General features: G+C 33.6%; 6 protein-coding genes across 9 annotated transcripts in view; 3 read left to right on the top strand and 3 right to left on the bottom strand.

Annotated features, from left to right (window-relative positions):
• LOC148940812 (serine protease 1-like) overlaps positions 1-86,355 on the top strand; it is a 119,385-nt gene extending 33,030 nt beyond the window's left edge. For 3 of the 4 annotated variants that reach the window (XM_089105552.1, XM_089105550.1, XM_089105553.1), the window contains exons 7-11: positions 33,573-33,728; positions 58,249-58,471; positions 75,502-75,651; positions 80,926-81,132; positions 86,067-86,355. In XM_089105552.1, the coding sequence (XP_088961678.1) occupies positions 33,573-33,728; positions 58,249-58,471; positions 75,502-75,651; positions 80,926-81,132; positions 86,067-86,185 (855 nt within the window). In that variant the 3' untranslated portion in view covers positions 86,186-86,355. Of the gene's footprint in view, positions 1-33,572; positions 33,729-58,248; positions 58,472-75,501; positions 75,656-80,925; positions 81,133-86,066 lie in introns of those variants that run through there. The other variant, XM_089105554.1, reaches the window with a different exon arrangement.
• Positions 86,356-86,985: 630 nt separating this feature from the next.
• On the bottom strand, positions 86,986-94,977 carry LOC148940811 (uncharacterized). Its single transcript, XM_089105245.1, has 2 exons — positions 94,759-94,977; positions 86,986-88,191 (listed from the first exon to the last, which is right to left on the bottom strand). The coding sequence occupies exons 1-2, from the start codon at positions 94,942-94,944 to the stop codon at positions 87,916-87,918; spliced, it is 462 nt and encodes a 153-aa protein (XP_088961371.1). The 5' UTR covers positions 94,945-94,977; the 3' UTR covers positions 86,986-87,915.
• A 16,224-nt stretch (positions 94,978-111,201) lies between these two features.
• On the top strand, positions 111,202-169,084 carry LOC148940810 (uncharacterized). Its single transcript, XM_089104799.1, has 9 exons — positions 111,202-111,261; positions 126,464-126,614; positions 128,532-128,606; positions 136,331-136,614; positions 140,404-140,518; positions 144,838-145,067; positions 156,286-156,657; positions 160,235-160,346; positions 166,119-169,084. The coding sequence occupies exons 2-9, from the start codon at positions 126,523-126,525 to the stop codon at positions 167,113-167,115; spliced, it is 2,277 nt and encodes a 758-aa protein (XP_088960925.1). The 5' UTR covers positions 111,202-111,261; positions 126,464-126,522; the 3' UTR covers positions 167,116-169,084.
• Positions 169,085-180,883: 11,799 nt separating this feature from the next.
• On the bottom strand, positions 180,884-181,354 carry LOC148940809 (uncharacterized). The gene has a single exon (XM_089105080.1). The coding sequence runs from the start codon at positions 181,352-181,354 to the stop codon at positions 180,884-180,886; it is 471 nt and encodes a 156-aa protein (XP_088961206.1).
• Positions 181,355-182,324: 970 nt separating this feature from the next.
• LOC148940808 (uncharacterized) lies at positions 182,325-182,867 on the bottom strand. The gene has a single exon (XM_089105079.1). It carries the CDS (start codon positions 182,865-182,867, stop codon positions 182,325-182,327), a length of 543 nt encoding a protein of 180 aa, XP_088961205.1.
• Positions 182,868-187,664: 4,797 nt separating this feature from the next.
• On the top strand, positions 187,665-226,748 carry LOC148940807 (uncharacterized). Its single transcript, XM_089104800.1, has 6 exons — positions 187,665-187,845; positions 216,188-216,395; positions 218,743-218,910; positions 220,536-220,711; positions 223,136-223,318; positions 226,241-226,748. The coding sequence occupies exons 1-6, from the start codon at positions 187,803-187,805 to the stop codon at positions 226,714-226,716; spliced, it is 1,254 nt and encodes a 417-aa protein (XP_088960926.1). The 5' UTR covers positions 187,665-187,802; the 3' UTR covers positions 226,717-226,748.
• Positions 226,749-288,358: the final 61,610 nt, after the last annotated feature.

Here is a 288,358-nt window from a genome sequence, read left to right as displayed (position 1 = left end):
TTCTCCAGAGCTAAAAACTCCAATTATTCTAAATGCAAGATTAAGATTTTATTTTTTGTCCAAGGTGGGATCTGTAAACCTCCACTTAGGGGTTTCCGGCAATGACAATTTAAACTGGGACTGTGTAATTTTTATTTCTATTTAGATCTATATTTCAATATTATTAAGGAGTTTTGGGCTCTTTTTAAAAAGTCTCAAAATTTCCTTCTCGCAATAACAAATTACAGTAATTATGTTGAATCTGTAATTACAATTCAGTTGAATCTAAATGAAAGTCAATATTTAAAAAAAATACTGCATGGAAAATATTTGTCACAAGATATTTTTGTTTTAAACCCTTTTTTGCTTCTAAGGGCAGTAGCTTATCCTTTACTAGATGGAAGCTACTGCTGCAACCTAGTAAAGAGTCAATCAAGATTAAAAATATATCAGGTACTAAGAGTATGTTGATTTTGTGGGCTACTAATTTATCTCCTCCCTCCTCTCAAACAATTTGACACTTTTACAATTTGAAGTTATTCATTGTCCTCACAGATCAAATTACTGACTACGGTGAATACTGGATTGTGATGTAATTTTTGGAGCTGAGGAAGATGACATTAATACAGCGGTATTATTGGAACTAAAGTGCTTCTACTTCAAATATTAGTACAAGTATCATAATTGGGAAGCGGAAAGAAATCAACTAAAAAACAGAATTTGTTGGCACAGAAGCAAAGAGACACATAAAAATTTCTAGCACATCTCCCCACTCGGGTTTCAGGAGCGTGTTAAGAGAGCGGAGACCCGACGGTATGCGAACTCTTTGGATGCCCATCTCTCTCGATCGTCGCCCTTTGCTCTCCATTAATATTCCATGATTCGGCCATGATTCGGCTGTTCGTCAGGATTGACAGAACACTGCTATTGAAGATTCCAAGTTTGAAGCAAAGTGAAAAGACATTCGATCGCCAGATTCTCTTCATCCTGTTGAAAGCTCCGCTTGACTGGCCTATATGGTACGCTATTTCATTCGGCAAGGAGCCACCGGTTTCAATTATGCTTCTGAGGTATCTAAATTTGACCACTTGTTCCATCTCATGATTGACTTGATCCGAAGTGGTGATTTCAATGTCCCCATGTATTTTGTTTTGTTTGCGCTGATTGAGCCCAACGCGTTTCACCTTCGTGTTGACTTTACATAACTGTGAATGGAACAATAATACAAAACGAATAGAAAGTATCATGAATAATAAAGAAAAACCTAAAAAAAAGAAATCATCATAAAATAAAACGGGGTTATCCCTTCTCGAACCCCCTTAAGGCTAAATGTCATTTGCACCTCACTGAAAAGTATGAGTGCTAAGTTTCAACTTTCGTATAGCCTTGCTTCGAGGATAAAAGGAACTAATTTAAAACTGCCTTTTCTGTAATAAGGGGAATTGTCTTCCCTGAACACTCATTTTGCATGTTTGTCCGAGTAAACTCCTCCGCACTTGTATGAGTAAATTAGCAAGTAAATAAATTTGTCCGAGTAAACTCCTCCCCACTTGTCTGAGTATATTAGGGAGTAAATAAATTTCTCCGTATTCGTCTGAAGAACCTCTCATGAAAAGTAAAAATGTGGACCTAGAAACAAGTTTCTAAGGCTGCCATACCCTGCCGTAAAATTTCCGCTAACCTCTTGTCTAGTAGTTACTGCGTAAAACTCAATAGCCGTTAGTTTTAGTGTATAAAATAAAAGTTCAAAATAGGGAAAAAATCCTTTTTACTACTGATGACAGTAGAAAGGGGTCAGGAGGTCCGAGGGGGGCTCCATATATGGGCATAGAGTCCCTAGGGAGAACACCTGTGCTGTCAGTTCGACGGGGACTCCATATATGGGCATGGAATCCCCAGGGAGAACACGTTTCAGAGAAATTGGAGTTCGCCCAGGAGAATTGTTTCCGGGCGAAGTTTATTAATGTATTTGGTGTTCGTTCAGGAAAATTGTTTCCGGGCGAAGTATATTAATGTCTGACAGATGATGTCAAGGTTGATTGATTGTCACGAAAGGGGAATTAATTTGTTGTTTCTAAGGGGAATTATTGATCTAAGAAAGGGGAATTAATTTGTTGTTTCTAAGGGGAATTATTGATTCACAAAAGGGGAATTAATTTGTTGTTTTTATGGGGAATTATTGATTCAAGAAAGGGCAATTAATTTTTTGTTTCTAAGGGGAAGGTGGGGAAGAGATATATTGATCTAGGACTCGAGAGGGAAAATGGATTTCCGAGAAATTGATTGCGTAACCTAAACTAACCTCATGAGCACATGAAGGGACTCCATATATGGGCATAGAATCCCTCGAGGGGAGAGGATTTCCAAGAAATTGATTGCGTAATCGAAGGGAGAGAATTCCTGAGAATTTGATTACATAATCGGTAGAACCCTATCAGGAGCTCGTGACGGGAATCCATCTATGGGTATATAATGACGTAATCGAATAGAACAAATGGATTTCTGAGAAATTGATTACATAATCGGTAAAACCTTATCAGGAGATTGTGACGGGAGTCCATATATGGATATAGCAGGACGTTGTTGACTAGGATAAATGAATTTCTGAGAAATTGATTACATAATCGGTAGAACCCTATCAGAAGGTCATGACGGGAGTCCATATATGGGCAGAGAATGACGTAATCGACTAGGACAGTTGGATTTCTGAGAAATTGATTATATAATCGGTAGAACCCTATCAGGAGGTCATGACGGGGGTCCATATATGGGCATAGAATGACGTAATCGACTAGGACAGTTGGAATATGTTAGTAGTGGTTTGTCGTGGTTTACCTAGTCACAGTTACATCCTCTTGATTTTTCAAAGTTCATTTTGGTTTTCTTTTATTGAAATGCGAAAATTGTAATATTTGAGTACTATTTCTTCATGATTTAACTTGACATAGTTACATTTTCTAGATTTTTCAAAGATCTTTTTTAATTTCTTTCTTTTAAATGCAAGAGTTGGAATATTTCAGTTGTTGTTTATTGTGGTTTACCTTGTCACAGTTACATTCTCTCGATTTTTTCAAAGTTCATTTTGAATTTGTTTCATTGAAATGCAAGAGTTGGATTATTTCAGTAGTGTTTTATCGTGGTTTACCATGTCACAGTTACATTCTCTTTGATTTTTCAAACTTCATTTTGGATTTCTTTCGTTGAAATGCAGGAGTTGGAATATTTCAGTAGTGTTGTGACATGGTTTACCTTGTCACAGTTACATCCTCTTAATTTTTCAAAGTTCATTTTGAATTTCTTTCGTTGAAATGCAAGAGTTGGAATATTTCAGTAGTGTTTTGTTGTGGTTTAGCTTGTCACAATTACATTCTCTTGATTTTTCAAAGTTCATTTCGAATTTCTTTCGTTGAAATGCAAGAGTTGGAATATTTCAGTAGTGTTTTGTTGTGGTTTACCTTGTCACACTTACATTCTCTTGATTTTTTCAAAGTTCATTTCGAATTTCTTTCATTGAAATGCAAGAGTTGGAATATTTCAGCAGTGTTTTGTCGTGGTTTACCTTGTGACAGTTACATTCTCTTGATTTTTCAAAGTTCATTTGAATTTCTTTCATTGAAATGCAAGAGTTGGATTATTTCAGTAGTGTTTTGTTATGCTTTACCGTGTCACAGTTACATTTTTTGATTTTTCAAAGTTCATTTTGAATTTTTTTCTTTGAAATGCAAGAGTTGGAATAATTCAGTAGTGTTTTTTCATGGTTTACCATGTCACAGTTACATTCTCTTGATTTTTCAAAGTTCATTTTGGTTTTCTTTCATTGAAATGCAAGAGTTGGAATATTTCAGTAGTCTTTTGTTGTGGTTTACCTTGTCACAGTTATATTTTCTTGATTTTCAAAGTTCATTTTGAATTTCCTTCGGTGAAATGCAAGAGTTGGAATATTTCAGTAGTATTTTGTTGAGGTTTACTCTGTCACAGTTTCATTTTCTTGATTTTTCGAAGTTCATTTTGAATTTCTTTCATTGAAATGCAAGAGTTGGAATATTTCAGTAGTGTTTTGTCGTGGTTTACCATGTCACAGTTACATTCTATTAATTTTTCAAAGTTCATTTGAATTTCTTTCGTTGAAATGCAAGAGTTGGAATATTTCAGTAGTGTTTTGTTGTGGTTTACCTTGTCACAGTTACATTATATTGATTTTTCAAAGTTCATTTTTAATTTCTTTCGTTGAAATGCAAGAGTTGAAATATTTCAGTAGTGTTTTGTCATGGTTTACCTTGTCACACTTACATTCTCTTGATTTTGAAGTTCATTTCGAATTTCTTTCATTGAAATGCAAGAGTTGGATTATTTCAGTAGTGTTTTGTTGTGGTTTACCTTGTCACAGTTACATTTTCTTAATTTTTCAAAGTTCATTTTGAATTTCTTTCTTTGAAATGAAAGAGTTGGAATTTCGTTGAAATGAAAGAGTTGTAATATTTCAGAAGTGTTTGGTTGTGGTTTACCTTGTCACAGTTAAATTCTCTTAATTTTTCAAAGATCATTTTGGTTTTCTTTCATTGAAATGCAAGAGTTGGATTATTTCACTAGGGTTTTGTCGTGGTTTACCATGTCAAAGTTACATTATCTTGATTTTTCAAAGTTCATTTTGGATTTCTTTCGTTGAAATGCAAGAGTTGGAATATTTCAGTAGTGTTTGGTTGTGGTTTACCTTGTCGCAGTTACATTCTCTTAAGTTTTCAAAGTTCATTTTGAATTTCTTTCATTGAAATGCAAGAGTTGGAATGTTTCAGTAGTGTCTTGTCGAGGTTTACCTTGTCACAGTTACATTCTCTTATTTTCCAAAGTTCATTTTGAATTTATTTCGTTGAAATGCAAGAGTTGGAATATTTCAGTAGTGTTTTGTTGAGGTTTACCTTGTCACAGTTACATTCTCTTAATTTTTCAAAGTTCATTTGAATTTCTTTCGTTGAAATACAAGAGTTGGAATATTTCAGTAGTGTTTTGTCGTGGTTTACCTCGTCACAGTTACATTCTCTTGATTTTCAAAGTTAATTTTTAATTTCTTTCGTTGAAATGCAAGAGTTGAAATATTTCAGTAGTGTTTTGTCATGGTTTACCTTGCCACACTTACATTCTCTTGATTTTTCAAATTCTTTTCAAATTTCTTTCGTTGAAATGCAAGAGTTGGAATTTCGTTGAAATGCAAGAGTTGGAATATTTCAGTAGTGTTTTGTTGTGGTTTACCTTGTCACACTTACATTCTCTTGATTTTTCAAAGTTCATTTCGCATTTCTTTCATTGAAATGCAAGAGTTGGAATATTTCAGTAGTGTTTTATCGGTTTACCTTGTCATAGTTACATTCTCTTGATTTTTCAAAGTTCATTTGAATTTGTTTCATTGAAATGGAAGAGTTGGATTATTTCAGTAGTGTTTTGTCGTGGTTTACCTTTTCACAGTTACATTCTCTTGATTTTTCAAAGTTCATTTTGAATTTCTTTCGTTGAAATGCAAGAGTTGGAATATTTCAGTAGTGTTATGTCTTGGTTTACTTTGTCACAGTTACTTTTTCTTAAGTTTTGAAAGTTCATTTTGAATTTCTTTCATTGAAATGCAAGGGTTGGAATATTTCAGTAGTGGTTTGTTGTGGTTTACCTTGTCACAGTTACATTCTCTCGATTTTTTCAAAGTTCATTTTGAATTTGTTTCATTGAAATGCAAGAGTTGGATTATTTCAGTAGTGTTTTGTCATGGTTTACCTTGTCACAGTTACATTCTCTTAATTTTTCAAACTTCATTTTGAATTTCTTTCGTTGAAATGCAAGAGTTGTAATATTTTAGTAGTGTTGTGTCATGGTTTACCTTGTCACAGTTACATTCTCTTAATTTTTAAAGTTCATTTTGAAGTTCTTTCGTTGAAATGCAAGAGTTGGAATATTTCAGTATTGTTTTGTTGTGGTTTAGCTTGTCACAGTTACATTCTCTTAATTTTTCAAAGTTCATTTTGAATTTCTTTCGTTGAAATGCAAGAGTTGGAATATTTCAGTAGTGTTTTGTTGTGGTTTACCTTGTCACACTTACATTCTCTTGATTTTTTCAAAGTTCATTTCGAATTTCTTTCATTGAAATGCAAGAGTTGGAATATTTCAGCAGTGTTTTGTCGTGGTTTACCTTGTGACAGTTACATTCTCTTGATTTTTCAAAGTTCATTTGAATTTCTTTCATTGAAATGCAAGAGTTGGATTATTTCAGTAGTGTTTTGTTATGCTTTATCTTGTCACAGTTACATTTTCTTTATTTTTCAAAGTTCATTTTGAATTTCTTTCGTTGAAATGCATGAGTTGGAATATTTCAGTAGTGTTTTGTCGTGGTTTACCTTGTCACACTTACATTTTCTTGATTTTTCAAAGTTCATTTTGGGTTTCTTTCATTGAAATGCAAGAGTTGGAATATTTCAGTAGTGTTCTGTTGTGGTTTACCTTTTCACAGTTACATTTTATTGATTTTTCAAAGTTCATTTTGAATTTCTTCCGGTGAAATGCAAGAGTTGGAATATTTCAGTAGTGTTTTGTTGCGGTTTACCTTGTCACAGTTACATTCTCTTGATTTTTCAAAGTTCATTTTGAATTTCTTTCATTGAAATGCAAGAGTTGGAATATTTCAGTAGTGTTTTGTCGTGGTTTACCATGTCAAAGTTACATTCTCTTAATTTTTCAAAGTTCATTTGAATTTCTTTCGTTGAAATGCAAGAGTTGGAATATTTCAGTAGTGTTTTGTCGTGGTTTACCTTGTCACAGGTACATTGTCTTGATTTTTCAAAGTTCATTTTTAATTTCTTTCGTTGAAATGCAAGAGTTGAAATATTTCAGTAGTGTTTTGTCATGGTTTACCTTGTCACAGTTACATTCTCTTGATTTTGAAGTTCATTTCGAATTTCTTTCATTGAAATGCAAGAGTTGGATTATTTCAGTAGTGTTTTGTCGTGGTTTACCTTGTCACAGTTGCATTATCTTAATTTTTCAAAGTTCATTTTGAATTTCTTTCGTTGAAATGCAAGAGTTGGAATTTCGTTGAAATGCAAGAGTTGGAATATTTCAGTAGTGTTTTGTCGTGGTTTACCTTGTCACAGTTACATTCTCTTAATTTTTCAAAGATCATTTTGGTTTTCTTTCATTGAAATGCAAGAGTTGGATTATTTCACTAGTGTTTTGTCGTGGTTACATTATCTTGATTTTTCAAAGTTCATTTTGGATTTCTTTCGTTGAAATGTAAGAGTTGGAATATTTCAGTAGTGTTCTGTCATTGTTTACCATGTCACAGTTACATTCTCTTGATTTTTCAAAGTTCATTTCGAATTTCTTTCATTGAAATGCAAGAGTTGGATTATTTCAGTAGTGTTTTGTCATGGTTTCTTTGTCACAGATACATTCTCTTGATTTTTCAAAGTTCATTTTGGATTTCTTTCGTTGAAATGCAAGAGTTGGAATATTTCAGTAGTGTTCTGTCATTGTTTACCATGTCACAGTTACATTCTCTTATTTTTAATTTCTATCATTGAAATGCAAGAGTTGGAATATTTCAGTAGTGTTTTGTCGTGGTTTACCTTGTCACAGTTACATTCTCATGATTTTTCATAGATCATTTTGGTTTTTTTTCGTTGAATTGCAAGAGTTAGAATATTTCAGTAGTAGTTTGTTGTGGTTTACCTTGTCACACTTACATTCTCTTGATTTTTCAAAGTTCATTTTGGATTTCTTTCGTTGAAATGCAAGAGTTGGAATATTTCAATAGTGTTACGTCGTGGTTTACTTTGGCACAGTTACATTCTCTTAATTTTTGAAAGTTCATTTTGAATTTCTTTCGTTGAAATGCAAGAGTTGGAATATTTCAGTAGTGTTTTGTCATGGTTTACCTTGTCACAGTTACATTCTCTCGATTTTTCAAAGTTCATTTTGAATTTCTGTCATTTAAATGCAAGAGTTGGAATATTTCAGTAGTGTTTTGTCATGGTTTACCTTGTAAAAGATACATCCTATTAATTCTTCAAAGTTCATTATGAATTTCTTTCATTGAAAGGAAAGAGTTGAATTATTTCAGTAGTGCTTTGTCGTGGTTGACCTTGTCACAGTTACATTTTCTTAATTTTTCAAATTTAATTTGATTTTCTTTCATTGAAATGCAAGAGTTGGATTATTTCAGTAGTGTTTTGTTGTGCTTTACCTTGTCACAGTTACATTCTCTTAATTTTTCAAAGTTCATTTTTAATTTCTTTCATTGAAATGCAAGAGTTGGAATATTTCAGTAGTGTTTTGTTATGGTTTAACTTGTCACAGTTACATTCTTTTAATTTTTAAAGTTAACTTTGAATTTCTTTCGTTTAAATAGATGAGTTGTAATATTTTATGGACGTTTTGTCCTAGTTTCCCGTGTCAAAGTTACATTCTTATAGGCTTTCAAAGTTCTTTATGGAATTCTGTCGATAAAATGCACGAATTTGATTATTTCAGTAGGATTTTGTCTTGATTTAACTTGCCTAAGTTACATTCTCTTGATTTTTCAAAGTTCATTTTTAATTTGTTTCGTTGAAATGCAAGATCTGGAATATTTCAATAGCGTTTTGTTGTGGTTTACCTTGTCACAGTTACATTTTCTTGATTTTTCAAATTTTATTTTAAATTTCTTTCTTTGAAATGCAAGAGTTGAAATATTTCAGTAGTGTTTTGTCATGGCTTACCTTGTCACAGTTATATTCTCTTTATTTTTCAAAGTTAATTTTGAATTTCTTTCATTGAAATGCAAGAGTTGGAATATTTCAGTAGTGTTTTGTTGTGGTTTACCTTGTCACAGTTATATTCTCTTGATTTTTCAAAGTTTATTTTGGTTTTCTTTCATTGAAATGAAAGAGTTGGAATATTTCAGTAGTGTTTTGTTGTGCTTTACCATTTCAGACTTACATTCTCTTAATTTTTCAAAGTTCATTTTGGATTTCTTTCGTTGAAATGGAAGAGTTGGAATATTTCAATAGTGTTCTGTCGTGGTTTACCTACTCACGGTTACATTCTCTTAATTTTTCAAAGTTCATTTTGGATTTCTTTCGTTGAAATGCAAGAGTTGGAATATTTCAGTATTGTTCTGTTGTGGTTCACCTTATCACAATTACATTATCTTGATTTTTCAAAGTTCATTTTGAATTTCTTTAGTTGAAATGCAAGAGTTGGAATATTTCAGTAGTGTTTTGTCATGTCTTACCTTGTCACAGTTACATTCTCTTGATTTTTCAAAGTTCATTTTGAATTTATTTCATTGAAATGCAAGAGTTGGAATATTTCAGTAGTGTTTTATTGTGGTCTACCTTGTCACAGTTACATTCTCTTAATTTTTCAAAGTTCATTTTGGATTTCTTTCATTGAAATGCGAGAGTTGGAATATTTCAGTAGTGTTTTGTTGTGGTTTACCTTGTCACAGTTACATTCTCTTGATTTTTCAAAGTTCATTTTGGTTTTCTTTCATTGAAATGCAAGAGTTGGAATATTTCAGTAGTGTTTTATTGTGGTCTACCTTGTCACAGTTACATTCTCTTAATTTTTCAAAGTTCATTTTGGTTTTCTTTCATTGAAATGCAAGGGTTGGAATATTTCAGTAGTGGTTTGTTGTGGTTTACCTTGTCACAGTTACATTCTCTCGATTTTTTCAAAGTTCATTTTGAATTTGTTTCATTGAAATGCAAGAGTTTGATTATTTCAGTAGTGTTTTGTCGTGGTTTACCATGTCACAGTTACATTCTCTTTGATTTTTCAAAGTTCATTTTGGATTTCTTTCGTTGAAATGCAGGAGTTGGAATATTTCAGTAGTGTTGTGACATGGTTTACCTTGTCACAGTTACATTCTCTTAATTTTTCAAAGTTCATTTTGAAGTTCTTTCGTTGAAATGCAAGAGTTGGAATATTTCAGTAGTATTTTGTGGTGCTTTACCTTGTCACAATTACATTCTCTTATTTTCAAAGTTCATTTTGTATTTGCTGTGTTGAAATGCGAGAGTTGGAATATTTCAGTAGTGTTTTGTTGTGGTTTACCTTGTCACAGTTACATTCTCTTAATTTTTTCAAAGTTCATTTTGAATTTATTTCATTGAAATGCAAGAGTTGGAATATTTCAGTAGTGTTTTGTCGTGGTTTACCTTGTGACAGTTACATTCTCTTGATTTTTCAAAGTTCATTTGAATTTCTTTCATTGAAATGCAAGAGTTGGATTATTTCAGTAGTGTTTTGTTATGCTTTATCTTGTCACAGTTACATTTTCTTTATTTTTCAAAGTTCATTTTGAATTTCTTTCGTTGAAATGCAAGAGTTGGAATATTTCAGTAGTGTTTTGTCGTGGTTTACCATGTCACACTTACATTCTCTTGATTTTTCAAATTTCATTTTGGGTTTCTTTCATTGAAATGCAAGAGTTGGAATATTTCAGTAGTGTTTTGTCATGGTTTACCTTGTCACAGTTACATTCTCTTTATTTTTAAAAGTTCATTTTGAATTTCTTTCGGTGAAATGCAAGAGTTGGAATATTTAAGTAGTGTTTTGTTGCGGTTTACCTTGTCACTGTTACATTCTCTTGATTTTACAAAGTTCATTTTGAAATTTCTTTCATTGAAATGCAAGAGTTTGAATATTTCAGTAGTGTTTTGTCGTGGTTTACCATGTCACAGTTACATTCTATTAATTTCTCAAAGTTTATTTTGAATTTCTTTCGTTGAAATGCAAGAGTTGTGATATTTCAGTAGTGATTGGTCGTGGTTTACCTTGTCACAGTTACATTATCTTGATTTTTCAAAGTTCATTTTTAATTTCTTTCGTTGATATGCAAGAGTTGAAATATTTCAGTAGTGTTTTGTCATGGTTTACCTTGTCACACTTACATTCTCTTGATTTTGAAGTTCATTTAGAATTTCTTTCATTGAAATGCAAGAGTTGGAATATTTCAGTAGTGTTTTGTCGTGGTTTACCTTGTCACAGTTACATTATCTTAATTTTTCAAAGTTCATTTTGAATTTCTTTCGTTGAAATGCAAGAGTTGGAATTTCGTTGAAATGCAAGAGTTGGAATATTTCAGTAGTGTTCTGTCATTGTTTACCATGTCACAGTTACATTCTCTTGATTTTTCAAAGTTCATTTCGAATTTCTTTCATTGAAATGCAAGAGTTGTATTATTTCAGTAGTGTTTTGTCATGGTTTCTTTGTCACAGATACATTCTCTTGATTTTTCAAAGTTCATTTTGGATTTCTTTCGTTGAAATGCAAGAGTTGGAATATTTCAGTAGTGTTCTGTCATTGTTTACCATGTCACAGTTACATTCTCTTATTTTTAATTTCTATCATTGAAATGCAAGAGTTGGAATATTTCAGTAGTGTTTTGTCGTGGTTTACCTTGTCACAGTTACATTCTCATGATTTTTCATAGATCATTTTGGTTTTTTTTAGTTGAAATGCAAGAGTTAGAATATTTCAGTAGTAGTTTGTTGTGGTTTACCTTGTCACACTTACATTCTCTTGATTTTTCAAAGTTCATTTTGGATTTCTTTCGTTGAAATGCAAGAGTTGGAATATTTCAATAGTGTTACGTCGTGGTTTACTTTGGCACAGTTACATTCTCTTAATTTTTGAAAGTTCATTTTGAATTTCTTTCGTTGAAATGCAAGAGTTGGAATATTTCAGTAGTGTTTTGTCATGGTTTACCTTGTCACAGTTACATTCTCTTGATTTTTCAAAGTTCATTTTGGATTTCTTTCATTGAAATGCAAGAGTTGGAATATTTCAGTTGTGTTTTGTCATGGTTTACCTTGTCAAAGATACATACTCTTGATTTTTCAAAGTTCATTACTAATTTTTTTCTTTGAAATGCACGAGTTGAAATATTTCAGTAGTGCTTTGTAGTGGTTGACCTTGTCACAGTTACATTTTCTTAATTTTTCAAATTTAATTTTAATTTCTTTCATTGAAATGCAAGAGTTAGATTATTTCAGTATTGTTTTGTTCTTCTTTACCTTGTCACAGTTACATTCTCTTAATTTTTCAAAGTTCATTTTTAATTTCTTTCATTGAAATGCAAGAGTTGGAATATTTCAGTAGTGTTTTGTTATGGTTTACCTTGTCATAGTTACCTTGTCACAGTTACATTCTTTTAATTTTTCAAAGTTCATTTTGAGTTTCCGTCGTTGAAATGCAAGAGTTGGAATATTTCAGTAGTGTTTTGTCATGGTTTACCTTGTCACAGTTAAATTCTCTTCATTTTTCAAAGTTCATTTGGAATTTCTTTCGTTGAAATGCAAGAGTTGGAATATTTCAGTAGTGTTTTGTCATGAATTAACTTGTCACAGTTAAATTCTCTTAGTTTTTCAAAGTTCAGTTTTAATTTTTTTCGTTGAAATGCAAGATCTGGAATATTTCAATAGTGTTTTGTTGTGGTTTACCTTGTCACAGTTACATTTTCTTGATTTTTGAATTTTTATTTTAAATTTCTTTAATTGAAATGCAGGAGTTGGAATATTTCAGTAGTGTTTTGTCATTGCTTACCTTGTCACAGTTATATTCTCTTTATTTTTCAAAGTTAATTTTGAATTTCTTTCATTGAAATGCAAGAGTTGGAGTATTTCAATAGTGTTTTGTTGTGGTTTACCTTGTCACAGTTATATTCTCTTGATTTTTCAAAGTTCATTTTGGTTTTCTTTCATTGAAATGCAAGAGTTGGAATATTTCAGTAGTGTTTTGTTGTGCTTTACCTTTTCAGACTTACATTCTCTTAATTTTTCAAAGTTCATTTTGGATTTCTTTCGATGAAATGCAAGAGTTGGAATATTTCAATAGTGTTCTGTCGTGGTTTACCTACTCACGGTTACATTCTCTTAATTTTTCAAAGTTCATTTTGGATTTCTTTCTTTGAAATGCAAGAGTTGGAATATTTCAGTATTGTTCTGTTGTGGTTCACCTTATCACAGTTACATTTTCTTGATTTTTCAAAGTTCATTTTGAATTTCTTTCGTTGAAATGCAAGAGTTGGAATATTTCAGTAGTGTTTTGTTATGGCTTACCTTGTCACAGTTACATTCTCTTTATTTTTCAAAGTTCATTTTGAATTTATTTCATTGAAATGCAAGAGTTGGAATATTTCAGTAGTGTTTTATTGTGGTCTACCTTGTCACAGTTACATTCTCTTAATTTTTCAAAGTTCATTTTGGATTTCTTTCATTGAAATGCGAGAGTTGGAATATTTCAGTAGTGTTTTGTTGTGGTTTACCTTGTCACAGTTACATTCTCTTGATTTTTCAAAGTTCATTTTGGTTTTCTTTCATTGAAATGCAAGAGTTGGAATATTTCAGTAGTGTTTTATTGTGGTCTACCTTGTCACAGTTACATTCTCTTAATTTTTCAAAGTTCATTTTGGTTTTCTTTCATTGAAATGCAAGAGTTGGAATATTTCAGTAGTGGTTTGTTGTGGTTTACCTTGTCACAGTTACATTCTCTCGATTTTTTCAAAGTTCATTTTGAATTTGTTTCATTGAAATGCAAGAGTTGGATTATTTCAGTAGTGTTTTATCGTGGTTTACCATGTCACAGTTACATTCTCTTTGATTTTTCAAACTTCATTTTGGATTTCTTTCGTTGAAATGCAGGAGTTGGAATATTTCAGTAGTGTTGTGTCATGGTTTACCTTGTCACAGTTACATTCTCTTAATTTTTCAAAGTTCATTTTGAAGTTCTTTCGTTGAAATGCAAGAGTTGGAATATTTCAGTATTGTTTTGTTTTGGTTTACCTTGTCACAATTACATTCTCTTATTTTCAAAGTTCATTTTGAATTTCCTGTGTTGAAATGCAAGAGTTGGAATATTTCAGTAGTGTTTTGTTGTGGTTTACCTTATCACAGTTACATTCTCTTGATTTTTTCAAAGTTCTTTTCGAATTTCTTTCATTGAAATGCAAGAGTTGGAATATTTCAGCAGTGTTTTGTCGTGGTTTACCTTGTGACAGTTACATTCTCTTGATTTTTCAAAGTTCATTTGAATTTCTTTCATTGAAATGCAAGAGTTGGATTATTTCAGTAGGGTTTTGTTATGCTTTATCTTGTCACAGTTACATTTTCTTTATTTTTCAAAGTTCATTTTGAATTTCTTTCGTTGAAATGCAACAGTTGGAATATTTCACTAGTTTTTTTTCGTGGTTTACCTTATTACACTTACATTATCTTGATTTTTCAAAGTTCATTTTGGATTTCTTTCATTGATATGAAAGAGTTGGAATATTTCAGTAGTGTTCTTTTATGGTTTACCTTGTCACACTTACATTTTCTTGATTTTTCAAAGTTCATTTTGAATTTCTTTCGGTGAAATGCAAGAGTTGGAATATTTCAGTAGTGTTTTGTTGAGGTTTACCTTGTCACAGTTACATTCTCTTGATTTTTCAAAGTTCATTTTGAATTTCTTTGATTGAAATGCAAGAGTTTGAATATTTCAGTAGTGTTTTGTCGTGGTTTACCATGTCACAGTTACATTCTCTTAATTTTTCAAAGTTCATTTGAATTTCTTTCGTTGAAATGCAAGAGTTGTAATATTTCAGTAGTGTTTGGTTGTGGTTTACCTTGTCACAGTTACATTATCTTGATTTTTCAAAGTTCATTTTTAATTTCTTTCGTTGAAATGCAAGAGTTGAAATATTTCAGTAGTGTTTTGTCATGGTTTACCTTGTCACACTTACATTCTCTTGATTTTGAAGTTCATTTCGAATTTCTTTCATTGAAATGCAAGAGTTGGATTATTTCAGTAGTGTTTTGTCGTGGTTTACCTTGTCACAGTTGCATTATCTTAATTTTTCAAAGTTCATTTTGAATTTCTTTCTTTGAAATGCAAGAGTTGGAATTTCGTTGAAATGCAAGAGTTGGAATATTTCAGTAGTGTTTTGTTGTGGTTTACCTTGTCACAGTTACATTCTCTTAATTTTTCAAAGATCATTTTGGTTTTCTTTCATTGAAATGCAAGAGTTGGATTATTTCACTAGTGTTTTGTCGTGGTTACATTATCTTGATTTTTCAAAGTTCATTTTGGATTTCTTTCGTTGAAATGCAAGAGTTGGAATATTTCAGTAGTGTTCTGTCATTGTTTACCATGTCATAGTTACATTCTCTTAATTTTTCAAAGTTCAGTTTGAATTTCTTTCATTGAAATGCAAGAGTTTGATTATTTCAGTAGTGTTTTGTCATGGTTTCTTTGTCACAGATACATTCTCTTGATTTTTCAAAGTTCATTTTGTATTTCTTTCGTTGAAATGCAAGAGTTGGAATATTTCAGTAGTGTTCTGTCATTGTTTACCATGTCACAGTTACATTCTCTTATTTTTAATTTCTATCATTGAAATGCAAGAGTTGGAATATTTCAGTAGTGTTTTGTCGTGGTTTACCTTGTCACAGTTACATTCTCATGATTTTTCATAGATCATTTTGGTTTTTTTTCGTTGAATTGCAAGAGTTAGAATATTTCAGTAGTAGTTTGTTGTGGTTTACCTTGTCACACTTACATTCTCTTGATTTTTCAAAGTTCATTTTGGATTTCTTTCGTTGAAATGCAAGAGTTGGAATATTTCAATAGTGTTACGTCGTGGTTTACTTTGGCACAGTTACATTCTCTTAATTTTTGAAAGTTCATTTTGAATTTCTTTCGTTGAAATGCAAGAGTTGGAATATTTCAGTAGTGTTTTGTCATGGTTTACCTTGTCACAGTTACATTCTCTTGATTTTTCAAAGTTCATTTTTTATTTCTTTCATTGAAATGCAAGAGTTGGAATATTTCAGTAGTGTTTTGTCATGGTTTACCTTGTCATAGTTACATTCTATTGATTTTTTAAAGTTAATTTTGGATTTCTTTCTTTTAAAAGCAAGAGTTGGAATATTTCAGGAGTGTTTTGTCGTGGTTGACCTTGTCACAGTTACATTTTCTTAATTTTTCAAAGTTCATTTGATTTTCTTTCATTGAAATGCAAGAGTTGGATTATTTCAGTAGTGTTTTGTTGTGGTTTACCTTGTCACAGTTAAATTCTCATGATTTTTCAAAGTTCATTTTTAATTTCTTTCATTGAAATGCAAGAGTTGGAATATTTCAGTAGTGTTTTGTCATGGTTTACCTTGTCATAGTTACCTTGTCACAGTTACATTCTTTTAATTTTTCAAAGTTCATTTTGAATTTCTTTCGTTGAAATGCAAGAGTTGGAATATTTCAGTAGTGTTTTGTAGTGGTTTACATTTTCACATTTACATTCTCTTTAATTTTCAAAGTTCAATTTGAATTTCTGTCATTGAAATGCAAGAGTTGGATTATTTCAGTAGAGTTTTGTCGTGGTTTACCTTGTCACAATTACATTCTCTTAATTTTTCAAAGTTCATTTTGAATTTTATGTTGAAATGCAAGATTTGGAATATTTCAGTAGAGTTTTGTCGTGGTTTACCTTGTCATAGTTACATTCTCTTGATTTTTCAAATTTTATTTTGTATTTCTTTCATTGAAATGCAAGAGTTGGAATATTTCAGTAGTGTTTTGTCATGGCTTACCTTGTCACAGTTATATTCTCTTGATTTTTCAAAGTTAATTTTGAATTTCTTACGTTGAAATGCAAGAGTTGGAATATTTCAGTAGTGTTTTGTTGTGGTTTACCTTTTCACAGTTACGTTCTCTTGATTTTTCAAAGTTCATTTCGGTTTTCTTTCATTGAAATGCAAGAGTTGGAATATTTCAGTTATGTTTTGATGTGCTTTACCTTATCAGAGTTACATTCTCTTAATTTTTCAAAGTTCATTTTGGATTTCTTTCGATGAAATGCAAGAGTTGGAATATTTCAATAGTGTTCTGTCGTGGTTTACCTACTCACTGTTACATTCTCTTAATTTTTCAAAGTTAATTTTGGATTTCTTTCGTTGAAATGCAAGAGTTGGAATATTTCAGTATTGTTTTGTTGTGGTTCACCTTATCACAATTACATTTTCTTGATTTTTAAAAGTTAATTTTGAATTTATTTCGTTGAAATGCAAGAGTTGGAATATTTCAGTAGTGTTTTGTCATGGCTTACCTTGTCACAGTTACATTCTCTTGATTTTTCAAAGTTCATTTTGAATTTATTTCATTGAAATGCAAGAGTTGGAATATTTCAGTAGTGTTTTATTGTGGTCTACCTTGTCACAGTTACATTCTCTTAATTTTTCAAAGTTCATTTTGGATTTCTTTCATTGAAATGCGAGAGTTGGAATATTTCAGTAGTGTTTTGTTGTGGTTTACCATGTCAGACTTACATTCTCTTAATTTTTCAAAGTTCATTTTGGATTTCTTTCGATGAAATGGAAGAGTTGGAATATTTCAATAGTGTTCTGTCGTGGTTTACCTACTCACGGTTACATTCTCTTAATTTTTCAAAGTTCATTTTGGATTTCTTTCGTTGAAATGCAAGAGCTGGAATATTTCAGTAGTGTTCTGTTGTGGTTTACCTTATCACAGTTACATTTTCTTGATTTTTCAAAGTTCATTTTGAATTTATTTAATTGAAATGCAAGAGTTGGATTATTTCACTAGTGTTTTGTCATGGCTTACCTTGTTACAGTTACATTCTCTTGATTTTTCAAAGTTCATTTTGAATTTATTTCATTGAAATGCAAGAGTTGGAATATTTCAGTAGTGTTTTATTGTGGTTTACCTTGTCACAGTTACATTCTCTTAATTTTTCAAAGTTCATTTTGAATTTCTTTCATTGAAATGCGAGAGTTGGAATATTTCAGTAGTGTTTTGTCATGGTTTACCTTGTCACAGTTACATTCTCTTTATTTTTCAAAGTTCATTTTGAATTTCTTTTCGTTGAAATGCAAGAGTTGGAATATTTCAGGATTTCTTTCGTTGAAATATGTTTTGTTGTGCTTTACCTTGACACAGTTACATTTTCTTGATTTTTGTTAGGTTAGGTTAGGTTAGATCAAGTTAGGTTAGGTTAGGTTAAGTTAGGTTAGGTTAGGTTAGCCTAAGTACGCGCGGGTACGTAGGCTAACCTAACCTAACTTAACCTAACCTAACTTGATCTAGCTTAACCTAACCTAACCTAACAAAAATCAAGAAAATGTAACTGTGTCAAGGTAAAGCACAACAAAACATATTTCAGCGAAAGAAATCCTGAAATATTCCAGCTCTTGCATTTCAACGAAAAGAAATTCAAAATTAACTTTGAAAAATTAAGAGAATGTAACTGTGACAAGGTAAACCATGACAAAACACTACTGAAATATTCCAACTCTTGCATTTCAATGAAAGAAATCCAAAATGAACTTTGAAAAATTAAGAGAATGTAACTGTGACAAGGTAGACCACAATAAAACACTACTGAAATATTCCAACTCTTGCATTTCAATGAAATAAATTCAAAATGAACTTTTAAAAATCCAGAGAATGTAACTGTAACAAGGTAAGCCATGACAAAACACTAGTGGAATATCCCAACTCTTGTATTTCAACGAAAGAAATTCGAAATAAACTTTTAAAAATAAAGAAAATGCAACTGTGAGAAGGTGAACCTCAACAGAACACTACTGACATATTCCAACTCTTGTATTTCAATGAAAGAAATCCAAAATGAACATTGAAAAATAATGAGAATGTAACTGTGACTAGGTAAACCACGACAGAACACTATTGAAATATTCCAACTCTTCCATTTCATCGAAAGAAATCCAAAATGAACTTTGAAAAATTAAGAGAATGTAAGTCTGAAATGGTAAAGCACAACAAAACACTACTGAAATATTCCAACTCTTGCATTTCAATGAAAGAAAACCAAAATGAACTTTGAAAAATCAAGAGAATATAACTGTGACAAGGTAAACCACAACAAAACACTACTGAAATATTCCAACTCTTGCATTTCAATGAAAGAAATTCAAAATGAACCTTGAAAAATCTAGAGAATATAACTGTGACAAGGTAAGCCATGACAAAACACTATTGAAATATTTCAACTCTTGCATTTCAACGAAAGAAATACAAAATGAACTTTGAAAAATCAAGAAAATGTAACTGTGATAAGGTGAACCATGACAAAACAATACTGAAATGTTCCAACTCATGAATTTCAACGAAATAAATCCAAAATGAACTTTGAAAAATTAAGAGAATGTAACTGTGACATTGTAAACCGCAACAAAACACTACTGAAATATTCCAACTCTTGCATTTCAACGAAAGAAATCCTAAATTAACTTTGAAAAATCAAGAGAATTTAACTGTGAAAAGGTAAACCATGACAAAACACTAGTGAAATATTCCAACTCTTGCATTTCAATGAAAGAAATTCAAAATGAACTTTGAAAAATCAAGAGAATGTAACTGTGAAAAGGTAAACCATATCAAAACACTACTGAAATATTCCAACTCTTGCATTTCACAGAAAGAAATTCAAAATGAACTTTGAAAAATCAAGAAAATGTAACTTTTACAAGGTAAACCACAACAAAACGCTACTGAAATAATCCAACTCTTGCATTATAATGAAAGAAATTCAAAATGAACTTTGAAAAATCAAGAGAATGTAAGTGTGACAAGGTAAACCATTACAAAACACTACTGACATATTCCAACTCTTGCATTTCAATGAAAGAAATTCTAAATGAACTTTGAAAAATTAAGAGAATGTATCTGTGACAAGATAAACCATGAGAAAACACTACTGAAATATTCCAACTCTTGCATTTCAAAGAAAGAAATTCAAAATGAACTTTGAAAAATTAAGAGAATGTAAGTCTGAAATGGTAAACCACGACAAAACACTACTGAAATATTTCAACTCTTGCATTTCAATGAAAGAAATTCAAAATGAAATTTGAAAAATCAAGAGAATGTAACCGTGACAAGGTAAACCACAACAAAACACTAATGAAATATTACAACTCTTGCATTTAAAGGAAAGAAATTCAAAATTAACTTTGAAAAAATCAAGAGAATGTAACTGTGACAAGGTAAACCATGACAAAACACTACTGAAATATTCCAACTCTTGCATTTCAATGAAAGAAATTAAAAATGAACTTTGAAAAATTAATAGAATGTAACTGTGACAAGGTAAAGCACAACAAAACACTACTGAAATATTCCAACTCTTGCATTTAAATGAAAGAAATTCAAAATGAACTTTGAAAAATCAAGAGAATGTAACTGTGACGAGGTAAACCACGACAAAACACTACTGAAATATTCCAACTCTTGTATTTCAACGAAAGAAATTCAAATGAACTTTGAAAAATTAAGAGAATGTAACTGTGACATGGTAAACCATGACAAAACACTACTGAAATATTCCAGCTCTTACATTTCAACGAATGAAATTCAAAATGAACTTTGAAAAATTAAGAGAATGTAACCGTGACAAGGTAAACCACAACAAAACACTAGTGAAATGTTCCAACTCTTGCATTTAAATGAAAGAAATTCAAAATTAAGTTTGAAAAAATCTATAGAATTTAAGTATGACAAGGAAAACCATGACATAACACTACTGAAATATTCCAACTCTTGCATTTCAATGAAAGAAATTAAAAATAAACTTTTAAAAATCAATAGAATGTAGCTGTGACAAGGTAAAGCACAACAAAACACTAGTGAAATATTCCAACTCTTGCATTTCAATGAATGAAATCCAAAATGAATGTTGAAAAATTAAAAGAGTGTAACTATTACAAGGTAAACCACAACAAAACACAACTGAAATAATCAAACTCTTTCATTTCAGCGAAAAAAATCGAAACTGATGTTTGAAAAATTAAGAAAATGTAACTGTGACAAGGTAAACCCCAACAAAACATTACTGAAATATTTCAACTCTTGCATTTCAACGAAACAAATCCAAAATAAACTTTTAAAAATTAAGAGAATGTAAGTCTGAAATGGTAAAGCACAACAAAACACTACTGAAATATTCCAACTCTTACATTTCAATGAAAGAAAACCAAAATGAACTTTGAAAAATCAAGAGAATATAACTGTGACAAGGTAAACCACAACAAAACACTACTGAAATATTCCAACTCTTGCATTTCAAGGAAAGAAATTCAAAATGAACTTTGAAAAATCAAGAAAATGTAACTGTGACAAGGTAAGCCATGATAAAACACTACTGAAATATTCCAACTCTTGCATTTCAACGACAGAAATTCAAAATGAACTTTGAAAAATCAAGAAAATGTAACTGTGATAAGGTAAACCAGAACAGAACACTACTGAAATATTCCAACTCCTGCATTTCACTGAAATAAAATCAAAATGAACTTTGAAAAATTAAGAGAATGTAACTGTGACTAGGCAAACCATAACAAAATACTAGTGAAATATTCCAACTCTTGCATTTCAATGAAAGAAATTCAAAATGAACTTTGAAAAATCAAGGGAATGTAAATGTGACAAGGTAAACAACAACAAAACACTACCGAAATATTCCAACTCTTGCATTTCACCGAAAGAAATTCAAAATGAACTTTGAAAAATGAAGAAAATGTAACTGTGACAAGGTAAACCACAACAAAACGCTACTGAAATATTCCAACTCTTGCATTTCAACCATAGAAATTCAAAATGAACTTTGAAAAATTAAGAGAATGTATCTGTGACAAGGTAAACCATGACAAAACACTACTGAAATATTCCAACTCTTGCATTTCAACGAAAGAAATCCGAAATGAACTTTGAAATATCAAGAGAATATAACTGTGACAAGTTAAACCACGACAAAACACTACTGAAATATTCTAACTCTTTCATTTCAATGAAAGAAATTCAAAATTAACTTTGAAAAATTAAAAGAATTTAAGTGTGACAAGGTAAAGCACAACAAAACACTACTGAAATAATCCAACTCTTGCATTACAATGTAAGAAATTCAAATAAACTTTTAAAAATCAAGAAAATGTAACTGTGATAAGGTGAACCACAACAGAACACTACTGAAATATTCCAACTCTTGCATTTCAACGAAAGAAATCCAAAATGAACTTTGAAAAATTAAGAGAATGTAACTTGGACAAGGTAAACCGCAACAAAACACTACTGAAATATTCCAACTCTTGTATTTCAACGAAAGAAATCCAAAATGAACTTTGAAAAATCAAGAGAATGTAACTGTGACATGGTAAACCATGACAAAACACTAGTGAAATATTCCAACTCTTGCATTTCAATGAAAGAAATTCAAAATGAACTTTGAAAAATCAAGAGAATGTAAGTGTGACAAGGTAAACCACGACAGAACTCTACTGAAATATTCCAACTCTTGCACTTCAATGAAATAAATTCGAAATGAACTTTGAAAAATCAAGAGAATGTATCTGTGACAAGATAAACCATGAGAAAACACTACTGAAATATTCCAACTCTTGCATTTCAACGAAAGAAATTCAAAATGAACTTTGAAAAATTAAGAGAATGTAAGTCTGAAATGTTAAACCACGACAAAACACTACTGAAATATTTCAACTCTTGCATTTCAATGAAAGAAATTCAAAATGAAATTTGAAAAATCAAGAGAATGTAACCGTGACAAGGTAAACCACAACAAAACACTACTGAAATATTCCAACTTATGCTTTTCAAGGAAATAAATCCAAAATGAACTTTGAAAAATAAAGAGAATGTATCTGTGGCAAAGCAAATTATGACAAAACACTACTGAAATATTCCAAATCTTGCATTTCAACGAAAGAAATTCAAAATTAACTCTGAAAAATCAAGAGAATGTAACTGTGATAAGGTAAACCATGACAAAACACTACTGAAATATTCCAACTCTCGCATTTTAACGATAGAAATTCAAAATGAACTTTGAAAAATCAAGAGAATTCAAGTGTGACAATCTAAACCATAACAAAACGCTGCTGAAATATTCCAACTCTTACATTTCAATGAAAGAAATTAAAATGAACTTTGAAAAATTAAGAGAATGTAACTGTGACAAGGTAAAGCACAACAAAACACTACTGGAATAATCCAACTCTTGCATTTCAATGAAAGAAATTCAAATGAACTTTGAAAAATTAAGAAAATATAACTTTGACAAGCTAAACCACGACAAAACACTACTGAAATATTCCAACTCTTGCATTTCAATGAAAGAAATTGGAAAAGAACTTTGAAAAACTAATAGAATGTAACTGCGACAAGGTAAACCATGACAAAACACTACTGCAATATTCCAACTCTTGCATTTCAACGAAAGAAATTCAAAATGAACTTTGAAAAATTAATAGAATGTAACTGAGACAAGGTAAACCATGACAAAACACTACTGAAACATTCCAACTCTTGCATTTCAATGAAAGAAATTCAAAAAGAACTTTGAAAAATCTAGAGAATGTAACTGTGACAAGGTAAACCATGACAAAACACTACTGAAATATTCCAACTCTTGCATTTCAACGAAAGAAATTCAAAATGAGCTTTCAAAAATTAAGAGAATGTAACTGTGACAAAGTAAACCACGACGTAACACTATTGAAATATTCCAACTCTTGCATTTCAACGACAGAAATCCAAAATGAAGTTTGAAAAATCAAGAGAATGTAAGTGTGACAAGGTAAACCACAACAAACCACTACTGAAATATTCCAACTTTTGCATTTCAACGAAAGAAAACCAAAATGATCTTTGAAAAATCATTAGAATGTAACTGTGACAAGGTAAACCGCAACAAAACACTACTGAAATAATCTAACTCTTGCATTTCAACGAATGAAAATCAAAATGAACTTCGAAAAATTAAGAGAATGTAACTTTGACAAGGTAAACAATAATAGAACACTACTGAAATTATCCGACTCTTGTAGTTCCATGAAAGAAATCCAAAATCAACTTTGAAAAATTAATAGAATGTAACTGTGACAAGGTAAACCACGAAAAAACACTACTGAAATATTCCAACTCTCGCATTTCAACGAAAGAAATTTAAAATGAACTTTGAAAAATCAAGAGAATGTAACTGTGACATGGTAAGCCATGACAAAACACTACTGAAATATTTCAACTCTTGCATTTCAACGAAAGAAATTCAAAATGAACTTTCAAAAATTAAGAGAATGTAACTGTGACAAAGTAAACCACGATGTAACACTATGGAAATATTCCAACTCTTGCATTTCCACGAAAGAAATCCAAAATGAACTTTGAAAAATCAAGCGAATGTATCTGTGACAAGGTAAACCATGTCAAAACACTACTAAAATAATCCAACTCTTGCATTTCAATGAAAGAAATTCAAAATGAACTTTGAAAAATTAATAGAATGTAACTGTAACAAGGTAAACCACGAAAAAACACTACTGAAATATTCCAACTCTCGCATTTCAACGAAAGAAATTAAAAATGAACTTTGAAAAATCAAGAGAATGTAACTGTGACATGGTAAGCCATGACAAAACACTATTGAAATATTTCAACTCTTGCATTTCAACGAAAGAAATTCAAAATGAACTTTCAAAAATTAAGAGAATGTAACTGTGACAAAGTAAACCACGATGTAACACTATGGAAATATTCCAACTCTTGCATTTCAACGAAAGAAATCCAAAATGAACTTTGAAAAATCAAGAGAACGTAACTGTGACAAGGTAAACCACATCAAAACACTACTGAAATATTCCAACTCTTGCATTTCAACGAAAAAAAACCAAAATGATCTTTGAAAAATCATGAGAATGTAACTGTGACAAGGTAAACCACAACAAAACACTACTGAAATATTCCAACTCTTGCATTTCAACGAAATTCGAACTCTAGAATTTCAACGAAAGAAATTCAAAATGAACTTTGAAAAATTAAGATAATGTAACTGTGACAAGGTAAACCACGACAAAACACTACTGAAATATTCCAACTCTTGCATTTCAAAGAAAGAAATTCAAAATGAACTTTGAAAAATCAAGGGAATGTAAGTGTGACAAGGTAAACCATGACAAAACACTACTGATATAATCCAACTCTTGCATTTCAACGAAAGAAATTAAAAATTAACTGAAAAATTAAGAGAATATAACTGTGACAAGGTAAACCACAACAAAACACTACTGAAATATTCCAACTCTTGCATTTCAACGAAAGGAATTCAAATGAACTTTGAAAAATTAAGAGAATGTAACTGTGACAAGTTAAAACACGACAAAACACTACGGAAATATTCCAACTCTTGCACTTCAATGATAGAAATCCAAAATGGACATTGTAAAATTAAGAGAATGTAACTGTGACAAGGTAAACCGCAACAAAACACTATTGAAATATTCCAACTCCTGCATTTCAATGAAAGAAATTCAAAATGAACTTTGAAAAATCAAGAGAATGTAACTGCGACAAGGTAAACCACAACCAAACACTACTGAAATATTCCAACTCTTGCATTTCAACGAAAGAAATTCGAAATGAACTTTGAAAAATCAAGAGAATGTAAGTGTGACAAGGTAAACCATGATAAAACACTACTGAAATATTCCGACTCTTGCATTTCAACGAAAGAAATTAAAAATGAACTTTGAAAAATTAAGAGAACGTAAATGTGACACGGTAAACCACAACAAAACACTACCGAAATAATACAGCTCTTGCATTTCAATGAAAGAAATTCAAATGAACTTTGAAAAATTAAGAGAATGTAACTGTGACATGGTAAACCACGACAAAACACTACTGAAATATTCCAACTCTTGCATTTCAATGAAAGAAATTCGAAATGAACTTTGAAAAATCAAGAGAATGTAAGTGTGACAAGGTAAACCATGACAAAACACTACTGAAATATTTCGACTCTTGCATTTCAACGAAAGAAATTAAAAATGAAATTTGAAAAATCAAGAGAATGTAACTGTGACAAGGTAAACCACAACAAAACACTACTTAAATATTCCAACTCTTGCATTTCAATGAAAGAAATTCAAAATGAACTTTGAAAAATTAAGAGAATGTAACTGTTAAACGGTAAACCATGACAAAACACTACTGAAATATTCCGACTCTTGCATTTCGACGAAAGAAATCCAAAATGAACTTCGAAAAATCAAGAGAATGTAACTTGGACAAGGTAAACCGCAACAAAACATTACTGAAATATTCTAACTCTTGTATTTCAACGAAAGAAATCCAAAATGAACTTTGAAAAATCAAGAGAATGTAACTGTGACATGGTAAACCATGACAAAACATTACTGAAATATTCCGACTCTTGCATTTCAACGAAAGAAATTCAAAATGAACTTTAAAAAATTAAGAGAATGTAACTGTGACAAGGTAAACCATATCAAAACACTACTGAAATATTCCAACTCTTGCATTTCACAGAAAGAAATTCAAAATGAACTTTGAAAAATGAAGATAATGTAACTGTGACAAGGTAAACCACAACAAAACTCTACTGAAATATTCCAACTCTTGCATTTCAACGATAGAAATTCAAAATGAACTTTTAAAAATTAAGAGAATGTATCTGTGACAAGGTAAACCATGACAAAACACTACTGAAATATTCCAACTCTTGCATTTCAACGAAAGAAATCCGAAATGAACTTTGAAAAATCAAGAGAATATAACTGTGACATGGTAAACCACGACAAAACACTACTGAAATAATCTAACTCTTGCATTTCAATGAAAGAAATTCAAAATGAACTTTGAAAAATCAAGAGAATGTAACTGTGAGAAGGTAAACCACGACATAACACTACTGAAATATTCCAACTCTCGCATTTCAACGAAAAAAATCCAAAATGAACTTTGAAAAATTAAGATAATGTAACTTTGACAAGGTAAAGCACAACAAAACACTACTGAAATAATCCAACTCTTGAATTAAACTGTAAGAAATTCAAATGAACTTTGAAAAATCAAGAGAATGTAACTGTGACAAGGTAAACCATGACAAAACACTACTGACATATTCCAACTCTTGCATTTCAATGAAAGAAATTCGAAATGAACTTTGAAAAATTAAGAGAATGTATCTGTGACAAGATAAACCATGAGAAAACACTACTGAAATATTCCAACTCTTGCATTTCAACGAAAGAAATTCAAAATGAACTTTGAAAAATTAAGAGAATTTAAGTCTGAAATGGTAAACCACGACAAAACACTACTGAAATATTTCAACTCTTGCATTTCAATGAAAGAAATTCAAAATGAAATTTGAAAAATCAAGAGAATGTAACCGTGACAAGGTAAACCACAACAAAACACTACTGAAATATTCCAACTCTTGCATTTCAATGAAAGAAATTCAAAATGAACTTTGAAAAATAAAGATAATGTAACTATGACAAGGTAAACCATGACAAAACACTACTGAAATATTCCAAATCTTGCATTTCAATGAAAGAAATAAAATATAAAATTTTAAAAATTAAGAGAATGTAGCTGTTACAAGGTAAAACACAAAAAAACACTACTGAAATATTCCAACTCTTGCATTTAAATGAAAGAAATTCGAAATGAACTTTGAAAAATTAAGAGAATATAAATGTGGCGAGGTAAACCACGACAAAACACTACTGAAATATTCCAGCTCTTGCATTTCAACGAAAGAAATTAAAAATGAAATTTGAAAAATTAAGAGAATGTAACTGTGACAAGGTAAACCATAACAAAACACTACTGAAATATTCCAACTCTTACATTTCAATGAAAGAAATTAAAAATGAACTTTGAACAATTAAGAGAATGTAACTTTGACAAGGTAAAGCACAACAAAACACTACTGGAATAATCCAACTCTTGCATTTCAATGAAAGAAATTCAAATGAACTTTGAAAAATTAAGAAAATATAACTTTGACAAGGTAAACCACGACAAAACACTACTGAAATATTCCAACTCTTGCATTTCAATGAAAGAAATTGGAAAAGAACTTTGAAAAACTAATAGAATGTAACTGCGACAAGGTAAACCATGACAAAACACTACTGCAATATTCCAACTCTTGCATTTCAATGAAAGAAATTCAAAATGAACTTTGAAAAATTAATAGAATGTAACTGCGACAAGGTAAACCATGACAAAACACTACTGAAACATTCCAACTCTTGCATTTCAATGAAAGAAATTCAAAAAGAACTTTGAAAAATCGAGAGAATGTAACTGTGACAAGGTAAACCATGACAAAACACTACTGAAATATTCCAACTCTTGCATTTCAACGAAAGAAATTCAAAATGAGCTTTCAAAAATTAAGAGAATGTAACTGTGACAAAGTAAACCACGACGTAACACTATTGAAATATTCCAACTCTTGCATTTCAACGACAGAAATCCAAAATGAAGTTTGAAAAATCAAGAGAATGTAAGTGTGACAAGGTAAACCACAACAAACCACTACTGAAATATTCCAACTTTTGCATTTCAACGAAAGAAAACCAAAATGATCTTTGAAAAATCATTAGAATGTAACTGTGACAAGGTAAACCACAACAGAACACAACTGAAATATTCCAACTCTTGCATTTCAACAAATGAAATTCAAAATGAACTTCGAAAAATCAAGAGAATGTAACTTTGACATGGTAAACAAAGATAGAACACTACTGAAATATTCCAACTCTTTCATTTCCACGAAAGAAATCCAAAATGAACTTTGAAAAATCAAGCGAATGTATCTGTGACAAGGTAAACCATGTCAAAACACTACTAAAATAATCCAACTCTTGCATTTCAATGAAAGAAATTCAAAATGAACTTTGAAAAATTAATAGAATGTAACTATGACAAGGTAAACCACGAAAAAACACTACTGAAATATTCCAACTCTCGCATTTCAACGAAAGAAATTAAAAATGAACTTTGAAAAATCAAGAGAATGTAACTGTGACATGGTAAGCCATGACAAAACACTACTGAAATATTTCAACTCTTGCATTTCAACGAAAGAAATTCAAAATGAACTTTCAAAAATTAAGAGAATGTAACTGTGACAAAGTAAACCACGATGTAACACTATGGAAATATTCCAACTCTTGCATTTCAACGAAAGAAATCCAAAATGAACTTTGAAAAATCAAGAGAACGTAACTGTGACAAGGTAAACCACATCAAAACACTACTGAAATATTCCAACTCTTGCATTTCAACGAAAAAAAACCATAATGATCTTTTAAAAATCAAGAGAATGTAACTGTGACAAGGTAAACCACAACAAAACAATATTGAAATATTCCAACTCTTGCATTTCAACGAAATTCGAACTCTAGCATTTCAACGAAAGAAATTCAAAATGAACTTTGAAAAATTAAGATAATGTAACTGTGACAAGGTAAACCACGACAAAACACTACTGAAATAATACAACTCTTGCATTTCAATGAAAGAAATTCGAAATGAACTTTGAAAAATCAAGAGAATGTAAGTTTGACAAGGTAAACCATGACAAAACACTACTGAAATATTTCGACTCTTGCATTTCAACGAAAGAAATTAAAAATGAACTTTGAAAAATTAAGAGAATGTAACTGTGACAAGGTAAACCACGACAAAACACAACTGAAATATTCCAACTCATGTATTTCAACGAAATAAATTCAAAATGAACTTTGAAAAATCAAGAGAATGTAACTGCGACAAGGTAAACCACGACAAAACACTAGTGAAATATTCCAACTCTTGCATTTCAATGAAAGAAATTCAAAATGAACTTTGAAAAATCAAGAGAATGTAACTGTGACAAGGTAAACCGCAACAAAACACTACTGAAATAGTCCAACTCTTGCATTTCAATGAAAGAAATTCGAAATGAACTTTGAAAAATCAAGAGGATGTAACTGCGACAAGGTAAACCACAACAAAACACTACTGAAATATTCCAACTCTTGCATTTCAACGAAAGAAATTCGAAATGAACTTTGAAAAATCAAGAGAATGTAAGTGTGACAAGGTAAACCATGACAAAACACTACTGAAATATTCCGACTCTTGCATTTCAACGAAAGAAATTAAAAATGAACTTTGAAAAATTAAGATAACGTAACTGTGACAAGGTAAACCACAACAAAACACTACCGAAATAATACAACTCTTGTATTTCAACGAAAGAAATTCAAATGAACTTTGAAAAATTAAGAGAATGTAACTGTGACATGGTAAACCACGACAAAACACTACTGAAATAATCAAACTCTTGCATTTCAATGAAAGAAATTCGAAATGAACTTTGAAAAATCAAGAGAACGTAACTGTGACAAGGTAAACCACGATAAAACACTACTGAAATATTCCGACTCTTGCATTTCAACGAAAGAAATTAAAAATGAACTTTGAAAAATCAAGAGAACGTAACTGTGACAAGGTAAACCACAACAAAACACTACTGAAATATTCCAACTCTTGCATTTCAATGAAAGAAATTCAAAATGAACTTTGAAACATCAAGAGAATGTAAGTGTTACAAGGTAAACCATGACAAAACACTACTGAAATAATCCAACTCTTGCATTTCGACGAAAGAAATCCAAAATGAACTTCGAAAAATCAAGAGAATGTAACTGTGACAAGGTAAACCGCAACAAAACATTACTGAAATATTCTAACTCTTGCATTTCACCGAAAGAAATTCAAAATGAACTTTGAAAAATCAAGAAAATGTAACTGTGACAAGGTAAACCACAACAGAACACTACTGAAATATTCCAACTCTTGCATTTCAATGAAAAAATCTAAAATGAACTTTGAAAAATCAAGAGAATGTAAGTGTGACATGGTAAACCACGACAAAACACTAATGAAATATTCAAACTCTTGCATTTCAATGAAATAAATTCAAAATGAACTTTTAAAAATCAAGAGAATGTAGCTGTGACAAGGTAAACCATGATAATATACTACTGAAATAAACCAACTCTTGCATTTTAATGAAAGAAATTCAATTTAACTTTTAAATATCAAGAGAATGTAACTGTGACAAGGTAAACGACGACAAAACACTACTGAATTATTCCAGCTCTTCCATTTGAATGAAAGAAATTTAAAACGAACTTTGAAAAATCAAGAGAATGTAAGTGTGACAAGGTAAACCACAACAAAACACTACTGAAATATTCCAACTCTTGCATTTCAACAAAAGAAATTCAAAATGATCTTGGAAAAATCAAGAGAATCTAACTGTGACAAGCTAAACCACAACAAAACAATACTGAAATATTCCGACTCTTGCATTTCAATGAAAGGAATTCAAAATGAACTTTGAAAAATTAAGAGAATGTAAGTGTGATAAGGTAAACCATGACACAACACTACTGAAATATTCCAACTCCTGCATTTCAACAAAAGAAATTCAAAATGAACTTTGAAAAATCAAAGAGAATGTAACTGTGACATGGTAAACCACGACAAAACACTACTGAAATAATCCAACTCTTGCATTTCAATGAAAGAAATTCAAAGTATTTTCAATACTTTGAAAAAATTGACAGAATGTAACTGTGACAAGGTGAACCACAACAAACCACTATTGAAATATTCCAACCCTTGCATTTCAATGAAAGAAATTCAAAATGAACTTTCAAAAATTAAGAGAATGTAACTCTGACAAAGTAAACCACGACGTAACACTACTGAAATATTTCAACTCTTGCATTTCAACGAAAGAAATTCAAAATGAACTTTGAAAAATCAAGAGAATGTAACTGTGACTAGGTAAACCACGACAAAACACTACTGAAATATTCCAACTGTCCTAGTCGATTACGTCATTCTATGCCCATTTATGGACCCCCGTCATGACCTCCTGATAGGGTTCTACCGATTATGTAATCAATTTCTCAGAAATCCAACTTTCCTAGTCGATTACGTCATTCTATGCCCATATATGGACTCCCGTCATGACCTTCTGATAGGGTTCTACCGATTATGTAATCAATATCTCAGAAATCCATTTGTCCTAGTCGATTACTTCATTCTATGTCCATATATTGACCCCCATCACGACCTCCTGATAGGGTTCTACCGATTATGTAGTCAATTTCTCAGAAATCCATTTGTCCTAATCGATTACGTCATTCTATGCCCATACATGGATTCCCGTCACGAGCTCCTGATAGGGTTCTAGCGTTTATTTAATCAATTTATCGGGAATTCTCTCCCTTCGATTACGCAATCAATTTCTCGGAAATCCTCTCCCCTCGAGGGATTCTATGCCAGTATATGGAGTCCCATCATGTGCTCATGAGATTAGGTTAGGTTACGCAATCAATCTCTCGGAAATCCATTTTCCCTCTCGAGTCTTAGATCAATATATCTCTTCCCCACCTTCCCCTTAGAAACAACAAATTAATTGCCCTTTCTTGATTCAATAATTCCCCATAGAAACAACAAATTAATTCCCCTTTCGTGAATCAATAATTCCCCTTAGAAACAACAAATTAATTCCCCTTTCGTAGATCAATAATTCCCCTTAGAAACAACAAATTTATTCCCCTTTCGTGACAATCAATCAACCTTGACATCATCTGTCAGACATTAATATACTTAGCCCGGAAACAATTTTCTTGGACGAACACCAAATATATTAATAAACTTCGCCCGGAAACAATTCTCCTGGGCGAACTCCAATTTCTCTGAAACGCGTTCTCCCTGGGGATTCCATGCCCATATATGGAGTCCCCGTCGAACTGACAGCACAGGTGTTCTCCCTAGGGACTCTATGCCCATATATGGAGCCCCCCTCGGACCTCCTGACCCCTTTCTACTGATGACGGTCACTGTATATGTGACCGAAATATCTGGTATTTTTTGAATTTCTATACACTGTCTATTAAAAAGGATTTTATCCCTATTTTGAACTTTTATCGTCATGGAAAGGCAGTGTGGTCTCCGAAATTATCTAAGTTTTAGTGTATATATTTTTAGGAGCGAATGTGCCACCGCTTGGCAGTGTGGCCTTTTGATCTGAGATGTTCTTCACCGGTTCTTAATTTTTTTTTTTTTTATGAAAGTAAAGAGCAATGTTATAAATTGTAAAGATTGGAAATTATTCCTTATATAAGGGGGGGCAGCCTCCTCCTTAACCCCTTGTTCTTGACGCTAAAGTTTTGTCGTGCTTAAAACTTTTTATTCCAGTAAACAATCCTTGTGTTTGAGCAGTCGTTCTTAAAGATTGGGACAACAAGTCAAACTGTAGCTACCCATTTAATTTTAAGAGAAATTTGAAATCACATCAATCCAAATTCTTTGTTTCTTACAGATGAGATTTTCTTCAAAATCTCTGAGCGGGAGTAACACGTTTTGTGGTAAGTTTATCAGAAATGATATTTGACGCACTAATTTCACTGAATATAAATATTCTGAATACCATACTAGAAACTAATACGCTAGGAGTGGAAGTCATCATGACTCCACAGCAAGATGACATTTAAATTGAAGGGATATCACACGACTCCCACAACCGAACAATATTTTCCTTATTTCTCTGAATTTTAAACTACCCTTACCTATACACTTAGTGCTATATATTTATATATGTTCATTATTCTATTGTCTAACGGGTACAACATAGAGGCTATTTTATAGATATTCTATTTTAGGGGAGCTCATCGAATTCATTGCCTATGTTTTCACAAAAGAGCCGTCCAGAAGCCAACCAGTGTGGACGCAGAAGCGTAAATTTCGAACCACCATCAGGAAGACAAGGAAGGATTATTAATGGGCGTGATGTTCCCGATGGGGCACTTCCGTGGCAGGTAAGTTTAGGAAACATTGGTAAAATGTATGTGATTTCAAAATGCGTAATTGAAGGCATTCTTTTGAAGCTAATACCTCTTATACCATTTTATCGAAATTAATCAAAAAAACTTTTTGCACAAAATAAGTTTTTCAAAAAAAAAGTAAAGCCCTCCATTAAACCAAAAATGAATGAAAATAGAATCAAATAATCTAAGACCTAATTTGCAAAATTTTCAACTATGTTGAAGAAAATGGATATCTCAAAATTTTGATTGCATGAGTTATGAAAAATAGTGGGCGTGAGAGGAGCGTTATTGGCCTTCCAATTACTTTCGACTATGAAATAGGGCACTAGCCCTTTCAATTTTTAATCGAATGAGCCCTTTTTGAAGTTTTTTTACAACATCAGTTTTTAACAACTTTCTATAAAAACCTTATATGCCCCCAGGGCATAACTAATAACCCCGGCCCCGAGGGCTCTGACGGGGTTATCATCCTCAAAGACCTAATTTCCAAAACTTTTAACTATTTAAAGAAAATGGCTATCTAAAAAATTTTATTGGATGTGTTTGGGGAAAAGGTGGTTGTGAGAGAGGGTTTAGTTACCCTCCAATCACTTTTGACTATTAAAAACGGCACTAGCCCTTTCATTTTCCAATCGATTGAGCGCTTTTTGAAGTTTTTACAACGACACTATCTATAAAAAACCTTATATGCCCCCAGGGCATAACTTACAACCCTTGCCCCGAGGGCCATGACGGGGTTATCATCCTCAAAGACCTAATTTCCGAAACTTTTAACAACATTGAACAAAATAGCTGTCTAAAAAATGTTATTGGATTTTATTGGAAGACCTAATTTCCGAAACTTTTAACTACATTGAACAAAATGGCTATCTAAAATTTTTTATTGGATGTTTTTGGGGAAAAGGTGGGCTTGGGAGGGGGGTTAATTGCCCTCCAATCACTTTCGACTATTAAAAAGGGCACTAGCCATTTCAAATCAAATGAGCCATTTTTAAAGTTTCTACGACAAAGCTTTCAACAAAAACCTTATATGTCCCGAGGGCATAACTTACAACCATTGCCCTGAGGGTTGTGGGGGAGTGGCACCCTCAAAGATATAATTTACAGACCTTTCAACTACTTTGAACAAAAAGGCGATCTCAAAATTTTGATTGGATGTGTTTGGATAAATGGTGGGCGTTGAAGGGGTGTTAGTTGCCTTCCAAACACATTCGACTATTAAAAAGGGCATCAGCCATTTCAGTTTCCAATCGAATGAGCCTTTTTGAAGTTTCTAAGACAACGCTTTCTATAAAAAAAATATATGCCCCCAGGCCATTACTTACAACCCTTGCCCTGAGGGCTGTGGGGGAGGGGGGTTGTCATCCTCAAAGACCTAATTTCGAGAACTTTCAACTACGTTGAACAAAATGGCTATTTGAAAATTTTGATTGGATGTTTTTGGCGAAAAGGTGGGCGTGAGAGGGGGATTAGTTGCCCTCCAGTCACTTTTGACTATTAAAAAGGGCACTAGCCATTTCAATTTCCAGTCGAATGAGCCCTTTTTGAAGTTTCTACAACAACGCTTTCTATAAAAACCTTATATGCCCCCAGGTCATAACTTACAACTCTTGCCCAGAGGGCTGTGGGGGAGTGTCCTCCTCAAAAACATTATTTGCAAAACAACTGCGCTGAACAAAATGGCTATCTCAAAATTTTGATTGTAGGGGTTGGGGGAAATGGGGGGGGGGGACGGGAAGTTAGTTGCCTTCCATTCACTTTCGACTATTAGAAAGGGCACAAGCCACTCCAATGTCCAATCGAATGAGCCCTTTTCGGAGTTTCTACGACGACTCCTTCGATGGGAAGAGCCCTGGTCTAGAACAAAAAAAAAAAATATATATAGTGCCAACATCGTTCTTTACTTAGACAGCACGATTGCGCTGCCTATGAAAAGTGCTTATTAACATATCCAAAATTGGCATCACTATCCCGAGGCCAAATGGGTCAGGTATTCATTACTCTTGTGTTTCATTACTTAGGTTTTCATTACTCTTCTGTCCATAGATGGACAATAAACGTTCTCCGGCACTAACTATCTCCTCCTTTGCGCTCACCTCCAGGAAAACTTGAGAACTTCTTCGGAACAACTTATTTTTCTTAAATATGCTTATTACCTCTCCTTTCCTAACACCCTTTACAGGTGAAGTGGTATTGCAGCTAAGTAGCATTTCGCAGAAAAGTATCGAATTGCATAGTTGTATTTCCAAGCTAGTTTTCATCATATGTATATCCCGTGCAACACTTACACCGTCTTGTTTAGTTTCTAGAGACTAATATATCTTGTTGAAATTGTAATTTGCATGAAGCAGTAAAAGAACGAGTAAGTTAGTATCATCACCAACTAGCACAATAGGAAGAATTTTAGACTTCTCAACGGCTGTTTTAACAATCTTCTCATCCGCGTTGCCTTCTGCATGAATATTTTCGATCCCGCTTTCACATAAGCCTTTACCGATTATGCAGAAGAACCTTGTCTTAGTTTTTTTGTTAGATGTAGTTTCTTTCTTAGGATTTTGAAGATATTTATCTGTAGTAAACATCACCTCTCTTTCGTTAAATTTCACATGTATGCCTTGTGTCTCGTCCCTTGTTGCTGATCCTCCCTCATAACCGTTGAAAAGAACTATGGGGTGTTGGTACCGCGACTGAGATAAAGTGTAAAAATTTTCCCCAGAACATTGACTTACGTAAAGAAACGTTCTTCATAAATAAGTCAGATGTATTTCCGGGACCAAGTGAAAAAAAACCTGAGGTTAGTCAAAAGGTTCGCCTTTCCTACCCCATAGGACAAGACGAACCAGCCTTTAGGGCAAGACGGTCCCAACTGTTCAGAAATATGAATTGTCTCTAAACCTATTTATCTCGAGTACTAAAAATAATAGTAGAAATTAAAAATTAAAAGTTTGTAAATAACTATATTTAAACACTCTACGAGGCTAAATGTACGTGAAAAGCAAAATGAGCAAACTGTCTCGTCGTTCCGTCTGAAGGGGTTGGTCTTGAAACCTTCATAATGACCTCTTTTGTTCGTATGAAACTCATCTCTTCATTAGCCATGAATTTGTTCGATGGAACAAACCACTTCCAAAACTGAAGTTGGAAACCATCAGATTCAGAGTTACACCCAACTCTAACATAATTTCTGAAGCTCTTCTTAACCAAGAAATCGTCAGCTTTTGGTTCGGTTATTTACAAACTCCCCTTCTGATCCATCCAAATGCAAGCTTTGGTTTGGTTAGCTTTTTGGCTCCTTGGCGTTTGTTTTTTGTAAATTATGTGTAAATAAAATTATACTCCTGGAAAAAAAAGCTGTCATCACTTTTATTATCCAGCGGCACAATTGTCCTCATTTTTATCATCAAGATTATATATTCTATTCTGTGGGTACTTGTGCTCTAAAAGCAGCTCTTCTAAATTATTGAAGAATACACTGACATTCGTCCTGTTGAAGCATCTGGTTCTGGAAAGGCTTGTCGCTTGGGAGTGCCTTAGGGAAAGGCGATTGTGACAGTATTCTCCTGTACGCTTATTTTCAGTCCTTTTTGAGGATCTTTTTCCCTTTGTCTTGGGCATATTCATTTGATAGCTCACATGCGTCTTATTTCGTAAGTCCACGATGCATGTTCTGTTCCGTGATCATATAGTCCTTCAGAATTGTCTCTTCGTTTTCTGAGAACACACTTTTGAAGTTGAAGGTAGTTGCCAACTTAACTCATTCGGGATTTTCTGCTGCGTCCAGGTTTGTAACTGCTCTTTGTACTGTGCTTTGTGGCAAACCGACCTCCTCCAAAACTTTGCGAAGTGGTAAACCAGATCTAACTCGCATAGCAGCTGATATGCGAGCTGCTGCTAGTAAGTCCCTGTCACGGAGACAACGATAGTGTTCCCTGTATACTTTCCTACTTTGCAGAAGAAAGACAACGAAATATCTTTCTAATTGATATGACTTGACTTACTTGACTTAGGTCTCCTGCCTGCTTGGCATAGAGAGTGACGTGTGCCCCCTCTATCTGCTTCGGTTCATTTCAAGCGTTTGTACTTCCCTCGGTCTGATTTTTGCCATCACCAGAAACTCGGACAGGCTGTTGGACCATCGTTTCTTTGGTCGGCCCTGGGTCGCTTCTAACCGGCTTCCGTAGGGTCAAATTCAAAGATCGTCTTTTTGGGTAAGTGCTGGGGCATTCGAAGTATTTGTCCAAACCATCGCAAGGTACGCTCAGCTGATTGGTTAGACAACCGAGTGTGCTTAGTGAGCTGCAGCAGCTTTTCATTACTTATGAAATCAAACCACCTTAGAACTTTGATCCTACTTAGACTCTTTGTCTGGAATACATCAATGGTATTTAGTGTTGCTGTTGATGAATATCTACAGACTAAAGACTACAGCTGTAATAACTACAGACCAATTAGCATGACAAGCCAACCGACAAAGATCCTCACGAAAATCCTACTTGACCGACTAAAATCCCTGACAGACCTCACTTTAGAGGAATATCAGGCCGGCTTCAGAAGAGATCGATCTACTATAGATCACATATTTTACACCCGAAAACTGATGGAGAAAAATATAGAAATTGCTAAGGAAATGCTCTTACTTTCTATTGACTTTAAACAGGCCTTCGATTTAATATGGCGTAACGGGCTTTGGCACATACTTCTGCATTATGGAGTCCCCCAAAACATAGTAACGTTGGTCAAAGATATGTATTTGAACTTCTGCAGTCAGGTTCAGACGCCTGAGGGATTGACAAAAGAGTTCCAGACGTCTCAGGTGTTCTTCAGGGTTGCCTCATATCCCTTCATCAATTTAATCTGTTTCTAAATGCAGCTTTATCACTTGCTAAAACCACAGATGGTGCATCCATTGGAGGTAAACTTGTTGACAAATTAGCGTGAAAATTAACAGTCATGAACATCTACTCTAAACTGACGAAAACGAGATAGTGTCAGCAACCTAAGCCCTAGGGATGGTTGTCAACACAACAAAAACGAAAGCCAGGCGGGTATCCGGAGACTTCGCACCCTGAGCCATACAACTAACCATAAAAGGAGAGCAAATTGAAAATGCAGAATCTTTTATCTACTTCGGCAGTCTTTTAACCTCTAACATTGATTGCTCAAAATCGATTAGGTGTAGACTGGGCCTTGCAACCAGCAGCTTCAAGAACCTATCATCAATTTGGAAAAGTAAGTACTATCAAAATCCTTGAAGGTCCGGCCCTTTAACTCTCTTGGGTTAAACGCCTCTGAAAACTGTTCTTGGATATTAGTCTGCACCGTCATTTTGCATTCGTCTGTCCACCAAATTTGTTGAACATTTTTGAAGGGAGGGGTATTTGGGAAGGGAGGTACATTTTTGAAGGGAGGTCCATTGCTATGTATACAAGTGAAACATGGTCAATAGCTGATGACAAAAGATGAATCTCCGCATTTGAAGCAAAATGTTCCGTCGTATAGCAGGGATCACCTACATCGACCGAGTATCCAATGAAGACGTCCGTACACTCCTCCAGTGCTCACACACTATCTTGGACCGAATTACAAGTCAGCAACTCCACTGGCTTGGTCAAATCCAACGAATGTCATCAAATCAACTCTCCAAAGTAACGTTTGAAGGGTACATGGTACATGGCACACGACCTCGTACCCGACCTCGCAAGAGATGGTACGACAACTTCAATGGTCAGAATCTCACCTAGCTTCCGTATTTAGCACCAGATAGAACCAAATACCGTCGCCATATTCAACGACTAGTGAGAAGAGAAGAAGCCCCAATACAGCCACAAAGGCCAGATGCGATATAAGACAAATAATTTTAGTTGATGCATGCCATGTTTCAGCTCCGTTAGGTATTACAGAACCGATGAGGGTGTTGAAAATCCGCAGTTTAGTCGAACGACAGATGTTCAGATTTCACCAAAGGTGACGGTTCAGCCTGCTCATGGCAAAAGACCTTTTGTATATCCTTGCTTGCAGCTCGGAGAGAAGCAATCCATCTGAGGAAATTGTAGAGCCCAGGTAGGTGAACCTTTGAACAATTTCAATGTTAATTGTTCTGTCTAGACTAACTGGAGTATTGACAGCAGGAGAAGACGGATCTAAAGTCATAATTTCCGTTTTATCCTAGTTTATCTGCAGTCCCACTTTTGCAGCCTCTTCTCTTAAGATCTGAAGCGCTTTCAGCAAGTGATCCATGGAGTACACTAGGATCGCCAGGTCATCAGAAAATCGGTATCTGAGATGACGTGTTCTCCAAACTTGAACCCAAAACTGAGACGAGAAGTTGCCTTTGTCATAACTTGATTTACGATGGCATTGAAGAGCTCTGGGGCCACTGCACATCCTTGTTGCACTCCTTTCGTGATTTGGAAGAACGGGCTGCACAGACCGTTGACTTGAACACATCACTTTGTACCATGGTATACAGCTTTCAAAAGTCTAGCAGTATTTTTCAGGGAGGTCAGTCAATTCTAGAATCCGCCAAAGAGCCTCTCGGTTCACTGAGTCGAACGCAGCACGGAAGTCAACGAAGGCAAAAAAAGCTTTACGTCTGGACTCCGTGGCCTTTTCTATTATCTGTCAAATCGGAAAAATATGTTCGATGGTTGAACCGTCCAACATAAAAGCAGCCTGATCTGGTCACCGAATCATATGAATAATAATCCGACATCGATCCAGCAGGACCATTGAGAAAAGTTTTCCGGGGACTGATAGCATAGTTATTCAGCTGTAGTTCGAGCAGTCGCTTCTAGAGCCTTTCCTCTTCTATTAGGGACAACCTTCTGCCAATCTTTGGGGATTATCTCAGCTTTCTTGATTATGGAGAACAGGGTGTGGAGGAACAGAAGCATTGCAGGGCCTGTATATTTCAGCAGTTCAGAGCTTAAGCCAAAGATACTGGCAGCTTTGTATTCTTGAGTCTTTTAACTGCATTTTCGATATCTGACGGGCTTAAGGGCTCATTTGGAGGATCATTTGCTTCAGGTCTTCGACTGCTAGACTGGCTGAGACTATCATTTGGATGGACGAACGGGCTGGTATTATTTAGGAGCGAGCAGAAGTGAAACAATAAATGCAAGACTATATTCATTCCACAAAATACGTAGCAAATAATGACATCGAAAAAGATTCCGATGACAGGGGGCAAGACAGACTGGTCCGTCTTAACCTCTGTCTCTGTGGTTCATTCTACCCTAAACCTGCTTTTTCAGAACAGATCAAAATTACAAGATAAGATGGCACTGCGATGAAAATATTTCATGTCTCACATACTCTCTACTACACCCCCATGGTTGTAATAAAAAGTACGGCGGCATAAAACGGAACATAATAAACACCAAAAAAGAAAAATATTCACATCAAATCCGGCTTCAAAAATGTGAAAACTAATAGAAATATTTTTCTCGGAGACAAGATTTACTTCAACTCTCAAACTTTGCTCCGAAACTTGCCACTAGATGACCTTTGTGTCTAGTTCTACAAGTAATAAAAAGATGACACTCAAGTCAAGCAATGACTAAAGGTCCGTCTTGCCCAACTCTCTCCATACTGGTCAAAATACCATTGGGAATCTGTATATAATTGAAGTTTCTGAGCCCCATCATCCAAATAACCAAGTAAACCCTATAAAAAACACCTTATTCCCTAAAATGGGCTATGTTACTGCTTTTGAATATAATCACTCCCACTTCAGGCATTAAAGAGAATTTCCAAAAATATTACTGTTCTACTGGTGATGGCCCATTTTAACCTTTATTTCCTTTACCTAAGAACCCAATAGCCTCATACAAGAAGGCAACTTTTCGATGTGTTATCACATAATAAAATTTGAGTTTTGCCCCCTCCTCTATAGTTTAAGGGTGAATTTGACCCATTTCGCCTGTTTATATCCGAGTTTTTCCCTATCGAATGGTATAAAAACCCTTTCTGTTGCAATTTTTCTACGTCTACATCTTTTTTGTCGTAGCTTTATTGTACTGCTCTCCTTTTGGAGGGTGTTCTTAGAAAATTAAGAAAACTTTTTAGGCTCTTAAATATTGGTGGGTGACTTTAAACTTAGTCAATTTTGCATATTTAGAATCATTGTAAAAAGACGACTCTTTTTATGTTTATGCAATTATCAAAACTCCTTTTTTTAATTTCAGTTACTATTAGCACGAGTAGTTTACTTACCTTTCATTCTCACGATTTGTTTGAACAGACCTTACCAGGATACAAAAGAACCGTCTTTAGTTTCACTACTTTGGTTCATCTAACTCTCCAAATGTAAATGGTTCCGGCTCTTCCTTCTGTGTCGTTCACTTATAAACAGGCTTAACTTGGGAGTGAACTTAATCAGTCTGGTTTCTAATTTGCCGGTTGAACTGTTTATTACTTTATTAGCTAAGAAAACTGACTTGAAAAGGAATATCTTTTTTCATTTCGATAAAAATTATTTTATTATAGCTAAACAGTTAAACCTAAATAAGCTGGGATTCCTCTGAAGTAGATTTTTCTACTTGAGGCTTGCTATTGAGTGGTCTTAAACATGTATTCAGTCATTGAATCTTTAAAGCATCCTGTAAGGTATTATACATGGAATTGGGACTACGCGATGACCTTTGTCAGAAATTCACTTGAGCCCTTTAACAACTTTCTGTAACGTTCCAGTGCCCTGAACACACAGGCTAAAATATGATTTTCTCCAGTTTTCAAAAGGAGGAGGGGGGGGGGGGGTAAATTCCTCGGGTAAGGATTTTTGGATATCTAAATGTTAACGATGTACTTTTTATTTCGATCTCTTACTATTTTCGAGGGGTTTGAAGCTCTTTTTCGGAATTCTTATAAATTTGTTTCATCATATCATTCCTGAATCACTGTCAAGCGGCGAGTCTTTTACATTTGAAAATTTATTCAAAAAGGTGCTTTCTACTTTTCGGTAACTATGGGTTAGCTGAAATCATGGCTAGTACCGGAACACAACGGAGACATCACTGATACACAGGCTGAAAATATGCTTTTCTAACGTTTTGAAAAGAGGGGGGCATCTCCGATAAAAGATATAACACCATTGTAATCCCAGTGGTGTACTTTTCGTTTCGATCTGCCGCCATTATTGAGGGTTAATATGGAAATGAAACCAAGAACTGCAGTTTTTTCTGAAAAATTGCGTCTAAGTTTAATGCTGTCATGACAAATTCATAAGAAAATTGGGCATTAGCTTTTAAATGAGCCCTTAAACAAGTCTCTTTAAGATGCCAGTGTCCCCCTAGACACACGTAAAAAAGGACATATGTAATTTTCAAGCTACAATTTCACACACACACACCCCTCCAAAAAAAAACGAAGTTCCATCGGGTAATTTATTCACATCGTATATCCTTTATTGACTGTGAAGCTGAGGAATATAATTTTAGAACTTATAATATCAGTAGCAAATAATTTGGAAATTTGGCAGTGTATTCCCAAAAAACAACAAATACTAAACTGCAGTTTGCAATACTGAAAGTGTGTCAATTAAAAGCAGGAGTATAAGCGGTGTAGTCGGGGGGAGGGTATGGGGGGCTTAAAGAGATGTCATTTCTATTTTGCTTTGGGAAGCCCCAAAGTCAATATTTTTCTTAGATGAAGGTGAGAGGAGGGGAAAAACTGTCAAAAAAGCTGCAACCATGATTTTCTTTAATTTTTAACATGGAGGGCTAAAAAACTCTGGTCAAAGGTTTTATACCGTTGTATATACGCTAAAAGAATAAACTTTTAATGCTGATTCCGAATCCGAAAAATTCACTAAGGCCTGAGGATGCTTGTAAAAATTAATTAGCATAAGAAGTTTACAAAGTTTTAAAAAAGGGGGAAAACATTCAAAATAGGATGCTAGGTTTTGTCGAAATTACATAACTAAATTTAGCGCAGCAAAGAACTGCGCCCATGACTTTCAAGCCGCTATTGCAGGATCTCGTGAAAAAGCATTGAATGGAAATTTACACTTTGCGCCGTAAGAAGAGATTGCATCGTATTAAAGTGCCAATTTCTGCTATTTTCACTTCCAGACAAAAATGTTGTCCTGTTTACACCCACAATGATATCAAGTAATATGTCAATCAGTAAAGAATTACTTACCAGCTATTGACGTAACATCCCAGCTTTAGAGGCCGTACTGTTACGCGGTGGTGTATTTGTCCCTAAACTTATATTAGTAATTTTTATGGATTTATCCATAGGAACACCAAAAAGTCTATGGGAGTACATGATGTTAAATGGGTCGGTAAAATTCTCCAAAACATAGATTGTACAGAGGATTTGAGTGATTTAGATAAAAATGTTAGTGAAATTTACAAATTTTGATTAATAATTCAGGGTGCCAAGATAGATTAAAAATTAATATCAAGCTGATTAAGCTACTTAAAATTAGGAATGAATAAGTATGACGAGGTGATCAGTGGCGTCAATTCGGGAGGGGGCCGAGTCCCCTAGATTCTTCGTCCTCTCCCTAAATTTTGAAAAAATGCCTGTTTTGTTGTGTTTTCAGTGAAAAAGCGGAAATAAATGAAAGTTCCCCTCCCTGGAAATTTAAAAGAGCATTTTGTCTCCCCCTCTAAGTTCTCATGAATTGACGCTATTCGCCACTATCGGTCATAAATTGACCGAGTGGATGGATTTACTTATTTAGAAAACATTATTAGTAAGGATGGGGGATGTAGTGAAGTCGTAAAAACTAGAATCATCAAGGCATGGCGTGTTTTCTTACAGTTGAATAAAGTTTGGAAGAACACGAAGATACGTTGAACTAAGACTAGGACACCAGAAGCCACGGTAATGGCAGTTGTCAAACAAACTTTGAAAACATATTCATTAATGGGGATACTTTGAAAGGTTTAGGAAGATATGCAATACATTTTTTTAGAGAAACTGTGTAAGAATGGTTTTAGGACCTTGTTTAAATGACAGCACATCAAACAAAGGGCAGTTACGCGCCTGAGAAAATTTGGATGATTTTCTAAAAAAGGGGGAAAGACCCCCTAAAAGCTATAGAACCTTAATGAAAGTCACACCATCATATTCAGCGTGTCAGAGAACCCTACTGCAGAGGTTTCAAACTCCTATCTACAAAAATGTAAAATTTTGCATTTTTTGCCAGGGGAAAGATCACGGATGCGTGTTTATTTGTTTTTTTGTTGTTTTTTTTTCCCAGGGGTGATCGTATCGACCCCGTGGTCCTAGAATATCTTGGGAGGGCTCATTTGAACGGACATTAAAAGTTCTAGTGCCCTTTTTAAGTGATAAAAAAAAATGGAGGGCAACTAGGCCCCCTCCCACGCTCATTTTTTTCTCAAAGTCACCCGATCAAAATTTTGAGATAGCTATTTTGTTCAACAGGGTCGAAAATATGATAACTATGTCTTTTATGATGACTTAATCCCCTGAAGTCACTAGGGGGAGGGCTGAAAGTTATGAACTTTACCCAATGTTAATATATAGTATTGGTTATTGGGAAATATACAGACTTTTTCAGGGGGGATTTTTTCTAGTAGTTAGGGGGGGGAGTGGGTCGGAGGTTATGTGGGAGGATCTTTCCATGAAGGAAGTTTTCATGGGGGAAGGGACACTGCTATGAAGAGGGCGCCGGATTTCCCAGCATTATTTAAAAAAAGATCAGAAGTTATATATATAAAAAAAAACATGTTTTTCAACTAAAGGAAGGAGCAACATCAAAACTTAAAACGACAGAAAACATTACGTATATGATTGGGTTCACCTCCTAGTCAATACCTCGCTCTTTAAGCCAAAGATTATTTAGTACTTTCATAAGAGCTATTTATTCTAATTAACGGCATTTGTGATTAAGGGTCATTTTTAAAGAATTTGAACAAAATTTGAACCTTTGCTTGAAGAGCAAGGTATTGACTAGGGGACGAACCCTCTAATATACGTATTAAAAATATATGAATAGAGACGTTCGTTATAACAAAGTGGAATTTCCATTTTTGCCAGAAGAAAGATCACAGATGCGGGTTTATTTGTTGGGTTTTTTTTCAGGGGTAATTGTATCGACCCAGTGGTCCCAAAATATCGTGGGAGGGCTTATTGGAATGGAAATTAATAGTTCTAGTGCCTTTAGTGATCAAAAAATGGAAGGCAACTTCGCCTCCTCCCACGCTCGTTCTTTTTCCAAACTCTCCCGATAATAATTTTAAGATATCCATTTTGTTCAGCATAGTTGAAAATTTAATAATTATGTCTTTTAGGATGACTTAATCCCCCACAGTTCCCATGGGAAGGGCTGCAAGTTATGAACTTTACCCATTGCTTACATATTGTTTTGTTTATTGGGAAGTATGCAGACATTTTCAGGAAGGATTTTTTTCTGGGGGGGGGGGGCTGGAGGAGGGGGTTACTCGAGAGAATCTGTCCGTGGAGGATGTTTCTTTGGGGTAAGGGAAATTTTTATGAAGGGGGCGCCGGATTTCCAAGTATTATTTAAAAAACGATCAGAAATTAAATTTAAAAAAAAAAAGTTTTTTCAACTGAAAGTAAGGAGTAACATTAAAACTTAAAAGGAACAAGAACTATTACGTATATGAGGCGAGTTTGCCCCCAAGTCAATACCTTCATCTTTACGCTAAATTTTTTTTACTGGTTTCAATAGAGCTATATGTTTTAATTAAACGGCCTTTGTTATTCAGGGGTTTGTGAATTAAACAAAATTTAAACTTTTAACGTAAAGAGCGTGGTATTGACTAAGGGGAGAGCCCCCTCATATACGTAATAACATATACATAATAAAAACAAAACAATAAAAAAAACAAGCGATATGGCTCAATAGTAATCGAAACTTTTAAAAACGGAATTTTGATGTCAATAAATGTATTAAAACAATGAGCTTATAATGCTGATTCTAAATATATAAATTTTATTAAGTTTAGTATTACTCATCAAAGGCTACGAGCCTGAGAAAATTTACCTGATTTTTTAAAGAGGGGGAAAACATCCCCTACAAGTGAAAGAATTTTAATGAAAATCACACCGTCGGATTCAGCCTATCAGAAAACCCTATTACATAGGTTTCAAGCTCATATCTGCAAAAATCTGCAACTTTGTATTTTTTGCCAGAAGAAAAATATACGAATATAGAAGTTCGTTACGTAAGTTAATTTGTAATTCACGTCAGAACTAAATTAAGTGGCAGCTACTCAGAAAAGAGAAATTAAAATTTTTATAAAATTTTTTTTTACTTATTCAATGACAATGAGCCAAAATCAAATCTACGTTCACTTAACAACGATCAGAAATTTAAAAAAAAAAAAGAAGTTTTTTTTTAACTGAAAGTAAGGAGCGACATTAAAAATTATAATAAACAGAAATTATCACGTTTATGAAAGGGGCTGTCCCCTCCTCAACACCTCGCTCTTTACGCCAAAGTTTGACTTTCTCACAACTCTATTTTTGTTAAGCAATAAAACACTTTAGCGTAAAGAGCAAGGCGTTGAGGAGGGGACAGCCCCTTTCATATACGGAATAATTTCTGTTCGTTTTAAGTTTTAATGTCGCTCCTTACTTTCAGTTTAAAAAACTTGTTTTTTTTATTTAATTACTGACAAAAATGACAGGTTGTCAAAAATCATACTTTATTGGCAATCCAGCTATCCTAGCGATAATCAGGACGTCTTCGAATGAGGCTAGAATAGATCATAAGAGGATTGTTAAATGTTTTCATTAAACATGTTGATTAAGGTTTGATGGATTTGTTAAATGTTTCCCAGGGGAATTGTCTATGGGTAGTTTCAGGCATCTGTTTGATTACCCGTATATCAAACAACATGTTGCATGAAAAATGTAGGCCTATCTAATTTTTCGGGCTATAATGAAAGAAAGATTGAATTCGCCAGGATGGGTTATGTGGATGAAGGATGGCAGATTACCGAATATCACTCTGCTTTACCATCCATTTTGGGTCAAACGAGAAGCAGATCACCCCTGAATGGGGTGGGAAAACGTCACAAGGAAGGATTTAAAGGAAGTTAGAAATTCGTTGGAGGGGGTAAATAGTGGAGTTTGAATAGACTGGGTGTAGGGAGTGTGCTCAGCTGTGTTGTTGCTGGTGGCTTAGTACTGCAGTGAGTTTTTAGTATTAGCATTATTATAAGAGAAGCTTTTAAGTATAAAGGAAATCCAAGGAAGGGAATGAAAAGTTGAGCTCTGAAAGGTGTGGAGGAAGCGAAGTAAGTTCAGCTCCATTCGCCAGAGGTGGGTTGGTGCTGCAACAAACATTCTGCAATAGCAATAGTAAAGATAGCAATAGCAATAGTAAAGAACGACGTGGGTACAATGTGTTGTTTTTTGGTTCTCCATACCCGGGCACTTCGTATCGAAGGAGTTGTCGTAGAAACTTCGAAAAGGGCTCATTCGATTGGAAATTGGAGTGGCTAGTGCCCTTTTTAATAGTCGAAAGTGATTGTAGGGAAACTAGCCCCCCCCACGCCCATCATTCCTCCAAACAAATCCAATCAACATTTTGAGATAGCCATTTTGTTCAGTGTAGTTGATTTCCAGATAAAAAATATATTTTTGATGAGGACACACCCCCGAAACCCTCGGGGCCAGGGTTTCAAGTTATGCTCTGGGGGTATACAAGGTTTTTATAGAAGGTGTTGTCGTAGAAACATCAAAACAGGCTCATTCGATTGGAAATTCGAAGGCATAGTTCCATCTTTAATAGTCGAAAGTGATTGGAGGGCAACAAGCCCCCCCCTCCCACGCCCATCATTTCCCCAAACACATCCAATCAAAATTTTGAGATAGCCACTTTGTTCAGCGTAATTGATTTCCAGATAGAAAATTTGTTTTTGAGGAGGACACTCCCCCATAACCATCAGGGCAAGGGTTTTAAGTTATGCCCTGGGGGCATATAAGGTTTTTATATAAGGCGTTGTTGTAGAAACTTCAAAACAGGCTCATTCAATTGGAAATTCAAAGGGCTAGTACCCTTTTTAATAGTCGAAAGTGATTTGAGTGCAACTATCCCCCCCACGCCCTTCATTCCCCCAAACACATCCAATAAAAATTTTGAGATAGCCATTTTGTTCAACGTAGTTGATTTCCAGATAGAAAATATGTTTTTGAGGAGGACACTCCCCCACATCCTTCAGGGCAAGGGTTTTGAGTTATGCCCTGGGGGTATATAAGGTTTTTAAAGAAGGTGTTGTCGTAGAAACTTCAATAAAAGCTCATTCGACTGGAAATTCAAAGGGCTAGTGCCCTTTTTAATAGTCGAAAGTGATTGGAGGGCAACTAGCCTCCCCCACACCCATCATTCCCCCATACACATCCAATAAAAAGTTTGAGATAGCTATTCTGTTCAGGGTAGTTGATTTCCAGAAAGAAAACATATTTTTGAGGAGGACACTCCCCCACAACCATCAGGGCAAGGATTATAAGTTATGCCCTGTGGGCATATAAGGTTTTTATTGAAATCTTTGTCGTAGAAAGTTGAAAAGGGGCTCATTCGATTTGAAATTCAAAGGACTAGTACCCTTTTTAATAGTCGAAAGGGATTTGAGGGTAACTAACCCCCCTCTCACTCCCACCTTTTCCCCAAACACATCCAATCAAAATTTTAGATAGCCATTTTATTCAACGTAGTTGAAAGTTTTGGAAATTAGGTCTTTAGGATGACAACCCCTCCCCCCACAGCCCTCAGGACAAGGGTTGTAAGTTATGCCCTGGGGGCATATTAAGTTTTTATTGAAAGCGTTGTCGTAGAAACTTCAAAAGGGCTCATTCAATTGGAAATTGAAAGGGCTAGTGCCTTTTTTAATGGTTGAAAGGGATTTGATAGTGACAAACGCCCCTCTCACGCCCACCATTTTCCCAAACACATCGAATTAAAATTTTGAGATATCTATTTTGTTCAACGTAAATAAAAGTTCTGGAAATTTTGTCTTTTAGGATGAAAGCCCCCTCAGAGCCCTCAGTGCAAGGGTTGTAAGTTATGCCCTGGGGGTATATAAGGTTTATCATCCTGAAAAACATATGGTCTATCTGGAAATCAACTACACTGAACAAAATGGCTATCTCAAAAGTTTGATTGGATGTGTTTGGGGAAATGATGGGCGTGGGGGGGGGCTAGTTGCCCTCCAATCGCTGTCGACTATTAAAAAGGGCACTAGCTCTTTAATTTCCAATCGAATGGGCATGCTTTGCAGTTTCTACAACACCGTCTTCGATAAAAACCTTGTATGTCCCCAGGGCATTACTTTCAAGCCTTGCCCCGAGGGTTGTGAGGGAGTATCCAATTCAAAAACATATTTTTTAACTGGAAATCAGCTACACTAAACAAAATGGCTATCTCAAAAGATTAGTTGGATAGGTTTAGGGGACTGATGGGCGTAGGGGGGCTAGTTGCTCTCCAATCACTTTTGACTATTAAAAAGGGCTCTATCCCTTTGAATTTCCAATTGAATGAGCCTTTTTTGAAGTTTCTATGACAACGCCTTCAATAAAAACCTTATATGCCCCCAGGGCATATCTTAAAACCCTTGCCCTGAAGCTTCTGGGGGAGTTTCCTCCTCAAAAACATATTTTCTGTCTGTAAATCAACTACGCTGAACAAAATGGATATCTCAAAATTTTGATTGGATGTGTTTGGGGGAATGATGGGCGTGGAGGGGGGGGGCTAGTTGCCCTCCGATCATTTTTTACTATTAAAAAGTGCACTAGCCCTTTGAATTTCCAATCGAATGAGCCTGTTTTGAAGTTTATACGACAACGCCTTCTATAAAACCTTATATGCCCCCAGAGCACAACTTAAAACCCTTGCCCTGAGGGTTGTGGGGGAGTGCCCTGCTCAAAAACATAATTTCTATCTGGAAATCAATTATGTTGAACAAAATGGCTATCTCAAAATTTTGATTAGATGTGTTTTGGGAAATGATGGGCAGGGGGGGGGGCTAGTTACACTCCAATCACTTTCGACTATTAAAAAGGGCACTAGCTCTTTAATTTTCAATGTAATGAGCCTGTTTTGAAGTTTCTACGACAACGCCTTCTATAAAAACTTATTAGGTCCCCAGTGCATAACTTAAAACCCTTTCCCTGAGGGCTATGGGGGAGTATCCTCCTCAAAATCATATTTTTTATGGGGGAATCAACTACTCCGAACAAAATAGCTATCTCAAAATTGTGATTTGGGGCGTTTGGGGAACTGATGGGCATGGGGGGGGGTCTAGTTGCCCTCCAATCATTTTCGACTATTAAAAATGGAACTAGAACTCTCGATTTCCAATCGAATGAACCCCCTTCGAAGCTTCTACGTCGATCCTTTCCATATGAAGTGGCTGTGGGAAAAAAAAAAAATAATAAATAAAACGTTGGAGCCGTATGGCCTTTACTATAGGCAACTGATATTTAGTGCGTCGAAAAAAAAACTCCTTCAGGCAAACTTCAGAAGTATGCCTCTGATATTAGTGGGTCGAAAAAAAACTCCTTCAGGCAAACTTCAGAAGTATATTAGGACTGCGGTACGTGGCAACAGTTATCGTGAATGAAAATCAACTTATCCACTCTGTGTGGACTAAGGCTATTTCTTTTCAAAATCAATATCACAGTCACCTTCAGTCCTACTACCGAAAATGGTTTTTGCTGCGACACTAGTTGCAGGAATTGACAGTAACTTTCTGGCAAGTTCTGCAACGTTGGATATTTAATCGCGATTGTGTCTTTGGAACAGAAGAACGTTGCCGTCACCGTCGTCTTCGGTTTCTTCCTATGTCTTTAAAAGGATGAAGTATAGTGCAAATTGATTCCTGATTGGTTCCAGCTCTTCCCGATTCGCTACTCTTTTTTAGACAACCTCCTTGTTCTCTTTTTCAGCCTTCTTTTTTTTGGCAATGTTTCTTCAAACTAAAAAAAATTTCAAAGAAAATCATTTTTTCACACGACCTCTTTTCCACACCACCCAAGAGATAGAGATCTAGGTACGTTTTTTTTATAGAGGTATCGCCATTAGCCACTAATCCTCTGATTAACTTTCATTAAAAACAATTATTGAAAATTTCAAAAATTGTTTTTAATGAAAATCAAAAAAAACAATTCCCTACATAGCCGAATTTAATTAATGTTTATTAAAAAAAATATATTTAGCATAGTCCACTAAGCGTCCTTTGAAGCCCGTGGTTTGCTTTTATAAAAATCACATAGATTGTGCAAATTTTTTTAAACGAAAACTTATGCCTATACTAGTTAATAGGAAGATATGTCTGTGCGTTTTTTTTAGAGGTTTCGCCGATTTATTTTACTCGGTAATATTAGGAAAAACTTGCTTGTAAATAGTGCATGCAAGTGAAAAGCTGGTAGCCAACTGACTATTTGTGTGTTAGAGCCGCTGATCCTTTCTTTGATCTTTATTAATTATATTTACTCAAATTTAATATATATACATTATAGGCAGCGCGCTAGTGCTGCCTAAGTAAAGCACGATGTGGCCACAATGTGTTGTTGTTGTTTGTTTTTTTTGGGGGGGGGAGGGGTTTCTCCATACCCGGCACCACTTCGTATCGAAGGAGTCGTCGTAGAAACTTCAAAAAGTGCTCATTCGATTGGAAATTGGAGTGGCTAGTGCCCTTTTTAAAAGTCTAACGGAATTAGAGGGCAACTAGCCCCCCCCACGCCCATCTTTCCCCAATACACATCCAATCAAAATTTTGAGATAGCCATTTTGTTCAGCCTTGTTGGATTCCTGATAGAAAATATCTTTTGAAGAAGGACACTCCCCCACAACCCAAAGGGCGAGGTTTTAAGTTATGCCCTAGGGGCATATAAGGTTTTTATAAAATGTGCTGTCGTAGAAACTTAAAAACAGGCTCATTCGATTGGAAATTCAGAGGGCGAGTGCCATATTTAATAGTCGAAAGTGATTGGAAGGTAACTAGCCCCCCCCCCACGCCCATCATTGTCCCAAATACATCCAATTAAAATTTTGAGATGGCCATTTTGTTCAGCGTAGTTGATTTCCAGATAGAAAATATGTTTTTGAGGAGGATATTCCCCCACAACCATCAGGGCAAGAGTTTTAAGTTATGTCCTGAGGGCATATAAGAACGATGTTTGCACAGTTTACTATTTATTATTTTTTCCTTTAGATCAGGGCACTTCATATGGAAGGAATCGTCGTAGAAACTTCAAAATGGGCTCATTCGATTGGAAATTGAGAGTTCTAGTGCCCTTTTTTATAGTCAAGATTGATTAGATTGCAACTAGCCCCCCCCCCACGACCATCATCCCCCAATCACATCCAATCAAAATTTTGAGATAGCCATTTTGTTCAGCGTAGTTGATTTCCAAATAGAAAATATGTTTTTGAGGCGGACACTCCCCCCCAACCCTCAGGGCAAGGGTTCTAAGTTATGTCCTGGGGGCATATAAGGTTTTAATAGAAGGCGTTGTCGTGGAAACTTCAAAACAGGCTCATTCGATTGGAAATTCGAAGGGCTTCTAACCTTTTTAGTAGTCGAAAGTGATTGGAGGGCAACTAGCCCCCCCCCCCCACGCCCATCATTCCCCCAAACATATCCAATCAAAATTTTGAGATAGCCATATTTTGTTCAGCGTAGTTGATTTCCAGATAAAAAATGTTTTTTTGAGGCGGACACTCCCCCCCAACCCTCAGGGCAAGGGTTCTAAGTTATGTCCTGGGGGCATATAAGGTTTTTATAGAAGGCGTTGTCGTAGAAACTTCAAAAAAGGCTCATTCGATTGGAAATTCAAAGTGCTAGTGCCCTTTTTAATAGTCGAAAGTGATTGGAGGGCAACTAGTCCCCCCCCCCCCCGCCCATCATTTCCCCAAACACATCCAATCAAAATTTCGAGAGAACCATTTTGTTCAGCGTAAGGTTCTTAAAGAAGGCGTTGTCGTAGAAACTTAAAAAAAAGCTCATTCGATTGGAAATTCAAAGGGCTAGTGCCCTTTTAATAGTCAAAAGGGATTTGAGGGCAACTAGCCCCTCCCCCCACGCCCATTATTCCCCCAAACACATCCAATAACAATTTTGAGATAGCCATTTTGTTCAGCGTAGTTGATTTCCATATAGGGAATATATTTTCGAGGAGCGCAATCCCCCACAACCCTAAGGGCAATGATTATAAGTTATGCCCTGGGAGCATATAAGGTTTTTATTGAAATCTTTGTCGTAGAAACTTGAAAAAGGGCTCACTTGTTTTGAAATTCAAAGGACTAGTGCCATTTTTAATATTCAAGAGTGATTTGAGGGTAACTAGCCTTCCTCTCACGCCCACCTTTTCCCCAAACACATCTAATCAAAATTTTTAGATAGCAATTTTATTTAACGTAGTTGAAAAGTTTTGAAAATTAGGTCTTTAAGGATGACAACCACTCCCCCCACAGCCCTCAGGGTAAGGGTTGTAAGTTATGCCCTGGGACAAATAAAGTTTTTATTGAAAGCGTTGTCGTAGAAACTTCAAAAGGGCTCATTCAATTGAAGATTGAAAGGGCTAGTGCCTTTTTTAATAGTTGAAAGTGATTGGATAGCGAAAGTGATTGGATTTCACGCCCACCATTTTCCGAAACACATCCAATCAAAATTTTGAGATATTCATTTTGTGTAACGTAGTTGAACGTTCTGGAAATTAGGTCTTTTAGGATGATAACACCCTCAGTGCAAGGGTTGTAAGTTATTGCCCTGGGGGCATATAAGGTTTATATAGAAAGTCGTTGTATAAATCATCGGCAGGACGATCGCGCTGACTAAGCAAAGAACAGGGACACTCGAGAACGAGACAAGAAACGGGGACTAAGTAAAGAGGAGGACAGTCCCCCACAACACTCAGGGAAAGGGTTTTAAGTTATGCCCTGGGGGCATATAAGAACGATGTTGGCACAATGTACTATTCATTAATTTTTTCCTTTAGAGCCGTGCACTTCCTATCGAAGAAGTTGTCGTAGAAACTTCAAAAAGATCCCATTCATTTGGAAATTGGAGTGGCTTGTGCCCTTTTTAATAGTCGAAAGTGATTAGAAGGCGACTAACAACCCTCTCATGCACACCATTTCCCTAAACACATCCAATCAAAATTTTGAGATTGCAATGTTGTTTAAAATAGTTGAAAGTTCTGGAAATTCGGTCTTAGAAGATGACAACCACTCTAACAGATCTGAGTATACGCATCGTTATGTTTGGTTCAGGGGCCAATAAGGCGTTTATACAAAGCGTTGTCGTTTCCAATAGGGCACATTTGACTGGCAATAAAGAGATGCAGCATTCTTTTTAATAGTCAAAAGGAACTGGAAGGCTTTACATTTTTATTGCAAAGATTGATGTGGGTATAATTTGTTGTTGTTGTTGCTTAGACCAGGGCACTTCGTATCGAAGGAGTTGTCGTGGGAACTTCAAAAAGGGCTCATTCGATTGAAAATAGAAAGGGCTGATGCCCTTTTTAATAGTCGAAAGTGATTTGAGGGCAACTAATCCCCCTTTCACTCCCACCCTCCCACGCCAGCCCTCCCATTTTTGCTCTTAAAATTTAAACAAATCAAAATAGCGTAAGTGTACCCAAGCTATCAAAGAAAGTAAACAGATTTTTTTGCGAATGGTATCAAGTTTTCCATTTCAGGTCAACTAGAGGAGGTATGAAACTAAATTAAACAGGACTATTTATGTCTAGAGTTTTAAAAGGGTGTATGTTGTTAAAAATTGTTGATTTTTTTCTCCAGCATACAAATAACAGGCCAAACTATAAAGTCTTAAAAAACGAAAAGATTTAAAGTATTATTTTCTTTTTCCCTGAAAATACTATGTCAATATAAAACGAACAGAAATTAATTAAAAAACTTTTTCCAGAAAATAAGTTTTTCAAAGAAAATTAAAGAAATCCATTAAACAAAAAATGAGCAAAAATAAAATCAAATAATCTACCAAGCGTGGAACAACCACAAATCAGCATTGATAAATAAATGAAACCCAACACGAACAGAAATTACAATAAATAACTGAGTCAAAGTCAAAACGAGCAGAAATTAACATAAGTTGGGCTCAAAACCCCTAGGCCTTCCTAAGGCCAGAACAAAATTTGCACTTTACTGAAAAAATATAACTGTTTTTACTTTTATAACTTTAATAAATCAAATAATATTAACATTTTGATTACTAAATATCAGTACATGTATATTAAACTGATAATACACATTCATTTGTATTTTTTCTGTAAAGTGCAAATTTTGCTCTGGCCTTGGGAAGGCCTAGAGGTTTTGTGCCCAATTTATGTTAATTTCTCCTCGTTTTGAGTTTGACTCGGTGATTTATTGTAATTTCTGTTCCTTTTGGGTTTCATTTATTTATCGATGCTGATTTGTGGTAGTTTCACGCTTGATAAACTATTTGGTTTTATTTTTGCTCATTTTTTGTTTAATGGAGTTCTTTACTTTTCTTTGAAAAACTTATTTTCTGGAAATTTTTTTTAAATTAATTATATAAATAGTCCTTAGAAATTAACAGTTATAACTGACTATTTATTCAGTAATTTTAAGCCATAGGTTGTTTTTTTTAGCCATAAAGTTTTGAGGTTGCCTTAATTTAAAGATTTTGCTACCGTACTCCATCACAAAGCTGTCAAATTTGCCAGACACTTTAGACTAGTACCAACATATATTGACAAAATATTTACTTCCCAAGCTGTTGCTTCAATAATTGTCTTTTAATCATTACCTGTATCCATGTAATTTTGCGAAAAAAAGAGGTAAGAATGAAAACATGTAGATGTCGTCCTATTCAATTAGGATAAGTGCTGGCAGGGTGGCAAAGAACCTCAGTTTGCATCAGTTCCACCTCTGCATCTGCCCAACAATCTAGGTCAGTATATGAGCTACTTACCTTTAATTATGTTTCTGGGCCAACTCGAACTATATCTCCGAATTTTGTCTTGTTGAATGCTAGTAGCTCTTGAGTTGCAAATTTGTTTTTGCATTCACGTCACAAAAAAGGCTCATTAAAAAAAAAATAATAATACTGTTCTGTCATTTTATGTTTTATCTTCTGAACCAAAATATATTCTTGGAAAAAAAGATTAAATTGGTTAATTCTAAAATAAGATAGGGAAGAAGTAGTGTCTAATGATTGAAGAAATATCCTTGCTGCAAAAATAATTTTTATATAACTTATAATCTTACAGAACATTAGCCCTCACTTCCCAGAAAGTTTACCTGGGACCTGATTCTATTTTGCCGGATTTGTTGAAGACAAGTATCAAAGACCCCTCCTCCCACACACACAGTTATTGGAATAATCCCAGATTCCAACAAGTACAATTGGGACGCTAGCTCTTACCCCCCCTGAGTCTGGTTGAGATCCAATGGCTTCTTTGGGAAGATATTTTGACGATAAAATTTAGAATCGTCTGTCCTACTCTGCCACAAGGGTCTAATGGAGCTCTGACATCAAAAGTTCGTTACTATATGTGGACACATTCTGGTATATGTCCTGCGAAACAAGCTAGGGGTCCCGTTCTCTTCCCTGCACGTATGATCACAGCACGTATCCGTGACTTTGAATTAGTAGAACACCAAGTGTTTAGCACCCTATAATTTTCTTTTACATCCAAAATTTTAGTTTTGGGGGTCTTAAAGAAAACGAAACATGAAATATTTTGACCGTAGTGAGGCTGAGAAGACGCCAAATAAAATATACACGATCAGCTACTGGTATTTTAAAAGCGTGAAAGTTTCCAAGATAAAAAACTAACAAAACAAAAACAATGGCTTTTTTCACTCTTTAGTTTGAAGCTATGTTCTTTTGAGCTTGTCGGACCAATTAGAAGAAAACTTAATCGGCAGTAAGTTGGGTTACTCAATAGGCCAAACCTGAACTAATGAAATTACATCTTCTAACAGTAAACCTAATGGTAAAGTACACATACACAAAATTACAGCACCAGTGCCGTGAATTTGGTCACGTTTAAAGAGTTGATGAATTAAACTAGAATTAACAGAAAATAGACTAAAATAATATATATATATATATATATATATATATATATATATATATATATATATATATATATATATATATATATATATATATATATATATATATATATATATATATATATATATATATATATATATATATATATATATATATATATATATATATATATATATATATATATATATATATATATATATATATATATATATATATATATATATATATATGTGTGTGTGTGTGTGTGTATTTAGAATCAGTGGATATATTCAAGGCTGGAACAGATAATTTTAGAGCTCATCTATCAGCCTGTGCTGGCTGATCCATTTTAAAAGGAACACAACTAATGCTCAAAGGGTATACACAAGTTTTCACACATTACTTCTTTAATTCAAACGAGGGGATCTTGACCTCTCTACGCTGTTAAATTCTTGAAATATATCTTGTGATAATTAGGTCCTGTTTTGTAGAATTATCTGAATCCTTAAATAATTTTCTAGGTTGGAGTAAAATGGAGAGACAGAAGCACCGGTCGATTCAAGCACATCTGTGGTGGCTCTATTATTTCAGCGACTCACGTTCTTTCTGCAGCTCACTGCGTTGTTGGTTACTCTGTGAGCGATTTCAGAGTCGTTGTAGGCGGCAATTCGCTTCTTCAGCCAGGCCGTGAAGAGCAGATTTTGGATGTAGGAAAGTTCATTATTCATGAGAGCTATAATCGGCGTGAGTTTTTTTTTTTTTTTTTTTAACAGATTAAATCTTCTCAAGAAACGAGTTTTTTGTCTTTTGCCTCACTTTAATGAGAAATCTTCGATGTTTAGTGTAAATTTTCATTTTATCTCCTGCTGATGGTGATCACTGGACATATGACAGAAAAATACAGTGTTTATTTATTTTTTTTAATAATCCCTATCTAAAAAAAAAACAATTGTTGGCTTGTCTATGCAATAGAAAAGCTGTTTTTTCCAACATTGATTGTCAAACTACAATTTTTTTTTATTTATTTTTTTGACAAACAATTTCTCCAGCTGTCTCCTTTGGCTCGGGATTTGAAAAGGACTTAATGTTTCCTGTTTATAATATGTATTATTTTATATGACCTAATATATTACTACATGGCCTAATATTATATTTTGATGATATATCGTGTTTTGAAGAATTGGTTTAAAATTATTATTAATATCATGTTGTTATTTTCTTTATATTATGATGATATATGGTGTTTTGAATTAGTTTAAGATTATTGTTAATATTACGTTTTTATTTTTTTTATAATAGTCACAACCAATAAAAGATGCTGAACAGTGTAGTTTTATTTGCATAATTATAAAAATTGTCCTTGAATTCTGACCATTTTCCTAAATGTGAAAGGCAATAGGTTTTTTTCGCATTTCCAAATCGCTTGTACAAGAATTTAAATTAAGTTAATTTCAACAACATTGACGTACTTCAAACACTTCGCCAAATTTTATTTTAAATATGTAGATTAATTTCCGTGAAGAATGAGAATATTTACTCCTTTGCCAATTTTGGAAGGAAAGACTGTATTATTTCAGTAGACAGAGAAAATGAATAACAGATATTTTATGAAAAATTATAATTTTTCTATACACTTCAGGAGTGGGTCCAATTCTAACATAGCTTTTCAACAAAAACTGGGTTGTCTAAAGTCGGATCTTCAGTACCCGAGTCAGGCTTTTTTTAGTTTAAACTAGGGGTACTAATTCTAGTGCCTGAGAAATTTGTTGGGGATTCCAATTGCTAATTTTGGTGTTCAGGAAGATCAATAAATTATCATCACATACTAAGGCTACCAATTGGGTCATTAATGGCTAAAACCATTATGCTAGGAAGACACAAGTTATCAACGTAGATGGAAGAAAAACAGGAACAAATCATAGTTGATGTGCTTCCTCCAACCCTACCCATCCGTCCAAAAACTGCATTTTAAAGCAATAAAAATTATATTTTTTTTATAAAGTATCCATGGTTGCTCTAATCGAGAAAAAGGTTGGAGAAAAATTTCAAGTGACCCTAACTCTCAGGTTCAGATTCAATACTTGTCGTGGGTGAAAAACTACTTAATAGATGCAGTTTGCAGGAAACACAGGTAGCTTTTAACATACTGGACAATAGTATCATGACATCTCTTTATTTATTGGCGCATTTAGGGAGTAGAAATGACCCTAAAGGTCCGACGAGTACACCATATATGGGCATAGAGTCCCACGAGTACACCAAATATGGGCATAGAGTCCCTAGGGAGAACACGTGGTTAATGGGGTCAATGACCTAAAGTCAGTCATTAATAAAATTGTTTCCGGGCAAAGTTTAATAATGTCTGACAGGTACTGTCAATCATTAATCAAATTGTTTCCAGGCGAAGTTTAATAATGTCTGACAGGTGATGTCAAGATTGATTGATATGTCATGAAAGGGGAATTAATTTGTTGTTTCTAAGGGGAATTATTGACTCAAGAAAGAGGAATTAATTTGTTGTTTCTAAGGGGAATTATTGATTCAAGAAAGGGGAATTAATTTGTTGTTTCTTAGGGGAATTATTGATTCACGAAAGGGGAATTAATTGTTGTTTCTAAGGGGAATTATTGATTCAAGAAAGGGGAATTAATTTGATGTTTCTAAGGGGAAGGTGGGGAAGAGATATATTGATTGAGTAATTGAAGGGAGAGAATTTCCGAGAAATTGATTACAAAATCGGTAGAACCCTATAAGGAGCTCGTGACGGGAATCCATTTATGGGCATAGAAGGACGTAATCGACTAAGACAATTGGATTTCTGAGAAATTGATTACATAATTGGTAGAATCCTATCAGGAGGTCCTGACGGTAATCCATTTATGGGCATAGAATCACGTAATCAACTAGGACAAATGGATTTCTGAGAAATTGATTACATAATCGGTAGAACCCTATCAGAAGGTCATGACGGGAATTCATTTATGGGCATAGAATGACGTAATCGACTAAGACAAGCAAGTTACCTTCTTAATGTCACTCCTAAACCCATTTTCCAACTTGAAGTACTTATCTTTTTCACCCACAACTATACTTTACAGCTTTATGGATACCTCAACACCAAGAAATACTTTTCAAAGACCATTTAAGAGCAAGTTACTTTCTTAATCTCCCTCCTAAACCCATTTTGCAACTTGAAGTACTTATCGTTTTCACACTCATCTATATTTTTCTGCTTTTTGGATAACTAAACACCAAGAAATACTTTTCAAAGACGATTTCAGAGCAAGTTATTTTTTTACTGTCCCTCATAAACCAATTTTCCAACTTGAATTAATTATGTCTATCACCATCAACTATACTTTATAGCTTTTTGGATACCTCAACATCAAGAAATACTTTTCAATGACCATTTCAGAGCAAGTTACTTTCTTAATGTTCCTCCTAAACCCATTTTCAAACTTGAAGTACTTATCTTTTTCACCCACAACTATACTTTACAGCTTTTTGGATACCTCAACACCAAGAAATACTTTTCAAAGACCATTTCAGAGCAAGTTACATTCTTAATGCCCATCCTAAACCCATATTCCATCTTCAAGTACTTATCTTTTTCACCCACAATTATCCTTTACAGCTTTTTGGATACCTCAACACCAAGAAATACCTTTCAAAGACCATTTCAGAGCAATTTACTTTCTTAACGTACCTCCTAAACCCATTGTGCAACTTTAAGTACTTATCTTTTTAACCCACAAATATAATTTACAGCTTTTTGTTTGACAAAACACCTAGAAATACTTTTCAAAGACCATTTCAGAGCAAGTTAATTTCTTAATGTTCCACCTAAACCCATTTTGCAACTGGAAGTACTTATCTTTTTCACCCACAACTATATTATACAGCTTTTGGATGACAAAAAATTAAGAAATACTTATCAACGACCATTTCATATCATGTTCCTTTCCTACTGTAACTTATAAACAAATTTTCCAACTTGAAGTACTTATCTTTTTCATCACAACTATACCTTACAGCTTTTTGGATGCCTAAACACAAAGAAATACTTTTCAAAGACCATTTTAGAGCAGGTGACTTTCATAATGTCTCTCCTAAACCCATTTTGCAACTTGAAGTACTTATCTTTTTCACCCACAACTATACTTTACAGCTTTTGTGATACCTCAACACCAAGGAATACTTTTCAAAGACCATTTCAGAGCAAGTTACTTTCTTAATGTCCCTCCTAAACCCATTTTCGAACTTGAAGTACTTATCTTTTTCACCCACAACTATACTTTACAGCTTTTTGGATACTTCAACACCAAGAAATACATTTCAAAGGGCATTTCAGAGCAAGTTACTTTCTGAATGTCCCTCTTAAACCCATTTTCCAACGTGAAGTACTTATCTATTTCATCCACAACTATACTTTACAGCATCTTGGTTACCTCAACACCAAAAAATACCTTTCAAAGACCCTTTCAGAGCAAGTTACTTTCTTAATGTCCATCTTAAACCCATTTTCCAACTTGAAGGACTTATCTTTTTCATCCAAAACTAGACTATACAGCTTTTTGAGTGTCCCAACACCAAGAAATACTTTTGAAAGACCATTTCAAAGCAAGTTACATTGTTAATGTCCCTCCTAAACCCATTTTGCAACTTGAAGTACATATCTTTTTCACCCACAACTATACTTTACAGCTTTTTGGTTACATCAACACCAAGAAATACTTTTCAAAGACCATTTCAGAGCAAGTTACTTTCTTAATATCCCTCCTAAACCCTTTTACCAAACTTGAAGTACTTATCTTTTTCACCCAGAACTATACTTTACAGCATTTTGGATACCTCAACAGCAAGAAATACATTTCAAAGCCCATTTCAGAGAAACTTGATTTCTTAAAATCTCTTCTACGCACATTTTCGAACATTAAGTACTTACCTTTTTCACTCGAAGCCATAAATTACAGCTTTTCGGAGACCTCAACACCAAGAAATAATTTTCAAAGACCGTTTTATATCAAAATTCAGTCTGCAGGTCCCTCCTCAACCCATTTTCCATCTTTAAGTAATTATCACGTTCACCCACAACTATACTTTTCAGCTCGTTGGATAACACAAAACCAAGAAATACAACTAATTGAACATACTATTGAAAGTTATATTCATACTATCTCTTATAAGCCCATTTTCCAACTAGAGGTACTTTTCTTTGTCACCCACAACTAGTAATTACAGCTTTTTGGATACTCCAGCACCAAGCAATACTTTTCAAAGGCATTTCAGAACAAGTTCTTTTCTTAATATGCTTCTTAAACCAATTTTACAAATTCTAAATTTTTCCATAGTAGATAAAAAAAGCTATATCATAGCTGAGAATATTTTCTCGAAAGATAAGCAGTTCTATTTCAATTTTAAATTTTCTCAATGAAGTGAAGAAAAGTTCAAGTTCTCTTCTGAATTTTATCAATGAAAAAGAAATTAGTTTTTATTCAATTATATTTTTCCAAATAATATAAAAATTTTCCACTTTAGTTCAGATTTTTCTCAAAGGGATAAAAAATCTAAAATACTGTTCCAAATTTTCTCAACGAAGTGAAGAAAAGTTCAAGTTCTCTTCTGAACTTTACCAAAGAACACACTGCAATTCTAATTTCTCCAGAGAAAATAAAAATCTTCCACTTAGGTTATTTATTTCACAAAGACATAAAGAAATTTAAATTTCAATTCTAATTGTTGGTGGAAGATAGAAAAAGTAACACAATACTTGTGAATATTTTAAGGGAAGATAAAAAGTTCTAGTTGAATTTAAAATTTTCTCAACGAAGTTAAGGAAAGTTCAAGTTCTCTTCTGAATTTTCTCAATGAAAAAGAAATTAGTCATTGATCATTTCTATTTTTCCAAATAATATAAAAAATTTCCACTTTAGTTCAGATCTGTCTCGAAGAGATGAAAAATTTAAAATACTGTTCCAAATTTTTCACAGAAGATAAAAAAGTTCAAGTTCTCTTCGGAATTTTACCAAAGAACACAATTGAATTCTAATATCTCCAGAGAAAACAAAAATCTTCCACTTCAGTTCTTTATTTCACAAAGACATAAAGAAATTTAAATTTCAATTCTAAATTTTTCGGTGGAAGATAGAAAAAGTAATACCATACTTGTGAATATTTTCACCAAAGATAAAAAGTTCTAGTTCAATTTAAAATTTTCTCAACGAAGTGAAGAAAAGTTCAAGTTCTCTTCTGAAGTTTACCAAAGAACACAATTCAATTCTAATTTCTCAGAGAAAACAAAAATCTTCCACTTCAGTTCTTTATTTCACAAAGACATAAAGAAATTTAAAGTTCAATTCTAATTTTTCGGTGGAAGATAGAAAAAGTAATACCATACTTGTTAATATTTTCCCGAAAGATAAAAAGTTCTAGTTCAATTTCAATTTTCTCAACGAAGTGAAGGATAGTTCAAGTTCTCTTCTGAACTTTAGCAAAGAAAACACTTCAATTCTAATTTCTCAAGAGAAAACAAAAATCTTCCACTTCAGTTCTTTATTTCACAAAGACATAAAGAAATTTAAAGTTCAATTCTAATTTTTCGATGGAAGATAGAAAAAGTAATACCATACTTGTGAATATTTTCACCGAAGATAAAAAGTTGTAGTTCAATTTAAAATTTTCTCAACGAAGTCAAGGAAAGTTCAAGTTCTCTTCTGAATTTTCTCAATGAAAAAGAAATTAGTCATTGATCCTTTCTATTTTTCCAAATAATATAAAAATTTTCCACTTTAGTTCAGATCTGTCTCGAAGAGATAAAAAATTTTAATTACTGTTCCAAATTTTTCACAGAAGATAAGAAAGTTCAAATTCTCTTCGGAATTTTACCAAAGAACACAATTGAATTCTAATTTCTCCAGAGAAAACAAAAATCTTCCACTTCAGTTCTTTATTTCACAAAGACATAAAGAAATTTAAAAGTTCAATTCTAAATTTTTCGGTGGAAGATAGAAAAAGTAATACCATACTTGTGAATATTTTCACGAAAGATAAAAAGTTCTAGTTCAATTTAAAATTTTCTCAACGAAGTGAAGAAAAGTTCAAGTTCTCTTCTGAACTTTACCAAAGAACACACTGCAATTCTAATTTCTCCAGAGAAAACAAAAATCTTCCACTTCAGTTCTTTATTTCAGAAAGACATAAAGAAATTTTAAGTTCAATTCTAATTTTTCGGTGGAAGATAGAAAAAGTAATACCCTACTTGTGAATATTTTCACTGAAGATAAAAAGTTCTAGTTGAATTTAAAATTCTCTCAACGAAGTCAAGGAAAGTTCAAGTTCTCTTCTGAACTTTACCAAAGAATACACTTCAATTCTAATTTCTCAAGAGATAACAAAAATCTTCCACTTCAGTTCTTTATTTCACAATGACATAAATAAATTTAAAGTTAAATTCTAAATTTTTCGGTGGGAGATAGAAAAATTAATACCATACTTGTGATTATTTTCACTGAAAATAAAAAGTTCTAGTTCAATTTAAAATTTTCTCAATGAAGTGAAGAAAAGTTCATGTTCTCTACTGGATTTTACCAAAGAACACAATTCAATTCTAATTTCTACAGAGAAAATAAAAATCTTCCACTTAAGTTCTTTATTTCACAAAGACATAAAGAAATTTAAAGTTCAATTCTAAATTTTTCGGTGGAAGATAGAAAGAGTAATACCATAGTTGTGATTATGGTAACCGAAGATAAAACGTTTTTGTTATATTAACAAGTTTCTCAACAATGTTAATAAAAGTCCAAAATTTGTTCTTACATATAAAACAGAATGCCCGTAAATTCTGTTTTAACCAGAAAAAATAAAGTTCTTCACCTTCAGTTCATTATTTCAAAAAAGACATAAAGAAATTTAATGTTCAATTCTAAATTTTTAGATGGAAGATAGAAAAAGTAATACCATATTTGTGAATATTTTCCCGGAAGATAAAAAGTTCTAGTACAATTTAAAATTTTCTCAACGAAGTGAAGAAAAGTTCAAGTTCTCTTCTTAACTTTACCAAAGAACACACTTCAATTCTAATTTCTCCAGAGAAAATAAAAATCTTCCACTTCAGTTTTAAGTTCCCCAAAGAAATAAAGAAATTTTAAGTTCTATTCTAAATTTTTAGATGGAAGATAGAAAAAGTACTACTATGACTTTGATTGTTTTCCATGAAGATAAAAAGTTTCACTTAATTTATAACTTTTCTTAAATTAAGTTCTGATTTTTCTCAAAGAGAGAGAAAATTTAAAGTTCTGTTCCAAATTTTTCATAGGAGATATAAAAGGTCATACATTGATCGTGAATATTCAACATGAAGATAAAGAACTCCACTTTAATTCTGAGTTTTCTCGAAGAAGTACAAATTGTTCAAGTTCTCTTCTGAATTTTCTTAAAGAAGAGAAAAAGTTAACTCAATTCTGAATTTTACCAATGAAAATGAAAAAACCTTCCACCTCAGTTCTTAATTTCTCAAAGACATAAAAAATTTAAAGGTCAGTTCTAAATTTTTCTGTAGAAGATAGGAAAAGTTATACTATGATTGTGATTATTTTCCAGTGAAGATAAAAAGTTTCACTTTAATTCTAATTTTCTTAAGTTCACTTCCGATTTTTTGCAAAGAGATGAAAAATTTTAAGTTCTGTTCCAAATTTTTCATAGAAGATAGAAAAAGTTATACATTGATTTGAATATTCGACATGAAGATAAGGAGCATCACTTTAATTCTGAGTTTTCTCGAAGAAGTGCAAAATGTTCAAGTTCTCTTCTGAATTTTCTTAAATAAGTTAAAAAATTTAGCTAAATTCTGAATTTTACAAGTTAAATTTAAAAAAGCTTCCAATTCATTTATTAATTCCTCAAACACATAAAAATTTAAAAGTTCTCTTTTAATTTTTCCAAGAAAATAAAAAGACTCCACTTCAGTTCTGTTTTTTTTCTCAAATAGATGAAAAATTTAAAGTTCTATTCTAATTTTAAATTAAATTTTAGCTCCTTAGTCTTATGGATTTACCCATCAAATTTTTAAATTAGAAAATGAGTGACTCGTTCTATTATTATAGACAATCGTTCAAACCTGTTCATCTAACCTCCAAAACAATAGGTTAGGTTAGGTATAAATAAATATTAATAAATAAATAGAAACATTTCTACATGTTTAAGTTAGGTTAGGTTAGGTTAACTTATCATGAGCACTCATGATAAGTTAACCTAACCTTTTCCGGCGAGTATGGTTAGGTTAGGTTAGGCTAGATTAAGTTAGGTTAGATTAGGTTAGGTTAGGCTAGGTTAGCCTACGTACGCGCGCGTACGTAGGCTAACCTAACTTAATCTAACCTAACCTAACCTAATCATACACCTAACTTTTTGCATGTCTCTCACCTAACCTAACCTAACCAAAGTGAAGCGTACATGGGCTAACCTAACTTAACCTAATCTAATCAAACTTAATCTAGCCTAACCTAACCGTACTCGCCAGAAAAGGTTAGGTTAACTTATCATGAGCGCTAATGAAAAGTTAACCTAACCTAACTTAAACATGTAGAAATGTTTCTATTTATTTATTAATATTTATTTATACCTAACCTGACCTATTGTTTTGGAGGTTAGATGAACGAGTTTGAACGATTGTCATTAATAATAGAAGGAGTCACTCATTTTCTAATTTAAAAATTTGATGGGTAAATCCATAAGACAAAGGAGCTAAAATTTAATTTAAAATTAGAATAGAACTTTAAATTTTTCTTCTCTTTGAGAAAAAAACCAGAACTGAAGTGGAGTCTTTTTATTTTCTTGGAAAAATTAGAAGAGAACTTTGAATTTTTTATGTCTTTGAGGAATTAAGAACTGAAGTGGAAGCTTTTTTTATTTTCATTGGTAAAATTCAGAATTGAGCTAACTTTTTTCACTTCTTTAAGAAAATTCAGAAGAAGACTTGAACATTTTGCACTTCTTCGAGAAAACACAGAATTAAAGTGATGCTCCTTATCTTCATATCGAATATTCAAATCAATGTATAACTTTTTCTATCTTCTATGAAAAATTTGGAACAAAACTTTAAATTTTTCATCTCTTTGAAAAAAATCGGAAGTGAACTTAAGGAAATTAGAATTAAAGTGAAACTTTTTATCTTCACTGGAAAATAATCACACTAATAGTATAACTTTTCCTATCTTCAACAGAAAAATTTAGAAATGGACTTTAAATTTTTTATGTTATTGAGAAATTAAGAACTGAAGTGGAAGGTTTTTTCATTTTTATTGGTAAAATTCAGAATTGAGTTAACTTTTTTCTCTTCTTTACGAAAATTCAGAAGAGAACTTGAACAATTTGCACTTCTTCGAGAAAACTCAGAATTAAAGTGGAGTTCTTTATCTTCATGTTGAATATTCACAATCAATGTATAACTTTTTCTATCTTCTATGAAAAATTTGGAACAGAACTTTAAATTTTTCATCTCTTTGAGAAAAATCAGAATTGAATTTAATAACAATTATAGATAAAGTGAAAATTTTTATCTACTTGGAAAATAATCACAGTCATAGTAGTACCTTTTCTATCTTCAATCTAAAAAATTAGAAGGGAAATTTGAATTTCTTTATGTATTTGTGGACCTTAAAACTGAAGTGTACGATTTTTATTTTTTCTGGAGAAATTAGAATTGAAGTGTGTTCTTTGGTAAAATTCAGAAGAGAACTTGAACTTTTCTTCACTTCGTTGAGAAAATTTTAAATTGTACTAGAACTTTTTATCTTCCGGGAAAATATTCACAAGTATGGTATTACTTTTTGTATCTTCCACTGGAAAATTTAGAATTGAACTTTAAATTTCTTTATGTCTTTTGTGAAAGAAAGAACTGAAGTGGAAGATTTTTATTTTCTCTGGTGAAATTAGAAATGAATTGTGTTCTTTGGTAAAGTTCAGAAGAGAACTTGAACTTTTCTTCACTTCGTTGAGAAAATTTTAAATTGAACTAGAACTTTTTATCTTCCGGGAAAATATTCACAAGTATGGTATTACTTTTTGTATCTTCCAACGAAAAATTTAGAATTGAACTTTAAATTTCTTTATGTCTTTGTGAAATAAAGAACTTAAGTGGAAGATTTTTATTTTCTCTGTAGAAATTAGAATTGAATTGTGTTCTTTGGTAAAATTCAGTAGAGAACATGAACTTTTCTTCACTTCATTGAGAAAATTTTAAATTGAACTAGATATTTTTATCTTCCGTGAAAATAATCACAAGTATGGTATTAATTTTTCTATCTCCCAACGAAAAGTTTAGAAATGAACTTTAAATTTCTCTATGTCTTTGTGAAATAAAGAACTGAAGTGGAAGATTTTTGTTTTCTCTGGAGAAATTAGAATTGAAGTGTGTTCTTTGGTAAAGTTCAGAAGAGAACTTGAACTTTCCTTGACTTCGTTGAGAAAATCTTAAATTGAACTAGAACTTTTTATCTTCCGTGAAAATATTCACAAGTATGGTATTACTTTTTCTATCTTCTACAGAAAAATTAGAATTGAACTTTAAATTTCTTTATGTCTATGTGAAATAAAAAACTGAAGTGGAAGATTTTTATTTTCTCTGGAGAAATTAGAGTTGAAGTGTCTTCTTTGGTAAAGTTCAGAGGAGAACTTGAACTTTTCTTCACTTCGTTGAAAAAATTTTAAATTGAACTATAACTTTTTATCTTCCATTAAAATATTCACAAGTATGGTATTGATTTTTCTATCTTCCGCCGAAAATTTAGAATTGAACTTGAAATGTATTTATGTCTTTGTGAAATAAAGAACTGAAGTGGAAGATTTTTGTTTTCTCTGTAAAAATTAGAATTGAATTGTGTTCTTTGATAAAATTCAGAAGAGAACTTGAACCTTTTTATCTTCTGTGAAAAATTTGGAATAGTATTTAAAATTTTTCATCTGTTCAAGACAGATCTGAACTAAAGTGGAAAATTTTTATACTATTTTGAAATATAGAAATGATCAATGACTAATTTCTTTTTCATTGAGAAAATTCAGAAGAGAACTTGAACTTTCCTTGACTTCGTTGAGAAAATTTTAAATTGAACTAGAACTTTTTATCTTCCGTGAAAATATTCACAAGTATGGTATTACTTTTTCTATCTTCCACCGAAAAATTAGAATTGAACATTAAATTTCTTCATGTCTTTGTGAAATAAAGAACTGAAGTGGAAGATTTTTTTTTTCTTTGGATAAATTAGAAATGAATTGTGTTCTTTGGTAAAGTTCAGAAGAGAAATTTTACTTTTCTTCACTTCGTTGAGAAAATTTGGAACAGTATTTTAAATTTTTCATCCCTTTGAGAAAAATCTGAACTAAAGTGGAAAATTTTTATATTATTTCGAAAAATAGAATTGAATAAAAACTAATTTCTTTTTCATTGAGAAAATTCAGAAGAGAACTTTAACTTTTCTTCACTTCATTGAGAAAATTTAAAATTGAAATAGAACTGCTTATCTTTCGAGAAAATATTCTCAGCTATGATATAGCTTTTTTTATCTACTATGGAAAAATTTAGAATTTGTAAAATTGGTTTAAGAAGCATATTAAGAAAAGAACTTGTTCTGAAATGCCTTTGAAAAGTATTGCTTGGTGCTGGAGCATCCAAAAAGCTATAAAGTATAGTTTTGGGGGAAAAAGATAAGTACTTCAAGTTGGAAAATGGGTTTAGGAGGGACATTTAGAAAGTAACTTGCTCTGAAATGGTGTATGAAAAGTATTTCTTTGTGTTGACGTATCAAAAGAGCTGTAAAGTATAGTTGTGAGTGAAAAAGATAAGTACTTCAAGTTGTAAAATGTTCTTACATGTTACATTAATAAATTATAGTTCTATGTATTTTAATTTTTTTATAATTTCTTTTTGTTGTGATATCCAAACATCTGTTTATTATATTTGAGAATGAAAAAAGATAAATACTTCACGTTGCAAAACGGGTTTAGGAGGGAAATTGAGAAAGTAACTTGCTCTGAAATGGTGTTTGAAAAGTATTTCTTGGTGTTGGGACATTCAAAAAGCTGTAAAGTATAGTTGAGGGTGAAAAAAAAGTACTTCAAGTTGTAAAATGGGTTTAGGAGGGACATTAAGAAAGTAACTTGCTCTAAAATGGTCTTTGAAAAGTATTTCTTGGTGTTGAGGTATCCAAAAAGCTATAAAGTATAGTTGTGGTGAAAAAGATAAGTACTTCAAGTTGGAAAATGGGTTTACGAGGGACGTTAAGAAACTATCTTGCTCTGAAATGGTCGTTGAAACGTTTTTCGTGGTGTTGAGTTATCCAAAAACTGTAAAGTATAGTTGTGGGTGAAAAAGATAAGTACTTCAAGTCGCAAAATGGGTTTAGGAGGAACATTAAGAAAGTAACTTGCTCTGAAATGGTCTTTGAAAAGTATTTCTTGGTGTTGGGACACTCAAAAAGCTGTAAAGTATAGTTGTGGGTGAAAAAGATAAGTACTTCAAGTTGGAAAATGGGCTTAGGAGGGACATTAAGAAAGTAACTTGCTCTGAAATTGTCTTTGAAAAGTATTTCTTTATGTTGAGGTATCCAAAAAGCTGTAAAGTATAGTTGTGGGTGAAAAAGGTAAGAACTTCAAGTTGGAAAATGGGTTTAGGACGGATATTAAGAAAGTAACTTGCTCAGAAATGGTCTTTGAAAGTATTTCTTTGTGATGAGGTATCCAAAAAGCTGTAAAGTATAGTTGTGGGTGAAAAAGATACGTACTTCAAGTTGGAAAATGGGTTAGGAGGGACATTAAGAAAGTAACTTGCTCTGAAATGGTCTTTGAAAAGTATTTATTGGTGTTGAGGTATCCAAAAAGCTGCAAAGTATAGTTGTGAGTGAAAAATATAAGTACTTCAAGTTGGAAAATGGGTTTAGGATGGACATTAAGAAAGTAACTTGCTTGTCTTAGTCGATTACGTCATTCTATGCCCATAAATGAATTCCCGTCATGAGCTTCTGATATGGTTCTACCGATTATTTAATCAATTTCTCAGAAATCCATTTGTCCTAGTTGATTACGTCATTCTCTGCCCATAAATGGATTACCGTCAGGACCTCCTGATAGGGTTCTACCGATTATGTAATCAATTTCTCAGAAATCCAATTGTCTTAGTCGATTTCGTCATTCTATGCCCATAAATGGATTCCCGTCACGATCTCCTTATAGGGTTCTACCGATTTTGTAATCAATTTCTCGGGAATTCTCTCCCTTCAATTACGCAATCAATATATCTCTTCCCCACCTTCCCCTTAGAAACATCAAATTAATTCCCCTTTCTTGAATCAATAATTCCCCTTAGAAACAACAAATTAATTCCCCTTTCGTGACATATCAATCAATCTTGACATCACCTGTCAGACATTATTAAACTTCGCCTGGAAACAATTTGATTAATGATTGACAGTACCTGTCAGACATTATTAAACTTTGCCTGGAAACAATTTGATTAATGACTGACTTTAGGTCATTGACCCCATTATCCACGTGTTCTCCCTAGGGACTCAATGCCCATATTTGGTGTACTCGTGGGATTCTATGCCCATATATGGTGTACTCGTCGGACCTTTAGGGTCATTTCTACTTTAGGGTACAATAACTAGCAAACTGCCGTTCCTACTTTAGAAGCAACTGAAAGCCAAATATCAAGCTGATATTTTGATATTAGATCCTAAAGAACACTGGCCTGGTTACCGAAGACCCAATTTTAGGACCTACCAAAACTGACTGCCATTCTATTTTTCTTTGTTGGGACTTTATGGGGCCATCACTACAAAAAGACCTCCTTTTAAATGAAGCTCATTTTGACTTTTTTTTTTAATTTATAGTGCCAGACTTACCGCCTACGAGTTAAAGCTGTCCCGATATATTTGTCAATCTGGCCTGCAAAGCCTTTCAAACATGTTGATGTTTTTATTAATCTTTTTGTAACCAATTTGATTTCTCCAATTGTGAGATTTTGTGAATGTATACGGTATCATAAGTCAAGAAAAAATTGACAGAAACAACATATTTTATACCTAAAACATAGCAGCATATCATATTCTAATGTACCTTGGAACAATTTCCTTTAGGCAGATAAAAGAATGGCAAAAATAAATTTTAAAGAATTTTTTTGGAGAAAAGAATTTATTAAGCAAAAACATATATAAGAACTGGTGTGCGTGTAACTGATCCACCGTGTAACTGAACCACATGCAACTAAACCGCTGTAACTGAGCCACCGTGTAGCTGAACCACCGTGCAACTGAATCACCGTGTAACTGAACCACCGTGCAACTGAACCACCGTGTAACTGAACCACCGTGCAACTGAACCACCGTGCAACTGAACCCTCGTGTAACTGAACCGTCGTGCAACTGAACCACTGCACCGGAGCAGGTTATTAACCATTTTTAAACCAAACGATAAACAACTTCGAGCGTAGAAAATACCACAAAATGAAAACAACAAAATAAGCAAAGTGGTAAAAAAAAATTACAGTATGTAGACGGTGAGAGCCGCCATTTAACCCCCCCCTCCCCCCCCCCGCAAAAAATCATCCCTTAAGGAAAATACCACGCTTAAAATAGCACATACCGGAAAATACCCCCTCCCAGAAAACACCTACTCGTGGAAAATCCCCCCCCCCCAAAAAAAAAAATATTGCGGTTGGTTAGTCTCCAATCACTTTCGGCTTATAAAAATAGACCAGAAATGCCTGGGGATTATCAAACAATTTCTACCTCCATCCTCCTATCGTCTCTCCCTTAGAGCTAATGCTGTAAATATTTGAAGGCTCAATGAGAGCTGAGATGTTTTGGCATCAAAATGCACTCTTTGAGGTATCTCCCTCTCTTCCTAGCTACAAAACAATCAGATAACCCCATTGCAGAAGTTTCAGTTCCTTTTTAAGTTTTTTGATTTGTCTATTGCTTACAAATAGTATTTGTCATTGGGAAATATACGGAAATTTTTGTGTGGGGTTTTTCTGGAGGATCTTTCATTAGAATAAAGTATTTTCACGGCGGGAGGGGGGCAAGACTTACACATAAATTCCTCTTTTCCACTTCCCTTACAACTTCTTAAATAAACTAAAAAATAACACGACTCAAAGAAGATTTTTAAATTTTGAAAACCATAATTTCCGCGAGGGGTGTATTTTCCAGGTGATTGGGTTTCTGTGGGTGGAGGAGGGGAAATCCGCGGGGGAGTGGGGTAAATGCTTAGACGCGTAGAAAATGACAGGGTGAAGGGAACCCCCATTAACAGACATAAAAAAGAGAAATAAATCTGGATATAAGAGTTTATGACGTTCGATTTTCTTTGTTTTTGTGACAAGAAAACAGAGCAATTCTTATAAATCATCTTGACAGTAATTTATATAAAGACTTAAAGAAGCAAAAAATTCCAACAAGGTTGAACATATAAAGACTCTAACTTGTGTTTTACCCAATGTAAGTACGGTGGTTGAGTTGCACGAGGGTTCAGTTACACGAGGGTTGAGTTGCACGAGGGTTCAGTTACACGAGAGTTCAGTTGCAGGGGAGTTCAGTTACATGGGGATTCAGTTGCACGGTGGTTCAGTTGTACGGTGGTTCACTTGCACGGGGGTTCAGTTACATGGTGGTTCAGTTACACGGTGGTTTAGTTAAATGTGGTTGAGTTGCACAGGGGTTGAGTTGCACGAGGGTTCAGTTGAAGGGGGTTCAGTCGCCTGAGGGTTCAGTAGCACGAGGGTTCAGTTGCACGGAGGTTCAGTTGCAGGGGGTTCAGTTGCACGGTGGTTCAATTGCGTGATGGTTCAGTGGTACGATGGTTCAGTTGCATGGTGGTTCAGTTGCACGGTGGGTCAGTTACAGGGGTTCAGTTGCCTGGGGTTCAGTTACACGGTGGTTCAGTTACAATGGAACCATAAGATCTTACTAAAACAAATTAGCCAATTGACATTGGCGTAACTATAAGATAAGTAAATCTTCAGCTTTAACCCCACTAATTAGCTGCTTTTCATAATATCATTATGTTCATGACCACCACCAGGGAGGTGGCAGAGGGTTGTTTCCTCCTTTGGAAAATGAAATACATTTATGAAACGCATTAAAAGATAAAAATGAGAAATTCTCGCTTTTGGATCATGGTAAAAACGAACCTCTTGGTAGATCTCAATCCTCCCTCCCACGGATTACTTCGTGGCGGCACGCTATGCTTACGTTAGTAAACACTATCAAAGACGATATTTGACTTATTGTGGGTTAGACCAAAAGTAGGGATAAAATTAAGAATATTAAATGAAAATATTTTAATTTTTTCACCGGATCAAGATGTGTAGATTCTGGGAAGATTAGAGTTAATTGTAGAAAGTAAAGTCAGAATAGTTCTATGAACTGCGTGCTTACAGCAGTCTTTGAGCTCTAAACTGAATCTTATTATATTTCCTAAGAAGGTTAATTTTTAACGTGGTTTATATTCGGGGATGTGAATGGGACTAATATGGGACTCAGAGGCAGTGACGGATCATAAAGACGGGTTATTTAGTTATATAATGGCAAAGAAATTGGAAGTTAGACAGAAAAATTCTAAGGTCGTCTGATGTTCGGAAAATTACAATTTGGCTTCTAAAGCCTCGATTTTTACGTCTTCACGGTTTCCTTGGAGGAGTAGCTCCATGCAAAATATCAGGGTCTACTCTCCCCTTTCCCTCTATTTTTACATATTAAATATACTGTTGGATATTTTTCCAGCGTCTCAGTACAATAATGACGTTGCAGTTATACGATTGAGCAAAGCTATACGATTTGGAAATCAAGTTCAACCGATTTGCTTGCCTCCAGACAGTTCCTATGAGCAGGATGGTCGGAAATGTATCATATCGGGTTGGGGTATAACTAAACGTAGGTAATCTCTTTTTATGCTATCATTATCCATCCTTTCTTCGTTTTAAATAAGCTTTACTTTTTCAGCTTTAACGCTAAGGTTTTAAGCTTTATGTTTTACCTATATCATAGTTTTCTTGAGTGCGAAGATCATTCCATGCGGTTTGAGTGATTAATCCACAGAATAGACAGGAATTATAAGGATATAACTTTGTATCATGAGACTAGGACTGACCAGTGACCTTTTTCGGACCCTCAGAGATTTTTTTTTACTTTAATAACGTTTTTTTTACTAATACCGTCAGCACTTACACCCAAGCACTAAAAGAGTAGCATTACGCAGTAAACCAGAAAAGCTGAAAACAAACTTTTTTTTCATTTCTTAATTTTGGTACTAATTAAAGGTAAATTTTTCTCTGGATCTATCCTGATATTCTCTAAATGAAAACAGACTATTTTATTTTCAGCTTTATGTTGACTGTGAATGGTTAGGGTAGTACTAGTGCGGGGAATGTAGAGTATCAAAAATAAAAAAAATGTGCCCAAATATAAGTTCTATAGTCGAACAGGTAAGTACTATAGTCGAACATGAAGCAAAAGTAAAAAAAATTATAAAACTAATATACAATTTTTTATTTTGGTTTTATAATTAATTTGCGTCTCCGCTGAGGAACGCTACGTGGGTTGAGATCTTTTTCCTCAGAAAATGTCAGTTTTCGTACTCTTCGTTGTTAAGTTTGACCTGCGATTGAAATCTAATTTTAAAGAACTAATTTTCCAAGATGAATTCAGTTTTATTTTAAGCAAGGCTTTTAACTACTGCCTTTTCATAAATAAATTATTTCATTAAACAAAACTGATTTGGCTATTATTGCTAATTTAGCTAGGGGTCATAACTGACAATCTCAAATCATTCTCTTTTACGCACTGTTGCTCTTATAGACTATAGGGGAAAAGCTATTCTAAGACTACAATTTGAGACTATTTTTCTACTGTTTTACTAATGTCTGAGGGTCGGGTTTGCCATTTTTAAGCCCCCTCTCCCTAAATTATTTCTCCCACTTTTAAATTGGCCTTTAAAAGTCAGGTCAAAAGATCGACGAATCCTTATGAAGTCTGCAGCTAGGATCGATATTTCAGGCTTCGAGCTGTTCCTAGCCGCTTAGGCGTCAAATGTAGCTTATTCATATCTTAATATATACCGAACTTCTTTCATAACTGGAAACGAGAGCTAAGTTCATTTGGGTTTCATTCATTTGTAAAATTGCAGGTGTTGATCAGGCTATATCGGCAACTTCTTAGGCAATTTTGGTTGTTTTGGCTTTTTAGGCAACTTTGTCCCGGAATATTAAAAGGCAACCGATTTGAGTGGCTTAGCTATAAATACACTATTGCTTTTAATAATTTTAATTTTGCAATCTCCACGATCAACAACTGATAAGAGGGTCGACCTCGGCTTAAAGACAAACAAAGTAAGAATAACGCATGTCTTTTGGATTAGAAGCCCTGTTCACACCACACGGAAAAATTTGCATTAAAATACGATCAAAAATTCGATGTCAAATATTTACGCTATGCAAGTCTTCCAAGTCTAATTTAAACGTATGAAAAGAAGAAATGAACGTGAATATGGAGAAATAAGAAATACTGAAGACTTCGAATATATTCTTTTGTGCCTTAAAATTTTGGATTGTAGTTATATAGTCTCAAGACCGTTAGACAAAATCCATGTAAGCTCAACCCCTTCTTTTTTATTTTTGGTTATTACCTTTCCTCCGACAAACTTCTTTTAATACCCTCTCCTCACTCAACCACCCCCGGAAAATATCCTGGATACGCCCATGCACTGTAAACAAAATGTTTGATGCTATTTGCAGTTGGAGCCGAACTATTCAAAAAGACAAAAGAGAAGATAAACAAATTATGTTAGTCACGATTAAAATGCTGACTATTATGCCTAACTGCTTTACAAAGATACAGAAAATATGAAAAAAGCATTTTTTCAGGAGATTTAAGAAAACAAACTCAATAAACTAAGCTGATCTGTGTTCTAGTGTAAAATTATAGGCAGCACAAAAGCGTAAAGACCAATGTGGGCACAATGTAATGTATTATTTGTTTACTTTTTTTTTGGTTTGTTTATTTTTGACCAGGGCACTTCGTACCGAAGTAGTTGTCACAGAAACTTTGAAAAGGGCTCATTCCATTGAAGATTGAATGGGTTAGTGCCATTTTTAATAGTCGAAAAGGATTGGAGGGCAACTAACCCCTCTCCCACATACACCATTTCCCCAAACACATTCCATCAAAATTTTAGATAGCAAATTTGCTCAATGTAGTTGAAAGATCCGGAATTTATTTCTTTGAGAATGCCAACCCCCGACAGCCCTCAGGGTAAGGGTTGTAAGTTATGCCCTAGGGGCATATAAGGTTCATATAGAAAGTTTGATCGTATAAGCTTTGGAGGGGGCTCATTGGATTAATAATCAGAAGTTCTAGTGCCCTTTTTAAGATTCATAATAATCAGAGGGTGGATACCCAACCCACACCTCGTATTTTCCCGAAATGTATCTGATAGTAATTTTGAGATGGCCATTTATTGCCGTAGAAACTCCGAAAAAGGGTTATTGGATTGGAAATTGAAATAGCTAGTGCCCTTTATAATAGTCAAAGATAATTGGAGGGCAACAAACCCCACCACAAGCCCATCAATTCGCAAAACACATATAATCAACATTTTTAGATAGCCATATTTTTTCAGCGTATTTGATAGGTCTGGAAATTATGTCTTTGAGGATGACACCCCCCCCCCACCCCACAGCCCTCACTGCAAGGGTCGTAAGTTATGTCCCGAGGGTATATAAAGTTTTATGGAAAGGGTAGTCGTAAAAACTCCGGAATAGGCTCATTTGATAGGAAATCAGATATTCTAATGCTATTTTTATGAGTCAAAGTGATCGGAAAGCAGCCACCCCCCACGTCATATTTTCCACAAATGCATCCGATAGAAATTCTAAGTGTATCCAGGTTGTCAAATACCATATGTAGAATCTTTTGGGAATGATATTAAGTTTTATTCTTCAGGTCAACTTCAAGAGTTTTAAATTAAATTAAAAAATACCGTTTGTGCCAGGACTAAAAATTGTAGAAAAAGTTTCTCCAACATGCAAATAGTAACTCAAACTATGGATTCTTATAGAAAAAATCTGAAAAGGTTTAAGAATATTATTTTTTTCATGAAAAAGACTGTCAATAAAAAACGATCATAAATTAGTTTTACAACTTTTTCCACAAAACAAGTTCTTCAAAGAAAAGTAAACAGCTCCATTAAGCCAAAAATGATTTTTTGGCTTACTGGACAAGTAAGTAAGCGTGACGGTACTAGACCTTTAAGGTCCAAACCGGCGGTGATGATCTCCGTCTCGTGGCCCTTCAGCCAGGAAGTGCAATGGGGAGCTGGGGGCCATCCTGTGCTTTCGCAAACCCTTCCTGCTTACCTTCCCCAGATTTCTCCAGGTACCCATTTAGAGCTGGGTCAACTCTGGCTAAGCGTACAGAGTCACACCACTAGCCCGCGTCTCAAACCAAACAACTGGCCACGCCAGGGATTTAACCCGTGTCCCTTGGTTTTACGCTTGGAAGATTATTTGACTCTATTTCTGCCCATTTTTGGCTTAATGGCGCTCTTTACTTTTCTTTGAAATACTTGTTTTGAGGCTAAATTTGTTAAACTAATATAAATAAATAAAAACGATGACAAAAAAGGAAATAAAAAACACAAGTTCCGGTCTTCAGTGCTGCACGGTGACGCAGTCCTTGCAAAATAAGCGTTTAATGTAGACACTCATTTTAAAGCTTCATTTAAATGAGTTGATTCATTAGAGGTTCCATGAAATTATTTACTGCCGTGTATAATTTCACCGTGAGCATAGGTGTAATAAGAACCGCGCAGTATAGCTGCTGAGGGGGAAACAGCTCTCTTCTTATTGGGGAGACGGTACTTTATTTCGGACAATTTTACTTTACCGATGAAAAGCTAATACCCTGAATGTGCATTTTCTCTCAGAACGTTGTTCTACAAATAATTTCAGACATTGATGTAAGGAGAGGTTTATTTGGGGGGAGGGTGGGGGATGGCTCCCACCTTATATTGGGGTAAAAGTGGGAATGGTATTACAAACGAACATAAATTAGATACTAAAACGAGTGATGTTTTTCAAATGAAAGATAATACGTCATGAGAAAAGGACATTAAAACTTAAAACGAACAGAAAATGCTCCGCATATTAGAGGACTTCCCCTCGTCAACCTTGTTTTTTTTAATGCTAAGCTTTCAAAATGATTTATTAAAAACACTTGTAAGTGCAGCGAATATAGTTCATGGGGAACTGCAAGTGCTTTGTTTGGGAATCACCTTTTAAAACAGTTAAACTGAAAATTCATTGTTTAAAGCGAATCTGCATTCATAAATTGTTCCATTCTTGTGGGATTCCAGAAAATATTCTTACCTTGCTAATACTTGCCCTTTTGTTTGGACAGTCTTTGTTTAAGCACTGGGACAAAAAGTCTATTCTTAGCGTAAAGAGTGGAGTTTGAGGAGGGGAAATCCACCTCATATATGAAGCAATTTCTGTTTGTTTCAAGTTTTAGCGTGGCTATTTACTTATAGTTAAAACTTTTTTTTGTTTATTTAGATGTTTTAGACCATTTGAGCGCTGTTTTGTATACTCAAGACGATTATTTTTTTTTAATTATAGGCCAGCATTAGTGGCTGGCTGAACAGAAATGTCACAATTCATGATATCTTTTCGAGTTATAAAGAATTAGTAAATACAAAATTGTCGAAATTGATGAAGCTTCATTTCCCATGAGCAACGGGTCGACCCCCTACTTCCCTGACTCAGAGAAAATATGATAATTATTATGGGAGGAGGAGGAGGATCGGAACACGAAAAAGTGAATATTCAGCCCGTTTTTTTCAATTTCAGGTAGGGTGGAGATCTTTTGCACCAACTTTATGGATACGGATTGGAAAAAGTCCCCTTCTTTTGCGCAGATATTTCTAGTGAATATTTAGCAAAGCTATTTTTTTGCGAGTGAGCTCAAGCTGAATATCCTGTTTATATGTAAAAATTAGATACAAAGTTGATTTTGGAGTTGATTGTTAAGAGTTTCTATCTGCTAGTTCTCCTGGATAATTTGGCTAAATACCTCACTTTTTACAATAGACCAGCCTATTTTGACGTTTTTCTAAGCAAATTCTTATCTTTCATCGTTTTAATCATTTTTCAGCATGGGATGAAACTTCTGTCTCAAGAAGTCTACTTGCAGCAACAGTTCCTATTATGAACACTGCTATCTGCCGCAGGTCTGACTACATGGGCAGCCTAGGTCAGTTTAAGAGAGTTGAGAACGGAATGATATGTGCAGGCTATGTTGAAGGGGGAACTGACTCATGTCAAGGTGACTCAGGTGGGCCACTAGCCTGTAATATCGGTGGTAAGTTAAAAAGGAAAATATATCTTTAATTATGTTGGAATGTTTGGAAATTTTTTGTTTGAATTTTGAACTCAAGTGTGTATGCTTTGAAATGCGTTCAGTACATTGTATTTTTAGCATCATAACTGGATTCTGAAAGAATTGGTTGGAATTAATCTCAAAATAATAATGTTTTGTTAGTTCACTTAAAAAAAAATTATTTTATTGCATAAATAGGTGAAAGTGTTAATGATTAGATAGAATATTCTAAAGTTTCCTTTTTGGCACTTCAGAAAAGAAGAGGATTGCGCTTCTCAGACATCCTACTAAAAGCGACAAAATTAAGTAAAGTTTTCTTACATTTATGTAAGTTAGACATTACGGTACTTACGTATTATAGTGACCACACCAAAGAGGTGAAGTTGGGTTAATCCTTATTGAATATACTAAAATATGATGAAAATATAATTCTTTAGCAACAAAATTATGGAAAATACAACAGAGAATTATGGAAAGCAGGCTGCCAGAACGCATTATATGAAGTACCTAATCGAAATTAACCTAACCTAACCACATCCATATATTAAATATTTAATTAAAATATACCTGCATAGTACTTTATCCTGCCCAGGCTAAGCTGCTTATCTCCGAGTGGACACAGAAAACCGGTTTCAGTACAGATCAAGAACAAAGTGTGGTCGCTATAACATGTAAGTACCAACATTACATCTAAATTACGATTTCTCTTCAACTTTGTAATAGGTTTTGTTTAAAAAAAAAAAAAAAAATGAAAAGTAGTCGCGGAAATTTGGGCCTATTCCTATATCTTGGAGTTGATTTCAACTACAGACTAGGATTTACAAATTTCACTAATTGCAGTAATATTTACGCTGCGCATCTTCTGAAGAAGTCCTGCTCCAGTTGTTTTGGTTTGATGAAACTGTCAGAAATGGGTCTATTCTCAAAGTTAGGTCGTAGGAAGGTATTTTTAAGTTTATGCTCTCGAGTTTTTCCTTCTGTCGTTCATTTGAAATATTCGGTGTGATTGTCATAAATTATAAAAGACAAATTCAAGTTTGGTTTAGATCATGCTTCTTCCAAGAGCGGCTGCTAAGACAGAAAACCAGCGTTTAGGCCTCTTTCTTCTTCTTTATTTTTAGTTAGAAGAGCTCAAACGAGGAGAGATAAGATATGGCGGACAAATTTCCGAGCGCTAATTGGATCTTAAAATAATTTCTGAATGTATTTATCACATATTACAAATTCTCAGGGCTCATAAGAAGTCTCGATAGGGAATGGTAGAGGTAGACACTTGAAAACACCTTTTTAAAACTTTGTTTAGAGGTAGATCCATTTCCGCAAGTTTCATTGACCCAGGGTAACAGGAACAGGACTTTTGAAACCCTTTAACCTTATTGGTACAAATGAAGTAGAAGATCCTGTGCAGAAGTCATGGTCCTAACTGTCATTAAAAAAAAAAAAAAGTTTTTTTCCACTGAAATTAAGGAGCAACATCAAAACCTGAAACGAACAGAAATTATAACGTATATGAAAAGGGTTGCCCCCTTCTCAAGACCTCAGTCTTTACAGTAAAGCTTTTTTTTATAGAATTAAAAAAAGTCTATTATTTTACTTAGAGACCCATGTGTTTCAGGAGTCGTTCTTAAAGAATTCGGACGAAAAGTCAAACTTTAGTATAAAGAGAAGAGTCTTGAGAAGGGGGCAACCCCTTTCATATACGTAATAATTTCTGTTCGTTTTAGGTGTTGAGGTGCTCCGTACTTTCAGTTGAAAAAAGCTTGTTTTTTTTATTTAATTTCTGATCATTTTTAAATAGTAACAAGAAATCAGACCCCCCCCTCCATGGAAAATTCCTTTCCCTTGCAGACAATTTCTCCATGAAAATTTCTTTCCGCGGCAAATGCCCTGCCCCTCGCCAGGGAAATTATCCCAGACAATTCCATTCTAGCTGAAAATTCCAACCAGAAAAATTCTTGCGGACGATTCCAGGTGAACAATTGTTCTTAACACACTTTCATTTGAAAAAGACTTTAATTTCTGATTGTCTTTAAAATCATGCCGGAAATCCCCTCTGTGTAAAAGTTTTCCCTTAAATAACCCCCTCCCTGACTCCTAGTAGAAATTTGCTCCCGTAGAAGGTTCTCTATAGAAAATTTTGTGCCGTGGAAAACTTCCCAATGGAGAATTTCTCCCGTGGAAAATCCCCCTCCCTACGGAGAGATATCCTACACAATTTCAACCCGGTAAAAATCTCCCCTGTACGATTCTCCTTAACATCTCCACGCGTAAAATTGGGTCAGCAAAGATAAAGTAAGACAAATAAAAATAATTTCGTATAGAATTCTGGCAAATTCCACTAGTGTAAAACTTCCCCTGGAAATTTCATCTCCCCCCCCCCTCCTCCCAAAAACTTCCCTCTCCGATGAAAATTATTCCTGTGGAAAATCCACAGAGCAGAAAATTCACCCCCTCCCCCCCAAAAGTGTCTGTATGCTTCACAATAACGAATGTTATACGTAAACAATGGACACAATTCACAACTTATAGACCTTTCCCCAGGGAATGTGGGGGGGGGTCTTGTTATCCCCAAAGACATAATTACTAGACTTTTCAACTATGCTGAACAAAATGGCAATCTCAAAATTAAAAAAAAAAATTGATCGGTCAACATTGAGGAAACAAAGGGGTGGGGCTAGTTGCCCCCCCCCCAAATACTTTTGGTCACTAAATAGGGTCCTAGACATTTTAATTTTCGTTAGAATGAGTACTTTCCCGAGGACTATTGGTTCCATGTGATAGCCCTAGGGGAAAAAAATAAATAAACACGCATCTTTCTTCTGAAAAAAATGCAAAATTCCACATTTTTGCAGGTGTAAGCTTGAAACCTCTACAATAAGATTCTCAGATGCTCTGGATTTGATGGTGTGATTTTTGTTAAGATTCCTTGATTTATAAGGGGTGTTTTCCCCTTTTTTCAAAAATCAGACGAATTTTCTCAGGTTCGTAACTTTTGAGGAGTAACACTAAACTTAATGAATCTCGTATATTTAGAATCAGCATAACAAGCTCGATTTTAGATATATCTATAAGTATCAATATTACGTTTTTTAGAGTTTGGGATACTATAGAGCCCCGTCGTTCTTCACTTACAGTTCGTTACTACGAACTGGTTGACTGTTTGGCAGTAGCAGCTTTATGTGAACATTTGCAGAATGATACTATTTACAGAATATCAAGGTGGGGAATATACAAAATAAATTGTACTTAGATAATTTCTTAAACCACATTGGCCTGACATAAAATAAATAAATAAAAACTAGAAAAATTGGGGTTTTTATTGACAAAATGAAAATACTGAAAAAAAAACAAAAAAAAACAAAGCGAATATTTCGAGAGGACGAACGCCTCTCTTCTTCAGCGTGAAACAAAATAATGCAACCAAGGAAAGTACCGAAAAAAAAAACTAAAAAAAAACCCAGAAAGTCAATGTGAAAAGAACCAAAAAACCAAAGAAAAAACCAAAAACTTAAAAGATGAATAAAATTCAATAAAAGCCAAAAATTATAAGAATTAAAACCAAATACCTAACAACCATACCTAATAACTCGCTTTTATGGTTGTTAGGTTTTTGGTTATAATTCTCATAACATTTGGCTTTTATTGAGATTTGTTCATATTTTAGGTTTTTGGTGTTTTCTTTGGTTTTTTGGTTCTTTTTAAATTGACTTTACGTGTGTTTTTTTTGTTGTTTTTTTTCTTCGGCAATTTTCTTGGATACATTATTTCGCGCTGAAGAAGAGAGGCGTTTGTCCTCTCGAAATATTCGCTTTGTTTTTTTTCAGTATTTTCATTTGGCCTATAAAAACCCCATTTTTGCTCGTTTTTCTTTCTTTATGAAATTGTACTTACTATGATTCAACGTCTTATGGGAAGACTAGTGAGGTATTACGGTTTACTACCGAGCTCGTGGAGTAAAGTTTGCAAAATTACTTTAGTTCAGTCACAGTTTATATAATTATCCAGTAAGTTTACCGCAGATGATTTCTGGCTCTTCCTTCTCGGTGCAAACAAAAAGCTCCTCCCACTTATTTGTGCACTTATTGGTTGAGCCGGCCATGTGGTTTTGTCAGTACTTGTTCCGTAGGTGATTATTCTTTGTCTACCCGTGAAAAGATCTAATGCCACTTATGTTTATAGGTTCTCTGGAGCATTTGCACCTCGGGCCGGTTTTTTATGATGGGTGAGATAGGGAAAGATCATACTGCTAATTATATAAACTGTGAGTTCAGTACAGGAAGTGTCTTAAACATACAATAAGATCAAAATTGAACTGACAATACAATGTTCCACTTAGCCAAAAGAGTTGCTTAAGTGTGCTATTTTCTTTTTAATGCTAGTAGATAGGAAGTTCCCAATCTTTAACTTTATTTGCAGGCAAATCTTTTCTGTGATTAATTTTTTTTTAGACTTTTTCATGAGAAAAAATTGTACAGGCTCAGCTATAAAATTACGTTGAATAATTGACATTTAAAATGACACTTATTCGCTTTAGGGAAACGCATATAACATTTGAAAGCAGCTCGAAATCGCCCAATTAAAAATTAACCAGATGCTACTTGATATGCGGTATTTATGGCTTAGGAAATAAGAAGTTTAACAAAATGCCAAAGTTTCCCCCACAAATATTCAATTTTGAGCTTTTGACAAAACTCATGGGTAACTTGCCCAAAGAAATAAATGAGACAAATCTTTCAGAAAATGTCCCAAACATATGATAATGGAGCTAATTCTGCTTGCTGTTCCGTTTTAGGAAGAAAAAAAATCATCAGAAAAAAAGTAAATTCCATGTGAATATTTTCTTTTAGCAACTATATTTTTGTATTTTGGTACCTTTTCTTCATTTTTTCAAAATTTACCTCTTCTATTTATTTCAGGTCGTTTTTATCTACTGGGTATCATATCCTGGGGTGAAGGCTGTGCAGTTAAACAAAAGCCAGGAGTCTATACTCGTGTATCACATTATCTAAACTGGATTCGATCAAAAATCTCCTAGCTTTCACATTGACACCCTAGGGTTATAATTCGAATACTTTCATCCCACCTCAATCCTCGTTTTCATCGACTTCTGTGAAGTTAGTTGAGCGCTTGTTTGTAGTTGTTTATTTTGTTATCCTATTTTTATATAAAATGTTTTTGCCTAAAAAATAATTTAGTCTCAAAATCTATAATGACTACTATAATTTGGTAAGTTTTCAATTCATGGTAACTTTTTTTCAAATCGTCATCCCCTTGACCAAAGGGTGGTGTTTGTGTATTCTACTCTTAAACGAGTGGAAGAATAAACTTTAAAGCTTCTCATGGAAATAGCCTTTGGGATAAAAAAATCATAATAAAAATTATTTAACGATTATAGTGTCTATTTCAATCAAGAATGTTGAGAAGTTTCGAAAGGGAACAATTCATAAGAACAGCGAAAAGAAACACTCAAGATAACAAAATTCTCTTTGGGAGTTAAGGAGAGGATATTTAAAAACCCCACTCCCTGTTCCTGCTAAAGGGCCTTAGAGAAGTAATTTGGTTTCATTTTAACATCTGATTCGTCAATTTTATCAAGTGGAATTTACAGATATAGTGAAGCCTTCTATCCCACTCCTTGCCAATCTGCGAACATCACGAAGTCAATACTTGTTTGATAATGATTCCGCTTTCAAGGACAATAGAGAGCAACTGAGCGAACAGTACCCAATTCTTTGAAGAAAAAAACTGTCAGATACGCCTCCTGGTTTCAGCCAAAAAAATGAAATGTTTCTTTTAAAACATTAGCCTCTTTGCTAAAATTAAAAGTCGGTCATATTTTAGTTTTTTCTTCAATATTTAACTTCTTCAAGCTTAGGCTCTTTCGGGACTAATTTATTTCAATTAATTTATTACTCTAAATCATATTAACTATTGAATTAAACAAAAACCTCAGTTGTTTTAGTAACACTTACAATCGTAAAAAAAAGTCTACAGGAGACGGAATGAGTACAAACTTGAAAAAAGATCACACATAAAATAGAATATATCGAGAGCTGAATAGAAGAAATCGGCATATATATGGGAAAGAGGACGAATCACCATAATAAGGAATCACCAGACTTTACTACCACAATAAGTTCCATAAGATGCACGGATGTAATGGAAAGGAGACGGAATGAGCACAAACTAGAAAAAAGATCGCACATAAAATAGAAAATATCGAGAGCTGGATAGAAGAAATTGGCATATATATGGGAAAGATGAAGAATCACCATAAATAGGAATCACCAGACTTTACTACCACAATAAGTTCCATAAGATGCACGGATGTAATGGATATTTTTTTAACAAATATCTAGCCAATATTTTGAGCAAGAGAAGAAGATGGGTGGCAAGCAGAGACAAACTCTGTTAAAATCGGGGTTACTGAATCTTGAATTTCAAGCATCATGCCACTAGCTGTTAGAACTTTAGTGTCTGACTAATGGAAACACATTGGCTGAGCTCTTGTAATTATATGTAGCATAAAAGGTAACTAAAAAATAAATATTTCTGTTCATTTCAATCAGTGCTTCAACAACACATGTAACGATTAGGTAATCCAAATCCAGTTACTCCTTGGTCGCTGAATCCCTTAAAGGAGCTGTTTAAAGATATATTGGGTAGCAAAAACAGAGATGCATTGGAGGTATCTCCAAAGTAAGCTGTTAAAAGCCAGAGTAGGTATTTTAGAAATTTCTGATCTTACGCTGGCAGTTACAACTATCATGAGACTTCAAAACTTATCAACATCCATAAAGCACATATTACAGCTTTCAGCAAAATGTCAACTCCTTGCGAAGAGTTCCATGTACTAGATCCTTTACCGTAGTTACACAAACCTTCACTGCAGCACGTTGTGCAAGTTTGAAGCTTAAACCTATCACCCATTATAAGGCAAAGATTTTCGCATTTGTTTGTACAGTTTCTTTCCAAAGACCAAGTCTGATATGAATCAAGGGTTGCGTTTTCAAGAGTTGAAGTATGGGCGTATCTTTTGATCTAAAAAAAACAATATTTATAAAAGAAATAAAAGAGAATGGCACAATCTAGTACAAAGCACTTAAAAAAATTAATTCTGTTTCGACACTTTCAGCATCGGTCCTTATGCTAGGGAACTAGTTTCATCCTTTTATTACTTTTCGTATTTATTATTTTGTGAGGTAAAACGGCTGTGAGGGTTTGCCTTCATTTACCTTTCTCAGATTATGTTGGGTTAGTGAGGTTCAATCGGATATCTTGGACGTTGCACTTTACTAGGTTTAACCTAACAGAATCATGCTAGTTTCACCGCATCAAAGTACCAAGGGTATCTAAATAAAGACATTCCCCCCCCCTGGGTCCATCCTAGGTGCATTCATACCTAAGAGGCACGATTTTGGTTGTTTCAGGTTTTAAGGCGGTTCTCGCAGTTTTATCAGTGTTGCCTTGTTGAACCATGAAAGTCAATACACAAAACTATTCAGATAATTTTGACAATGCTTTTAGGCTCCAAAAATTCAGGCATTAACAATATGTTGACTCGCTAAAACGGCTACACCTACAAAGGAAAACCGCACTTTCTTAAGCTGTATATTGCGCTTATCTTTTCCGCTTTTTTCTTTTTTTTACCTCATTTTTTCAATCTGGGACACCTGCTACTACCTAAAGCTCTGTAACTGCATAAAGTGGACTTCTTTACCGGAATTTCGATTCGATTGTTAATATAGGCTACTCAATTCCGCTTCTTTTTTTAAAGATAAATATGGTTGTGTAAATTTTGCATTTAACCATTTCAGACAAACCTATTTCATTTGCACCATCTTTGGTGCTTTAAGATAAGGATTAATTTGTCATTGTGTTTGAATTCACTTGACCAAATTCGCTTGGAAAAGGCAAATACGAAACATTAAAGTCTAGAAAAACTTTTCGATTTGAGGCCATAAAAGTTTAAGAGGAACCATTTTGTAGTATCCTAGTGACCTGACAAGTAACTAGGAAAGAAGGGTTTTATAATTAGTTTATTATTTATAAAACAGAGGCAAAGAAGCTGTGAAATACAACTGAACTCTAAGGTAAAGCAATGTTTAAAGTACATTTATTTTCTACAACTATTCTAAACTTTTTATTGGGTCTTTACTTTAAAATACATATAGACCGATGTTTTTATTTTTCTTTTTTTACCACAGTAAGAGTAGGTGGATGCGCTTGAAGTTATCTATTTTCATCTGAAAAGTATACATAGATATTTTGCCCTTACTAATTGGCTAAATATAGCTGAGCTTGAAGTTTAATGTTGATTGCACTTTACGGTAAATTTTGGGTCTTTCACCTTAACCTAGGTCAATGATACTTTTAGGAACGGATCTTAAAAATATGGTCCTAGAAACTTTTTTTATGTCTTAGGTATTCCTGTTGTGCTTCGTTCTTTAGAAGTTTGACTCCTCTCTCTTAGTGAACATAATAGCTTTTGACTGGAAACCCCAGTTTTTTATACCGTTGTGACAAATATGTAAGTTAAGCAAAAAAAGGGTTTGGCTCATTTATTTAAGAAAATTCTATTGCATTTTCAAATCATAATACACCTAAATGAGTTCGTTTTCTCGAAAAGTTGTTGCAGAAAAGTTAAACTTTATTATAGAGAGTGAGAGGAGTCGAGTAGCCCTTACATTAAGTTCAACCCTGAAAACAATATTCAAAACTAAAAATGAAAATAAATGAAAACAAAAGTGATTTGGCAATTCGCTGTGGCATGATGAGTTGAATTGAATTAAATTGATTTACAACCCGTTGAAAGTACATTAACGAACGGAGTATATAAAAAAATAAGAAAAGAAAAAATAAAAGCAAAAGAAAAAGACATAAAATAACAAATAAAACAGAATTAAAATTCATAAAATAATCGCACACGCATAGCAATAAACCAAACAATCGCACAGTATACATAAACAACAAACAAAAGACAACAGCACAAGCCAATGAAACAAGCACATAGACAAGCACAAACAAAACAAAGTTAAAACTCATAGAGCAAGTGCACAAGCATAATGATAAACCAAACAATCGCACGGAATACATAACAAACACAAAAACAGTAAACATGAAATACCTATTGTTTTAAAAGGGAACACCACGGGTGTCCATTTATTCCCCTATTGTAAGCTGCAATGCATCTGCCGATGGCAGCATTGGGATTAATAATACCGAATCTCCTATTGACTCAAGAATTACTTACCCAGGGGAGGAGGCCAAGAAGATATTTAGCATACCGGTAATAAATTCGTCAGAGTTGCTTTTATTCCGTTGCCGAAAAGGTACGCCAAAAAGGTGCAAGGCATAAAAAATTTGGGAGCGCATACGAGTTATATAATTTAGCTAGTAGCTGGTGATTAAAACGAAGTGTATTGGAAACTATGCAACCTTAGGCACTGGACGTCTGGCGGTGGAAATGGCGAATGAGAAGCTTTTTAGCTACCGAGAGTTTAAGGGAGTTACCGATTGGGAGGCCAAGATATTTTATTTCTAATTTAGGAGCAACTGATGCTCCATTAAGATCAACATTAAATCCTTCGGGAACTGGGTTCCAGTTGAAAAGTACCACTTCTGACTTTTCAGCGTTAAACTTAAGATTTATTTTTGAATACTCTCGACTCAGAATGGAAATTTTTTTCTCAAACGCCAGTACCGTTTGGCTGGGGTTAAACACATCGTCCGCATAAGCAATAAGAGATACATCTATCCCTTTCCCTTCTAGAATACAGGAAGAAACTGCTTGGGACTGTGGTTCGAGAATACAGTTGTTCAACGCAATTGGCGATGTAAGTGCCCCTTGCTTTACTCCGCTACGAACAGGTATGGTCAACTTTGTAATTGTTCCATCAGGCAGATTAACAATGACAGTTAAATGATTATACATACCATACAAAGCACGAATAATACAGGTACTGACCCCACGCTTATACAATTCAATGAGGATATGGGCGTGAATTGTCGAATCAAAAGCACGACTGACATCATGGCTCCCTAGAACAAGCGGCTCTCCTGATTTATCAGCATCAATCAAAACTGACGACAGTGCCGTCGGTGCATGAGCTAACCTTAGTCCTTTCTGAAACCCACATCGATCTGGGGGCATATAATATTTATCAACCAACTCAGGCATTATCAACTTCTCAAAAAGTTTACAAAAAGTTGTAGCTACCATTATTAGCCGGTACGATGAGCCCTCATTTAAGGGTTTATTCTTTGTAGGGACAGGAGTAAGACGGCCAGTTGAGAACGAGGAAGGAATTATTCCTTTTGTAAACGACATTTGGAAAAGAAGGACAAGGGGGGGATGTTTTTCCTTACTTAAAAAGGACACTAAATATTTTCATTGACGTTCTGACGAGCCTTCTCCGATATTCCAAAGCCCCTAGTTTGATACGGCCACTCCTTGGGAAAAAGAAAAAAACATACATATCGATGCTACACATGGAAAAACTTGATTCTCCTTGTTGTTCAAGGTGGAGTGATATAAATCGTCACCATTTAAGGGTTTTTGACAATAACGATATCAATAGTGTAGACATTTTTCAACTCAACAATATTTTCGATGCGTATATGTTTTTTTTTAATTTTGAAAAAAAAAATTCTCGGTAATTGCAATCTACTATTCAGTCGGATCTGAAAAATATTACTATTTTAAAAATAATATAAGTTGAAAAATATGTGTCATTTGACTATTTTTTTTTCTTCAAAATGTTCTTGTTTAAATTTCGGCTACTATAGGCAATGATTTGCCCTTTACTAGGTTGCAGACAATGCTGCAACGATAGCATATTCGGAGGCAGCCCTTAGGTTCACCACAAAGAAAGTATTACTCCTGAATTACTACTCCTGAAATATTACTCCTGAATTACTCCTGCTTTTCAATGAGTGAAAAAAGACAAAGTTTTTTTTTCGGAAAGCTGATCCGCCCGTAATAAGTCTATAAAATTGTTCGATATATATTATGATATGCATTTCCTGCCCCCTCCTAAAAGACGCGTATAATTGTGTGTCGTAACTAAGTGTAATATGTGATCATGGGAGCCCATAGTCTGAATTTTAGGGGGGGCTTACCTGGCCTAATCGGCACTCCCAATGAAATATAATTGAAATCTCAAAACTAAATATCACAGACAGAACGATAGCGCTGCCTCCGTAAAGAGAAATGTGGGTACAATGTATTGTTGTTTATTTTTAGACCAGGACACTTTCTTATAGACAGAAACGTCTTAGGAACTTCAAAAAGAGCTCATGGAGGGCAGCCAGTTCCACCTCCCCCACGTCAATCACTTCCCCAAACATATCCAATCAAAATTTTGAGATAGCCATTTTGTTCAGCGTAGTTTAAAGGTCCAGAAATTATGACTTCGAGGATGCCACCCCCCCCCCCCCAGCCCTCCGGGCAAGAGGTGTAAGTTGTGTCCTGGGGGATATGAGGTTATAGAAATGGTGACCTTATAGGAAGGGTGGTCGTATATACCTCGGAGGGGGCTCATTTGTTTGGTAATCAGGAGTTCTTCTGGCCTTTTTAACAGTCAAAATTAATTGGAGGTCAACCAGCCCCCCTCCCGTACACCAATCATTTCCCCAAACACATCCAATCAATTTTTATATAGCCATTTTGTTCAGCGTAGTTGAAAGGTCCATAAATTATGTCTTTAAGGATGACCCCCTCCCACATAGCCCTCAGGGCAAGGGCTGTAAGTTTCGCCCTCGGGCTTATAAGGTTTTTATAGAAAGGGTGGTCGTATAAACTTCAAAGAAGGCTCGTTTGATGGGTAATCAGAAGTTATAGTGCTTTTTTTAAGAGTCAAAGTGATCAGGGGGCAAATACCCTCCCCCCTACACACACACGTTGTATTTTTCCCAAAATGCATCTGATAGAAATTTTAAGATGACCATTTGTTGTCGTAGAAACTTCGAAAAGTGCTCATTCGGTTGATTATTGAATGGGCTAGAACCCTCTTTAACAGTCAAAAGGGATTGGAGGACAACCCCCCCCCCCCCCTAACGCCCATCATTTCCCCAAACACTTCCAATCAAAATCTCGAGATCGTTATTTTGTTCGACGTAGTTTAAAAGTCCAAAAATTATGTCTTTGAGTATGAGAACCCCCTCACAGTCCTTAGGGCAAGGGTTGTAAGCTATGCCTCCAGAACATTTAAGGTTTTTTATGGAAACAGTGGTCTTATAAACTTCAGAGGGGGCTCATTAGATTGGAAATTGGAAGTTGAAGTGCCATTTGAAGAGTCAAATTTATCGGAGGGCAGATATACCCCCCACGTCATATTTCCCCCAAATATATCCGATAGAAATTTTGAGATAACTATTTGGTCAAAAATATTCAAAAGATCTCATAAAATGAAATTTATTTTAAGAGTCAAGTGTGATGGAGAGAAAATAGTCCCCCTTCCTGATATCCTCTTTTCCCCAAACACATTCGATCGAAATCGTGAGATAGCCATTTTGTAACCAATAATCCAAAGGGAATATAACAATGTCTTCAGTAATCAAATATAAGAAATATTTAGGCAGACGTTGAACTAAATAAAAAAAAAAACTATGAGCAATTGGACTTTCAAAAAGGTAACAAAGCAGTATCTCAAGAATAACTTATACAATTAACTTAAACCTTTAATAGTAAGTTGTGGGGAATTTTGAAATAGCCAGAAGGCACTATGTGTATACTTTTAACACTACAACTGCAGATACTGTAACTAATAACACTAAGAAAATTAAGAAAGTGTTTAGGGGGCTTTCCAATTAAACGAAAAAAACTGTATACATGCAGGTTTTCAAAAAGGCATATAAGCAATATCATAGGCAGCACCACTCTTTATAGCTAGAAATGTCATTGAAATATTTAAAGAAGCTAATTCGAATCAAAAATTAAACATTCTAGTATCCTTTCTAATAGTAAAAAGCGACTGGAGGGCAATCAGCCCGTCTCTCGAGCCGATTTATTTCCAAAACACATCCAGTCAAAATTTTAAGACAAACTATTTTGTTCAGCATAGTAGAACGGTCCAGCAACTATGTCTTTAGGGATATTGGGCATGTCAACCCCCACAATTATGCAATCGGCCCATGATGCTATGTAACTAAATGCTACTTATAAACTAAACCAAAAGGCATTGTGTTTGCGGTCGCTAATAAGACACTTCAGCAATATATCGAGAACGACTGGGAGTATTAAGTTGAAGGTTTCGGGGCAACTACTATTACTGTTTCTGCTTTTTACGCTTGGAAGATTATTTGACTTTATTTCTGCCCATTTTTGGCTTAATCGAGCTCTTTACTGTTCTTTGAAAAACTTATTTTGTGGAAAAAGGTTTTTTTTAAATTAATACAAATATAAGACAGTGTCATTCAGCCAGGGGTGGGCTGAGGTCTGAAGTCCCCCCCTTGCCCCCCTTATGGGCCCCCATGTATATAATCAGTCATAAGGAAGATCGAATCATAAAAATCAACTAGCAGTCTCGTTGGAAAAGTCTCAACAGGGAGCTGGTTGTGAGTTTTGTTCAATAAAATATGTAGGCTATTAGAGATGTAAGCACTCACCATACAGTATCTGTCTTCTTTTTTACAGGAGTGCATGTGTGATGTAGAATTTTCAAACATTTTTAGGCAACTATCACCATGATCAATCGTGTTACACACATAGCACACGAGTTCAAAATCAACTAAGTCCGTAAGTGAATTTCGAAGTATTAAGAAAATAAACCAAATATTCACAGGTTTTAACATAATTGTCAGATGGTTTCAACCTTTCGTTTTTTATCAAAAATCCTCACCCTCATTTCTGACCATTTTCAACTGAGATGAGAAAGAGCGATCGATATACTCTCCTTTCTGATTGTTAGGAATTTGCGCTGGGGATAGATTCCCGGAAATAAGTAGTTAACCAAATATAGAAGCGTCTATCTTTAGTTACAAATCTAAAACAAGATTGGTCACAGTAGTTGCGCCGTCAGTAGTACAGAAACACAGAGTAGCACGAGAAATACCCCTTTTTTCTGTACCGAATTAGACCGCACTGCAACAAAGGAATATTGTCGGGCCATTTTATTCAGCAAAAAAAGCACAGCTCTGAAAGGACCAAAATGTGAAATCGAGCGAATTGTCTATGATAAAACTTCCCAGTTTTCGAGGATAAATAGCCTTGAGGTGGCATATTATATCTCTTAACATACATTTGGTTAGTGAAACACTAAGGATTGTACAAAAATTTACAGGAGAATCTTCATCGATATATATGGAGTATTGTGTGTATGCAAACCAGCTCTATGGGTAAGGTTAGGTAAGCTGACCTTTCTGTGAGAGAACTAGGATGTCTAATGTACAAAAATTCGTTAATGGCCTGAATTTTCCCATTTTCAATGAGATTCACTCCAAATAAACCTGCGTAATGGGAGGAGAGACTATCTATCCATCTATATATATATATATATATATATATATATATATATATATATATATATATATATATATATATATATATATATATATATATATATATATATATATATATATATATATATATATATATATATATATATATATATATATATATATATATATATATATATATATATATATATATATATATATATATATATATATATATATATATATATATATATATATATATATATATATTACTTACTTTTTTACTTACTTAAAGCTCTTGCTCGGCAGCGTCGCCAGCGTAGAGGGAACCAGTCGTCAGCGCCGTCAGTCTTCTCCAGAGTGGTCGGTTCAGGGCGAGGGTTGTCACTTCAGCTAGGTTGATGTTTCTGGAGGCGAGCCATTCATAGATGACGTCCGCCCATCTGATAGGTGGTCTTCCCCTAGGACGCCTCCAACCGCTTGCAGATGGGTCAAAGTCGAAGAAGAGCTGAGCAGGTGTTTTGACAGGCACATGGAGAGGATGACCATACCAACGCAGCGAGCGAGACTCAAGCTGCTCGGACAGGGGTGGGAGTTTGAAGGACCTGAGGATTTCTGAATTTCGTACCCTGTCGGGCCATCGGGAGCGTTCTATTTTTCGGAGGTGTTTCGTTTGGATGGCATCTACCTTCAGCGTCTGTGTCTGAGTCAGCGACCAAGTCTCAGCAGAATAGAGCATAATGCTGGCAACCGAAGCAGAGTATATTCGTGCTTTGGTGAGACGGCTGATCTGGGGTTTATGGAAGACTGTTTTTAGAAGGCAACCGAAGACAGAGTTTGCTTTTGCCGCTCTTGCTGATATTTCAGCATCTAGGCTTCCGTTTGAGCAGACAATTGAACCAAGGTAGGTAAACTACTTGACTACCTCTACAGTCTGGCCACAAATTTCCACAGATGACAGGGGGTTGGACGGCGTTTTCTCAACGGGCATTATCTTGGTCTTCGACCAATATATTTTCAGACCAAATTTCTCAGCGGCAGAGGCCAGTGTTTCCAGTGTAGTTTTGAGGTCACTAATGTTTTCGCATATTAGCGCCACGTCGTCGGCAAAGTCGACGTCAGAAAGAACTCTTCCAGCAAAGCCTATGCCAAACGGCTGCACCTGCTGTGTTTTATTCAGGATATGGTCTATTACACAGTTAAAGAGCTCAGGTGCAGTGGCACATCCTTGCCGGACACCATTTTTAATTTTGAAATATCCAGAAGGCCGTCCATTTACAATCACCGCACTTTCAGTGTTATTATACAGTTCTTTGAGGAGACGGACGATTTTCGTGGGTACGCCAGCAGAATGGAGGATTAGCCATAGTGACTGCCTATCGACAGTGTCGAAGGTAGATCGAAAATCAACAAAGGCAATGTACGCCTTCCTCTTATATTCAAGATTTTTCTCTACTAGCTGTCTAATCGTATGGATTTGCTCGGTGGTGGACCTGCCTGGCATGAAGCCAGCTTGCTGGGGGCGACGCAGGGCATGGAGGTATCTTGTTGCCCGTTTGAGAGGTAGCATAGCGAAGAGCTTTCCAGGAACTGAGAGTAAAGTTATGTCACGATAATTGCTACATTCTGCTTTGCTCCCCTTCCTCTTGTAGATTGGCACAAGTAGGCCCTTCTTACAGTCTGAGGGGATTTTTTCAGAGTGCCACACAAGGTTAAACAGCATTTGTAGCCAGAGGATCATGGATGGACCCCCATTTTTAAGGAATTCCGATGTTAGGCCACATATTCCTGGCACTTTATTATTCTTGAGCTTACGGGTGGCAGCTTTTATCTCCTCCGCTGTAAATTCAGGACCATCAGGAGCAGTTATGGTAGTAGCCGCAGCAGCTGCTAGCTCATGGTCCGTCTGGTCTTGTGGATCTGAGTTGAGCAGCTTCTCAAAGTGGTCCTCCCACTGGCGGAGGCATTGTGATTGGTCGTAGATATTCTCACCACTAGCGCTTCGAAGGTATGACGTAGTTTGAGTGTGCTTACCTGACAGCTCACGAAGAATCTTGTAGGTGGCTCCAATGTCCTTTTTCTTGGCGGCCTCTTGCAGTTCGGATGCCATGCTGTAAATAAAAGCCTTGCGGTCTTTATGCAACATGGAATGGCGCTCTTTGTGGAGCAGTCTGTATGTAGCCATGTCCCCGCCAAGACGTGCTTCTCGCCTGAGCTCTATGATGGCAAGGGAGTGATTACTGATCCAGTCTTTTTTCTTCCGTTGCCTCATTCCAACAACGTCAGTTGCTGCCGCAAGAGTGTTCTCTTTGAAGGACTTCCATGCAAATTCACTATCATCGCATTGGCCAAGGACCTCAAATCTGTTGGATATCTCCACATGGTACCACTCAGCCAGAGCGGGGTCCTGTTGGATGTGACCGGCATCAATTTTCTGAGAAGACTGGCTGTTCTTCATAGCTTAGAGACGGATCTTAATATTGGCTGCTACCAGCCAGTGGTCGGTGTTCCCGAGCTCGGCACCACGGTAGGTGCGGCAATTCTGGACAGACGACAGCCATCGTCGACGTACGATGATGCAGTCGAGCATCTTCTTTGTTGATCCATCATCGCTATACCAGGTGTACTTGGCTATATTTGGTCTCTGGAACCATGTGTTCGCAATCGTTAGATTGTGGGCCAGACAACAATTCAGCAGCCTCTCTCCATTATCGTTTAGGCTATCCACTGTAACAGGTCCAACAGCGAGATCCCACAGGCCTGATTTGTTTGAAATACTTGCATTCAAGTCTCCTAGGAGGAGGAGGTAGTCATGGGGAGGTACAGAAGATAGTTCAGAACTAAGCAGGTTATAGAAATCGTCCTTGTCTTCTTCATCAGCGTCGTTTGTGGGGGCATAGCACGTAATGACAGTTATTTTTCCGTGCTTCCCATCCAGTCTTGCGGTCAGGAGTCTAGGCGATACTGGTTTGAACGACAGGAGGGCCCTACGTGCAGCACTGTTCATTACTAGGCCAACGCCTCCTCTTCTTTGGCTACCGCCAGACCACAGCAATGTGCGTCCTTCACCTATGTCCTCTTCACCATGTCCAGGGAGGTGTGTTTCGGTGACTCCAGCTATTGTGACTTTATATTTTTTTAGTTCTTTCGCTAAAAGAAGCTTCGAACCAGGTTGGTTCAGCGTCAAGACGTTCCAGGTGGCCACATTGGTGCCACCTTGGTCAACGATGTTCAGAGGGGATTTTCCTTGTGCGGTCCGAGGTCGATACGGGGTTTGAGATGATATATCCGAGGCTGAATTTCTGGTTCCATTCGTAGCAATAGAAGTTTCGGGAGGAGGGCTGCCAACAAAAACATAGTTGCTTGGTGTATGTCCGAAATATTTGCTAAATATCCTTATTTCTTACTTTTATCGGAGAATGTCGATATTCACCATGCACCAATGCATGATGTTTGCAATTTGCAAACTAATTACGTGTGTAAAGCTGCTCGAAGGTACCATTTTTACTTGCAAATTTATAGAAGTCGAGAGTCTTCTTTTTCAACAACTGCTAAAGCATGTCGGTTATCTGTGCGACCACGGTCGATATCAGGGACTTGTATTCGTACAGTATCACCCATTTGAGCAGGAGGAAACTGTTTTTGTAATGTTCATAAAATTTTTGTTGATTGCAGCAGAAGATTTCCTTTCGCTACCCTTCTTATTATAGAAATTAACTTGTGTTTTCAGCCACAATTTGGTGCGAAAACGTGGTAATTTGCAAGTCCTCTTCAAAAGGTTTCTTTGGAATATGGTTTTCGGTAAGAACACCGCTTAGTCTTTTTCAGATGTATTACTTATTTCTTCAAGCTGATCTTCGGTTTCAAAAGCAATGGCAATTTCTGTAAGTTGTTTTTCGGTATCAATATTTGCCATTTGTTCGCTAGGCAAAAAAAAGATGCTATGACTATAACGAGGCTTTCCATGAACTATCTTAACATCTTTCCACGACGCGCAAATTTCGGATATGACTTGATTGCACAATTCTCTAGAATTACAATATGGCTGGAGCACCAAATATTAAAAATATTGAAAGAACGTGATGCGCTACTTCTTCTGCCCTCTTTGTTTCATTCACCAGAGATAAGTATTGGGTTTTAAGGATTGTTTTTTTTTTCGTTTCTTTTGGATATTCACCAGAGTATATCTTTGATTGTCGACATATACCGGTGAGGGTCAAAATAAACAAGAATGTAATAAATCTAGATTTAAGGTGCTTTTGCTTGTAAATTTACAACGACTTACATTTATTGATGACGAATTTGCATGGATTTGGACATTTCTATTTGGTTGATGGTTCGGTTATACTATTTGATCCTAGGTAGTTGGATAGATGAGTAAGGTCAAAACCTCGTTCAAGTACATATTTCTCTCAATTGCTGGATTAGGATGAAAGTTTTTTTTTTTTTTTTTTTTCTTACCAAGTAATTACCTTTAAAACATTATAAAATGCAACACAAATCAATATAGAAATCAAAGATTACCAGTTACAGAGTAACACATAAAAATTTAAAAGAAACTAAAACAAAAGAGAAATAACATGAAAGGACGGGGAAAAGAAGAAGAGTAAAAAAAACTCACAACTTGCGGAATCTAATAAGCATTAATATACAGAAATATGGACACAAGCTGCCATTATTAATATCATTATTTGAATTTTACTCACTCTTTACAATACTAAAAAATGTGGAGTGACCAAACAAAGAAAAACAAATAAACAAATAAAAGAAAAATACCTTACGACTGAAAAAACCTGATAAGGTGATGGTGCGGAGAAAAACGGATACAAGCGGTATTTGACAGTTTTCTCTGTTGAGCTTCCAGTTTTTCAATAATATTAGGAACAAGAAATTTATTAATAATTACCCGGTTTATGGTCCAAGGTGGAAGAAACAACAAAAATTTACAAAATCTAAAACAATCAATCCGGATTCTTTTTAACTCATTTTTCTTAAGAAGGAGAAAAATTCCAGAAGCAAAATAATTGAATGGTCACAAAAAGTTGAGTAGAGCTTGGCCAACACGAGTATATTATATTCAACTCTATTGGCAACAATCTTAACATATCCTAATTTAATTTTCGTATTAATATCTGAGACTGTGCGCTGGCGCAAACTCGGAAGACTATTAGTAATAGAAATACCGAGCCATCGAAGAGAATATACGAGAGGGATAGTAAAGCCATTACAGCGAAGGGAAGTACTAGAAATGTTATTAAAAGAAAGAAATTTGCATTTATCTACATTAAGAGAAAGGCCTATGTCTGAATAAGAAGTGGCAATACAAGAAACCATCTTAGATGTTTGAAAGAAAGAAAGAAATTTGCATTTATCTACATTAAGAGAAAGGCCTATGTCTGAATAAGAAGTGGCAATACAAGAAACCATCTTAGATAAACCAGTTTTAGTACGGCTTATAAGAAGCAGATCATCAGCGTAGGCCAAGTATGAAACATCAGAAAAACTGGAGAGGTAGCCGATATCTTTGCTAGAGCTCGTGAAACACATAAATTAAATAGGGTGAGAGATAAAGCTCCACCTTGCCTTGAACCTCTTTTCAATTTATTAATAGAAGCTGGTGCAGATTTCAGCCGAAGAAAAGAATTAGAGTACCAGTACCAAAGAAGCAAAATAACCGATAGATTGACACCGCAACCACGAACTGCTGACTATGACATACACTATCAAAAGCTTTTGATAGATCTAAAGTATAAAGATATATAATCTTTCCCTTAGAAGAATTTTCAAGGAGCAAAGAAGATAATACACGATGTGCATGTTGACAACCTACTCCGGGCTTAAATCCAAACTCATCTCTCTCAAGCATATTAGTCACAAAAGGTAGTAATACATGCTCAAGAACTTTACTAAAAGTGCAAGAGACAGTAATAGGTCGGTAAGAAGAGCAAATTAAAGGAGAATTTCCCTTCTTTAAAATTAAAGAAACAGTACCACACAAAAAACTCTCCGGCACACTAGAAGTACAAATACACATCTGGAGAAGTAGGTGAATATGGTCAATAAGGGGGAGCAATCTAATAAAAGGTGAAACCTAGATATACCATCATTATGTACATTATCTGATTTAAGTTTCTTAATTGCTTCAATTACGGATGAAAGAGAAATGGGAACACAAAGACGCTGAGATAGAGGGGTTCTAAAAATAGAAGAAAGAGAATGAGTATACAAAGAATGCACACGGTAATTAACATTAGAAAAAATAGACGAGTAATGGCCATGCCAAGCAGATGCAGGAAGACAATCACTACTTGGCACATCATTTATAGAATTAATAACTTTTCGCCAATCTCTCTTTGACACTGGAAAATCCATACCACGATAACGCATTGACTCAAGATATTTTTTATATTCACTGCGCTTCTTACGCTTAAGGTCAGATACAATTCCACAAGGCGGTCTATCACATTCATTCCAGACTTCTAACCAAAACTTTGCTTTATTTTCAAACTTTTTAAGTTAGGATCTAAAGACCAAATAGGTTTTTGCGTACCACATCTAACACGTTGTAGCGGCACTGCAACTGCCTCGACATCTTTTAGACATTTAATTATTTGATTACAATAGCAATCTAGGTCCTTTTTGCAATTCACTTGTATAGAGGTCTGAAGCAGATGATAGGGAACTGGTATAGCAGACAGCATGTTCGTTAGTGTAAACGCATAGAGAGGAACATCCGCTCTCTTCCAATTACTTTTTTTCAAACCATTTTGAAGACCGGGGTACTTTACAAATACTTGCAGGTTTTAAATTCAGCGTAAGAGTAAGTGAAATAGGAAGATGGTTTAAGTCTTGTTCTTCAGCATGTACAAACACAATTGATGTAGTAAGACTAGGTGAGCAAATAATGTGATCAATATTGCTCTTACTGCCTGAATGGTGAATATAAGAATACGGATGAGTTTTGGGTATAATATGATAAGATGGAAGGCAATCTAACAACAAATCACTTCTCACTGATGACTAATTTATATCCGTATTGAGGTCACCAATGATCATATAAATTAGTGAAATAGAAATAATTTTTTCCACTAAAAACTTCAACGTGTTACAAGCTTTAGCATATCTAGCCATCGATCTGAAAGAACGGTCATCATAAGGCAGATAAGAATTAATGAAAACTATAGTGCAAATACGAACAGCCAAAAAAAACTCATCCGAGTAAAAAATCACCGGCGAAACCAAATTAGGATTGCGCTTAAAAACACAAGCTAGCCCACCGGATGGGCGGCCTCTTGTGGCTGTGGCAGCAGTAAAAAACACATCATGATGAAGGCTTCGACGTAAAACGTTAATGCTAAAGTCTGTAAGAAGATGCTCCTGTAAACCGACCAAATCAAAATCATTGTAGAGCTCATCAATAACGAAGTCCTTATCCTTTGTACCATTGATATTAAACGATATTATTGAAAACTCCAAAGTCATTGCAAAACATGGGAGCGCGACATTAGTTCCTTAGATACAGGGCAGGACAGGCTATAAGAAGCATGATTTTTACCACAGTTAGCACACTTGGGAACAGCGCTACAAGGACTATCCTTAGTAGAAAGATGTAGCCTATCACATCTGGCACATTTCGGGACATTGCTGGTGCAAGCACTTTGAAAGTGATCGTATGATCGGCATTTGAAGCAGCATTTAGGTATTTCCTTAAATTCGTGAATTCGTAAAAATTCATATCCAACTTTAATTCCTTCTTTGAAATAAGCAGACTGAGTGAAAAAATCTTCAAATTCAAGCTTGACTGACGTAGTCTGACCCAGTCGATTTGCACTTATTATACCTTGCAGTCTTTTAATAATTGAAAGATCAATATCAACTGGGAAACCTCTGAGAATCCCAAAGAAGCGCTTGGATCGTACTTTAACTGTTGCTCCGGTAATAAAGTTCTGAACTGATGTACAAAAATCTTCAGTTGCAGATTTATCAATATTGACATACCATCTGTCATTAACAGGTTTCACGCTACAAACTAATTCATGCCCAGCTATTTGATCGAGGATAAATTTGCGTTTAATAGGATCAGACAGATCTGAAGGCTCTTTAGAGACGATCACTGTCGTATGAGTGTCAATTGCTGGGATAGGTTTGGGAAGTTGAGGAAAATTCAACTGATAATTGTCAAGTTTCCCTGACATTTCAACAACCACTTGTTGTAGCTCATTAAACTTAGAGAGTAAAGAAGTATAAGCATTTTCAGGGAGACATGGCACCTCTGTAGGTTGCTTTATCACAAACATAAGTACAAAAGTGTCGCTACTGTCAAGAGATCTTAACAGAGAAATAATGTCACTAAAATGACTAGAAAGTACATTGTTCCCTTTGCGTACTGGGCAATCCGATTCAGGTGCACTTATTTGCCACAGTAAACTTTTAGCTTCTTTGACTATGTTCACATCCAAAAACCCCACAACATGTCTTTTGATAATGTCATCCTCAATTCCACTTAGCAAATTGCTTTGAATAAAACTCAGAACCGGAGAATATACAAGTTCAGGCGTTTCATCAGTGCTTTTCATGGCTATCGCAATCGCCACACAAATTAAAAAGTCTCAATATTAATGCAAGAAAAAATACTGAATTAACAAATATCAAAATATAGGTCAAACTAAAAGCAAAATAGATTCCAATTTATAATCCTCTTAAAGTTAACTCAGGTCAACAACTCACTTAGAATTGATTATGACCTCACCAAAAATAAATCCAGACAGGAATAATATCCAATTCAATTTTGGTGTTACCTCACTGAACTCTGAAATGAAACTGATTAATGAAACTCGCAGCTTATTAAGCTGCGAGTTAAAAAGAATGTGAGAAAACAAAAAGTAACAAAAGAGATATTTGAAGATACTACTAAAACGATAAGTAAAACGTTTTACAATAAAGTTAAAAGAAGATCATGTTAAACGTCAATTCCTTTGTTGCTTTTACTGCTGCTTTTTGCAATCGATTAACTTATGAGACGAAATAAATGTAAACGAGTCTTAACGTAGCGCTATACTGTCTTCTTATAAAATACTTGCTTTTCTATTATTTAATAACTCACAATGAACAACAATTACAGCGAAATAGAGGCACTTACCATGGCTACAGTTTCCTTTCCAAGTTAGACAAAATCTATGTGTTATAATTTTCACACGGCTCAGTTCTCCTTCTTATTTCAAAAAAATACAATTTTTAATATGGAATAAATAATGGACGTGACAACCATCGAGAAGTAACAGACTTTCAGAAATAACACGTTTATGTTCCTGGCCTCCCCCAGGCCATTCAGCGTGTCCCCAGGTAGCGATATGGGAACGCCCTACAGACATGTAGGGTACCTCCATAAGAGGCACGGACCAAGGGGGGACCTTGTCCCTGGGGGTCCATAATAGAAACTAGGGCACCCTCGCCTGGGTTCATAAATAACGGCGGAGGAGGAAGAAGGCACCTCAAATGTACACTCAAAAGGGCCCACAGGTTTGTCCACAAGTCCCACGAGTTACAAACCTTCTCCCAGTAATGGGTTAAATTGCATGGTGATGCAGAACACCATCACGGAGGATCCTCTATAGAAGGACCATTGCGGCAGGGCGTATGATCTGGATCTATGGACAGCGGACTCTGCAAATGGCTGCCTCGACCCTTTCGGGGTACCTGCAAGACTGGGGACCTTGCGGTCAACTCTATTCCCACTTGAGGAGTGGCACCCCTCGAGGAAATTATAGCCTAACGACATAGCATTTCCACGGGATTCTGACTAATAGACAATTCTTCTGGGCTTGGTATGTTTTGACGGGCGTCTTCGGGCTGAAAAACCTCTTCCTAGCCAATTTATCTATTATGGGCTGCCTCCCCGTAGTAGCATAATATTTGTAGGCACGAATATATAATGAGTCGGAGGTAATAGACATGAGATTGACTGTACTGGATTTCGACTCTTGTTGATAGAAGAGCATCGCCAAGTGCTAAAAACGATGTTGTGACCAAGATGGGCCCAGGATTGCACAAAGCCTCCACTCATGGAGGTCCTAAGGACTTCTTGCTGTCCGGTTCTAAGCCGGCTTAAGCACTTTGGTGTAAAATTGAGAATATATGTGATCCCCGTCCTGCACTGGTATCCGGGATCATTGCTTTTCCTGAGGCGAAAATAATTTCAATGATTTAAAGAACATGAAAATTGGAAACTGGTATGTTGCGACGTTAGAAAATGACTATCGTATCGACATTTTGACTGATGAGTTCAGACGATTAGAACTAGATTTATTAGGAGTTCCAAAAACTCATAACCCAGGGGTAGGAAGCATGAAATTAGGTGATATAGAATTTATTTACTCAGGTAGGAAGGATGGAGTTCATAGACAGGGAGTAGGGCTCATGATGAATAAGGAACCTGCTAAGTCTTGGTTAGGCTGGAGAGGTATTAACAATAAAATACTAATTGCTCATTTTATGACTAAAAAGTTCAGGGTATCAGTTATAGTAGTATACGCCCCTGTAGACCCGACTGACGGAGATGCTAGTGACTCATATGAGTTTTACTTACAGTTACAGGAGCAAAAAGAAAGGGTCCCAGGTAGAAACATGATGTTATTACTAGGAGATTTTAACGCCCAGGTCGGCAGAAATGAGAATATATGGTATCCTTGCCTAGGTAAATTTGGTGTAGGAAAAGAAAACAATAATGGATACAGAATTTTGTAGGTATAACAATCTAGTTATAACCAATACGGTGTTTGGTCATAAAATGGCTCATAAGTTAACATGGTATTCACGTGATGGTAAGACAGCAAACCTTGTTGATTATGTTATAGTAAACCGAAGACTGGCAGGATCAATACAAGATACTAGTTTATATAGAAGGGCTATTATTGATGTTAAAAATAAAGATCACCATCTAGTAGTGTCAAGGGTTAATTTAAAGCTGAAATTTCGAAAGTGTAACTACCTCCCGGGAAGTTATGATGTTGGTAAACTCTAGAATGATAATTTGAGAGAGACTTTCGAGGAACAGTTGAATACTGAACTTTAGAGTTTAAAATTTGACAATGTGGAAGATGGTTGGAATAATTTTAGAAAAATAATTTGTAAAGTTGCTGAAGGTGTCTTAGGGAAGAAAGCTATAACTGCAGCTATGAATATTAGTGAAAAAGCTTTATGCTTAATAGAAAGAAGAATGGACTTGTACAGGCATTATCTGAGTGATAGATCAAATGAAAACAAAAGAAATGTAAGGAAAGTGGAGAAAGCATTAAAATATGAACTAAGGAGGTGTAAAGTAGAGGCCATGGATAAAATTGCCGAGGATCTGGAAGATGCAGCTAGACGGCATAATTGTAAAATATTGTACTGACATGTTAACAAATTGAGAGGGTATAGTCAATCCAGACTTGGCCTAGATAAAGATAGGAATGGGGCCGCAATTAGTGATAAGGAAAAAACGAAAGAAAAATGGGCCGAACATTTTGAAAATTTGATTAACCGAAGGAAAGTTGCAGTAAATGATATAGAGGAAAATGGAAAAATTTTTGATACCTTGGATGTGAAGGAAGTTTTGTTTTGTAAGGAGGAATTGGCGACAGTACTAAAAGCATTAAAGAATAATAAGGCTTCAGGTGCTGATAGGGAGGTAAATGAGTTCCTTAAATATGGTGGCTCTGAGGTTAGAAATAATTTACTGCAGATTATGAATATGATTTTTGAAAAAGGGGAAGTACCTAACGATTTTACGAAAACCTTAATTAAGCCACTTTATAAAAAAGGTGATAAAAGTGAGTGTGGTAATTATCGAGGCATTATTCTGGTCTCTGTAAGTAGTAAATTACTTAGTAATATGATACTTTTTAGATTGAGAAATCCCGTAGACAAAGTTTTAAGATAAAAACAGTGCGGTTTTAGAAAAGATTGAGGATGTATCGACATAATTTTTACTTTTAGGCTAATAATTGAGAAATGCCTGAGTTTTCAAACACCTTTGGTCCTCAGTTTTATAGATTAAAACTCATTTTTACAGATTAAATTTTATAGAAAAAACTATCCTGGACTTAAGTTATGCTGATGATTTAAGCATCCTAGATAAAAGTGTGAGAAAAATGAATGAACTTTTAGAGGTTTTGTGAGTTCAGGGTGCTAGAATAAGTTTAAAAATTAATGTTAAGAAGGCTAAGTCACTAAGGGTAGGAATAAGTGAAGATGAAAAGGTAACGTTGGGTAACTAAAAGATTGATCAGGTGGGCAGCTTAACTAACTTTGGTAATATTATTAGTAAAGACAGTGGGAGCAGTGAAGATGTTAAAAGTAGAAAGCATGGGCGCTCAGAAAAGCGGATGAAGATTTGCTAGATGTTTCCCAGAGAAGTTGACTACGGATTGTTCTGTGTACCCGGCTGACTGACCATATTTCAAACAGTAGGCTGTACGAAAAATGTGGTTGAATCCCGGTTTCTATTGATATAATGAAAGAAAGGTTGAGATGGCTAGGGCACGTTCTGCGGATGAAGGATGACAGATTGCCGAAGATTGTTGTTTTTGGCCAACTTTTCAGGCAACCGTCTAGGACTAAACGGAAAGCAGGTCGTCCTCGTCTGGGGTGGGAGGACGTCATAAAGGAAGATTTAAAGGAAATGGGAACTTCTTGGGAGGGTGTAAAAAGGGAGGCTTTGAATAAATTGGGATGGAGGAGGAGCGTTCTTAGCTGTGTTGGCCTCAGGCGGCTTGGTGCTCCGGTGAGTTGTTAGTGGTAGTGGTAGTAGTAGAAATAACACACACAAGGTGGCGCATGGCAAGCGTTGCGAAAGTGCGCCAAGCGTGGCGGGACTGTACCAAGCTTTGTTGGGATTGTGCCATGTGCAATGAAATTGTTTCGAAGGTCGAAACATCGCATTAAAATTCGTTGTGCTGGGCCACCATCATATTCTCACTCCTACTGAAACTCAAGCTGTGTTGTGTGTTTCTATATCGGACATGAACCTTTGAAGAGTTTATCATTTTTTAATAACATTCTAAAGGTAATCCACATTATTGTTCTGTTTCAGCAGATATAGGCTACACACATTGGTTGTAAATCAGAAGAATTGAAATTCGAATGGGTATTTCAAACAGTAGGCTGTACGAAAACTGTAGTTTAATCCCGCTTTCTATTGCTATAAGGAAAGAAAGGTTGAGATGGCTAGGGCACGTTGTGCGGATGAAGGATGACAGATTGCCGAAGATTGTTGTTTTTGGCCAACTTTTCAGGCAGCCGTCAGATATAGGCTACACAGATTGGTTGTAATCAGAAGAATTGAAATTCGAATGGGTACTTGTGTTATATAGCCCCGTCCACTCAAGTTGTTCATCCATTGAGGCATTGTAAACCGGTTCCTTTCACTATTTTATTTCAGCTTACCGTGAGAAAAGACAAAAACGAGTCACAAAATACATGGGAAACATGTCATCTGTGTTATATATTTGCACATTAGGGTGGCGGGGGTAAATTGTTTGAACATTATGAAGTCAGAAAACAATTCTTACTTCATAATATTAGAATAATTGTAGCTAATTTCATTAGGATTAACCTAACTTCACTTCTTGAGTGGTCGGGGCTATATCATACAAGTGCCTTCGAATGTATTTCAAAACTACACGAAACTCTGCAGAGGAAGAAATGCATAATTTACTATATTCTTTCTAACCTTAGACTTTCATAGATGCAAAATCGGACCTATATTCTAGGTTATACCAACCATTGTAAGTATGACAGTGACGTAAAATTGCATTCAGAAAAAAGGATGGAACAAGTAGTTTCTGATGGTAGCCAATTATAAACATTGGAATGACACCGAACCTGAATCTTTTTTAAACCGCAAAACATACTTAGTTCCTGTTTTAACAAGCGATGATAGCCCTTTTACCCTGGAAAAGTAGGCCTATCATGCTGATTTACATATGGTCCGTAAAAACTGGTAAACAAATTTCCAATTGATGGATTATTGATGAATTGGTCTGACAGGTGGATTTCTGTTGCTAATCTGTCATTGAACATGTAATGTTCCTTCTTTAAATAGCTTATGTTACTGCTTAGGTACGCAAAACTACTGCAATTCTTATCAGCTCTCATTTAAGTGTTGTATCCCTTAGTGGTTGGTTTCAGCATTTTAAAATAATAACTTTAAAAACGTTTTATCGTATGAAAGTAAACATCAAAGTTAAACAGACAGGGAAGGAATCAATCCTTAATAAAACAAGAAAAGTTTGCTTATACCTTTTCAGTTAACTGAAGTTAACATCATACCTTATTAAAACGTAAAAAGTGAAGAATGAATTAAATGAAGGTTTTTCAATAAAATAGGTCTCAGTCTTTTAAATGCTCCAATCAATCCTTTAAACTATTTTATTTCCCAAGCATCATCCGTTAATAAAGCATAGAAAGTAAAGAGTGATGTGGGAATAAAGTCTTTTTTCCGGCATGCAAATAAAGCGCTGCTACCTAGAAATTCCCCCAGAAATTATATTTCCACCGTCGAAACGAAAACTGTTGGCTAACATTTTTGGGGAATTTATTTAGCCAGTAGTTCCCAGCCTGTGGTATGCGTACCCCCAGGGTACGTAAAATCCTGTGTTATGCGAAAAATAGCCGTAATGGTGGAATTAATACCTGTCTCATTAACAACCAGTGTTAAGTTTTCGGTACACTTCGTATTTTTCTGATGGAGAACAATATTAAGCTATAAGAGGAAATAAAATTTGATATCATATTAAACTTAAAAGTACTTCAAAATTCACTCTGGAAATACTTTCCGGAGCGAAAGAGTGAAGAAAACTGGATTTCCAATCCTTTGGTCAAACAATTTTTGAGCAAGCAACGAACTTGTCAATCTCAGATAAAGAGGTATTAATTGAAATTTCGACAGATTCTTCTCTGCGCTCCGAGTTTAATCATGCAAATCATGTCGAGTTCTGGACACGACCAAAGAAAGGATATGAAAGCACTGGTGATAAAGCCTTGAGGTATCTATTACCTTTTCAAAGCTCAGTACTTCTTGAGAGGGCATTTTTATCTTGTGTATTTATCAAGAACAAACATCACATTCTAAAAAATCAAAGCCTTGTTGGAGAATTTAATATGCAGTGTTCAAATATATCTAATGCAGCAAAGCAGGATGAATAATTTCTCTACTTACAGTATTTTTTGACAATTTTAGAAGGGCCAATATTTCTTGACAAAACTGTTGGACAAATTGGTGACAAAACTTCATCCAACAAAAGGAAGAGAAAAACTTTTCTGGCTAATTTTGATCCGACCAGTGTATTCGTCAATTATTTTTTGCTACCGTGGTATTCTCAGTAACACAAACAATTCCTGATACTTTCAGGCATGTATTATTACCAAGTATACATTTTTTAGCCTCCAGATCAATTATTATGTTTCTGTAAATTGTTAACAAACAATTTATGTTGGCACAATCCTGTTTTTACTGTCCTAATAACGTTTGTTAGCTAACGTTGTTAGCTCGCAATTGGACGGCGGAAAAACCATAAACTTCTTAATGGAAAAACTATTCTTAAACTTGTCTTAATGAAATATGTCTTGTCTTAGCCTGGTTAGAAGAAACAGAAGATAAAAAAAGAAGCAAAAATCGAAAAAATAGTGCAGACGGTTTGATATCATTGTATTATCCCTTCTTGTTTTAGTTTTGTTGTAGTTTAAAGCTTTTTCCAATAGGCAATGATTAGAAGTCCTCCAAAAAAAGTTCCCACCCCAAATATCAGTGAAACTGATACCCATTTTGGCTGGTCAAGCTCACTAGGCTATCTCAAAGTTCAAATGATAGCTCCAATTCTGAGAATAGGACAATGATCAGTGTAGGGTACACTATCACCATAAATGATGATAATGGATTTCAAGAGTTTGTTTCCAAAAGTTCTAAAAAAAAGAAAAAAAATCTCCAATCAAAAGTATCTACCCCATCCCCACCAAATATATTCCCTCCCCAAAACTTTAGGAATTTACCTTGAAATTTCTCCTATTACCCCCTTTGAAATAAAAAAGATTACTGCAATAAGAGTTGCAATTTTCAAATTGATAAAATCAATGTTCTCCCTTAATATTCACTGTGATGGATCTCTGCTAATATCTGTCCAAGATCAGAAATTAGCAGACACAATAATTAACCTAAAATACCTTCTGAATACCCCAATTAATGCATCTAAATAGAACCCAAAACAATCACCAACAAAAATAGTAGTTTATAATGTTCCCCCAGAAATATCCATTCAGGAGTTAAAAGAAGGGCTCTCAGATAGGGCTGGCAACACAATCCCAGTTGAAGATGTTACCTAACTTGGCAAACCTAACTCTAATGGCCTAAAAACAAGTAGATCCTTCTTATTTACACTGAAGGAAAGAATCAATATCCCAGAAAAGTTATTCCTATTTGGGCAAATCAAACCACACAAGGAATACAAACCTAAGCCTATCCAGTGTCAGAAGTGTCTCAAACTGGGACTACATGGGACTACAGCCTACATGTATCAATTGCAAAGGCCCACATGAATCTACAAATAAATCACTATGCCCTGCATATAAGAAAAGAGCTCTAACACTCCAAATAGCAACAGAGAAGGCCATCCCATACCCTTTGCAGCAATGGAAGCAAATGCTGTCCAACAAAACCAAATAAAGCCTTTAATGAAACCAACCAAAACCCCCAAGTCAAACGCCCCCAATGCATCAAGTACCCCGTAGAAAACATCATCCTCTAAGCCCCCTAGCTCACATCCCTATCAGAAGGAATCACCAATTCAACAAACCTCCTTGTCTGGTGAGATGACGTCAGCCTGGCCCCCCTCCCAAGAAGAAACAAACCAGAAACACTACCAGAAATTAATCCCTTAACTGACAAACAGTATGCGCAACCAAACATGCAATCCCCAAATATATGCTTATCCATTATAAACTGTAATGCAGTTCCGGGCATGAACATACATCAACTACAGAAAACAAAAATCATTGCAGATTTGGCAAAAATCTACATACCTGATAATATGCTCATTCAAGCAAAAAAAAGATCTTGCTTCACTTTTAACAAAGCTGAACATTGATACACAATCATATGAAAAATAAATCACTCACAGAAAATAAGCTAAATGAACTAATATATTTTATGAATAATAATTCCATTAATATTACTTGCCTCCAGGAAACTCATTTAACCCAATATCAACAAATTAAGTCTCTGGGATATACTATCCTGAAAAACGATAGATCATCAGAGAGAAATGGAGGTGGAGTAGCTTTATCAGTTAAAAATAATATAAAATTCTGTGGCATCAATTTTCCAGATTTTGCTAATGATGTTGATCCAATTGGTATCAGTGTTTGGCTGAATAATATAAAAACCTACATAATAAGCTTTTATAACCCTAATGGCCAAACTACAGATGCCATGGATTTCTTTAATTATATAAATAATTCTAATATGTTAAAAAATATCATTATTTGCAGATTTCAATGCCCACAGCCTTTTGTGGGGGAATAAACCAGCAAATAAAGCTGGTAAGTTGATTGAGTATATGACTTCAAATAATAATGAATTAGCTGTTGCTACCCCTCCAAACCTGAATACATATTTCAACCCCAAAAGTGGCAGATTCTCCACAATTCACCTACAAATTGTGTCATTAAATATTTTGAACAAAATTTAAATAAATAAAATTGATAGTCTATGTACTGACCACTTTCCTATAGTTTGCTTCCTAAATAAACCTGCTGAAACTCTAACTCATACCTCCAAATATCTGAACACTAAAGCAAATTGGCCTATGTTCCAAAATAAGCTAAATGATGAAATTACAAGTTTCACCCAAAATTCATGCATTTCAAACACAACAGTTGACACACATGCTGAAGTATTGACATCTTTACTAATAAATACAACTAATCATGCTATCCCCAGGACAACACCTAAGAAAACCTTCCCTAAACACATTTCTAAAGCATGGTGGACAAATGAGTGCCAAAATAAATGGAGAATAAAAAAGGCAGCTAGGAAAGAATTCATAAAAAAACCATCACCTACTACATGTTTAAAAAAATTACAAGCTGAATCAAATCTAAAAAGGATTATAATAGATGCTAAATATAATTACTGGAATAATTTTGCAAATAATCTCTCCAGAGAAACACATGAGCCAATTATACATAAAGGCATACGCTACATCTGTGTGAAAAAGATTTCCTCCAAGCCATGCCAGTATGAGCTTATACATAATAACACCCATTATGACAATGATAATGAAAAAGCTAAGCTATTTGCAACTCTTTTTGTTAATAAGCTAACATCAAATAATCAAAGCAAAATGTCCCCAATTCCTATGAACCCAAGTTACCAACCATGCCCAGGATCCGAGTATATAACTAATCCATGAAATGAATAATGCAATACATAATATTAGGACCAAAACTAGCGGCAGCTATGACAATATACACCCTACATGGATAAAGAATCTCACCCCTTCATACAAACAAGAACTGCTAAATTGTTAAAATCACGCTTTGGCATCTTCCATGTTCCCCAATATATGGAAATGTTTGTCCTTCCCAGCAATCATAAGGAATCAAAAACCCAAAGATAACCCTGAGTCCTATAGGCCCATAATGATTACTCCTGTGATGGGAAAAATTATAGAGAAAATGATCTATCACAGACTCCTCTGGTTTGTTGAAAAAACTATATGATCCCTCACCCTCAAACTGGATTCAGGAAACACCAATCGTCAACAGATACTTTCATTTTGCTAACAAATACAAAAAATGAATCATTCTCAGAAAATAGTGTCCCAGGTGTAGCTCTCCTAGATTTTGAAGGGACATATGACAATGTGAACCACCAAACCGTTTTAAATAAACTTGAAAACCTTGGACTAACTCCTAAGCCAGTATCTTTTATAAAATCGTTCATAGAAGAGTGAAGTTTCATTGTTTGTGTTGGTTCAGCCTCTTCACCCGAAAAGACAACAACCACAGGCCTACCTCAGGGAGTAGTCTTCAGTTGCCACACGTTTGCTCTATATCTCTGGAATATGAGCATACCCCACACGAATCTACAATATACTGATGATCTGGTGCTATGGTCATCTGGCAACACCTTTGAGATGGCACAGTCAAATCTGCAAAAGTCACTTTTCCAATTTGAAAAATTCTCTCAACATTCAGATTTACCCATTGCACCTACCAAGTCAAAAATAATCCAATTTCACTGAAAGAATAACCATGTTAATGCAAAACTAACTCTAAATAAAACAACTATTCCAAAAGATAATCATATTAATTACCTAGGTCTCATACTTGACCAATAACTTAATTGCAACATCCACATTTCAAATACAATAAAAATAATGCTATAAAAAAACAAGTATACTAAAAAGACTTCTTTCCAGACCGTGGGCTGTAATGAGAAAACCTTACTCCCGTTTTGTAAATCACATATAAGAGCCCATATTGACTATGGGCTCATTGTATATGGTGCATGGGCAAAGACCCTGATGCAAAAAATTGAAACAACACAAAATGATATAATACGTCTCCTATTTGGTCTTAGGAAACCCAAAAGCACCAAGTTCCTGCTTATGGAGAGTGGATTATCAATAATAAGGGTGAGATGTAGCTTTCTCTTGACAAAGCATCTTACAAAAACTGAATAAAATAGCTCACTCACCCTACATAATTGGTTAAGAAATCCAGCCATGTATAGAGGCATTGTAGATGAGTATGCCAACATTCAGAAGAAATTCCCCATACCAGCAAAGTCTATTGCACCCACTTTCCCCCAATCCCCTCCATGGAATTGGTCAGGTCCCATAATAAATACTGATTTCTCAAAGTGGAATAAAGATTTAACCCCCATTGCTTTTGTCCAGAAAAAATTTGCTGAATTTAATACAATTACCTATAAAAACCACTTCCAAATATTTGTTGATGGGTCAAAAATGAATGAGGAGGTAGCAAGTGGTGCTTTTCTTCCTCACCTGAAAATTGCAATTGGCGAGAGATTATATAATAATTTATCTATAATGTCTGCTGAGTTAAATGCCATAATCATGGCATTAGAACACCTTAAAACCAACCTTTGATTGCAAATTCAAATAATATTATTGTATACTCCGACTCTTTATCAAGCCTTGAGTTGCTGGCCTCAGCTCCTCAGTATAAGTTGGACATTGACACTTATCATTGTCTCAGTATTATAGATAATCTTGCTTTAAGTGGCATAAAAAATTATTTTCAGTATATTCCTAGCCACTCTGGCATAAGTGGTAATCATCACATTGATGAAATAGCAAAAAATGCTATAAATATTGACCAGCCAAGTGGGAGACCAATCCCAATCAGAGATATTTACCAATGGAGGCTATCAGATATTAATTTTAATAAGATTAATCCTATCCTTTCCCCCTTTCCCAATAAGTATCTTTCTAAAATTCATCATAGAATTCGTTCTGGAACAAATGGACTAAATTTTATTGCATTCTCATATGTTTTCTAATTCAAGTGGTTCAATTCCCCTGTCCCCTCTTTGCAGGCATTGTAATATGAATAATGAAACAATTGACCATTGCCTATTTGAATGTAATATGCTGACATTTGCACAACATACCTTGCTTTGTAAAGTGTTAAAATGCTTCAAACCCCACAAAATCTCACTATCAGCCAAGAGCCTAGCCAACTATACCTGCAAACAGAGCAGCGAAATCGACATCTACCATCTCATATTTGAACTCATGGAGTCGAAAGATCTACTGAAAGATATCTGAATATATCTAATAATTATGAGGCAATCAAGCCAGTAGCTCTGTAGCCCACAGAGTGAAGCAAAAGGAAAAGGGCTAAATAGTATCACTGAAAAGCCCACCTGCTGTTAAATAGAAGAAGAAGAAAAAATTGAATAGCTTCTAAGCCCTAACTGGGTTGTTCGATTCGACCTGACTCGCAGGTTTGCAAAAGGCAGACAACAACATATTGCAGTAATACAAAAAAGTGTGATACTGTTTAGGCTAGGCTATCCCATTGGGTTGTAGTTGGGCCTAGGCTAATAGTGCAGATTATTTAGGCTTATGTACGTTTGTGTACGTTTGTGAAATTTTCTTAACAAATGTTCAAACAAAGGCCTATTACTGTTCAGTTTCCTAGTCAAAATTTAAAATGGTTACGTGATAAAGCACTAAAAACAAGTAATTGGCCTTCTCACACAAGTAATCTTGGAATGTATAAACATAGCATTGGCCTATGTGATTTTTTTTCCAAATCTCTAGGTAGTTGTTATTCAATCACCAAAGAATGTTGGTAGTCTAAATATTTTTCTATTCATTCATATTATTGACTTATGAATAAATCAAATATACTACTTGATGTCTTTTTTATACTCTTTACAAGTATAATAATTGCTTCTCTTGCAAATTAAAATTTAAGATCTTTTTGAACCCTTGAAAATTACCAGAAAATTTCTATTTTTGAGTATAAAAAAGGCTTAAACCATGGATTTTAAACTTAATATTTGATTATAAATTTACTTTTTAAACTTATATTAATCCAAAAGCAATGATTTATCACAATTAAGTTATATATAATATTCAAATCAATTTCTCCTTTCCATCAGCCATGTTTCTTCTGTTGGCTTTGATATTTTTTACACATGGAGAAACAGCAGTTTTTAAGCAGCCTATTAGAACAAGAAGAAAACATGGCAAATTTGTTTTGATATTTTTTAATCAACCTGATTTTGACAAATCAATGTTTGTGAATTACACAATGTTTACAAAATGGATTTATAATGAAAAAGGCTAGCAAGTTTGAAACAGATTTTATGCCCCATTTTTATATCCAAAATATATAGTATGAGATTATTATTTTCAAGGGTCCTAAAAGGGCTTAAAATTGAACTGGCAAGAAAAGCAATTACTATATTCAGAAAGAGCATATAAAATGGTATCTAGTGGTATTTTCAGTTTATTTATAGGTGAATAATAGACCTATAAACAACAAATATCTACCAGAATATTAGTGTGACATTACCAGGGAGTGGCTTTTCTGAAGAAAACATTAGCCTGTATTAACCTGCCTCTACTAATAAAATAAAAACACCATTCATTTCCCTGATTAGCTCTTTCCAAACATAATATTTGTTACTCTGACAAATGTGCCCCCCCCCCCTCAGATTTAGCCCTAGTATAGGCCTACACACAAAAATAAAAGAAAACACTGCTAATGAAAATTTTAGCCTACTTTATAATATAGTCTACATGGGTGCCCATAAGGGGGGGGCACCCCCCCCCTGGCTGAATGATGCTGCCTTATTTTTATATTTTTGTTATAAGATATCTATTATATAGCATTAAATGTGCCAATTGGATGAGGTTTGCCTCCCCCCTGCAATTCAGCTTATGGGTGCCCATGATAGCCTATAGCATGTTTCTAGGGTATCAATCTATTCAATTAAGCCAAATGCAGAAGGAAACACTATAAAATTCTGAAAACAACATTTAAAAAATCCTAATATACTTACATCATTCCTAAAAGCACACCACTATAATTTTTCTTTAGCCAATTAATTAATCAGATTTTCATGTTTCCTCCCATTGTTGTCCTTTCTAAAACCATTTTTAGCTGATATACTTTTCCAACTTTTTTCCCCAGGAGTATTGTTTTATTTACAGAGAAATTTGCAAAAAAATAAATGCCAGAGAAACTGTTGGTTTGTTTGATCAACTCCCACCTCAAATGTAGACATCTATAGCCTGTAAACAAATAAATAAATAAAAAAAAACTCTTTTGACAGGCTAACAGCATGCCTTAAACATTCATTTATGGCACAACTAAAAAAAAAATCAAACAAAACAATAGTTCAAATTGTAAAAATCCTTCTAATTTACTGAAAAATACTTCAGTTATGCTTGTGCAAAATCCCAAATGGTAAATGACCAAGAACTTGGCAAGATCTATTGAGTAGAAAATGGTGACTAGGTTGTTTTGTGGTCACTGAAATACATCTGTGTTTCACACCAGTTACCAACATATCTTAAAACATTCTGGGGCATGGTTTAAGGTACTTAACAATATCCAACATTAACGTTGATTAATAAAAACGAAATTTGCCTACAAGAGGAAGAATATTCAATTTTGAATATCCATTTTCTACTAAATTTCTCTGTCTGTAATCTGCTAAAATCCTAATGGCAGAAGTCTACAAAACTCTAAGGCATTCTGGGTACAATTAAAAAATTGAAGACTATACTGAAAAACGCTATAAGAGGTAACAATGGACTAATGAAAACTACAAAAGTCTACTGACAACTTTTGGACCTATATGCTTTAATCTCCTCATAATTCCAAAATTATTGGCAATTTTAGATGCTATACAGTTTATATTGTCTAAAAGAATAAGCAGCTCATCTAAAATGCTACCTAAATATCTAATCAAAAGTACTCTGTTAATGCTCAAATTTCCACTTCTAAACTTATCTATGTTAAAACAAGTATACAACTCAAATTAGACTTCTTAAAGTTTATTTTAAACTTGTTTAACCTATTCCGCTTTTGAATCAACCTTATATCATGCTCAACTGACTTCCTATTATGCCAGATTTATCTAGTTTATACACTAGAATTTCATGGTCTATAGAATCAAATCCCCTTAAAATATCTAAAGATACAGTTATGACTTCAAGATGTTTATTAATGTCATCATTAAGGAAGGTTGTAAGGAATTGAATTGCATGCTCTGTAGAATGTTTCTTATGGAAAACAAATTGATTATTAAATATGAATGCTATGATCTGAAGCAATGAAATTGGTTTTACGTGCTGGAATCTTTTTGTATGCATGATTTAAAAATTGGCACTATTTTTGCAGTTTTAAATGACTAAGGGACAATTCCATCTTTAAATCACCAATTATCATACTAAACAAGATAATTCTTAATAATTTGGAAATTATTTTTTCAGGATATACAGGGTTAAAAAATCTGATTCAATTGCATAATTTTTAACACGAGAAATCACTGCTGACACTTGACTTTCATTTGTCTTTTGCAGCCACATACTTATTTCATTAGCTGGCCGAATATAGTGGCAAAACAGTCCTTTATTTTCATGTATTCTTATTGACTGTCTTATTGTTTTTGTTTGGTTTTCTTTAATTCCAGATTGATCCTAAATTTATTCCTCTGATTACTGACTAAATAGTAACTTTTCAGTTCTTTTGCAATGTGATAATGCTGTCAGTTAAAGAATACAATTACCCATTAACAAAAAGTACAATGCATCAAACAATAAGGAATATATTATTCAGGACAATATCTAGCACCATTAGGGAAGGGGGGTATAGGGTGCATTTTCAGAGTAGCAAATATTATATTTGGAAAGAGCATTGATGGAAGATCAAATCACTGTTATTTTGTTGTTATCATAGGCAGCGCAATTGCGCTGCCTAAGTAAAGAACAATGTTGGCACAATGTATTATTTTTTTTTCTTCTTCAGACCAGGGCACTTCATATTGAAGGAGTTGTCACAGAAATTTTGAAAAGGGCTCATTCAAATGAAAATTTAAATGTCTTGTGCCCTTTCTAATAGTCGAAAGTGACTGGAAGGTAACTACACACTCTTCCACATTAACCGTTTCCCCAAACACATCTAAAAAATTTTGATATAGCCGTTTTGTTCAACATAGTTGATTTCCACATAGAAATCATGTTTTTGAGGAGGACACTCCCCACAGCCCTCAGGGCAAGGGTTGTAAGTTATACCCCGGGGGCATATAAGGTTTTTATAGAAAATATTGTTGTAGAAACTTCAAAAAAGGTTCATTTGATTGAAAATTCAAAGGGCTAGTGCCCTTTTTAATAGTCAAAAGTGATTGGAGGGCAGCTAACCAACTAACCCCCCTCTCATGCCCACCTTTTCCCCAAATGCATACAATAAAAGTTTTGAGATAGCCATTTTTCTAGTTAGATAGTTCTGGAAATTAGGTCTTTGAGGATGACAACCCACCACAGCCCTCAGGACAAGGGTTTTAAGTTATGCCCTGAGGGCATATAGGGTTTTTTATTGAAAGCATTGTTGCAGAAACTTCAAAAAGGCTCATTCAATTGGAAATTGAAATGGCTAGTGCCCTTTTTAATAGTCAAAAGTGATTGGAAGGCAACTAACACCCCTTCCATGCCCACCATTTCCCCAAACACATCCAATCAACATTTTGAGATAGCCATTTTGTTCCATGCAGTTGAAAGGTCTGGAAATTATACCTTTGAGCCGGACACTCCCCCCACAATCTTACAGGCAAGGGTTATAAGTTATGCCCTGGGGGCATATAAGTTTTTATTGAAATCTTTGTTGTAGAAACTTGAAAAAGGGCTCATTCAATTGGAAATTCAAAGGGCTAGTGCCCTTTTTAATCCAATCAAAATTCTTAGATAGGCATTTTATTCAACATAGTTGGAAGTTTTGGAAATTAGTTCTTTAAGGATGACCACCTCCCCCCCCCCACAGCCCTCAGGGCAAGGATTTTAATTATGCCCTGGGGGGCATATACAATTTCTATAGAAAGCAATGTTGTAGAAACTTCAAAAAGGGCTCATTCAATTGGAAATTGAAAGGGCTAGTGACCTTTTTAATAGTCAAAAGTGATTGAAGGGCAACTAACCCCCCTCTAATGCCCACAATTTCCTCAAAGACATCAAATCAAAATTTTGAGACATTCATTTTGTTCAACGTGGTTAAAAGTTCTGGAAATTAGGTCTTTTAGGATGATAGCCCCCTCAGAGCCCTTAGGGCAAGGGTTGTAAGTTATACCCTGGGGGTATATAAGGTTTTTATAGAAAGTTGTTTTAGAAATTACAAAAAGGACTCATTTAATTGGAAATTGAATGGGCTAGTGCCATTTTTAATAGTCAAAAGTGAGTGGAGAGTAATTATCCCCCCCTCTCATGCCCTGCCCTAGGGGAATATAAGGTTTATATAGAAAGTTGTTTTAGAAATTACAAAAAGGGCTCATTTAATTGGAAATTGAATGGGCTAGTGCCTTTTTTAATAGTCAAAAGTGAGTGGAGAGTAATTATCCCCCCTCTCATGCCCACCATTTCCCCAAACTTATACAATCAAAGTTTAGGGATAGCCATTTTGTTCAATGTAGTTGAAAGTTCTGGAAATTATGTATTTGAGGATGACAAACCCCCAGAGCCCCCAGGCCAAAGAATATAAGTTATGCCCTGGGGGTATATAAGGTTTTTATAGATAGCGTTGTTGTAAAAATTTTAAAAGGGGCTCATTCAATTGGAAATTCAGAGGGCTAGTGCCTTTTTTAATAGTCAAAAGTGATTGGAGGGTAACTAACCCTCCTCTCACGCCCACCATTCCCCCAAACATATCCAATCAACATTTTCAGATAGTCATTTTGTTCAACTTAGTAGAATGTTCTGGAAATTAGATCTTTTAGGATGACAACCCCCCCAGCCCTCAGGGCAAGGGTTGTAAGTTATGCCCTGGGGGCATATAAGGTTTTTATTGAAAGCATTGTCGTAGAAACTTCAAAAGGGCTCATTTGATAGGAAATTGAAAGGGCTAGTGCCTTGTCTAATAGTTGAAACTGATTGGAGAGCAACTAACGTCCCTGTCACTGCCATTTCCCCAATTTTAGATAGCTGTTTTGTCTAACGTAGCTGAAAGTTTTAGAAATTAGGTCTTTGAGGATGACAACCCCCCTCTCAGCCCTTAGGGTAAGGGTTGTAGTTTATGCCCTGGGGGCATATAAGGTGTTTATAGAAAGTGTTGTCATAGAAACTCAGAAAGTGCTCATTTGATATTAAATCAAAAGGCCTAGTGCCCTTTTTAATAGTCAAAAGTGATTGGAAGGCTTGACATTTTTATAGTATTTTTTTTTTTTTTTTTTTTTTTTTTTTGTTTAGACCAGGGCACTTCGTATCAAAGGAGTTGTTGTAGGAACTTCGAAAAGGACTCATTCGATCGAAAATAGGAAGGGCTGATGCCCTTTTTAATAGTCAAAAGTGATTGGAGGGCAACTAATCCCCCTCCCATGTCCACCCTTCCATTTGCCCATTATGTTTAAAAACTAAACGTTGCCTTAAGATTAAATCAAAATGCACTATATTGATGGTTATTCTCTATAAGGCTTCTCAGCATTATCCCAAGAACGACTGAGGGTATTATGTTCAAACTTTTGGGGCTATTTCTGCTCTTAAAATTTAACCAAATCAAAATAGCATAAGTGTATCCAAGCTATTAAAGAAAGTAAACAGATTTTTTTTTTCAAATGGTATAAGATTTCCATTTCAGGTCAACAACTAGAGGAGGTATGAAACTAAATTAGACACTACTATTTGTGTCTAGATTTTTAAAAGGGTGTTGTTGTTAAAAATTGCTGAAAATTTTTCTCCATCATACAAATAGCAGGCCAAACTATAAAGTCTGAAAAAAAACAAAAGATTTAAAGTATTATTTTTTATTTTCTTTTTCCCTGAAAAGACAATGTCAATATAAAACAAACAGAAATTAATTAAAAAACTTTTTCCACAAAATAAGTTTTTCAAAGAAAAGTAAAGAACCCCATTAAACCAAAAATTAGCAAAAATACAATCAAATAATCTACCAAGCGTGAAACTACCACAAATCAGCATCAATAAATATATATATATATATATATATATATATATATATATATATATATATATATATATATATATATATATATATATATATATATATATATATATATATATATATATATATATATATATATATATATATATATATATATATATATATATATATATATATATATATATATATATATATAGAGAGAGAGAGAGAGGATATATATTCCAATAAAGGTGGCATTGGCTAAACATTTAATAAGAACAATTCGACTTTTAATATAATTTAGTATAGAAACTTAAGAATAAGTATCTTATATTAGCCCTTCCTTTTTCATGCTAAAAATTTTGTATGAGTGTAAGCAAAAAATCCATCCACCCAAAAGAGAAGCCTCTTCCTCTGTCCTGAATATCAGGGGCGTAAATTGCTATGGGGCAGGGGGGCAGTTGCCCCCCCCGACCTTGTTTTGCCCCCCCCCCCCCGACCTGATTCCCCCCCCCCCCCAGATTTTTTTAGATTATACCCTTATTTATCCTTCATGTGAATAAAAAATACAAATTTTATCGAATACAAAATCTTATATGAAATGACGCGTAACCTGGAGCCTCGTGTTTTCTCTAGCATTGTCAAGTAAAGATAGTAACCCGGAGCCTCGTGTTTTCTCTAGCATTGTCAAGTAAAGATAGTATTGAATGAATTCATTTGATGGTGCGAGCGTCATGAGTGGCGCATGTAATGGTGTTCAGGCTATTCTTAAAGGATTTGCACCACAAGCTAGGTATATTCATTGTAATGCCCATCACCTAAATCTTGTGCTTATGCAGTTAATAGCTTCTTGTCCGGAGGTTAGAAACTTCTTTTCTTGCATTCAGGCATTATATGTCTTTCTCAGCCGAAGTGCGCCACGTCACGAACTTTTCCTTTGAACCCAACAAGAACGCGGAGAAAAGAAGATTGAGCTTGAGCGGCTAGCCAACACTCGATGTTGCTATTGGTTTTCCTCAATTCAGAAGATTCGGATACGTTTAGGTGCTATTCTCGAAACACTAAGGGTTATTTTGGATGAAGCCAATTCAACAGAGGACTGTTCTGAAGCTTCTGGGTTGCTGGCAACAATTGATGCCAAATTCTTGCTCATTCTTGAAATAATGAATTGTATCCTTGGTCCGATAGATATTGCATCCAGACATCTCCAGTCCAAGAGCCTCGTTCTTTCAGGCGTAAATTCTCTGCTTCAAGCAGTTCAACAACAGGGTCTAGAGCTCCGATCTGAAAAGCGTTGGTTTAAGAAGGTCGAAGCAACGAAAAGCTTATGCAAGCAGCACTCAATCCAAATAGAAAAGCCTAGACGCTCCGTTGCTATAAGCAGACGCCTTTTCGATTTTTACGTCGAAACCACTGTCGGTGCCAGAGCAAGAAATCGAACAGAAGAGGATCGTGACATTTTTCAAACTTATAGGTCGGTCATTTTATACTTCATCAAGTCGACCAAGTAACTTCTGAGCTGAGACAAAGGTTTGATGAAAACTCCTCAGTAATCCAAGGCTTAGAAGCGTTTGAGCCAAGTTCACCGAAGTTCCTGGATGCACGTCTAATACAAGACTTTGTACGTGACTTTCCTACATTATTAGTAAACGAGTTGAAGTTTGAGTTGGAGATAGCCTTGGCAAAATCTTATTTACAAAGGATGAAACCAGAATGCCCATCAAAAGCTCTTGCCTACCTCTACATGAACAAAGACACCTTTGCTGTCATCTCGGAAGCTTTCGAAATTGCTTTGACGCTCCCCGTTTCAACTGCCTCTAACGAGAGATTTTTTTCAACGCTTAAGAGGGTTAAGACGTATCTCAGAACAACCATGACTGATGAGTGACTTAGCGATCTGTTAGTTATAGCAACACAGCCGGAAAAAGCGAAAAAGATAGATTATAATATTGCCGTCAACAAGTTTGCTTCCCTGAAGCAACGACGTTTCCCATTAGAATAGTGGCTCTCTCTGGACACTTCAGTCGTGATGCAAACAAATTTATGATTTATTTGCTTAATTGTGTTTACGTCGTTTAATTTTTTTATATCGAGTTGTTTTCTAAACTTTTTTATCCAAAGAATTATAAGTTGGCTACCGCTTAGTTTGGCTTGATTTCCCTTTCCCTTGAATTTTTGCTAATTCACCCACTTGAGGCTGCCTATTGAGACATGGAATTTGCCCCTCCCCAGGTTTTTTTTTCATTTCCGCCACTGCGCTTCGCGCCAGAAAACCCTGTTCTAGGCCTTCACTCAATTCAATTCTTAACAAAACAAAATGACATTTCCTAATTCTAAATTTTCTTTTTTGGCTTAGACCCTTCACAGCACAATATTTGTTTTTAAGTAATTTGCTTCCCTAAAAAGGAGTCTAAGAGGTCCAATATAAGGGATAATACAGCTTTTAATAATATTTCAAAAATATCCGCTACTTCGCGGCAGGAAATGCTCTTTCCAAGCCATCCACTCGCTCTGAATTAGAAACTTTCACCAATTCAAACTTTCTTTCTTTTTTTAACAGAATATAATCAGCATAGTTTTTTACTTTCCTCACAAAGTAAAATTGAAAATTTGCAAATTTTCTTACGTGAGGTGGCAAAAATCTTTGAAGTTTGCCCCCCCCCAGAATTTTTCTGAATTTACGCCACTGCTCAATATGCCTATTTATTTCTAAACCCATGGTCATCCTGTTAAAACAAAAGTTGAGTAAGGATTGTTTCACGCATTCTTTTTTTCTTTCTTTTTTTAAATCCCACCTCCTCTCCTCTTGGTGACATAATAATCTTTTTCACTTAATTTCAAACTTTAATGTCACCTACACTAATTTTAAAACAACTTTTATTATTTGAAATTTAGATTTGGGTAGCCAAACATAATTGACAAAGACAAGGTATGCTACAAAAAACTCAAAACCGCAAAAAAGCACCATTCCCGGTTTAGCAGGGTGCCCTTCTGCCATAGGGCACTCATTCGTGCAACATTAGCCTGTGGTTTATCAAATTTAGATTATGGGGTATTAGGTTCTTCTGTCCCATTTAATTTTCCGCCCCCCCCCCAAAAAAAAAAAAACTTCCCAGATTTGTTGTTAGAGCATAATTATATTAGACTGATTACTACCTGGCTCAAACACTGGTGTCAACTATCACACTGAAATATTGTACTTTAATTCTAGGTGATATTAAATCATTATGTAGTTCTTAACTTGTGGTCAGTACAATACTGGAGAATGCGATGACCTATCTTGATGTACTCTCAATAGCAATTGGTTCTAGTCTCATCATTCTTACTGTAGGGCTTTGCACCTGCATTAAGAAAACTAAAAGGTTAGTTCAGTTCGTTTTCTTTATTATCATTATTTTATTATACAATTGAGTTGTATTTTCATTATCATGATTCAGAAGTTACATTCATTGGCGATGAGGAGGGGGCCATGTAAATTGCTTAATAACTATATTATAGGCTCAAAAATGTTGAACCCTGGTATTTTTTTTGTGCTTTAAAGAGGACTCTTGCAGATCAGTATTTGTTCCAAGACAACACTGCCTTTCTATGGCATAACAAAAAAGAGTTCCAATAGGGATAGGTCCTTTTATTAGGCAGTGAAAAACAGATACATAAGCTACTGGATATTTCGATTTCTTACATCAGTGATCATTTTTTTGATCAATTGTTACAAGGACTGTGTGATTAAAATTTAATTGAATTTGGTTAATTCAGGAATTAAGCTTAAACATTTTCAAGTAGTTACAATTTGATTCTTGCCTACTGTATTAAAAAAAAAAAAAAATACTAGCAATTGTAGTTTGGTTATGAGTATTGCTAGTTGAATCTAAATTGAAATAAAGCTGAATAAAGAGAATATCTTACATTTTAAAAATTATGCTTTGGAAGTACACGATTTGAAAGGATTTGAAGAATCAAGGCTTCTTTGGAAAATTGGGCACCTTTTTTGACATTTCAGAATGCCTTCTCTGGAAGCTTTTTAGTACTGCAGTCATTTCTATGACAAACCAATGGTCATAGAAAATATGCAAAAAGCTGATTCACAAATTGCAGTATTTTATTTTAAGTAATAAACAAATTTTGTCTCAACAACTGCCATTTTTGCCTCCGAGTCAACTGTTAAGCATCAGTACTTTTGACCCTTTTAAAGTTTTTCTTGCAGTGGAGGGTGCTTAGATGTTGGCGTTTCGTTGGCTGTTTTTTAACACTAATATACAAATTAATTACTAATATATTGAGATATCAACTGGACTTTATTACAGGTAGGAGCAGACTGGAGCAGTATGAAGTTTTTTCTTTTTTTTTAAACCAGCGCTTTGGCCCTTTTCAAGCTTTCCGTGTAATGGAGGGTTTTTTGGTGTTGGCATTTTATTGCCTCTTCATTGGTTTGTTTTTTAGTTTTTCATCTTTTTTTTTGAAGATGAGAGTTGTTCTAGTAAGACCTAATGATCTTTTAGCTTTTTTCGGTTGTACTTCCGCCGGTTGCTGATATTTCAGCTTATTCTCCATTGTAACTCCAAGGTTCTCCTCAATCTCCACTCTCTCAAGAACTTGTTTTTGTTGGTCTGTGGTAGGAATAGGGTATTAATGATGGGGGTTTGTTTTGATCGAGATGAAGGACTATCCAAGTGGTGGCCTACTGAAACAATAAATCAATATCAGGGGGAGTATAGTAAAAAATATCAGGGAGTAGAGTAAATCAATATAGGGGTATGATAAATCCAGCTTTAAGTTGTAAGAACTCATAGTTAAACGATTCTGAATGAAAACTGAATATTTTTTAACAGGGCCACCAAGAGCAATTGTTGAGTACAGGACAAAACACTTCTTCCACCTCCCTTGTACGATATGCTCAAATTGAGAAAAAGAAATTGTAAAAGAAAAAATTGTGACGCTTCAATATGCAAATGGACGTTTATAGTAGATTTTAATTTTAATTCCGTATATTTTGAATCAACTTGCCTGACTAGAAGTAAAAACAAGTGTAAATCCTTCTATACTTAAAAATTGAAAGCTGCGTTCTAATTTCAATTGAGTATTCTATATACACAGAAGATGTTCTTGATGCTCAGTAAGTATTGTAAGCTGCAGTTCACCATGTTATGCAGGTCGGAACAAAAATAGCAAGAAAGATGGAGCCAAATGCTTACAAATATCAGGGGTCAAACAAATCATGGCAAGTTGTCGTAGAAATAATAGGAGGAAGGAATTGCTCTTTAATTTGTCCCTTTTTTCAGCTCTATTATCTGTCCAGATGATGAAGCAAATAGAAATTCCGATAGTACTGACCAACTCTCTTGCCAAGCAAAAAAGTGAGTTATTTTTCTTACAGGCTACTTATCTTTACCCACTTTAATACCTTAATTGTGTCAATATTAAAAATCTTATGTCCAAATTTAAAGCCCCACATTAAAAGCTTTAAGTTCTGCTGGCTTTAATTTGCAAGATTAATTTGCAAAGATTTGCTGGTGTGAAAAATTTAAAGACAATGTTTATTAATGAAATAAATTCAAGTTAGTGCTCACCTTAAAAAGGTTGCTTATTTTAAACATTAGATGGCTGACGCTGTAGTGAATGTATGCTTCTGTTTAAGAATAAAGGCCGTTTCAAGAACTAACCCACTTTTGCATATCCAAGGACATAATACATTTACTGATAGAACTTTTTTTTTTTTTATAACATTCCACAAATGTAATCAAATTTTTATGTCATCTTTTATTTTTTCTTGCTTACAAAATTATTGTCAAACTTTTTCTTTTAGATTTTATATTGTTTGTGTTGTCAATAAATCATTTTGCATCGATTTAAAATAATCAGCCAATGTTTAAATTCAGACAACCCAATCTTCTCCAAAGTATGTTTTTTGGGGAAGTTTTCTCGTTTTTGTACTCCTTTTTTGCATGCTATTTAAATCCTGTATAACCTGCTTGGGGTTGTTTTGTATTAACAGAAAGAAAACTATCAAATTAAAGCAAAGAATGAAGTTAATATTCAAAATAAATTGAAGTTATCCTATATATTAGAGGGAGGTTACCATCCCATCAACCCCCTGCTCATTTTGCTAAATAGATTGTAACTTTTGTGTTATTGAAAGTATTGTCAGGATCAATAACACGTTGAAACTACAGCTTGTCAGCACCTTGATATTTATGATAATTTGTGTTCATTTGAAGCTTGTGCTGCTCTTCACTTTCATTCGATGATAAAAATTGCCTGTAAAAAGGAGCTTCAGTCAGTCTTAATTTCAAATTTTCAGTTTTCTTAAAATTAGGGGTTCTCTAGCCTCCCTCAACCCCACTCCCGTTATAAATAAGGGGGAGGGGGTTGAAGTTGAATTATTGAAGGGAAGGGGTGGTCTAAAACGAAATGCAAGCTGGTTTTTCAAAACAACACTGCCCAACAATTTCAGTCCTATTTTGTATTCGTGGGAGTAATATTTGATTCTAATAGATTTTTTTTTTTTACGGATTCAAAAATTGTAACCAGTTTTTTTCTGTCAAATAGAGCGGCTCCGCACTGATTTATTTTATTCTTTTTGAAAGTTTTTTTCAATTTATTCTGTTGAAATTTTGTAAAGATAAAAAAAATTCTGCAAAGTATATATTTTAGGCAATTATTGTTATTTTTTAAGGTTTTTTTTTTCACGTGCAACCTTTTTGTCTCTTTAAAGTTTATATTACTCTCCTGGTGCAGTTTCATTATTGACAAAATTAAATTACAAGTTTTGTCAACCAAAATCAAATAGCGACGTTCATACTTAAAATAAATTTTCCATATATGAGGGGAGGCTCCCATCCTTTCAAACCTTCACTCTGCGTTAAATAGAGTTAACTTACCCTTTATTTAAATTATGATCAGTATCTATAAGACGTTAATGCTTTGACTGGGCCTTCTTACCTTTTACTTCCGCCAGAAGCCTGTTCCATACTTCAGGACCGATATACCTAATAGAAAATTTAGATCTGGTAGTAACTGGAACCGGCGTTCTAAGTAATTCAACATTTCTAGTTTCAAGACTATGTTCCCTTTCATTATAAAATTCCGAAAAATATGCAGGTGACAAATTAGAAAAAAAAACTATACATAAAGAAGCTCAGGTAAAATGTAATCAAACCAAAAAACGGTAAAGTTTTTAATTGGTGATACCTAGATCTTACCAAATTCTGGAATAAATCTTTGGTCAAAACTCTTACAGCTTTATTTTGTAACACACGGAGCGGATACAAATGGCTAGTGAACTTAGACGTAGAATCATAGGCAACGCGCTAGCGCTGCCTATGTAAAGAACGATGTGGGCACAATGTGTTTTTTTTTTTTGGTTTTTCTCCATACCCGGGCACTTCGTATCGAAGGAGTTGTCGTAAAAACTTCGAAAACGACTCATTTGATTGGAAATTGAAATGGCTAGTGCCCTTTTTAATATTCGAAAGTGATTGGAAGGCAACTAGCCCCTCCCCCACGTCCATCATTCCCCAAACACATCCAATCAAAATTTTGAGATAGCCATTTTGTTCAGCGTAGTTGATTTCCAGATAAAAAATATGTTTTTGAGGAGGACACTCCCCCACAACCCTCAGTGCAAAGGTTTTAAGCTATGCCCTGGGGGCATATAAGGTTTTTATAGAAGGTGTTGTCGCAGAAACTTCAAAACAGGCTCATTCGATCGGGAATTCAAAGGGCTAGTACCATTTTTAATAGTCGAAAGTGATTGGACGGCAACTTGCCCCCCCCCCCCACGCCCATCATTCCCCCAAACACATCCAATAAAAATTTTGATAGCCATTCTGTTCAGCGTAGTTGATTTCCAGATAGAAAACATGTTTTTGAGGAAGACACTGCCCCACAACCCTCTGGGCAAGGGTTTTAAGTTATGCCCTGGGGGCATATAAGGTTTTTGGAGAAGGCGTTGTCGTAGAAACTTCAAAAAAGGCTCAACTGCTCAAAGCGCTACTGCTCAAAAATCAAAGCGCTACTGCTCTTTTTAATAGTCGAAAGTGATTGGAAGGCAACTAGCCCCCCCACCCCCACACCCATCATTTCCCCAAACACATCCAATCAAAATTTTGAGATAGCCATTTTGGTCAGCGTAGTTGATTTCCAGAAGGAAAATATGTTTTTGAGGAGGACACTCCCCCACAGCCCTCAGGGCAAGGGTTTTAGGTTATGCCCTGGGGGCATATAAGGTTTTTAAAGAAGGTGTTGTCGTAGAAACTTCAAAAAAAGCTCATTCGATTGGAAATTCAAAGGGCTAGTACCCTTTTTAATAGTCGAAAGTGATTGGAGGGTAACTAGCCCCCGCCCACGCCCCTCATTCCCCCCAAACACATCCAATAAAAATTTTAGAGATAGCCATTTTGTTCAGTGTAGTTGATTTCCAGATAGAAAATATATTTTTGAGGAGGACACAACCCTCAGGGTAAGGATTATAAGTTATGCCACGGGGACATATAGAGTTTTGACCTGAATAGTCGCCGTAGAAACTTGAAAAGGGGCTACGCCTCTCCTGTGTTCAAATGTCTAGCGCCTTTTTATCTACTTAAAAGTGATTTGTGTGGGCCAAGACCCCATGAGATACCCACCTTTTCCCCAAGAATAATCAATTAAAATTTTTGGACTGCCTTTTTGTTAAACGGGGCTGAAAGTTCTGGAAATTAGGCCTTTAAGGATGACAATCCCTCCCCCCACAGCCCTCAGGGCAAGGGTTGTAAGTTATACCCTGGGGAAAATAAAGTTTCTATTGAAAGAGTTGTCGTAGAAACTTCAAAAGGGCACATTCGATTGGAAATTGAAAGGACTAGTGCTTTTTTAATAGTTGAAAGTGATTGGATAGCGACTAACTCCCCTCTCACGCCCACCATTTCCCTAAACACATAAAATTAAAATTCTGTGATATCCATTTTATACAAGGTAATTGAAAGTTCGGGAAATTAGATGTTTTAGGATGATGACCTCCACAGAGCTCTCGATACGAGGGTTTTAAGTTTTGCCCGGGGGTATATAAAGAGTTCATTGAAAGCGTTGTCGTAGAAACTTCAAAAGGGCTCATTCAATTGGAAATTGAAAGGGGTAGTGCCTTTTTTTAATAGTTGAAAGTGATTGGATAGCGACTAACACCCCTCTCACGCCCACCATTTTCCGAAACACATCCAATCAAAATTTTCAGATATCCATTTTGTTTAACGCAGTTGAACTCTTTGGAAATTAGGTCTTTTAGGATGATAACCCTCTCAGAGCCCTAAGTGCAACGGTTGTAAGTTATGCCCTGGGTGCATATAAGGTTTATATAGAAAGTTGTTGTATAAATCATAGGCAGTGCGATCGCGCTGCCTAAATAAAGAATGGGGACACTCGAGAACGAGACAAGAAACGGGGACTAAGTAAAGAGGAAGACACTCCCCCACAATCCTCAGGGCAAGGGTTTTAAGTTATGCCCTGGGCGCATATACGAACGATGTTGGCACAATGTATTATTTATTTATTTTTTCCTTCAGAGCAGGGCACTTCGTATCGAAGAAGTTATCGTAGAAACTTCGAAAAGCGCTCATTCAATTGAAAATTGGAGTGGCTTGCGCCATTTTTAATAGTCGAAAGTGATTGGAAGGCGACTAATACCCCTTCCACGCCCATCATTTCCCGAAACACATCCAATCAAATTTTGAGATAGCCATTTTGTTCAGCGTAGTTGATTCCCAGATAGAAATTATATTTTTGAGAACAGTCCCCCAGTGCCCTTAGGGCAAGTGTTGTAAGGTATGCCCCGTGTGCATATAAGTTTTTTTTTTATAGAAGGCGTTGTTATAGAAACTTCAATCATTCGATTGGAAATTCAAAGGGCTAGTGCCCTTTTTAATAGTCGAAAGTGATTAGAGGGCAACTAACCTGCCTCTCACGCCCACCTTTTCCCCACACACATATAATCAAAACTTTGAGATAGCCATTTTATTCAACGGAGTTTTAAGTTCTGGAAATTAGGTCTTTGAGGATGCCCCCCCCCCACAGCCCTCCGGGACCTCGGTTTAGGTTCTGCCCAGGGGGTATATACGGTTTCTATATAACGCGTGGTAGTAGAAACTTCAAAATGGGCTCATTCGATTGGAAATTGAAATGGCTAGCGCCGTTTTTAATAGTCGAAAGTGATTGGAAAGCAACTAACACCCCTTCCACGTCCACCATTTCCCAAAACACATCCAATAAAGATTTTGAAATAGCTATTTTGTTCCACGCAGTTCAAAGTTCAGGAAATTATACCATTGAGCAGGACACTCCCCCCACAGTCTTCAGGGCAAGGGTTATAAGTTATGCCATGGGGGCATATAAGGTTTTTAATGAAAGGTCCATCGTAGAAACTTGAAAAAGGGTTCATTAAATTGTAAATTTATAGGAATAGTGACCTTTTTAATATTCGAAAGTGATTTGAGGATCTCTAGCCCCTCTCTCAAGCCCACTGTTTTCCTAAGTATATCCAATCAATATTTTAGATTTCCAGTTTTTTCAACGTTGTTGAAAGTTTTGGAAATTAGGTCTTTAAGGATGAACCCCCCCCCCCACAGCCGTCAGGGCAAGGGTTGTAATATATGCCCTGGGGCGTATAAGGTTTTTATTGAAAGCGTAAAACTTCAAAAGGGCTCATTTAATTAGAAATTGAAATGGCTAGTGCCGTTTTTGACAGTTGAAAGTAATTGGATAGCAACTAATGCCCCTCTCACGCCCACCATTTCCCCAAAAAGATTCAATCAAAGTTTAAAAATATCCAGGTTTTTCAACGTAGTTGCAAGTTCTTGATATTAGGTCTTTTAGGATGATAACCCCTTCAGAGCCCTCAGTGCAATGGTTGTAAGTTATGCCCTGGGGGCATATAAAGTTTATATAGAGAGTTGTTATAGAAATTTCAAAAAGGGCTCATTTGTTTGGAAATTGAAATTGCCATTTTTAATAGTCGAAAATGAATGGAGAGTGTTTAAACCCCCTCGTGTGTCAACCATTTCCCCAAAAACATTCAATCAAACTTTATAGTTACCCAGTTCATTCCGCACAGCTTAAAGATCGGGACGTGACGTAAATATGGGTAACAGACCCCCCAGAACTTCAAGGGCAAAAGTTGTGAGGTCTGCTCTGGAGGCATGTATGGTTTTATAGATAGAGTTGTAGTAAAACTTCAAAAGGGGCTCATTTAATTCGAAATTGAGAGGGCTAGTGCCCATTGTAATAGTCGAAAGTGACTGGAAGGTAACCAACCCCCCTATCACGCCCATCATTCCTCCAAACATATCCAATCAAAATTTTCAGATAGCCATTTTGCTCAAGGTAGTAGAAACTTCTAGAAATAAGGTCTGTTATAATGACCCCCCCACCCTCCAGATAAGGGTTATATGCTAGGCCATGGGGGTATACATTGTTTTTGTGGAAACTGTCGTAATAAAAATTTCAGAATGACTGATTCGGTTGGAAATTGAAAGGGCTATGGTCATTTTTAATAGTTGAAAGTGATTGGAGAGCGACTACCACCCCTCTCATGCCCACCATTTCCCCAAACACATCCAATCAAAATTTTGAGATAGCCATGTTGTTTAAGGTAGTTGAAAGTTCTGGAAATACGGTCTTAGAGGATGGCAACCACCCTAACAGACCTTAGGGTAAGGGTTGTAATTTATGCCCTGGGGGCATATAAGGTGTTTATAGAAACCGTTGTCGTTTCAAAAAAGGCCTCATTCGATTGGAAATCGAAAGGCCTAGTGCCCTTTTTACAGTCGAAAATGATTGGAAGGCTTGCCATTTTTATAGTAAAGATCGAAGTGGGTATAATGTATTATTTTTTGTTGTTGTTGTTGTTTAGACCAGGGCACTTGGTATCGAAGGAGTTGTCGTGGGAACTTCGAAAAGGGTTCATTGGATTGAAAATAGAAAGGGCTGATGCCCTTTTTAATAGTCGAAAGTGATTTGAGGGCAACTAATCCCCGTTTCACTCCCACCCTCACACGCCAACCCTTCCATTTCCGCTCTAAAAATTTAACCAAATCAAAATATCGTAAGTGTATCCAAGCAATCAAAGAAAGTAAACAGATTTTTTTGAGACTGATATCAAGTTTTGCATTTCAGTTCAACTAGAGGAGGTATGAAACTAAATTAAACAGTAAAATTTGTGTCCAGATTTATAAAAGGGTGTATGTTGTTAAAAATTGCTGAAAATTTTTCTCCAGCATATAAATAGCAGGCCAAACTATAAAGTCTTAAAAAAAGAAAAGATTTAAAGCATTATTTTCTTTTTCCCTGAAAAGACTATGTCAATATAAAACCAACAGAAATTAATTAAAAAAAACTTTTTCATAAAATAAGTTTTACAAAGAAAAGTAAAGAACTCCATTAAAAAAAATGAGCAAAAATAAAATCAAATAATCTACCAAGCGTGAAACTACCACAAATCAGCATCGACAAATAAATGAAACCCAAAACGAACAGAAATTACAATAATTAACCAAGTCAAACTCAAAACGAGCAAAAATTAACATGAGTTGGGTGCAAAACCCCTATGCCTTCCCAAGGCCAGGACAAAATTTGCACTTCAATGAAAAATTACAAATGAATGTGCTTTGTCAGTTTAATATACATATACTGATATTTAGTAATCAAAATGTTAAAACTATTTGAATTTCTAAAGTTGTAATACCAAAGAATTGGAGTTTCGTCAGTAAACTGTAAATTATGTTTTTGCCTTGAGAAGGCATAGGAGTTTTGCAGCCAATTTATGTTAATTTTTGCTCATTTTGGGTTTGACTTTGTTAATTATTGTAATTTCTGCTCGTTTTGGGTTTTATTTACTTATTGATGCTGATTTGTGGTAATTTCACGCTTGGTAGATTATTTGATTTTATTTTTGCTCATTTTTTGTTTAATGGAGTTCTTTTCTTTTCTTTGAAAAACTTATTTTGTGGAAAAAGTTTTTTTAATTAATATGGTAAAAGAAAGGAACTACCCGGACGCATATGCTCATTGATTTGTCCCTTGATTATAGAAGTATATGTTCACATTAAAATTTTAGGCTAGCGAGCAATAGAAGGCTTCCAGAAATCCCGCCGTCAAGTGTCACAAGTCCCGATGAAAATTTTAATCGCACCATTCGACGTGATTCTGGGCAAGACGCTTACAGTGATCTCTATGCCCAACTTGGCAATGCTGGAGATCTGGAACACACTCCTGCTAAGCTTCCTGCTGTTGAAAGAGTTCAGGCCAGAGATAGTAATGCTGAGGCAAAGGGTTCTTTGACCCCTCCGTATGCTAAAATCAAAAAGACTAATCATCCCTATTCAAAAATTAAGAAGAAAGGTAAGCGATTTCATTCATGTAGTATGGTGAAATATTTCATCCATGGTCACTTGCAAGTTCATTTTATTTTGAACTAAAATGCTTTCTCATTAACTATGAATTAATCCTACTAACTTTTGACCGTTAGTACCCTGCGATAATGAAAGGTTGCTCGATTTAGATCTATCCAGTCTTCCTATTAATGAGGTTTATACATAATTAGCGGCTTATTATGTTTAAGTCATTGTATTGAAAGGAAGATTTCATAAAGAATACAGATTATTTTTATATAATTCTCAGAAGTAACTTGAACATATATGTGAACATGTTTTTTAAGTATAGATATTTTACTTATGTATTTCTAATCCAGCCATTTTTCTTCTGATTTTTACTCTGAATTTTACTGTCTGCTGTCGTCACTGCCAGCAACTCACAGTGTAACGCTAAAATGCTCCATTTGGCATGTGATAGAGCAGGTACTCATTGGCACTCCTATGAAAATTGGATATAGTTACTTAGGGGTCACTTCAGTTAAAAATAGTAATGCACTCCCAAGTTCTTTTTTGTTGACCTTAATAGGCAGACATTTTTATATCGCAAAGGTTCAACGCGTCTGGGGGGTTCTGTAGATTTCCCCGTAGAGAATAAAATCTTAGACCCTTGTTTTTTTATATCTAAATGCTACTGCTCCTGCTGGAGAACGTTGACAAATTCTCAAAAAGGTAATTTTTGCGTTTTTTGAATTTTATAATGCTACTAAGCAATTACAAATAAACAATAGCATTATACCATATATTTTGCCGCTAAAGAATTGTTTTCATTATTCCATTCTGAAATTAAATTTATTTTCTATTGCCATAGAACCAAAGAATGAATAAAGAGTTTTATTTCTAGTTATAGACAGATATAAAAAACGGCTTAATTGATTACATGTAAGTAAAGTAAGTTCACACTCACAAATAAATTAAAATAGATTGAAATTCCAGTTTGCAAGAAAAAAGTTTTAATAAGCTAAAAGTGATTAGTTTTTTGATCCGTCAGTATTGACTTGTCTCTGACTGAGCTAACTAATAACTAACCCGGATTATGACCATATTCCTGGTAAAATGGCCATAGAAACTGCTTACTTACTTAGACTTAGGACTTCCCACGCTGGTCGGCGCATAAGGCGGCAACGATGCCTCTCCACGATGGGGTCTTCTGTGTCTTCGGCCAAAGATTATCAAAGGATGTTCTTAAGAGTGCTGCATCTTTTTCTAGGTATCGTCCAAGAGTATCCTTCTGTCGTCCGCGCCGACTAACTCCTGGAGGAGTCCAACACCAAACATAATGGGGCAAGCGATTCCTGGTCATTCTAACTGTCAATCCATAATACCTCAACCGACTGCTTATTCAATAACTAGTGGTTGTTTAGTCTTCTCTCTAATGAATGAGTTGGTGATTTTGTCCATCCAGTTGATTCCAATAATTCGCCGAAGAAAATTATTTTCAAAAATTTCGATTCTTTTCTCTAGCTGTTTTGTCAGCGCCCAACTTTCAGAACCACATAAGAAACTGCTAAGTTACTTTATTGTTAGGATAAAAGAGAATGGGTAGCTTATAAGGGTAGAAACTGGTCCCAGTGTCGGCAAAATTTTCCCCCTTCTTTCTCAAACCCCATTCCTCCCAAAACCTCTGTTACATGCATTAAACTACTTGGGGTGACAATTGCTGCTGACTTGACGTGGGATGCCCATGTCCTAAATATCCCCCAAACATCCCTATCGGTTTCCCTTCTAAAACTTCTGATGAAATATTATTATCGTTTTTGAACATTTCCAATTTTATAAATATGCTCTGAAGAAAGACCGAAATGCCACAGTGGACAAGCATACTCCAGTATTGGCCGAATAAAAGAACAATAAAGTTGGAAAGGATCTTTTCCAACTTTATTGTTCTTTTATTCGGCCAATACTGGAGTATGCTCGTCCACTGTGGCATTTCGGTCTTTCTTCAGAGCATATTTATAAAATTGGAAATGTTCAAAAACGAGCACTTAGAATCATAAATGGTGAATGGAAGGCTCCATATCATTATCTACTAGGTAGATTCGAACTCGCCATGTTGACCGCGAGAAGGAATCTCCTGTGCCTCCGTTTCAGTACCAAAATCCTGTCTGTTCCCCGATTAAGTTCCATCATCCCCGAACCCTATTTTCCCGCCCACAACAGACCGTCCCGTATGAAGTCCCCAAATTGACTCCCGTCCCTGCTTAACATGAAAGATATTGCAAGATTTTTGTTCTGAGTTTTGTTGAATTGTATAATAGCCAGGAAAATTAGTCATTAATTCTATTTTTTGATTTTTAACGAAGCTTTGGCTCATTTTATTTATGTATTTTGGACTGACGTGAGCATCAGCAATGACAAAATTTTTCAATATGATATATATGTGCTAGTGCTATTTATAATGCGAAATTCAAATTCGGCCACCATGCTGTGAAAGAAATTTTTACATTAAATTCTATTCTATATCCTATAAATCATCAACGCCACCTGGCATTTGGTGACACTTGACAATTTTTAAGCTTTGTAATCGTTTTTCTGTCAGAAACTGAGATCAGACACTTATTACTACACCGATTTTACCAACTGCATAGATTATTACTAATTACTCTTATAATTACACTGAAAAAAAATTCCAGGTTTTGCCAAACTCTAGATGGCGCTCGGAGTTGTTTTGCCGACACCAGCGCCAGTTCCCACTCTTGTGAGTTACCCATTCTCTTTGGTTTGGATCTTATAACTCTTTTACACAGGTAAGCATGATGAAGCCTGAAATGAATAGGAAATATGGTAAATACTATGAAAAACAGTGAGGTGCTCTCTAAGAATGTTCATTCCCACTCACCTGTGCATTTTGGGTTCAAGCTGTTTCAAAGATCTTGTATTATTAGACTCCAAATGTTGGGAAAATTGCATTGAGAAGGAAGGTGAGATGATTGAAATTTTCCAGACGGAAAATTTTGAAAATTGGGCATATGGGTGGCCTGTTCTACCCAAAAAGACTGCATAAGCTATAAAAATTCAACAATGCCAAAAAAACAATAATAATAATAACGTTGTTTGGTGTCTATAGTATTTTATGGTCCTTGTAGCCCTTTGTTCTCCAATATGTCTCTATATGAAATAAAAACAGAAACACTTACCAATAAGTGACGAGAGGCCATCCAGCGTTTTAATGGAGTTTTCTAAATCTGACTTTATTTCCTATTAGGAAACTAGTGTTGTCTTGAGTCTTTAGAAGCTAGTATGCTTAGGCTAAAATTGTAGAAATTCCTGACATATTATTTTTCCCGGCCTCCTTTAAGCCGTGGAGCTAGCTAGACGATAATACTATTTGCTTTGTGTCCTTTTCCCCCTTCCCCTTCTTTTTTGTTTGTAACAAAATTTGTATCATCTGCTCCAAGTATCTGAACACGAGGGGGAGGGCTAAGGTAAACACCTCTTCCCTCTCGGAAAGAAATTCGACCGAAAATAAACGAATCTGAGAATGTACTTTTTTCTTATATGTTCCAATTATGATCTGGAATTTATTACCAGTGAGAGAGAATGTCTTGATGCAAATGGCCTACAGGAAGACGACGAAACTGATATAGATAGCTATGACATAATCACTATTGCAATTTTCAATTCCAAATTTCGTTCTTTTTTTTTCTGCCCTAAACCCTTATAAACAGTGGTTTTCGGTGACAATTTCACATCTTTTATTAATATAATAGTCTTTCTCGTTTGTTTTAATCAAGCAATTTAATCTGCTTTATTATTGCAGCTGAGAGAGAACATCCTTATGCCAGTGTCAAAGATTTAGAAGGCCAGCAAGAAGGCGATGAAACTGATACTGATAGCTATGACGTAATTGAGGCAAGGCGATCTGGAGTTGATAGGTAAACTTGTAAACATATCCTAAGTTGAATGTTTACTATTAAGTTAAAAAAGCCTTTATGCTTTGCTTGCATTAGCGCCATCGGGATTGTTGGAAAAGAGCCAATTCGTTAGACTTTGGCTCTAAGAAACCATTGCTTGGCTCTGGCTCTTGTTCTCACTGCTGCAATCACAATTATGTGCACCAAACTTTGGTGAGCGAAGTGAGCCTTTAGAACAAACTCTTCACAAATAATTAAATATGTGATGTAGCCACTTATGTATTTCCATTATGTGTTAATGTATTTCAATTATATATTAATGTATTCTGTAAAAACAAGGGTTTCTAAATTAAAACTTGGTCATCCTAAACCTTGTACCATTAGGAAAAATTACTCATGTGAAAATAGAGGAAATTACTTCGTCTTATAGTCAATATATGACGTATTTATAAATAGTAGTGGCTATGGGCGTAGGCAGGATTAGGCAGCATATTGTCTAGGGGGGGGGGCAGTCGATAGTGTGAGGGATTTTTACAAACTGCTTTTTCCAAACCATCTGCTTTTTAAGCAATATCTAATGTAAATTTGAAGGTCTCGGGGGGGCAGCTGCCCCCCTCCCTACGCCCATGGTAGTGGCGTCAACTGGGGTGGAGGGGGGGGGTTGTGAAGAGTAAAGGAGAGTTGCATGTACCCTCCGCTAGATTTGTTTGCCCCTGACAGATTTGGAAAAATGCCTTTTTAGGGTGTTTACATTGATAAGTGTCTTTTTTTTTGTATTTCATTGAAGATTGAAAAAACAGAAAATTTGATTTACCCCCTCCCCCTAGACATTGGAAAATATATTTGCTCCCTTCCCCCGTGAAGGGAGCATTTTCAGAATTGGAATCATTTCCGTGAAGGGGGGTAAGTTTTCGTGAATTGGTGCCACTGAAATACCCAATGGTTTAGGATGAGAATAGATTATGTAAAATAGAAAGAATGAAAATGATTAATGCAATTTACACCTTTCAAATAGTAGGTTGCTAATAATGGGTTTTCGCATATTCAATAAGACTGAGTTTAACCATAGAAATGTAGCACCAAGTCCAAATAGTCAAAATGCTGCTTTTTGTGAAGAGGTCTTTGAGAATGAAAGAATTATTTTCGTAAAAGCTTCAAGTATAGATTTTCCCTTTGAAAAAACAAAAATGTTGGAAGTCGAAATTTGTTTGTTACGCACCAACTGTGCTCCACTTATCGAACTGTTTAATTTATTGTTTCTACTAATTGCGTACTGTCAATTGCCAGTTGGCACTTAATCAAACTTGTTATTTGTATAAAATTATTTTTAGCATTTTTGGCTAAAAATTAGAAACCTGGGTAATTTGTCTAAGAATGATTATGGTAGAGAAAACAGGATTAAAACGCAAATATACTAACAGTTTTTTTTTTTTTGTTTTTTTAGGCAACACGGCTGCAGCAAATGTGCTGAACTCGTGTTTTTTTTTTTTTTTTTTTTCCACGTGCTTTTCAGCGCATAATTTGAAATATTTTAAAGCATCTTTTGAGTCATTATGTCATATAAGATACCGTTCAACCGTTATAAGAAACAGTTGTGTTTGGCGAAAAAAACAGCCAAGGCTATTTTCTTGTTTTAAATCTTTGTTTTTCAACAACTACTCATTAAAATGTTTTAACACGGCTTTCGAGCTATGCCCCATAAATTTACTAAAAAACGGGGGGAATCATAGGCAGTGCCATAGCGATGCCTAAGTAAAGAACGATGTGGGCACAATGTATTATTTATTTTTTCTTCTCCATACCCGGGGGCTTCGTATCAAAGTAGTGGTCGTAGAAACATCAAAAAGAGCTGATTCAACTGGAAATTGGAATTGCTTGTGGCCTTTTTAATAGTCGAAAGTGATTGGAAGGCAAATAGCCCCCCCCCCCCCGCCCATCATGACCCCCAAAACAACCCAACAAAATTTTGAGATAGACATTTTGTTCAGCGTAATTGATTTCTCGATAGAAAATATCTTTTTGAGGAGGACACTCCCCCACAACCCTCGGGGCAAGGGTTTTAAGTTATGCCCTGGGTGCATATAAGGTTTTTTATAGAAGGCATTGTCGTAGAAACTTCAAAAAGGCTCATGCAAATGGAAATTCAAAGGGCTAGGGCCTTTTTTAATAGTCGAAAGTGATTGGAGGGCAACTAGCCCCCCCACCCCCAAGCCCATCATTTCCCCAAACACATCCAATCAAAATTTTGAGATAGCCATTTTTTTAAGCGTAGTTTATTTCCAGATATAAAATATGTTTTTGAGGAGGGCAACTAACCCCCCTTTTACGCCCAGCTTTTCCCCAAACACATCCAATTAAAATTTTGAGATAACCACATTATTCAACGTAGTTTTAAGTTCTGTAAGTTAGGTCTTCGAGGATGACAACCCCCTCACAGCCCTCAGGACAAGGGTTGTAAGTTATGTCCTGGGGGCATATAAAGTTTTTATATAGCGTGCTGGTGTAGAAACTTCGAATAGGGCTATTCAGAGTGAAAGCTGGTTGATAAGGTATCGAGTTGAACAGTCGAAAGTCATGGAAAAGCATAAATGTATCCATGCCCCCCATTTTCCAATACACAGGTACTCAAAATTTTGAAATTATCATTTTGTTCAGTAAAGTTGATTTTCCGTAAATTATACCTTTGAGCAGGACACTCCCCCCACAGTCTTCAGGGCAAGGGTTATAATTTATGCCCTGGGGGTATTTAAGTTTTTATTGGATTCTTTGTCGTAGAAACTTGAAAAAGTGCTCATTCGATTTGATATTCAAAGGTCGAGTGCCCTTTTTAATAGTCGAAAGTGATTTGAGGGCAACTAGCCCCCCTCTCTCGCCCACCTTTTCCCCAAACACATCCAATCAAAAATTTTAGATTGCCGTTTTTTTCAGTGTTGTGGATTTCCAGATAGAAATTATGTTTTTGAGGAGGACACTCGCCCACAGCCCTCAGGGCAAGGGTTGTTAGTTATGCCCTGGGCGCATATAAGGTCTTTATAGAACGCGTCGTCGTAGAAACTTCAGAAAGGGCTCATTCGACTGGAAATTGAAATGGCTAGTGCCCTTTTTAATAGGCGAAAGTGATTGGAAGGCAACTAACACCCCTTCCACGCCCACCATTTCCCCCAACATATCCAATCAAAATTTTTGATAGCCATTTTGTTCTACGCAGTTTAAAGTTCAGGAAATTATACCTTTGAGCAGGACACTCCCCCCACAGTCTTCAGGGCAAGGGTTATAAGGTATGCCCTGGGGGCATATAAGTTTTTATTATGCATTCCCAAGGCCAGAACATAATTTGCACTTTACTGAAAAAAAATACAAATGAATGTGCATTGTCAGTTTAATATACTGATATTTAGTAATCAAAACGTTAACATTATTTGATTTATTAAAGTTATAAAAGTAAAAACATCACACCCACCATTTCCCCAAACACATTGAATCAAAATTTTTAAGGGGGCCATTTTGCTCAATGTAGTTTCAAATTCTGGAAATTATGTATTTGAGGATGACAATCCTCCCCCTCCCCAAAAAAAAACCCTAAGAGCAAGGGTTGTAAGTAATGCCCTGGGGGCATATAAGTTTTAATATTTATATGCTACCTCTGTTATTACAATTACAATTGTAATATAATTACAAATGTTAAATGAATGTGCATTGTCAGTTTTGCATATACATATACTGATATTTAGTAATCAAAATGTTAAGATTATTTGATTTATTAAAGTTATAAAAGTAAAAATATTTATATTTTTTCCAGTAAAGTGCAAATTATGTTCTGGCCTTGGGAAGGCATTGGGTCTTCACACCCTACTCGGGCTAAGATCGTTTTGTCTTGAGTTCGGAATGGTTTTTTATTGTGCTTCCGGTTCACGTTGGGTTTCGTTTATTCATCAGTATTCATTTGTGGTAGTTTTACGCCTGACAGATTAACTGATGTGGGGTTTTCTTATTCTTTGTTTAATGGAGTTCTTTACTTTTCTTTGAAAAACTTATTTTGTGGAAAAAGTTTTTATTTTGTGGAAAAAGTTTTTTTAATTAATCTAATATAAAGCAGCCGATTTAAAAGTCAAGAAAAACAAGCTTGACAACTTAGGCAAAAATCGCCCGCACCAAAGTTTTTTCAGATTTTAGAAATTAATGATTATTATTCTTTTTTGTATCAATCTTGAATTCTGTCAATTTCAAATTTTATCAAACCTCTTTGACTTTTATAATGGAATAACTTCAGAATCAAGAAACATATCAATTAGGCAATACAAAAGTGGAAAAACTACCAGAAACTACTATTTTGCTTCCAGGGTTGATTCTGCCTCTAGTCCGTCAAACGGTCCTGCACCACCACCAAGAGGGAGGAGACCTGTGACCTCGTTTGAACTTGGTGGACCAAGTTCAGGTTTCGTGCTGCCGCAAGAAAGACCAATCAGTGCTGCAGGAGAAGTGGAGTACAATCCTGCTGGATCACAAGTCGATATTGCTGGAAGACAAGAAGGGGATGGCCCTCACTTTAGTGGAGATTCTCAAGACTCCAGTGAGTAGGAATATTATTAAATTTGTTTTTGCCAACCAGCTTATTGATGTTTCCTCCCTTCTGACAGAGACAGGGTGGAGACAGAGTGATGAGCTATAAAGAGATAAGATTTCCTTAAAAGCCCAATCACAATGAGATTTTAATAATACGAAGATTTAGCTAGCACTAATTTGAGCCAATCAAATTTTTATAGAATTTTTGATTGGAGGAAAATAGAGCTTGTTAAATTTTGGGATTAGTAAAATCTCACTGTGTATGAGCCTTACTTATTTTAGCTTTGATTTCTGCTTCTGTTGAAACTTTTTTTCCTGTTTTCTTTAACTAGTCTTGGACGAAGATTACATCCTAAGAACAAGATGATATTTTGTATAAGCCATGTTAAATTACCATATGCTACCTGTCACTTCCTATAATTAAATAAAAAAAATAAGTTTTTTCAGCTGAAAGTAAGGGACAATATTAAAACTCAAGACGAACAGAAAATTATTGCGTATTATGTTGTCCCTTCCTCAATGCCTTGCCCTTTACCTTATTCTTCTAATTAAACAGCCTTTATGTTTCAGGATTCATTCTTAAATAATTGGAACAAAAAGTCAAACTTTAGCGTAAAGAGTGAGGTATTGAGGAGGTGGCGATCCCCTCATTGTAATAATTTCTGTTTGTTTTAAGTTTTAATGTTGCTCCTTACTTTCAGTTGTAAAAACTTGTTCTTTTATTTAATTTCTGATTGTTTTTTAAATAATGAAAAATTCCTCCTTGGAAAGATCCTTCTAGGTAATCCCTCCAACCAGGAAATCCCCCCCCCCAAAAAAAATATTTTTCTATACTTCCCATTAGCCAATAGTATATGTAAGGAATGGGCAAAGTTCATAGCTTGCTGCCCATCCCCGGGGACTGTGGGGGGTCAATTCATCCTCAAATACGTAGTTACTAGATCTTTCGACTATGCTGAGCAAAAGGGTTATCTCAGAATTTTGATCAGGTGACTTTGCGGAAAAAGGGGTGTGGGAGTGAGGTTGACTGCCCTCCAATATTTATGATCACTTAAAAAGGGCACTAGAACTTTTGATTCCCAATCAAATGAGCCCTCTCCCGATCCTCTAGGATCACTGTTTCGATGTGATTACCCCTGGGGAAAACAAACAAACAAATAAACACTCATCCGTGATCTTTCTTCTGGCAAAAACTGCAAAATTTCACATTTTTGTATGTAGGAGCTTAAATCCTCTACAGTTGGGTTCTCTGATATGTTGCATTAGATAATGTGATTTTCATGGAGACCACTTGATGTTTTTGTGGGTATTTACCCCTTTTTCCAAAGTTGGGCAAGTTTCCTCAGGCGCGTAACTTTCGGTGGGTAACATTAAACTTGATGATTTGTATATATTTTGAGTAAACATCAAAATTTTCTGTTTCTTGAGTTTTGGTTACTATTGAACCGCATCGCTCTTTACTTAAAGTTCGTTATCACGAACTGTTTGGTCCAGCCAAAAATGTTGTAGGGCGTTATAAACTGTAGTAAATGGACCCAAAAAAACGACAGCCCTGATCTCCCTGAAGTTTGAAATGGCAACACGTGAGTTGAGGAATATTATAGTTTATTATGTTTTAATCAGAATACACCAATATGTTTTAAACATTCTCTCCTTTATAAAATTGAAAAATCAAAAATTGTTGAGACTTATAGGACTTTTTACCATTTTAAATGAATGTATTTTAATTTATTACATTTGTATTTTGAGCAATAAATCTAGTTCCAATAGTCTTACATACGATAAATTTCTATCCATACTTTCTTCCTTTTAAACGCTTTCCATTCAAATGCATAGAAAATCAATCGTTAATCATTTACTGATTCGTCAGTTAAAAATATATCTTCAATAAACAAGACAGATTGCTTCAAAAATGACCAAATATTCAAGTCAAAATATTTTGTTGGTCTCGTTTTCTTTTTGTATGAAATATAATCGAAAGGAAAGCTTTTGATGACAAGTTTTCTTTTAAAAAATTTAATTGAAAGTCATATATGTATTTTTTATAAGAAATGTTTTTTTTTGCTTTCGTATAACCTTAATTATGATTTAATGTTTTAGTTGTTGATGTTCCGACAAATAAAAATAACACTGTTAAAAATACATGGGGTTCTCAATGAAGCGCAAATGACGCTCTGGCATTTAGAATATTTAGGGGGTGGTAAAAAATTCGCGGTAATTTCTGGTCGTTTTAATTTTGACATGATTATTTATCTTAATTTCTGTTTGTTTTAACATCAGTCGATTCATCTCTATCCGTATCTGTTAGAGAGAGATGTATTATTAAACCAAAGAAAACAAAAACAGTAATAACTGCCACGCTGAGAAGTAAAAAAAAAATTTGTCCGAGGGTATGACAAAAATACATTAGAAAATAATACAGGACAAAGAAAAAAAAATTTAAACCAATAGTACGACCTAATCGGCACCACAAACCTTAGAACAAACAAATTCAACAATACTATTAAAATTATACCCCGAGAGGCCACAATAAAGTACTCAATCATTTATTTACACACACACACCCCCCACCCAAAAAAAAAAATGAACAAAAGAACCAAAATTCATACTTAGTAAAATGGATTTCTTTTATTTCTCTCTTGAAAAACGAAATATCCTATTATTTTTAATACTCTGATCTAGATGATGCCAACTTCTAATTCCCCTATGAAGCACAGAAGATGTCAACCAGGTCAAAATAATCAATGGAATATTAATCTCTCCGGGACATCGAGTGTCATAATTGTGGATCATGGATCTCAATTTACTAAACTGTCAGAACATGAAAGATTTATAGCGTATTCTAGCCTAAAAATAAACAAAAGTGTATATAACCTTCGTAGCCAACGGAAGTAAATGTACCAAGCCGAGCGCTAGTGCAATACAGATTATATGGACGGAGAGGCGTCAAATAATGTAGGCATAAGACGTGTGTACGGAAAAGATGCCATAATTTTCTCATTATACCTAGGTTACGAGACAAAATTTTACTCACAAACTGTGCATGCCACTTGAATGATAAAATCTCATCAATATAAACCCTCAGGTAAGCTCGATAAAGCACGCTTTAAAACTCCATCATGTGTTACAATATCATTAATCCAAGGATAAAAAACAGGAGATCGGGAATAAATGGCAAATTTTGACTTACCAAGATCAATCTTAAGCCTATTTACCCTCAACCAAGAATGTAACCTATCCACATTATCTTTCATCGATCTCAGGAGTAATTCTTCCGTCTTTGCTGTGCTGATACCCACTGTTTCATCCGCAAATAATGACGCAGTTTTATTCCGGAGATTTAGTCATATCACTAATGCTAAAACAGCAATTATGGATACAATTTAATAAACAAAAGGAAAAGAATTGGATCAATATCAGATCCCTGTGGGACACCACAACTGACTGGGCGCAATTCAGATTTAAAAAAATTCATCTCTACAAACTGGTACCGGTTACTGAGGAAACTCCGTATAAGGTCGAGAGATTTACCTCGGATCCCATAAACTTCACACTTTTTCAAGAGTAGACCATGGTAACTGTATCAAAAGCCTTCATTATGTCTAGAAATACTACACTAACCTTAAATCCTTTGTCTAAGGCCACGTTAATAATACTTGTCAAACATATCAATGCATCCTCCATCTTCTTATTCTTCCGGAATTCAAACTGATTCATATTAAAAAGATTAAACTTCTCAAGAAATGTGCTTAACCGACAACTAAAACATTTTTCAATAAGACGAGAAATAATTGGCAAAACTGATATTTGGCGATAACTACCAAGATCATTTCTATCACCACCTTTATAAACCGGTGTCACTCTTGCATACTTTAAACAATCTGGAAACTTACCTTGTCTGAAACAATCATCAATTAATGATGTTAGAATGCTAGATATAGATGGAAAAATACATTTCAGAATTTTTAAACTCGTCAAGTTTAAAACCAGATGAACTATTTTTCATGGCATACATGGTATCTCTTAGCTCGTCCACGGTAATCCTCTTTAGATGCAACGATATATCTATAGGGGGGCGGTAAAGTGGATCCAAAAGGTGGATCTTCCGAAAATAGGGAAATCATATCGGCTATTTTTGGACCAACTGAAATAAAATGATTCTGAAACTCATAACAAATCGCATAATCGTCTGTAGCTATAGCCTCATTTACTATCAATTCAGATGGTAGTATATTAAGACTCTGACCTATAACGCCAAGGATAATTTGCCAAGTCTATAATGGGTTTCCTTCAGCTTCCGTAAATTTCAAACCAAAATACTTTTTTTAGCCTCACGGAGCAAATTATTTAAACCATTACGAAAAACACGGTATTGTTCTTTATTCTCATCCGTATGTTTTAAAGCTTCTAACTTAAACAATCTATCAATCTCTTAAATTTATTTTCCGAAGAAGATCTATTATTATCCATGGCTTCTTCCCATTATGTTTTCGCCCTTTCATATTTTAGACAACTTCCACTTCCTTAGCCTCTTCCAATAACTTACCATAAAAAAGCACAAATTTACTATTTGCATCATTTTCCTCTCCAATCAGGGACATCCAATCAATTTGAACCAAATTATTATTTAGTTTTACGAGGGCATTTTTATCAAAAACTACAGACCTTTTACTCAAGTCAGAAATTACTCGCTTATGAGTAAATATTTCAAATTCAGTATAAAGGCCAAAGTGGTCAGATTCAACACTTACAACAACTCCTGGAGATCTAGGTAGATTTGAAAATGTATTGTCCAAAAGCTTTGCAGACGTCCTAGAAACTCTAGTCGGAATGTTAATCTTAGGGACTAAATCATAAGACAGACATAGACTTAAAAGTTGAGAAGTCACCTAAGACTCGGCATCTAACATGTTGATGTTGAAATCAATAAGAATGAAACAAGGTTTATTGCTAAATTGCACTTTCGCCAGCTGTTCATGTAAATTTTCAAAAAATTCTTGAATAGAGCTAGAGGGAGGCCGTTTCACAATGACTGAATATGCATCAATATTATTTAATCTAGCTTGTACAACTAGTGTTTCACACACCGTTTCATTATATTCGCTCAGATCATTACGGATTTCCATGTGCAGATCTTCACGGACATAGGCTGCAAGACCATCGTGCTGACTTAGCTCTCGGTTCCGTTTAGACAAAATATACCCCGGTATATCCAGAAGAGCAGAGTTATGATCACCCAGTCAAGTGTCCATTAAAGCACATGGAAAAAATTAAGATTAGCTAAATTAACTAAAAAAAAATCAAAAGTTGTATTAAGGCCTTGGCAATTCAAATGAAAAATCCTAATATCCTGTGATCACCATGTTGGCACCCAAGATCATTAAAATCATAATTAGATACAAATTTAGTATCTTCTGGGGGTTCAGAAGCCGGAACAATAAAATCCAAATTTCTACTAATACTTTCATTAAAATAATCATAATAGTTTACCCTCTGATTTTCTAAATCAACTATGCTATGAGCCGCAAGGCGGAAGAATAAGTTCTCTAACCACTATATAATAAAAAACTAAATGGCCTATGATGTCGAATAGGGCGAATACCAGTCACAATTAAATACACGCTTTCAACTCTCGCAATATGATATACAAAAAAAAAAAAAAAAAAAAAGACCATTCCCTTTTAAGTAACTTAGTACTAGATTAAGTAACTAAATCAACTAAATTAATTATTACCAGAAGAGGGAAAAAAACATCTATTCATTCCAACTCACACTTAACAAGCGATTTAACAAACACTAAAAATCACATCTAATAGCAACTACAATAAATAAATAAATAACCAAAATAAGGATGAGGACAAAACAACCAACTTCATTTTTCACGAAATGATTCACTCATTCTCATACTTTACTCACCTCATACATACTTTCACAATTTATAGGCTATTCTCGTATCGGCACATCTTACTACTTATCACTATGTTTCTTAAAAAAATTGTCTGGAATCTGCTGAGACGTATACTTTTCCAGGGGAGCGTTTACACCACATCGAATGCACAGAAGAGGTGGTACCGACGTTGAAACCCAAACGTCCAATTCACGGATTTGGCAGTCCTTAATTTTTTTTCCAAGCGCCAGTAATTTTTGACGAGTCTCTCTAACAGAAAGTGGCATATCATCTGTCAAATAAATATTAGAAAAGTTTATAACAACTTTTCTATTTAATTTTTTAACGTCTTTCAGCAATGTCAGTCGAGTCTCTGTACTATGCATCTCAATCTTGTTAGTTTTTTTTCCTTTCCATATTCCAAAACTGAATAATAGCAATTATGGTCATCTTCTAAAACATCATTGACGACGTTTTCGAACACTGCTTTTTCTGATTTCACGTCACTGGCCGAAAAGTTCCATAAAATCACGTTCTTACGATTTATTTACTTTCTACTCGCTGGAGGTTTTTCTTAACTGTAGACAACTCTATTCACTTCAAATTTTCACTAGCCAAAACCGAAATTTGCAACTTCAGATTTGACGCTTCATCTTCCACGGCAGAAACTTGCGGCATTAATTCAGCTATTTCCTTATTTGAATCCGTCAATGATTTTTCCACTTCCATTGATCGGTTTTCTACTGCTTTCATACTAACGCTAGACCTTGTAAAGCAGTTGAATTGTCCTTTACAGTTGCTGAAATTATGGATATACTGTCAGCTAACGATTTGATTGACAATTCTTCAACCGATGTGCCTACCGAGACATTTGAAATGTTAGAACTGCCAAACTCTTGTTATTTTTTTTGAACTTTTCTTCGAAAATCTTCTTATTTGGGATTTTTTTTTTTTTTAGCAATTAAAAGAAAATGTAAACTAATACATCTAATGGGCTCTTAAAGAAACAAGAAAAAAACTACAGCTAATATATTTATTTAGGCTTTTACAATTAGCTCTCAGGTTTTGCTCTATGATTGTTCATTAATTTAAAAAACTTTTTCCACAAAATAAGTTTTTCAAAGAAAAGTAAAGAACTCCAATAAACAAAAAATGAGCAAAATAAAATAAAATAATCTACCAAGCGTGAAACTACCACAAATCAGCATCGATAAATAAATGAAACCCAAAACGAACAGAAATTACAATAAATAACCGAGTCAAACTCAAAACGAGCAGAAATTAACATAAGTTGGGCGCAAAACCCCTATCCCTTCCCAAGGCCAGAACAAAATTTGCCCTTTACTCTTTCGAAGTTCTCACGACAACTCTTTCGATACAAAGTGCCCTGGTCTTAACAACAACAACAACAACAACAAATAATACATTATACGCACTTCGATCTCTACTATAAAACTGTCAAGCCTTCCAATCACTTTTGACTATTAAAAAGGGCACTAGTCCTTTCGATTTCCAATCGAATGAGTCCTTTTGGAAACGACAACGCTTTCTATGATGATTCACTGTTATCATCATCACTGTCTATTAAAAGGATTTTATCCCTATTTGAACTTTTATTTATCGCCAGGGCATAAGTTACAACCCTTACCCCAAGGTCTCTTAGGGTGGTTGCCATCCTCTAAGACCGAATTTCCAGAACTTTCAACTACGTTAAACAACATGGCTATCTCAAAATTTTGATTGGATGTGTTTGGGGAAATGGTGGGCGTGAGAGGGGTGTTAGTCGCCTTCCAATCACTTTCGACTACTAAAAAGGGCACAAGCCACTCCAATTTCCAATTGAATGAGCGAATTCCAATCGAATTGTTTCTAAAGGAAAAAATTAATAATTAGTACATTGTTCCAACATCGTTCTTATATGCCCCCAGGGCTTAACTTAAAATCCTTGCCCTGAGGGTTGTGGGGTAGTGTCCTCCTCTTTACTTAGTCCCCGTTTCTTGTCTCGTTCTTGAGTGTCCCCGTTCTTTACTTAGGCAGCGTGATCGTGCTGCCTATGATTTATACAACAACTTTCTATATAAACCTTATATGCCCCCAGCGCATAACTTACAACCCTTGCACTGAGGGCTTTGAGGGGGTTATCATCCTAAAAGACCTAATTTCCAGAACTTTTAACTGCGATGAACAAAATGGATATCTCAAAATTTTGATTGGATCTTTTCGAAAATGGTGGGCGTGAGAGGGGCGTTAGTCGCTATCCAATCACTTTCAACTATTAAAAAAGGCACTAGCTCTTTCAATTTCCAATTGAATGAGCCCTTTTGAAGTGTCTACGACAACGCTTTCAATAAAAACTTACAAAGACCCAGGGTACAACTTACAGCTCCTGCCCTGAGAGCTGTGGGGGGAGGGGGTGCCATATTTAAAGACCTAATTTTAAAAACTTTCAAATCAGTTGAATAAAATGTCTATCTAAAAATTTTGATTGGATGTGTTTGGGGAAAAGATTGGCGTGAGAGGGGGGTTAGCTGCCCTCAAATTACTTTTGACTATTAAAAAGGGTACTAGCCCTTTGAATTTCAAATCGAATGAGCCCTTTTTCAAGTTTCTACGACAACGCCTTCTATAAAAACCTTATATGCCCCCAGGTTATAACTTACAACCCTTGCCCTGCGGGTTGTGGGGGAGTGTCCTCCTCAAAAACATATTTTCTATCTGGAAATCAACTACGCTGAATAAAATGGCTATCTCAAAATTTTGATTAGATGTGTTTGGGAGAATGATGGTCATGGGGGGAGGGGGGCTAGTTGCCCTCCAATCACTTTTGACTATTAAAAAGGGCATTAGAACTCTCAATTACCAATCGAATGAGCCCCTTTCGAAGTTTATACGACGAGCCCTTCCATATGACGTGCCCAGCTCTAAAGGGAAAAAATAATAAATAGTACATTGTGCCAACATCGTTCTTATATGCCCTCAGGGCATAACTTAAAACCCTTACCTCGAGAGTTGTGGGGGAGTATCCTCTCCTATTAAAAAGGGCACTAGCTACTCCAATTTCCAATCAAATGAGCCCTTTTCGAAGTTTCTACGACAACTCCTTCGATACGAAGTGCCCGACTGAAGAAGAAGAGAAAAAACACATTGTGCCCACATCGTTCTTTACTTAGGCAGCGGTAGCGCGCTGCCTATGATAATAGAAATGTAGTTAACGAAGAGTCAAAGAACTGGGGTTTAACTACTATTGAATTTTAGTTAACAAGCTACAGTGCTGTAAACTTGTTACAGCGTTAAGACCAAAACACCAGCGGACATTGCTCTTCTACCCAGCTTTTTCGGATAGCTTCTCCTTCTTCCAACTTCTGTGAAATCCCTAGTGGTTGACAACTTAAGTTTATAAGTTGAACTATAAACTTAAGTGAGTGATTGGAAATTCACTCCTCCTCTAATAAAGCTGTAGCTTGAAAGACAGAGATGTTATCAGCTTTTTAGCAAGAGATTCGACCACCCTGTTTGGTAGCGAAGTTGGTTATTTTTTCACAAAACCCACAGTAGAGAAAAGACTCCTATGCCTTGACTTAATCCACCAAAAAACTTATTCCACTAAGTTTAATTTTTAATACATCTGTCTTTCAGAAAAAATTAAAGGGCCATATTTAAGCCTGAGACGATCTAAAATAAATTTATTTCATTATTTAAGCCCAAAATGAACAGAAATTCAGTAAATTTTGAGTTTTTATTAATTAATTAGTTGATAGATGGTCAACACACAAGGTCGTATTCAGGAAGGGGTTGGCTTGGGGGGTTTGAACCCCCCCCCTCCCCTCTCCTGAAATGTTAGCTCGACTCGTAAAAACGTAACAAAAATAAATATAAAGAAATCTTTGAAGCGTTTTTAAAAGTTATTTTTACCTAGGTATTATTTTTAACTAAATTTTAAACCTAAATTTTTAGCTAAATATTATCAAATTACATTGATACACTCGAAATGATTCGGATTTGACAGAATTTGACAAATCCTGATGTGTCGTCAAAGAAAGCCGTTTCACGCAAATATAAATATTATCATACTTGTTTTAGTAACATATTAATATGTATAAATAATAGCATATTAAAATCATATTTAAAATAAATCATTATTTTATCAAAACTCAATGTATAAAATGCAAGTCTAATTTAATGATAAATTTATATAATTAGTAATCATAATTAATAAATTATTAATAAACTGACGACTCAATATCATCCCGATAAAACTTCTCATGGTTACTTCTAATTTATAACGGATATATTCATTCATATATTTCATATGAATGGTAATACGATTGTGATTTCATTTTTTAATATTTCTGGAAGTTTTAATTTAAAAGAAAGGCACAGTTAAAAAATTTAGTTTCTGGATTCAGTTTTATTTCCATAACAATGTGATTGTTGATTTGAACTCAGCGTAAAAACTGCGCAAGGAATACAACTAATTGTCTATTTGTTAAAAAAAAAAATTCAAAAAATCAAAAAGTTGAGGAAAAATAACTTTTATGAATATACATAAAATCTGGATTTTGCCTAAAACCAGTTAGGATTTACTAATTATTTAAAAGACGGAACTGAAACTGCAACGGAATTCTTATCATAATTCTGAACTTGCCAAATATTGTTATTGGTTTTTGTAGGATCACATATTATATCTAATTTATAAAATTATTTTTATATAACTCAAAATTTAGATTTTATTATTAGTCATTTTTTTCTTTGTTTTACCGATTTGTTGAAGTAGAAGTTTAATAGTGAATATGTATATTAACTTATTACCGTTCGGGGAAATTGATGCCCATGTACAGCGTTGAAACTTTTTTTTGGGATCCAATATTATTTACAACTGATTATAATTTATAAAATTGTTTTTGTTTATAACTCAAAATAAAGATTCTATTACCAGTCGTGTTTGTCTTTTTATTACCGATTTATGGAAGTAAAAGTTTGATAATGTATATCCATATTAATTTAGTACCGTTTGCTGAGACTGATCCTCATTGCCAGAGTTGGAACCATTTTGAGATATAGGCATAACACTATCTAGAGAATAGTAAAGTAGTCCAAATCTTAATACCAAATTTATTGTGACTGAACAAAGAAAGAAAATATTTGTTTGGTTTAATAGTCGTATGCTTCATTTATAAAAAGTATATCAGACTGATTAAAAAGCAGAACCAGCAATTCAGAGTGATTAAGAAATTATTTTAATTTCAGTCGAAATTCTAACTGCTTTTACCAGACAAATTCTCTTAGTGTAGTTTTATCGCTTTTTTGTACGTAAATTGTTTATTTATATCTATTGCAGAGGGCTACTCATGTATAACTGTTCGTGAGTCGCTTGCTGTTCTTCGAGCCAAAATAGCACAAGAGAACCTTCCTGTACGATCCTCCCGTCCTGGGGCTCTTGTCGTCCGACAGGAGTCGATGAGTGATCCAAATTATGCTACGGTGTCAGAAGCTGAATACTCCGAAAATGTCTATTCAGCTATTCCTGATCCTAATGGGAACCTTTACAATTCAAGCGGGGGAGGAAGTGAGACTTATGCTCGAGTTGATCAGGCACCTTTATTGACAGGCGCGGCAGCTTTGCCGATTGAAGATTCTCTAGAAGTTGACGTGCCACCTGAACCTCCAAGTGTGATAAGCTTAAAGCACCTGTCTCTTACGTCTCGGCAAGGTTAGTTCTTTTCTTAATACATCGACAAGGTTAGTTTTTTCTGCTTAATACATTGGCGCCGTTTTCAGTAAAACCATAATTAAATTTTATTTATTATGTACACGAGTTTACCACACAGTTCCACCCTTATTGCTGGTAGAGGTAGGCATTTTGTCTACTTTAGGATTAGATGAAATAGTAATTTTGCGAAAATGAATTTGTATAGCTGAATGTAAGAGACCAGTTTCAAACCAGTTTCAAATTCCTTTTTGACTTTTTGCCGCAATTCGTTAAGACAGACTGCTCAAGCGTATGGGCCCTTGAATTTGAGTAAGAATCATTTTTAAAGAACTTCAAGAGTTTAGCGTAAAAAGCTAGTGTTGAAGAAGGGGTAGCCCCCCCCCCCATTACGGAATAGTTTCTGTTGATTTAAGTTTTAATGTTACTCCTTACATTAAGTTGAAAAGACTTGTTTTTTTTGTTTTTTTTAATATTATGAAAGCTATGACAAGTTAGATCTCCCATGGACATCAAGTACAGTAAAGAAAGTACAAAAAGTTTTAGTTACAGTTTACATGGATGAGAATTACAAAAAGAAAAATCTTGAAGTCCTTATTAAGGGAGCTATGATAAGTTTAATCTCCTGTGGACAACAAGTGCAATAAGGAAAATATTAAAAATTATAAGTTAGTTTTCCCGTGGATGAGAATTATAACAGGGAAGCTGTTGAAGATTTCCCACGAAGATTGTACATAGTTGTTGCTGAAAATAGCATGATGTGCTCACTAGTTATCAAAGGTGTTTGGTTTCAGAAGACGAATTTCACCACAGAGTAAAACTGATTTATATATCTATAATATATATATATATATATATATATATATATATATATATATATATATATATATATATATATATATATATATATATATATATATATATATATATATATATATATATATATTATCATTTGATAAAAAGACGATTTTAGTTCTTTTATTTTACTAAGGACGTTTTATTCAGGATTCTAAGATATGAAAAGAATGACTTTCATTCATCAAATTCTCTAATTTTTAACTATTTTTTTGGGAAGAGAAAGGGAAAACAATACACTTAAAAAAAAAGTTTCCAAATATCTTTAGAAGTGAAGGAGATACATCAAAACGGACTGAACTGTTAGATCTAGTGTACTCGGTTTTTGTAGGCCTTTCTTTGTATGATGTATTTAAGTTTTGAAAAAAATGTGACATATAAACATGTCACATTTGATATCATATGATGTATCATATGATATTAGTCATAGTACTTTATTCACGGCCCGCTATACATATACTTAAGAAACGGATTAGAAAGAAAATCAAAAAGTGAACAAAACAAACAACAGTCTTATAAGCCTAAACCCATACTAGAAGTAAAAAAAAATTATCAAATCAGCTGGAGGTGTGGCCTTAGCTGCAACATCAAGTTGGTGAAGCATAATCAGTGCAGTGCTTCTTCTGGTCTGAGTAATGGTGTATATAGGATTTGTGGTCCGGGGGTATTTTTTTCAGAGGGGGTAAAACAACTTTAAAAAATGTATCAAAAATTCGTTTAAATGCATTTTGTTACGTTTAACGAGTCGGAATAATTTTTCGGGGGGTGGGGAGCTGTTAAAACCCGGTAACCCCCTCCCCTAGATACGGTCTTGGGTCTGAGTCTCGTTACTTGTCTTTAATTGCTTTTGTTTTTTTAAGACCGCTGTGGATTGAAAAGACTAGTTAGAATGGTACCAGCATACGACTCATTTTTGTTTTCAAATTTCCGCACCTTTCTCTTGTTACAAAATCTGTGTATCGATTTCTATGAAAAAAGTTTTTAATAAATCCCTAGGGGAAATTTTTAAAATTACAGAGGAAAAATAACCCTTACCATTGATTTAGGGCTCCGAAATCATGAGTTCCCAGAGCCTAAAATTATGGAGGTTTTTTCGAACCTGTGGATGTCTTGTTTTTTAATACCCTTTCTACTGTCAGTTGAATTCTATGATTTTTTAGACATGTTCTTTTTTCCCTAAACCGTATTGATTGTAAGTGTTTAAGCAAAAATAAAAAAAAGTACTTTGTTTTTTCTCTTATCAGTTTATTTTGTAATGAATACTTAATACCCTTTTTTTAATACCCTTTCTACTGTCAGTTGAATTCTATGATTTTTTAGACATGTTCTTTTTTCCCTAAACCGTATTGATTGTAAGTGTTTAAGCAAAAATTAAAAAAAGTACTTTGTTTTTTCTCTTATCAGTTTATTTTGTAATGTATACTTTAAATTTTTAGTTGTCAAGGAATAATTGTAGTGCAAAGTCATGTGGATAGTTTAAATTCTAAATTAAAGTTATACGATGTGTTTTTAAGTTTGAAATAAGTTAAAGCTTGTTAATAAATTAACTGATGCCATTTCAAAGATGATTCATTGTTCATTTAAAACTTCGATTTAATATTATTGTGCAGTTTTTTGGTAATGATTTTCTCATACAGGATGTGTAAAAAAAATTTGACCCCTGAAGAATATTTTTCTTTTTTTTGGGGGGGGAGAGGAGGGAGTATTTATTTTATAGAATTGAATTCTACCTTGTGTTCTCACAATGGGAATAATCGCTTGTCACGGCCATTTCAGTGCTGACTTAAACTACTACAGTTGCTTTATCAAACAATAAAAGGAGTTGAAAAATTTTGACTTCTACTGAGGAACTTTACAACTTCTCGCCATTTATTTTCTAAACAATGGCAGTAATTGCGAGAAAATAAACTCTTGGTTTGATTGAAAAGCTAATCAGAGCTGCTGAAGTTGGACAATGTAAACATTGTGTATGAACTAATGTGCATTGCTTATTGGTGGATAGTGTCTGTCGCAGCAATTTTTTTCCGAGTGCTGCTGGTTCTGTAATGATAAAATTAAGCTTTGAAGAACAGAAAAAATAAGGCTGCTGGAAGCAGAAAAGTATCCAGAAGAATCATACAGTTTTGAAGATAGTCTCACGGTGATCCACGAATGGGACGCACTGCTACTCCTATATAAAAAAAAAATTAAAGGTGGAGTTTTTTTTATGATATTCAACGAAAATGATGATCCAGGACAATGCTGTAACTGCACCAAATTAGCGTTGGTGAATTGGTGCCAAAGTATCTAAATCGCTCTTTTGACCTCATTGATGCTTTTGTAGTTCCGGAAGCACTTTAACAATATTTTTCCCTTGCACACTTGGCTCCACTTTTTTTTATCATGGATTTACTTATTTATTAATTAGATAATAATACAATAGACTGTATGGCTTATCCGACAATAAGATGTTGTAGAAAGGTCAATTTAATCCTAGAAAAGGTTCCAACGATGGGTTCCGAGACATTTGCTATCAGATTTTTTTTTGTTTTAGAAGCTTATTTATAATTTTAGAACCCTCACCTTTTAAACAGTCGTGTGACACCCCTTCTCTCTATAACTGTAATTATGTGCCTATAAGTTTTTTTTTTTTTTTTTTGCCCTTCATATCTTAAATCAGCGGAAAGATTGATAACCCGATACATTATCCCAAGATGGAATTGTAATTTTATTTTCTTATTTCAAGGCTCAATGGCAAGCATGTTGAGTGGCTCTTCAAGTCACTTGTCTCTAGCCTCGCCTAAGCCGGAAAGAAGGAAAGCTAATTCACCACTGCCACCCCCACCATCACCCCACAAGTAAGTCTCATCAGAAGTCATTTTAAATAAAAAGTACGTGGTCCATGATTTTATGGCAAGGTCCTCTTTCCGTCAAATGTTCCCGCGCATAATTTTAAGTTAAAAATAGTAAATATCTTGAAAGTTAATTAAAATGAATCATCTTTTAATCTAAAAAATGCAAAACATGTAGGTTTACACTTTGATCAAACTTACTTTATTTAATAGGATAAATTGGTAAAAAAAAAGTTTGTATGTTGTAGGTGTTGAATGTTAAATGTGGTTAAATGTTAATTATTGAAGTTAGGTGTTGGAATATTTGCGGTGTCAATGGTAAAAAGAAATGTTCATGGCCTTCATTATTTTAAAATAAATTTTGATTAATATTAAACTAGTATTATTATTTATTTTCTTCTGTTGATGGTGGAAATAAAAACCAATGAATTCTATTCCATTTGTTTACGAATAATTTTTGTGATAAATAGGTGTTGCTAATTTTGGTTATCTTGTAAGGGTAAGGCAGCCCTTGGCAACGTGTCAAACCTTTAAAAAGATTGCCATACTCGGAATTGTTGTCCCCAGGATAAGGCGCGGACTATTGGCTAGTTTTTGCCGGGCTGTTTTTCGGTACAATCTTGTTGTCTACTTCTAAAATAAGATTATATTTATTTAAAGCCATTTAAGAAAATGTTTTAATTAATAACTAAATGTCTAACGAAGAGGAAACAAAGAACTAAAGACACAAATGAGGCATGTCTTTCTTATTCAGTCATCATCCAGACAAAGTATCACTAAACCCGTGTCCTAATTGCTCTGATGAAGGTCATAAAGATGCTATATCTTAGAAAACTTATGCCCAATTTTTGGAGAGTAGATTTTGCCTTGTCTTAATTCATGTATAAGCCGATCATAAGAGACTATGCTCTCCATTCCTTTGTTAGTTTTCTTATTAGTAGATGTAAGAGGATCTGAAAGAACCCCTAACTGTTCTTACGGACTAACAGCAATTCTGAAACTGTTACAGGGTGTTGCATGAATTCTAAGATGAATAATAAAAATTTAACTCTATTCTATTTTAGCGCTGTTATCGCTATAAACCTTATTGCTATAAACTATAAAATGCTCTCTAGACTCCCGACGAATTAGAACATCGAGTTGGTCCTGAAGCTATTGGCAATGATCGTATTATTCAAAGAATGTTAATCCTTGGGTCAGTGGTGGATCCAGGGAGGGGGCGAGGGGGTGCCCCCCCTAACATAGTCTAAAGTAGTGTAATTTGCTTAATTAACGCAAATTTGCGTTAATTAAACTTGCTCCTAACGCAAGTTTTTCAAATCAACCTATTTTGCGCTCCCCCCCCTTAATAAAATCCTGGATCCGCCCCTGCCTTGGGTCCACAAAAGTGTTCGAGTCGGAGCAATATTTTTTCATTATGGTAATTTAGCTGCCAGCTTTAACAATTTTAGTTGATTTGTCGAATAGTTAATGGAGTTGAAAATTTTAATTTTTTGGGGTAACTATTCGATTTGTCCGAAGTAGTCGATCACTAGTCGAACTACACGAAACTAGTCGATCACTCTCATCACGCATGGCAGATGAGAGTGATTGTTTATTTGAAAAAAAAAACTATCCATGGCTGTAAAGATTAGAAGAAGTGAAAAATTATTTTTGACCTTAACGTCAACTAACATTTTTCGTTGACGCGATGGCAAATGATATCCATCGCAGCAACTTTTTTCTGTGTGAACCTTGGTCTTGGCTTTAAATTATTAAGATAATGGAAGCGTTGGCCTGCCTGTTTTTCTCTAAGCGTATTCTTTTTTTATAGCTAATTTAAGAACCTTTGTAAAACTTCACGTGCAATATATTCCTGTATATTTCCAAAGCTAAGTCCTAGACGTGAGTCTGGAAAAATTGAGATGGATAACTTTGCTTATTGGTATAATAAGAAACCGGATTTGAGGGTGTCCCCATTTCCCCCTCTTGTTTTGAAAAACGAGTCAGCATGCTGCTATGTGACACCTTGTAGTCTAAGATTTGGTTGAAATAGGTGACTTGTAATTTAACTAAAAATCCAAGTCTATTGTCCATTGATATTTCTGTAATGGTCCATGGATATTATTTTTGGCTCCTTAGAAGTGAAAACTAGTACTTCTTAAAATAAAGACGAGTATTGTTGAAAATTAAGTGACCATCGTAATAACCAGTTTTGAAGGTCAATATGCATTTCGGCCGCTGTAATTCAAAAGGCTTTATGTTACAACTAAGCTGAAAAAAGCAGTATTGAAATTTACTTCCTATGCAGATTTCTCTCACTATTCAATGCATTTTTTGACCTAATTTGAAAACCAGAAAATAATGTGTGGATCTTTTCGTTCTTATTAATATCCTATTATGTTCCCTGCTTTTACTTTACTTTAAATAAGACCAATGGGACTGACAGATTATCTTTGCCCAGACCTTCCGTATTCTGACCATCATCAGCTACTGCGGAATTTGTCGAACAGAATTTTACATTGGATAGCAAAGAATGAGACTATTTTTGTATTATTAAATATACTGTAATAAACCAATCCTTTATTATAGAAGAACCGGTTCCTAAAATTTTAGATTTAGTATTTGTGTCTAGTTGCATGAATTAGTAATACGTCTGAGAATAATTAGTGATGATGATGATAAAAAATGATAATTTTTATTAATTTTAAAGAATTATCTGCGTAGCAATGCTGACTGAAAGTTACGTAATTTAGATTAAGAGGTAAGTTTTGAAAACAAACCCCCTGATTTGTGGAACAATATTCTTCTTCTTTTTCTGTATTAAGTTTTGTTACTAACTTGTTTTTTTGCGCTAACTAACTTGTTTAACCGCTTTTTAAAGGTTATTTAAACGATAAACAAAAAATCGCGAAGAAAGGAAACGAGGACAATTAACAGCCAGTGAAAAAATTGAAAAATTATGCAAATATTTCGGTCAAGACCTCCGCTTGACCGTCCTCAGTGCAGAATAAAAATGATAAAAATATAAAAACCAAACCTTAAAATAAAACCTTTTTTTTTTTATTTTAAGGTTTGGTTTTTATATTTTTATCAGTTTTATTCTGCACTGAGGACGGTCAAGCGGAGGTCTTGACCGAAATATTTGCATAATTTTTCAATTTTTTCACTGGCTGTTAATTGTCCTCGTTTCCTTTCTTCGCGATTTTTTGTTTATCATGATTAGCCAGTGTGGTCTCAGAAATTATTTATATTTAAACGATCCAAAGTGGCTCGTTTTTGGGTTCCCCAATGCTTTTTGGTGCTGCGGTGAGTTGTTAGTATTAGGAGTAGTAGTAGTAGTCTGTGAAACTTGGCAACATTGCTTTAGAGAACAAGGAGAATTCCTGACGTATCACTTGAAAGGGAGATAATTGGGAATCAAATTATATTAGATATGTTGACATTCTGGCAATTACCCGATAAGATAAGATTTATTGTAAAAAGCCTGCGGGCCATAGCAACACAGTATACACTCTACAAACAAAACTCCGGAACAAAATACAACTTAGGATAATAAATAAAAAAAGAAAAAGAGAAAAGAACAACAAAAAGACAAAAAAAAAACACACCAAGGTTCAACATTCTAACCATTTATAATGAAATTCAAATCCTAAAAACCGTAACCAGCTATCCCCTCAAACATGCTTCCCTATGTTTAATCTCTAAACGAAGAAACCTACACAACTGTTTAATAGCACATGCGTTTCTCTCAGCCATCCGCTCAATTAACCAGCATTCACTCCCAAACACTCGTCTAAAACATTCATTCCGCAACTCAGACAGCTCTTCACACTCGGATACAAAATAGAATTACTTATCATTCATACATCCACACATAGGGCAAAAATAGGGGCCAGCCGCCATCATAAATTTTCACAAAAATTTCCTTTTCTCACCTAAATCCAAACTATACCCTCTTACCAACAACAAATTCTTCAAATCCTTTTTATTCAACATAAATTTAAAATAAATCTCCTCCCCCCAACAGTCTTTACCTTGGGAGTAAAACCTCAAAGAAATAGATTGGTCCTTATGAGCTTGTCACTCTTGGGATTTCTTGGTCATTTAAGGTTCGCTGGACTTCCTTCCATACTGATACGCTTTCACCCATTTGGCCTTTTCCTTCATTCCACATTTCCGAAAGGCCACAAAGGTCCAGTATTTTCTTCACCTGATTTGGCCACGAATCGCATCTACCGTCCTTCAAGCTCAGCAAATAAGCTGACTTAAGAAGCCGAACTCTAGGTAGCCTAATTATTTTCTCCCAGAATTTCACCATTCTAACCAATATAACACTCCTTAAATTGAAAAGCCCCAAATGTCCTTTCAGTACCACTGAACTATATGAATCCTTTAAACTTAAAATTCTCTTAAAATATCTTAGCTGAACTACTTCTAGCTTAGCTTCTTTAGCAAAACCCCAAACCTCAGAACCTCAATGCAGACCAGAAGCTACTTTTGTCTGTAAAACTCTTTTCTGGGTCCTCATGTCAGCTGGCTGACCTAAATTACTTCTCAAAAGCATATTTATTAGCATATACCCCTCAAATTACAATCTTCTACATGCCTAGACTCCCCCCTTAACGCACTAAATTTAACACCCAAATAAACAAATTCTTCTTTAACCTCTAACATCGGTCCTCCAAAATTAAAATGAACCTCAGAATCAACATCCACTTTGTTCCTAAATACTAGTACTACTGACTTCTTAGCGTTCAACTCTAAATCCTTCTTTTCTAAATAATTTTTTATTGGTATTTGTTTAGCCTTGTGTCACCTGATAAGGAGACATGTTAAGAAAACAATTCTTACTTTAAAATATGTATAATGATCCTAGTTCTTATATTATTCAAGGGGAGAACCTTTATCATCAAGTCTTTCCTTTAAAAATCCTTCTTTTTCCATCTTAAGAGAAAAAGTTTCTAAAAGTACCATGTTGAAATTCAATGCTCAATTCTTTTTAAATTGCCGCTATTAACTTCTACCAAATAATTTCTTTTATAGATTGCGTTCATGCTGGTTTTTTTATTACTTTTTTTTTTAAAGTGCAGTGGGGACGAGCGACTATCACAATATGAATGCTAAAGACCGGCATGAACACTATCTATAAAAGAACTTATTAGCCGGCAATTTATAGCGGCAATTTAAAAAGACTTAAGCATTAAATCTCAACGTGGTGATTTTTGGAAACTTTTTCTTTTAAGATGGAAAAAGAAGGATTTTCAAAGGAAAGACTAGATGATAAAGGTTCTCCCCTTGAATAATATAAGAACTAGGATCATTATACATATTTTAAAGTAAGAATTGTTTTCTTAACATGTCTCCTTATCAGGTGACACAAGGCTAAACAAATACCTATTTATTATATCTAATTGCTCCTGAAGATTATTTCCACTATCCGCAACTAGAGCTATGTCGTCCGCGAATAACATACATGATAGCCTAAACCAATCCAAAGGTACATAAAGGGCTCCATTACTTTTCATAAAACTGTCTAAATCATTAACAAATAGGATAAGTTAGGGTATTTTAATATAAAGACGCTGATAAGATACCTCACATCTGATCTTTTTATAGTTGATTACGAAAGGAACAATTGAATAATTTGTATGCATTCAAAAAAGTATGTTTTTGATTTTCTAGATTTTTGATCTGTGGGGTTTATAATTCAAAAACTATAATTTGATGGGATCTTTTTCTCTTTTTTTATATAGCTATTGATGTAAAAAGAAAAGCAGTTGATTTATTTATTTTCAGCGATGATATGTATGCAACCGTAAATAAGGTGAGAAGAAATAGTCGCACATTAGTTGAGCATGGTAGAACTGCCGTCAAAAGCCTTGAAGAAATGTACGCCAAAGTCTTAAAACGGAAGAGTGCAACGTTGTCACGTGCTTCTGATGCCAACTTCTTGTCTCTGTCAGAAAGTTCATCACATAGAGGATCAATAGATTTAGGAAAATTAGATTTTAGCCAAGAAGCCAAAAAAGGGCATAAAAAAACGGGTAGTAGTCCGTCTGGTGTAAGTGCTAGCAGACGAGGATCTACTGATACCCTTGGGAGTAGGCAAAGCCTAACACCGCTAGATCATTTACGAGGTTTTCCAAGTCTTCCTGAGGAAATGAATTATGATACTGTAAAAGCTCATCTTTTATCTGACATCCAAGTTTCTAATAGTCCTAGTCGAAGTGCGGAATCAATTGAACGAGAGGATAACGACCCAGGGTATGAAAAAGTTATAAATGAAGGTTATGAACGGATTAAATCAGATCATGGCTATGAAGCAATAAGACTAAATACTAGTGACCCTAATTATGAAACTGCTCAGGAGCCAGGATACGAGTCAGTTTCTCTTGAAGGCTCCAACTATGAATGTGTGCGGTATAACTCTCGTAATGAGATGTATGAAGAGCTTGGCTCCTCTGATGGACGTGAGCCTAATTATGAAAGTGTTAAATATTTCATAGGTGAGCCACCTTACGAACAGCTTGGGAGTGTTAATAATTATGAAATTGTAGATGGCATTCCTGTTCCGCCAAGGGAAGAACCTGTTATCCCGTTTAATCCAAACGTATTATATTCGAAAGTGAGTAAACCTAAGAAGAATGAGGAAGTTAATTGTGGTTCTGTAAGTATTCATGTCGAAGGACCTTTACTACCTCTTAATGCTAGAGTAGCATCAGAAGCAGAGCCATCTAAAGGAGACAACGTCGTTAGAATTGAAGTTACTGGTAATTCTTGGACTTTGCTTTAGTTTTTTTTTTTTATGTTGAACCATGATTATATTCAAGGTGAAGAGAACCCATCCTCAAATCCAACTTATGCAAAAGTAACAAAATTAATTTTCTATGGTTTATTCAAATTCGAAAATGGATAGGAATATACTCTATAAGACAGGTATTTTAGGCAGTCGGTACTTAGTTGTATTTTTTTTGTAATTGAATTATCTACTGAAAAAAAACAAAATTTGTAACTCCAGATTAACTGCCTCGCTTGCCCTCCCCCACCCCAGATTAAAAGACCTAAAACTGCTACTGGTAGGGTTGTTATACCTCAGGAAGAGTGTAGGTAACAAGAACTGCGTAATTCGGAGGGGAAAAATAGACATAGCCTGGTTGTTGTGACTGAAAGGTCGTTAAGATTTCTAGACACAAATTTTACTGAAGACTAAAAAAGGATTATTTTTTTTATTCTCTCTCTTTTTAACCGTTAATAATGATCAGTTATTTGAAAAGGAATAGTTCATTGAGGTTCTGATGCAAGGTGAAGACAATTTTGGTACCAATATTCTTATTTTAGCTGTTTAGAAGTCAATTTAACCTTGTTCATAAAACAACAGTTAAGAAGATTCTAAAGAAGAAAGATAGGTAATTTCCTTGTTGAATGACATGTTTGGTATTAATCCCATTTTTTAAATATCGTAGGGATTATATATTGCAATGCTAAACATGGAGACGCAATCAATAGCTTCCGAACAAAAGCCTACAAGAATTGTAAAAAATTGACTTGATCAGATTAGCCTTTTAAAGATTCTTTTTTCTACTAATTTTGAGCGTGAGAAGAGGGGAAACGGTGTATTTTAGACAAAAATATGAAACTGTCGAATTTGAGAGAACAAAATAACGTACTAGAAAACAGATTAGACAAATTAGTAAGGTCAACTTAGCGGGTTAAAGTTGTAAATGGACTGTGGAGGATGATGATTTATCCAAGTTAAAAAATTAAGATCAATAAATCGTTTGTTTTGTTTTTAATGCAACGTGCCAGTCATCTTTCGGGAAAATTTACAGGTTTGAAAATTGTATTTTAGAAAAATCTTACTGAAATTGCGTAAAACAACTGTGTTTAAGGCTCAATGGTTAAACATTTTTCTGTCATTTTTGGTATTCATCCTGCTTTTGGGGAATATCTTTACAACTGTATAATGTTAAGAGGCAATCAGGGGTTTTAGTACTAAACCCTATAAAAATCCAAAAAGCAGACTGGGTTAGATAGTATTCAGTTTAACTGAAAATTTACAAATTATGCCTTTTGAATTCCCATAGTCAAATGTCTCCCATGGATTACCTTATGCAATGAAAATTATGTCTTTTTAATAATAGATTGAGACAAAACTTCCACTTTTGTAAGGTGTTTTCAATATAATTCATAATACTAATCTTTTTATTATGCTGTTTCATATCTCTGTTATTTTCATCTGTATTTTGAACTGTAGGCACGAACCACTCAATGGTATAAAATAGCCGGGGAGTGACCGGGTTAAACCCCCTCCCCACATACACACACTCTTGTCCGAGTTGTAAAAAATTAATAAAAATGCATGTAAACAAATTTTGGTTGTGTTTTATAAATATTTTTTTTGGAAAACTCCCTCGGAAAAGAATCCTGGATACGCCACTAAATTTTGATTTTTACATGCGGAGATCTAAATAGCGCTAGTTAAAGCCAATCAGAACTTTTTGGTCAATCATATATTTCTATGAATAAATATGATTGGATCAAAATAGTGCCGGCTAAATCTCGTTGTGAATCGGCCTTAAGTGTTTTATTTTTAGCCAAATCAGAGTACAGCATTAGTAGATTCCATCTATCTCTTTTTGTGTGATTATTTAACCAGTATTAATTCATAGATTGATTATATTTTTCTAAGAATGTATTTCAAAATCAAATTACTTATTTTGTATTGTGAATTACTGTTTAAACTAATATATGAATAAATGTTATTATTACCATGTTCAGGATTAGAATGCCAAGAGGACAATCTGACTTAGACTGTACAATAAACACTAGCAGAAATTAAAAAAGAAAAAAGATTCCCCATGTTTGTTTTAATGTACCAATTATCTATTGGAAAAATATCCAGAAGTTTTGGTGCTGGCTTGTGTCGTTAAGCACAATTGGCTAATTAGACTTATCACCCCTGTTTACCTAAGGTATGTAAGAACGTAAACTTGTTTCTGATTGGTGGATTATTTTTAAGTGACCAATCATGAATAATTTTACTTCTTACGTCACGGCAAGTCAATGTCAAACTACTGTTTAAAAAATGTGCATTGACGGGACTCATTGCTTTTAATGAGGTCTTAATAATTTCAGTTGAAATTTGTGACAAGGAATGCTCCGATGTTGAAAGACAAATATATTGAAATTTTGACTGACAAATACAAATGTTTTGAGGTGGAATCGTTAGGAGATTCAGAAACTCGTCTCTCAAAGTTGAGTTAGAAAAATGAAAATAGGCGGTTTGGAATTTATTTATTTAGGTAAGAAGGATGGGGTATATAGACAGGGAGTAGGGCTCATGATGAATAAGCAAGCTTCTTTTCTTGCTTAGGTTAGGAAGGTATTAGCAGTAGAATTACAAGGCATCTACGAGGCATCAGTCATAGTTGTATATGCCCTACTGATGAAGACAAGATTCAAGGTGATAAGAGGGAGTGTAGTAATTATATAGGCATTAACTTGGTTTTTGTAGGAAGTAAATTACTTACTGTGATCATTCTATTTAGAATTAGTGATGATGTCTGTAAAGTTTTACTCGAATAACAGTGTGGTTTTAGGAAGGGGAGATGATGCGAATGACCAAATTGCTACTCTTAGATTAATAATTAAGAAGTCTCTTGGTGATCAAACCCCTTTAGTCCTCTGTTTTATAGATTATGAGCAAGCCTTTAAATCAGCTGACAGAAGAGATTTAGCGAAGGTCGTATCCTTGTATGGTATACCAGGTAAATACAGTGCTATGTACTAGAATAACATTGCTGCAGTTAAGACAGGAAATGAGGTCAGTTTCTTGTTTTGTATTAAATCAGGAGTTAAGCAGGGTTGCGTTCTATCTATCCCCATTTACATCGATCATTTTGATGAACTTAGTCCTAAGCAGCACAGCAAAGGCAATGAGAGAAAACGAAATCAATTAGAAAGTAAAACTTCTATATTTAGATTTCGCTGAGGATTTTGAGAGTTCAGGGTGGAAGAATAGGTTTGAAAATCAACGTTAAGAAGACTAGAATAAGTCGCTTAGACTAGGAATAATTGAAGGCGAAGAGGTGATACTGGGTAGCAAGAAGATCGATCAAGTGGACGGCGTCACTTGCTTAGGTAGTATCAGAGGCAACGCTATAGCGTTGCCTATAGTAAAGGCCATACGGCTCCAATGTTTTATTATTTATTTGTTATTATTATATTTTTTTTCCCAAGGGCACTTCATACGGAGGGATTCGTCGTATAAGCTTCGAAAGGGGCTCGTTTGTTTGGAAATCGCAATTTCTGGCGCCCTTTTTAAGGGTCAAAAGTGATTGGAAGGCAACTAACACTCCTTCCACGCCCACCATTTCCCAAAACACATGCAACCAAGATGTTGAGATAGCCATTTTGTTCTACGTAGTTGATTTTCAGATAGTTTGAGGAGGAATCTCCCCCCACAGCCCTCAGGGCAAGGGTTGTTATTTATGCCCTGGGGGCATATAAGCTTTTTATAGAAAGCTTTGTCGTAGAAAGTACAAAAAGGGCTCATTCGATTGTAAATTCAAAAGGCTAGTGCCCTTTTAAATAGTCTAAAGTGATTGGAGGGCAACTAACCTCCGTCTTAAACCGACCATTCCCCGAAGCAAATCCAATCTAAATCTAGATATAGACATTTTGTTCACCGTAGTTTAAAGCTCTGGAAATTAGATCTTTAATGATGGAGACTCTCCCAACAGCCCTCAAGGGAAGGTTTGTAAGTTATGCCATAGGGACATATAAGGTATTTATAGAAAGTGTTGTCGTAAGAAACTTCAAAAAGGGCCCATTCGATTGGAAATTGAAATGGCTAGTGCCCTTTTTATTATTCGAAAGTGATTGGAAGGCAGCTAACACCCCTTCCACGCCCACCATTTCCCCAAACACATCCAATCAAAGTTTTGAGATAGCCATTTTGTTCAACGTAGTTCAAAGTTCTGGAAATTATATCTTTGAGCAGGACACTCCCCCCACAGTCTTCAGGGTTGGAATATTTCAGTAGTGTTTTGTCGGGGTTTACCATGTCACTGTTACATTCTCTTGATGTTTCAGAGTTTATTTTAGATTTCTTTCCTTGAAATGCGAGAGTTGGAATATTTCAGTAGTATTTTTTCGTTGTTTACCTTGTCACTGTTAAATTCTCTTTATGTCTCAAAGTTCATTTTGGATCTTTTTCTTTTAAATGCAAGAGTTGGAATATTTCAGTAGTGACAACTCTTACATTACAACAAAAGAAATTCAAAATGAACTTTGACAAATCAAGAGAATGTAACAGTGACAAGATAAACCACGACAAACACTACTGAAATATTCCAACTCTTGCGTTTCCAGGAAAAAAAAAATCTAAAATGAACTTTGAAAAATCAAGAGAGTGTAAAAGTGACTAGGTAAACCACGACGAAACACTACTGAAATATTTCAACTCAACGAAAGAAATCCATTTTCAAAGAAACATTCAACGAAATGACATTTCAACGAAAGAAATCCAAAATGAACTTTGTAACATCAAGAGAATGTAACAGTGACATGGTAAACCACGACAAAACACTACTGAAATAATCTAACTCTTGCATTTCAACAAAAAAAAAATTTTAAATGATCTTATCAAGAGAATATACCAGTGACTAGGTAAACCACGACAAAACACTATTGAAATATTCCATCTCTTACATTTCAACAAAAAAAAATCTAAAATGATCTTATCAAGAGAATATACCAGTGACTAGGTAAACCACGACAAACACTACTGAAATATTCCAACTCTTGCATTTCAACGAAAAAATCCGAAATGAACTTTGAAACATCAAGAGAATGTACCAGTGACATGGTAAACCACGACAAAACACTAATGAAATAATCTAACTCTTGCATTTCAAAAAAAAAAAATCTAAAATGAACTTTGAAACATCAAGAGAATGTAACAGTGATAAGGTAAACCACTACAAAACACTACTGAAATAATCTAACTCTTGCATTTCAACAACAAAAAAATCAAAAATGAACTTTGAAAAATCAAGAGAATGTAACTGACTAGGTAAACCACAACAAACAATTGAAAGATTCCAACTCTTACATTTCAAGGAAAGAAAAATCTAAAATGAACTTTGAAACATTATGAGAATGTAACAGTGACTAGGTAAACCACTACAAACACTACTGAAATATTCTAAATCTTACATTTCAACGAAAGAAATCCAAAATGAAATTTGAAACATCAAGAGAATGTAACAGGGACAAGGTAAACCATGAGAAAACACTACTGAAATAATCCAACTCTTGCATTTCAACGAAAAAGATCCAAAATGAACTTCGAAAAATCATGTAAGTGTAACAGTGACAAGGTAAACCGCAACCAAACATTACTGAATTATTCCAACTCTTACATTTCAATGAAAAAATCTAAAATAAACTCTGAAACATCTTCAAAATGTACCATTGTCAAGGTAAACCACGACAAATCACTACTTAAATAGTCTAAACAAAGCATTTAAACGAAAAAAAAATCCAAAATGAACATCGAAACGTCCAGAGAATGTAACAGTAAGTAGGCAAACCACAACAAACACTACTGAAATATGACAACTCTTACATTTCAACGAAAAAAATCCAAAATGAACTTTGAAACATCAAGAAAATGTAACAATGGCAATGTAAACCACGACAAAACACTACTTAAATATACTAACTCTTACATTTCAATGAAAAAATCTAAAATGAACTTTTAAACATCTTCAGAATGTAACAGTGACATGGTAAACCACGAGTAAACACTACTGAAATAATCTAACTTATGCATTTCAATGAAAAAAAAATCCAAAATGAACTTTGAAACATCAAGAGAATGTAACAGTAACAAGGTAAACCACAACAAACACTACTGAAATATGACAAATCAAGAGGATGTAACAGTGACAAGATAAACCGCGACAAACACTAGTGAAATATTCCAACTCTTGCATTTCAACGAAAGAAATCTAAAATGAACTCTGAAAAATCAAGAAAATGTATCAGTGACATGGTAAACCATGACAAAATACTACTTAAAAAATCCAACTCTTGTATTTCAACGAAAAAGATCCAAAATGAACTTTGAGACATCAAGAGAATGTAACAGTGACAAGGTAATACACGACAAAACACTACTGAAATATTCCAACTTTTGCATTTCAACGAAAGAAATCTAAAATGAACTCTGAAAATCAAGAAAATGTATCAGTGACATGGTAAACCACGACAAAACACTACTAAAATAATCCAACTCTTACATTTCAATGAAAAAAAATCCAATATGAACTTTAAAACATCAAGAGAATGTACCAGTGACAAGGTAAACCACTACAAAACACTACTGAAATAATCTAACTCTTGCTTTTCAACGAAAAAAAATCAAAAATGAACTTTGAAACATCAAGAGAATGTAACAGTAACAAGGTAAACTACGACAAAACACTACTGAAATAATCTAACTCTTGCATTTCAACGAAAAACAATCAAAACTGAACTTTGAAACATCAAGGGAATATAACAGTAACAAGGTAAACCACAACAAACACTACTGAAATATTCCAACTCTTGCATTTCAACGAAAAAAAAATCAAAAATGAACTTTGAAACATCAAGAGAATGTAACAGTGACAAGGTAAACCACGAGAAAACAAAAGTAAAATATTCCAACTCTTACATTTCAAGGAAAAATATCAAAATGAACTTTGAAACTTCAAGATAATATAACAGTGAAAATTTAAACCGTGAAAACACTACTGAGATAATCAAACTCTTACATTTCAAAGAAAGAAATCCGAAATGAACTTTGAAAAATTATGAGAATTTAACAATGACAAGGCAAACCATAACAAAACCCTACTGAAATGATCCAACTCTTCCATTTCAATGAAAAAATCTAAAATGAACTTTGAAACATCTTCAGAATGTAACAGTGGCAAGGTAAACCACGACAAAACACTACTGAAATAATCTAACTTATGAATTTCAATGAAAAAAAATCCAAAATGAACTTTGAAACATCAAGAGAATGTAACAGTAACAAGGTAAACCACAACAAACACTACTGAAATATGACAACTCTTCCTAAGCAACATTACAACAAAAGAAATCCAAAATGAACTTTGACAAATCAAGAGAATGTAACAGTGACAAGATAAACCACGACAAACACTACTGAAATATTCCAACTCTTACATTTCCATTAAAAAAAAAATCTAAAATGAACTTTGAAAAATCAAGAGAGTGTAAAAGTGACAAGGTAAACCACGACGAAACACTACTGAAATATTTCAACTCTGACATTTCAACGAAAGAAATCCGAAATGAACTTTGTAACATCAAGAGAATGTAACAGTGACATGGTAAACCACGACAAAACACTACTGAATTAATCTAACTCTTGCATTTCAACAAAAAAAAAAAATCTAAAATGAACTTTGAAACATCTTCAGAATGTAACAGTGATAGGGTAAACCACGACAAAACACTATTGAAATATTCCATCTCTTACATTTCAACAAAAAAAAATCTAAAATGATCTTATCAAGAGAATATACCAGTGACAAGGTAAACCACGACAAACAGTACTTAAATATTCCAACTCTTACATTTAAAAGAAAAAAATCCTAAATGAACTTTGAAACATCAAGAGAATGTAACCGTGACTTGGTAAACCACGACAAAACACTACTGAAATAATCTAACTCTTGCATTTCAACAAAAAAAAATCTAAAATGAACTTTGAAACATCAAGAGAATGTAACACTGATAAGTTAAACCACTACAAAACACTACTGAAATAATCTAACTCTTGCATTTCAACAAAAAAAAAATCAAAAATGAACTTTGAAAAATCAAGAGAATGTAACTGACTAGGTAAACCACAACAATCACTACTGAAATATTCCAATTCTTACATTTCAAGGAAAGAAAAATCTAAAATGAACTTTGAAACATTATGAGAATGTAACAGTGACTAGGTAAACCACAACAAACACTACTGAAATATTCCAACTCTTACATTTCAACGAAAGAAATCCAAAATGAAATTTGAAACATCAAGAGAATATAACAGTGACAAGGTAAACCATGAGAAAACACTACTGAAATAATCCAACTCTTGCATTTCAACGAAAAACATCCAACATGAACTTTGAAGCATCAAGAGAATGTAACGCTGAGAAGGTAAACCATAAAAAAACACTAATCAAATATTCCAAATCTTGCATTTCAACGAAAAAATCTAAAATGAACTTTGAAACATCTTCAGAATGTAACAGTGGCAATGTAAACCAAGACTAATCAATACTTAAATAATATAACTATAGCATTTGAATGAAAAAAAATCCAAAATGAACATCGGAACGTCCAGAGAATTTAACAGTAACTAGGTAAACCAGAACAAACACTACTGAAATATTACAACTCTTTCATTTCAACGAAAGAAATCCAAAATGAACTTTGAAAAATAATGAGAATGTAACAATGACAAGGTAAACCACGACAAAACACTACTGAAATATTCCAACTCTTACATTTCAATGAAAAAATCTAAAATGAACTTTGAAACATCTTCAGAATGTAACAGTGGCAAGGTAAACCACGACAAAACACTACTGAAATAATCTAACTCATGCATTTCAATGAAAAAAATCCAAAATGAACTTTGAAACATCAAGAGAATGTAACAGTAACAAGGTAAACCACAACAAACACTACTGAAATATGACAACTCTTACATTTCAAGGGGAAAAAAAATCCAAAATGAACTTTGAAACATCAAGAGAATGTAATAGTGACAAGGTAAACCACGACAAAACACTACTGAAATGTTCCAACTTCAATTTCAAGGAAAAAAATCCAAATTAACGTTGAAACATCAAGAGAATGTAGCAGTGAAAAGGTAAACCATGAAGAACACTACTGAAATATTCCAACTTTTACATTTCAACGAAAGAAATCCAAAATGAATTTTTAAAAATCATGAGAATGTAACAGGGACAAGGTAAACCAGGAAAAAACACTACTGAAATATTCCATCTCTTATATTTCCAGGAAAAAATCCAAAATGAACTTTGAAACATCTTCAGAATGTACCAGTGACAAGGTAAACCACGACAAAACACTACTGAAATATTCCAACTCTTACATTTCAACGAATGAAAACCAAATGAACTTTGAAAAATCAAGAGAATGTAACAGTGACAAGGTAAACCACAAAATATTCTAACTCATGCATTTCAATGAAAGAAATCTAAAATAAACTCTGAAAAATCAAGAGAATGTAGCAGTGACATGGTAAAGCACGACAAAACATGACAAGGTAAACCATGAGAAATTAGTACTTAAATATTCCAACTCTTACATTTCCAGGAAAAAATCCAAAATGAACTTTGAAACATCTTCAGAATGTAACAGTGACTAGGTAAACCGCAACAAACACTACTGAAATATTCCAACTCTTACATTTCAACGAATGAAAACCAAATGCACTTTGAAAAATCAAGAGAATGTAACAGTGACAAGGTAAACCACAACAAAACACTATTGAAATATGACAACTCTTACATTTCAATAAAAAAAATCTAAAATGAACTTCGAAATATCAAGAGAATGTAACAGTAACAAGGTAAACCACGACAACACTACTGAAATAATCTAACTCTTGCATTTCAACGAACAAAAAAATCGAAAATGAACTTCGAAACATCAAGAGAATGTAACAGCGACATGGCAAACCACGACAAACATTACTGAAATATTCCAACTCTTATATTACAACCAAAGAAATCCAAAATGAACTTGTAAAAATCAAGAGAATGTAACAGTGACAAGATAAACCACGACAAACACTACTGAAATATTCCAACTCTTGCATTTCAACGAATGAAAACCAAATGAACTTTGAAAAATCAAGAGAATGTAACAGTGACTAGTTAAACCACAACAAATATTACTGAAATATTCCAACTCTTACATTTCCAGTAAAAAAAAAATCTAAAAAGAACTTTCAAAAATCAAAAGAATGTAAAAGTGACAAGGTAAACCACGACGAAACACTACTGAAATATTTCAACTCTGACATTTCAACGAAAGAAATCCAAAATGAACTTTGAAAAATCAAGAGAATGTAACAGTGACTAGGTAAACCACGACAAACACTACTGAAATATTCCAACTCTTGCATTTCAACGAAAAAAAAAAATCCAAAATGAACTTTGTAACATCAAGAGAATGTAACAGTGACATGGTAAACCACGACAAAATACTACTGAAATAATCTAACTCTTGCATTTCAACAAAAAAAAAAAATCTAAAATGAACTTTGAAACATCTTCAGAATGTAACAGTGATAGGGTAAACCACGACAAAATACTATTGAAATATTCCAACTCTTACATTTCAACAAAAAAAATCTAAAATGATCTCATCAAGAGAATATACCAGTGACTAGGTAAACCACGACAAACACTACTGAAATATTCCAACTCTTGCATTTCAACGAAATAAATCTAAAATGAACTTTGAAACATCAAGAGAATTTAACAGTGACATGGTAAACCACGACAAAACACTAATGAAATAATCTAACTCTTGCATTTCAACAACAAAAAATCAAAAATGAACTTTGAAAAATCAAGAGAATTTAACTGACTAGGTAAACCACAACAAACACTATTGAAATATTCCAACTCTTACATTTCAAGGAAAGAAAAATTCTATAATGAACTTTGAAACATTATGAGAATTTAACAGTGACTAGGTAAACCACAACAAACACTACTGAAATATTCTAAATCTTACATTTCAATAAAAAAAATCTAAAATCAACTTTAGATCGTCAAAAGAATATTGCCAGCATATGCTAATCCGTGACAAAATACGACTTAAATATTCCAACACTTGCATTTCAACGAAAAGTATCTAAAATAACCTTTGAAACGTCAAGAGAGTGTGCAAATGACATGATAAACCAAGAGAAAACACAACTGAAATATTCCAACTCTTAAATTTCAACGAAAAAATATTCAAAATGAATTTTGAAAAATCAAGAGAATGTGACAGTGACAAGGGAAACCACTACAAAACACTACTGAAATATTCCAACTCTTAAATTTCAACGAAAAAAATCCAAAGTGAACTTTAAAACATCAAGAGAATGTAACAGTGATAAGGTAAACCATGACGAAACACTAATGGTGTGAGGGGTCAAAAAGTTGGGGGTGCCCTTCTGTGTCTCAAGTGCGCAAAAAAAGTATTAAAAAAATGGTCAAAAAAGTTTGGGGGCCCGTGGGAGGGGTCCCTTTGGGGGGCCCGGGGGTAGGGGGCCATTTGGGGTTGGGGTAGGGGACCTCACAACACTGTTCAAATGGAGCGTGTGTATTATAACGACCACGGAGTTTCACCCAAATCATCTTCTTAAATGTCTCAAACGGTTTTGCCCAAATAATCCCCTAAAAGTAATTTCTGCGTGTTCCTTTGTTTCGGCATCCTTGCGCTGTCACATTTGAAATTCCCAAGAAACCATTTCCCGCGTAAAATATATTCAATCTGTCTTCATCTCTAATGTGTTCCTAGCTGCACTATTAAGGTTTCGAAAGAATATTAATTCCCGAATTTATCACTAAGCCTAATGACCAGAGAAGCCATATTTAAAAAATAGAATATTAATTTATCTCCCAGACCTAAAGATCAGAGAAGCCATATTGTTTCTTAATTCCCCTTCGTTGATCAATAATTCTTCGTCGATTATGCAAATCTGTTGACATCCATCAAAGTGAGAAAAACCATGAAAAAACATTCTCAGTGAGAAAAACTATGAAAACATGCATAAATTATGTACGTACAGGAGTCGAAAGAGACTCCCTACTAATATCGTTGTCAGTAGTATAGTACAGGGTTGCAATGTTGCAACCCCTAATTGTTTACCAACACTTAAGAGATTTTTTCTCCTATTAATTTTTAGTGATATTAGGCTATAGAGAAATCTAGGGATTTTTCCCGTTTTAGTGTTTTTTTTCTGTAATTGTGAATAGCGTGAAAATCCAAACGTAAGAAGCACACAAGTGCTAGATTTAGAATAAAATAATTGTTGGTTTGCTAGTCTTGAGGAGACTGACTGCATGCAAGACAAAAGCATCTATTGCCGTAAAAGCTACAATGCGCTCTTGTCTTCATTCGTTCGACTTTATCTTCCAACATCTAATACGTGTCTTTTTTTACTAATATACCATAGGTTTTCTAGTTGATTCGCGTTGATAAAGTTGATCACATTTTTATCTTTCAACGTCTATTCTGTGTGCTTTCTTAATAATTTACCGTATGTCCTCTAGTTGTTTCGCCCGACGAGATTATTTAGCTAGGTTGAAAGAGATGATATAGGGTACCATAACAATGATATTCCAATTCTGATTGAGCTGCAGCCACTTGAACTATCGGACTTGGTGGATCTCAATCTGAACCATAGAGCCAGAAGAGTCAAGTACGGGGGGATGCTCCCTTGCAATAGTTTTAGTGACTTGTTTAAAAGAATTAAGCCACAGAAATCATGGCGTGAAGTGCCACGGTTTTACTGGATAATAAGAAGAATGAAAGAATGTGAAAATTCTGACATGACAACCGCTGATATCTTCACGTGCCGAAATCTCGCTCTCAGTCGGTAGATGCAGTGATTTTACCAACTAAATCTCTAACATAGTTAAAAAGAAGAATATAATAAACAAAATAATTTTTTGATACTTTATTTACAATATCTATTTTTGTGGGTTTTCCCTACCCGAAAAGATCGCTCCCCGAAGTGGACTCATGCTCTTGATGTCTTCAGCTCTTTCTGGTACCAATATGTTGCCATTTGACAACAAAACTATCAACCGAAAAATGATGCAGAAATGTCAAATTCATAAACATACTATTTAGCATGAATTAAACATGTACCTATGAAGGGAACTAGAGCATTTCCCCTCTTCTAATACCATAATGACTATTATTTTGCTGCATAGCAACAGCAAGAGCATGGAAGTCTTTTTAAACTACTAAAAAAAAGTACCTGTTCACATTTTAGTATGCATTTTCCAAATACTATTTGGCGATAATGACTTGATTACTTCAGCGTCACCTGCGTAGAGGGAACCAGACGTCAGCGCCGTTAGTTGTTTTCAGAGTGGCCTGTTTTGGGCGAGGGTAGGAGCTTTGTTGGGGTCAATGCCACACGTTGTGAGTCGATCGCGGATGATATCTGCTCATCTCATACGTGGTCTACCTCTGGGGCGTTTCCAGCCGTTTGCACTTGGATCGAAGTCGAATATAAGTCGGGCAGGTGTTTCAGTGGGTAGGCGAAGTAAATGACAATACCGACCCAGCGAGCGAGACTCCAGCTGTTCGGACAGGGGTGGTACTTTAAAGAACCGGAGGATATCCATGTTCCGTACCCTGTCGAGCCACCTAACGTGTTTGATTTTGCGGAGGTGTTTTGTCTGGACATGATCTACCTTCATCATCTGCAACTGAGTCAAAGGTCAAATCTCTGACGAGTACAATACAACACTTACTACCGAGGCAGAGTAGATACGAGCTTTCGTGAGAGGGCTGATCTGGGGTTTGTGGAACATTGTTCTCAGTAGGTGGTGGAAAATGGCGTTCGTCACCCTTGCTGATATCTGTGCATCTAGAATTCTGTTTGAACAAACAATTGAATCAAGGTAGGTGAACTGCTTGATTATCTCAACATCTTGGCCACATACTTCTATAGTTGTCAGGGGGCTGCATGATGTCTTGTCCACAGGCAATATTTTGGTCTTGGTCCAGTTTACATTTAAACCAAGTTTTTCTTCAGAAGATGCTAACGTTTCCAGGGCAGTTTTGATGTCAGTGATATTTTCGCATACCAATGAAACATCGTCAGCAAAGTCAAAATCTGACAGAACTCTTCCAGAAAAATCGATGCCAAACGGATGTGCCAGTAGTGTTTTGTTGAGAACATGATCCATGACACAGTTGAAGAGTAAGGGAGCAGCAGCGCAGCCTTACCGAACACCATTTCTAAATTGAAAATTTGATGAGAGCTGGCCATTTACAATGACAGCACTTTCGGTCTTATTATACAGTTCTTTGAACAGACTGACAATTTTCTTATGTACTCCAGCAGATTGAAGGATCAACCACAGTGACTGTCTGTCGACAGTGTCGAAAGCAGATTGAAAATAGAAGAAGGCAAATGTATGCCTTCCTGCTATATTCTAGAGTTTTCTCTATCAGCTGTCTAATTGTATGGATTTGCTCAGTAGTGGACCTACCCGGCATGAATCCAGCATGCTGGTGGCGACGAAGGGGGTGGAGGCACTTTGTTGCCCGCTTGACGAGCAGCATGGCGAAGAGTTTGCCGGGTATCGAGAGCAGAGATATTTCACGATAGTTGTTACATTCTGCTTTACTTCCTTTCCTCTTGTAGACTGGCACAAGTAAGCCTTTCTTTCAGTCTGATGGCATCATTTCAGAGTGCCGCACAGTATTAAACAGCACTTGCAGCCAGAGGGTCATGGATAGATCACCTTTTTAAGGAGTTCTGATGTCAGGCCACATACACCCGGCACTTTGTTGTTCTTCAGCTTTCATACTGCTGCTTTAATTTCTTCTGCTGTAAATTCAGAGCCATTGGGGGCAGGTTTAGCATTGTCAGCAGCAGCAGTAATCTCGTCGTCAATTTAGTCAGGTGGGTCTGAGTTTATGACCTTCTCGAAGTGGTATTCCCACTGGTGAAGGCACTGTGATTAGTCGTAAATATTTTTGCCATTGATGTTACGGAGATACGATGTAGTTTGAGTGTATTGACCTGAGAGCTCACAGAGGATCTTATATGTGGCTCCAATGTCCTTCTTTCTGGTGGCCTCTTAGAGCTCGCGTGCTTTTTGTCAATAAAGGTCTTACGGTCTTTGTGCAGCATGATGTTACGCTCTTTATTTAATTGCCTAACGCTGTCATGACCCCGCGAAGGCGAGCTTCGCGGGCTTCCCATCTGCGATTAATAACGGAGAGGGAATCGTTGCTGATCCAGTCTTTTTTCTTACGCTGATTCATTCCAGCAACACTAGTTGTATCTGCAAGAGCATCCTCTTTGAAGACCTTCCATACACCTTCACTGTCATTGCACTGCGTAAGAACCTTGAACCTGTTTGATTTTTTGGCCTGATACTGCTTAGCCAAAGCGGGGTCTCGCTGGATACGGTAGGTATTAATTTTCCAAAGTGTCTGGCTGGTTTTTGTAGCTTTTAGGCGAAGCCCGATTTTGGCTGCAACAAGACAATGGTCGGTGTTCCCAAGTTCAGCACCTCGGTAGGTGTGACAAATCTGTACAGACGACAGCCATCGCCGGCGTATGATGATGTAGTCGAGCATCTTCTTCGTTGATCCGTCATTGCTATACCAGGTGTACCTGGCTATGTTGGGTCTCTGAGACCATGTGTTTGCAATGGTAAGATTATCGGCGAGACAGCAGTTCAGCATTCTCTCTCCGTTGTCGTTTAGGCTGTCTACTGTTAAGGGCCCAACAGCTAAATCCCACAGGCAAGACTCATTTGAAATTCTAGCATCATATCTCCTAAAAGGACGAGGTACTCATGGGGAGGTACTGACGAGTGCTCAGAACTTAAAAGGGTATAGAAGTCATCCTTATTTTCTTCCTTGGCTTCATGTTTGGGGCATAACAGGTGATAATGGTTATTTTTCCATGTTTACCATCGAACCTTGCTCTCAGGGGCCTGGGTGCTACTGGTGCGAATGACAAGATGGTCTTGCGTGCAGCACTGTTCAGCACTAGGCCAACGCCTCCTTGTTTCTGGTGACCACGAGACCAGAGCAGTGTGCGCCCTTCACCAATGTACTCCTCACCATCACCAGATAGATGTGTTTCAGTGCAATTGTAACTTTATATTTCTTTACTTCTCTGGCTAATAGAAGCTTTGAACCGGGTTGGTTCAGTGTCAGGACATTCCAGGTGCCCACATTGATGCCACCCTTGGCAATGATATTCAGAGGGAATCTTCCGGGGTCGGGACGAGGTTTGAGATTATATATCCGAGGCTGAATTTCTGGTTCCATTCGTAACAGTAGAAGTTTCAGGAGGAGGGCTGCCAACCCAACCGTCCCTAGATGTATTTGGTTCTCTGGTGGCTAGCCAGATATCCAGAGACACGTGGAGGTCGTTCTTCATGCGCCAAATTGCATGGGAACTAACTCCAGACGAGCACCATTACCTCCAAAGCGATAATGGTTTATAGGAAATCCCTTAGTATGCAGTAACCGGCCCTTTTTTTATAATAATATTTTGTTTTCGTAAATATTATTTTAGTTATTCAACCGTGTGCTCTTACGCTAAAATCTAAAAAAACTGTAAAAAGCGAACTTAAATCGATCTTGCATTCGAGAGGTTCAGTTTTCAGTGGTGCCAATTCACAAAATTTAGGAGGGGGACATATATTTTCTAAAGTATAGAGGGGGCAAATTTGTCGTTTTTTCTGTGAAACTAGAGGCACCTCCTTTCCCCTTTCTTAGTTGACGCCACGGTCAGTTTTTCTAATAGGGGAAGTGATACGTTGAAAGTATTTAGTTGCCAAAGATTGACAGCTTGAATTATAAAGAGTGTCAAGGGAATCAATCCCTACATGGTCAAAATTGCTGTCAATGTTTTTTTTTTCTTCGTATGATAATATGGTACTTACCGCAAGTACTTGAGATTGAAACGTTTTACCTTTTATTTGTTTAATAGAAAATGGTTTAACATTTATGAACTATACTAAAAAGCTTGTTTGTCTAAGCCTGCTTATTCCTGCTATAGAGAGATGCCTCTGCAGGCAAAAAAACTTAACCCAAAAAACTAAAAATATAACGTTCGTTCTTTTATGCTTAAAATTAATTAAATAAAACAATTTTTTTCTGATGGACGTAGAGAACAAAGATGGAACTTAAAACGAGCAAAAATTATTGATTTACAGTTTATTCAACATATATCTGAGACATGCGTTCAAATAAACTGATTCCTGATATTTCTCCAAATATTTAGAGATCTGAAAAACTAGCGCATCTGTAGTAAATCGAGTGATTCCTTTACTGAAAATTATCTTATTTTTGTATGAAGCTTTAATGTAAACATTAAAAAATAAAACATCAGACATTTGTTTAAATGCATTGCTGTTACGTTTTTACGTATCGGACATTTTTTTGGTGGGGGAGGGGACTCAAACCCGGTTACCTGGATACGGCCTTGTCATCTACTTTTTTTTTACCCACTGAACGCAATCATCCGTATTTGTTAACCGTCTACGAATTTTATGCAGCTAATCGAGCGTTGTCAAATTCTACGATTTTTTTACGGGCGGTGACAAAGTATTAAAGAATCAAAGTATCATAGAATTAAAGAAAAAACTTTTCCTTCGAATTAAATGGTCATTGTGTTCCAAGAATCGTATGAAAAAATTCAAATAAGCCTGGACGAAGCAATGACAATTTTCAGGAAACAGCCTAAACAGTGATGAACTAGCAAAAAACAACAGACGGTTACATTGAGTGATTTAATAAAAAAAACAAGTTTTCTTAGTTGAAAGTAAGGAGTGACATTAAAACTTAAAACGAACATAAATTATTCCGTATAAGAAAGGGGCTGTTCCCTCCTCAACGCCTCGCTCTTTACGCTAAAATTTTTAATGTTAAAAAAATAGAGTTGTGAGAAAGAGTCAAACTTTAGCGTAAAAAGTGAGGCGTTGAGGAGGGGACAGTCCCTTTCATATACGGAATAATTTCTGTTTGTTTTAAGTTTTGATGTTGCTCCTTACTTTCAGTTGAAAAACTTGTTTTTTTATTTAGTTTCTGATCGTTTTTTTAAATAGTACTTGGAAATCCGGCGCCCCTTCATAGCAAAGTCCCTTCCCCATGAAAAGATCCCCCCCTGACTACCAGAAAAAATCCCGCTGAAAAGGTCTGTATACTTCCCAATAACCAACACTAATTGTAAACCACAGTTTATATAATTAGCAGTATGATCTTTCCCTATCTCACTCATTATAAAAACTCGGACCGAGGTGCAAGTGCTCCAGAGAACCTATAAACATAAGCGACATTAGATCTTTTCACGGGTAGACAAGTCAGGTCTCTCTTGAACGCGAAACTTGAATTCAACGTTGGAACACTAATTTTGAAGAAACTAATTTTAGATTAATTTTTTTCCAATACATACATGAAAATCGGTATCTAGTAGTGCAATGTTATTATTAGATGTTTTTAGGAATTAAAAGTAGGTTTTGAAGTCTCAAGTTGGTTTCAAAGGCATTTTGAGAAAGTTTCTGCCATATTTTTTTTTTTTTTATTATATATATATATATATATATATATATATATATATATATATATATATATATATATATATAAATATACTACGAAAACTTTACGAAAAATAAAGTTTTTTTTTAAAGAAAAGTAAGGGCCATATTAAACTTAAGATCAGTAAAAATAGAAGCCTGCAATAACTCAAACTCAAAACGACTAGAAATTATTATTAAAGAATAAAAAAGGAAAGGAGAATAATTGGTATGGCTGTCTGCATATAAATAGTTTTAGAAATATTTTGGAAATTGTGCCGTAAAAGGTCTAAGATTATACAGACTCAGCAGTAAGAAATGCATTTTATTTATTTTCTGGTAAACAAACTGGAAGAATATTCTATAATAGGAGCTTTTCTAGCGTAAAGCCCCGTAAAATTTTGGATCTGCCACAAAAATGTGTGATGTCCTTCAATTTTCTGAAAATTTCCTAAGAATTTTACGAAAAAAACTTCTTAACAGACGTTTGGTATTTACTTGGATAGGGCTATTGTGGCAACTTTTACTACAGCAACCAATAATTAGAACCCAAGTCCTAAAATTGGTCTCAATCAGGAACTCTTATCGCTATCTAAATTCACAAAGTGCAAAGATTTTCAAACACAGGTTTTTATTGTTTAAAGTTCAGGAAAGGTCTGCCCATTTCATACCAAAACATTGATTGAAAACGAAACGAGTCTTATCTCGGCTCTCCGCCAAAACAGGTAACTAGACTTTTCAAGTATCACAGGAACTACAATCTGAGAAAATAAATATCACGATGTGAAAAAAAAATGATAAACCTTCCAGTTGCGGATCCAGAGGGGGGGGGGCGAGGGGTACCCCCTAAAGTAGTCTAAAGTAGTTTAATTTACCTAATTAACGCAAGTTTGCATTAATTAAACTTGCTCCTAACGTAAGTTTATCGGATCAACCTATTTTGCGCCCCTCCCCCCTACAAAATCCTGGATCCTCCCCTGAAACCATAACACCTATTCCACCAGTTATTAGAAGAAAAAAATCCTTATTTTCACAAATTTCATCAACCCCCCGCCCCCTTTTTGATGAAATCCTACATAGGCCAATCAGTTGAGTCCACTGTACATAATAATATATTGTCATAATTTGTATATAAATTAAGTCATACCTGTGAGATGTGACAGTTGCAAACCACTTGGCCGGCTCACCAAGTTTTTTTCCGCTTTCACAATTATGAATAATGCACTTTCTAACCATTTCTCATTGATGGACGCAAACACACTAATCCAAAAATGCACAAATAAGTGGCAGGAGCTTTTTGTTCGCACCGAGAATGAAGAGCCAGAAATCATCTGCGGTAAACTTACTGCTAATTATATAAACTGTGATGTAAACATTGGGCAAAGTGCATAACTTGCAGCCCTTCCCCCGGGGACGTGGGGGATTAAGTCATCCTCAAAGACATAGTTATTATATTTGCGAACATGCTGAATAAAAGGCTATCTCAAAATTTTGATCGGAGACTGGGTTGATACGATCACCCCTGAGAAAAAAAACACCTTCCTCCCTCAACAAAAAATTCTTTTGGATGTGCATGGGAGGTGTGGTTGAGGAACCGAAAGCAGGCTCGGTGACACATATTCGCGTGCACTGAAGCGACGAAGGGGGAGGGATCAAATTTTAAAAAATAACAAAAACAAGCAATTGTTGTGGAAAATAAGGAACTTTAGTGAAATTATTGAAATTATTTGGGATTTTACGGGCTTAATGGCCTCACGGCCAATGAGCTTGTTGGAAGGAATTCATCTGGGCGAGATAGCTACGAAGCAACTAAGAAGTATGCAATCCTTTGGTGCCTAATTTGACTCCATGTTCGCATCACCTGTGTGTTCTAGATTTATTTGAATGTTAAAAGTCGAGATATGTATCTTGTACCGCTTAAACGTACAATACCCGGGAGAGGTCGAAGATTATGTTCCGGTTTTAAGCAAAAACCGGCATTGCACGTTCGCTTACTTACTTTTCTCTGAGTTTTAATTTAGTTTCCTATCTTGGCATGGTGGTATTTTTTCATGGTTCTTTAGTATATGTACTATAATCAGTATTTGCAATGCAAATTGTGTTGTTCCTTTTTGTGGCTTATACCGCTGGTGGTAAGTGATATTTTACAGCTGAATTTATTTAAGCTTTTTATAACCCTTTTTCCTTTGCGTTTCTCTGTCCATTCATCCCTTTGAGAAATTAATTATAAAAACAAAGTTTTTCCGAGGGAAGTAAAGAGCGAAGTTAAAACTTAAAACGAACAAACATTATTACTTCACAGCCATATTTAACATATATCAATAAAACTAATGCAAAGAAATAAACTGGTGATATTTCCCTATGTTCGTAACATTACGGAAACCTAGTGCTTATCTGAAAACACAAAATCCAAGTATACAAAACAAGAATATTAATTTAGGAGTCAAAAGTAAATACGTAGCCACAAAACATAGAACTAATCCATCTCGCTTTTTATAGTGTTACAACAGCTTTGATATCAGTAACTTTCAGTATATAATAAAAATTATCTTAAAAATTTAGGCAGAAGATAATAAGTTTAAAGTCATTACACAGCATATCAAATAATGGATTGATTTATCAGGTAGCATCGTGGTCTCACCTAGTATTACTCGAAACGAAGAAAATATCAATTTTAATATGAACTCTGGAAATCCAGTTATTTCTCTTTATAAAATGGAGGATTCAAATTCTAAAGCGAGACTGTAGTGACACTTCGAACTTGTCTACAAGATAATCATGAAATATCCTTTTCAGATCCAAAACGAAAGTCAATCATTGAACTGAAGTTGTGCAGAAGTGATGTCAAATTAAACGAAAAAAATAAATAAAACATCAATCTATAAATGCTTTACTTTTATGCTGTTAAAAGTGTCCTTAAAAAGTTTACTTTTACCCTACCAAAACTCCTATATTGTTTTTGTGTTTTCAGTAAAGCGCTAGTTTTCTGTAATTTTACAAACATAGGGAAATATCACCAGTTGATTTATTTGGATTAGTTCTATTGACATATGTTAGATAGGCTGTTAAGTAATAATTTTTTTTCGTTTTAAGTTTGAACTTCGCTCTTTACTTCCCTCGAAAAATTTGTGTTTTTTTAATTAATCTATGCACGTTTTTGATTAAAATTTAATTTAGAAAAAAAATACTGCTATGACCTCTTTTATTTATACGGAATAATTTCTGTTCGTTTTAAGGTTTAGTGTTGGTCCTTAGTTTCAGTTCAAAACTTTTTTTTTTTATATAATTTCTGATCGCCTCCAGTCTAGGGGAGATAAGACATCTCAGCCCTTATTAAGGAGCAGAACTCAGAAGCCGGACAAGAGCTGAAGAAAAAAATAATTTTAGATTAAAAAAAAAAAAATCAAAACGTAGTGTCCCCTCTTTTTGTAAAAAAAAAAAAAAAGAAGAAATAGATCCTTAATTCTTTGTTTTAAAAGATAAAATTTAGTAGCACTTAAGAAAGTAGCTCCAGGCGAGAAGCTACGACTCGAAAGGTTAACTGAGCGAACAGATTTGTGGACTTACTTGCAGACAGATGAGCGACATACTTGCGGAAAATATTGCTACCTCAAAAGAGGCTTAGGGATTTATTTGACCTGTCCCCAAATAAAAGGCACCTCATTAAACAGATATGAAGGGAAATTTCAAAAAAGATCATTTCTTGTGTAGGTACGATATATGGTATTATAAACTAAGTTTGTTTTCATTTTAAAAATTTTAGGAAGAATTACCTGAATTCTCCTGGAGAACTATTTTAATTTGTCTTTCTTCCTCTTTGGATGCACGATCTTACGTATGGAAAGAATATTACGGGGGAATTAGCAAGTAAATAATTTGAATAAGTAAGTATAACAATAAGTAATCCTTCTTTTATTATACAACTTTGAATGGTTCCAGAATCACATGCCTACACTTTTCCAACCACTAAGTGGTAGGGGGTTGGGGTCAGGGGCGTAATTTGCTATGGGGCAGAGGGAGTAACGTCCCCTCTCACACCTCAGTTTTCCTCCGGGCCCCAGTTTAAACCCCCCCCTCCCAGCTTAAATTTATTTTCTCCAAAATTGTTGTCAAAACTAAGATAAGCCTACATGATTCAAGCATCCGCTGAAACAGGTTGGTGTTGTTTAATACATATTTACCTTTTTTATTACTATATGACTCGTTTTTAAGTTTTCTCCGTCCTTTTCACTTTATTTGGAAACACTGCCGCCAAAGTTGACCCCGCCCCCACAGGATTTTGACAAAATGACGTCACTCGTTGGGGTATGGATTTAGAAATCTACTCAAAATGTCGTTGCAAACCATGGACTGGATGACCTCTATTCACTTTTGAATCAAAATGCTTTACAAAATACCTTCCTGGGACATGTACTAAAAAAATGAGTGCAGCACATTTACAAAAACAGTGAAATTATCTGAAAATGGTCGTATCGAATGGAGAAAACCATGATTGAAAAAAAAAACCAAGCAGGAGTCGAACGCAAGCCACTATAATTCACTCTAAACGCTTTACCAACAGAACCAAATCTCTAATAATCTAATTTGATATATTGGTGCTTGTACCTTAATTGCGTAACTTATTAAGGAGGCTTGGAACAGGAACATATGGGAGGTGCTGCTACTAACCTCCTATTCAGGGTTTGGAATCGTAGTTGTTGTACTGATGATGTCGTTTTAGATTTCCAAGCATTTTTGCAGAAGAAGTAACACCTAAGGTGTTGTTTTTAGTGGTATATCATACTTACGAATTATATAATTGATAAACATAACGTAGATATGAAAAATAGCTTTAAAATGAGCCATTAAACGCCGCTCTAAAAAGTACTGGTAGCCTACTAGCACCAGCTTTACCACTTGAGACATGACACCAAAAGTGCCGTTTTTAGTGCTATTTCGAACTTGGTGATGGTGGAATTTAAAGGAAGGACGTTGAAAGGGGCGTAATTTTGTATGGTGCAGGGGGAGCAACTGCCTCCTTCAGACTCAAGTCCCCCTCGACCTCATTTCCCCCACCCCAGCAGAAATTTAATTTCTCCAAAAAATCTTGTTTTCTTTAGTATATATTTGCCTCTATGGTAATATATGGCTGATTTTTCAGTTTTCACTATCATTTTCACTTGAATTGGAAAAATTGGCACCAACTTTGCCCCTCTCCCCAGGATTTTGATAAAATAACGCCACTGGACGTAGAGAAGAGAAATATCTTTTATAAGAGCTATTAAAAATCTGTCTAGATACCTGCTATACCAATACGCCCAATAACAGTACGCTCATATCGATACGCGTGATATAAATACATCCGATACCGATACAGTGTGCAACTCTTTCCCCAGAGACTATAGAGAGACTATCATGTGGGACTGTCAGGGACTATCATGTCTTCACCAAAACCAATGATTTTGACCTTTGAGCTTTGTTGAACAAAATAGCTATCTAAAAATTGTGATTGGATGACATTGGGAGGAGGGGGACTTTAGGGAGGGGGGCTAGTTGCCCTTCAATCTTTTTGGTCAATTAAAAAGATTTAATTTCCGTTCGAATGAGCTATTACACACCTCTCTATGATGTTCTGGTCACCCCCTAGTCCTGCTATAAAAAAAAAAAAAAACAAGAAAAAAAAACGGGAGACAGATAAGTGCTATCCATGCAAAAAAGTGATTTTCTTTGTTGGGGACTGTAATTTTCCTTTTTAAACTGTGGTTTTAAACCACGTTGATTCAAATGGTACAATTTTTATTTCGATCTGATGCCATTTTCGAGCAGTTTTAGGCTTTTTTTGTGAAGTCACTATAAATTTCTTTTCGCAATAAACCTTTACCTTTCAGACAAACCGAAATAATAGTTACCATTCCTGAATCAGTGTTACATGGCGATTTTTTTGACAGGGTATTTTTTTCCAAAACTTGTTTTTAATTTTCGGTTACTATGGGCGGTGGTTCGCTCTTTACTAGGTTGCAGCTACTGCTGCGACCATGATATCGGTCTACGATGTTCTGGTAACCCGATAGTCCCAATCCTTAAGAAATGGCACAAAAAAGTGCCAACTTTAGTGCCATGTGGCACTTGCAGATAGCAGAATTTATAAAAAGCACGTCGATATGATGAATAGCTTTTAAATGAGTCATTAAGTATCTCTCTATGATGTTCTGGTAACCCACTAGGCCAGGAAATAAAAAAGAAAAAAAACAGGAGACAGATGAGTGCTACCCATGCAAAAAAGTGATTTGCCTTGTTGTTCAAGGAGGGGGACTTTAATTTCCCTTTAAGGTTTTTGACCATGCTGATTCCGATGGTACATTTTTCATTTTGATTTGACGCCATTTTCAAGGGGTTTCAGGCTTTGTTTTGAAATCACCATAAATTTCTAACTTTTAAAACAAAACAAAATAATAGTTACCATTCCTCTATCAGTGTCAGATGACAATTTATTTCTACTGGGCAGTTTTTTCCTAAACATATATTTTGACTTTTGGTTCTGACCGTGTTAAAGACTTCATAGTGAATTCTCCCAACGGACTAATGAGACTTACTAAGAGGGCTGGGAGGGGGAATATACGGGAGGGGTTCTTGTAAATCTCCAGTTAAGGGTTTTGTAGCGTACCTTTCACAGTGATACAGCTTGATACTTCGAAGCTTTTGCACTTAAGAAGTGGCACAAAAGATACCGTTTTTTGTGCTATTTGGCACTTACGTATGGCAAAACTGATTAAAGGCACGTAGATATGAGTAATAGCTTTGAAATCAGCCATTAAACATTTCTCTAAGAAGTCCTGGCATCCCACTAGCCCCTAGCTTTTCTACTTGAGATATGGCATCAATAGCGCCATTTTTAGTGTTGTTTGGCACTTGCAGGTGCTGGAATTTATAAAGAAAGCGTAGATATGAGAAACAGCTTTTGTATGAGCTATTAAACATCTGTCTACGATTTTTTTGTAGCCCGCTAGTAGAGTAGTACCTACCATTTCTAGCAGACTATGTACCAAACAGGTTCTTCTAGTAGTCCTATTCTACAGGAGCATTACACTCTTTGCCAGGGGAATGACGCAATTTCAAAAGTTCAATCTACTAGCCATCACACTTTGTCAAGAGGATTTGCGTAATTACGGGTAATTAAAGAATGAGATGCTTGCATCAACAATACAAAGAATAAGCTCAGATACTTAATAGATTTGACGTTTACAATAGACATTGCTAGAAAGTATTCAATAACTTAATAGAAAAGTAACGATAGAATGACATTGTGACTTGACATAGCTTTACCTCGCCGATGTGATCTGTATAATACATAAGTAACGTTTGAAAAATATTGTCAATTTAAAAAGAAATGGCTGAAAAGTGTTTTGAGGGGGATGGGTTGCATAGAGGGGTGACTTGCACGAGGGTTCAGTTAAAGGGGATACAGTTGCACGGGGGTTTCGGTTATACACGGGTTCAGTTACACGGGGAGTCAGGGTCACAGGGGGTATCCCTTTTTTTCGAAAATCGGGCTCCCTGTTTTCAAAATCCCTTTTTCTTCTGAGGCTTGGAGCATTTGTGTCAACAATACAAAGAATAAACTCAGATACTTAATAGATTTGACGTTTACAAGAGACATTGCTAGAGAGTATTCAATAGCTTAATTGAAAAGTAACGATAGAATGACATTGTGACTTGACCTAGCTTTACCTCGCCGATGTGATCTGTATAATACATAAGTAACGTTTGAAAAATATTGTCAATTTAAAAAGAAATGGCTGAAAAGTGTTTTGTGGGGGAGGGGGTGCAGCGCGGGGGGACGTGCCCGCGGGGGCAGTTCCCGGAGCGCCCGGGGTCCGGGGGGGTTCGAGGAGCGCCGGGGTCAGGTACAAGGGGAGTCAGGGTCCCAGGGGGGCTCCCTTTTTTTTGAAAATCGGGCTCCCTGTTTTCAAAATCACTTTTTCTTCTGAGGCTTGGACCATTTGTGTCAACAATACACAGAATTAGCTCAGATACTTAATAGAATTGACGTTTACAAGAGACATTGCTAGAGAGTATTCAATAGCTTAATTGAAAAGTAACGATAGAATGACATTGTGACTTGACCTAGCTTTACCTCGCCGATGTGATCTGTATAATACATAAGTAACGTTTGAAAAATATTGTCAATTTAAAAAGAAAGGGCTGAAAAGTGTGTTGAGGGGGATGGGTTGCATAGAGGGGTGACTTGCACGAGGGTTCAGTTAAAGAGGATACAGTTGCACGGGGGGTTTCGGTTATACACGGGTTCAGTTACAAGGGGATTCAGTTGCACGGGGGGTAAGTAGAGTAGTACCTACCATTTCTAGCAGACTATGTACCAAACAGGTTCTTCTAGTAGTCCTATTCTACAGGAGCATTACACTCTTTGCCAGGGGAATGACGCAATTTCAAAAGTTCAATCTACTAGCCATCACACTTTGTCAAGAGGATTTGCGTAATTACGGGTAATTAAAGAATGAGATGCTTGCATCAACAATACAAAGAATAAGCTCAGATCCTTAATAGATTTGACGTTTACAAGAGACATTGCTAGAAAGTATTCAATAGCTTAATTGAAAAGTAAGGATAGAATGACATTGTGACTTGACCTAGCTTTACCTCGCCGATGTGATCTGTATAATACATAAGTAACGTTTGAAAAATATTGTCAATTTAAAAATAAACGGCTGAAAAGTGTTTTGAACGGGATGGGTTGAATAGAGGTGTGACTTGCAGGAGGGTTCAGTTCAAGGGGATACAGTTGCACGAAGGGTTTCAATTATACACGGGTTCAGTTACAAGGGGATTCAGTTGCACGGGGGTACCCCTTTTTTTGAAAATCGGGCTCCCTGTTTTCAAAATCCCTTTTTCTTCTGAGGCTTGGAGCATTTGTGTCAACAATACAAAGAATAAGCTCAGATACTTAATAGATTTGACGTTTACAAGAGACATTGCTAGAGAGTATTCAATAGCTTAATTGAAAAGTAACAATAGAATGACATTGTGACTTGACCTAGCTTTACCTCGCCGATGTGATCTGTATAATACATAAGTAATGTTTGAAAAATATTTTCAATTTAAAAAGAAACGGCTAAAAAGGGTGTTGAAGGGATTGGGTTGTATAGAGGGGTGACTTGCACGAGGGTTCAGTTAAAGGAGATACAGTTGCACGGGGGGTTTCGGTTATACACGGGTTCAGTTACAAGGGGATTCAGTTGCACGGGGGTATCCCTTTTTTCGAAAATCGGGCTCCCTGTTTTCAAAATCCCTTTTTCTTCTGAGGCTTGGAGCATTTGTGTCAACAATACAAAGAATAAGCTCAGATACTTAATAGATTTGACGTTTACAAGAGACATTGCTAGAGAGTATTCAATAGCTTAATTGAAAAGTAACGATAGAATGACACTGTGACTTGACCTAGCTTTACCTCGCCGATGTGATCTGTATAATACATAAGTAACGTTTGAAAAATATTGTTAATTTAAAAAGAAATGGCTGAAAAGTGTTTTGAGGGGGATGGGTTGCATAGAGAGGTGACTTGCACGAGGGTTCAGTTAAAGAGGATACAGTTGAACGGGGGGTTTCGGTTATACACGGGTTCAGTTACAAGGGGATTCAGTTGCACGGGGTATCCTTTTTTTCGAAAATCGGGCTCCCTGTTTTCAAAATCCCTTTTTCTTCTGAGGCTTGGAGCATTTGATGGCTAGATATTAAACGTAATGAAATTTAGCACGGAGGTTCAGTTGTACAGGGTTTCAGTTATACAGGGGTTCAGTTACATGGGGGTTCCTTGTGTTAAAAAAGTAGTTTTTGTATATTTTAAAAGAACTTTACGGGGATTGAGAGACTCAGATGCCTAATTTCGTGTGATTTTTCTTTACTTGATGGTCATTAAAAACGAAACTTTTGTGTTAAATAAGTAGTTTTTGTATCTTTTAAAAGATCTTTACGGGGATTGAGAGACTCAGTTGCCTACTTCAGTGTGATTTTTCTTTAATTGATGGTCATTAAAATCTAAATTTTTGTGTTAAATAAGTGGTTTTTGTATCTTTTAAAAGAGCTTTACGGGGATTGAGAGACTCAGTTGCCTAATTCCGTGTGATTTTTCTTTGCTTGATGTTCTTTATAAAGTAAATTTTTATTTCAATTTAGTATTTTTTTATATTTTAAAAGATCTTTACGGGGATTGAGAGAGTCACTTGAATAATTCAGTGGGATTTTTCTTTACTTGATGTTCATTAAAAACTAAATTTTTGTGTTAAATAAGTAGTTTTTATATCTTTTAAAAGAGCTTTACGGGGATTGAGAGACTCAGTATCCTAATTCCGTGTGTTTTTTCTTCACGTTATGTAAAATTTTCTAGTTTTATGTGTTTTTTATTATTTTATTTTGTTTCTTTTAAAAGAGCTTTACGGGGATTGAGAGACTCAGTCGACCAATTGAGTGTTATTTTTATTTACGGGGATTTAGTTAAAATATTATATTTTTTTTTAAATAATTATGTATTGTTAACTATTCTTTAGAATTAAGGTGTTTGAGTGACTCATTTGCACAATTCCGTGTGTTTTTTCCTTTCTTGATACTCGTTAAAAACGAAATTTTCGTCTTAAATAAGTAGTTTTTATATCTTTTATAGGAGTTTTAAGGGAATTGAGAGAAACAAAAAAAGACATTTCGTTCAAGAAATTATGACAAAATTCTAAGTAAGTAACAAACTCTTTATTGTTTTCACAAGTTAGATATACGACGTAGAAATTAAATTCAAGAAATTATGAAAAAATTATCAGTCTAAGTGGCAAATTCTTTCTTGAATTCACCTGTTAGATAAACAAAAAAAAACATTTAGATAAATAAATTAATATAATATTCTAATTTTTTAAAAAAATTTATTTTTTTAACTATTGATATAAACGACATATAAATTAAAAGAATGAATTTATGAAAAATTATCAGTCTAAGTAGCGAATTCCTTATTGAATTCAAATGATGGATAAACAAAAAAAAAACAAAAAAGACATTTATTTAACTAAATAACTAAAAAATTATAATTAAGTAACAAACTTTATTGTTTTCACGAGTTAGATATACGATGTAGAAATTAAATTCATGAAATTATGAAAAAATTCTCAGTAAGTAACCATTTATTTCTTGAATTCAACTCTTGGATACACAATACGGAAATTTCATTCAAGAAATTATGAAAATATTTGTATGTAAGTAACAAACTCTTTATTAGTTTCAACTCTTGGATATACAGTACAGATACTTCATTCAAGAAATTATGAAAAAATAGCAAGTAAGTAGCTTTTTTTCTCTTTATCACAAACTATTTTCACTTAGCTACGCGATATATAAATTTAATTCAAGAAATTCTGAAAAAATTCTCAGTAAGTAACAATTTCTTTCTTGAAGTCAACTCATGGATACACACAATAAGGAAATTTCATTCAAGAAATTACAAAAAATATTTGTAAGTAAGTAACAAGCTCTTTATTGATTTCACCTCTTGAATATACAGTACAGATACTTCATTCAAGAAACGTGATTAAACACGTTTTGAAACTGCATGCTATTTGTATGTCTTTCCTTGGCACCTTTCCAAACGAGCGGGGATTCCCCACTGGTTCCTACACATTGCAAAAAAGTGAGCAGTACGAAAACTCCACGTTTTCAACCAGACTGGTTTTTTAGGGACCAAACCGGAGAGACAGGCAAAGTCGACATAGCTTTATTTCATTTTTTTCAAGGTACATATAGCCGCGGTTACGGCCCCCCCCGAACCCTCGACTAAATGAACCTTAAAAAAAAATGAAATAAAGCTATGTCGACTTTGCATATCTCTCCAGATTGGCCCCTAAAAAACCAGTCTGGTTGAAAACGTGGAGTTTTCGTACTGCTCACTTTTTTGCAATGTGTAGGAACCAGTGGGGAATCCCCGCTCGTTTGGAAAGGTGCCAAGGAAAGGCATACAAATAGCATGCAGTTTCAAAACGTGTTTAATCACGTTTCTTGAATGAAGTATCTGTACTGTATATTCAAGAGGTGAAATCAATAAAGAGCTTGTTACTTACTTACAAATATTTTTTAAAATTTCTTGAATGAAATTTCCTTATTGTGTGTATCCATGATTTGACTTCAAGAAAGAAATTTTTAATTACTGAGAATTTTTTCAGAATTTCTTTAATTAAATTTCTGTATCGCGTAGCTAAGAGAAAATTGTTTGTGATAAAGAGAAAAAAAAGCTACTTACTTGCGATTTTTTCATAATTTCTTGAATGAAGTATCTGTACTGTATATCCAAGAGGTGAAACTAATAAAGAGTTTGTTACTTACATACAAATATTTTCATAATTTATTGAATGAAATTTCCGTATTGTGTATACAAGAGTTGACTTCAAGAAAGAAATGGTTACTTACTGAGAATATTTTCATAATTTCATGAATTTAATTTCTACATCGTATATCTAACTTGTGAAAACAATAAAGTTTTTTACTTACTAAGAATTTTGTAATAATTTCTTGAACGAAATATCTTTTTTGTTTTTTTTTGTTTATACAACAGGTGAATTCAAGAAGGAATTTGCTACTTATACTGATAATTTTTAATAATTTATTTAATTTAATTTCTACTTCTTACATCTAACTCGTTAAAACAATAAATTTTTTTAATTAATTATAATTTTTTCATAATTTATTTAACTAAATTTTTTTTTTTTGTTTATAAAACAGGTGAATTAAAGAAATAATTTGCTACTTAGACTGAGAATTTTTTCATAATTTCTTGAATTTAATTTCTACGTCGTATATCTAACTTGTGAAAACAATAAAGAGTTTGTTACTTACTTAGAATTTTGTCATAATTTCTTGAACGAAATGTCTTTTTTGTTTCTCTCAATTCCCGTAAAGCTCTTTTAAAAGATACAAAAACTACTTATTTAACACAAAAATTTCGTTTTTAATGACCATCAAGTAAAGAAAAATCACACGGAATTATGCAACTGAGTCTCTCAACCCCCGTAAAGATCTTTTAGAAGATAAAAATACTTATTTAATAAAAAAATTTATTTTTTAACGACAACCAATTAAGTCAAAATCCCCCTGAATTGTTCTTCTAACTCTCTCAATCACAGTATAGTAATATTAAAAGACTCAAAAACTACCAATTTAGACTAAAATATTAGTATTTAAATAATCCCAAGTCAAGAAAAAATCACACGTAAATTGGCAACTGAGACCCTCAATCAATGTACAGCTCGTATAAAATATACACTAAATAAAATATTAAAATACATATATCGTTTTTAATGACCATCAAGTAAAGAAAAATCACACGGAATTATGCTACTTATTCTCTCAATCCCCGTAAAGCTCTTTTAAAAGATACAAAAATAAAAAATATACCCAAAAATTTACTTTTTAATTACCAAAACGTAAATAAAAATAAAACGGAATTTGGCGACTGAGTCTCTCAATCCCCGTAAAGCTCTTTTAAAAGATACAAAAACTACTTATTTAACACAAAAATTTCGTTTTTAATGACCACCAAGTAAAGAAAAATCACACTGAATTAGGCAACTGAGTCTCACAATCCCCGTAAAGCTCTTTTAAAAGATATAAAAACTACTTATTTAACACAAAAATTTCGTTTTTAATGACCATCAAGTAAAGAAAAATCACACGGAATTAGGCATCTGAGTCTCGTAAAGTTCTTTTAAAAGATACAAAAACTACTTTTTTAACGCACAGAACCCCCATGTAACTGAATCACTGTATAACTGAAACCCTGTACAACTGAACCTCCGTACTAAAGTTCATTACGTTTAATATCTGGCCACCAAATGCTCCAAGCCTCAGACGAAAAAGGGATTTTGAAAACAGGGAGCCCGATTTTCGAAAAAAAGGGATACCCCCCGTGCAACTGAATCCCCTTGTAACTGAACCCGTGTATAACCGAAACCCCCCGTGCACCTGTCTCCTCTTTAACTGAACCCTCGTGCAAGTCACCCCTCTATGCAACCCATCCCCCTCAAAACACTATTCAGCCATTTCTTTTTAAATTGACAATATTTTTCAAACGTTACTTATGTATTATACAGATCACATCGGCGAGGTAAAGCTAGGTCAAGTCACAATGTCATTCTATCGTTACTTTTCAATTAAGCTATTGAATACTCTCTAGCAATGTCTCTTGTAAACGTCAAATCTATTAAGTATCTGAGCTAATTCTTTGTATTGTTGACACAAATGCTCCAAGCCTCAGAAGAAAGAGGGATTTTGAAAACAGGGAGCCCGATTTTCGAAAAAAAGGGATACCCCCGTGCAACTGAATCCCCTTGTAACTGAACCCGTGTATAACCGAAACCCCCGTGCAACTGTATCCCCTTTAACTGAACCCTCGTGCAAGTCACCCCTCTATGCAACCCATCCCCCTCAAAACACTTTTCAGCCATTTCTTTTTAAATTGACAATATTTTTCAAACGTTACTTATGTATTATACAGATCACATCGGCGAGGTAAAGCTAGGTCAAGTCACAATGTCATTCTATCGTTACTTTTCAATTAAGCTATTGAATACTATCTAGCAATGTCTCTTGTAAACGTCAAATCTATTAAGTATCTGAGCTTATTCTTTGTATTGTTGACACAAATGCTCCAAGCCTCAGAAGAAAAAGGGATTTTGAAAACAGGGAGCCCGATTTTCGAAAAAAGGGATACCCCCGTGCAACTGAATCCCCTTGTAACTGAACCCGTGTATAACCGAAACCCCCCGTGCAACTGTATCCCCTTTAACTGAACCCTCGTGCAAGTCACCCCTCTATGCAACCCATCCCCTCAAAACACTTTTCAGCCATTTCTTTTTAAATTGACAATATTTTTCAAACGTTACTTATGTATTATACAGATCACATCGGCGAGGTAAAGCTAGGTCAAGTCACAATGTCATTCTATCGTTACTTTTCAATTAAGCTATTGAATACTTTCTAGCAATGTCTCTTGTAAACGTCAAATCTATTAAGTATCTGAGCTTATTCTTTGTATTGTTGATGCAAGCATCTCATTCTTTAATTACCCGTAATTACGCAAATCCTCTTGACAAAGTGTGATGGCTAGTAGATTGAACTTTTGAAATTGCGTCATTCCCCTGGCAAAGAGTGTAATGCTCCTGTAGAATAGGACTACTAGAAGAACCTGTTTGGTACATAGTCTGCTAGAAATGGTAGGTACTACTCTACTCCCGCTAGCCCCACCCCTTGAAAAATGGCACAGAATTTGCCATTTTTGTGCCTTATAGCACTTGCAGACGGTGGAATCACAGGCAGCGCAATCGTGCTGCCTAAGTAAAGAACGATGTAGGCACAATGTATTATTTTTTTTTTTTTTCTAGACCAGGGCACTTCGTATCGAAGGAGTTGTCGTAGAGACTTCGAAAAGGGCTCATTCGATTGAAAATTGGAGTGCCCAGTGCCTTTTTTAATAGTCGAAAGTGATTGGAAGGCAACTAACATCCCTTCCACGCCCACCATTTCCCCAAACACATCCAATCAAAATTTTGAGACAGCCATTTCGTTCAACATAGTAGTTGATTTTCCGGATAGAAATTATGTTTTTGATGAGGCCATTCCCCCGCAGCCCTCAGGGCAAGGGTTGTAAGTTATGCCCTGGGGGCATATAAGATTTTTACAGAAAGCGTTGTCGTAGAAACTTCAAAAAAGGCTGATTCAATTGGATATTCAAAGGGCTAGTGCCCTTTTGAATATCGAAAGTGATTGGAGGGCAACTAACCCCCCTCTCACGCCCACCTTTTCCCCAAACATATCCAATCGAAATTTTGATACAGGCATTTTGTCCAACGTAGTTGAAAGTTCTGAAAATTAGGTCTTTAAAGATGACACCCCCCACAGCCCTCAGGGCAAGGGTCGTAAGTTATGCCCTGGTGGCATATAAGGTTTTCATAGAAAGCGTTGTCGTAGAAACTTCAAAAGGGGCTCATTCGATTGGAAATTGAAATGGCTAGTGCCCTTTTTAATAAAAGCTTTTTCACTAAGAATATTAGTGAAAAAGCTTTATGTTTAATAGAAATGAGAAAGGACTTGTACAAGAATTATCTGAATGATAGATCATATAAAAATAAAAGGAATATACAGGTAGTAGAAAAGATACTAACATAATAACTAATAAGGCGCGTAGCGGCAATCAGGATTGAGATCACTTAGCATATGCTAAATACAGCTAGATGGTACAATATTAAAATATAGTACTTGAATATCAATAAATTGAAAGGGAACACTCTAACCGGACCTGACTCAATTAAAAGTAGAAACGGAGCCACACTTAGTGATAAAGAAAGAATTAAAAAGAGATGGGCAGATCATTTTGAGAATTTGCTAAACCAGTATAGACTTGCAGGAAAAGATATAGAGGAAAATGAAAAATGTGATACCTTGGTTGGGAAGGAAGATTTGTTTTGTGAGGAAGAATTAGCGACAGTACTAAAAGAATTAAAAAATAATAAGTCTCCAGGTGCTGATAGGGTGGTAAATGAGTTTCTTAAATTTGGTGGCGTGAAGGTTAGAAATAAGTTACTGAAGATTATGAATATGATTTTTGAAAAAGGGGAAGTACCTAATGGTTTTAGGAAAACCTTAATTAAGCCACTTTATAAGAAAGGTGATAAACGTGAGTGTGGTAATTATCGAGGCATTAGTCTGATCTCTGCAGGTAGCAAATTACTTAGTAATATGATACTTTTTAAACAGCGATGCTGTAGATAAAGTTTTAAGAAAAGAACAGTGCAGTTATAGAAAAGGTAGAGGATGCGGTGAACAAATTTTTACTCTTAGGTTTATAATTTAGATGTCCATGAGTTGTCGTACTCGTTTGGTCCTCAGTTTTATAGATTATGAGCAAGCGTTCGATTCTGTTGATAGAAGAGCTTTAGCAAAAGTTTTGTTCTTGTATGGTATACCAGACAAATACATTAAAGTGATTAGTGCTATGTACGAGAATAACACTGCTGCTGTTAAATGAGGTTAGCAGCTGGTTTTGTATTAAATCAGGAGTTAAGCAGGGTTGTGTTCTATCCCCCTTTATATGGATTATTTTCATGGATTACGTTTTGAGGAGCACAGCAAAGGCATTAAGAGGCCAGGGAATCACACGGAGAGTAAAAAGTCTCCTGAAATTAGATTATGCTGATGATTTAAGCATTATTGATGAAAGTTTGAGCAAAATTAATTAACTTTTCGAGGTTTTGCAAGTTCAAGGTGCAAGAATAGGTTTGAAAGTTGATGTGAGGAAGACTAGGTCGCTAAGGCTAGGAATTAGTGAAGATGAAAAAATGACGTTGGGTAACGAGGAAGACTGATCAACTGGACAGCTTCACTTACCTAGGTAGTATTATTAGTGGAGATGGTGGGTGTAGTGAAGATGTTAAAAGTAGAATAGCCAATGCCCAGGGTGTTCTTTCGCAGTTAAAAAAAAGTTCGGAAGATTAGGAAGATAAGTCTGCAAACCAACATTAGAATATTAGAAGCTACAGTGATGACAGTAGTCAAATATGGTTCTGAAGCATGGGTGCTTCGAAAGTCAGATGAAGATTTGCTAGATGTTTTCCAGAGAAATTGCTTAAGGATTGTTCTGGGCACCCGGCTGACCGACCGCATTTCAAACAATAGGCTGTACGAAAAATATGGTTCAATACCGCTATCTAGGACTATAATGAAAGAAAGGTTGACGTCCAATCAAAATTTTTTGATGGCTATTTTGTTCACCGTAGTTGAAAGTTCAGGAAATTAGGTCTTTGAGAATGATAACCCCTTCAGAGCCCTCAGGGCAAGGGTTATAAGTTATGCCCTGGGGACATATAAGGTTTTCATAGAAAGCGTTCTCGAAGAAACTTCAAAAGGGGCTCATTCGATTGGAAATTGCAATGGCTAGTGCCCTTTTTAATAGTCGAAAGTGATTAGAGGGCAACTAAGCCCCCTATCACGCCCACCTATTCCCCAAACACGTACAACCAAATTTTTAGATATCCATTTTGTTTAACCTAGTTGAAAGTTTTGGAAATTAGATCTTTTAAGGATGAACCCCCCCCCCCCCCACAGCCCTCAGGACAAGGGTTGTACATTATGTCCTGTGGGCATATAACTTTTTTATAGAAAACGTTGTCGTAGATACTACAAAAAGGGCTCATTCCATTGTAAATTAAAATGGCTAGTGTTCTTTTTAATAGTCGAAAGCAATTGGAGGGCAACTAACCCCCCTCTCACGCCCACTATTTTTCCAAACACACAATCAAAATTTTGAGATAGCCATTTTTGTCAGCGTAGTTGAAAGTTCTGGAAATTATGTCTTTGAGGATGACAACCCCCCACAGCCCTAAAGGCAAGGGTTGTAAGTTATGCCCTGGGGACATTTAATGTTTTTATAGAAAGCGTTGTCGTAAAACTACAAAAAGGGCTCATTCGATTGAAAATTGAAAGTCCTAGTGCCCTTTTTAATAGTTGAAAGTAATTGGAGGGCAACTAACCCCCCACCATTTCCCCAAAATCACGGGCCCACCCCCTCACGCCCACCATTTCCCCAAAATCCTCCAATCAAAATTTTGAGATAGTCATTTTATTCAATGTTGTTAAAAGTTCTGGAAATTATGTCTTTTGGGATGACAATCCCCTCATAGCCCTCAGGGCAAGGGTTTAAGTTATACCCAGGGGACATATAGGTTTTTTTAGAAAGTGTTGTCGTAAAAACTTCAAAAAGTGCTCATTTGATTAAAAACTGAAAGGGCTGGTGCCGTTTATAATAGTCAAAGGTGAATGGAGAGCTACTGATCCCCCTCTCAAACCCACTTTGTCATCAAGCAAATTCGTTTTAGAACTTTTAGATAGCCAGTTTGTTTAACGCTTTTAAAAGTTCTAGAAATTATGATTTTGAGGATGACAAACCCCCCAAACCCTTCTGGGCAATGGTTTTAAGTTATTCCCTGGGGGCATATAAGGTTTTTATAGAAAGCGTTTTAGTACAGACTTCAGAAAGGGCTCATTCAATTGGAAACTGGCAGGGCTAGTGTCCTTTTTAATAGTCGAAAGTGATTGGAGGGCAACTAGCCCCCCTCTCAAACTCACCATTTCCCCAAACACATCCTGAATAGCCAAATCTGAATAGCCTGAACTTAAAAACATAATATGGAAAACGTGGTTTGAAATCAGCCAGAAATACACGCTAATGCAGGCATATTCAAGAAATACGGGCTAAAAAAAGCAGAAATTCAAAGATTTTACGTATTTAAATCTCAAATTCGGAGGATTAAAAAAATCTAGAATTTTAACCCCCAAACTTCTTTACTTGAAGAAAATTGAAAAGTAAATTCATAGATTAAGTCATCTATGATGAAAATTCGGTGTGCGTGTAACTGAACCCCCGTGTAACTGAACCTCAAGTAACTGAACCACCGTGTAACTGAACCCCCGTATAACCGAACCACCGTGCAACTGAACCCCCGACTAACCGAACCCCCGTGAAACTGAACCCTCGTGCAACTGAACCCCCTTTAACTGAACCCTCGTGCAACTCAATCCCCGTGCAACTCAAACCCATTTAACTAAACCCCCGTTTAACTGAACCCCAGTTAACTAAACCCCCATGTGACTGAACCCCTGAGCAGCTCAATCCCCGTATAACCGAACCCCCGTGCAACTGAACCCCCGTGCAACTGAACCCTCGTGCTACTGAACCCTCGTGCAACTCAACCACCTTACTTACATTGGGTAAAACACAATAGGGTATGAACCATAGTTATTTAACCTTTGAACTGTTTTAAATAAAATGGCCGTTCCAAAATTTAGATCGGATGTATTTGGGGGAAAAATAGGGTGGGGTGGAAGCCTTCCGATCACTTTTAACTCTGAAAAAGTGCACTGGAAATTTTGATTTCCAATCGAATGAGCCTCCCCCCCAAAGTTCATACAATTTTTTTTCTACAAAAACCTTATGTGTTAGCAATGAGCAACTAGCTTAACTTACAGCCCTTGCCCCAGATGCTGCTGGTGGGGTTGTTAACCCCAAAGGCATGGTTATTTGATCTTCAGACTATTTTGAACGAAATATTTATTTTTATTTTGATCGGATGTATTTGGGGGGGGGGTGTCAGTCAAAAGGGAAAGGCTGATTGTCCCGTGATTATCTTTGATTCTTCGAAATTGAACTTGAACTTTCAATTTCCAATCGAATGAGCTTCTTTCATAGTTTTTACAATCATCCCGTCTATAAAAACCTTTAATTTTAACAATTGGTAACTTGCAATAACATACAGATTGCTGATACAGGTGTATCAGCAATTTTTTTTTTTTTTTGGAACAGCTTAGTGCATGAAGATTAAACTTATGGGGCATATACCTGCTACTCCTGCTATTAATAATGCTACTACTACTACTAATTCAACACTATTATTACTTCTACTGCTTCTACTACGACCTCTGCTACTATTAAACTAGCACTATTAAGGCTACGCATATCAAGTTGAAAATTTGACAGAATGAGGTATTTGGAGTGGAACTTGAACTAAATCAAAAGATACTATGTGCATGCAGATTTTCAAAATGGCATATCTCAAAAAGGGATTTGTGTATTAAGTTGGAACTCCCAGAGAGTGCTTAAAGGGAAAGTCAATTCACCAAAAGGAAATATGTGAACGCTCAGGCCTGGATTTACCACTAGGTCCCTAGGCCCGGACCTAGAAGCCCATAATGCTAGCGGGAGCAATAAATTATCACTGAGTAATTTTTCCCTGACAAAAACCGGATTGATGGGATTTATCGTCGCCAGGTGCACTCTGCCGCCACGCTGCCTATTCACAGAAAAGTGACTTTAAAACAACACAGGAATTCCATGGTCACTTATAAACTGTCAGATGTCTCCCAAGAATGGTAGCTGAGATTTCGGTATTCCCCTCTCTATCATCACTTTTTGCTCATCAGTTGTGTTCTGTTAGCACACAGTTACATGGTTACATGGTTGCACATAGTTACAGTTATATGGGGGTTCAGTTACACGGGGGTTTAGTTAAATGGGGCTGAGTTGCACGGGGGTTGAGTTGCACGAGGGTTCAGTTAAAGGGGGTTCAGTTGCACAAAGGCTCAGTAGCATGAGGGTTCAGTTGCACGGGGGTTCGGTTATACGGGGTTCAGTTGCACGGGGATTCAGTTACATGGGGGTTCAATTACACGGGGGTTTAGTGAAAGGGGGCTGAGTTGCACGAGGGTTCTGTTAAAGGGGGTTGAGATGCATCAGGGTTCAGTAGCACGAGGGTTCAGTTGCAAGGGGGTTCAGTTGCACGGGGGTTTGGTTATACGAGGGTTCAGTTGCACGGGGGTTCAGTTGCAAGGGGGTTCGGTTATACAGGGGTTCAGTTGTACTGGGGTTCAGTTGCTTGGGATTCAGTTACACGGGGATTCGGTTACAATGGAACCGAAAATTCGGATGTGGAGATAAGGGCTTTGATTTTTCGTCGTTTGAAGCAACCCCTATCTCGGCCTTGTTGTTCGTGTTTATATTCATTAGCGGACATATTAAAAAAAAAGTGAAAACTGAATCGAAGTAAATCTAAGATTAATGGGATTGAGAAAAATACGCTCGCCCTTCCGCCCCATAGAAATGTGATATTAAGATTATGTATTAAAAACAACTTATGACAAATCTTAGAAAAAAAGTTATTATGGAAATGTCATTTAGGTAACAAAAACATTGCCGCATGAAATATGGAAAAGAATTATCTGGTATGTAAAACAAGTTAAAAACAACGAGAATTTTGTCACCATTCCATATACGCGTGTTTAACTTTTATCATAGTTTTTACCACTTGTTTCCGAAAATTACACCATAAGCACAATCACATACCCTGGATTTCTTGAGTACCTTGGGTACAAAGAAGAGATAAAAAAAATCTCTGAAAACCACATTAGAGATAAGAATGTATTACAATTTCAAAGCTAAGAAACGCGAAAAATACTAAGACTTGGAATAAGTGAAGTTGAAGAGGTGATGCTGGGTAACGAGGAGACAAGGGCGGATCCAGGACTTGTTTTATGGGAAAAGGGCGCAAAATAGGTTGATCCAATAAACGTGCTTTAGAAGTCAGTTGAATTAACGCAAGCCTGCATGAACTAAGTCAAGGACACTACTTAAGGCGATGTTTGGGGGGCCGTCCCCCTTGCCCCCTTCCTGGATCCGCCATTGCGAGGAGAATGATTTAGTATTTTTAGTAAATACAGTGAATTTTAATTGAATTAAAATTCATTTAAAGCTATTTTTAAGTGAAGATGTTAAAAGTAGAATAGCCAAGCCCCAGGATAATTTTTTCACAGTTGAAAAAAAAGTTTGAAAGAACAGAACGATCATTCTGCGAATCAAGATTGGAACATTGGAAGCTACAGTGATGACAGGGTCAAGTATGGTTCTGAAGGGCGGGTGCTCCGAAAGACGGAGGAGGATTTGTTTGATATTTTTCAGTTAAATTGTCTGCGGACTGCCTTGGGTACCAGTCTGACTACCTTATTTCAGACAATAAGCTGAACAAAAAATATGGTTCGATCTTCCTTCCCAGGGCTATAGTGAGAGAAAGGTTGGAATGGCTTGGACACGTTCTGCGTATGAAGGCTGGCGTATAGCCAAAAATTGTCCTTGTAGAGCAATTACAGACGTTACACCAAAAAACACCTTGTCAGCCTTATCGCCTCATGAAATCAAAATCAATGGTTATTAACTCTTTTCAAACCTAAATTCCTCACTTTGCCACAGATGAGTATGCTTAATGCTAATATGTAAGAGATAAGGTTAGTCCCATTCTTCCTAACTCTCTGACTATTGGGGGAATTGAGCATGTTTGGATAAAAATACATAACCAAACATCATCAATTGTAGTGGGTGTTGTATATAGAATCCCAAGTGTTCCCGGTGTTTTGGACTCCGAGTCTAAGATAAAAATACATAACCAAACCGATTTTGGTGGTATTTTTTTTTTTTTTTTTTTTTTTTTTTTAGAAAAAAGAGGGCACATCATTACTACCCCTGCAAAAAAGTGATTTTCCTAGCTCATGCCAAAAGATTACAAGTTTCTTGTGTAGGGTTTTTACCATGGTGACTTCAATGGCATTCTTTCCGTTTCTACCTTACCATATGTTTTAGAGGTTTTAGGCTATTTTTCAACTTTCGTATAAATTGATTTTCAAATAACATTTTACTATTAACACTAATCGAGGTAATAGCTATCATTCCTGAATCATCTACAAATGGCAATTTTTTTTTATCACCAGCCAGTTTTTTTCTTAAACGCGTTTTTAAATTTCTGGTTACTTTGGGCCAGGGTTCATAGTGCAGTATGGGCACTATGAAACATAGTGCAGTATGGTTCGTATGGGTAGTAGACTAATCCTAGCCGTAAGCTCTTGACCTACTTTTCGCATTTATATTGCAACACTTGACAGGACGGAAAAAAAGAGTTTGGTTCGTTGAAAAAATGCGGCATCATCACGGTTTTTTAGTGTCAAATCGTATCATTCTCTAAAACACCCAGATGATGTCATGATAATTGTTTGGATGGTATTTAGCAGATGATATATAATTATCTATTTATCTGCTTCACAAGCAGCGTATCCTAAATTATCTGTTGTAGCAATTGCCAAGCTTTCTCAAGGACATACGCAGGATTTTATTTGGAATTAGGGCGGGAAGAGCCCTTAAAAATCAAAAAAAATGGATATGCTATATGGAAAATTTAAAAATATTGTTGAAATCGGCACGGGCCCAAGATTATTTTGCGCACGTCTTGATTCACTAGTCCCTCTGAGAATCAAACATCTTGTTTGATGCTGCAACGCCAGTGACATCAATTCATAGAAATTTAGGGGGGGGGAGAAAATGTATTTATCAAAATCTAGGAGGGAGCAAATTTTATAATTTCACTTTTTTGTCAATGAAAATACAAACAAGGTCATTTTTAAATTGGAATACAAAAAAAAGACATTTCTCAAAATCCAGGGAGGGACAAAAAGGTTTTGGGGGTTGTGCAAATATCCCCCCCCTGCCTCTCTAATTGACACTGCTGTGTAACACTTTTAATGTTACATCTTATGCCTGGAAATCTTAATGCCTGGATAAGTGTAATTTTAGCTAAAAAAGGGAAAAAAAGGACAGAATCATTGCCGGGAATGCAGCGTCTTGCCACCAAAGCAACGAAAGCACTAGTTTTCTAGTCAAATTCCCAATCCTCCGCAGGTGGACTCCCTTGATACCAGGTATGTAAGTGGGGTGGGCTTCCCACTCGTGCCCTTTCCCAAATGTCGAATGTTCAATCTTTTTTAATTTTCCAAATATTTTTTATATAATTTGCCTATTTCTGTTGAGTTTATCCCTGCCTAGCATTTCCCCCCCCCCAAAAAAAGTGCGTACAAATTTGCCAAAAGTAGCCATTTAAATGTTCTAGATATTTGCTTCAGGAAGAAAGAATCTTGTCACAGAGATTTTTAGACCCATTTCTTATAAAATATTCTGAAATATTTTCATCGTTAATCTTGACTTGATCACATGCAAAGCTTATCTATCATCTCCTCGTCTTTTGAAAGTGACTTTTAACTAGTAAGTCCCCAGAAGATGTTGCGGAAGAAGAAATCGCGCAGTCGAAGCTTAACTCGAACAGTTTGTTATAATCGTAAAAATCGCTACTTCTGAGCAAATCATGATTATTGTAAATTTTTGGCTCAAGTTTCTTTTTCTTCTTGCGATATTTTGACGACTTCAATGGACTGTTTTAATAGATAAAAGTAGCCGAAAAGAGGAGAGAATATACAGTAAAAAAGTTCTATTCTTTTCCATAACGGCTTGAAATATGTAGCCTTCAGATCCAAGTTGAGGATTAAAAAAAAAACATAAAATGCCTCTAAACAGTAAAAAAAGGCTTGATTGTATAAATTATTTAGGAAGTAATGGAGAAATTACAGGATTTGGGGAGATTCCGCCCTAGGCATTTACACAGAAATTCATCTTAAACTGGGGAGAGGGCATTTCGAACAAGGCTCAAATTTTTTTAGAAAAATTAAATTATGTTGTATATAATTATCAATAAATGAAAAATATAAGAAATTATTGGAGAAATCTGACTATATAGAAGAGGTTTTTTAGTGCCTGTCTCTACTCCCTCCACACCTACTCACGCCTGTCTCTCTTTAAAAAGGCAGTTTCATGCTCAATGCCGTATTCAAGGGAGGAGCTAGGGGATTTAACTCCCCCCTACTCTGAAATGTTTGTTTGACTCGTAAAAACGTAATATAAATGCACAAAAACACATTTTGATGGCGTTTTTAAAGTTTTGTTTTTGTACCCCCCCCCCCATGAAAAAATACCCCCTCCCCCTCCTGAACAAAATCCTGGATGCAGCCCTGCTCTTTCCTTGATTGGTAAAGCTTTATAATTAGGCAACCCTAAATTTATTAGTAGCCCGGATAGGATAAAAAATAGTTGCATAGTCTGATTTATCACACTACATAACGGTGCCTGAGATTCAACTTAAAATAACATTCCTGATCTTTGACATACAAATTGTTCATACGTGAACAGTTTTCTCATTACTGTGGCTTATAATACTAATGAACCAAACAATTATGCTAGTCTGCCAAGATCTTTTTTTCTTTCTTTGACTTCTACAATTACAATTGAAGTTCCTCGCACAGTATTCTCTAATCTGCGACAGAGGTGTCTTAAGATGAACGTATGCTGAATAAGGAACAAATTTCCCGAGGGGCTGCCCGCTTTCCACCACATGGTGTATATCTTGGAACGTTGCTTGTGCCACACAGTTCTGCCACGCTTGTCATAATTTCCGCCACGCTTGACACGCACCTTTCTTAAAGTGGTTACCCCTTCGAAATTTCCCATGAGACAAATACTTAGCTCTAAACAGGCATACTCCGGTAAGTTTTACTGTTTTAAGTTTTACTGTTGCGGCGAAGCCACGTCTGTCAGAATTTGCGTAATACACCTGAGCTTGATGCTTTTAAAGAAATCTACAGGATTATTACTCAGGGAATACGCTGGAATCTTGCTCAAGGACAGTAATCGAGTTTGAATAAGGAAACCTAAAAGAAAACGGGAATTCACTATAAAATGGGTCATGGAACTTTCCCAGAATTCGGCTCAGACGCTACACCGGGAATTGAGTTACTGAATGTATCAGGATTTGGATAAAGTAATCTAGCGAATTATGGATTTTTCTAGGAACTGTCCAGAATTTGGAATTTCCAGAATTTAGAAAATCTGGAACAGTCCAGAATTTTCCTATGAGGTGTACCAGAACTTAATTCTGGGATGGGATGTTGCTCAGGAAATATATTGGAGTGCTGCTTAGGGAACCGGATAAAATTTGAATCAGAGATCTTATGGAACTTGACCCGAAGGGTGTACTTTGTTATGGCTCAGAGAGTTCACCAACGTTTTGTAGCTTATCGAAAAATTACAGAATCACAATATAGTGGGAATTTGTAGCAAGTCTCTAGATTGATTTATGTAAACAGATAAATCAGCATGAACGTTTATTTGTTGATTTCAGTGATCTCCTAAATTTCTATAACTGTTGAGCTATTTTCAATTTCGAGTCCAGTTTTGATTTGGATTTGAACGGCCACTTTTTGACAAAATTAACGCTCTTACTATTGGACACAGTGTTCTCATTTCTACTGATTTTTCGAGAGATCTATCGAAATATCAGTCAAGGTTTCGTCAAATTGGGAGAGGGGGAGAAATTGAGAAATTTCCCCCTTCCAATTTCAAAGAAACTTTTTTGAAGTTTTCATTGGGAATGTCTTTTTTCTTGTGTTTTCATAGAGAAAAATGAAAAGCAAAGACAACCCTCCCCCTGTAGGTTTAAAAAAATAATTTTTGCTACCCCCACATGTTCGTGATTTGACAACACTCCAATTCGTCTCCTGAAAAAAGTAACATACCGAAACTGTTGTCAGAAGAAAGTCGAAAGGTGGTTCTTAGGCTAAGAGCCATCTAACGAAAATCGCCGAGATTTTACGGATTGTTTGAAAAGAAAAGTGAAAACAATAGTTGCACTCTCCAAGTGGAAAAATTAGCTGTGGTTTTGGCGGTCAGAATAAAGGACTTGACAAAATATGAAGCCGGAAAATCTTGCCAGGAGAGAAGGGATATTTCCAATAAAATCATGTGATGGTAATAGACTACGCTTTAAATCAAATTTTTTAAGCTACATACTATCTTTGCTACCTTAGCACAAGGAGAGATAATTTTAGGAAGATAACATTAGTTAAGACTATCTGACGTTCATCTGCGGCTGACCAGTGTTTTGAAAGTTTTCTCTTTTAGCTTGTGAAACCGACCTAATCGGTATACTTGAAACGGAATGTGTTAACTAAAAACATGACGAACCACTGTGTTATGTGGGTTTTAAGCACAGTTTAGAGTCAGTAAGCTTATCGCAGATCATTTCTGGTCATCGTGAACAAAAAGCTCCTCCCACCTCATTCTGCCTTAGCTTGTTTAGCCTGTTTCTTTCCACTCGCACCCCTGTCCGGGTTTTTATAATGGGAGAGATAGAGAATGATCATACTGCTATATTCTGTCTACTGTGGTTTTAAGTGACACACTTTATTACTTGTCTCCCGCCCTTGAATAGTGAAGCCCTCTGGAATGAGTTCTCGTCCACACGCCTAACTTTAAATTATTCTGTGGGCTTATTAATTTTAATAGCTGGTCACGATATTCAAAAAGGGGATATAGGTCTTATTAACTCAGTTGCGACAATTCAAGACGTGCTTAGTTAAGGGGAATTTTTCTTAGCATAATATTAGACGATTTGTTTAAGAAATGTTAAGCAATATTAGGTGTTAGACGATATGAGACTTGTTAGTTGATGGTTTATCAAATAAAATAGAGTCAGAGACTGAGGAAAGTGGTGCCATAGAAGGATTTAACTTGATACACAAATTTCGAAAGGATGTTAACCGGATTAATTTTATATAATCACAGGAAAAAAATAACTCAAACATTGTAAGCCTTCTGAGACCTACAAGGAAGAAAGGAAAACCCTTCTCCATCAATTCAATTCCCTCAGCTTGATAGAATAAAAAAATAATAACTTTTTCACTGTAATAATAGATATTTGTTGAACAAGACTTGTGCTTTATGTCGTTAAAACGTGGTAACGACAATTTTTGCGTCGAAAAATTGTATCTTCTAAATATTTCTTGAAGTAGAATAAGCCTAAATGATTTACTGTAAAAAAAAACTTCGATGTACTTAATTGCATCCCTTTAAATGCATAGAGAACCAGTGTGTTGAACCTAACGCCGAGAAATATATTCTGACAGGGTTATCTTTAGTTTTAGCCTGCCCAGGCAAACTCTCGGCTCGTTCCCCCCCCCCACAAATAAAACTGTATGAATATGAGATACAGGATAATGGATTGATGTAATCAATTCAATCTGATTAATTTAGGGGCCCAGGAGCAAATTCAGTTAGAAAAAAAATAACTATAAAAATTGTTTGAATTACCACAACATAATTCTGTAATGAAGCGAAAAATTTGGCAGCATTTATTTGTTGACGTAATTTTTATAATTACACACAGAACAGATACATATGCCGTAATTATATTCGGTGGGAGGAGAAGGGTTAAGTGCACCAAAACTGTTGAATACAGGCAAATTACAACAGTATGAGAGAAAAATAAAAAAGGCCAACGTAAAAATTATGTAAAAGTTATGAGATTCTGCTCTGGCAGGTCTGGGTCCCAAACGCTCTCTCTGAATCTGCTCCTAATATAGAGCAGCAATTTGCAGTTCTTTAGCTTTTGTACTGCACGGTTAATTTAGATTGAAATTCACGGATTTTCACAATTATTTACTTCAATGAATGTTCCAAAATGTTTACAAGAAAGATTACGAAGTAATTTTTTTTTTATTTCGACATAAGTTGGTTCACGCAAATCCGAGAGTTATGCAGCCAACAGAGGATATACTTAAAACGGTTTTCGCAAATTTTACGAGAAGGTTTTTAATTACATTATTTATTATCTGCAATAGTTGCACTATCCTCAAACCAATAAGTGTCTTCTTTAGAATAAGAAACCAAAAATTCTACCCTGAATTCGACGGAGCAATTTCAACCAGCAGGCTCGAATAGTCCAACCGAGTTCGGTTGAAGTCAATGAAGCTTCACATTTATGATGACAATCAACATTTCCCTGACTTTTTTTTCGGAACTTCAATTTTTTAGTAAGGCAGATATGTATTTTTTTTTTTTCAAATTTCTTATAAACCGTAGTTTCATGATTAAAAAGCACAGTTCCTTAACAAAAAACCAACAAAGAGAAAAATCTCTAAAGAAAAAACAAACAAACGAGACTGTGGCCAGTGGAGAGAAAAGGAAAACAACAGAAACAAAACAACGCGGATATTTTGCCTGTATACAAACAAGGCGTCTTCAGCACGAAAGAAAAAAAAACACAAAAAAAAAAACAAGATAAAACTAAAAACCAATAAAACAACCACCAAAAAAAAAAAACAAAAATGTACCATCGGCGCAAACTAAGCCACGTAGGGAAAAGATGCTAAAATAGAGTTACTTCAGTGAGGACACCAGAGTAACTGAGGAAAAATAAAAAAAACTGTAAATTACTTTAATTATTCAGTTGCGAAATAATCCTTTTGTTAGCTATTACTGAAGCAAATCGTTTTGGTCTAACAGACCAAAATTTATGATAACCTTCTAAAGAATGAATCAATTGTCAATAAGGGAGTAAAGATTTTAAATAATCACCAGGGGACTATTTTAACTGCTAGACCAAAAGGATTTACTTCAGTAATAGCTAACAAAAGGATTATTTTGCAACTGAATAATTAATGTAATTTACAGTTTTTTTTTTCCTCAGTTACTCTGGTGTCCTCACTGAAGTAACTCTATATTAGCATCTTTTCCCTACGTGGATCAGTTTGCGCCGATTGTACTTTTTTGTTGTTTTTTTGGTGGTGGTTTTATTGGTTTTTAGTTTTATCTTGTTTTTTTTTTTTTTTTGTCTTTCGTGCTGAAGACGCCTTGTTTTTATACAGGCGAAATATTCGCGTTGTTTTGTTTGTGTTGTTTTACTTTTATATACACTGGCCACAGTCTCGTTTGTTTTTTTTTTTAGAGATTTTTCTCTTTGTTGGTTTTTTGTCATGGCTGGCCGGTTCGGCTTAAGATCTTACAGTTCCTTAACATTTACATATATAAATATATGTATATATACATATAAATATATATATATATATATATATATATATATATATATATATATATATATATATATATATATATATATATATATATATATATATATATATATATATATATATATATATATATATATATATATATATATATATATATATATATATATAATTTAGCACCAACTGAACCAAATGTCAGCGAAATTGTCGAAGATTCAACAAACTTTGTGATCGATACTGTTGACGTGTCTCTTGACAGAGATACAACAGGGGTACCATTTGATCCATTTCAAGAAAACCTAGATGGCATTAGTGAACCAAGATCCATTGGAGATACGAATAATGGAAAAGACTTCCCAGAAAAAAATGCGTTTCTTCCTCAAAGGTTTGTGTCACTTTCTTATTTTGGTAAGCATTAGGAATCATTCTCATATCTAAGACAAGAAGGCTTGTGTCCTTCTAAAAATCTAAAAGTGCAAAAAACATCGGGGTTCTACGGAGGTACTTTTTGGCAAAAATCCAAATATTAAAGAGAAAAAATTGGGCTTACACAAAGTGAAACCCCACAACTACCGATACTGAATAATCAAACGGAGTAACAACAAAGAAATATGAAGAGCAAATATACGAAAAAAAAATGTGTATCTTCATGTATTATGTGGACATCAGTCCAGGCCTCCAAACTAAAAGTTTGCCTTTACTCGAGATGCAGGAAGAGAGTCTGCTATTTTTTTCTTCTTCTTCTTATTTTTGTTGTCTTTTATTTGTGTGTTGTTGATGATGTGATTTAATCAATTAATTGAGCCACTGGGCAAGGTCATATGAGCTTCTAGTTGTGGTAATTATATTTAATTAGGTTGTTTTTAGTAAATCGATGAAAATAAAAGGAATGGGTCTATCTAATTAATGGGAATAAGTGGACGAAGCCCTGATAAGACGAAACTACCTGTGCCGATAAGAAAAAAAGAGAAAAACAACTCACTATTTCCCAGTAGCTCCAAAAAAATTCCCATGTGAGCCCCTTAATTTTTGCTGTTTTGAGGAAATCAAAACAGCAAAAATGCACAATTTAAAAAACTCGAAGTCTCACGATCCAAGATAAACCGCTTAATACATTGCAATATATATATATATATATATATATATATATATATATGCTACAAGCCTATGGCTTCCTCCTTTATTGAATGAAATAAATATATTTCCCCAGTCTGAGAAATTTTATTCCAAGTTTATTCCTTAAAAATTAAGGAATAAGCTAAACAGTAAACGTATTTGGGTATTATTTTGTTATGCTTGATTCAAGCGCACACCCAGGCAGAGTTGGTAACTCCAGACTAAACCCTTAAATGCCATATTTTTTTTAGGTTGTTGTCATACTTCATGTTGTTTTAGAAATAACTACTTGTTTTTATGCTTTGATTAATTTCTTCTAGCCCCCTTTCCCATATTTGGCACCCACAAACGAGTAATTTTACCAAAGTAATTACCAGGGTACTTATATGTCTTAAGCATCGATTTTTTTTCTTGTACTTTTTTCCTAATCTAAGCTTGTTTGATCCATCCTAAAAGTTATAGAAAATGGGGTGAAAACTCAGTCTTAAAATATTTTAAAAACTATGCTAGTTTGTTGAAGAAAACTATATAAAACTACATTTTTAAACTATGAAATTATTAGGCCTAGGTTAATAGCAAAGCATACACTAGTTAACATTTATTTGGTACGAATATGAATTGTGCACCCCCTAGAAATAGTGGCTGTTTTTATTTTCGGGATAAGGTAGAACAAGAATAAAAAATGAGTAAAAAAATTAAACCAATAATTTTATTTAGTTCTCGATATTTCATTTAATGTTCCTGGTAAGTAAAGCTATATATTTTCGGCTGTTATTTTTTTTTCTCAGGAACGAACTTGAGTTTACTCTCTTAATAATTTCTTTTACTCTATTTTCTGAATCCTCCAGATTCGTAGTTTTTCTCTTTTTTTCTTTTTTTTTTTTTTTTTGTTTGGTAAAGAATTCAATGAGGTAAAAAATACGGCATTGGACTTTACATTCCCTACCCGTGGTACTGATCTTCGTTTCATGGGCCTTCAACAGTAAGGGCAAGGGGGGGGGCAGACTTCCCATGCTTTCCCACACCCATCCTGTTTACCTTCCCCAGGTTTCTCAAGGTACCAATTTAGAGCTGGGTCAACTCTGGTTGAGCTTACGGCATCACACCACTGACCCCTGTTTAAAACCAAATAATCAACAACACCAGGATTCGAACCCCTGTCCTCACGGGCAAAGGATTTCAAGTCTAGCCTGCTAACTACTCAGCTAGGGTGGGGTTCAAGGGGTTCTTGGGTACATCCTAAGGAAGCTCTGTTTCTTTTTTAGCTTGTCTAAGCTGGTACACACGTTTTGAAAGCCAGATGTTTTATATTTGATGTATATATGTAGCTCAAAAGGGCACTTTTCAAAAATAAAAATTGGTTCTTGAACCTCAGTAAATATGAAAGTAAGGTAAATGTTTACAATGAGTGTAAACTTTAAAACAAGAGTGGTTATATGGGAGAATAAGGGGTTGCAAAAGCCACAAGAAACATACTTTGAATCTATTCTTCTCAATTACGTGTTTACATTATTATTAAGAAGCTGGAGAGAATATTTTATTTTTAAATTGCTTTTTTTTCAGATTGAACATATTCATTCTACTGCCTTTATTTAAAATTATTTTTGATTTGTTAGTTCAGATGGATTCACTCCTATGAAGATTTCGGTTTCCAAAGACAGCTTGTTGACATCATCTGAAGCAGAAAATTCTGAAGAACAGTCTGTAGAAGAAGATGAAGAATTGGCTTATGACTACTACGATTATAAAAGTGGAGGATTACCTCCATCACTGCCAAACTTAGAGTAAGAATTTCGATAGTAGAGCCACTCCGTAAAAAATTCTTTCTCTGTTGGTTTTTAAACAAGCCCTGATATTTTGATTTCCCTTTCTTAACTAATTAAAGTTTGTTGAATACTACTTTTCAAGATACAGAATTTAAATTTGCTCATTTTATAACTAGAATACATATTTCGAGTTCAATTCACCTTCTATTACGCGTTTTGATGCGCTTATTTATGGTAAAGTCTTTAATAGTGGCTTTTAACTAACTCAGAAAGCTTTTGCTCTAGGTTAAAGAACCTTTCAGGGACAGGTCTATGACCTAACTTAGTTCCAGTAAGGTATTTTCAAGTTCTTAACTCTACATCATCCCCACTTATTCGACTTGTAAAATTACTAAAAAAAAATATGTCTATTTACCTGTATTAACTTTGAAGTGGAAAAAACCAACTATTTGAAAATCTCAAGGGAAGCCTATATCCACGATGTTAACTGGGTAAATCCCTGGGAATTCAAGGGATTCTCCTTAAAAATATTATGTTCTTTATATCCAGTCCCAGCAATTTTTAGCTATAAAAATTTATAGCCAAAGTTTCTAAATTTGACTGAACTCTAGTCAATTTCTGAAGTGTTATTCACAAGTATGTTGACTGCGATAATTCAACATGTGCTCCGCTGTAAGACATATTTTTTAAAGAGAGCAGAAAAGACTACAAAAAGTAACTGTTAGTTTTGGTAACTGCAACATTCGCGTCTAACCAAACATCCATGTTTGGAGCTCTTTCAAACAAGTCTGGCTAGAACTTTATTTGGGTCCCAATCCATGAAAAATATCGGACTTGGGTAATAAAGTTGAAGCTTAATGCCAGGCTATAATGGTAGAGGCCGGGATGTAAGTAATTTCAATCAAGTTCTATGTGTGAACTGAACCTGTCTAGACTCGGATGTCTTGCTAAATACATGCTAATATAGCTAGATGCTCGTGTAAATGCTCTTTGAGAAAACCAACTAATGAGTTTTCTAAAAGGGCTGGAGGCTAACAATCTGAAAAATAAGGAGTTTATAATCTCTGTTTTTCTAACGGAAGGCTTAAATTGTCTGCCTAGTGCCGCTTTAAAGGTCTCAGTATATTGGTGGTGCAAAATGGCATCGTTACTATGAATTTTTGTTAGAAGTGGTGTAATTAATTACAAGTGGTTTAATGAAATAGAACACTGCAATAGAGTTAAGATTACGGTAGAATGGAAACAAGTTGGAAAATTTAATCAGTTACTATGGAAAGGCGAAAAAACCTTACAACAGACGAAAAAAGCTAATAAAATGATTTCCTGAGTTTATCCTTAGAAAGTCGCTTATCTAATAATGGTATTCAATAGTTGACTGAGAAAACCAACATTTACATGGTAACTTTTGCGCACATTTTTCATAGTATCTCCTTTTAATATTTCTTTTCCTCTCTGGTGTAAACTTACACAAAATTAATAAAACTAAAGCAATGGATGATTATTTAAATTTAAGTTATAATATACGTAGATCTCAGTAATATAAAATTATATTCCGTGTTATCAGAAAGGGATATTTGCCCTTGGGTAGATAATCCGAAGGGCCATCATTCATCAAATAAGCTTAAAGTTATATTAAATTTCAGAATAATACCATTTGTTGCCGCTGATGCAGTCCAACCTGGTTCTTCTCTTGATGATAATGACGGAAGAGAAACTTCGGATGATCCTGTTCCGCTCTTTTCTACTGCCAAAAGTTTGAGTAAAGATGAACTTCCTAACACAGACGCGGAGAAACGGATTGACACATCTTTTCAAGACGGTAAGCTGGCTTCTTTTTAGGAATTGATTGCAGTAATCCCACTTATATTTGGTGACTATTTGAAATAAACTTGTCCAATTGACTAAGATAAATTTTTTATATTGCAGGATATGATATTATTGCCTAACAAGCAGCTTTTAAAAACAAACTTGTATCCAATGCTCAAAATGACTAACGACAGCAAAATGGGCTTATTAAAACAATTGTCACATCTAAGAAAACAGAATTTATTTTTGTCCATGGGGTAACTCAAGACAAAAGATTCTGTTATCAAAAGTTTATTCAGGATTTGATTCTGAGGGGAGAGGGACAAGTTAAAAAAAACTCAAAATATATAGAAAATGCAGGAAATCACAAGAATCCTTGTAAAAACCTTGTAGAGGGGGGAGGGCATGAACTTCACGATAACTAAATCTTCTTATGAATTCCTCGTGAGGTGTTTTCTAATAAACCAATCCTTTCTTTTAATTTTTTTTATCACTGGTGTAACAAGACTTAGATTTTCTGGAGTGTCCAGAATTTGTTGTGTCCAGAAAATCCAGAGAATGTTCTGGTTGTTTTCTATATTTTTTTTTTCTTTTCCCTTTTTTCTTTTTTTATTTTCCCTTTGGTCTCGTTCCCTGTTGCTTTCTCTCTCTTCTTCTGTTTTTACCTTTAAAATTGAAACCACAGGTTGATTTATTTATTGGTTTACTTTTCTCCTCTTTCTTTTTCTTCTTGATACATTCAGTTAATTTGTTGTTTCTGTTTGTTTTTAATTAATATTAGTTAATGTCCTGCCCTAGCCAAACATATTTTTTTTGTGCTTTCCTGGCAGGAATGTTATATAAGTTATGTATTTTGTTTTTAAATATAGATAATTGAAACTGAAACTTGAGAATAAGTAAATCATTTAAACGAGGAAAGATAGGCTTTGGCTTTTCTAGGAGTCTCATAAGTTTTAATAATCCTTCTCATAATATATATATTACAATTTACTATATGATTTTTCGTCTTTTTTTGTGTTCCTTCGAATGTAGGGCCTTCCTCCTCTTCGCAAAATCAATCTAATACTGAGACTTGAAGATCCTAAATTTCAATTTTCTATATTTTTAGCCTCAATTATGGCGCATAAGCTGAGGGTGACCCCCCTACCCAGCTTCAGCCCTTCTAGATCATTCGAAGTTTTATAGTTTTCCTATAGTTCAAATCTTATAATTTATAAAGCTATCTTTCTTTTTTCTATTCCTATCTATGTAGACCCCTCTTATCCTTACTGGCATAACCCCTTCCACCCAAAAAATTGTACGTTCCTGAATTACCCGCAGTAAACTGAAACTTTTCTTTTATTATTTTTTGTGCGCTTTCTTTTAAAATGAGAATAGATGTATGCCAAATAAATATAATTCTTTTTTACCAGTAACTATCAGCAACCGTATTATATCAGTATCTACGCAACCTTTTTTGGAACCATGTGCATAGTGTTCGTTACCAGACGGGCTCCTCCGATATTTTCCCCATTTTTGGATAGCCTGGGATGCACCTTCCACCTCAAACCTATCAGAATCCCCAGGTAAAATAATTTTTGGAGATATCATTTGTAAGGTAACTTTTTGATTTTATTAAAGAAAAGGTTTGTCCTAAACTTTATATTTTCAATAGCTTTGACAAGATAAAATTTGAATCTGCCTGTAAGAGGTTTCTGGCCACTTCAGTATCTGGAACATTACATAAGGTACTAAATGATATGCTTTACTTTATGGTTAAGTGAGCTGTCCAGATACTTTGCCTCAAAAGTATTTTGATTATTTGCTTTTGTGTCATTAATTTTTAGTCCCATCCCAAAGTATAGTTGCAAAACAATGTCTGTTTTTTTTTCTTTTGGCACTTTATAAAGTGTTATGATTTTTTCCTGACGGTAAAGAAAGCATCATTGTCGTTTTCTCTCATCAAACGAAGCATCATTGCTGGTTAAAATCATCTTTAGAAATCCTCATCGTTTTTTCGACAGAAAGAAGGGATAGTATTATTTTCAATGACAAACGAAAACATTTGTCCCGTGATTTGTCCTGTGAGAGGGACATCAGGTACTTACAATTTGCTTGATGACTGACGTTAGGGTATTGGATGTCGGGATATGTGTGACGCCGTTCATAAGAGATATGCTTTTTGAAAATTAATTAAGGTTCTAAACAAAGGCGCGAAGTCGTGACCTATGTACATTATCACTCAGTCAATTCAATTGGAATCTCCCTGCAGGATCACCCTATATCCTGAAATATTCCCCTGCATCCGAATTGACGCCACTGTCGTCACTAGTGTTATTCTACTATTTATTATTTTATGGTTAGTGTTTACATTTGGCTTTGAATTTCTTTTTTTTTTTTTTAACTTTATTTTTCTGTTGGAGCTGAAATGTAATAATCATTGTAAATATCATTCTAGGAACTTGTGTATGGAATGGAACACGTCATATTGATGGTCAGTCCTTGGATCATAGAAACCCGTGCATTAGCTGTACGTGTCAGCTTGGTGATGTGGTTTGTCAAGAAACTCAGTGCCCACCTACGCCAAAAGCCTGTGTTATAAAGGCCAAGGTCGGTAGCTGCTGTGGTGCTGTTGTTTGTGGTGAGTGATCAAATTGCCTACAAGTGTAGTAAAAAATGCTAAGCTGCTAACTTTGCCCTGTTGTAATAGTTTAGCATAACCTGCATTAGGAAGGAAAAAGAACGCAGGAATAGCGTCCAAAATATAGTTTGAGGCAAAATGCAAGTTTGCAGTTTAAGGGTAAGGAGGGTTCCAAGCCCTTGCGAAATTTTTAAGTTTTCGATTTTTCCTGTAATTTCTCAGAAGTTTCCCTAATACTGCCTTTTTATGTGTGTTGTTTTTGTAATTTTTACATCCCTCTCCTCCCTTTTGCATTCCCATATGTGCTCTTGCAATACAGCATACATTTTTTAGATTTGAAAACTTTTCAGCATCGTCTGCTGACTGAAATTAGAGACCCCTGAAGGTAGGAAGCTTTGAGCATAAGAAGGAGGAGTTTTAAAACAAATTTTGATGGTTGACAAATCAGTTGATTCAGAGTTTTTAGAGAAAGACATTCCTGTTTAACAGCTGTAAAGTGAGTCTCGGATTCTTAATGGCTTCGCATTAAATGCGACGCATTGTAGCAGAAACATTACAATAATAATTTGTGTATCAGGGGACCGAGCTTTACTCTGTGGCTATTGTTCGTTTAATAAGATTGTTCGCAATAAGATAATTGTTCGTTTTTTGGAGTGATAAACGATCTAGATAGGTAACGACTTTGGGCCGTCGTTTAGGAACTTGATTAATTTTGTAAAAACATATTTCTTATGAATGGTGTCATAAATACCCAGACGTTAAACACCCTAACGGTTTTACTTAGAGAGAGAGGAGAAAAAGACTGGGAAAGATTACAGTGAATTATCACAATTTACTACAATCACGCAGCAAAAACTACTCCAACGGAGCCCAAATAAATAATAACAATAAATAAAAACTAATAAAAATAATAAATGAAAAAACCATAGGGAAACTAAAAAAAAATACTCATTAAAAGGTGCCAAACGAGTGGTATTGTCGAGCCAAATTATGAATCACGATTGTTATTCCATATAACATGACCGGCAACTAAATGACTATTTCGAATCTTATCGTTGGAGTAAACGGAGTTCGAGCATTTTGATAGTGACAGAGCTGACAATTCAACTGATTAGGTGCAGATGATAAAATAAATCTCAGAGACGGGGGGGGGGAGGGCTGGTATTATTTTTTTTTAATGATGGAGGGCAGCAGTTCCGCTACAGATTGGGTTTTTTGCCATGGTGCTTCCGCTGGTACAATTTTAGTTTAGAAATGAAGGGTAAGGGAAAAAAAATTTTATCTATGAAATCGTCAAACGAAATTTGACTTAAAGAATTTGAATAAGGGAGAAGCATGCAAAAGACTCTGCCTCTTCATAGTTATAAGTTTTTACATTTTTGTCTAATTCTCGGAAAGCACTTAATAAAATTATAAACTGACAGTGGGTAGTTCATATATATCGATACTAATCTGTTGCTGCTCGGCTTCAACAAAGCCTATAAATTTATAAGAGAAAAAAAATTGTTCCCCAAGAAATCGTTGAACAAAATTTGACTTGAAAGGGAAAAAGGAAATTTGGGAATTTGAAAAAGGAAAAAACACGAAAAAGTCGCTGTCCCTTCATATAGACAATTTTTATATTTTTGTTGAACTGTTTAAGAGCTCAGTAAAATTATACGCTTACAGTGAATAATTAAAAATACCTACACCAACCTGTTGCTTCATCAAAGACTATAAATGTGTAAAGGAGAAAAAAAAACTATTCTTTCAGAAATCATTGAATCAAAGAAATACGACTTAAAGAATTTTGAAAAGGAAAAAATACGAAAAACCCCTTCATATAAACCCCTTCACAAAAAAAATCGAAATTGAAAATTAAAGAAGGTTTAAGCGCTTTCTAACGACATTTCTAACGAAATTAAATATTCTTATTAAAGTCATTAAGAATATTTTCTACCATGTCCCAGTTTAAAGATGTGGAATTATAATTCTTTTTTTTTATCTCCACTACTTTGCTTATGTTCTGTTTAAAAGTAACATCTCTACATATGAAATTACCCAAATGTATAATCAAAAACGAAATTTTCGCTTACCAAGGATAATTTTTTCGGAGTTTTATTCATTCTTTCGTTTTTTCTATTATCTTCAAATTTTTTCTGCTATTTTTTTTCTATCATTTCTTCTATTATCTTCATGTTGTTTTAGTGTCTTTTCTTTCTTTTAATCATTGCTAGATACAATTTTATTAATTGCTAGGTATTTTTTACACGTTTCTCTGGGGATCAACAAGGGTAACATTGGTATGCCACATAGTGATTTTTGCTGTTTGGCATTCCAGTCTTTGCTTGTTTCGCTATAGTTTTCAGTTTCTAATATTTCTTCCCTTTGCAAAATATTTTAAAATTATTTTTCTTCGTAAATTAACCCGAAATATTTGCTGTATATGGAGTTTCTATGGTTTCAAGTAAGTTATTACGTAAATTAGAAATATATTAGTGACTGAGAGTACACATTTTATAGCCCAAAGATTGAATAAAGTATTCTACGTTAAAATAATATATATATTTGATTTGATTCCAATTATACAAACTGGATACGTACGCTGATTCCAAACACAAATGTTCCTGAGGCACTTAAAATGCAAGTTTATCTAGGGAAAACACCAGGGTCATATCGAGGATTTTTTTTTCCGGGGGAGGGGGTTACAAAAGGATCTTTTCTTCAGGTGGAAAGTTACAAAAAAACTTTAATAAACGCATCAAAAATGTTTAGTCCGACGAACATTTCAGGGGAGGGGGGGGGGTGATGGTAAACCTCCTAGCCCTCCCCCTGGATATGGCCTTGGAAAATTCATATGATAATTCAAGTTTACATCCTCGTTTTGTAGTGAAATTTCTTACACTGCATATATATAACGTAAACAGATTCATTTAATTTCAGAGAGCGGTGTTACATACCCAACAGAAGTGCTCAACCGTCCTCCAACTCTACTTCGACCCTTGGGTATTCCCTTGCCAGCATTTGAATCAACAATTCCATCCGATAAAATTGATGTCATCAATCCTTTTCGTGATGTCATTAAATTTCAGCCTGCACCTAATCTAGAAGATGATGAGGAAAGCAAGAAAAATGCATTTTTTGTGTTTTCAAGTACAGTTGCACCGGATGGACCTCTTCTACCTGTGAGGAAAAACTTATCTTCCCCCAAAATCCAGACTAGTAGGAAAAATGTAACGCCCAAACAAAGATTATCTTCAGTGCGAAATGACTTGATTCCAAATGAGTTTAAACTTGGAGGCTGTAACATATATGGGCGCACTTATAAAGTTAACAGAATTATTGATGAGCTTTCTGGTCCATGTACTGTTTGCAGATGTACGGACAATGGTGTACAATGCAATCCAACATCGTGTTAAGTGTATCTGATTAATTAAATACTTGTAAAATACAGATTTTTTATTTAAATATTAACAGAGGATTAAATAGGTAAAAATGTCGGTAAATACGAAATTCCATACACATAAGCCAGTAAGTACAGACAATAATTCTTTAAAATGTGGAGTATATACTGAGAAAATATGAGGAAATATACGATACTGCTACTACTACTAACAACCCACTGCAGTACCAAGCCCCCCCCCCCAGGCCAATAAACGTACTCACACTCCTCCACCCAAATATGTTCAAATATTTACTTTTTACTCAATGGCTTTAATTCACGAAAATTTATGGGGGGGGGGTATAAATTTTCAAAATCTAGGAAAGAGGGAATGTCTTGTTTTTGTTGTGAAAATACCCTTAAAAGGGTATTTTTCAATAAAAATACCATAAAAAAGGTGTTTTCAATATCTACGGGGGAAATATCTAGATGGGTATCCATCCCTTCACAAACTCCGTCCCAGTTGACGCCACTGTCCTTACCCTCTCCAAGAAGCTCATTTTTTAATCTTTTCTTATGGCCTCTTTCCAATCCATACGGGGTGATCTGATTTTCCTTTGGCCCCTGATGGATTTCCAAAAAGTATCTATCAAAAGTGACAGATAAAGCAATTGCGATGTTTCATTATAGCCTTTGAAAGCGGGATTGAACCACAATTCTCGTACAGCGCATTGTGTTGCTATACGGTCACACCAACCAGTACTTAATACTCTCCTTACAAAATTCCCCCTGCAAAATTTATTAAGACTTTTTTGGCCTTTTGAAGCACCTGCATTTTTTACCTGTCCTTGATTGCTGCCATTATCGTTGTTTCCGATATTAGATTTTATGATTAGCCTGATCTTTCTATTTTTTCAAACTTTTTCCAACTGTGAAAAAAGCACCCTGCACTTTTGATATTCTACAAAAAAAAATTAATTCATTTTGCTAACATCTATATTTTGGGCACTCAAATCCTCTGGATAATTTAAGTCTATTTTTATCATCCTATTAGATCAATTCTCTTCCATAGCCTTTGCTGTATTCTTTAGGACAAAGCACATCAAAATAATCTATATAAACAGGGATAGGACACAACCGCGTTGAACTCCTGACTCCGCACCTATCCAACCACTAGCCTCAATTCCTATCTTAACTGCAGCAATATTATTCTTGTACAGTGCACTAATCACTTTAATGTACCTATGTTATGTACCACACAAGAAAAGGACCTTTACAAAAGTTTTTTCCATCATCTGAATCACATGCCTGTTCGTAATCTATAAAACTGCGAACTAAAGGGTCTATTGATTCAGACACTTCTCAATTATTAATTTAAGAAAGAAAACCACATGACTATTCTCTAAAAATTTTATCTACAGTATCCCTTAACCTAATAAGTATCGTCGTGCTAAGGAAATTGCTTCCTTCAGAATAAAGCTAATGTCTCTGCAATTACCAACCTCAACTCTTATCGCCTTTATGCAAGAGGGGTTCAACTATAATTTTCCAAAGTCACTGGATTTCTCCTTTTTCAAAATTTATCCATAATTTTCAGTAATTTACAACCGCTATGCTTCAAAAACCGATTTACCACACTGTCAGCACTGGGCCTTAATACTTCTTATTCCTGTCTATAACTCCTCCTTGCAAAATAAATCTCCCTTCCCTTCAAAACTGTCCAAAAATTCTCATTCATCATTTCCTACAACTTTATCACGGTTCAACAAATTCTCAAAAAGTTCTGTCTATCTCTCTTTAACGCTTTAATCCGTATAACTATTATGCCATCTGGCTACATCTTTGAGATTCTTGGCAATCCATGCCCTCCATTTCACGTCTTTTTAATTATTTTTTCTAATGTCTTTTCTGCTTCCCTTGCTTTTCTCATGTTCTTGTATGACCTATCACTCAAAGACTTCTTGCACGAACCCCATCTCTTTTCTACGAAACTTAAAGCGCTTTATCTAGTTTACTGGACAGGTTTTTATCTTTCCTCAATAGAATATCTTTTGCAGCTTCGCAAACTGTTTTTAAAAAATTATTCAATCCATCTTCTAAATTGTCAAATTCAGAATTCCGAAGTTCTATATCCAACTGTTCTTGAAAAGTTCTTCTCAAATTCCCATCGTGGAGTCTACCAACGTCATAGCTACCCAGAAAGTAGTTACTTTTCCCAAGTTTCAGTTTTACAAGTACACTAGATTGTTCAAGATTGGGGATCTTTACTCTTAGCAACAATAACGGCACATATACCCTAGTGTCTTGCATTGCTCCTGCTGGACTTCGATTTACAATAACACTATTAATTAGGCTGGCCGTCTTACCATCATTTGAATACTATGCTAACTTATGGGCTATTTTATGGGCAAATATCGTATGGGCTGTAACTTCAATACTGTATCCGTAACACTATAGTAGTCTATTACAATTGCTATTTCCCTTCCGTACACCAAATTTACCTAATTGAAAAGCCGGAAGATTGGTATAAAGAAAAAGGAGGAGAGAGAAAATCCTTTAGTGGCCCCAGAAGAATTAACCTTCACTTGGTAATATGGGACCTAAAGTTTGATTTCAGCTGCCACAAGATCTGGATTTGAATGGAGATTATGCATTATTATTTCGAAATAATCACAAGAATAAGAAGAATATGCGAGTGAGAAAGAGGAAAGAACGCAAAATCTTATTCGGTTATTTAGTGACCAATTCTGATAAATAAGAAAAAGTCTGCTTACCATTATCCAGGCCAATAATGAAGTTTTAGAGGTTTTGCGAGTTCAGGGTGCTAGAATTGGTTTGAAAATTAATGTTAGGAAGACTAAGTCACTAAGGCTAGGATTAAGTGAAGATGAAAAGGTGACGTTGGGTAAAGAAAAGATTGATCAGGTGGGCAGCTTCACTTACCTTGGTAGTATTGATAGTAAAGATGGTGGGAGCAGTGAAGATGTTATAAAAAGAATAGCCTAGGCTCAGGGTATTTTTTCACAGTTAAAAAAAGTCTGGTAGAATAGGAAGATAAGTCTGCAAACCAAGATTAGAATATTAGAAGCTACAGTGATGACAGTGGTTAAATATGGCTCTGAAGCATGGACGCTCCGAAAAGCGGATGAAGATTTGCTAGATGTTTTCCAGATTGTTCTGGGTACCCGGCTGACTGACCGTATTTCAAACAATAGGCTATACGAAAAATGTGGTTCAATACCGCTCTCTAGGGCTATAATGAAAGAAAGGTTGAGGTGGTTAGGGCACGTTGTGTGGATGAAGAATGACAGATTGCCGAAGATTGTTCTTTTCGGCCAACCATCTAGGGATAAACGGAAAGCAGGTAGTCCCCGTCTGGGGTGGGAGGACGTCATAAAGAAAGATTTAAAGGAAATGGGAGTCTCGTGGGCGGGTGTAAAAAGGGAGGCTTTGAATAGATTGGGGTGGAGGAGGATCGTGCGTAGCTGTATTGGCCTCAGGCGGCTTGGTGCTGCGGTGAGTTGTTAGTAGTAGTAGTAGTAATGTAAGAAAATAAGCACGAAAAGAAACTTTAAGCCAGAGATGAGTTTTCTTTCTTGACATTAGAAACATATTCTTAACTTGAAACACAGATGGATGCTTAAAGTGGAGGATGGGGACAAGTGAGAATGCCGTAATTTGCAGGTATCCTGCGGGATTGGGTATTCATTTTCTGAGCAACTTTTTTGTGGCTGTGGTAGTCCCTTCTTGCCTAGCTGAACACAAATAAGGCGAAGAAATTGAGCTTCTTTATAGCACTCGAACTGTTTAATGGACCATATCTTTTTATACAGAATACAAAAGTGATTTTCATTCACCGGGTTGAGGACAGAGTTGCGATCGTATATGACTTGAGAGATACCATAGTGCCTTTCGCAGATTCCAAATTGCGGGTACTCCTACCCCTGAATACTCTCTGTGACGAGGCTGCCAAAACCGGTCTGTCGATGAAATTAAAAAAAAAAAAGAATTATAGTGGTTCAGACAGCTTATGTTGGTGATCTGTCAAATTATTTAGTCACATGGAATGAGGTCAGAATTGCACTGCACTCGATCATTCGCACTTCGACGGCTCAATTCTATCTAAAAAAAAAAAAAATCAAAAGATCACCGAAGATGAGGATCCTCGGAGTCTCTGTAGAATTTGTTATACGGAGTAAAAACTTGGCCTCCAAGTTCAGAAAATGGGGACCGAAAGACTCAACAGCTCATTCGGCACGGGGGTCTCCAAAAGCACAATTTTTTCAGCAATATCTGATTATGATCCTTGAAGGGGGATCTCTTATAACTATCTGATAACACACTGGCTTGGATTTTGTTCGACCACGCTCAACAGACAAGGAGAAGAACTAATTTCTTTTAGAGACAATGTAAAGAGGCTCCTCGACCCTCCGGGCATTCTACTGGATGATATACCAGCACTGACCAGTTCCTGTATATCCTAGAGGCAAATGACAAGAGGCAAAACTCGCTCGAGAGCGTGAAGATGAAGCCAAGTTGAGTTATAAGTCAGGCGTTCCCCATTACTAAATACAACTCGTTGCAATTTGTCAGGGAAATGCCATTGCGCCTAAATGAAAAGAAAAGGTGCCATATAGCTTGATCAATTTCACTTATGAATCAAAATTTTCTATTCATGAGTAAATTTCTGAAGTAGCTTAGTAGTTAAATTAACAAGAAACGCAACATTGGGAAGATGTATTTAGAAGAGCCCAAGGTTTATCGTCAGAACACCTAAGATACATATGATTTTGTGTTGAATGCTGTTCAATCTTCTTGTATTAGAATAATTTGCTTCTTGCGCAGGTACTTGAGGACTGACGTGAGGGAGCAAAGGGGTTTCGATCGTTGATAAGTTCTTAAGCAGCTGTATTGGCCTCAAGTGGCCTAGCACTACAATTAGTTGTTAATAGGCCCAATCGTAAACGAGTTTAAATACTTAAGCTTACTTATTAAGTAACAATGTGAAAGGCCTATCTATATCTACGACGGATAAAGGAAAGAGTCTAAGGCTCAACTTTTTTCTCAACTTTTAACTTAATTTGTACGTTTTGAAAGTAGATTGCTTCGTCTGGATTCTACAAGACGTATAGCAATTCCTATGTTATTTGCGTACGGCACGTTCCATGGTAGCTTTCCAAGGCATAGTCTACAGCCAGCGGTTATTTGGCAGTGTATAATGGCCTCAAACAGGTTTTTTTCTGTTTTTGTTGTCAATTACACAATGAACGTAGGTCATGAGTTCACATACACATTCTTAAAACTACACCTGATTAAACACGTTATAAAACTACGTGCTATTTGCTTATGTCCTGTTGGTACCATTCCAAACGAGTGGGGATTCCCCACCTGTTCCTAAACATTGCAAAAAAGATAACAGTATGAACGGGGGATTTCCCGGGCACATTTGTTTCAACTCCAAGTTTTTCAACCAGACTGGTTTTTTGAAAGCATAGTGTGTACATTTGTGTAGGCTTTGTTATTAAAAACTTGGACACTACAATCAGAATTGTTTGATCGACATTTAAGAAAGGGGTAATGAGATTTGCGAATTGGACTAAAAATTTTTAACTAGAAATGGCTGAAAAGTGTTTTGGGGGAGATGGGGTGATTGTGTACTGCATAATACACATGTGATATTTAGACAGTGTTGTCAGTTTAAAATAGTTTAACGTTCCCTTCGTTCCCCCATTTCTAATGGCAAGGGAGGGGGGTCAATTTTGGAGGGAAAATCAAAAATACTCAGAATCGAAAATAAAGCGTGATCTGCCTCATGGGGAAGGCTCATAGGCCCTTCGTTCTCCCATTCCTGAGGGCAGGGGAGGGGGGGTCAATTTTGGAGGGAAAACCAAAAATACTCAGAATCGAAAATAAATGGGATCTGCCTCAAGGGGCAGGCTCAGAGGCCCTTCATTCCCCCATTTCTACGGGCAGGGGGGGGTCAATTTTGGAGGGAAAACAAAAAATACTCAGAATTGAAAATAAATGGGATCTGCAAAAGGGGAAGGCTCAGAGGCCCTTCGTTCCCCCATTCCTGAGGGCAGGGGAGGGGGGGGGGTCAATTTTTGAGGTAAAACAAAAAATACGCAAAATAGAAAATAAATGGGATCTGCCACAAGGGGGAGGTTCAGAGGCCCTTCATTCTCCCATTTCTAAGGTCCGGGGGGGGGGGGTCAATTTTGGAGGGAAAACAAAAAATTCTCATAATCGAAAATAAATGGGATCTGCCTCACGCGGAAGGCTCAGCGGCCCTTCGTCCCCCCATTTCTGAGGGCCGGGGAGGAGGGGGGGGGGTCAATTTTGGACGGAAAACCAAAAATACTCAGAATCGAAAATAAATGGGATATGCCTCAAGGGGCAAGGCTCAGAGGCCCTACGTTCCCCCATTTCAGGGGGCAGGGGCGGGGGAGTCAATTTTGGAGGGAAAATCAAAAATGCTCAGAATCGAAAATAAATGGGATCTGCCTCAAGGGCAATGCTCAGAGACCCTTTGTTCCCCCATTTCTGAGGGCAGGGGCAGGGGAGGGGGGTCAATTTTCGAAGGAAAACCAAAAATACTCAGAATCGAAAATAAACGGGATCTGCCTCAAAGGCAAGGCTCAGAGGCCCCTCCTTCCCCCTCAGAAAAAGTTAACAAGAAATGTCTGAAAAGTATTTTTTTGGGGGGATGGAGCGATGACAGATTGAATGTCTCAGACTAGTGATAGTGCTGTACTCTGGCATGAATTGCTTTCGAACACCCGGAGGACTTAGTTGAAAATAAAGTTTTAACAAGAAATGTCTGAAAAGTATTTTTTTGGGGGGGGGGAGGGCGATGCCAGAGTGGAGATCTGAGACTCGTGATCGTGCTTTGGGGGATGGGACGATGACAGAGTGGATGTCTTAGACTAGTGATAGTGCTGTACTGTGGTACGAATTGCTTTCGAAAACCCGGATGAATTAGTTGAAATAAAGATTTAACCAGAAATGTCTGAAAAGTTTTTTTTTGGGGTAGGGGACGATGACAGAGTGGATGTCTTAGACTAGTGATAGCGCTGTACTGTGGTACGAATTGCTTTCGAAAACCCGGATGAATTAGTTGAAATAAAGTTTTAACAAGAAATGCTTTCGAAAACCCGGATGAATTAGTTGAAATAAAGTTTTAACAAGAAATGTCTGAAAAGTATTTTTTTGGGGGAGTGGGGGCGATGACAGAGGGAGTGCTGTACTCTGGCATGAATTGCTTTCGAAAACCCGGATGAATTAGTTGAAATAAAGTTTTAACAAGAAATGTCTGAAAAGTATTTTTTTTTGGGGGGGGGGGCGATGACAGAGTGGATGTCTTAGACTAGTTATAGTGCTATACTCTGGCATGAATTGCTTTCGAAAACCCGGATGAATTAGTTGAAATAAAGTTTTAACAATAAATGTCGTAAAAGTTTTTTTTTTGGGGGGGGGGGCGATGACAGAGGGGATGTCTTAGACTAGTTATAGTGCTGTACTCTGGAATGAATTGGATTCGAAAACCCGGATGAATTAGTTGAAAATAAAGTTTTAACAATAAATGTCTGAAAAGTATTTTTTTGGGGGGATGAGGGTGATGACAGAGCGGATGTCTTAGACTAGTGATAGTTCTGTACTGTGTTACGAATTGCTTTTTAGACACCCGGATGAATTAGTTTAAAATAAAGTTTTAACAATAAATGTCTGAAAAGTGTTTTTTTTGGGGGATGGGAAGATGACAGAGTGGATGTCTTAGACTAGTGATAGTGCTGTACTGTGGTAAGAATTGCTTTCGAAAACCCGGATGAATTAGTTGAAAATAAAGTTTTAACAAGAAATGTCTGAAAAGTTTTTTTTTTTGTTAAACACAATTGGCTGAAATAAAAGCGGAACTCTAAAAATCACAACTCAAGGTCTGTAAATAATTCCTTTTTTTTTTTTTTTTTTTTTTTTTTTTTTTGTTAAACACGATTGTATGAAATAAAAGCGGAACTTTTAAAATCACAACAACTGAAGGTCAGTAAATAATTCCTTTGTTTTTTTTTTTTTGTTAAACACGAGCTATTGTAGAAAATAATTTCAAAGTACCAAGCCACATTATAGTTACACTATTGTAGAAAATAATTTCAAAGTACCAAGTCACATGATAGTTACGCTATTGTAGGAAATAATTTCAAAGTACCATGTCACATGATAGTTACGCTATTATATAAAATAATATCAAAGGGTCATGACACTTTATATTTTCTCTATCACTTAATGCAATGTCAAAATAACAAGTCATATGATAGTTACACTAATGTTGAAAATAATTTCAAAGCACAATGACACATGAATGTTACATTAATATAAAAACCAAAATCAAAGTACCATGTCACATGATAGTTAGGCTTTTGTAGAAAATATTTTCAAAGTACCAAGTCACATGATAGTTAAGCTATTGTAGAAAATAATTTCAAAGTACCAAGTCACATTATAGTTACGCCATTGTAGAAAATAATTTCAAAGTACCAAGTCACATGATAGTTAAGCTATTGTAGAAAATAATTTCATAGTACCAATTCACATAATAGTTACGCTTTTGTAGAAAATAATTTCAAAGTACCAAGTCACATGATAGTTGCGCTTTTGTAGAAAATAATTTCAAAGTACCAAGTCACATGATAGTTACGCTTTTACAGAAAATAATATCAAAGTACCCAGTCATATGATAGTTACACTATGATAGAAAATAATTTCAAAGTTCCATATCACTTGATTGTTACACTTTTATAGAAATTAGTTTCAAAGTAAAAAGTCAATTGAGCGATAATATTGTAAATGAAAAAAAATAAAAGTAAAATTTCACATGATATTTACGCTATTGTAGAAAATAATTTCAAAGTACCAAGTCACATTATAGTTACGCTATTGTAGAAAATAATTTCAAAGTACCAAGTCACATGATAGTTACGCTATTATAGAAAATAATTTCAAATCACCAACTCATATTATAGTTACGCTATTTTAGAAAATAATTTCAAAGTACCAAGTCACATTATAGTTACGCAATTGTAGAAAATAATTTCAAAGTACCAAGTCGCATTGTAGTTACGCTATTGTAGAAAATAATTTCAAAGTACCAAGTCACATTATAGTTACGCTTTTGTAGAAAATAATTTCAAAGTACCAAGTCACATTATAGTTATTCTATTATAGAAAATAATTTCAAACTACCAAGTCACATGATAGTTACGCTATTGTAGAAAATAATTTCAATGTACCAAGTCACATGATAGTTACGTTTTTGTAGAAAATAATTTCAAAGTACCAAGTCACATTATAGTTACACTATTTTAGAAAATAATTTCAAAGTACCAAGTCACATTATAGTTACACTATTGTAGAAAATAATTTCAAAGTACCATGTCACATTATAGTTACGCTATTGTAGAAAATAATTTCAAAGTACCAAGTCACATTATAGCTACGCTTTTGTAGAAAATAATTTCAAAGTACCATGTTACATGATAGTTACGCTATTGTATAAAATAATTTCAAAGTACCAAGACACATGTTAGTTACTCTATTATAGAAAATAATTTCAAAGTAACAAGTCACATAATAGTTACGCTATTGTAGAAAATAATTTCAAAGTACCAAGTCACATTATAGTTACGCTATTGTAGAAAATAATTTCAAAGTACCAAGTCACATGATAGTTGCGCTTTTATAGAAAATAATTTCAAAGTACCAACTCACATGATAGTTACGCTATTATAGAAAATAATTTTAAAGTACCAAGTCACATTATAGTTACGCTATTATAGAAAATGATTTCAAAGTACCAAGTCACATTATCTTTATGCTATCGTTGAAAATAATTTCAAAGTACCAAGTCACATTATAGTTGCGCTATTGTAGAAAATAATTTTAAAGTACCAAGTGACATGATAGTTTCGCTATAATAGAATATAATTTCAAACTACCAACTTAAAGGATAGTTACGCTATTTTTCAAAATAATTTCAAAGTACCAAGTCAAATTATAGTTACTCTATTGTAGAAAATAATTTCAAAGTACCAAATCACATTATAGCTACGCCATCGTAGAAAATAATTTCAAAGTACCAAGTCACATTATAGTTACGCTATTGTAGAAAATAATTTCAAAGTACCAAGTCACATGATAGTTACACTATTGTAGAAAATAATTTCAAAGTACCAAGTCGCATTATAGTTACGCTATTGTAGAAAATAATTTCAAACTACCAAGTCACATAATAGTTACGCTTTTGTAGAAAATAATTTCACACTAACAAGTCACATGATATTAACTCTATTTTAGATAATTATTTCAAAGAACAAAGTCACATTATATTTACGCTATTATAGAAAATAAATTCAAAGTACCAAGTCACATAATAGTTACGCTATTATAGAAAATAATTTAAAATTACCAAGTCACTTTATAGTTACGCTATTGTAGAAAATAATTTCAAAGTACCAGGTCACATGATAGTTAACCTATTGTTGAAAATAATTTCAAACTACCAAGTCACATTATAGTTACGCTATTGTAGAAATTAATATCAAAGTACCATATGACTTGATAATTAGGCTATTGTATAAAATAATTTCAAAGTACAAAGTTACATTATAGTTACGCTTTTATAGAAAATAGTATAAAAGCATCAAGTCACAGGATAGTTACGCTATTGTAAAAAATAATTTAAAAGTACAAAGTCACATGATATTTACGCTTTTGTAGAAAATAATTTCAAAGTACCAAGTCACATTATAGTTACGCTATTGTGGAAAATAATTTCAATGTACCAAGTCACATGATAGTTACGTTATTGTAGGAAATAATTTCAAAGTGTCATGTCACATGATAGTAAGTCTATTGTAGCAAATAATTTCAAAGTACCAAGTCAAATGATAGTTACGCTTTTGTAGAAAATAATTTCAAATTATAAATTAAAATGATATTTAATATATAGCAGAGAATAATTTAAAAGTACCAAGTCACATGAGAGTTACGATTTTGTATAAAATTATTTCAAAGTGCCATTTCACATTATAGTTACGCTTTTCTAGAAAATAATTTCAAAGTACAATGTCGCATTATAGTTACTATCGTATAGAAAAGTAGATCAAAGTACAAAGTCACCTTATATCTAAGATTTTGAAGAAAAGAAGTACAAAGGGACCTGTCATCTGAGATTGACAATATTCCGGAAAATCAATAAACTAGTCCGTTAAATAAGATAGTTGCAATTTTGTTGAAAATAATTTCAAAACAAAATTTCCTATTACAATTACAGTTGAGTGTGAAACAATGTCAATGTATAATGTAACTTGTTAGTTACGCTTTTGTGTACCATAATCTCAAAGAACCAAGTCACATTATAGTTACGCTATTGTATAAAAAAATATCAAAGTACCAAGTCACATGATAGTTACGCTATTATAGAAAATAATTTCAAAGCACCAAATCACATGATAGTTACAATCAGTTTTCTACAATACGTACCAAGTAACTATCATGTGACTTGGTACTTTGAAATTATTTTCTACAATAGCGTAACTATAATGTGACTTGGTACTTTGAAATTATTTTCTACAATAGCTTAACTATCATGTGACTTGGTACTTTGAAATTATTTTCTACAAAAGCCTAACTATCAAGTGACATGGCACTTTGAAATTATTTCCTACAATAACGTAACTATCATGTGACTTGGTACTTTGAAATTATTTTCTACAATATCGTATATATCAAGTGTCATTTTAATTTGAAATTATTTTATACAAAAGCGTAAATCGCAAGTTATTTGGTACTTTTATATTATTTTCCGCAATTGCGTAACTATCATGTGACAGTGTCGTTTTCAAAAGTTTTCGACACAAGCGACAAAGTCCTTATACTTGGTACTTTGAAATTATTTTCTACAATAGCGTAACTATCATGTGACTTGGTACTTTGAAATTATTTTCTACAATAGCGTAACTATCATGTGACATGGTACTTTGAATTTATTTTCTACAATAGAGTAACACTTATGTGACTTGGTACTTTGAAATTATTTTCTACAAAAGCGTAACTATAATGTGACTTGGTACTTTGAAATTATTTTCTACAAAAGCGTAACTATCATGTGACTTGGTACTTTGAAATTATTTTCTAAAATAGAGTAACTATCATGTGACAAGGTACTTTTAAATTATTTTCTACAAAACATTAACTATAATGTGACTTGGTAATTTGAAATTATTTTATACAATAGCGTAACTATAATGTGACTTGGTACTTTGAAATTATTTTCTACAATAGCTTAACTATCATGTGACTTGGTACTTTGAAATTATTTTCTACAAAAATAATTTCAAAGTACCAGGTCACATGATAGTTACGCTATTATAGAAAATTATTTCAAACTACCAAGTCACATGATAGTTACGCTTTTGTAGAAAATAATTTCAAAGTACCAAGTCACATGATAGTTACGATTTTGTAGAAAACAATTTCAAAGTACCAAGTCACATTATAGTTACACTATTGTAGAAAATAATTTCAAAGTACCAAGTCACATGATAGTTACGCTATACTAGAAAATAATTTCAAAGAATCAAGTCACATTATAGCTACGACTATATAGAAAAAAATTTAAAAGAAAAAAGTAAAATGATATTTACACTATTTTAGAAAATAATTTCAAAGTACCAAGTCACATGATAGTTACGCTATTGTAGAAAATAATTTCAAAGTACCAAGTCACATTATAGTTACACTATTGCAGAAAATAATTTAAAAGTACCAAGTCTCATTATAGTTACTCTATTGTAGAAAATAATTTCAAAGTACCAAGTCACATGATATTTACGCTATTGTAGAAAATAATTTCAAATTAACATATAACATGATATTTACTATCTTTTATAAAAAAATTTCAAAGTACAAAGTCAAATTATAGTTACGCTTTTGTAGAAAATAATTTCAAAGGACCAAATCACATGATAGTTATGCTATTTTCGAAAATAATTTCAAAGTACCAAGTCACTTTATAGTTACGCTATTGTAGAAAATAATTTCAAAGTATCAGGTCACATGATAGTTTAGCTATTGTTGAAAATAATTTCAAACTACCAAGTCACATGATAGTTACGCTATTGTAGAAAATAATTTCAAAGTACCAAATCACATGATAATTACACTTTTGTATAAAATAATTTCAATGAAAAAAGTCACATGATAGTTACGCTATTGTAGAAATAATTTCAAAGTACCATGTCACATTATAGTTACACTATTGTAGAAAATAATTTCAAATTATCGAGTCACATGATAGTTACGCTATTGTAGAAAACAATTTCAAAGTATCAAGTCAAATGATAGTTACGCTATTGTAGAAAATAATTTCAAAGTAGCAAGTCACATAATAGTTACGCTATTGTAGGAAATAATTTCAAAGTACCAAGTCACATGATAGTTACGCTTTTGTAGAAAATAATTTCAAAGTAACAAGTCACATGATAGTTAAGCTATTGTAGAAAATAATTTCAAAGTACCAAGTAACATTATATTTACGCTATTTCAGAAAATAGTTTCAAAGTGCCAATTCACATTATAGTTACGATTTTGTAGAAAATAATTTCAAAGTACCATGTCACATGATAGTTACGCTTTTGTAGAAAATAATTTCAAAGTACCAAGTCACATGATAGTTAAGCTATTGTATAAAATAAGTTCAAAGGACAAAGTCATATGATAGTTACACTATTATAGAAAATAATTGTAAAGTAACAAGTCACATGATAGTTACGCTATTTTAGAAAATAATTTCAAAGTACCAAGTCACATGATAGTTACGATATAGTAGAAAATAATTTCAAATTACCACGACCCAGGATAGTTACGCTCTTGTAGAAAATAATTTCAAAGTATCAAGTCACATGATAGTTACGCTATTGTAGAAAATAATTTCAAAGTACCAAGTCACATTATAGTTACGCTATTGTAGAAAATAATTTCAAAGTACCAAGTCACATGATAGTTACGCTATTATAGAAAATAATTTCAAAGCACCAAATCACATGATAGTTACAATCAGTTTTCTACAATACGTACCAAGTAACTATCATGTGACTTGGTACTTTGAAATTATTTTCTACAATAGCGTAACTATAATGTGACTTGGTACTTTGAAATTATTTTCTACAATAGCTTAACTATCATGTGACTTGGTACTTTGAAATTATTTTCTACAAAGCCTAACTATCATGTGACATGGTACTTTGAAATTATTTTCTACAATAGCGTAACTATCATGTGACTTGGTACTTTGAAATTATTTTCTACAATACCGTAATTATCATGTGACTTGGTACTTTGAATTTATTTTCTATATTACAGTAACTATCCTGTGACTTGTTACTTTGAAATTATTTTCTACAATAGCGTAACTATCATGTAACTTGGTACTTTGAAATTATTTTCTACAATAGCGTAACTATCATGTGACTTGGTACTTTGAAATTATTTTCTACAATAGCGTAACACTCATGTGACTTGGTACTTTGAAATTATTTTCTACAATAGTGTAACTATCATATGACTTGTTACTTTGAACTTATTTTCTACAAAAGCGTAACTATCATGTGACTTGGTACTTTGAAATTATTTTCTACAAAAGCGTAACTATCATGTGACATGGCACTTTGAAATTATTTTCTACAAAAGCGTACCTATCAATTGACTTGGTACTTTGAAATTATTTTCTAAAATAGCGTAACTATAATGTGACTTTGTACTTTTAAATTATTTTATATAATAGCGTAACTATCATGTGACTTGGTACTTTGAAATTATTTTCTACAAAAATAATTTCAAAGTACCAGGTCACATGATAGTTACGCTATTATAGAAAATTATTTCAAACTACCAAGTCACATGATAGTTACGCTTTTGTAGAAAATAATTTCAAAGTACCAAGTCACATGATAGTTACGTTTTTGTAGAAAATAATTTCAAAGTACCAAGTCACATTATAGTTACACTATTGTAGAAAATAATTTCAAAGTACCAAGTCACATTATAGTTACGCTATTGTAGAAAATAATTTCAAAGTACCATGTCACATTATAGTTACGCTATTCTAGAAAATAATTTCAAAGTACCAAGTCACATGATAGTTACACTATTGTAGAAAATAATTTCAAAGTACCAAGTCACATGATATTTACGCTATTGTAGAAAATAATTTCAAAGTACCAAGTCACATTATAGTTACGCTATTGTAGAAAATAATTTCAAAGTAACAAGTCACATTATAGTTACGCTATTGTAGAAAATAATTTCAAAGTACGAATTCACATGATAGTTACGCTATTATAGAATATAATTTCAAAGTACCAAGACACATTATAGGAAAGCTATTGTAGAAAATAATTTCAAAGTACCATGTCACATGATAGTTACTCTATTGTAGAAAATAATTTCAAAGTACCAAGTCACATGATAGTTACACTATTGTAGAAAATAATTTCAAAGTACCAAGTCACATTATAGTTACGCTATTGTAGAAAATAATTTCAAAGTACTAAGTCACATGATAGTTACGCTATTTTAGAAAATAATTTCAAAGTACCAAGTCACATGATAGTTACGCTATTATAGAAAATAATATCAAAGTACCAACTCACAAGATAGTTACGCTATAATAGAAAATAATTTCAAAGAACCAAGTCACATTATAGTTACGATATTTTAGAAAATAATTTAAAATTACCAAGTCACATTATAGCTACACTTTTTTAGAAAATAATTTCAAAGTACCAAGTCACATTATAGTTACGATATTGTAGAAAATAATTTCAAAGTACCAAATGACAGTATAGTTACGCTCTAATATAAAATAATTTCAAAGTACAAATTCACATGATCGTTAAGCTATTGTAGAAAATAATTTCAAAGTACCAAGTCACATGATAGTTACGCTATTGTAGAAAATAATTTCAAAGTACCAAGTCACATTATAGCTACGCCATTGTAGAAAATAATTTCAAAGTACCAAGTCACATTATAGTTACACTATTGTAGAAAATAATTTCAAAGTACCAAGTCACATTATAGTTACGCTTTTTTAGAAAATAATTTCAAAGTACCAAGTCACATGATAGTTACACTATTGTAGAAAATAATTTCAAAGTACCAAGTCGTATTATAGTTACGCTATTGTAGAAAATAATTTCAAAGTACCAAGTCACATGATAGTTACGCTATTATAGAAAATAATTTCAAAGTACCAAGTCACATTATAGTTACGCAATTGTAGAAAATAATTTCATAGTACCAAGTCGCATTGTAGTTATGTTATTATAGAAAATAATTTTAAAGTACCAAGTCACATGATAGTGACGCTTTTGTTGAAAATAATTTCAAAGTACCTAGTAACATGATAGTTACTCTATTATAGAAAATAATTTCAAACTACCAAGTCACAAGATTGTTACTATATTGTAGAAAATACTTTCAAAGTAGAAAGTCACATGATAGTTACGTTTTTGTAGAAAATAATTTCAAAGTACCAAGTTACATTATAGTTAAACTATTGTAGAAAATAATTTCAAAGTACCATGTCACATTATAGTTACGCTATTGTAGAAAATAATTTCAAAGTACCATGTCACATTATAGTTACGCTTTTGTAGAAAATAATTTCAAAGTACCAAGTCACATGATAGTTACACTATCGTAGAAAATAATTTCAAAGTACCAACTCACATTATAGTTACGCTATTGTAGAAAATAATTTCAAAGTACCAATTCACATGATAGTTACGCTATTGTAGAAAATAATTTCAAAGTACCATGTCACATTATAGTTACGCTATTGTAGAAAATAATTTCAAAGTACCAAATCACATTATAGTTACTCTATTCTAGAAAATAATTTCAAAGTACCAAGTCACATTATAGATACGCTTTTGTAGAAAATAATTTCAAAGTACCATGTTACATGATAGTTACGCTATTCTAGAAAATAATTTCAAAGTACCAACACACATGATAGTTACAGTATTATAGAAAATAATTTCAAAGTACCAAGTCACATTATAGTTACGCTATTGTAGAAAATAATTTCAAAGTACCAAGTCACATGATAGTTACGCGATTATAGAAAATAATTTCAAAGTACCAAGTCACATGATAGTTAAGCTTTTATAGAAAATAAATTCAAAGTACCAACTCACATGATAGTTACGCTATTATAGAAAATAATTTCAAAATACCAAGTCACATTATAGTTACGCTATTATAGAAAATAATTTCAAAGTACCAAGTCACATGATAGTTACGATATTGTAGAAAATAATTTCAAAGTACCAAGTCACATTATATTTACGCTATTTTAGAAAATAATTTCAAAGTACCAAGTCACATGATAGTTACGCTATTTTAGAAAATAATTTCAAAGTACCAAGTCACATGATAGTTACGCTTTTCTAGAAAATAATTTCAAAGTACCATGTCACATGATAGTTACGCTATTTTAGAAAATAATTTCAAAGTACCAAGTCACATTATAGCTACGCTATTGTAGAAAATAATTTCAAAGTACCAAGTCACATTATAGTTACGCTATTGTAGAAAATAATTTCAAAGTACCAAGTGACATGATAGTTACGCTATTATAGAAAATAATTTCAAACTACCAAGTCACATGATAGTTACGCTTTTGTAGAAAATAATTTCAAAGTACCAAGTCACATGATAGTTACTCTATTTTAGAAAATAATTTCAAAGTACCAAGTCACATTATAGATACGCTATTGTAGAAAATAATTTCAAAGTACCAAGTCACATTATAGTTACTCTATTGTAGAAAATAAATTCAAAGTACCAAGTCGCATGATAGTTACTCTTTTCTAGAAAATAATTTCAAAGTACCAAGTCACATGATAGTTACACTATTGTAGAAAATAATTTAAAAGTACCAAGTCGCATTATAGTTACTCTTTTTTAGAAAATAATTTCAAAGTACCAAGTCACATGATAGTTACTATTTTGTAGAAAATAATTTCAAAGTACCAAGTCAAATTATAGTTACGCTATTGTAGAAAATAATTTCAAAGTACCAAGTCACATGATAGTTACACTTTTGTAGAAAATAATTTCAAAGTACCAAGTCACATGATAGTTACGCTATTCTAGAAAATAATTTCAAAGTACCAAGTCACTTTATAGTTACGCTATTGTAGAAAATAATTTCAAAGTATCAAGTCACATTATAGTTACTCTATTGTTGAAAATAATTTCAAACTACCAAGTCACATGATAGTTACGCTATTGTAGAAAATAATTTCAAAGTACCATGTCACATGATAGTTACGCTTTTGTAGAAAATAATTTCAAAGTACCAAGTCACATGATAGTTACGCTTTTGTAGAAAATAATTTCAAAGTACCAAGTCACATAATAGTTACGCTATTATAGAAAATAATTTCAAAGTACCATGTCACATGATAGTTACGCTATTGTAGAAAATAATTTCAAAGTAGCAAGTCACATTATAGTTACGCTATTGTAAAAAATAATTTCAAACAACCAAGTCATATAATAGTTACGATATTGTAGAAAATAATTTCAAAGTATCAACTCACATGATAGTTACTCTATTGTATAACATAATTTCAAAGTATCAAGTCATATGATAGTTACGCTATTACAGAAAATAATTTTATAGTACAAAGTCACGTGATAGTTAAAGTTTTATATAAAATAATATAAAAGTACCAAGTCAAATGATAGTTACGCTATTAAATACACTAATATCAAAGTCCAACCTCAAAGGATCGTTAAGCTCTTCTCGAAAATAACTTCAAATTACAATGTCACATGATAGTTACGCTATTGTAGAAAATAATTTCAAAGTATCAAGTCACATGATATTTAAGCTCTTATAGAAAATAATTTCAAATTACCAAGTCACATGATAGTTACGCTATTATAGAACATAATTTCAAAGTACAAAGTCACATGATAGTTACGCTATTGTATAAAATAATTTCAAATTAACAAGTCACATGATAGTTACGCTATTGTTGAAAATAATTTCAAAGTACCAAGTCACATGATAGTTACGCTATTGTAGGAAATAATTTCAAAGTGCCATGTCACATGATAGTTAGGCTTTTGTAGAAAATAATTTCAAAGTACCAAGTCACATGATAGTTAAGCTATTGTAGAAAATAATTTCAAAGTACCACGTCACATGATAGTTACTTTATTGTAGAAACTAATTTCAAAGTACCAAGTCACTTGATATTTACGCTTTTGTAGAAAATAATTTCACAGTACCATGTCACATGATAGTTACGCTTTTGTAGAAAATAATTTCAAAGTACCAAGTCACATGATAGTTACACTATTATAGAAAATAATATCAAAGTACCAAGTGAAATGATAGTTACGCTATTGTGGAAAATAATTTCAAAGTACCCAGTCACATGATAGTTACGCTATTGTTGAAAATAATTTCAAAGTACCGAGTCACATCATAGTTACGCTATTGTAGAAAATAATTTCAAAGTACCAAGTCACATGATAGTTACGCTATTGTAGAAAACAATATCAAAGAATCAAGTCACATGATAGTTACGCTATTGTAGAAAATAATTTCAAATTATCAAGTCACATTATAGTTACGCTATTGTAGAAAATAATTTCAAAGTACCAAGTCACATGATAGTTACGCTATTATAGAAAATAATTTCAAAGCACCAACTCATATGATAGTTACGCTATTATAGAAAATAATTTCAAAGTACCAAGTCACATTATAGTTACGCTATTGTAGAAAATAATTTCAAAGTACAAAGTCGCATTTTAGTTACGCTATTGTAGAAAACAATTTCAAAGGACCGAGTCACATGATAGTTACGCTTTTGTAGAAAATAATTTCAAAGTACCAAGTCATATGATAGTTACTCTATTATAGAAAATAATTTCAAAGTACCAAGTCACATGATAGTTACGCTTTTGTAGAAAATAATTTCAAAGTAGCAAGTCACATGACAGTTACGTTTTTTTAGAAAATAATTTCAAAGTACCATGTCACATTATATTTACACTATTGTAGAAAATAATTTCAAAGTACCAAGTCACATTATAGTTACTCTTTTATAGAAAATAATTTCAAAGTACCAAGTCACATGATAGTTACACTATCGTAGAAAATAATTTCAAAGTACCAACTCACATTATAGTTACGCTATTGTAGAAAATAATTTCAAAGTACCAATTCACATGATAGTTACGCTATTGTAGAAAATAATTTCAAAGTACCATGTCACATTATAGTTACGCTATTGTAGAAAATAATTTCAAAGTACCAATTCACATGATAGTTACGCTATTATAGAAAATAATTTCAAAGTACCAAATCACATTATAGATACGCTTTTTTAGACAATAATTTCAAAGTACCATGTTACATGATAGTTACGCTATTGTAGTACCAACACACATGATAGTTACTCTATTATAGAAAATAATTTCAAAGTACCGAGTCACATAATAGTTACGCTATTGTAGAAAATAATTTCAAAGTACCAAGTCACATGATATTTACTTGATTATATAAAATCATTTCAAAGTACCAATTCACATGATAGTTACGCTTTTATAGAAAATAATTTCAAAGTACCAAATCACATGATAGTTACGATATTATAGAAAATAATTCTAAAGTACCAAGTCAAATGATAGTTACGCTATTGTAGAAAATAATTTCAAAGTACCAAGTCACATTATAGTTACGCTATTGCAGAAAATAATTTCAAAGTACCAAGTCACATTATATTTACGCTATTGTAGAAAATAATTTCAAAGTACCAAGTCACATTATAGTTACGCTATTGTAGAAAATAATTTCAAAGTACCAAGTCACATGATAGTTATTCTATTGTAGAAAATAATTTCAAAGTACCAAGTCTCATTATAGTTACGCTATTGTAGAAAATAATTTCAAAATACCAAGTCACATGATAGTTACACTATTGTAGAAAATAATTTCAAAGTACCAAGTCTCATTATAGTTACGTTTTTGTAGAAAATAATTTCAAAGTACCAAGTCACATGATAGTTACGCTTTTGTAGAAAATAATTTCAAAGTACCAAGTCACACGATAGTTACGCTTTTGTAGAAAATAATATCAAAGTACCAAGTCACATGATAGTTACGCTATTGTAGAAAATAATTTCAAAGTACCAAGTCACATCATAGTTACGCTATTGTAGAAAATAATTTCAAAGTACCAAGTCACATGATAGTTACGCTATTGTAGAAAACAATTTCAAAGTATCAATTCACATTATAGTTACGTATTGTAGAAAATAATTTCAAATTACCAAGTCACATTATAGTTATGCTATTGTAGAAAATAATTTCAAAGTACCAAGTCACATGATAGTTACGCTATTATAGAAAATAATTTCAAAGACCCAAATCACATGATAGTTACGCTATTTTAGAAAATAATTTCAAAGTACCAAGTCACAGTATAGTTACGCTATTGTAGAAAATAATTTCAAAGTACCAAGTCTCATTTTAGTTACGCTATTGTAGAAAATAATTTCAAATTACCAAGTCACATTATAGTTACGCTTTTGTAGAAAATAATTTCAAAGTACCAAGTCACATGATAGTTACGCTATTATAGAAAATAATTTCAAAGTACCAAGTCACATGATAGTTACGCTTTTGTAGAAAATAATTTCAAAGTACCAAGTCACATGATAGTTACGTTTTTTTAGAAAATAATTTCAAAGTACCAAGTCACATTATAGTTACGCTATTATAGAAAATAATTTCAAAGTACCAAGTCACATTATAGTTACGCTATTGTAGAAAATAATTTCAAATTACCAAGTCACATTATAGTTACGCTGTTGTAGAAAATAATTTCAAAGTACCAAGTCACATGATAGTTACACTATTGTAGAAAATAATTTCAAAGTACCAAGTCACATTATAGTTACGCTATTGCAGAAAATAATTTCAAAGTACCAATTCACATGATAGTTACGCTATTGCAGAAAATAATTTCAAAGTACCATGTCACATTATAGTTACGCTATTGTAGAAAATAATTTCAAAGTACCAAGTCACATGATAGTTACGCTTTTGTAAAAAATAATTTCAAAGTACCAAGTCACATTATAGCTACGCTATTGTAGAAAATAATTTCAAAGTACCATGTTACATGATAGTTACGCTATTGTAGTACAAACACACATTATAGTTACTCTATTATAGAAAATAATTTCAAAGTACCGAGTCACATTATAGTTACGCTATTGTAGAAAATAATTTCAAAGTACCAAGTCACATTATAGTTACGCTATTCTAGAAAATAATTTCAAAGTACCAAGTCACATGATAGTTACGCTTTTGTAGAAAATAATTTCAAAGTACCAAATCACATGATAGTTACGCTATTATAGAAAATAATTTCAAAATACCAAGTCATATTATAGTTACGCTATTATAGAAAATAATTTCAAAGTACCAAGTCACATTATATTTACGCTATCGTAGAAAATAATTTCAAAGTACCAAGTCACATTATATTTACGCTATTGTTGAAAATAATTTCAAAGTACCAAGTCACATGATAGTTACGCTATTATAGAAAATAATTTCAAACTACCAAGTCACATGATAGTTACGCTTTTGTTGAAAATAATTTCAAAGTACCAAGTCAAATGATAGTTACGCTATTGTAGAAAATAATTTCAAAGTACCAAGTCACATTATAGCTACGCTATTGTAGAAAATAATTTCAAAGTACCAAGTCACATGATAGTTACGCTATTGTAGAAAATAATTTCAAAGTACCAAGTCACATTATAGTTACGCTATTGTAGAAAATAATTTCAAAGTACCAAGTCACATGATAGTTACACTATTGTAGAAAATAATTTCAAAGTACCAAGTCACATTATAGTTACGCTATTGTAGAAAATAATTTCAAAGTACCAAGTCACATGATAGTTACGCTATTGTAGAAAATAATTTCAAAGTACCAAGTCACATTATAGTTACGCTTATGTAGAAAATAATTTCAAAGTAACAAGTCACATGATAGTTACGCTTTTGTAGAAAATAATTTCAAAGTACCAAATCACATGATAGTTATGCTATTATAGAAAATAATTTCAAATTACCAAGTCACATTATAGTTAATCTATTTTAGAAAATAATTTCAAAGTACCAGGTCACATTATAGTTAATCTATTGTTGAAAATTATTTCAAACTACAAAGTAACATGATATTTACGCTATTGTATAAAATAATTTCAAAGTACCCAATCACTTGATAGTTAAGCTTTTGTAGAAAATAATTTCAAAGTACCATGTCACATGATAGTTACGCTATTGTAGAAAATAATTTCAAAGTACCAAGTCACATGATAGTTACACTATTGTAGAAAATAATTTCAAAGTACCAAGTCACATGATAGTTACGCTATTGTAGAAAATAATTTCAAAGTACCAAGTCACATTATAGTTACGCTATTGTAGAAAATGATTTCAAAGTACCAAGTCACATGATAGTTACGCTTTTGTAGAAAATAATTTCAAAGTACCATGTCACATGATAGTTACGCTTTTTTAGAAAATAATTTCAAAGTACCAAGTCACATGATAGTTACGCTTTTGTAGAAAATAATTTCAAAGTACCAAGTCACAGGATAGTTACGCTTCTTTATAATATAATATCATACTAACATCTATCATTATAGTTAATATATTTTAGTAAATTATGTAAAAGTACCAAGTCAAAAGATAGTTACTATATTTTATAAAATTATTTATAATTACAAATACAATGGATCTTTAAGCTTGAGCAGAAAATAATTTCTAATTATCAACTCACATTATAGTTACGCTATTGTAGAAAATAATTTCAAAGTACCAAGTCACATTATAGTTACGCTATTTTAGAAAATAATTTCAAAGTACCAAGTCACATGATAGTTACGCTATTATAGAAAATAATTTCAAACTACCAAGTCACATGATAGTTACGCTTTTGTAGAAAATAATTTCAAAGTACCAAGTCACATGATAGTTACGTTTTTGTAGAAAATAATTTCAAAGTACCAAGTCACATGATAGTTACACTATTGTAGAAAATAATTTCAAAGTACCAAGTCACATTATAGTTACGCTATTGTAGAAAATAATTTCAAAGTACCAAGTCACATGATAGTTACGCTATTGCAGAAAATAATTTCAAAGTACCAATTCACATTATAGTTACGCTTTTGTAGAAAATTATTTCAAAATACCAAGTCACATGATACTTACGCTATTTTAGAAAATAATTTCAAAGTACCAATTTACATGATAGTTACGCTTTTGTAGAAAATAATTTCAAAGTACCATGTCACATTATAGTTACACTATTGTAGAAAATAATTTCAAAGTACCAATTCACATTATAGTTAATATATTGTAAAAAATAATTTCAAAGTACCAAGTCACATTATATCTACTCTTTTGTAGACAATAATTTCAAAGTACTAAGTCACATTATAGTTAAGCTATTGTAGAAAATAATTTCAAAGTACCAAGCCACATGATAGTTAAACTATTATAGAAAATAATTTCAAAGTACCAAGTCACATTATAGTTACGCTATTGTAGAAAATAATTTCAAAGTACCAAGTCACATTATAGTTACGCTATTATAGAAAATAATTTCAAAGTACCAAGTCACATGATAGTTACGGTATTATAGAAAATAATTTCAAAGTACCAAATCACATGATAGTTACGATATTATAGAAAAGAATTTCAAAGTACCAAGTCACATTATAGTTACGCTATTGTAGAAAATAATTTCAAAGTACCAAGTCACATTATAGTTACGCTATTGTAGAAAATAATTTCAAAGTACCAAGTCACATTATAGTTACGGTATTGTAGAAAATAATTTCAAAGTACCAAGTCACATGATAGTTACGCTATTATAGAAAATAATTTCAAACTACCAAGTCACATGATAGTTACGGTTTTGTAGAAAATAATTTCAAAGTACCAAATCACATGATAGTTAGGCTATTTTAGAAAATAATTGCAAAGTACCAAGTCACATTATAGTTACGCTATTGTAGAAAATAATTTCATAGTAACATGTCATATTTTAGTTACGCTATTGTAGAAAATAATTTCAAAGTACCAAGTCACATGATAGTTACGCTATTGTAGAAAATAATTTCTAAGTACCAAGTCTCATGATAGTTACGCTATTTTAGAAAATAATTTCAAAGTACCAAGTCACATTATAGTTACGCTATTTTAGAAAATAATTTCAAAGTACCATGTCACATGATAGTTACGCTATTATAGAAAATAAATTCAAAGTACCAAATCACATGATAGTTACGCTATTTTAGAAAATAATTTAAAAGTACCAAGTCACATTATAGTTACGCTATTGTAGAAAATAATTTCAAAGTATCAAGTCACATTATAGTTACTCTATTGTTGAAAATAATTTCAAACTACCAAGTCACATGATAGTTACGCTATTGTAGAAAATAATTTCAAAGTACCATGTCACATGATAGCTACGCTTTTGTAGAAAATAATTTCAAAGTACCAGGTCACATGATAGTTACGCTTTTGTAGAAAATAATTTCAAAGTACCAAGTCACATTATAGTTACGCTATTATAGAAAATAATTTCAAAGTACCATGTCACATGATAGTTACTCTATTGTAGAAAATAATTTCAAAGTATCAAGTCCTTACAAAAGCGCTATTATAGAAATTAATTTCAAAGTACCAAGTCACATGATAGTTACGCTTTTGTAGAAAATAATTTCAAAGTACCAAGTCACATAATAGTTACGCTATTGTAGAAAATAATTTCAAAGTATCAAGTCACATGATGGTTACGCTATTGAAGAAAATAATTTCAAAGTACCAAGTCACATGATAGTTACGCTTTTATAGAAAATAATCTCAAAGAATCAAGTCACATGATATTTATTCTTTTATGGAAAATAATTTTATAGTACCAAGTCACATGATAGTTACGTTATTGTAGGAAATAATTTCAAAGTGCCATGTCACATGATGGTTAGGCTATTGTAGAAAATAATTTAAAAGTACCAAGTCACATGATAGTTAAGCTATTGTAGAAAATAATTTCAAAGTACCAAGTCACATTATATTTACGCTATTGTAGAAAATAATTTCAAAGTACCAAGTCACATGATAGTTACGCTTTTGTAGAAAATAATTTCAAAGTACCAAGTCACATTATAGTTAAGCTTTTGTAGAATATAAGTTCAAAGTAGCAAGTCATATGATAGTTACGCTTTTATAGAAAATAAGATAAAAGTACCAAGTCATCTGATATTTAAGCTATTATAGAAAATAATGTCAAAGTAACAAGTCACATGATAGTTACGCTATTATATAAAATAATTTCAAAGTACCAAGTTACATGATAGTTACGCTATTGTAAAAAAAAATTTCAAAGTACAATGAAAAATGATAGTTAAGCTATTATAGAAAAAAATATCATAGTACCAAGTCACATTATAGTTACGATATTGTAGAAAATAATTTCAAAGTACCAAGTCACATTATAGTTACGCTATTGTAGAAAATAATTTCAAAGTACCAAGTCACATGATAGTTACGCTAGTATAGAAAATAATTTCAAAGCACCAAATCACATGATAGTTACGCTATTGCATAAAAAAATTTCAATGTATAATGTCACATGATATTTACGATATTGTAGAAAATAATTTGAAAGTACAAAGTCATATGAGATTTACGTTATTATAGAAAACAATTTCAAAGTACCAAGTCATATGATAGTTACGCTCTTGTTGAAAATAATTTCAAAGTACCAAGTCACATGATAGTTAAGCTATTGTAGGAAATAATTTCAAAGTGCCAAGTCAAATGATGGTTAGGCTTTTGTAGAAAATAATTTCAAAGTACCAAGTCACATGATAGTTAAGCTATTGTAGAAAATAATTTCAAAGTACCAAGTCACATAATAGTTACTCTATTGTAGAAAATAATTTCAAAGTACCAACTCTCATTATAGTTACACTTTTGTATAAAATAATTTCAAAGTACCAAGTCACACTATTGTTACGCTATTGTAGAAAATGATTTCAAAGTGCCAAGTCACAGGCTAGTTACACTATTGTAGAAAATAATTTCAAAGTACCAAGTCACATGATAGTTACGCTATTGTGGAAAATAATTTCAAAGTACCAAGTCACATGATAGTTACGCTATTTTAGAAAATAATTTAAAAGTACCAAGTCACATGATAGTTAGTCTTTCGTACAAAATAATTTCAAAGTGACAAGTCACACGATAGTTACGCTAATGTGGAAAATAATTTCAAAGTATCAAGTCACATGATAGTTACGCTATTGTGGAAAATAATTTCAAAGTACCAAGTCACATGATAGTTACGCTATTGTAGGAAATAATTTCAAAGTACCATGTCACATGATGGTTAGGCTTTTGTAGAAAATAATTTCAAAGTACCAAGTCACATGATAGTTAAGCTATTGTAGAAAATAATTTCAAAGTACCAAGTCACATTATAGTTACTCTATTTTAGAAAATAATTTCAAAGTACCAAGTCACTTGATTGTTACGCTATTGTAGAAAATAATTTCACAGTACCAAGTCACATGATAGTTGCGCTTTTGTAGAAAATAATTTCAAAGTACCAAGTCACATGATAGTTACTATTTTGTAGAAAATAATTTCAAAGTACCATTTAACATGATATTTACTCTATTGTAGAAAATAATTTCAAAGTACCAAGTCACATGATAGTTAAGCTATTGTTGAAAATAATTTCAAAGTACCAAGTCACATGATAGTTACGCTATCGTACAAAATAATTTCAAAGTACCAAGTCAGATGAAAGTTACACTATTGTAGAAAACAATTTCAAAGTATCAAGTCACATGATAGTTACGCTATTGTAGAAATAATTTAAAAGTACCAAGTCACATTATAGTTATGCTATTGTAGAAAATAATTTCAAAGTACCAAGTCACATGATAGTTACGCTATTATAGAAAATAATTTCAAATCACCAAATCATATGATAATTACGCTATTATAGAAAATAATTTCAAAGTACCAAGTCACATTATAGTTACGCAATTGTAGAAAATAATTTCAAAGTACCAAGTCGCATTGTAGTTACGCTATTGTAGAAAATAATTTCAAAGTACCAAGTCACATTATAGTTACGCTTTTGTAGAAAATAATTTCAAAGTACCAAGTCACATGATAGTTACGCTATTATAGAAAATAATTTCAAACTACCAAGTCACATGATAGTTACGCTTTTGTAGAAAATAAATTCAAAGTACCAAGTCACATGATAGTTACGTTTTTCTTGAAAATAATTTCAAAGTACCAAGTCACATAATAGTTACACTATTGTAGAAAATAATTTCAAAGTACCATGTCATATTATAGTTACGCTATTGTAGAAAATAATTTCAAAGTACCAAGTCACATGATAGTTACACTATCGTAGAAAATAATTTCAAAGTACCAACTCACATTATAGTTACGCTATTGTAGAAAATAATTTCAAAGTACCAATTTACATGATAGTTACGCTATTGTAGAAAATAATTTCAAAGTACCATGTCACATTATAGTTACGCTATTGTAGAAAATAATTTCAAAGTACCAAGTCACATGATAGTTACTCTTTTGTAAAAAATAATTTCAAAGTACCAAGTCACATTATAGCTACGCTTTTGTAGAAAATAATTTCAAAGTACCATGTTACATGATAGTTACGCTATTGTAGAAAATAATTTCAAAGTACCAAGCCACATGATAGTTACACTATTGTAGAAAATAATTTCAAAGTACCATGTCACACAATAGTTACTATATTGTAGAAAATAATTTCAAAGGACCAACTCACAGGATATTTACTTGTTTATAGAAAATCATTTCAAAGTACCAAGTAACATGATAGTTATGCTTTTATAGAAAATAATTTCAAAGTACCAATTCACATGATAGTTACGCTCTTTTATAAAATAATTTTAAAGTACCAAGTCAAATTATAGTTACGCTATTGTAGAAAATAATTTCAAAGTACCAAGTCACATTATAGTTACGCTATTGTAGAAAATAATTTCAAAGTACCAAGTCACATGATAGTTACGCTATTGTAGAAAATAATTTCAAAGTACCAAGTCACATTATAGTTACGCTATAATAGAAAATAATTTCAAAGTACCAAGTCACATGATAGTTATGCTTTTTTAGAAAATAATTTCAAAGTACCAAGTCACATGATAGTTACGCTATTGTAGAAAATAATTTCAAAGTACCAAGTCACGTTATAGCTACGCTATCGTAGAAAATAATTTCAAAGTACCAAGTCACATGATAGTTACGCTATTGTAGAAAATAATTTCATAGTACCATGTCACATTATAGTTACGCTTTTGTAGAAAATAATTTCAAAGTACCAAGTCACATGATAGTTACACTATTGTAGAAAACAATTTCAAAGTACCAAGTCGCATTATATTTACGCTATTTTAGAAAATAATTTCAAAGTACCAAGTCACATGATAGTTACGCTATTGTAGAAAATAATTTCAAACTACCATGTCCCATTATAGTTACTCTTTTGTAGAAAATAATTTCATAGTACCAAGTCACATGATAGTTACTCTATTGTAGAAAATAATTTCAAAGTACCAAGTCACATGATAGTTACGCTTTTGTAGAAAATAATTTCAAAGTACCAAGTCACATGATAGTTACGCTATTGTAGGAAATAATTTCAAAGTACCATGTCACATTATAGTTACGCTATTATAAAAAAGAATTGCAAAGTATCAAGTCACTTGATAGTTACGCTATTGTAGAAAATAATTTCAAAGTACCAAGTCACATGATAGTTACGCTATTGTAGAAAATAATTTAAAAGCACCAAGTCACATGATAGTTACGCTATTGTAGAAAATAATTTCAAAGTACCATGTCACATGATAGTTAGGCTTTTGTAGAAAATAATTTCAAAGTACCAAGTCACATGATAGTTAATCTATTGTAGAAAATAATTTCAAAGTACCAAGTCACATTATATTTACGCTATTGAAGAAAATAATTTCAAAGTACCATGTCACATGATAGTTACGCTATTGTAGAAAATAATTTCAAAGTACCAAGTCACATGATAGTTACGCTTTTGTAGAAAATAATTTCAAAATACCAAGTCACTTGATACTTAATCTATTTTAGAAAATAATTTCAAAGTAAAATATAACATTATATTTGATCTATTGTAAAACATGATAACAGAAGACCAAAGCATTGGATAATTAAGCTCTTATAGAAAGTAATTTCAATACACCAAGTCATATTATAGTTATACCATAGTAGAAAATGGTTTCAGTGTGACATGTAACTTTATTGTTACGCTGTTGTAGAAAATAATTTAAAAGTACCAAGTCACATGATAGTTACGCTATTGTAGAAAATAATTTCAAAGTACCAAGTCACATTATAGTTACGCTATTGTAGAAAATAATTTCAAAGTACCAAGTCACATGATAGTTACGCTAGTATAGAAAATAATTTCAAAGCACCAAATCACATGATAGTTACGCTTTTGTAGAAAATAATTTCAAAGTATCGAGTCACATGATATTTAAGCCAATCTATAAAATAATTTCATAGGAATAAGTCACAGGATATATACGCTTTTTCAGTTGATAATATAAAAGTACCAAGTCCCATAATATTTAAGGTAGTTTATAAAATAATTTCCAAGTATCAAGTCACTTGATAGTTACTCTCTTATGGAAAATAATTTCAAAGTACCAAGTCACATGATAGTTACACTTTTGTAGGAAATAATTTCAAAGTGCCATGTCACATGATTGTTACGTTTTTGTAGAAAATAATTTCAAAGTACCAAGTCATATGATAGTTAAGTTATTGTAGAAAATAATTTCAAAGTACCAAGTCACATGATAGTTACTTTATTGTATAAAATAATTTCAAAGTACCAAGTCACTTGATAGTTACGCTTTTGTAGAAAATAATTTCACAGTACCAAGTCACATTATAGTTACTCTTTTGTAGAAAATAATTTCAAAGTACCAAGTCACATGATAGTTACGCTTTTGTAGAAAATAATTTCAAAGTACCAAGTCACATGATAGTTACGCTATTGTAGAAAATAATTTCAAAGTACCAAGTCACCTGATAGTTACGCTATTGTAGAAAACAATTTCAAAGTAATAAGTCACATGATAGTTAGGCTATTGTAGAAAATAATTTCAAAGTACCAAGTCACATGATAGTTACGCTGATGTGGAAAACAATTTCAAAGTATCAAGTCACATGATAGTTACGGTATTGTAGAAAATAATTTCAAACTACCAAGTCAAATGATAGTTACGCTATTGTATTAAATAATTTCAAAGTACCAAGTCACATGATGGTTAGGTTTTTGTAGAAAATAATTTCAAAGTACCAAGTCACATGATAGTTAAGATATTGTAGAAAATAATTTCAAAGTACCAAGTCACATGATATTTACTCTATTGTAGAAAATAATTTCAAAGTACCAAGTCACATGATAGTTACGCTATTGTAGAAAATAATTTCAAAGTACCAAGTCACATGATAGTTACGCTTTTGTAGAAAATAATTTCAAAGTACCAAGTAACATGAGAGTTACGCTTTTGTAGAAAATAATTTCAAAGTACCAAGTCACATGATAGTTACGCTTTTGTAGAAAATAATTTCAAAGTACCAAGTCACATGATAGTTACGCTATTGTAGAAAATAATTTCAAAGTACCAAGTCACATGATAGTTACGCTATTGTAGAAAATAATTTCAAAGTACCAAGTCACATGATAGTTACGCTATTGTAGAAAACAATTTCAAAGTATCAAGTCACATTATAGTTACGCTATTGTAGAAATAATTTCAAAGTACCAAGTCACATTATAGTTATGCTATTGTAGAAAATAATTTCAAAGTACCAAGTCACATGATAGTTACGCTATTATATAAAATAATTTCAAAGAACCAACTCAGATGATAGTTACGCTATTTTAGAAAATAATTTCAAAGTACCAAGTCACATTATAGTTACGCTATTGTAGAAAATAATTTCAAAGTACCAAGTCTCATTGTAGTTACGCTATTGTAGAAAATAATTTCAAAGTAACAAGTAACATTATAGTTACGCTTTTGTAGAAAATAATTTCAAAGTACCAAGTCACATAATAGTTACGCTATTGTAGAAAATAATTTCAAACTACCAAGTCACATGATAGTTACGCTTTTGTAGAAAATAATTTCAAAGTACCAAGTCACATGATAGTTACGTTTTTCTAGAAAATAATTTCAAAGTACCAAGTCACATTATAGTTACACTATTGTAGAAAATAATTTCAAAGTACCATGTCACATTATAGTTACGCTTTTGTAGAAAATAATTTCAAAGTACCAAGTCACATGATAGTTACACTATCGTAGAAAATAATTTCAAAGTACCAACTCACATTATAGTTACGCTATTGTAGAAAATAATTTCAAAGTACCAATTTACATGATAGTTACGCTATTGTAGAAAATAATTTCAAAGTACCAAGTCACATTATAGTTACACTATTGTAGAAAATAATTTCAAAGTACCAATTCACATGATAGTTACGCTTTTGTAAAAAATAATGTCAAAGTACCAAGTCACATTATAGCTACGCTTTTTTAGAAAATAATTTCAAAGTACCATGTTACATGATAGTTACGCTATTTTAGAAAATAATTTCAAAGTACAAAGCCACATCATAGTTACAATATTGTAGAAAATAATTTCAAAGTACCAAGTCACATTATAGTTACGCTATTGTAGAAAATAATTTCAAAGTACCAAGTCACATGATAGTTAAGTGATTTTAGAAAATCATTTCAAAGTACCAAGTCACATGATAGTTATGCTTTTATATAAAATAATATCAAAGTACCGAATCACATGATAGTTACGCTATTATAGAAAATAATTTCAAAGTACCAAGTCACATTATAGTTACGCTATTGTAGAAAATAATTTCAAAGTACCAAGTCACATTATAGTTACGCTATTGCAGAAAATAATTTCAAAGTACCAAGTCACATTATAGTTACGCTATTGTAGAAAATAATTTCAAAGTACCAAGTCACATTATAGTTACGCTATTATATAAAATAATTTCAAAGTAACAAGTCACATGATAGTTACGCTATTGTAGAAAATAATTTCAAAGTACCAAGTCACATGATAGTTACGCTATTGTAGAAAATAATTTCAAAGTACCAAGTCACATTATAGCTACTCTATCGTAGAAAATAATTTCAAAGTACCAAGTCACATGATAGTTACGCTATTGTAGAAAATAATTTCAAAGTACCATGTCACATTATAGTTACGCTTTTGTAGAAAATAATTTCATAGTACCAAGTCACATGATAGTTACTCTATTGTAGAAAATAATTTCAAAGTACCAAGTTGCATTATAGTTACGCTATTGTAGAAAATAATTTCAAAGTACCAAGTCACATGATAGTTACACTATTGTAGAAAATAATTTCAAAGTACCAAGTCGCATTATAGTTACGTTTTTGTAGAAAATAATTTAAAAGTACCAAGTCACATGATAGTTACGTTTTTGTAGAAAATAATTTCAAAGTACCAAGTCACACGATAGTTACGCTTTTGTAGAAAATAATATCAAAGTACCAAGTCACATGATAGTTACGCTATTGTAGAAAATAATTTCAAAGTACCAAGTCACATGATAGTTACGCTATTGTAGAAAATAATTTCAAAGTACCAAGTCACATGATAGTTACGCTATTGTAGAAAACAATTTCAAAGTATCAAGTCACATTATAGTTACGCTATTGTAGAAAATAATTTCAAAGTACCAAGTCACATTATAGTTACGCTATTGTAGAAAATAATTTCAAAGTACCAAGTCACATGATAGTTACGCTATTATAGAAAATAATTTCAAAGCAACAAATCATTTGATAGTTACGCTATTATAGAAAATAATTTAAAAGTAACAAGTCACAGTATAGTTACGAAATTGTAGAAAATAATTTCAAAGTACCAAGTCGCATTGTAGTTACGCTATTGTAGAAAATAATTTCAAAGTACCAAGTCACATTATAGTTACGCTTTTGTAGAAAATAATTTCAAAGTACAAAGTCACATGATAGTTACGCTATTATAGAAAATAATTTCAAAATACCAAGTCACATGATAGTTACGCTTTTGTAGAAAATAATTTCAAAGTACCAAGTCACATGATAGTTACGCTTTTTTAGAAAATAATTTCAAAGTACCAAGTCACATTATAGTTACACTATTGTAGAAAATAATTTCAAAGTACCAAGTCACATTATAGTTACGCTATTGTAGAAAATAATTTCAAAGTACCAAGTCACATTATAGTTACGCTTTTGTAGAAAATAATTTCAAAGTACCAAGTCACATTATAGTTATGCTATTGCAGAAAATAATTTCAAAGTACCAATTCACATGATAGTTAGGCTTTTGTAGAAAATAATTTCAAAGTACCAAGTCACATGATAGTTAAGCTATTGTAGAAAATAATTTCAAAGTACCAAGTCACATTATAGTTACGCTATTGTAAAAAATAATTTCAAAGTACCAAGTCACATTATAGATACGCTTTTGTAGAAAATAATTTCAAAGTACCATGTCACATTATAGTTACGCTATTGTAGTACAAACACACATGATAGTTACTGTATTATAGAAAATAATTTCAAAGTAACGAGTCACATAATAGTTACGCTATTTTAGAAAATAATTTCAAAGTACCAAGTCACATGATAGTTACGCGATTATAGAAAATAATTTCAAAGTACCAAGTCACATGATAGTTACGCTTTTATAGAAAATAATTTCAAAGTACCAAATCACATGATAGTTACGCTATTATAGAAAATAATTTCAAAGTACCAAGTCACATTATAGTTACGCTATTATAGAAAATAATTTCAAAGTACCAAGTCACATGATAGTTACGCTATTGTAGAAAATAATTTCAAAGTACCAAGTCACATTATAGTTACGCTATTATAGAAAATAATTTAAAATTACCAAGTCACATGATAGTTACGCTATTATAGAAAATAATTTCAAACTACCAAGTCAAATGATAGTTACGCTTTTTTAGAAAATAATTTCAAAGTACAAAGTCACATTATAGTTACGCTATTGTAGAAAATAATTTCAAAGTACCAAGTCACATTATAGCTACGCCATTGTAGAAAATAATTTCAAAGTACCAAGTCACATTATAGTTACGCTATTGTAGAAAATAATTTCAAAGTACCATGTCACATTATACTTACGCTTTTGTAGAAAATAATTTCAAAGTACCAAGTCACATGATAGTTACACTATTGTAGAAATTAATTTCAAAGTACAAAGTCGCATTATAGTTACGCTATTGTAGAAAATAATTTCAAAGTACCAAGTCACATGATAGTTACGCTATTGTAGAAAATAATTTCAAAATACCAAGTCACATGATAGTTACGCTATTGTAGAAAATAATTTCAAAGTACCAAGTTACATGATAGTTACGCTTTTGTAGAAAATAATTTCAAAGTACCAACTCACATGATAGTTACGCTATTTTAGAAAATAATTTCAAATTACCAAGTCACTTTATAGTTACACTATTATATAAAATAATTTCAAAGTATCAAGTCACATTATAGTTACACTATTGTAGAAAATAATTTCAAACTACCAAGTAACATGATATTTACGCTATTGTAGAAAATAATTTCAAAGTACCAAGTCACATGATAGTTACGCTTTTGTAAAAAATAATTTCAAAGTACCAAGTCACATGATAGTTAAGCTATTGTAGAAAATAATTTCAAAGTACCATGTCACATGATAGTTACACTATTGTAGAAAATAATTTCAAAGTACCGAGTCACATGATAGTTAAGCTATTGTAGAAAATAATTTCAAAGTACCAAGTCACATGATAGTTACTCTATTGTAGAAAATAATTTCAAAGTACCAAGTCACTTGATAGTTACGCTTTTGTAGAAAATAATTTCACAGTACCATGTCACAAGATAGTTACGCTTTTGTAGAAAATAATTTCAAAGTACCAAGTCACATGATAGTTACGCTTTTGTAGAAAATAAGTTCAAAGTACCAAGTCACATGATAGTTACGCTTTTGTAGAAAATAATTTCAAAGTACCAAGTCACATGATAGTTACGCTATTGTAGAAAATAATTTCAAAGTACCAAGTAACATGATAGTTACTCTATTTTAGAAAATGATTTAAAAGTACCATGTCACATGATTGTTACGATTTTTCAGAAAAAAAATTCAATGCACTAATTAACATTATTATTACGATTTTGTCGAAAATAATTTCAAAGTACCAAGTCACACTATAGTTACGATCTTGTAGAAATTAATTTAAAAGTACAAAGTCACGTTATAGTTACGCTAGTATAGAAAATAATTTCAAACTACCAAGTCACATGAGAGTTACGCTTTTGTAGAAAATAATTTCAAAGTACCAAGTCACATGATAGTTACGTTTTTCTAGAAAATAATTTCAAAGTACCAAGTCACATTATAGCTACTCTATTGTATAAAATAATTTCAAAGTACCAAGTCACATTATAGTTACGCTATTGTAGAAAATAATTTCAAAGTACCATGTCACATGATAGTTACGCTTTTGTAGAAAATAATTTCAAAGTACCAAGTCACATGATAGTTACGCTATTGTAGAAAATAATTTCAAAGTACCAAGTCACATTATAGTTACGCTATTGTAGAAAATAATTTCAAAGTACCAATTCAGATGATAGTTACGCTTTTGTAGAAAATAATTTCAAAGTACCATGTCACATTATAGTTACGCTATTGTAGAAAATAATTTCAAAGTACCAAGTCACATGATAGTTACGCTTTTGTAGAAAATAATTTCAAAGTACCAAGTCACATTATAGATACGCTATTGTAGAAAATAATTTCAAAGTACCAAGTCACATGATAGTTACGCTATTTTAGAAAATAATTTCAAAGTACCAAGTCACATGATAGTTACGCTATTATAGAAAATAATTTCAAAGTACCAAGTCACATGATAGTTACGCTATTGTAGAAAATAATTTCAAAGTACCAAGTCACATTATAGTTACGCTATTATAGAAAATAATTTCAAAGTACCAAGTCACATGATAGTTACGGTATTATAGAAAATAATTTCAAAGTACCAAATCACATGATAGTTACTCTATTATAGAAAATAATTTCAAAGTACCAAGTCAAATTATAGTTACGCTATTGTAAAAAATAATTTCCAAGTACCAAGTCACATTATAGTTACGCTATTGTAGAAAATAATTTCAAAGTACCAAGTCACATTATAGTTACGCTATTGTAGAAAATAATTTCAAAGTACCAATTCACATGATAGTTACGCTATTATAGAAAAGAATTTCAAAGTACCAAGTCACTTAATAGTTACTCTATTGTAGAAAATAATTTCAAAGTACCAAGTCACATTATATTTAATCTTTTGTAGAAAATAATTTCAAAGTACCAAGTCACATTATAGTTACCCTATTGTAGAAAATAATTTCATAGTACCATGTCACATTATAGTTACGCTTTTGTAGAAAATAATTTCAAAGTACCAAGTCACATGATAGTTACACTATTGTAGAAAATAATTTCAAAGTACCAAGTCGCATTATAGTTACGCTATTGTAGAAAATAATTTCAAAGTACCAATTCAGATGATAGTTACGCTATTGTAGAAAATAATTTCAAAGTACCATGTCACATTATAGTTACTCTATTGTAGAAAATAATTTCAAAGTACCAAGTCACATGATAGTTACGCTTTTGTAGAAAATAATTTCAAAGTACCAAGTCACATTATAGCTACGCTATTGTAGAAAATAATTTCAAAGTACCATGTCACATGATAGTTACGCTATTGTAGAAAATAATTTCAAAGTACCATGTCACATGATAGTTACTCTATTATAGAAAATAATTTCAAAGTAAAAAGTCACATTATAGTTACGCTATTGTAGAAAATAATTTCAAAGTACCAAGTCACATTATAGTTACGCTATTATAGAAAATAATTTCAAAGTACCAAGTCACATTATAGTTACGGTATTATAGAAAATAATTTCAAAGTACCAACTCACATGATAGTTACGCTATTATAGAAAATAATTTCAAAGTACCAAGTCAAATTATAGTTACGCTATTGTAAAAAATAATTTCCAAGTACCACGTCACATTATAGTTACGCTATTTTAGAAAATAATTTCAAAGTACCATGTCACATTATAGTTACGCTTTCGTAGAAAATAATTTCAAAGTACCAAATGACATGATAGTTACGCTATTATAGAAAATAATTTAAAAGTACCAAGTCAAATTATAGTTACGCTATTGTATAAAATAATTTCAAATTACAAAGTCACATTATAGTTACGCTATTGTAGAAAATAATTTCAAAGTACCAAGTCACATTATAGTTACGCTATTGTAGAAAATAATTTCAAAGTACCAAGTCACATTATAGTTACGCTTTTGTAGAAAATAATTTCAAAGTACCAAGTCACATGATAGTTACACTATTATAGAAAATAATTTCAAAGTACCAAGTCACATGATAGTTATGCTATTGCAGAAAATAATTTCAAAGTACCAAGTTACATGATAGTTAAGCTATTGTAGAAAATAATTTCAAAGTACAATGTCACATTATAGTTACTCTATTGTAGAAAATAATTTCAAAGTACCAAGTCACATGATAGTTACGCTTTTGTAGAAAATAATTTCAAAGTACCAAGTCACATTATAGCTACGCTTTTGTAGAAAATAATTTCAAAGTACTATGTCACATGATAGTTACGCTATTGTAGAAAATAATTTCAAAGTACCATGTCACATAATAGTTACTCTATTATAGAAAATAATTTCAAAGTAACAAGTCACATAATAGTTACGCTATTGTAGAAAATAATTTCAAAGTACCAAGTCACATTATAGTTAAGCTATTATAGAAAATAATTTCAAAGTACCAAGTCACATGATAGATACGGTATTATAGAAAATAATTTCAAAGTACCAAGTCACATTATAGTTACGCTATTATAGAAAATAATTTCAAAGTACCAAGTCAAATTATAGTTACGCTATTGTAAAAAATAATTTCCAAGTACCAAGTCACCTGATATTTACGCTTTTGTAGAAAATAATTTCAAAGTACCAAGTCACATTATAGTTAAGCTATTGTAGAAAATAATCTTAAAGTACCAACTCACATGATAGTTACGCTATTATATAAAATAATTTCAAAGTACCATGTCACATGATAGTTACGCTATTGTAGAAAATAATTTCAAAGTACCAAATCACATGATAGTTACGTTATTATAGAAAATAATTTCAAAGTACCATGTCACATGATAGTTACACTATTGTAGAAAATAATTTCAAAGTACCAAGTCACATGATAGTTACGCTTTTGTAGAAAATAAATTCAAAGTACCAAGTCACATGATAGTTACGCTATTATAGAAAATAATTTCAAAGTACCAAGTCATATGATAGTTACGCTATAGTAGAAAATAATTTCAAAGTATCAAGTCAAATGATAGTTACGCTATTGTAGAAAATAATTTCAAAGAATCAAGTCACATGATAGTTACGCTATTGTAGAAAATAATTTCAAAGTAACAAGTCACATGATTGTTACTCTACTTTAAAAAATAATTTCAAAGCATCAAGTCACATGATAGTTACACTATTGTAAAAAATAATTTCAAAGTACAAAGTCACTTGATATTTACTCTATTATATAAAATAATTTCAAAGTATCAAGTCACATGATAGTTACGCTATTGTAGAAAATAATTTCAAAGTATCAATTCAAATGATAGTTACTATTTTGTAGAGAATAATTTCAAAGTACCATGTCACATTATAGTTACACTATTGTAGAAAATAATTTCAAAGTACAAAGTCACATGATAGTTACGCTATTGTAGAAAATAATTTCAAAGTATCAATTCACATTATAGTTTCGCTATTGTAGAAAATAATTTCAAAGTACCATGCCACATTATAGTTACTCTTTTGTATAAAATGATGTCAAAGGACCAACACATTTGATAGCTAAGCTATTACATAAAATAATGTAAGAGTAACAAGTCAAATTATTTTTACGCTATTGTAGAAAATGATGTAAAACTACCAACTAAAATGATATTTACGCTAATGTTGAATATAATTTCAAAGAACACAGTCACATTAAAGTTATACTTTTGTAGAAAATAATTTCAAAGTACAAAGACACATTAAAGTTATGATATTGTATAAAATAATTTCAAAGTACCAACTCACATGATAGTTACTCTATTGTAAAAAATAATTTCAAAGTACCAAGTCACATTATAGTTATGATTTTGTAGAAAATAATTTAAAACTACCATGTCACATGATAGTTACGCTATTATAGAAAATAATTTAAAAATACCAAGTCACATTATAGTTACTCTATCGTAGAAAATAATTTCAAAGTACCATATCACATGATAGATACGCGATTTTAGAAAATATGATCAAATTACCAAGTAACATGATAGTTACGTTATTGTAGAAAATAATTTCAAATTACCAAGTCACATGATAGTTACGCTATTGTAGGAAATACTTTCAAATTACCCCGTCACATGATAGTGATGATATTTTATAAAATAATTTCAAATTACCAAGTCACTTGATAGTTACTCTATTGTAGAAAATAATTTCAAAGTACCAAGTCACATAATAGTTATGCTATTATAGAAAATAATTGCAAAGGAACAATACTCATGATTGTTACACTATTATAGAAAATAGATTAAAAGTACCATGTCACATGATATGTACACTAGTATATAAAATAAATTCAAAGCAAAAATTCGAATGATATTGACTTTTGGTTAGATTATCATTACAAAGTACCATGTTACATGATAGTTACTCTATTGTAGAAAATAATTTCAAAGTACCATGTCACATTATAGTTACGCTATTGTAGAAAATAATTTCAAAGTACCAAGTCACATGATAGTTACGCTTTTGTAAAAAATAATTTCAAAGTACCAAGTCATATTATAGCTACGCTATTGTAGAAAATAATTTCAAAGTACTATGTCACATGATAGTTACGCTATTTTAGAAAATAATTTCAAAGTACCATCTCACATGATAGTTACACTATTATAGAAAATAATTTCAAAGTCCCAAGTCACATTATAGTTAAGCTATTTTATAAAATAATTTCAAAGTACCAAGTCACATGATAGTTACGCTATTGTAGAAAATAATCTCAAAGCACCAAGTCACATTATAGTTAGGGTATTACAGAAAATAATTTCAAAGTACCAAATCACATGATAGTTACGCTATTATAGAAAATAATTTCAAAGTAGCAAGTCAAATTATAGTTACGCTATTGTAAAAAATAATTTCCAAGTACCAAGTCACATGATAGTTACGCTATTGTAGAAAATAATTTCAAAGTACCATGTCACATGATAGTTACTCCTTTTTAGAAAATAATTTCAAAGTACCAAGTCACAGGATAGTTACGATATTGTATAAAATAATTTCTAAGTAACATGTCACATGATAGTTACGCTTTTGTAGAAAATAATTTCAAAGTACCAAGTCACATGATAGTTACGCTATTGTAGAAAATAATCTCGAAGTACCAAGTAACATTATAGTTACTCAATTGTAGAAAATAATTTCAAAGTACCAAGTCACATGATAGTTACGCTATTATAGAAAAAAATTTCAAAGTACCAAGTCACATGATAGTTACGCTATTGTAGAAAATAATTTAAAAGTACCAATACAAATTATAGTTACGCTATTGTATAAAATAATTTCAAATTACCAAATCACATGATAGTTAATCTATTTTAGAAAATAATTTCAAAGTACCAAGTCACATTATAGTTACGCTATTTTATAAAATAATTTCAAAGTACCAAGTCACATTATAGTTACGATTTTGTATAAAATAAATTAAAGCCCCAAGTCACATGATAGTTACGCTATTTTATAAAATAATTTAAAAGTTCCAAGTCACAAGATAGTTACGCTATTGTAGAAAATAATTTCAAAGTATCAAGTCACATTATAGTTACGCTATTGTAGAAAATAATTTCAAAGTATCAAGTCACATGATAGTTACGTTATTGTAGAGAATAATTTCAAAGTACCATGTCACATTATAGTTACTCTATTGTAGAAAATAATTTCAAAGTACCAAGTCACATTATAGTTACGCTATTGTAGAAAATAATTTCAAAGTACCATGTCACATTATAGTTACGCTATTGTAGAAAATAATTTCAAAGTACCAAGTCACATGATAGTTAAACTATTGTAGAAAATAATTTCAAAGTACCAAGTCACATTATAGTTACGCTATTGTAGAAAATAATTTCAAAGTACCAAGTCACATTATAGTTACGCTATTATAGAAAATAATTTCAAAGTACCAAGTCACATGATAGTTACGGTATTATAGAAAATACTTTCAAAGTACCAACTCACATGATAGTTACGCTATTATAGAAAATAATTTCAAAGTACCAAGTCACATGATAGTTACGCTATTGTAAAAAATAATTTCCAAGTACCAAGCCAAATTATAGTTACGCTATTATATAAAATAATTTAAAAGTACCAAGTCACATGATAGTTACTCTATTGTAGAAAATAATTTTAAAGTACCAAATGACATTATAATTACACTATTCTAGAAAATCATTTCAAATTACCAAGTTAAATGATAGTTACGCTTTTGTTCAAAATAATTTCAAAGTACCAAGTCAAATTATAGTTACTCTTTTGTAGAAAATAATTTCAAAGTACCATGTCACATTATAGTTACTCTTTTTTAGAAAATAATTTCAAAGTACCAAGTCACATTATAGTTACGCTATTGTAGAAAATAATTTCAAAGTACCAAGTCACATGATAGTTACACTATTGTAGAAAATAATTTCAAAGTACCAAGTCACATGATAGTTACGCTATTGTAGAAAATAATTTCACACTACCAAATCACATGAAAGTTACGCTATTGTAGAAAGTAATGTCAAACTACCAAGTCACATGATAGTTACGCTATTGTAAAAAATAATTTCAAACTACCATGTCACATGATAGTTAAGCTATTATAGAAAATAATTTCAAAGTACCAAATAACTTGATATCTAAGCTATTATAGAAAATAATTGAAAAGTTCCAAGTAACATGATATATAAACTATTATAAAAAATAATTTCATAGTAACAAGTCATATTATAGTTAAGCTTTTTTAGAAAATAATTTCAAAGTACCAAGTCACATGATAGTTACTCTATTGTAGAAAATAATTTCAAAGTACCAATTCACATTATAGTTACTCTATTGTAGAAAATAATTTCAAAGTACCAATTCAGATGATAGTTACGCTATTGTAGAAAATAATTTCAAAGTACCATGTCACATTATAGTTACGCTATTGTAGAAAATAATTTCAAAGTACCAAGTCACATGATAGTTACTCTATATTAGAAAATAATTTCAAAGAACCAAGTCAAATTATAGCTAAGCTATTTTAGAAAATAATTTCAAAGTACCAAGTCACATGATAGGTACGCTATTGTAGAAAATAATTTCAAAATACCATGTCACATGATAGTTACTCTATTATAGAAAATAATTTCAAAGTACCAAGTCACATGATAGTTACGCTATTGTAGAAAATAATTTCAAAGTACCAAGTCACATTATAGTTACGCTATTATAGAAAATAATATCAAAGTACCAAGTCACATGATAGTTACGGTATTATAGAAAATAATTTCAAAGTACCAAATCACATGATAGTTACGCTATTATAGAAAATAATTTCAAAGTACCAAGTCAAATTATAGTTACGCTATTGTAGAAAATAACTTCCAAGTACCAAGTCACATGATAGTTACGCTATTGTAGAAAATTATTTCAAAGTACCAAGTCACATTATAGTTACGCTTTTGTATAAAATAATTTCAAAGTACCAAGTCAACTGATAGCTACCCTTTTGTAGAAAATAATTTCTAAGTACCAAGTCACATGATAGTTACGCTATTGTAGAAAATAATTTCAAACTACCAAGTCACATGATAGTTAGGCTATTGTAGAAAATAATTTCAAAGTACCAAGTCACATTATAGTTACGCTATTGTAGAAAATAATTTCAAAGTACCATGTCACATTATAGTTACTCTATTGTATAAAATAATTTCAAAGTACAAAGTCACATGATAGTTAAGCGATTGTAGAAAATAATTTCAAAGTAACAAGTCAAATTATAGTTACGCTAATTTAGAAAATAATTTAAAAGTACCAAGTCATATGATAGTTACGCTATTTTAGAAAATAATTTCAAAGTAACATGTCACATTATAGTTACGCTATTGTAGAAAATAATTTCAAAGTACCAAGTCACATGATAATTACCCGATTGTATAAAATAATTTCAAAGTAACAAGTAACATTATAGTTACTCTTTTGTAGAAAATAATTACAAAGTACCAAGTCACATGATAGTTACGCTATTCTAGAAAATAATTTCAAAGTACCAAGTCACATGATAGTTACGCTATTTGTAGAAAATAATTTCAAAGTACCAAGTCACATGATAGTTACGCTATTGTAGAAAATAATTTCAAAGTACCAAGTCACATTATAGTTACGCTAATGTAGAAAATAATTTCAAAGTACCAAGTCACATGATAGTTACGCTATTGTAGAAAGTAATTTCAAAGTACCAAGTCAAATGATAGTTATGCTATTGTATAAAATAATTTCAAAGTACCAAGTCACATGATAGTTACGCTATTGTAGAAAATAATTTCAAACTACCAATTCACATTATAGTTAAGCTTTTGTAGAAAATAATTTCAAAGTACCAAGTCACATTATAGTTACGCTTTTGTAGAAAATAATTTCAAAGTACCAAGTCACATGATAGTTACGCTATTATAGAAAATAATTTCAAACTACCAAGTCACATTATAGTTACGCTATTATAGAAAATAATTTCAAAGTACCAAGTCACATTATAGTTACGCTATTGTAGAAAATAATTTCAAAGTACCATGTCACATTATAGTTACGCTATTGTAGAAAATAATTTCAAAGTACCATGTCACATTATAGTTACGCTTTTGTAGAAAATAATTTCAAAGTACCAAGTCACATGATAGTTACACTATCGTAGAAAATAATTTCAAAGTACCAAATCACATTATAGTTACGCTATTGTATAAAATAATTTCAAAGTACCAATTCAGATGATAGTTACGCTATTGTAGAAAATAATTTCAAAGTACCATGTCACATTATAGTTACGCTATTGTAGAAAATAATTTCAAAGTACCAAGTCACATGATAGTTACGCTTTTGTAGAAAATAATTTCAAAGTACCAAGTCATATTATAGCTACGCTTTTGTAGAAAATAATTTCAAAGTACTATGTCACATGATAGTTACGCTATTGTAGAAAATAATTTCAAAGTACCAAGTCACATGATAGTTACACTATTTATATAAAATAATTTCAAAGTAACAAGTCAAATGATAGTTACTCTATTTTATAAAATAATTTCAAAGTACCAAGTCACATGATAGTTACGCTATTATATAAAATAATTTCAAAGTACCAAGTCACATGATAGTTACGCTATTATAGAAAATAATTTCAAAGTACCAAATCACATGATAGTTACGCTATTATAGAAAAGAATTTCAAAGTACCAAGTCACATGATAGTTACGCTATTGTAAAAAATAATTTCAAAGTACCAAGTCACATTATAGTTACGCTATTGTAGAAAATAATTTCAAAGTACCAAGTCACATGATAGTTATGCTCTTGTAGAAAATTATTTCAAAGTACCAAGTCACATGATAGTTACGCCATTGTATAAAATAATCTCAATTTAACAAGTCACATGATAATTACGCTTTTGTAAACAATAATTTAAAAGTACCAAGTCACATGATAGTTACGCTATTGTAGAAAATAATTTCTAATTACCAAGTCACATTATATTTACTCTTATGTAGATAATAATTTCAAAGTAACAAGTCACATGATAGTTACGCTATTGTAGACAATAATTTCAAAGTAACAAGTCACCTGTTAGTTACGCTATTGTAGAAAATAATTTCAAAGTACCAAGTCACATGATAGTTACGCTTTTGTAGAAAATAATTTCAAAGTACCAAGTCAAATTATAGTTACTATTTTGTAGAAAATAATTTCAAACTACCAAATCACATGATAGTTACGCTATTATAGAAAATAATTTCAAAGTACCAAGTCACATTATAGATTCGCTATTGTATAAAATTATTTCAATGTAACAATTCAAATGATAGTTACGCTATTGTATACACTAATTTCAAAGGAAAATGTTATTACAGATTTAAACTATTTTAGAAACTAATTTAATAGTAGCCAGTCACATTATTGTTACACTTCTTCAGAAAACAATTTCAATGTACTAATTCATATTATTATTACTATCATGGCGAAATTAATTTCAAATTCGAAAGTGACACGATATTTACGCTATTGTAGAAAATAATTTCAAAGTACCAAATCACATGATAGTTACGCTATTATAGAAAATAATTTCAAACTACCATGTCACATTATATTTACACTATTGTAGAAAATAATTTCAAAGTACCAAGTCACATGATAGTTACGCTTTTGTATAAAATAAATTCAAAGTACCAATTCACATGATAGTTACTCTATTTTAGAAAATAATTTAAAAATACCAAGTCACATTATAGTTACGCTATTGTAGAAAATAATTTCAAAGTATCAAGTCACATTATAGTTACACTATTTTTGAAAATAATTTCAAAGTACCATGTGATACGATAGTTACTATATTCTATAAAATAATTTCAGAGTACCAAGTCACATGATAGTTTCGCTTTTGTAGAAAATAATTTCAAAGTACCAAGTCAAATGATAGTTAAGCTATTGTAGAAAAAAATTTCAAAGTACAAAGTCACATGATAGTTACGCTATTATAGAAAATAATTTAAAAGTACCATGTCACATGATAGTTACGCTATTGTAGAAAATAATTTCATAGTATCAAGTCATAACAAAATCGCTATAATAGAAAATAATTTCAAAGTACAATGTCACATGATAGTTACGCTTTTGTAGAAAATAATTTCAAAGTACCAAGTCACATAATAGTTAAGCTATTGTAGACAATAATATCAAAGTACCATGTCACATTATAGTTACACTATTATAGAAAATAATTTCAAAGTACCAAGTCACATGATAGTTACGCTATTATAGTAAACAATTTCAAAGTATCAAGTCTCATGAGAGTTACTCTAGTGTGGAAAATAATTTCATAGTACCAAGTCAAATTATAGTTATGTTATTATAGGAAATGTTTTAAAAGTGCAAAGACACATTATGTTTACGCGTGTGTAGCACATAATTTCAAAGTACCTAGTCACATGATAGTTACGCGTTTGTAGAATATAATTTCAAAGTACCAAGTCACATTATATTTACGCTATTGTAGAAAATAATTTCAAAGTACCAAGTCACATGATAGTTACGCTATTGTAGAAAATACTTTCAAAGTGCCATGTCACATGATAGTTACTCTATTGTAGAAAATAATTTCAAACTACCATGTCTCAAGATAGTAACAATATTGTAGAAAATAATTTCAAAGTAAAAAGTCACATGATATTTACGCTATTATATAAAATAAAATCAAAGTAACAAGTAACATTATAGTTACTCTATTATATAAAATAATTTCAAAGTACCAAGTCATATTATATTTACACTATTGTAGAAAATAGATTCAAATTATCAAGTCACATGATAGTTACGCTCTATTAGACAATAATTTCAAAGCACCAAGTCACATGATATTTACTCTATTGTAGAAAATAATTTCAAAGTAACAAGTCAAATGATAGTTACGCTATTGTAGAAAATAATTTCAAACTACCAAGTCACATGATAGTTACGCTATTATAGAAAATAATTTCAAAGTATCAAGTCAAATTATAGTTACGCTATTGTAGAAAATAATTTCAAAGTACCAAGTCACATTATAGTTACGCTATTGTAGAAAATAATTTCAAAGTATAAAGTCACATTATAGTTACGCTATTGTAGAAAATAATTTCAAAGTATCAAGTCACATGATAGTTACGATTTTTTAGAGAATAATTTCAAAGTACCATGTTACATTATAGTTAAACTATTGTAGAAAATAATTTCAAAGTACCAAGTCACATTATAGTTACGCTATTCTAGAAAATAATTTCAAATTACCATGTCACATTATAGTTACGCTATTGTAGAAAATAATTTCAAAGTACCAAGTCACATGATAGTTACGCTATTGTAGAAAATAATTTCAAAGTACCAAGTCACATTATAGTTACGCTTTTGTAGAAAATAATTTCAAAGTACCAAGTCACGTTATAGTTACGCTATTATAGAAAATAATTTCAAAGTACCAAGTCACATTATAGTTACGGTATTATAGAAAATACTTTCAAAGTACCAAATCACATGATAGTTACGCTATTATAGAAAAGAATTTCAAAGTACCAAGTCACATTATAGTTACGCTATTGTAGAAAATAATTTCAAAGTACCAAGTCAAATTATAGTTCCGCTATTTTAGAAAATAATTTCAAAGTACCAAGTCACATTATAGTTACGCTATTGTAGAAAATAATTTCAAAGTACCAAGTCACATTATAGTTACGCTATTATAGAAAATAATTTCAAACTACCAAGTCACATGATAGTTACGGTTTTGTAGAAAATAATTTCAAAGTACCAAGTCACATGATAGTTACGCTTTTGTATAAAATAATTTCAAAGTACCAAGTCACATTATAGTTACGCTATTGTAGAAAATAATTTCAAAGTACCATGTCACATTATAGTTACGCTTTTGTATAAAATAATTTCAAAGTACCAAGTCACATGATAGTTATACTATTTTAGAAAATAATTTCAAAGTAACATGTTGCATGATAGTTACACTATTGTAGAAAATAATTTCAAAGTAACAAGTCACATGATAGTTACACTCTTGTAGAAAATAATTTCAAAGTAACAACTCGCATTATAGTTACGCTTTTGTAGAAAATAAATTCAAAGTACCAAATCACATGATAGTTACGCTATTCTAGAAAATAATTTCAAAGTACCAAGTCACATGATAGTTACGCTATTGTAGAAAATAATTTCAAAGTACCAAGTCACATTATAGTTACACTATTGTTGAAAATAATTTCAAACTACCAAGTCACATGATAGTTACGCTATTGTAGAAAATAATTTCAAAGTACCATGTCACATGATAGTTACGCTTTTGTAGAAAATAATTTCAAAGTACCAAGTCACATGATAGTTACTCTATTGTAGAAAATGATTTCAAAGTACCAAGTCACATTATAGTTACGCTATTATAGAAAATAATTTCAAAGTACCATGTCACATGATAGTTACGCTATTGTAGAAAATAATTTCAAAGTATCAAGTCCTAACAAAAGCTCTATTATAGAAAATAATATCAAAGTAACATGTCACATGATAGTTACGCTTTTGTAGAAAATAATTTCAAAGTACCAAGTCACATGATAGTTTCTCTATTTTATAAAATTATTACATATTAAAATGTCAGATTATATTTACGCTATTGTAGAAATTAATTTCTTAGTATCTTGTCAAATTATAGTTACGCTTTTATAGAAAATAATATCAAAGTATCAAGTCACATGATAGTTACGCTATTGTAGAAAATAATTTCAAAGTTCCAAGTCATATGATAGTTAAGTTATTGTAGGAAATAATTTCAAAGTACCAAGTCACATGATAGTTAGGCTTTTGTAGAAAATAATTTCAAAGTAACAAGTCACATGATAGTTAAGCTATTGTAGAAAATAATTTCAAAGTAACAAGTCACATGATAGTTACGATATTGTATAAAATAATTTCAAAGTACCAAGTCACATGATAGTTACGCTATTGTAGAAAATAATTTCAAAGTACCAAGTCACATTATAGTTACGCTATTGTAGAAAATAATTTAAAAGTATAAAGTCACATTATAGTTACGCTATTGTAGAAAATAATTTCAAAGTATCAAGTCACATGATAGTTACGTTTTTGTAGAAAATAATTTCAAAGTACCATGTCACATTATAGTTACTCTATTGTAGAAAATAATTTCAAATTACCAAGTCACATGATAGTTACTCTATTGTAGAAAATAATTTCAAAGTACCAAGTAACATGATAGTTACGCTATTGTAGAAAATGATTTCAAAGTACCAAGTCACATGATAGTTACGCTGTTGTAGAAAATAATTTCAAAGTACCAACTCACATGATAGTTACTCTTTTGTAGAAAATAATTTCAAAGTACCAAGTCACATGATAATTACGCTTTTGTAGAAAATAAGTTCAAAGTACCAAGTCACATGATAGTTACGCTATTGTATAAAATAATTTCTAAGTACCATGTCACATGATAGTTACGCTATTTTATAAAATAATTTCAAAGTACCAAGTCACATGATAGTTACGCTATTATAGAAAATAATTTCAAAGTACCAAGTCACATGATTGTTACGCTAATGTAGAAAATAATTTCAAAGTACCAAGTCACATTATAGTTACGCTATTTTAGAAAATAATTTCAAAGTACCAAGTCACACTATAGTTACGCTATTGTAGAAAATAATTTCAAAGTACCAAGTCACATGATAGTTACACTAGTATAGAAAATAATTTCAAACTACCAAGTCACATGATAGTTACGCTTTTGTTGAAAATAATTTCAAAGTACCAAGTCACATGATAGTTACGTTTTTGTAGAAAACAATTTCAAAGTACCAAGTCACATTATAGTTACACTATTGTAGAAAATAATTTCAAAGTACCAAGTCACATGATAGTTACGCTATTGTAGAAAATAATTTCAAAGTATCAAGTCACATTATAGTTACTCTATTGTAGAAAATAATTTCAAAGTAACAAGTCACATGATAGTTACGATATTGTAGAAAATAATTTCAAAGTAACAAGTCACAATATAGATACGCTATTGTAGAAAATAATTTCATAGTACCATGTCACATTATAGTTACGCTTTTGTAGAAAATAATTTCAAAGTACCAAGTCACATGATAGTTACTCTATTGTAGAAAATAATTTCAAAGTACCATGTCACATGATAGTTACACTATTGTAGAAAATAATTTCAAAGTACCAAGTCACATGATAGTTACACTATTGTAGAAAATAATTTCAAAGTACCAATTCACATGATAGTTACGCTATTATAGAAAATAAATTCAAAGTACCAAATCACATGATAGTTACGCTATTATAGAAAATAATTTAAAAATACCAAGTCACATTATAGTTACGCTATTGTAGAAAATAATTTCAAAGTATCAAGTCACATTATAGTTACACTATTGTTGAAAATAATTTCAAACTACCAAGTCACATGATAGTTACGCTATTGTAGAAAATAATTTCAAAGTACCATGTCACATGATAGTTACACTTTTGTAGGAAATAATTTCAAAGTACCATGTCACATGATAGTTACGCTTTTGTAGAAAATAATTTCAAAGTAACAAGTCACATGATAGTTACGCTATTGTATAAAATAATTTCAAAGTACCATGTCACATGATAGTTACGCTATTGTAGAAAATAATTTCAAATTATCTAGTCCTTAAATAAGCGCTATTATAGAAAATAATTTCAAAGTACCATGTCACATGATAGTTACGCTTTTTTAGAAAATAATTTCAAAGTACCAAGTCACATGATAGTTACGCTATTGTAGAAAATAATTTCAAAGTACCAAGTCACATGATAGTTACTCTATTGTAGAAAATAATTTCAAAGTACCAAGTCACATGATAGTTACGCTATTGTAGAAAATAATTTCAAAGTACCAAGTCACATGATAGTTACTCTATTGTAGAAAATAATTTCAAAGTACCAAGTCACATGATAGTTACGTTATTGTAGAAAATAATTTCAAAGTACCATGTCACATGATAGTTAGGCTTTTGTAGAAAATAATTTCAAAGTACCAAGTCACATGATAGTTAAGCTATTGTAGAAAATAATTTCAAAGTACCAAGTCACATTATATTTACGCTATTGTAGAAAATAATTTCAAAGTACCAAGTCACATGATAGTTACGCTTTTGTAGAAAATACTTTCAAAGTACCATGTCACATGATAGTTACGCTTTTGTAGAAAATAATTTCAAAGTTCCAAGTCACATGATAGTTACGCTTTTGTAGAAAATAATTTCAAAGTGCCAAGTCACATGATATGTACGCTATTGTAGAAAATAATTTCAAAGTACCAAATCACATGATAGTTACGCTATTGTAGAAAATAATTTCAAAGTACCAAGTCATATGATAATTACGCTATTGTAGAAAATAATTTCAAAGTACCAAGTCACATGATAGTTACGCTATTTTAGAAAATAATTTCAAAGCATCAAGTCACATTATAGTTACGCTATTGTAGAAAATAATTTCAAAGTAACAAGTCACATGATAGTTACGCTATTGTAGAAAATAATTTAAAAGTACCAAGTCACATGATAGTTACGCTATTGTAGAAAATAATTTCAAAGTAACAAGTCACATGATAGTTACGCTATTTTAGAAAATAATTTCAAACTACCAAGTAACATGATAGTTACGATATTGTAGAAAATAATTTCAAAGTATCAAGTCACATTATAGTTACGCTATTGTAGAAAATAATTTCAAAGTATCAAGTCACATTATAGTTACGATTTTGTAGAGAATAATTTCAAAGTACCAAGTTACATTATAGTTACACTATTGTAGAAAATAATTTCAAAGTACCAAGTCACATTATAGTTACGCTATTGTAGAAAATAATTTCAAAGTACCATGTCACATTATACTTACGCTATTGTAGAAAATAATTTCAAAGTACCAAGTCACATTATAGTTACACTATTGTAGAAAATAATTTCAAAGTACCAAGTCACATTATAGTTACGCTATTGTAGAAAATAATTTCAAAGTACCAAGTCACATTATAGTTACGCTATTATAGAAAATAATTTCAAAGTACCAAGTCACATGATAGTTACGGTATTATAGAAAATAATTTCAAAGTACCAAATCACATGATAGTTACGCTATTTTAGAAAATAATTTCAAAGGACCAAGTCAAATTATAGTTACGCTATTATAAAAAATAATTTCAAAGTACCAAGCCACAGTATAGTTACGCTATTTCAGAAAATAATTTAAAAGTACCAAGTCACATTATAGTTACGCTATTGTAGAAAATAATTTCAAAGTACCAAATCACATTATAGTTACGCTATTGTAGAAAATAATTTCAAACTACCAAGTCACATGATAGTTACGGTTTTGTAGAAAATAATTTCAAAGTACCAAGTCACATTATAGTTACGCTATTGTAGAAAATAATTTCAAAGTACCAAGTCACATGATAGTTACGCTATTGTAGAAAATAATTTCAAAGTGCCATGTCACATTTTAGTTACGCTTTTGTAGAAAATAATTTCAAAGTACCAATTCAAAAGATAGTTACAATTTTTAAGAAAATAATTTAAAAGTACCATGTCACATGATAATTACACTATTTTAGAAAATAATGTCAATGTACCAAGTCACATGATAGTTAGATTTTTACAGAAAAACATTTCCAAGTACAACGTCACAGTATAGTTACTCTATTGTATAAAATAATTACAAATTACAAAATCAAATGATCGTTAAGATCTTATAGAAAATAATATCATAATAAAAAGTCAAATGCTATTTAAGCTCTTGTAGAAAATAATTTCAAAGTACCAAGTCACATGATAGTTACACTATTGTAGAAAATAATTTCAAACTACCAAATCACATGATAGTTACGCTATTGTATAAAATAATTTCAAAGTACCATGTCACATGATAGTTACGCTTTTGTAGAAAATAATTTCAAAGTACCATGTCACATTATAGATACTCTTTTGTAGAAAATAATTTCAAAGTACCAAGTCACATTATAGTTACGCTATTATAGAAAATAATTTCAAAGTACCATGTCACATGATAGTTACGCTATTGTAGAAAATAATTTCAAAGTATCAAGTCCTTACAAAATCGCTATTATAGAAAATAATTTCAAAGTACCATGTCACATGATAGTTACGCTTTTGTAGAAAATAATTTCAAAGTACCAAGTCACATGATAGTTACGCTATTGTAGACAATAATATCAAAGTACCATGTCACATTATAGTTACACTATTATAGAAAATAATTTCAAAGTAACGAGTCACATGATAGTTACGCTATTGTAGAAAATAATTTCAAAGTACCAAGTCAAATGATAGTTACGCTATTGTTGAAAATAATTTCATAGTACCAAGTCACATGATAGTTACGCTATTGTAGAAAATAATTTCAAAGTACCATGTCACATGATAGTTATGCTTTTGTAGAAAATAATTTCAAAGGACCAAGTCACATGATAGTTAAGCTATTGTAGAAAATAATTTCAAAGTACCAATTCACATGATATTTACTCTATTTTAGAAAATAATTTCAAAGTACCAATTCACATGCTAGTTACGCTATTATAGAAAATAATTTCAAAGTACCAAGTCACATGATAGTTACGCTTTTGTAGAAAATAATTTCAAAGTACCAAGTCACATGATAGTTAGGCTTATGTAGAAAATAATTTCAAAGTACCAAGTCACATGATAGTTAAAGTTTTGTAGAAAATAATTTCAAAGTACCAAGTCACATGAGAGTTACGCTAATCTATAAAATAATTTCAAAGTACCAAGTCATATGATAGTTACGCTATTGTAGAAAATAATTTCAAAGTACCAAGTCACATGATAGTTACGCTATTGTAGAAAATAAATTCAAAGTAACAAGTCACATTATAGTTACGATATTGTAGAAAATAATTTCAAAGTACCAAGTCACATGATAGTTACGCTATTGTAGAAAATAATTTCAAAGTACCAAGTCACATTATAGTTACGCTATTGTAGAAAATAATTTCAAAGTATCAAGTCACATTATAGTTACGCTATTGTAGAAAATAATTTCAAAGTATCAAGTCACATGATAGTTACGTTTTTGTAGAAAATAATTTCAAAGTACCATGTCACATCATAGTTACTCTATTGTAGAAAATAATTTCAAAGCACCAAGTCACATTATAGTTACGCTATTATAGAAAATAATTTCAAATTACCATGTAACATGATAATTACGCTATTTTAGAAAATAATTTCAAAGTACCAATTTACAAGATAGTTACGCTTTTGTAGAAAATAATTTCAAAGTACCATGCCACATGATAGTTACGCTTTTGTAGAAAATAATTTCAAAGTACCAAGTCACATGATAATTACGCTTTTGTAGAAAATAAGTTCAAAGTACCAAGTCACATGATAGTTACTCTTTTGTAGAAAATAATTTCAAAGTACCAAGTCACATGATAGTTACGCTATTGTAGAAAATAATTTCAAAGTACCAAGTCACATGATAGTTAAACTTTTGTAGAAAATAATTTCAAAGTACCAACTCACATGATAGTTACACTATTGTAGAAAATAATTTCAAAGTATTAAGTCACATTATAGTTACGCTATTTTAGAAAATAAATTCAAAGTACCAAGTCACATTATTGTTACGCTATTGTAGAAAATAATTTCAAAGTACCAAGTCACATTATAGTTACGCTATTATAGAAAATAATTTCAAAGTACCAAGTCAAATGATTGTTACGCTTTTTTTCAAAATAATTTCAATGTACCAAGTCACATGACAGTTATGTTTTTTTAGAGAATAATTTCAAAGTACCATGGTACATTCTAGTTAAACTCTTGTAGAAAATAATTTCAAAGTACCATGTCACATTATAGTAAAGCTTTTGTAGAAAATAATTTAATATTACCAAGTCATATGATTGTTACGCTATTGTATAAAATAACTTCGAAGTACCAATTCAAATTATAGATACGCTCTTTTAGAAAATAATTTCAAAGTACCAAGTCGCATGATATTTACACTATTGTAGAAAATAATTTCAAAGTACCAAGTTACATGATATTTACGCTATTTTAGAAAATAATTTCAAAGTACCAAGTCACATGATAGTTACGCTATTGTAGAAAATAATTTCAAAGTACCAAGTCACATGATAGTTACGCTTTTGTAAAAAATAATTTCAAAGTACCAAGTCACATTATAGCTACGCTTTTGTAGAAAATAATTTCAAAGTACCATGTCACATGATAGTTACGCTATTGTATAAAATAATTTCAAAGTACCATGTCACATTTTAGTTACACTATTATAGAAAATAATTTCAAAGTCACAAGTCACATTATAGTTACGCTATTGTAGAAAATAATTTCAAAGTACCAAGTCACATTATATTTACGCTATTTTAGAAAATAATTTCAAAGTACCAAGTCACATGATAGTTACGGTATTATAGAAAATAATTTCAAAGTACCAAATCACATGATAGTTACGATATTATAGAAAATAATTTCAAAGTACCAAGTCAAATTATAGTTAAGCTATTCTAGAAAATAATTTCAAAGTACCAAGTCACATTATAGTTACGATATTGTAGAAAATAATTTCAAAGTACCAAGTCACATTATAGTTACGCTATTGTAGAAAATAATTTCAAAGTACCAAGCGACATTATAGTTACGCTATTTTAGAAAAAAATTTCAAAGTACCAAGTTAAATAATAGTTACGTTATTGTTCAAAATAATTTCAAATTACCAAGTCAAATGATAGTTACTCTTTTGTATAAAATAATTTCAAAGTACCAAGTCACATTATAGTTACGCTATTGTAGAAAATAATTTCATAGTACCATGTCACATTATAGTTACGCTTTTGTAGAAAATAATTTCAAAGTACCAAGTCACATGATAGTTACACTATTGAAGAAAATAATTTCAAAGTACCAAGTCGCATTATAGTTACGCTATTGTAGAAAATAATTTCAAAGTACCAAGTCACATGATAGTTACGCTATTGTAGAAAATAATTTCAAAGTACCAAGTCACATGATAGTTACGCTTTTATAGAAAATAAATTCAAAGTACCAAATCACATGATAGTTACGCTATTATAGAAAATAATTTAAAAATACCAAGTCACATTATAGTTACGCTATTATAGAAAATAATTTCAAAGTATCAAGTCACATTATAGTTACACTATTGTTGAAAATAATTTCAAACTACCAAGTCACATGATAGTTACGCTATTGTAGAAAATAATTTCAAAGTACCATGTCACATGATAGTTACGCTTTTGTAGAAAATAATTTCAAAGTACCAAGTCACATGATAGTTACGCTTTTGTAGAAAATAATTTCAAAGTACCAAGTCACATTATAGTTACGCTATTTTAGAAAATAATTTCAAAGGACCATGTCAAATGATATTTACGCTTTTTTATAATATAATATAATAGTAAAAAGTCATTAAAAAGTATATCTATTAGAAATTAATTTAAAATTAAAATGTGACATTATAGTTAGTATTTTTTATAAAATAATTTCAAAGTATCAAGTCACAGAATAGTTAAGCTATTGTGGACAATAATATCAAAGCATCAAGTCACATGATAGTTACACTATTGTATAAAATAATTTCAAAGTAAAAAGTCACATGATAGTTACGCTTTTGTAGAAAATAATTTCAAAGTACCATGTCACATGATAGTTACGCTATTGTAGAAAATAATTTCAAAGTATCAAGTCACATGATAGTTACGCTATTGTAGAAAATAATTTCAAAGTACCAAGTCACATGATAGTTACGCTATTGTAGAAAATAATTTCAAAGTACCAAGTCACATGATAGTTAAGCTAGTGTAGAAAATAATTTCAAAGTACCAAGTCACATTATATTTACGCTATTGTATAAAATAATTTCAAAGTACCAAGTCACATGCTAGTTACGCTTTTGTAGAAAATAATTTCAAACTACCATGTCACATGATAGTTACTCTTTTTTAGAAAATAATTTCAAAGTACCAAGTCACATGATAGTTACGCTATTGTAGAAAATAATTTCAAAGTACCATGTAACATGATAGTTACGCTATTGTAGAAAATAATTTCAAAGTACCAAGTCACATTATAGTTACGCTATTGTAGAAAATAATTTCAAAGTACCAAGTCATATGATAGTTACGCAATTGTAGAAAATAGTTTCAAAGTACAAAGTCACATGATAGTTACGCTATTGTAGAAAATAAATTCAAAGTATCAAGTCACATGATAGTTACGCTATTGTAGAAAATAATTTCAAAGTAACAAGTCACATTATAGTTACTCTATTTTAGAAAATAATTTCAAAGTACCAATTCACATGATAGTTAAGCTACTTTAGAAAACAATTTCAAAGCACCAAGTCACATGATAGTTACGCTATTGTAGAAAATAATTTCAAAGTACCAAGTCACATGATATTTACGCTATTATAGAAAATAATTTCAAAGTATCAAGTCACATTATAGTTACGCTATTGTAGAAAATAATTTCAAAGTAACAAGTCACATGATAGTTACGCTTTTGTAGAAAATAATTTCAAAGTAACAAGTCACATTATAGTTACACTATTGTAGAAAATAATTTCAAAGTACCAAGTCACATTATAGTTACGCTATTGTAGAAAATAATTTCAAAGTACAATGTCACATTATAGTTACGCTTTTGTAGAAAATAATTTCAAAGTACCAAGTCACATGATAGTTAATCTATTGTAGAAAATAATTTCAAAGTACCAAGTCACATTATAGTTACGCTATTGTAAAAAATAATTTCAAAGTACCAAGTCACATTATAGTTACGCTATTATAGAAAATAATTTCAAAGTACCAAGTCACATGATAGTTACGGTATTATAAAAAATAATTTCAAAGTACCAAATCACATGATAGTTACGCTATTATAGAAAAGAATTTCAAAGTACCAAGTCAAATGATAGTTACGCTATTGTAAAAAATAATTTCAAAGTACCAAGCCACATTATAGTTACGCTATTCTAGAAAATAATTTCAAAGTACCAAGTCACATTATAGTTACGCTATTGTAGAAAATAATTTCAAAGTACCAAATCACATTATAGTTACGCTATTGTAGAAAATAATTTCAAACTACCAAGTCACATGATAGTTACGTTTTTGTAGAAAATAATTTCAAAGTACCAAGTCACATGATAGTTACGCTATTGTAGAAAATAATTTCAAAGTACCATGTCACATTATAGTTACGCTATTGTAGAAAATAATTTCAAAGTACCATGTCACATTTTAGTTACGCTTTTGTAGAAAATAATTTCAAAGTACCAAGTCACATGATAGTTACACTATTGTATAAAATAATTTCAAAGTACCAAGTCTCATTATAGTTACACTATTGTAGAAAATAATTTCAAAGTACCAAGTCACATGATAGTTACGCTATTGTAGAAAATAATTTCAAAGTACCAAGTCACATGATAGTTACGCTATTATAGAAAATAATTTCAAAGTACCAAGTCACATGATATTTAAGCTCTTATATAAAATAATTTCAAAATACCAAGTCACATTATAGTTACGCTATTGTAGAAAATAATTTCAAAGTATCAAGTCACATTATAGTTACACTATTGTTGAAAATAATTTCAAACTACCAAGTCACATGATAGTTACGCTTTTGTAGAAAATAATTTCAAAGTACCATGTCACATGATAGTTACACTATTTTATAAAATAATTTCAAAGTACCAAGTCACATGATAGTTACGCTAGTATATAAAATAATTTCAAAGTACCAATTCACATTATAGTTACGCTATTATAGAAAATAATTTCAAAGTACCATGTCACATGATAGTTACGCTATTGTAGAAAATAATTTCAAAGTATCAAGTCCTTACAAAAGCGCTATTATAGAAATTAATTTCAAAGTACCATGTGACATGATAGTTACGCTTTTGTAGAAAATAATTTCAAAGTATCAAGTCACATGATAGTTACGCTATTGTAGAAAATAATTTCAAAGTATCATGTCACATGATAGTTACACTATTATAGAAAATAATTTCAAAGTGCCAAGTCACATGATAGTTACGCTATTATAGAAAAAAATTTCAAAGTACCAAGTCACATGATAGTTACGCTATTGAGGAAAATAATATCAAAGTTGCAAGTCACATGATAGTTACGTTATTGTAGAAAATAATTTCAAAGTACCAAGTCACATGATAGTTAGTCTATTGTAGAAAATAATTTCAAAGTACCCAGTCACATGATAGTTAAGCTATTGTAGATAATAATTTCAAATTACCAATTCACATTATATTTACGCTATTTTATAAAATAATTTCAAACTACCATGTCACATGCTAGTTACGCTTTTGTAGAAAATAATTTCAAAGTATCAAGTCACATGATAGTTACGCTTTTGTAGAAAATAATTTCAAAGTACCAAGTCACATGAGAGTTACGCTTTTGTAGAAAATTATTTCAAATTACCAAGTCACATGATAGTTACTCTATTGTAGAAAATAATTTCAAAGTACAAAGTCACATAATAGTTACGCTATTATAGAAAATAATTTCAAAGTACCAAGTCACATTATAGTTACGCTATTGTAGAAAATAATTTCAAAGTACCAACTCACATGATATTTACGCTATTGTAGAAAAAAATTTCAAAGTAACAAGTCACATGATAGTTACGATCTTGTAGAAAATAATTTAAAAGTAACAAGTCACATTATAGTTACTCTATTGTAGAAAATAATTTAAAAGTACCAAGTCACATTATAGTTACGCTATTATAGAAAATAATTTCAAAGTATCAAGTCACATTATAGTTACGCTATTGTAGAAAATAATTTCAAAGTAACAAGTCACATGATAGTTACGCTATTGTAGAAAATAATTTCAAAGTAACAAGTCACATTATAGTTACGCTATTGTAGAAAATAATTTCAAAGTATCAAGTCACATGATAGTTACGATTTTTTAGAGAATAATTTCAAAGTACCATGTCACATTATAGTTACACTATTGTAAAAAATAATTTCAAAGTACCAAGTCACATTACAGTTACGCTATTGTAGAAAATAATTTCATATTACCATGTCACATGATAGTTAAGATATTCTAGAAAATAATTTCGAAGTACCAAGTCACATGATAGTTGAGCTATCTTAGAAAATAATTTAAAAGTACCAACTCGCATTATAGTTAAGATATTACAAAAAATAATTTCACAGTAACAAGTAACATGATAGTTACGCTATTATAGAA

Source organism: Artemia sp. Qi Xiang Cuo, chromosome 19 (genome assembly GCF_049724085.1).
Source record: "Artemia sp. Qi Xiang Cuo chromosome 19, ASM4972408v1, whole genome shotgun sequence".
NCBI classification, from domain to species: Eukaryota; Metazoa; Arthropoda; class Branchiopoda; order Anostraca; family Artemiidae; genus Artemia; species Artemia sp. Qi Xiang Cuo.
The sequence above is the reverse complement of the archived record's forward strand: the minus strand, read 5'-3'. Positions and strand labels throughout refer to the sequence as shown.

Bases quoted from the DNA above. Each gene is read 5' to 3' on its own strand.
- LOC148940811 (XM_089105245.1), bottom strand. From the start codon at position 94,944: ATGTTAAAACCTGTGAATATTTGGTTTATTTTCTTAATACTTCGAAAT. The intron at 88,192-94,758 runs GTGAGTGCTTAC...TGTTTTTTTTAG, and splicing joins AAGAAGACAGATACTGTATG to ATCAAAAGATACGCCCATAC.
- LOC148940810 (XM_089104799.1), top strand. From the start codon at position 126,523: ATGACCTATCTTGATGTACTCTCAATAGCAATTGGTTCTAGTCTCATC. The intron at 140,519-144,837 runs GTAAACTTGTAA...TTTTGCTTCCAG, and splicing joins AGGCGATCTGGAGTTGATAG to GGTTGATTCTGCCTCTAGTC. The intron at 160,347-166,118 runs GTAAGTCTCATC...ATTTATTTTCAG, and splicing joins CCCCCACCATCACCCCACAA to CGATGATATGTATGCAACCG.
- LOC148940809 (XM_089105080.1), bottom strand. From the start codon at position 181,354: ATGGATCATGTTCTCAACAAAACACTACTGGCACATCCGTTTGGCATC.
- LOC148940808 (XM_089105079.1), bottom strand. From the start codon at position 182,867: ATGCTGAACTGCTGTCTCGCCGATAATCTTACCATTGCAAACACATGG.
- LOC148940807 (XM_089104800.1), top strand. From the start codon at position 187,803: ATGCAAATTGTGTTGTTCCTTTTTGTGGCTTATACCGCTGGTG. The intron at 216,396-218,742 runs GTTTGTGTCACT...TTGATTTGTTAG, and splicing joins AATGCGTTTCTTCCTCAAAG to TTCAGATGGATTCACTCCTA. The intron at 220,712-223,135 runs GTAAGCTGGCTT...ATATCATTCTAG, and splicing joins TGACACATCTTTTCAAGACG to GAACTTGTGTATGGAATGGA.